The sequence below is a fragment of the Pelecanus crispus genome, chromosome 7 (assembly GCF_030463565.1).
Source record: "Pelecanus crispus isolate bPelCri1 chromosome 7, bPelCri1.pri, whole genome shotgun sequence".
NCBI classification, from domain to species: Eukaryota; Metazoa; Chordata; class Aves; order Pelecaniformes; family Pelecanidae; genus Pelecanus; species Pelecanus crispus.
Genome location: NC_134649.1, coordinates 20555858 through 20805655, shown reverse-complemented (window position 1 = coordinate 20805655; position 249798 = coordinate 20555858). Strand labels below are relative to the sequence as shown.

The window sequence follows — 249798 nt, the reverse complement described above, 5'->3', positions numbered from 1 at the left end:
CTACTTTTATTTGTAGCTTTGTATCCTTGCTTAGGCAGAGACTAAAATGCAGTTGATGAGAAGAGCATTTCTGTGAAAGGAAGGAAATGGACGAGAAGCACTGGAGGGGAGAGGCAGAAAGTAGGATTTGAGGGAAGAAACATAAAATGAAGGAGATGGTGGGGGCCAAAAAGCAGTGGAGAGGAATAAGTATGAGAGGGACATGTAGGGAGCGGAGGTGAACCTGGACTGGGAAGGTCGAAGGAAGCTAAAGAGGATGTAGATATAAGAATTGTGGAAGCAGGAGAATGAATGTTTTGGCAAATATGGCACTGTATTTTGATGCTATTTATTTAATTTCCTTTTATTTCATGTCTTGTGCTGCCATAGCCTGTGACATGTGCCTGGTTAAGGCATAAGGAGTAGAGCATGGGCTTCTCTTCACATTCAATTAAAAGGTGTGTTTCTGAGCTTTCTGTGTAATTTCTGAGGCAGAATCCTCAAAAAAGTGCTGTAGTAATCTATATATTAAGAGGGAGCAGTAATGGGAAGAACTATTGTTTCAGTGTCTGGAGGGAATCTTTCAAAAATAGAACACTAAAAATATATATTTGGGTAAAAAGCTGCCCAGCTTACCTACCAAATTTTGTTTCCTGCTTTCCCTGTCCTGTGTGTTACCATTAGTTCATTCCCTGGGCTATTAAAAACCAAATAAACTCTGAGCCAGCGGTATTTTTCTGAATTCCCGGAGTTTCCAAACACCTTCAGTTTCCAAATTAGAAATTGCGGGATGTGTACATAAATCGCACTTCTGAAAATTAAGCCCTGGTTAAAATAGCTGTTAGGTTGTTGCATCAGAATTGTGCTCTCATGGACATGAGATCATTCTTCTTATGTAAAATCCTAGCAACTATTGGGCAAGATGGGATGGCGTAGAAAGGGAGGCAGAGGAGTGCAAGGCAGTGTGAAGCCATAAGCTCCAGCTTATTAATTCTACATTAATACAAGATGTAAGGTGGTGTGTTAACAAAGGCATTACAGACAGCTCATGGTGTTTGGTCTTCAGTCATCTTTTTGCCCGGTTCAGCTAAGGACAGGAGTGCCGGCTTAATTACGGGAGAGCAGCAGGGCTGGCCTTTCTCTGTGGCACTCAGTTGTTTCGTAGCTTCACGTGGCTCCCTAGTAATGCGGCATTCATTGCACAGAAACCACAACAAGCAGCACTCGTGTAGAGCCAAACTATTCCCTGACTGTTCCGGATAGGAGCATGCTGTGAGTGTATAATCTCTTGTTCTCAGGACTAATGTCTGTGATTTATTAGGAAGTTTTACTGTGTTTTTCCAAATGCGGTGCTCTCTGTATTTATCACCCTATCTATTCCTTTGAGGTGGAAATTCAGCCCCGCTGCAGGGAGGCATAGCCTAACTAAACTCAGTTTACAGCACTGGAGGACACCTTCCTCGGTGCGGGGTTAGTTTCATACTATTGGTGGTTTTTGAGGAACAACCTAGAGGTTCCTTTTATTAAAGGGAGGGGGGGAGGAAGGCATGGAAGGGGAGGGGGGTGGTGAGAGAGGAGATGCAGTACACTCCAATAAAACAATTTATGTTACAGAATTTACTTTTGTGGGGGAGAAAAATCTGCTTTCTGTGTATTTTTTCTGAGCAGTAAGGAACCTGGAAATAAGTGATAGTCTGAAAAAAGCAAGTATTTTTATTAAAATAAGACTATTTTTATTGTTATTTTAGTGGTGATGTTTTTAAAGCTGTGTGCCTATATTTTTATTAAGAGAAATACTGATTTTTATGTACTTGGAAATAGTACAGAGTGTCAAAACCAACAAATATATTTGTTATTCTGATTTGCTAATAAAATTTGGCAAAGCAGGACGAGTGTCTTTTCTTCCTTTCTTTCCACCCGAGCTGGCACGTTGCTCTGGAGAAGGTAAGCCGGGTCCGCGGTGACGTGCCGGTTTGTCTCCGGAAAGGTCAGTCCCTCCGTCGCCACTGTGAAATCTGAAGTGTCGGTGACGCGCAGGTTGCACAAGGGCTGCCGGCGCAGCGCTCGGGTAACGCACCTGAGGGGCAGAATTCCGGCGGCTGGGCGGGGGCTGGGCCGGGGCTGGGCCGGGGCTGGGCCGGGCCGCGCCTCGGGTGCGCCTGCGCTGCCCTTCGGCACGTGGCCAGGGGGCGCTGCGGCGCGCGGGGGTGGCGGCGCGGGCCGGCGGCCTTCCCCGCGCGCGCCGGCTCTCGCTCCCCTGACGGCTGCGCCCGCCCCGGGCGAAGGCGGAGGCGGAGGCGGGAGCTGTCCTGGGGAAGCAGGTACGCGGGTTGCCCCGCCGGCTGCGGTAGGCCGCGGCCCTCGGGGTGGGCGGCTGAGGAGAGAGCCGGGCGGGAGGAGGGGGCTCCCTCCCGGGGACGCGGGTCGGGGGAGGGGGGCTTGGAGCCGCAGCCGCAGGTGTCGGCCCTTGGGCCCTTGAGGAGAAAATGGAGGCGTTGCCGTGAGGGGCCGCCCTCGTGCTGGGCGCGTGCCGGCCGCCGCGCGGAGCAGCCTCACGGGGGCGGGAGAGAGCGGGGGTCGGGCCGGCGGCCCCGAGGCCCTTTGGGGCGGCCGGTACCGTTATGCCCCAAATTGGCGCTCGCTGCAAGTACAGGCAGCTTGGGTGAGGGGCGAGGGTGGGCTCCCGGAGAAAGCAAATCAAAACAGCTGTTTCAGGAGGACCGCTGTAGTGCTGCGTGGGACTGCAGGAGGAGCCGGCACCTTAGCAGCAACTCGCCTTTTACCTGGAGAGGGCTAGGAGGTTTGCCGTTAGCCCCATGCTGAAGCAAGATCAGAGGCTTGCTGGAGCGTGATGGACCGTGCTTCCTCTTCAGGATTGAGGTCCCTACACTGCTCCCCTGTGTCCCACAGCCTCAGGGAGTGAGGTGAGCCTGGTTTCCTTCTGACCCCAGAAGCTCTGTGCACTATTTCTGGTGTTACCTCTGGTCTGTGCTGTCTGACTCCATTTACTGTGCATCTGGTGACTTTTTTTCTAAGTGGTATTGTTTCTATCCACATTTGTACGTAGATCGGGGAAGCTGTATGTGGCAGGAAAAAGAAAAGGTATATATTTAACAGTGTTCAGTTGAGAATTGAAGAGGACTCAGAGGCATTTCTTTTACTGCTGTCTCTTTTCCGTATGGTCACTCTGTGAATTGGCTGACTTTCTCTGTATTTTTCACTTAAACATCTGCTCTGTCTTCACATAAGCCTCAGACTATCAACTTCAGTGTTCTAGTGGTAGGTAGTATGTTATTTTCAACATGCGTGTTTCAGTGAGAGGAGTTAAAAGCAACGGTGGACGAGATATACCTTACTGTTGGGCAGGGATGGTAGGGTACTATGACCTGGAGAAGATCATGAGCCTGAGGATGTGATATTATGGCAGGCCTCATCCAGCTGTGGCAGGAAGAACTGGAGTGCTTATGGGGCATGGTCAGAGCTGTGCCCCAGCTGGGGTGACCAGGTGTGTTGCTGAGGCTCAGGGGCAGAAGTTTAGTCTGGAGGCAGAGCTTGTGATGAGCTGAGAACATGAAGGTTTTGGATGGGCAAGAAGTCGTGGCCCTCATCAGAGTGAGTGACTTTACTGAGGGAAGGGTGGTTTGAGGAAAAGCCTTGGGGAGCCGTCATGGGGTGGAGAATGGGCTTTGGCTGTGTGGCAAGATGGGAAGGAATGGCTGACCTGGTTGTGGGTCTGGGAGTGGTATTTGCACAGGAAGCCTGTGGCCGTGTCCTATGCACAGCATATCCCATGTCAGAAACATAAGGCTGTTATTCAGAGGCCTAATAGCATGGACCTTTGGCTCTACCTGCAGCTCTGCATGCCAGAGACTTAGCTTCTCAGGTTTCTCCTCACGGTGTCATTGCTGGTGTAGTTTGCTGTTATTTTTGAGGGGTTAGGTGAAGAAACTGTCACTGAGCGTTAGCTTTTTATAACTGTTTGCTGCAATGTGTGACCATCAGTCTCAGAGGTGTAACATTTTCCTATCCTACTTGGAACTGTGCTCAGTCACAGGCCTTTTTAGGGTGGAAGGTATCAGCTCAACAAAATCAGGTAAGAAAAAATTGTGTCGCATCAATAGTTCCTAAAATACTTTTTTCCCAAGGATGAGCCTCATGAGCTACATAAAATGCTTTGTTAAAAATGATTGTTTGAAGTATCCTGTAGTAGTGTGTGTAAATTGTCTTGATATGACAATTATTTGGGAAAAAAGTTTTTAAGTAATTCAGCTGCCTTTTAAATCTCTTTATCTACCTAAAATATGTTGTAATGTATTGGTATGAAATTTGAATTCCATTAGATTTATTGTTTTGAAACATGGAAAAGCCTTTCTAATATTTAGCTTAGAGCCTCTCATTCTGTTGACAAAGGACAGGAAATGCTAAATTAAGTTTAGTCCTAGTCATGCAATTCAAGTAACAGAAAACGATGTAAGGATGGAGTTTTGGTTTCAGTGCTGAGCCTTAGTCTTGTCTCGGCTCCTGCTGGGCCGTTAAAAGCTGCAGAACACAAAGTTAAGCCCTCAGAAATCTGCAACAAACGAAGTCTGATTTTGAAATGTGAATGGCTCAAAGCCCATGGCCATGAAAAGTTGGGAATATGTAATGCTACTCTGTCATCTAGCGTACTGCATTTTCCTGCATCTGCACCTGGATCAAAGCCAGAAGAAAGGCTTTTCTCAGTCTGGCACAGGAGCACTCTGTAAGCTAGTGGTAGTAGAATTCAATATTTAAATACGCAGTGTCCCCTGCACAGTGTGTATCTGTGCCTGTATTTATACTGTTAGGAGGCAAATCAATGAATTAGAGACTCCAGATCCTTTCTTGGTGTTTGGTTATTCTGCTGGGAAGAAATCCTACAGGAGTCTGTAGAACATCTGGAAAGATATAAAGCAGGCAGATGTGTAATTGGAGTAGATCCAAAGCCAGTTACTGGGGAGGCAGATCACTTATCAACAATGGTCTGTCATGCCAGGGTCCAGAAGTAGATCCTGCTATTTAACAGAATTGTGACTGGGGCCCAGGGGTGTGTTGCTAGGCAAATACTGGCCTATATTTATTTATGATTCATTTTTTATCTTAAAGACTGAATTCCTAGAGCTGTTCCATTTGACATGTACGATGTTGGAAGAGAGAGATTATACAGGAGAACGTATGATTTTTCTGAAGTTATTAATGCAAAATCACTAGAATTACATTGTAAATGGGACCATGGTAAATGAAATGATTGATCAGTTAGCAGGGCAAGCTGTATAAAATTATTTAGATCTCTAGTTCTGGGCTTTCTAGAGCATGTAAGACAATTTATGATTTTCTTGTCGAGTGTGTGCTGGCATTACTTATGGAGGGATAAGAATAGTCATGCATGCAGAGCTACAAGTACCTTGGCTTTTGCCATAGTTGATAGATAACAGCTTTTTTTCAGACCACAAGCAGAGGAACCTGGGTAGTGCTGCTTACAGGAGGGGGATCTGTGTTTTCTGCATGCAGAGATGTCTCATGGTTGCATGCAGTGAGGTTGAACCAGATCTGTCCTTCAGCTTCTGCTCTCTGGAGCAGTAACTGCTTGTTTCCTTCCTGTAGTTTCTCTTTCTAGTTAGCTAATACCTATGTTGCAGAACTGATTTCCTGGGTCTCAATGCTTGGAATCAGTTGATGTAACCTACTTTTGCTTTGAAATCTGAGGCCATTTAGCCTGCAATGGTATGTGCTTTCAACGCATTTTAAGCTAAAATACATAAATTGTTCTTGTGTGGCCTGTGGCTGCCAGAGTTCTCACCTTTTCACAGCTGGGCACCCTAATCACTGGTGTAGCGAGCAATGCTGACTCTCTTTGGTCTGAGCAACCTCTAAGTCCTGTGTGCAATATAGAAGCAGCACCTCTTGTAACTGTGTTGAGTGAAAGACTTGACCTTCCCCACAGGTGAAGGTTGGTGCCTGATTCTAGGGGACAGTTCAGGGCTGCCTCCAAATGGAGGTAGACGCTTTCCCACAGTCCAGTACAGGACTGAAGGAAAGGAGCCTTGAAGAAGAGTTAGGTTTCAGATACGCTTTTTTCCTCAACCTCTCCTTGTGACTTTCTGGGGTAATTCCATATTCATCGCACTGCTTCTGGGAATGCATGACTTTCTTCAGATAATATAGAGAGAGTATAGGTGGAGAGAGTAGAGGTGCTTTCTGTCAGCTCCAGGTGGAGGGTGGCAGTCTAAGTGCCTACTAGATAGTGACTGATGGGCTTACCCAGCCCTAATCATCCTTCTGGTTTTCATAGAATCATAGAATCGTCTACGTTGGAAAAGACCTTTAAGATCATCCAGTCCAACCATTAAGCTACACTACCAAGCCCACCTAAACCAATCAAGGGTAGACTAGACTAAACCATGTCCCCAAGTGCCACATCTACCTGTTTTTTGAACACTTCCAGGGATGGTGACTCCACCGCCTCTCTGGGCAGCCTGTTCCAATGCTTGACCACCCTTTCCGTAAAGAAATTTTTCCTAATTTCCAGCCTAAACCTCCCCTGGTGCAGCTTGAGCCCATTTCCTCTCGTCCTATCGCTAGCTACTTGGGAGAAGAGACCAACACCCACCTCACTACAACCTCCTTTCAGGTAGTTGTAGAGAGGGATAAGGTCTCCCCTCAGCCTCCTCTTCTCCAGGCTAAACAATCCCAGTTCCCTCAGCCGCTCCTCATAAGACTTGTTCTCCAGACCCTTCACCAGCTTTGTTGCCCTTCTCTGAACACGCTCCAGCACCTCAATGTTTTCTGGCAAAGCAGAGACTTGTGGCCAGCCTAAGTGCCATGCTCCAGCCTGTTCTTCAACCACTGAACTTTGTTGCTAGGAAGCTTTGTCTTTGCCCTTTAACAGAGGAGGGAATGATTGGGAGAGGAAGGAGTTTGCTTTCCTTCATGCTTGCTGATTCTTTATATAAACTGTAAATGTAAAAGTGATCTGCGAGCCTCTGTTGACAGCTACTGCCATGGCAGCCTCATTTCAGTGTGGAGCCCTCTTAGGAAAGTGTTGTCAGCTAGAATCCTCTTTTAATCTTTGCTTTTTCTTTTTGACTAGTAAGTGTGACCTTCTTTACAAGTCACAGCATTTGAAGGGTGTGAGGGGTGTAGTAGTAATTTATTGTTACTCTGTAGGTCATCTAGGACCCATTAAGAATTCTGGAAATTTTTTTCTATCATGTTTAGAATGATTTGAAACCTATGACAAGGTGCTGAAAAGCACTTGAAAAGCTTTTTTTTCTTTTTTTTTTTTAATGGTGCTGAAAAGCATTCAGTGTCTTTCAGGAATGACACCTCCAGCTGCATAGCTTAACCTGGTGTAGTAGGTCACTGCACTTAGTACCTAAGATATTCTAGTCCAAAAACTTGACCTTGAACCACACTACAGGGACTGCAAGATTATTCTTAAGTGTCCGTTTCATGGGTTTTTAATGCACGTCAGAGGGTGGGCAAGTTTGGATATGCTAATTAAGTAATCATACAATTGGACCAAGGGTTTTGAACATTAACACATCTCAAAGTTGCTGTTTTGGGTTAGTGAAAGAGTTCTCACAGCCTCCCAAAATTGGGTGGGATGCACCTGAGGTGACACAGACTGCATACCATAGCACAGACTAAGTGCTGGAGGTAGCTTTATCAACAAGATCCATACGTTCATAAGGGAAGTCTGCCAGCTTACACTTTTCATAAAGTAGTGTTGAAAAAAGTGATGCAGTTTTCATGCAAATGAAAAGTTTGTTTTCGCAGCGTAAGTGCCAAGGAGACAGAAAATGTAAGTTCAATAGGTATGTTCTACTTACGAATATATTACTACAGGATGGTTTGGGGCAGATGGGATGGGAGGCAGGGCCTGAATTGCTTGAGAAACAGCGGTGACCTCTTTAAGCATATCTGGAAGGAAAAGACCTCTGAACGAGATCTCTGGGGAACAGAATGGATAAACATGCTAGTACACTTCTCTAAAATATCAAACAGGGAGTATGTTTTCAAGACCATGTGGGTTCCTTTCTTACTGTCTTGCTTTTGAAGTTCTTGCTCTCTTCTTCCCACAGCAGCTTTCTTGCCTTATTCTCCCCACCCTAAACTGTACTTCCATTCAGATTTTTCATTTCAGGGAGCACTGACTGTTTATTTCTTTAAGAAGTCACACTGGGAGAATTCCAGATGTTCATCCTCTTTGTTTTGAAAATCCTTTCAAGAGGCTACAGAGTGTTACAAAGGTGACTGAGAGTGTTTTTCCATTGATGATGATGAATGTAACATTTATTCTGTTTGATGGCTTTGGCTCCACTGAGTGAAGCAAATCCTAATGGACTGTTCAGATGGGTTCCACTTTTGAGAAGTTCAGGTAACACAAAGTTACATAGGCCAAAGAAATGTGGGGTAATGCAGGCTGTTTCACCACTGGATGTCATGCCTAGCCTGCCTGTCTTGGTTTAGAACTGTCTGCATAAATAATTTATGTCCTGTGTTAAAGGTAGGTCGAGCAGGGTGTACTCACACCACTGAAACTATTTGCTGCTTGAAAACTCTCCTAATAACAAAAGAGGGCAATAAAAGTATCTTCTGACAACTTCAACATGAAATAAAAACAAAACAATACATGAATGTGACAAAAATGGTAATGCTGCCTGTTCAGTGCCTTTTGGACAGGCAATGCATGCCCTTCATGACAAAATCTGCATTGGCAGTCTGTCGTGCCTCAGCTTCAAGCAATTTCTGTAATTAACATTAATTAAAATACTTATGACCTGCTGTGATCTGAAGTGTCTGTGTCTCCCTTTGTTGCTGCTGTTACTGCTCATGTATAAGAGGATGCCTGATCTTTAATAAAGTTTGCAGAGCATGATCTGCAGGAACTTTGAAAGACCTTGGACAGAACAGTGTTAATTTGGGAGACACAGATCAGCAGTCCAGCCCCAGCAGGTGAATTTTATAAAGGAAGATGACTGATCTGTCCTTGATAGTGTTTTTGCTGACATTGGAGCTTCTTGGAAAACATGCTGAAAATCACAGGGCTGAGTTCTGGGGCTTACTGATGGTTGTTCAGCAGTTGCTGTATGTGTCTCAGGTAAGTGGTTTGTTGCATACAGCTGAAGCAACTTTATGCCTTTGGTTTGAGTGGTGCTTATTAGGGAGGCAGCTTTCTTTGCCTCCTAAAAGGATACATAATAGACAGTACATTTAAGGGGAAGCAACTGACAAGGTATTGCATATCTGCAGGGTATTACTTATCTGCAAGTGGCAGATAGATACTCTTCTGACGCTGTGGTGGTTGTAATGATTCCTCCTCCTCCCGTCACCACTTCTGCAAAATGTAGCCTGGGAGAAGCACACTGAATGATAAAACCCTTATCACTCCAAATGGCAGTGTCCTCTGACAGAAGGCTTCCAGCTATGGAGCTTTCAGTTCAACCAGATAACAGGACTGACTGTCTTTGAGGGAATCCTTCAGGTGCCAGAAGGGTGGCTAAAACCAGATACTTGCTGAACAGTCCCCAGCAGTGTTTGGGCTATGTTCCTGAATCAGCAAGTGGAGAGAAAGCTGCACCCAGATATCAGGCAACATCTGTGAATGTAATTAGATTCTCTTCCACTCCCTAGTGAAGAATCAGTGAAAAATCCTCCTCTGAGGCTGCGGCAAACAAACTGTCCTCAAGAAAAAGTTGTGTTGTATGGGACCAAAAAGCTCCTCCCAAAACAGCAGTCTAATACCTTTGTTCATGTCTCCTACTTGAGCATAAAATGAGCTTAGTGAGGCTTTCCTGGAAAGCTGACAGAACACATGTCCCTAAATGACTGTAAATGGATCTGATTCCATTTCACTCCACTGCTCCTGAGTAATACAGATGGTATTATCAAGTAAATACACCTCACATGGCAATGCTCGTCATGCTATGTACTATACCTGTGCTGAGACCTGATAGTGGATTGTAAGAGGTGCTTTCCCTATTGAATCTCAGCACCTGAATTGAAGACTGATAAAGCAGTTAACAGTTTTTAAATTTTGTTATTTTTATTGAGGAGTCTAGTTAAGCCATTGTATAGTAAGTACTATTAAGAGGTAGCCTAAAATGTTCTTTCTCTTGGCCTCGTGTAGTATCACTGTCTTTCTCAGTCTACTTTGAAACTAATTAAGCCTACCCAAGATGATGTGCAGTAATTAAGAAAAATGTATCTAGGCTTGGGGCCGTAACATGCCAAGTGACAGAAGATATACAGTATATAGTCATTCTGGGACTGTGCTGAGGAAAGAACACTTGATCAAAATAAGTTAAGATTAACAAAAATAGCTGCTTTCTACAGTATACGCTCTCTACAGTGTAACTCAGGTCCAGGGAAGGCTGGCATTCTGAGGTGACTGTATCCAGTATTCTGGTTGTGGACAGGGAGTTGTTACTGACCTGACAAGTATGTGAGAAACGGGAATGATCTGTTCTGATTTAAATGCAATTTCTTATAATAAGGTTATGAGTGTGGTCATATAGGAGTGGTCTAAGTGATTAGTAGTAATGAAAAAAAAATTGGTGTGATAACAAAAAAAAATATCTGTCTTTCATTAGAAAATAAGACTGGATCTCAAACCCTTCGATTATAAAACAACAACAAACCTAATTTGATATTGGAATGCAGTAAGGCCTAGTTCATTTAGAAATGATTGTGAAATGCTCTTTAGAAATACACTATGAATTTCAGTTTTAGAAAGCCTATTTGAGTAGTTTTTTGGTAGTGAAAAAGCTTGGCTTCTGATGTGATAAAATTATAAACTTGTTAGATTCTGCATTCTTTATAATTGTTTTCTCTGTACCTAGAAACACTAAACAGGGCTGTAAAGCAGCAAGCCAAGACTCTTGAGGTAATTGTTAAGTGAATGCTGGTCAGCCAGCATGATGGGAATGTGTCTTTGATATTTCTGAATTTGAATGGGCTTTCAACTTGTTGGAACAGGTTTGTTTCGGGTTTTTTTGCTGATAAGTGCAGATAATGCTGGAATTAACAGCAGGGTACAAGGCAGAAAACCCTGAGGGAGGTTAACTGTGTACAGCTGAAATCAATGTCCTAGCTTTATGTTGCTGGGGTTGTTATTTTTATTAGGTTTGGTAATTTTTTTTTCCCCATCTCCAAGTCTGATAAAACTGCATTGCCTACAGTATACTTTGTATCACTTATAGATGAGGGCATGCTAAGTATTTTCTGTAATTTGGGCTCATACAACAAATGTCAGCAAATAAATGGAGAATTAACTCTTGACTACCATATACACCTTGACACAGGTGCTGTCTTTCTGCAAAATGGGAATAAGTGCTTCTAGACTAGAATTCTCTCTTTGTGCTGATAGTGTTTTACAACCATGCAGCACACACTTGACACATTTTTAAAGGATTGCATAGGAATTTAGTCAGTGGGAAATTAAGTCTGTTGCAGGTCAGTATATAGAAGAATGATAATAGTCTGATTCAGACTTATTAAAAGGTTGGGTGTTATCAGAGGCTTCGTAATAGTCTTCACCTGTAAGAAGATGCATATTGTCTTAGTAGTCTACTTGCTTACACTTGTATTTGTAATGCATGACAAAAAAGTGTGGTTTAGTCCTTAATATTATGCACAATATTAGAAAGTGTTTTCATTGGGAATTGGTCATGAGTATCATGAGTGAGTTCTGATTTTCTCAGGGTGTCTGGTTGGGAAGGTGTTTGTTTGGGATACTCATTTCTGAATTCTTAACATTATTTGTACTGTAGTGGTTGCTAACATTAGAAGAAGCTTTTCTAAAATTTCAAGCCTCTTATCTGCTTGGGAACCAGAATGTGTGAGTTGCTGAGTTTGAAGGGAAAAAAAAAAAGTGAAAATAAGATTAGGAGCAATTAGGAGTCTCATACTGTGTATGCACACATGCTCATTTTGTTACAGTGAATGTTAAATTACCTGTTTTTCAAGTGTGACATTGGATTCATGCTTCTGCATAGTATCTGGACAAAACATGTATTCAACTTGCCCTAATTCTTCAGAATATAGAGTAAAACTTCTCAGAAGAAATGGAAACTCTTGTTTTGAAATGAAGGAAAATGCACTTTCAGCATTCTTATGGAAAGCTTAGAATCAGCTGAAAAGCCAGTTTTCCATATTGAATCAACATTAATGTTTATTTAATATCAACTTAAGATGTTTTATTTGGTAACAAAGGAAAACTAAGAATGTTTAAATGCTCTTTCAAACATTTTTGGTTGTGTTCTCCCCACCCCCCACCTTTTATGCATTTTTGTGTTCATAGCAACTTTGCTTATCAACTCCCTAGAGAACCAGGGAACAAAAGATTACATAAAAGTTTTCTAAAAAAAGTTTATGAAAACACCAAATTGGCAAAATTTAGAAAATTATTAAAAGTTACAAAATATTATGTACTTTTCAAATCAATTTTTGTTATGCAGCTGCTTTTTAATCAAGCTTCCCTAATTTTTATGTACAATAGACTTATCCTGTACTTAATAGCTTTGTACAACTATTGCCAGCCAAAAGAAAGGTTACATTAATGTCTTAGTATCATTCTAACTGCATGAAGTAAAGATTTTCTCTCCTTACCAATTTTTCTTTCTAATGACTACTGGAACTTTCATATACTCTGTTGAAATAGTCTGTTACTTGAATTCTTCTTAGGCACTACAGATCATGCCAGATGTGTGGTTTGCACCTGACCACATGCTAATTCTTAAGTACCTTGGAAGTGACACACCATTTACTTTTTATTTTTGTTCAGTAAAAATGTAAATATGACTGTGATTTTACGGGTGGTTACTTCAGACAGAGTATGTCTACAGCTACAAAATGTTAGTCAAGATCTCTCTTGATCCAAATGCTAAAGATCAGCAGAAGAGACATAACATAATAAAAATTTGTCTGGTCTTCCAGTGTTGTAGCTAGTTAAAACATAAAAGAAGCTAGCAAATATATTATAGTAGTCTATTCAAAATCTCATACCGTGACTGTAACCATGGTATCTGAGACCATGGTATCTGACATCTTTCATAATGGTGTGAAATATCCTCTTAAGGCTTAGCAAGAAACTGATCCACTTGACTTTTTTTGTCATGTAGGTTCTTGCTCAGAAACATCACTGATATTCATGAAAAGAATTACATCGATCATTACTTTTACATATAGGCTTAAAATCTTCTTAACTTCTTGCTGAACTGTAACTTCAGGAGAAGTTAAGCATTTGATTACTTTGTAGCCAAGATACAGAATTCACTGCTATGGGAAGCTGCTGGTAATTTGCTAGGTGTTATTTTTGTTCTCTGATTTAGTGTCCTAAAATACTGACATTGTGTGTTTGGAGGTGCCCCATCTTTGAAGCAATATAAAGCTGCAGTCTAGGTGCCCTATAGCTATTTTGTAAGGATAGCTGTTGGCTGTGGTAGGCTGGCCAGTTTCCCATTTCAGTAATTGCTTTTGGCATGCCTGAGATGTGCCCTGCTGCTTCAATGGGATGCAATGTCTCTCTTTTGTTTCCTGCCCCATGTTGTCCTGTAGTTGTGCTCCTATGTCACATTTGTATGTGAAGCTATTGTGCAGCGAAGCCCGATTCCTCATGCTGTAAAAACCATTGTTTTCGGATAGAGAAGAACATTTAGAATTGAATTAAAGGCCTGACCTTGACCTCTCTGAAGGGTGGGATAATGCGTCTATTCCAGATGCTCTCCTAAAGGATCTTTGACCTATGCTGCTCTGTCTTAGAACAGATTAGATTTAGATCTAAGCATCTCTGGCCTTCTTTGCAAAGCCCAAAAATCCTTCACAGTGGCCTGCTTCAAGGGAAGAGCCCCTGTCTGTGCTCTTTCCATTGCTGTAGACTTTCTGTCTGTCTTGCCTCATTTTAGGCATGGCTGTTGATCCTGGGCATGTTAGAGCAGCCAGGAATGGAATGAGCACTGTTTTTAAGCTTCAGATGTCCCACATCAGTGCCTGGAAAGATGGACAGGCAGGTACCATCTCTCCGGCCCTCCCTGTTATTTCACTATTGTTTCACCTTATCATCTCCCTGTTCCATGTGCATGATGGCCTTATCTGTTCTCCAGTACTCAACTCTGGCACAGCTTCATTCCAGTAATTCCCCAGTAGGGGGTGTGACCATAAAATAAACCCAAATGGCTGGGTGACTGCAAAGGCATGTACTGGTAGAGGGGTGCTAGAGACCATCACTAGCAGTCCCCACTGTGTCACAGTGTTTCTGTCCCAAGACCAGTAATGGAAAAAGAGTAGTCAGATAATACTCTGGGTTGAAGTATGTATTATTGGCAGGGAGCTTCCTCTTTGCCCAGGCCACCGTGACTATATTTCTGCTTTTAGGTGATCACTGTTTCTTTCAATATTCATGCTGGTGTATTTATAAAAATTGGTCAGTGTTACATGTTTTCTCTCTACCTTGTCCTTTGAAATCTAGAGGCAAGATCTGGGAATGTTTCTTCAGGCTACCATCTCTTTCAAGTTATGTTCTCCCTTTTCATTAATGCTTTAAAGTCATAGATATGAATTTTTGTGGGCAGTGGCTGTAGGCTTGTGATTTGTCACTGTGCAGCCATGTCTGCAGTGCTCCTCAAACTAAGCAGCAGGAGCAATGTAAGAAGAATAGCTTGAGCAGGATTTTCCTCTTGTCGGTGACAGCATTCTCAATCCATAGATCCCAAATTGCCTTCCTGCAAAACTGCTGCTGCAAATACTACTTCTGAATTACCTTCCTGTAGTGTTGATTCCTAGTTTTCACAGTAGCATTTCAGCTTTTGTTTTGAGGAGGACACCCTTACATGAAGTCTGCGAACATGATTGAAAGTATTGGCCATACTGCTTTAACTGCCTTGCTGCTTTCTGTTTAGTTGGATCATGACTGTTGCATCCCTTCTAAATTGTGACCAAGGGAAATGACTACTGTGTTTTTATTATTATTATTTTCAGTCATGAACTTTTAAAAATCATTCTTCCATCAGTACGTGAACAATAATATTAATTTGTGTTGTTTTATTCAACTGCTGCATGAAAGGGTGACATAAGTTTTGATTTTAATTCCTTTGGTCCTTGGTGTATGTTTCTTAAGACATCTGTTGCATAGAAGATAGAGTTAAGGACTTTTCTTGGAGTGGCATCTCCAAGTGTTAAAATAGTTTGCACTCTGTTCTGTACATTTATACATCCTATGGAAGACTTGTGAATGATGGTGGGCAGGTTATACTTCAGGCATTGAAAATATTGCAGACAAAATAAAATACCAAGATAACTCATTCCCGTGCTTTCTCCATCTTCTCTGTTGTATGCACTTGATGCTGGAGGCTAACATTAACTAGCATTAAACTGGGACATGTTGCATTTTCAAGCAGCTGGATCACAGTGTTCCAATACACTTCCTCCACGCTTGGCCTAAATGACAGATGTCCCCCCACCAGTGAAAGGCTGCCAGATTGATCATATTGTGTATACTGAGCAGGGGCCAACTGGAATAAAGTGTATTTGCAGGCTGGCTGGCCTTGCAGCACAGTGCAGATGGACTGGTTCAGATGTTGATGGACATGAGAGGAAATTGGATAAGGTACTTAAAAAGGGGAGAAAGGGTTGTGGATGAGGGAAGCACAGGAATGACACTGAGGAAAAGCTGGGAGAGGTGGGGAAGGATCACTGTATTGATTAGTCAGGGGAGCAAAGTTTAGGAAGGTGTAAGTGGTAGCAGTGGGTGTGGGCTGTCCTGGGGCATGTTCCTGGTTGGTACCTTCTAATATAGCAGGAATTTTTATTTCTATGACATGCCATAGCAACAGAAAAGAGATGTCTACTGTCATTCCCATGTCACCATCCCGAAACTAACTATCCTGGTACTTGTCTTGCTAGTATGTTTTATTCCGTAGCGTGGACTTTGGTCCTAGCACCAGTATTCAACACTGCCTAATCTCACTCTGAAATATGAATGTGAGAGCATGACCAAAAAGGATCTTAAAGCCTCTGCCTCACTTCAAAGGCTGGCACACCAGGTATCTAATTGTACATCAATATAATAAACTCTACATGTGATATCAGAGAGTATGAATTTACTGAGTGCTTCAGATGGAAAAGATAACTGACCTAGTGAATTTCTAAGCTCACTCAAAAAATGCCCCTTTCAGAACTTTTCCATCCCTTTTGGTGCTTCCTTCACCATTTTAATGCTTCCTTTTCTGTCACCCTGGCTGGTTATTTAAATGGGGTGGGGTGGGGTGTAATCTTTAATCAGTACTATATTATTGTGTTTTCTTTGATTTATCTTCTCCATGCTAGAAACTACTCAATAATAATTTCTGTGTTTGCTTATGTGCAACATAAACAGGCCTATATTTTAAAAATTAAGGTACATCTTCAGAGTAATAAAATGAAGCAACCTAACACAGAAAGCTTTTGTAAAAAGCCCAGTCAAAGCTGCTGAGTTACAACATAATTTAAACAAATGAATTTGCCCTGTTAGCTACTTTCTTTGGAAGGAAAGAAGAAAATGATAATTTTGAATATTATCCACATTATTTTACCAGTTTAGTTTAACTGGAGGTCATGGATTCTCCCATGCACTTAATCACCCGAATGGATCATTTTTCTTTGTCATTTCTGTTGTTTATAGTTGACAACACAGTGTACAAGGGATAGATGCATCTAAGCTGGGGCAAAACCATCCTCTCTTGCTACTAAACTGGAAAAGAGTTTAATGACATCTTTAATGAATACAGTGCTGATTAGTTGAAAGAAAAAAACCCACATGTAAATACAGTACCAAATGTAACTGTTCTATATTTGCACTACCTTGTTAGCATTTTCTATGGATGAATGACAAGAGGTTACGGTTATCAATTAATGGTAAAGGATGTTTCAAGGCTGTATTCAACTGTTGCAGCTAATTGTGTACCTTTATTCTATTTTTTTTTTTTTAGGACTAAAAAACTTGGAATGAGACCCAGTATTGTATAACTTCCCTCAGACCTTATTTAATTATATCTTGGGCAGTTGAGCAATGCTGGACCTTCTTGCAAACTCGAGGGGTTAATTTCTGTCTTTAATAAAATTTCTGTACTGAAGTTTGGAGGGCGCTGCATATTGTAAAATGTATTCTGTACTTAGTTCATAACAGACTGAACTAAGCTATTCACAGGAATCAAAGGTTGCTCTTTGCAGAAGAAGAATTTATTGAAGAATGTCATGGTGTATTGGGAGTGTCTTGTGTTCTGCGTGTGTGTGTGTGTCTCAAGATACTGGTATTTGGGGCTCTGAAATAGGTAGCATAAATCTGAGGATTTGTTGCGTTTACTGCAAACTGTCTTCCTCTGGTAGAATTTAACACTTGGGATTTTGTGAATATTTATGTTATATTTATTATAAAAACTTCTTTATTCAGTCGCTGATCAAAACTACAGTTTTAGCCTGCAGAACTAGGCTTTTCTAGTCTGAATGTGAAAGACAGTACATCTGGTGACTTGACTGAAAACTGATGTCATACCAGCTTCCTTGAGGGTGAGGGCTTGAAAATACCTAATCATTTCTTCAGGTGATACAGCTTAAAGGAAACTTCAGAATGGTGTGTTGAACTGTTGGAACACAGCTTTGAGTGGCATTTCGAGGGAAATGTCACCTTGGGAAAAGTTATACTGAATATTCTAAGAAAACAGGTTGAAGGGAGTGTTCTGGTATTTTGCTGAGTTCTTGGAATTTAAAAAAAAAGAAAAAATTACATTCCACAACTGTGAGTTGCTTTATGCACAGAGTTTTTGTTTATTAGCAATTTGTTAACATTGCAAGTAAAGAAATGGTGTCCAGAAAGTTCAGATGGTGATAACTTGCATCCCATCCTAAATGTGCAAATTACCCAGAGGATGTATTGATGGACTGTTCTTCAGGACACTAGCTTGGTTAAATAGGATGCCCTTTGCAGCCCTTCCTGTGCAATGGGCAGAGCTTTCTATTCATCTAGCCAAACATTTCTGTATAATGGAACTGCTTTTCATTTCAAAGCAAAACTTTCATTTATTTTGTGCATGGTTTTTCTGTTAGAAGAATTCCAGGCTTTTGTTAAAACAAACAAAACAAAATAGGAAACTACTAAAAGTAAGGTGTTGTGCAAGAGTGAAAAGGTTTTTAGTGCTATTTTATGTGTGATCGTGTAATTAAATTGATTTAGCACTATATACCTAGAGCTTAAGATAGTACATTTGGAGAAGATTCAAAAGTAGATGTAGGATGGAGTTTTAACTGAATTTGTTGTTGTGTATTTGTCTTGCTCTTTTTTTACTTTGCCCTTTTTTTTTTCAATAGTTTTACCGGCTGCTCTCTGTTTTCATAAGTTTCCTTGTGGAGTCTTTACATTCTTTTTTAATTTTTTATTATCGTTACATCTATGTTTATAGTAACATTTAAAACCAAACATCACACAAAATTAAGAACCTGTTCTAGTCATGTTCAGCTTCTATTAGATCAGACCTTTCACCACAGCTGTACTCTTCTGATGGAAGCTGCTCACCTGCATTGATCAAGCACACATTGCTGCAGCTGCTGGTGAGATCTGATATGAGGGGACTGGCTCTGAAGATAGACTGTGGCTCTGGTTTTAGCACACTGAATCCAGCCAGTACTTTCTCTGAGTTTTCACTCTGAAATGAAGAGGGGAAATTTGAGAGTGGCTGAAGTCCCCTGAGATGAGCAGTTTGTCCCCAGGAACTGAAGGAAAAACTTGCAAGAAAAATAGTTCCCACTGGACCCTACATATTGTTCATAAATATTGTTCAGAAATATGTCTCTGAAATCTGCCTGGAAGTGGGTGGGTAAGGATGGGGGCAATTGGGCCAGTATGCAGATCGGCCATAAAATGGCACATAAGGGTGTTTCACCAGGCATCAGCGCCTGCTGGATGGCCTGGCTGGACTGCTCTGGTGCCTGTGGCTGGGTGCTGTGTTGTACACCTTGCCTTGCTCTCACCTTCAGGACCTGCATCCCAGCCAGCAGCATCCAGCAGCTAGGCAGGGCCTTTCAGGAACTGAATACTCCTGCTGTTTGGCAAGGAGGAAAAATAGGCAGCTTGAGGGAGTTAAAAGTAATAGCAAGAAAAACCTGTTCAGTAATCAGCTGAATGCTGAGGGAGGGGTGAGGAGGAGGATCAAATGGAGTGTAGCCAGCCATATGTGTTTGTCCCTTAGCACAGCATTTGGGCAGGGGGATTGATTATACCAAATCCTGAATGTGTGACCAAGCAAACATGTCTCCTTGTGAGAGAAGATACAATTAAAGAAAGAATACAGTTTCACCATTTACTTGCTATACCTACTTAAAAATGTTTATGATAGGATTTCATTGGCTTTTTCATTTCAGGAAAAATTGCAGAAAAAAGGTCTCAGCCATGAAGTAGCCTGTGTGCAGGAGTTTGCCATAGTGTATTGACTGGCTTCTCACCTCTTTCTTCTTGCTACTTACTCTTCTTTCATAGCCTGGCAGAACACTTCTCCTCTCTGGTCATATACTTCAAAAAGTACTACCCATCATGAGCAGGTATTGCAATTTAGCATCCCCAGCCAAGTGGACAGAATATGTCTTTCAGAGCATGCGTTCTTCTTTTCCAAGGCATATCCACAGAAAATTGTCCCTTTGGCTTTTCCTGTCCCAAACCCATTGTTATAAGCCATCCAAATGTGCATTTGCTGTACATGCAGAAGACCAGAAACACTTAACCCCCACTGCCCAAACCCCCCCAAAATGCACTTCAACTCATTTTTGAGAAGCAATAAACAGGTTCCCAGCTCAATTTCTGATGTTTTTCTCAGCTGGATAATCATTCAGGCTTGAGTTAATGCTTTAATTCAGATGATTCAGGACAAATTAGAAACAGCTGCAGGTAGCTATGTGACTGGTTCCAGAAAACCATTTTTTTTCCTTTAATATTTAAAAAGTGAACTAATATCTTCAAGTTCTGCATGCTAAGGATTGTCTTGAATTCAAATTGTTGCCTGTCTGATTCTAGGGCTGGGTGGGGGTTTGGTGTTTTTTTCTGGGGGGAGCGGTGTTAGTAAGTGCAGTTATAAAGAGAGCCATGTGCCTTTAACCAATAGTGCAAGAACAGAAGGTGGAAATATGTGCCTCTATTGATGCCAATGGCATCAATCCTAGTCATTTACCAGCATGAGTAGGTTGGGACAGACAAGATTACCCCCTAATCAGCATAGCTGTACTGGTCTTTTACTAACTTGTTGATTGGCTGAAGTGTTTATTAGTGTTTCACAATATAAATGTTTTGGCTTATCTCTTTTCTGGATGATTTAGGGCTGAATTAGCTATGGCAAAGAGGATATGTCTGTTAGTTGCTCTGTGATTCTGTCTGTCAAGTCCAGGACTTCATGGCATATACAAATCCAGATGCCTGTGGGCAGGACCTCTGGGCTTTTGGGTTAAACCCTAGTATTGGGTTGTGGAGACTGGAGCCATATTCCTGGCTCTGCTCCAAGTTATACCCTGAAACTCCAGAATAGCCTTGGAAAAGTTGCTTCATCTGTCTAGGCTTAATTTTTTACCTCTCTGAAATGAAGATGTTGATAGTGCTCCATGTGAAAGATTTCTTTCCAGTATTCATTTTTAAAGTGACCTTTATATTTCCATGTCTCTTTTGCGAGTGGGCGCTTTCTTTCCCCAGCAGCAGTCGTTTATTGTAGTGGTAGCAGCCCAGGAAGCTATGTGGGACAGAAAAAAACAAATGCTTGGACTTTACCAGTCTCTTTCTAGAAAGACCAGTATGAGCAGGGGCTTTCTTGTAAAAGTAGAATATTAGGTAACATGCTGAGCTGGAATACAACCTGTGCTAGACATACTGGGATGAAGTAATTATCCTATTTATACCTTGCGTTTTCCCCATCTAAGGGAAAGATGATTCCTTCTGAAAAACATTTTGAGATCTCAAAGTGAAAGGTGCGGGAGGGTATTATTCGTGTTGTGGTGCTTGCTGGAAAAAATTGAATGCAAGAACAAATGGAATGAGAGGAAACGTGAAAACAATGGGAAGAGAAAAACTGCTTTTAGCCTTACAGAGTAGTCATTGATTCATGAAAGCAGAAGGATAATTCCTCATTGTACAGCTTTGAGACAACAGTTAGAATATTCACTTCCAGTTAAAGAGTAGAAAAATATAAATGAACTGACAGAAGCCAAAGAAAAGTCACTAAAAAAAAAAAAAGTTAGGGGACTGGGGGAATAACAAAGAGGAAAAAAATTATAGTTTAGTGAATTGGTGGGATGGAGCATGAGCAAGGAAGTGACATAGCTGTCAGAGTTGGAAAAGATTATAAACTCAGAGAAAAATGAATTGCTTTTGTTCAGAAAGAGGAATTCTGGGATGAAAATGGAGGTTGGTTTTTATTTTTTCCCCCCCAAAAAAGATTTTTTTTGAAAATCGTATTTATCTGAGGAATGATATCCTAGAGAAAATGGAAGAAGTCATTATTTTTAAGAACGCTAAACAATGTAGTAGAATATGCTGTACAGACAAGATGTTTTACACTATCTTTCAGGCATTCAGGCTTCATGTGGCGGAATTACCAGAGTATTTTGTGTAACCGTGGTCTTTGAATGTTGTTAGTTTTGAGGATAACTTTACCATTTTTATGCATCTGTATTCTGCAAAGAAAAATAAACCAATCACAACTATAAAGAAGTGCTTCTTTACCTAGGCTTAATATTTATTGATGACTTGTATAAATTTAATGCTAAATTCTGACTTAGAAAACTAAATGCCTCTTGCTGAAAGAAATCATGCACAGGGTCTTGCATGGAACAACTGTGGTAAAGTATAGTAATATTTTGCATTTGTGCAAAAAGATTAGAGTAATTTGAAAGCAAGTTATACATCTAGCTAGTGGCATTATGCCCATTTCAGAGAACAATAAATAGGAAGGGGACTTATTCAAGGTCAGATGGCCTCAATGAAAAAAATGGAAGCTTTCTGTTTAACCAAAGCCCTCTAGGTAAACTAATTAAATGTTACTTTTTTTCCTCCTCATGAAAATGGAGACTGGATCAGTGCTGTGCTTATGACTGCATAAACTTTAATTTTAATCTTTATTCCTAAAATTTTTCACCTCTAGAATTTGCTTGAAGCAAAACAGAATACTAATGCTTGCTAGAAACAGCTCAAGCTATTTTGCTGCTGAGTCCAGTTTCATATGATGCAACTTCGTAAATATTAACTCGTGAAATACTGTGGCTACTCCTTTTTGGAACAGCAGTGAGTTTACTGTGCATTAAGTTAATGTGTACAGGCACACATCTCTTGCGTACTATATTTGGCAGTCCTCCAGTACATCCCCCTATGTCCTGCCAAGGCTAAACAGTCTGTTTGCTTCTGTTGCTCCAGGGCCACGATAGCTGGATAACCTCTCTGCTTTAAATGCAAAGGGACAACTAGTCTCAGACTGTTTGCATCTGCATGCTCCAGTAGTAAGCACAAAGGTGATGTTAGAGCTCTGTGTTGTCTCTTTTCCATGTTTCCATCCAAAGGTCTCAGTTTGCCTTGCTCATAGGAAAGACTATGGTGGGGGGGGGAGAAGCAAGCAGTTGTGACAAGTACTTTTCTTTTCCTAACTGTATTGCTAAAGGGATATGAAGTGGGGACACAACTGCAGGATTGCACAACAGTTGTTCTTGAAAGAAAGCAGAGGACCAAAACTCACTTGTGAGGCCCTAAAGGTATTGTGAACAACTGGACAGAGTACAGCTGAGGGGTGGCAATCCTATGAATGGTACTTTGACCATCGGTCATTAATTGTTTAACTCTTTCAGGTATCTTTATGCATCTAACTATTATTATGACACAATATTTAAGCTGCACTTTGGCTGTGCACTGGATGTTATCATATTGAGCTAACGTGAATTACTAATACTTCTGAAGTTCTAATAACCTCCTTGCTACATATGCTCAAAATGTTTTGTACCCATGCATAGATTAGTTTGGAATTAGTCTTGTGTATGAATTTAGTTGTTACTTAGTTGTTCACGTATAAGCCTTTTGTTGTCCCCTTTATATTCTCATTCATTGTCTTCCAGTGCAAACCCCTCCAGTTTTCCATGTGTTGTTCCCATTTGTTCTCTGGCATGTTTCCTGTTTTGGCCTGGCCAAGGGTGTTTCTGCGGTGCAGAACAGTGTTTCACCCAGACTGGCTTGTAACAGTTTGAAAAAGTTACCAGCTAGCTAAAGAAGGGGGGAGATAGTGAGGGATTGAATCAGCTCTTAAATTTGAGGCTACTTCAGACTCATTCCTGCTTTGCATTTCACAGTGTGTTGGGATCCAACAGTAGAAGTGACACAGCCACCTGCAGTCCTGAGCTCTGAAAGTGCTGATTATGTGGCAGTGATGATTTGTACTGGGGTAAGAGCCAGCTGGCCATGTGGATGTGGCTTTAGATTGCTTTCTAATAAATAACAGTTAGTATGGCTCAGCTTGGTATGAACGAGGAGTGCCATGCAGAAGAACTGTCACTCCAGAACATGAGTCAGAAGATGAAATTAGTGACTGACACAGATGCATATATTTCAATGCCTCCACATTTGGCATCCCTGCGCAGGGAAAATGTTCTAATAACAGCTCCCCTCATACACCTTGGCTCCACAGGAAAAGAGCTAGTGTTGTGATGAGTAACATATAGAAGACATAGGTGAATGGTATTTTTAGCCTAGCAATCAATTTTTCCAGACACTTCAGAGATTGGTGTAGGCTGGCTTTAGTCATGTTTCTTAGTGTTTGCAGCTGCTTCTTCCACACCTGATCAGTGACTGACATGAGCTCCTTTCCTCATCTTTTAACTGGTAAACTCGCCTCTCTAGAATATTTTTCTTTTTCTTTTGCCTCATGTAAATTGTGAACTCATTGGCCAAGAGAAATGTTTTGCTTTTGAACGAGCCCTCACAGGGAAATGATTGTTTCAAGACCTTTCATTATTGGGATGAGTGTACAAGACAAGACTCTTCTCCTGTATTTCTGAACATTAAGAGCAGCATTTATTTGAACAAATCTGGGTCCTGGTCTAGTTAAGTAACTGCACAGGCAGATCACTGTGATTTTAATAATGCTTAAGAGTAACAAAGCTTTACCCACACCAACCCTAATTGCAAGATGGGGTCACAAGTAGCAATTTGGTGTCTTGTATCCAATCAAGGAGCTTTTATTGCTGGTTTGGTCTCTTTTTCCCATTGGTCATTTATTAACTGGTGGCACAGAAACATCCAATGTCCATTATTCTAATTGTTGTCCCATTTCTATATAAAATGATTTCTGAGTCACATCCAAAAACATATAGATTCCTTTCATTGCCATGACAACAGCAAGGCATGCCAATGTTAGCAATGTGTGCTGGAAAGAAATGTCAGTAAAGGCAAAACACAGTTAATTGAGATATTTCATATATAAAACTGATTTTCTGTAAGCATCCAAAATTATCCTGCATTGTGGAGAAGTAGTTAAGAACCAGCCCTAGATAAATAGCATAGTCTAATGCTGAAAGTTGGGTCCTGTCCTAGGCACTGCATTACAAAAAAAGATCTTACAAAAATAGTGAGAGTGGAATTGGTCATAGCCCTGGATAATGTCTGGATCCGAAGAGGATAAAGAGTTAAATGTGGTTACTAAAAATAAAGGATAATTACTAACAGTTTTAGAAAAAGAAAGACTTGATGTTGAAGTGTGCATTGTTCTTTCATTATCATACCTTTCTCATCATTGCCTAAGATTAAAAGTACATTTGATGGCATTACATAACAATACATTTGAAACTAATAAATAATGCAGCAACTCATATAAAATAATAGGAAATCATTGGTGTAAAACAGGTCTTATAGAGCCGAATGCTAGAAGAAATCCGCCTTAGTCCAAGTGAAGCTGGGAAGGAGGGAAGCCAGGGGGGTGGGACTGGAGAGATCTGTAGTCATCAGGAGGGATTATTTCTCTTTTGAAAAAGAGGTGGGAGCACAGAGCTAATGGAGGTAGTATCTACAGCCTCCTTTCCCTTGAAACTTGCAAGATCATACGGGTTTTCTCCTGGCCTCCCTCTATGCTTTGAAGCCAAGATGGAGACTGTCTTGGAAATAGAAATTGAGCATTAATATCTTGCAGTCAGGGGTATTACTTGCTGAACTCTAGAAATTTGTAGGTTTCGAAGACTTCTGCTTATGCTTGCTGTGGAGGAGAGAAAGAGGATGAATGATGTTGCCCGCTGAGAAGCTGTGATTCAGGCTTTCCTGGCCTATGACTGGGGTTCTCCCATAAAACGCTTCTCAACCTTTTTTCTTATTTTCGCCATGTTGACACATAGCTGTAGGTGGCTAGAGGACTAATCTTTCCTCTGATAATGTCCTCAGGGTGCCCAAAAGAGTTTCAGGAGCCTCTGCAATTTGCAAAGGGTGGAGGTGCCACATTTTCATTTAATGATAGTTTGACTCTCAAATGAGGTGGCTGACTTCTAGTGACAGCCATAGGCAATGTCAGAGCAAATGTAGATCTTGTTCCCCTTATATCCTTATTTTTAGACCTGCTGGTACTGCTGTAGACTAGGATGCTGTTGGTTTCATTTGGGTTCTCAAGAATTTTGACAATACTTGCCTGTTTAGTACACGGAGATTGGAATAGGCCTCCTCATCCTGCATCACTTGCCATCCTGGGTTTTCTTTGAGTCGGGGAGATCCCGAATGCCAGCTGGCTGTAAGTGCAGACAGTAGCTCAGGCAGCGTCCCCCAAGTGAGTGGGGGCTCCAGCTCTAAAAGAGCCCTCCTGGACTTCCAGAGAAACTGGGGAAGTCACTTGACTTCTAGATGCTGTTTGAGACTTACCAAAGATTGCGGTTAATATCAAATAGTAACAGTTACTATCTAATAAACAAGCTTCATGTGAGAATTCAAAAAGATAAATTGCACTGGTCCTTTGGGATGTTGGCAGCATTCTATAGGCTGAAAATCTTATGAAGGTTGGGTATGCCAAACTGGATTTTCCTTCTTTTTGTTGCCCCTCTCACTCCCACCTTTAGTTGGCAGCATGCTATTTTGCAACAGTAATGACTGGAAATTATGTGGCAAAGATTTTCAAGGTGTCTTAGAGAATTAGGTACTTCGATTACAACAGTCTATATTATATTCATTGTGTATGTTTAAAGAGATATATAGTCTAAATAGGAAGATTTTTAATTTAGAACACTACTATTAAATTGCTTCCTTGATTCTTCTCATGTTCTTGGCACCCCAGGTCCCAGTCTGGAGAGTGTCTACGTAATGTCTCCAGTGTAACTTAGATTCTGAAATCAGTGAGCCTCTGTGGAAACACAGATACATCCACATATAGCCAAATTACAAGATGGAAGTCCTAGACTCTCACTCTCGGTATTGCAAGGTGATTGATGGGCTGTGTCAAGACTTGACAAACAAACCAAGAAAACCTTGCAGCTTTATGAACTTAATATCTAAGTGTACATAACTTAAGAACATTAAACATTTGCAAACCTAAGAAATTCCTGGAGAATTGTACAACACTTGGTAGCTGGTGGAGCCTGCAAGCCATAAAAACCTGCAGTTAATGATAAGGTTTGTCTTCATGCTGTGGTTAACATAAGTATGTGGGTGTGGGGCATGCTAGCATGTTGAAGAGTACTGCTTAGTGTGTCTGTTTATTTTGCTTTCTGTTCTGTGGAACGGCAGATCTGCTGGACATTTCTGAATTTAATGTATTTGATGCATCTGTTAAATTTCTTCAGTTTATTTCTTGCACAGCATCCTTTAGCTGGTGTATTTTAAATACTTAATGCTTTAAAATGTTTTTATAATTTACCTCATTTTTGGTGATGATTGTTTGCACAGGTGGTTTCATCAACAAAGAAACTGCTGATTCACAGCAGAGTTTGACTATGGCTTTAGACAAAAGATTAGCTGGTGCAGTTAGGGGTACAAAACTAAAAAAAATCAAGACTTCTTGAACAAAAATGGGTTGTCTTGACCATTGTTCTGTGGGTTGATATTATATGGGGAAGTCGCTAACAGACTTTTTTTAGTCTGTGTTTTTTAGCTTGGTTGGGTCAAAAACTATTTTCAAAGCCAGGCATTTGAGTTTTATTCTGCTGCAAAGAATTGTGAATCCATGAGTAGCCTTTTAGGGGGACGTAATAAAGAGCCATGAACAGCTGGGATCTGCCTCCAAAGCTGCCAGCGCTGTTTGATCTAATTTTGGTTGGAACTTGTGTCAGGAAGTGCAATAGCCCCTCCAGGAAGCTGAGCTCTACCCTTAGTAAATCCCCATACCATTTCATACCTCAGAATAAACTGTTAAGGATATGTGCTTTGGGCTGAGAAGGGGGACTTGTATTGAGGAGAGATGCAGTAAAGATGGGCTGTAGGGCAAGGACGTAGGGATGGGAACACTGGTCCATCGGTACCATGTGTCTGAGGACAGCCATCAGCAGATGCCTAGCAAAGAAAAGGCAAGAGCAAGCACATAGTAATGCATCCCCAAATACTTTATGGCCTTCAGTGGTCTGCAGGTCAGGGCGTTTTTCAACCAGAGGACATGTCTTTGGGAACCTATGATGGATTTTTTTTTTCTTTGTTTTTTTTCCAGTCCCTTTTTTGAGTCCAGGTAAACTTTTGTTACACAGTGTCCCGCAGCAGGGTGTTCTACAGCTTCATTCATAATCTGTGTGAAGAAATAATTGCTCTTTTGCTTGTTCTGAATTTGACATCTACTAGTTCCGCTTGTTAGCCTCTAGCTCTTCTATTGGAAGAGACAGTAAACTATCGTTCCCTGTTCACCTATTTCATGTCACCAATTTTTGTAAACTTCCATTATATTCCTACCTTGGGCTGATGTATCCAAACATATGCAATTGCTCCTTGCACAGAAGTTTTTCTCCTGCTTCTTTTGTCAGTTTTCCTGTTTATTTAATGAAAGTCATTAACAATGTATACTAATTCAGTCATGACATCCCTACCATTGTATGGACCATAACCAATCAACGTGGGTATAACAGAAATTTCTAATTGTTTTGTTTCTTGCCATTGTGGCCTCACTGATCTTACTTGGCATGTCATTGTTGCTGCCACCATCTTAGCCTGTAATTCAGTGTTGATATATACTTTTCCTATTTTAGACCCAGAATTTCAATCCTCAGTGACACTTTTACTACTTCTTGTTGTTATCCTGTTCATTTTGTTTAAGCCAAAGCTTTTCTTTTCAATATACTCCTGCTCCTCCACTGATGTGACCTGGTTTGCCTTTTCTGCACGCTTTCTACCCTTGCCATACAGCATCCATTTCTCTTCCCTTTCACTGACTTTCCAATACATCTATTTGATCAATATCCTCATCTCAATTAGATATTTCATTCCCCTGTTTTTTAGATTGCTGTTGTGCAAAACCAGTTGTGTGCTATTCCTCGCACTTTAGAAAACAAATAAACAACCGTTTTGGTAATGTTTTCATTCCCAACGCCAGCAGCCTGCTTCCCTTTTTGACTGAGGAAAAGCTGCCCCTGCTCCAGCCCTGCCCCTTGCGGTGGGTTTGGGCCCCTCTTTCTCCTGCACACCGACGGTTCGTTTCCTGGTTTCTCCACGGCTCTTGACACGGGGTCCCTCATGGCCCTGTCGGGAGCCTCTTCACCGCACCAAGCTCCTGCAGGCTCAGCCACAGGCGCCGGATGCGCGGCCCTGCTGCCGCGGTGCTGCACGTCCGCCCGCCCCACGGGCGCTCCGGGCAGGCAGCTGCCCCGCCCGCGTCACGCTGGCTGGGCTGCCGCAGGCCCCACGGCGGGGAGGTGGCGCGTTCCCCGTCCCCGCGGCGGTCCCGCCGTTCGGGGGCTGCTTTGCAGCTTGCCTAGCCAGGGAGGGGAGACCCTGCGGCCCCGCCATGGCAGGGACGCCTTCCTGCTCGGGCGGGGGCCCGTTCCCTCGCCGAGCTGGGCTGCCGGTCGGTGCGCGCCCCTGCCCGGCGGGCCGAGCCCCGAGCGCGCTGCCGCAGCCTCTCCTGGTCGCCGGCCGAGCCGGCCGCAGGCTAGCGCGCGCAGAGGCGGCGCGGAGCGGGCGGCCGCGCGCCCAGCTTTCCCGCGGCGCGGCCGGCGGCGGCTCGCGGCCCTGCGCGCGGAGGCGGGGAGCTGCCGGCGCCTCGCGAGACTCGCGCGGTAGCCCCGCGAGATCTCGCCGCCTCCCTCCCCCCGCCCGCCCGCGTCATGTTTTCTCTTTGACAAGCCGCCGCCGTCGCCGCCGCCGCAGGAAAGGACGCGGCTCCCGGCGGGGACTTGCCGCTCGCCTCGGCCTCGCGGAAGACCCGGACGAAGGTCCGCCGCCTGCCCCCGCTGCCAGGTGAGCGCTCGGCTGCGGGGGGCTGGCGAGCCCGGCCCCCGGTGGGCACAGGGGTGGGAGGCCTGAGCGAGCCCGTGGCGGCCGGGGGAGGGGGGGCTCTCCTCAGCGCCGCTCCCCACCTAAACAAACCGCTGCCTGGCGGGCGCGGCCGCGGCCGCGGGGGGGCCGCTGCAGCCCCGCGGCTCCCCGGCACGGCCCCCCCGCCTTGTCACGCGGGGGCGGCTGCACCCGCTGCAGCGCCGACGGGCTGTTGGGGGGGCGCGGGGAGGCGAGGCCGCAGCCCCAGCCACGGGCGCCTGGGAGCGGGGATGGAGGAAAGGGGGAGGCAGGTGCGGCCGGGCAGATGGCAGTGCCCTGTTGCTGGGGGCGAGGGAACGACGGGCGTCCAGCAGCTCTACTTCCTTTGTAGTGGGGGGAGGAGGGGGCTTTTTGTGCCTCTTCAGAGCACTGTAAACTATAGAAGATCTGGGTGGTGCTTCGGTTTTGATCCTCGGAGCCTGTGCTTTTCCCCTTGAGCCTCACGAATGCAGTTGTAGCGTGGCCGTGCATTCTTCCCCCAAGTGTTAAATGCATCTCTGGCTGTGTGCATCCTAGGTGGATCTGGCTGGTGTCACAGAATTCTGTCTGAAATTTGTCGTGTTGGCCTTTATCAACTGTATATGTGACTGTAGGTGTTCCGTGTATCTCCAGACCTGTCGTCTGAATGGCATTGTCTCCCCATGGCGTATTTGCTGGCTCTTATTTGCAGTACTGAAAAATTACATGTGTACTTTTACTTAGAGATGACTTATTTTGTATTCTAAAGTGATGTCCTAGGAGGTGCGTTGGTTTCTTTTTAACTGCATACAGTTAGTTTCTTTTAGAAGTTACTGTATGCAAGCTGCTGTTCATTTTTTTTTAGGGGCAGAACCCTATTGTTACGCTCTCTCCATTTCAGAGTGTGCATAGGAGAGGTTTATGTGAAGTTGGTGAAACATCTTCATCTTCTGTTGTTTTAGACCTTTCTTCATGTCACATACCTAAATTGATTATTGCTTCGTGGACTGTTTAATTTGCTGTAGGTGCAACCATGTGCTCTATATACATGTATATGTATTACATACATATTTGTACATGTATATATACACATGTACATATTATGTCATGAGCTTAATCAGATTTGTAGTTTAGCTAAGTGTTCTATGCTGTTGCTTCATAACAAAACCTCAAAGCTGTAAATTTACACATACTGAATTTAATGCTACTTGCTAGAGTAAACCATATCTTCTCCATTGCATAGGAATTTGGGACTGCAGAGGACTTGGATCTCAGGATTGAGTCTCACATAATTATGAGGAAAAATATAATAGACATTTAGTCTAGAGAGGTAGATTGTATACCTGGGCAGCCTGCTACTGCTTCCCAATATTCTAAGAGGAATCTGTTAATTTTGTGTGAAAGATTAAAAGCTGTACACTGTTAAGGTACTACAGGACAGAAGAAGGGCATTGCCAGTCTCGTGTATCCTTGCACTTGCAAGGAATTTGTGAGGTGGCTTTATACATAGTAGTTGTGCCTCAGAATGAAACATCTTAGGGCCTCTTGTCTCCAAGTATAAACAAACCTGTATATGTTTGAGGCTTTCCTCTCTGCTCTTATGTTCTTATTTAAATGTACCGTGTATGTTTTGTTCATTGTCTTAACATTAAGAGTAACCATGTTTTTGTGGCTGGAATTATGTAAGTTGAAGGGAGGGGGTGAGGGTGTTGAAATTTTTTTCTGCGAGCTGTGTAAAGGAGGTATTGATATCTAATCGTTAATTAAGAATAATAGGGATATAAAGTCTTTGACTTATTTTTGCTGAAGGACTGCTTGGCATAGTAAGAATATAACACAGCAGTTTTTTATTCATTTAATCCTTGAACTGAAAGATAGTTTACCAGTGAAATCTTTTTCTTATGTTATTTCAAAACTGAATTGAATGGGTATTAGTTGATTAGGAAAGGATGTAAGTGGCCTGACTACAAATCTCAGTTGTTTTTTGTCTTTAATTTACCAATTTCAGATAGCCATAATCTTCCTTTTTTGAAGGAAACAGTGCAGGGGTGCTCTGCATGTTTTAAAGTATCAGTGATGACTGGAGTGGGACCATTTTACAGATGGGAAAAACTACATGTGAAATTAGTCTTTGTATTTTGGTAGTAAAATCAAGAGTATATAGATTTAAATACTTTTGTTTAAGACTCACTTTTAGTATTCCAATCTTTCAATTTTTAATGTAATTATTCTTGTAATTATCATGGGGTAGGGAAGCACTTTTATCCCTATTTTGGAAATAAGTAATGGAGACAAAAATTGTATGTATTTCAGGAAGACTTGGTGGAGCAGGCATTTGAGTTCTGGTCATAGGTTGTTATGAAGTCATTATCCTTTCAATGCAACAGTCTTCATTTCAATACTGTACAGATGCTCAATCTTCCTCTGTTTATATAACTTGAAAGATTTTTATCGTGCACTAGTATGTTTTACTTAAATGTAGGGTGCATTTGTCTGTGTCTGATTTGACTTCCTGGTGTCAAAGTCATCTTACTGAATGGTGAGTACTGTGTTGGTTGTGTTTCTTTCTCATGACTGGTTCTCAGAAGTACTCAAAGTCTGAAATTGCTGGCAGGTTTTCTTTCTTTTTGTTTCTGTGTAGTGGTTCACAGTCATGGAACATTCAAATCCATTAGGTGTCTTCTCTTTAAAAATATCTAAAGTAGCCATCAGAAAATGAAGCTCTACTTTCCTAGGGCTGCTGAAGTAACTGGCAGTGTGCTGCAGCTGCTTACTGTGCATCATAGCAACTTCATAGTAACCCTTGTAATTTCTGAAGATTTAAAAAAAAAAAATAGGCTGGAACCCAGTGGCTATGGAATTTGCCAGTCAACAGCAAGTGTAATTGTGGCCTGGGAACTGGCCAGGTATATTCTCTGGCCTTGACTGCCTGTTGTGATTGACCTGAGGTCATCAAGCTAGCTGGGAGTATGTTTAGGTGGCTGAAGCAATCATGTTCTCTCCTGGAAGCTGGAATTAATTTACTGTTTAGAGAAGACCCTACAGTTTGTGTCCTCCTTACTAGTAATACATTTTTTTTGCTGTCAGCACTGCATAATACAAAAATTTCATCCTCAAACATTTCCTTACAAATGCATGAATTTATACAAGAGAAGTTTCTTTTCCAGTTAGTTATACTGGGAGTACTCTGAGTCAAGAAATGGAAATGTTAACACAAAGTGTATACTTTGCTTATTTTGCATTTAAGTTGCAGTCTGGCTCTTGAGTACTTGTGTTTTTACTCTCTGAAATAACAAATTGCACATTAAAGCAAAAATGGGCTCAACTGTATTTTAAAGTAGAATTACCTACACCTTATTCACTGTATTGCAGAGGAAGAAGTGATTCAAAAACTTGTTAAGAGGACCATGAAATAATTAGGTTGTAAGTCACCCCTGGAGGTCATACAGCATAGGATGGTTTGGGTTGGAAGAGACCTTTAAAGATCATCTAGTCCACCCCCCCTGCTGTGGGCAGGGATCTCTTTCATTAGATCAGGTTGCTCAAAGCCCCATCCAACCTGACCTTGAACACTTCCAGTGATGGAGCATCCACAGCTTCTCTGGGCAACCTGTTCCAGTGGCTCACCACCCTCATTACAAAAAAATTTCTTCCTTATATCCAGTCTAAACCTACCTTTTTTTTTTTTTTTTTTTTTAACCCATACTTGATGCATGGGGATGTCTGCTTCTCAGCTGCTCTTTTAATTAACTGCTTTTGATCATATGTGTGTGGACTGTCTTCTACAGTCTCAGCTTTTACTTCAGTGTACTTTTATGCATTTGAAAAAGTAATGGATTAAATTGATTCCCCCTCCCCAGTGTCTGTGCTGAATAGTAATAATAAACTTTTTTTTCTCTTCTGCTTGGGTAGGTTTTGTACAGCACCCAAAGGTATAAGGGTTTACATTCACAAACCATGATTAGGTTCTTGTATAATTTTCTTTATAAACATAAGGGCAAAAGAGCAAATAGATTTCATTTCTTACCAACTTAAAAATAACTTGGTCCTCCTTTCATCTGTCTCCCAAAAGATTTCTGGAGTGACCAGTTATGACCAGCTGAAAGCACAGGGTTATATTGGTTCCAGTAGTAGACCTGATAATGAATAAATAATCCTAAAGGAGCCCAAAATCATGTAGGAAGACTAAATTTGGAAGAATATTGGTAGAACCTCAGCATGGCTTACCTGACAAATATTCTGAAGCTGGGCGGAATTTAATATTTGGAAAGAGAAGTTGATACTTGGCTGCAGAACTAATCTGAATTAGGATATCAGTGATTTGGTTTCCATATGCTGAGCAGAAGGCTACTACAAGGAGCAAAGATAGTAGACATTGTGACCAATAGAGACAGATGTTCACATAAATCAATTACTGGTAGTGTGCGTTCCATTGTAACATTTTTCTTCTGAGTGAAGAACAATCTGCTGTAGCTGCTGTTCTTGCTTGCTCTTTCTGATTTAGTTCCTTTTGCTTATTGTCTTGCTGTTCCAGATTTGTAGGAGACCATGGCTTATTTTTTCTGCATTGTTTTACTGGCTGTCTCCTATTATCCTAGCATCTCTCCCTTTTTCCTTTTTTTCTGCTTCTAATATCTCTTTTTGCCTCTAGTTTTAATTCTCTGTTAATTTGTAGTAATTTCTCTGCAGTGTCAGTATTTTCTGATTTATCTTTTTCTCTTTTTCTTTCCCATGACTGTTTTGTATAGATTCCCATTCACCTCACATCTGTCATGACACTGCATATAGACTAAATGTATTGGCCAAAACCCACATTTGAGGAACATTACCTTGCACAGTGATCTGCAGTGCTTTCTGGCATGAGTAAAATACTGAACAAATAACTCTTTTAGGCAACATTATGTCCTGTTATCATTGGTTTTAGCTGTCTTAGTTTGCCCTGGCCATTAGTAATACGGAACATCTTGCAGGTTTTGCATTTCTTCTAGGTTTTACATTGTTGGCCTATGACAAAGCAGGATTTTAATTAATTTTATATATTCCTGGTTTCTAAATTAACCTTTCAAGAAAAAGGCTGTAAATGTTGTTTGGAGCACTGATATCTGCTGCTAAATCACATACATACAACCCTTTATTTATGAGAAAATGAGAACAGTTTGCTTTTCTTTTAGTTGTACTTTCAGATTGTAAAACTTTAATAAGGATTGCAACAATTGCTGCATTTTAACAGTTGCTAGCATGTGAAGCATGATTCTTACTGGGACTTTGTGGCTCCTTTGTAAGAAATATGAAAGACTGGAATGGCAAAAAGTTCAGGTAGTATGTTGTTTTATGTATTGTTAGGAACTGTTAGGACTGGAACTCAGCAAAACCAGAAAACAGCCACTCTGTTGCACAAATTCAAGGTACATCTGTATCTTGAATTCCACATTCAGCTCTGGAGTCATACAGATGAACATAAAGATATATATATTGATGCTACGGGTAGGTCATTATATCAATATAGAAGATCATATAGCAATAAAGGAACTAGGAAAAAGGCAAAGGAATATGATATGGATGATAGAGGTATGCAATGCTTCCGTGGAAAGAGAGTCTTTGGTTTCAGTTGATACTGCAGAGAAGAAATAAAATAACCGTACATTTTGTGTGTAGTAGTCGTATTAGGAATTGGACAGACTGTTGAGATAATAATTTAGAAGACTTAGATACAGAGTAATGACTTTGGTTTACTGGTAAGAATATTACATTTATTTGAATTAACAAAATAATTTATAAAGGTTCTAAGTGCTTATGCTACAACACTAAAATGTTGCAACTTTGAAGAGATTCCACATGTATGGGATTGCAGTGTTATCATCACGGTGAAGGAGTAAACAGAAGCATATTGTGTCAGGTTTTCAGTTGTATTTAAAATAAACTTAACTGTTACAGACCCGTGATCAGCTATGTATACAGAACTTCTGCCTTCTTAAGAACTTATCTGAAATAACATCCCAGAAGAAGGAAGTTTTTGAATAGTCAGTCTCACTTGCAGTGAATGAATTTAATTATATTCTTAATGAGCTAGTAGAATTACCTGATTATTCTGATTGTGAAATCTTATCCTGAGTTTTGTGTAAGCCGCAAAAAGCTTGATTTTTCTGGTCCATCCACAGAAATTATTTCTCACTGTTGCAAACAAAGATTTAACTACTCTTCACAATATTAAGGGCTGTAGTGTGTCCTGGCTGCCATCTGTTTAAATATGAAATGTTCTAATCCTTTTCAGAAACCACCCAGGTGACATAATGCTTAAAGTACCTCTAGCACAGTTTACTCTAGGACTACTCATGTTGAAAATAGTAAATGAAACTGCTGTGAACTTGAGAAAGATCACTGTCAGTGAACACACACTGAAGAACTCTGTCCTTTAGAAATACACAAATCTGCTTGTTTGTTTTGTTTATTTGTTCAAGCACTTGTTTCTTGCACTCTGTTCAGGAAACATCTTTACATATCCATTGGGGAAATGTGGTATAACGTTACAGTGAGGCAGTAAATAGAATTCAGGCGTGTGAGTTTCACAACCGGTTCTTTGCATGTACTTTATTTTTGATGTTTCCCGCCTTTGACTGTACAGACTTCCAGCTTCTTGTGTTACAAGCTTTTGTAATTAGGTTCCTATAAAATAAAGTTAAATGTAGTCAGCGTCTTACAAAGGTTGCTGAAGTTGCTAATTGCAGAGGAGAGAGTGAGTGAGTGCTTGTGAGGTTTATTTTTCCTCTGAGAAAACTTCAGATTTTTAGGACGTGTAACGTTTGCAGCATTATAGGTACAGTTTTTCAAGAGCTTTGCAGAAAATAAGGCTTTCAACTGCTTTTGAAGCAGTTCTAAGAGTCTGAGCCCTTAGCTTCTGTCAGAATAATTGGTTTTGTCTGTGCTTGATTTCTGCTATAGTCAGACTAAATTAAAGAAAAATGTGGTACTATGTAGCTACGTTAAATTCTGACCTCGTTAATATCTTCAGTGTGTGTGCTAGAGTCACTGATTTAAGAAAATGTATTTTCTTCATACTGACTGAAGATACCGTACCTCATTTTATGCATATTGATTCTCAGATTGTGGTTCATCAAGTGGTGCTGTCTTAATGTTTCCAGAATTCAGAAGCTTCTGGATCACATTTAAATGTTTTTTTCATTACCTTTCTAATATATGTTTTCACTTTTCCAGAAATTAATCCTGGCTTTGGTACAGGATATTATAACTTAACCCTTTATAAATACTGAAGTAATTTTCTAGCTCTTCCCACATATCTTCTAGCTTTTGGGATAGACTGTTGAAGCCGGTTTTAGTTGTTTTGTACCTAATACATTATTTATACATTTTATTCAGTTGACACTGTAGGGAGAAATAAAATTAGCTACAGTAGAATTTGGATAGAATGTTAAATTTCATCTACTCTTCTAAGAGTTGCTAAAATCTTTTTATAATTACAAGTGATAACATCCATGGTTTTTCTTTACAGAAGCATCGTACTAGCTTACTGTTGAGTCATAATATTGCTTCCTGCAACACATGATTCTCTCCTCTTACTTCTTTGACTGACATGCCATGCTTTTTCTGAGCAGAAGAATTTGACAGCATTTTCCAAATCTCCAAGTAAGAGGCTTTTGTGGTTTGTGTACATTTATAATTGTAGGCGTTTGTGATGATGACCTGATAGTCGAACCTTCCTCACTTGTATAACTCATGATGAGGTACTTGTGTTAAAGAAATGGACCTTGTACAAAACACGTTTCCAGTATTTTTGGTTGTCATAAAGAAATGTTTACAAAATCTCGTAAACAAATCTGGTTTTTATTTTGAAACAAGCAAACAAGTAAATGGAAGATTTGTGCTCTGCTTTCTGTTTGAGTGGCAGACTGCAAAAATGCAATCGGGTATGCTTAGCAGGAAGTATTATTACTGTTTAAGGGAAAAGGGCCATAAAAAACTTTGAAACTTATAATTGTGTTAGTTGAAGCATGATTTTTATAAGTTTGAAAATCTCCATGGACTGTGACAAGTGATGCCTAACGACTAGCTTAAAATATATTCCCCTTGTTTACTGTGTCCATTTGACAACACTATGTAAGACCAGTTTTGCCTTTTGTTCCTGTATTACAATGTTTACGTGTTTGTGCTTTCCTCCCTGTGTACAAGGTCCGAAGTTGTAAAATAACAATTAAGCAGAAGATTCAGGTATATGGGAAGTCATGCAATCATCCCACAAGCAATAGGAAATCACTGTACTTTAAGATTTAGCTACATTTCTGAGTTGATTGTTTAATATTTCCTTTTAGCAGTCTGGGCAGCAGTTATACCTTCTTTCTTTTTACCTGTGGGCTTTTGTTATTATTGAAATTCTTGATGGAATACTGATGATTGCCTGCATTTGGCAATGAGGTCAAACCACTGTGTCGGAGATCATGATGCTTTACCCTAAAATCAGCTCCTCCCTTCCACACATTTAGGTGGTTTCTGTCTGTTGGTAAGCTGAATGTGTGTGCTAAGGACCAAAGAAACAAAACAGGTTTTGTGGGGAAACTGTGCTGTTACGCTCTCTACTTTTTAAAATAGTCAGATAATATTCCTGTCTTCCACTTTTTAATGATTTTTTTACAGCCTTCTTTTAAACAAAACAAAAAACCCCTCTACTTTTTCTTGCCTTGACTCTCATACTTAAATCTCTTCTTGCAGGAATTTAGAGTTATCTCCAAATTTGGAGTTGCCTAGAGCTGTTCCGTATCTTTCTGTTCCTCAAAAAGAAGCTACAGTGTGTGCTGTAATCACTTTATATAGCTTCTGTCCTATCTCCACCTTTCTTTAATTTATCACAGCAATCTTTCCCTTAGATCTATACAGAGCACCTTCTCAGTAATCTCTTTTTTTTTTTTTAAATCTAAACCCTAGAAGGGAGCTTCCTGTTTACTTGTATTAGGATAAATTTGTCAGCTGCATGGAGGCAGTTCTTGGGTGACAAATTCAAATATCTCCCATAATTTCCAAGCTGAAATGGAAAGGGAAGACTATGGAAATTCCTTCTAGGAAGTTGTGTATACATTCTGTCCAAGGCCAATCTTCCCTGCTAAGCTCAGAAAAGGGACCTTTATAACCTCATAAGCTTTGACTTTTAACCGCATGCTAAAGTCCTTGTTTAATTATTATTATTCGTGCCCTTGGAGTATAGGTATATTTGCTGCACTTTCCCAATTCCGAAGTCCTTTGACTGTGTTGAAGTTCAGCACTTCTCTTATTGTTTTGTAGTGGTTTTTTTTTTTTTCCCCTCTAGTGAGTTGTTCTTACACTTGCATTTGAAGTTGATCAAAGCTGTCCCACTTACCTCAGAGTGAGAAGACCTAAAAACTTCTTGGTTTCTAGAACCTGTAGTGAAAGTCTGAAAAAAATTTGTTCTTGGAGATTTGTCAGTCTTCGTATCTGAGCGAATCAAGTGGATTTATGAGAACTCTAGTGTTTGCTTTGTTCCCCTTCTAGAAAAATCTACATGTTCCATAGATAATTTAGGAGGTGGTGGTAAGTGGCTGGAAAACTTACTGTTACTTTCCAGTCCTATTTTACCTTTTGTATGGCACACTATATAAACACAAAAATACATTTTACATAATTTTCCCTATAATTTCACTTTGATGTTTAACTGTGATGTTTTGAAAGAATTACTCCACTTTTGAAAATAACTTCTGTATAACAATTACTTATTTGTGCTTCAGACACATATACATTATTTACTGAAATATTTATAGTATGTACTATAAATACTGAAATATAAAGATTTATGTACATATAAATATACTGGAACATTTATAGTGGAATACCTATTTTGTTGTATCTCCTAGTCAGTTTTACATCAGGGTATTGCTCATGCATCCGTGCAGTCAGTGGCTTGGTATTTTATGTATAAAATAAACAAGCTGGAATTAGTTGCAAGATCAAGTTCCTCTTTCTGTTTCTGAGTGTTTAAATTGCAGTGGTGACAAAGAGAAGAAAGGAGCAGTATTTGTAGTTTATCACTTAATAATTTATTTCTGTTTCATGGAAATAACTTGTAAATTTAGTTATATGCATCTCCACTCTCTTATTTTATTCTTATTTAGGATATAGGGATAGTTCTTATTTCCTTAGAAAATATGCAGTTTTCCGCAGTAGAAGGATTTACTGTTTGCACTATTTCATTAGTGATATAAACTTAATCTTAATTGAAAGCTCATTTGTTCAATATTCTTTTATACTTAATGATTACTTGCAACAGCCTTTTTGCCTTTCACATTTTAATACATGTCATTTATTAGTTATTTTAGGCAAGCTTACATCTCAAAAATGAATGTTTTAAGTGATCTATTAGAAGTAGCTGTTGGTTTCGGGCTGAATTAATTCCTATTTAAGAAAACCAAACTCTTCAGTAACACTGAATATTTTAAATTCTTTAAAAATAGTTGCTAGGCCACTAAAGTCTGCATTCTCTCCCTGAAATATGACAACTTTCCTTTTTTTCCCTCTATATTTTAACTCAAAAGGGGAGACCTTGCATGTATTAATAATCATTAGTGTTTAATCTGTTTTGCTGACAAACACTTGCAGGCTCTTGGTTTTGTGTTTGTTTTCTTCCGAGATGCAGCAAACACTGTCTAAACCAAAACCTCTTTAAAATAATCCTGTAAGTAAATAGATGAACTGAAATATGTGGGAAAAGGGGAAATTAAATTTATTGTAAACTCTCATTCTCGCTGAGTTCTTGGCCATGTGGAAATGCATGCAAACCATTTAATTATTATAATTTCATAATGCTTAGAATTGCTTGTAAGTTGATTTATTTGAATTTTAAATGTAGTCTTATTATCTTCTTTTTATGCTTACTAGTTATTGCAAGATGTGAAGACTTCATCTTGAGATAGAATTTGAGTGATAATAGCACAAGGTAATTTGTATATTTGGTGTTAGTTTGTTTACATAATGGGGAAAAGCATGAACAGAGGAGAAGAGGTAGCTGGTTTGTACTTTTGTGCTTGAAAACACATAATCTGAAACATAGGGGGCTGGTCATTCATTATGCAGTGAGGTGTGGCTTTGGAAGTTGTAGGTTTGTCTTTGGGTGCATTTTAAATGGTGGACTGCTAAAAGGAAAAAGAGCCTTTGTCTGTGCTGCAAGTACGTTCCATGTTTCTTAAAACATTAAAAGAGAGCTCTCTTAGGCATGTTTTCTTTTGTTATTTAAATATGCTACTCTTTTTTTAGCTCAGGAAAAAAAACCCCTTGATTATGTTCCTCTTGTTTTCACAGGTTTCATTTTTAAGTTCTTCTCGTTCTCTTTCATATGATGCAAGAGGGAAAAAAAAAAAGCAGCATCCCAATTGGAAGTAAAGGATAACTAACAGCTTTCTTTGTCCTACAGCTTGCAAATATTCCAGTATAGTATTTGATGAAGCTGAGCCTTTTCTTCAGTTCAATTGCAGAGTCTGCAGCACTGTCTGTGACTCATGGAGCTGTTGAGCATCATTTTTCCCCCAGCTTTAACAGTAGTTTCCAAGAGGGTGGTGCACAAATGGATTTTCTTTCATCTTCTGTTTGGCAGCAGTTCATTCTTTTTGGAACTGCCAGTAGTATCACTAGGTTTCTGAATCTTCCTCCTAGCACTTGCTAATGAAAACCACTTTCCTGGCAGGCGTTAAGTTGGATAAGAAATAGCCAAATTCTTTTGTCTAAATAATGTTTATAAGGAATGCAGTTGACCTTTCAACTTGCCCTGGGTTTTGCTGAAGGTAGTCTCATGCTTGTATCTTTGCTTTACTTTCTTTCATGTCTCCTCTTTACTCCTAGTGTAACAAAGTTTCGTTCCCTACACTTGATTAGTGTTTACACTTGCTTAAATGTGTTCCTGAATTATTTTTTTTCTCACAAAGTCAACTCTTGGGTGGAGGTTTTCTACATTTGTTTCTAACTTTGTATAACAAAGAACTTGGAATTCTGAGTTATCAAACAAGCCCTGAAGGCAGTCTTAGTTACCTTCAGATTTATTCTGTTGCAGCTCAAGTTGCTGCCAGTGCTATTTTGAAAAAAAAAAATTCTACATCCAGGATACATAGAACTTGTTTTTTAGCATTTGCTATTTTCATTTTGTCCTAACTGTTCCCTAGAGTAAGCTTTTGAAATAGGTGTTAAATTTGGTAAGACTGTCTTGTAATCCTTGTTCAGCTATGAGTTTTAAGTCCATTTTAGTTGACTTACTGATCAGCAGCAGTAAAATATATGAGGGCATTTACTCCCCCAAGATGGCTATTTGCCCAACAGGACTGTGGTTCTAAAAGATATGACAAATGAGTTGTATTGCAAATTCTCACTACTTCATTTTTTTTCTTTTTTTGAGGAGGAAAAAACAAGGAATAAGGGAAGGAGAGCTGAGCCCTTGTGGTTCATATTTTGTCAATGTGAATAGGTTTTTCTCCACCTGGTGCTGGACAGATACATTTTTATATAAAGTAAAATATCAAAACTTCCTCTAATAATTCTAATTTTAAAACTTTGTTACGTATCTGGAAATTATGCAATAGGTAATGTTCAAGGCATCATCTTGGTTAAATCCTAGCTTTTTTGAACCAGTGAGAGCTGTGCACTTGGAAGATTTGGAGGTTTATGACATGTAAAATGTTGGCTAGTGATTTGACAGTAGAGTAAGTTATTTTCAGATTGCTGAAAGGAATATTTTCTCTAATTGGAGTCCCAAAATACGAAAATACAAACACATAACAAAATGTGATAGGGCTGCTTTTAAGGAGGAAACAGTTGATGCAATTTCAAAAAGATCTTTTGGTTGCTTTTTTGTTTTGTTTTGTTTTTTTTAATAGAAATCCCAAAAAGCTCTGGGAAGTTTGAATTTGGAACTTTGAATTCAAAGTATTTTAAGTGCTCCAGTGTTGAAATACTTTTATAAAGCTGTTGCTATACATTTAAACTTTCAGCTTTGTGCTGCTGCTGATGAAAGAAAAGTACTTCCTTTCTCCACTTCTTGCACACATTTCTTCCTTCTCCCTGTGTGCTTGGCCATATGATCAGCCATATGATTGGCTTGTTCGGAAAGTTGGTGGGACTACATGCTGGCCCACACTGGAGAATTGGTACCTTCCCCATTGTCAGCTGACCTTACAGTGGTTAGATATAGTAAAACGTCAGTGAGTATATTCACATGGTCTTTCAAAGTCAAATGTATTTTCTTTTTGCCTGCACTTAAAAAGAAATTAGATGTCCTTGCCTATGTTCTGAAGCAATTATAAACCTTGTATTTAAATAGTAGTCCTCTGGCAGTGAGCCAGAGGAAATAAACCTTACCTATAAACTGTGCTAGCCATTGTTACCTAGTTTCTGGTTAACTGCAGTGATATGTAGTTGCTATGCTTGTGCTCCACACAGAGACAATTTACATTTGTATTCAGACAGGATTTTCAGCATTATATCAAATCAGCTTGTTGCCATCAGTGGTGTGCGGTTGAAGACTGCTACCTGTCACATCAAACCGAATGTTATTTTCAAGATGGACCAACATACTTCTTTTGAAAGTTGCAGTAGGAGAGTAGGTCACTACTAAGAGCTCAGATTCAAGCTCCAGTGTCTATTTTTAGAGATGCGTACAAGGGGAAGAGAAAAAAAAAACTTCTCAGTTCTCAGGAAAAGGAGCAGTATTTGCACCTTTGTGGTAGATGAACAAGTTTTGAAGTTTCTGAATGAAGAACAGCTGGTGTAAGTATAACATAAAGCAAATGAATGAGTATTCAGGGAACTTCTTAATGTAGCTAGATCCCCGTGTATTGCCTCTTGAGAAGGCGCTAACTTTGTCACTGTGAAGACCAGAGTTTGGAAGTTTGCATTAATTGGCGTTTACAGTTGCAATTCAGATCAAATGGTAGTTAGCAAATCCTTTCTTCCTGACAAATGAGAAAACGTTCCGGTTTTTGTGTGATAGACACGTGTAAGGGTTTTGTCTGTTGTAATACAACTGAAGTTACTTGGGCAAGGCTCACTGAGGCTCAAATAAGGTTTTTGATGAAGGTCCTAATCTGTTTTAGAGAAAAATTGGCTGGAATAAAAGCAGGTGTTTAATAGCACAGAATGTGCTTTTTGGCAGGTATGTTGGCAGAAGAGCTGCAGTATAGTTCTCTGATTTTTTTGTTTTTTTTTTTTTTTTTTTAAGTGTGAAATGTCAAGTCTGAGAGAGAGCGAGGTTGCATTGTATGTTACCCGTTGCACTACAAGCATTACAGCTGTAGTAAGCACATCCTCTCACTAGATGGCAGAGAGATTCCCTCCACCCCTCCAGGATGTAGTTTTAAATTAGGTCAAATAGGACTCAGACTACCAAAGAACACAAACCTCTTCTCTCCTTCAGAGCATTGTGTTACTTTTTGGTGAAATTGTAATACATTAGAACTTGAAGGGTCAAAGAACAGAAACTGATCATGTCATGACTAATGATTATAAAACAGGAGTCAAATCTGTTTTGTACAATAGGAGGTAAAGCATTTGTGGGTTACTTAAACAATACTTCTTTTAAAAAGAGCAATTTGAAAACACTCTTTTGCTTTGAAAAAGCCTCCTTGCATATAAAGCTAGAAGTTAGCCTGAAAAAATTTACAGTTAACATCAAGAATCCTCTTGAAGAAACTGGAGTTCTAAATGCTACTAGCATTAAAATTAATGACTCAAGTGTCTCTTTGGGAGCAGGGTGGTCTATTTATTAATTTTTAAAAATTTTCTCAGACTTAGACCTTGAAGAACCCTGGACTCAATTAGTTGTGATCAGTCTGCGTTCTTGTAAGTGAGAAGTTTTTCAAGCTCAGTGGGTCTTTTTTTTTGTTGGGTGTTTTTTGGTTGGTGGGTTTTGGGGTTTGTTTTTTTTTGGAATTAGGGTTTTTTTGGTCACATTGTCAATACTTTTACTTTTGCAGTACTTGAACATTGTGTAAATGATAACTAAGAAACGTTGATCTTAACTTCATTGTAACTTCGCATAGGTATAGTTCTTGTGGTTTATCTTTTTGCTGTTGAGTTCAAAAGCTGTCTACTGAAAATACTGTGTTTATGAGGGTTAAAATATTAAGCAAAACAAGAATAAAAAATTTATTTTATTGGCATACAGGAATTGAAGTCAGTAAAAAAGTATCCTAAATTCGGTTGCAAAGCACTGAAATACTAAAATGCCACTAGATTGCAAGTAAACAATAAAACTAGTAGGACATTAAAGTAGATAGTCTTTGAAATCTCTGGGACATGTATAAATATGAAATGTTCAATGCACCTTGCACATACACTCTTCTATAGATTTCTCCTACTCATGCCAGCGTTCTGTTCCAGAACTATGAATAGGATCTGGCAATGAAGCCCTCACTTCATTTTTAAGTAGCTGGAAATCCCAAAAGATAGTTATTCCAAAATCATATTGCATTCCTTTTTTTTTTAGTCTTAAGTGTTGACAGAACAGCCTGAAATTGCAAGATGAAAGGAAAAAATGAGAAGAAATGGACTGAAAAGTTTTGTGACACATGCTGCATCAAGATATGTGAACTAGCTTGGATCTTGTCAACAGTATGCCTGTATCAACATGGTGCTGTGCTTGAGCTAATAAGCCCTGCTAAGAAACTATCCTAATACAAGCTTTGCTTGTATCAACTTAGTCTCATGTAGGCCAACACTTCTAGACCATGCAAACGCTGGTCTCTGCAGCAGCTTGCCTTTGGGTACCAGTGGCACACATTAATGGTTTTGGTTAGAATCATTTTTTGAGGAACACTAACATCTTCCATTTCTGAGCTTTAAACAATATGCATAGTATAGGAGTTCTATTCATTGCTTTATTCTTGGGAGAGTACTGTCCGCTGTATTTCCTTGGTTTTTTGTCTATGGAACGTCTTGCTGTTATATGAGAGATGTGGGCTGTTCAGCAGTTTACGTTTTTGTCAGAAAAGCTACCCCATTAGGTTAACTTCCTTTATCCTTATAAAATACCTGAACATGAGAGCAGGGTCACGCATTGTATAATTCAATGCAGACATAAATCATCATAATGCTGAGATATGCTTATCAATTCCACAGCTTTTTAGTTCTTCAGATCTAAATCTTGAATTACCTTGTCTTAAATAAATGCTGTTCATGTGTACTTTTAAAATAATAACCAGATAAACTAAAACTGTGGTGCTTGGAAGAAATGAATTATGGTGAGATGTATCATGACAAAGAAATGCCATGCATTGCTGCATTTATATGGAACACTCTTCCCCCTTACACCCTCATCTGTCTGTGAGAGAGCAGTCACTAAGACAGCATTAGGCACTTTCTAAATAAATTTAAAAAACAATTTACTTTATGACTATAAATATTGTAAAATTGGAACAAATTTGACTTTGTGTTCTTGCTGCAGATTACCTAGGATTTCTTTTTGTGATAGAAATCTCTTCAGGGAAGATGTTTTTGTTAGCCTGAAAGAAATGTTTTCCTGGTAGAATGACAACATAAGACTAGAAAAATTCTCTGTGTTGTGTATCAGAATTTATTATGCTCCGTTTCAAAAGGGTTTGCTATTTCCATTAGAAACTCATTGCATGATTTAACTGGGAACAAACTTCTGAGCTTTTCAGCTTAAATTAGTTTGTGATTGTTTTATACCCATTTGTTCTTGTGCCCATATTCTCCTTTTGCTTATTTAGCCATTCCCACCCCTTTTTTTCTCTGCGGTAGTCATAGAGCAGATTTCATTTTCTTTCATTTTTATGGTGTATTTATTTATTTGGATTTGCTGTGCTGAAAAGCCACACTCCTAGTCTTACCTTTAGGCTAGATTCTCTATTAGGGTAGATCAGAGGAATAATCTTTTTCTCTGCATGATCCAGTGTCAATCTTTAATGAGTTTAGGATATAGGTGACAGAAATCCAGTTGGCTAATCCAATTGGTTAGCATTTTATAAAATTGTGTAAAAATTCTTCCCTTACCTAACGTTCCCTAACCATTCTGGAAATGCTTGTTAATGCTACTCAGGATTGTATTTGCTTTTGTGATGACTGATGATCCTTCTGTGATTCATTAGATTCTTCTACTTTTGAATCTCCAAATAATAGATTCTCTACTTATGAGAGAACTTTTTATTTCATAATTGTATATGCTTGCATGTTTTACTATTAAATTTCAAGCTATTAATCTTACTAGTTCTCACCTACATATGGTTCTTCCCATGTGATATACTCATCTACAGTGATAGAGGTGCCTCTGCGCTTTGTGTTGTCATTGTTTTACCAACTTGTTAATCAAAATATTACATTGTTGGTTTCAAGATAGAGAAGATCTCTCAAAACTTAACTAAAAACTAACATGACATTTTCCCTGTTTTACCTCCAAATTTTGTCTTCCTAACATACAGTTCTTCTGTAAACTTATACCACCTTAATTTTTGGGAGTACTTTATTACAGCATGATTTGCCTAAATAATACTGTATGCTTTTGAATATACAAGATGCCCTTCTGATGAATTTTTTTTTTTTTTTAAACGGCTTACACTTTCATTTTGAGTAGTACTGTTAAGAGATTTGTGGTGACTGAGCATTGGGGAACTAAAAGGCCATATGCACATTTACCATGCTGTCTGTGCCATACACCTATGGTGTGTTGTCCCAAAAAAAGGACTATGTAGAGAAATAATTGCTTTTCCAACACTATATTCTCCCTTCTGAAAGTCATCAAAGAGGACTTGTTGCCATGTTCAGTTTGAAAGTTGATACACTCAGATGAAATTTCAAAAAGTTCTGATATCCTGTAATTTAAGTGTAACTTTTTCATCTGTTGAATTATTTTAAATTTTTTAATTTTAAAACAGTGAACAAAAAATACAATCCTGTCTAATTGTAAACCTTGAAACTACTTTTTACTTAAGCCAATTATAAGTGGTTTAATATCAAAGCATTCAGGTTTCACACATGGATTTTGTAACTGAGGTTTTAGGCCACGTGTAGAACTTGGACCCTACTGTGTCTCTCAAGCGAATAGCAAGAGAAAAAGGGATCTTTCCATTCAGCTAAGTAAGTTGACTTCAGTTCAGGCAGTGCAAAAGTCAGAAAAGATATATTGCAGGGGCTAGTGCTAGCCAAAAAAAAGCTTTGTGGTATGTGGCAAGGAATCCCACTTTAACCATAGGATTCCCAGGAATTCTGTAGCAATTTCATCACAATGTTTCATTGAGTTTGAATCCATGTAAAAGTGTCGTGATTCATAATACATTGTGTTTTTTCCTAAAATTGTCAGAAAAAAAAGATCTCTCAAATTAATTGACGTCTTTGATTTGAAACAATGTGGTAAGCTGTCACATTGGTTTGGCAACCAATTTGAACTTCCTTGGTAAAGCAGTGTTGTTGCATTATTAAGTTCTCTCTTTATCTCCATACCGTTACTGATCCCCTCCTTAAAAGTCTGTCCTAAAAGATTTGAATACTTTCAAACTCATACATTATACAATACATTAATATAATGTATTACATAGTTTTTGATGCTGTAAATTTACTTGGAATAGTTGTAATGTGTATTTGGCTCTGAAGAGCCTGTTCACTGAATGACTAGATTTTACATAATGTGCCACTCTAGTAGTCAAGCCACCTGTCCTGGTTTCTGTTTAACATTCTGACATGGATTTTAAGGAGATCTCTAGCTTGCTTTAGAAAGGCGAAAGAGTGGCTTGTGACAGCAGGACTTAAAAGTGTGTTTGACAGGTTGAGCCCATAGTTAATGGCCTGAATTAGTAGTCTCATTTATTGTAAAGTGAAGGTTTATACTGGTACTCCATTCCCTAGTACACAGTTGTGTATGATGTACATTTTTTGAAGTCTTTGTCCTCAGTTTTGCTGTCTGTAAAGAGAATATTTTTTTTCTAGAGAATATTAAAAGTGTATTTTCATTGAAACATAGCAGAATTAAATCTGTGTTGTGTGAATTTTTGTGCATATGGATTTAGAAAATGCAGACATACTAAAATTCTTATGTCATGTTAAGGAAGTTGCACGTATGCATGTACTTATTTGTTTAAGATGAAGATAAAAATTAGGCTGCAAAAAGTGGTTTTTTTAACACTACTTCTAAATGATTCTGTTAGTATTTGATCTAAATTCCAGGTTGCAGCACATATATGGGTAAAATGGTGGAACTTTGATAGTTCTTGGTGATTAATCTTTTGCTACTTGCTTTCATAAAGGATTATTAGGATTTGTCCTACTGTGAGTAATAAGTTCTGTAGATAATATTGCATCCCTATTTACAGGTTTTTTTCATCTTCAGGACTAATGGCAAAGGAGTAAACCAACATGGCAGCTATGGTTCCACCTGTGAAGCTGAAATGGCTTGAACATCTAAACAGCTCCTGGATCACAGAAGACAGTGAATCTATTGCAACAAGGGAGGGAGTTTCTATCTTGTATGCTAAGTTAGTCAGCAATAAAGAAGTAGTGCCATTGCCCCAGCAAGTTCTGTGCCTCAAAGGACCTCAGTTACCAGACTTTGAGCGGGAATCTCTATCTAGTGATGAACAGGACCACTACTTGGATGCCCTTCTTAGCAGCCAGCTGGCACTGGCGAAGATGGTATGCTCAGACTCGCCATTTGCTGGAGCACTTCGAAAACGTCTCCTTGTGTTACAGCGTGTCTTCTATGCACTTTCTAATAAATATCACGATAAGGGTAAGGTGAAACAACAGCAGCATTCACCAGAAAGCAGTTCTGGATCAACAGATGTGCATTCTGTCAGTGAACGTCCCAGGTCAAGTACAGATGCACTCATAGAAATGGGGGTTCGGACTGGATTAAGCTTGTTATTTGCACTGCTAAGACAAAGTTGGATGATGCCTACGTCAGGACCTGGCCTCAGTCTTTGCAATGATGTTATCCATACTGCAATAGAAGTAGTGAGCTCTTTACCACCTTTATCTTTAGCAAATGAAAGCAAGATTCCACCAATGGGGTTGGACTGTTTATCACAAGTAACAACATTTCTTAAAGGAGTAACAATTCCAAACTCTGGGGCAGACACCTTAGGTCGTAGATTAGCTTCTGAATTGCTTCTTGGTTTGGCTGCCCAACGAGGTTCCTTGCGATATCTTCTTGAATGGATAGAAATGGCTTTAGGTGCTTCAGCTGTAGTAAACACCATGGAGAAAACCAAGTTGCTGCAAAGTCCAGAAGGGATGATCAGCTTTGATTGCTTTATGAGTATATTAACACAGATGCGACGATCTTTGGTAGGTATACCAGCTTTGATTTTTATATATTGCAAATGTAGTTGCATTCTTAACTTTTAAATAGTTTCTCAACACTGAATGCCAATTTGCTGAAGAGTTTGCTTAATATATTAAAAAGGGTTTTTTCTTGTGAAATATTTTTTTCAGTATTTCCTTGGTTACCCACCGTCTCTTTCTCTTCCTCCCTGCCCACCCATTTCCTCATAGGTAAAGGAGATGAAACAGCAAAGCAGTCCCTGTGTTGTCACTTTTGGTGTTACACTCCAACTTCAGGCAAAATGTTCTTGATCCACTTGCACTTTACATTTAAAAGTTAGAAAGTATGGAACTGTTTTTAAGGCCTGCTTTGCTGAATTTGCTTAGAATTCAAAGTTTTGCAGTATGCCTTGTTCCTGTTCAAAGTTATTTATATTGGACATTCCTGCACTCCAATTAACCTGGACCTCTGCTTAGATATCTTTGGAGAATCAATAAGATTTGAGACTTTTAGTGTTTTTGCTACTGCTCAGTAATTAATGCAATAAGAAAATGAGCTAAATTGTTTAGAAGTATGGTACACTGCTTTGTATGTTGAGTGCTTACTTCTGGTCCTAGATGAATATTCTTTTTAAAGCTATGAAATTATTGCACAGTATGCAATCTGAAGCTGTGGCAAGCTTCTGCCTCATATGCTCAGGCTGAAACAGGGAAGGACTTTTTCCCTGAAGTGGTCATTCTTTTTTCTCTTCTCAGGCTTGTAATGCTTGTGAGTAAACATAAATCTTAAGAACTAAAAGATTTAAAAAATGGGGAACATGAGAAGAGCATGGCAGTGGCAGGATCTGAACTGGATTAAATGTCCTGATGGGCAACTTTATTTGTTGTTGGTTTTGGACTAGATACAAAATTAGACACCAAAATGTGGAAGACATGTAAACACAAAAGTAATGATTAGTCATTTTTAAATTAAATAATGATCACTTTAAACTAAACACAAGTGACATGCATTTCAGAACAAAACAGTATTAGGAGAAATTAACTCTAAACCCAGATATTTTCACAAAAATGAATGAATAAGTAAGAATATTTAATTAGCACTTGTCACATTTTTATCATCCTGAGATGTATGCAGATATCACAGCTTGGGGGGGAAGGTAGTTTACTTATGCTTATAGAAAGAGCTTTTCATTTTGCTTAACTGTAAGAACAAATCCCTAATGTATTTTGTACGGGTGCACTGTTGCTGTATGGAAGTATTTTTCTCATAATAACATTTAAAAATTGTAGGGATCATCCGCTGATCGAAGTCAATGGAGAGAGCCAACTAGAACGTCTGATGGCTTATGTTCTCTTTACGAGGCAGCTCTGTGTTTATTTGAAGAGGTATGTCTTGAAACGAACCTTGACTTTAAGGTAATTGTATTTTACTTCCCCCTCATGCATCTTATTGGTGTGTGCACGTGCGTATGGTCCAATCTCTACTGAGTTATTCTGGAGTAGAAGAGGAAGGGGAAAAACGGTGAAAAACTAAGATGTAGTGAAACAAAGTAATTTAGGCAAGCTAATGATACAGTGATGGATGATTTGTGTTTTAGGCAGAGAATCATATTGAGGGGAAATGGAAGTTGCATTAAATGTTGTGACTATGTGGAAATAAATGAAAATGTTACTGCATAATAAATCTCTCATTTTAATAGGTTTGTCGAATGGCATCAGACTACTCAAGAACGTGCGCCAGCCCTGACAGCATTCAAACGGGTGATGCTCCCATTGTTTCTGAGACCTGTGAAGTGTATGTTTGGGGTAGCAACAGCAGTCATCAACTGGTAGAAGGAACTCAAGAGAAAATACTTCAACCCAAGCTTGCTCCAAGTTTTTCTGATGCACAGACAGTGAGTGACATTTGTAGTGGTACATTATGTAACATTTAAGAGCTTCATAGTTATAGTATGAAATTAGAAAATAGTACTTTATTTCTGAGTGTCAGTTGTAATGAAGGCATGATGCTCAGAACTAATCACACAAGTTACTTTACTGAAAGTATCTCACTACTTCTATTGATGCCTGGAAAAAAAGTTCTGTTTCTTTTTTAATGACACACACAGATCAATATCCATGTAACAAGAACAATTGAATTACCTAACTTGCTATGAAATGCATTTGCAGAGACGAATTTGCTTGCCTGTAGTTATGGGTTTTTTATTGTTGTTTAAAAGGTATCTTAACTACTCAATCTTCTTTCCCATTGGTGGTTTTCACACTAAGGTTCCCTAGTTTAAAAGTCCAAACTGGGCTAACTGCTGGCATGGTAACCTTAATTAGCTTTCTGAAAATCAATGTACAGTATGCTCTTGCTGCTCTCAGTCACAGATTCTGCAGTTGCAACTGAGCACTTCTGTTGATGCATGACACAGAATAGAATAGTTTGCTTTTCTGTTACTGTATTGGCTTTGCAGTGTTGACTTAAGTAAAAGCATTTTTTTGGTCACTAGCCAATTTAGGTACATTTTCTGAAATTGTTTCTATTGATGTCACTGATACATTTTATATGCCAGTGGACTGCAGGACCAGGCATCATAAAGCAAGTTTTTGCATTCAAAAAACTCTGTTTAAACAAAACACTAATACATGAGTGGAATGAATGATCTGAATGAATGAGTTACTCATTAAATAGTGCTGTATACACCAGTACAACATATTTATGTGATTTCCCACGGGGTTAAAGAATTCTTTCTTCAACCTTCATTGACGGTCTTTGTAGGATTTGTCTATATGAAGAAGTTAATTTACAGTAAACAGGGCTGTCACCATGCAGTCCACTACCTGCTTTGTGCTGTTTTATGATGTGGACATGCAGTGCCTTTATGCTTCAGAGTTGAACCTGCTTTGCACTTATGGTGTGTTAAGATTCCTATAGGAAATTATTGCAGGGTTAGTTTGTTTGCTATTAGGTCATTCTTCAGCTGCGTGCTGACTTTTCAATAGAGACAAGTTCTTACTTTCTTAAAAATTTTTGGTCTTATTTCTTTGGTGTTTATGTAATTCAAATGCATAGTCTCAAGTGGTAGTGGATTTTTAGCGTTTGGCATATTTCTCTAATGTTGCCACTTGGTACTGGTTAAAATTAAGCAAAACCTACAGTGTGCTTTATCAAGCTGTTACTTTGTCTTTTTAATCTTCAGAAATTAAGATACCTTCAAAGACTGTCCATTTCTATCCATGAGTCTTGGAGATCTGAAGGCAGCCTGAGTTCTGTAGTCTGTAGAAGAGATGCAAATAAATAAAATAGCTTAATCACTATTTAAATCCTTTACCTCAAGAAAATAGATTTACTTGTAAAATATTTTATAAGAATTTGAATTTTACTGCTGAAGTCCAAATCCTCCTTAAGTTTTACATTGTTATATGGAAAGATTATGTAAAGAAACCTGACATTATGTTTAAAAATACAGACTTCTAGACCTATATGTGACTTTTACATTTATCTGATCTTTCTTTTTTACTATTTTAACCTTTTTGTTTATAGATTGAAGCTGGACAATATTGTACTTTTGTTATTTCTACGGATGGTTCTGTTAGAGCCTGTGGTAAAGGCAGCTATGGGAGACTAGGACTGGGTGACTCCAATAATCAGTCCACGTTGAAAAAATTGACTTTTGAGCCTCATAGGTCTATTAAAAAAGTGTCATCTTCAAAAGGATCTGATGGTCACACTTTAGCATTTACAACAGAAGGGGAAGTCTTCAGCTGGGGTGACGGTGACTATGGAAAACTGGGACATGGAAATAGTTCAACTCAGAAATATCCCAAACTTATTCAGGGTCCTCTGCAAGGAAAGGTATGTTTTGTATAGTAGAACACCTATTTTTATTCTATTCACTTGTGAGATTGTGGAAAATTTGAAATATATAAAATCTTAAGCAAAAGTTTGTTTTATCTAAACCTCGCTTTGAAGCTGTGTCTGCTTTCAGCAAAGCACTAAAACTTATGGTTGCCTTTAGGCATGTGATTTGGACGATGGCATTGTCAGTAAAACTTCTCATAGTCTTAAGTGTAAAACTTGCTTGTGTGCTTTTGCTGAACTGTGGTGATGTTCCAGGATATGATTGCTTCTGTTACCTGTAACATTAGGACTTTTCGTATATAACTTTTTAGTGGCTTCATTTGAAAAGTGGCTTTGTATTGTCCCACAAGGCCTTCTTTTCCCTATCTGTCTGTGGTTTGGACAGTGTTTTAAACATCCACTGACGCTTCTTTTTGCTGCTGTAAGACTAGGATATCGTTATGTTAAATTTGCTTAATAAATAAATCATGACCAGTTTTATATATAAACGTGTCTCTGTGTACTGATTTCTACTTACCAAATACTAAATAGTAAAGATTGCAAAGATTAATTATCTGTGTACTTGGTCCACATGAGTGAACAAGTTGATTGTATGTAGACTGCTTCTGAAACTTGACTTTCGTAGGCTTTCAAACTTCCTATTCAATTTGTATAAAAGCTTTATTTTTGCATGTAACGTAGGTTGTTGTATGTGTATCAGCTGGATACAGACACAGTGCTGCTGTTACAGAAGATGGAGAGCTGTATACATGGGGAGAAGGAGACTTCGGAAGATTAGGTAATTTTGAAATTTTGTGAGATGCTTTTGGAAGAACTCCTGTGTTGGTAATGATACTATACATGTATATGCCTTGTTCTCTTATTTTCCCCTCTAAATACACATACACGTGCACACAGGTGTATGTATATAGGTGACTGTATTGAAACTAGTGCAGAGGCTCTTAAAAGATTTTAATGCAGTTAATTTTACAAAGATTCTATTTTTTAAAATTTTTCTTTTCAGGAAAAGTTGCCTTTATTAATTCATAAGACTATAGGATTGCCACTGCCACTTAACTGTAAACAGTTGACATTTTAATTAAACTGGAATTCTAGAGAAACATGATCTAGTGATGGTAGGATGGTTCTTTGAACAGTCACGAATAACTGGCTAATAATATCAAGGGTCTGATTCTAATGCGATACTAATAAGGATACTTGAAATTAAGTTTCAGAATGGCTTAACGTCATTTTACCTTAATACATCTAAAAAGTTAAATTTAAATGAAACGAAAACCACAGTATTTCTGTTTGCTAGAAGTTTCCTTAGAATTGTGACTGTCTAAAACTACCTACTTTGCTGGTTTTGTCTGTGCAGCATGTATGCTTGTACTGACAGTACTAAGAGTGTGTCCTTATTTTAGCTTCCTCATACTGTTCAGGCTACCTGCTGCCCAGTATTAGATAGTGTAGCTACCTAATCAACCAGTATTAAAGGCAGTTGTGCTAGTAATTCTTTTTATTTCTTTTAAACTAGGTAGAAGATAGTCCTATGATTTAATGGCAGTAAGGTATGAACAAGTGTTCTGGAGTATGTCTTATAAAAATGAAATGATTGTTAACCTTACTACAGATATCTTTCCAAGCTTTACTACAGATCTTTCCAAAAAGTGGGCAGAAATTATAATTTGTGATAAATACAATATATATGGTTTTCTCAAAGTCTTACTGAAACTACAAACCATAAATAGAACTTAAATCTTCACAAAAAGAAAATATATTTTTCCTTTTTCCTTAGGTCATGGGGACAGCAACAGCCGCAACATTCCAACTTTAGTGAAAGATATTAGCAATGTAGGAGAGGTTTCCTGTGGCAGTTCACACACAATAGCTCTGTCCAAAGATGGGAGAACAGTATGGTCATTTGGAGGAGGAGATAATGGTAGGTAAAACTAACATTTTGGTAGTAATTTTCATCTTATTCCACCTACCTGATAGCCTCAGTACTCCTTGCAGTTTGGTTTTGGGTTTTTTTTTTTTTTTTTTCGGTCATTTGCAAGTTCTTCAAGAAAAGGATTTTAGTAACATATAAATACAATATTTGAAGTTTAGCTGCAAGATTGTAGACTTTAAAAATGGATTATCAGAAGGAAGAGAGGCTTCACAGAGCAGAAAGCACAATGAATGCATAAACAATTCTGGGAAAAATGCTTTGCTGATAACTTTCAAATAAACTCACTTACTTGATATGGCAATAACTGTATTCATGTACTAGAAACTGTTGCATTTAAACTGCCTCTTGAGGAAACATCTCCCATCTCAAAACCAAAGGGCTTCTAAGCTTCTGTTGTGGTTTAGCCCCAGCCAGCAACTAAGCACCATGCAGCCGCTCGCTCACTCCCCCTACCCCAATGGGATGGGGGAGAGAATCGGAGGAGTAAGAGTGAGAAGCACTCCTGGGTTGAGATAAGAACAGTTTAATAACTGAAATAAAGTAAAATAGTAATGATAATAATAACAATATACAAAGCATGTGATGCACAATGCAATTGCTCACCACCCGCCGACTGATAACCAGCCAGTTCCCAAGCAGCGATCGCTGCTCCCCGGCCAACCCCGCCCCAGTTTCTATACTGAGCATGATGTCATATGGTATGGAATAGCCCTTTGGTCAGTTTGGATCAACTATTCTGGCTGTGCCCCCTCCCAGTTTCTTGTGTACCTGGCAGAGCATGGGAAGCTGAAAAGTCCTTGACTAGCATAAGCAGTACTTAGCAACAACTAAACCATCAGTGTGTTATCAACATTCTTCTCCTACTAAATCCAAAACACAGCACTATGCCTGCTACTAGGAAGAAAATTACCTCTATCCCAGCCAAAACCAGGACAGCTTCATTGCCAGTAGATGCTTTGTCAGAATAATTCATTTTCCACTGTTACTGTATTTAGCTAAATTTGGTTATGCTGCTAGATAAAAATTAAAACTGATTAAAATTGCTGTGTTATTCTTTCCTAGCCTAGTGTGAGAAGAGAGGAAAATGCAGACTATAGAAATCTCATAATCAAATTGGTGGTTAATAGAACTGCGTAGGAATTTGAATTTCGTTCGAAAGCTAGCTCCAACATGTGCATATAACATTGTTCCCACTCCTCTGTTTCCCTCTTTCTGTAGTTTCAGTTGAAAAATCAGTTTTTAACAGGACAGGCATATTAACCATCACAAAGTATTGGAGTTTGCTTTTCTGTTTCAGTAAATTACAAACAATTTGGCTTTTGGATATTGATAATGTGGTACAAAATATTGTTGTAGGAAAGGTAAAACAACATGAATCAAAGCATAACCTTTGTAGAAAATATCACTCTTTGTAATATGTTTCACATTTGATTTTGTGTTTTCTCCTTCCTTTTGAGGAATGTTTTTCTGTCAACAGTGACGTGGTCTAGTGACAGTCCTTGTTTTTGAGGTCATTGATTGAAAATGGTGAAGTTGTGGAGATGAATAGCTGTTTTCAAGAGAAACTTAAAGGAGGAGTATATTGATGTTTACACAAATGCACACAGCTGTTAAAAAAACGGAGAAAAGTTGGGGTTTTTTCAAGTCACTTTTTATAAAGTAGGAAAGAGAAACTTTTAAATCTTTTTTGTCAATATAAAAAGGTTTAGTGCTTTGGAAGGCTTTCGTAATTAAACATCAGGCAATGAATAGTGTAGATATATGGAATTAATATTTCCGTTTTTAAATACATTATAATAAATATATACTTCCTGAAGTCTGTAATTACTGCAATTGAAGAGAATAGGTTTTATGAAAATTGTAATATGTTTTAATTTTAAAAACATACTCTGACATTTTTGGAAATCCAAAAAGATTTCTTCTTGGGTACTTCTCATTGTCATAGTTTATGTATTGAAAATACCTTCCACTTGCGTTTCCTCCTTTTGTAGGCAAACTTGGTCATGGTGATACAAATAGAGTATATAAACCTAAAGTTATAGAAGCCTTGCAAGGAATGTTTATTCGAAAAGTTTGTGCTGGGAGCCAGTCTTCACTTGCCTTGACATCAACAGGGCAGGTAAGCAAAAACAAGCTTTCACTCACATGATGAAGGTTGGTGAAGATGATGTGGGTTCATTAATTCAGCATTTATTATTTTGACTGTTGAGAAAATACTCAACTAGTACTTAAATATCAGTAAAGTTCTGGATTAGAAATTGACTAAAATACAGAGATCCTAATGTGCTAGAGTAGTTGTGGAGAGTCATGTAACAGTACACTTTTCAAGAGTCTTGCTTAGCCACAGAAAATGAATTATTTCTAGGTTAATAAACGTAACCAGTGCAAAACCAAATTGGATTCAGGAAGCAAAGTGGATTCTGGAAGCAAAAAACAGTGAAATGCTTGTAATTTTTAATGCATTAACCAACTCAAGTGGTTAAGTAATTTAACAGTTTTTTAAAATGTATGTGTATTTTAGAATATAGGTGTTAAATGAAAGTTTTATTTCTAATCTGAAAAATCTCAGGATAGCTTGGAGATAAATATTTAGGTGGTAAATGAGGGCTCTTACTGGCATGATGTATATACTTGTAATACAATAAGCATTTCTACACAGGTAACCTAACTGCCACCCTCACCCCACTGTGATTCAAAGGCAATGGGTTTTTAAAGCATGGATTAGGAGTGTTGAAGTTTACTGTAGCAGTTTCTTTTCTTGCAACAGCCTTCCCATTGATGTGCTCTGTGGCCAGTGATCTGAGTGGTTGGGGGGAAGAAGTATAGATGATGTAAAATGTACGTTTAGAGTCATGGAGGTACTGTGCATGTTTTGTTGAAAGCATAATTGCAATTATTGTACAAATTGTTATCTGGTATTTTGTTTGTTTGTGGTCACCAGTAATACTCATTTGACATGCTGATGTTTTGTGGTTTGTTTGCTCTAGGTTTATGCATGGGGCTGTGGTGCGTGCCTTGGCTGTGGCTCTTCAGAGGCAACTGCTCTCAGACCCAAGCTTATTGAAGAACTGGCTGCTACAAGAATAGTTGATATTTCAATTGGTGACAGTCACTGTTTGGCACTTTCCCATGGTAAAAAGAATAAGGTGTAAAAATACATGATCCTCCTCTTGATCAAAAGCAATTGTATCTCACATTTTGTTTTCTACTTTGTTTATGTTTATAGATAACGAAGTTTATGCTTGGGGTAACAATTCAATGGGACAGTGTGGTCAGGGAAACTCCACTGGTCCCATTACTAAACCGAAGAAAGTAAGTGGTTTAGATGGAGTTGCAATTCAACAAATTTCAGCAGGAACGTCTCATAGCCTTGCCTGGACAGCTCTTCCAAGGGACAGGTAACAATGACGTTGGGGGACAGGTATAAATTTTTTTTATACAAGTCCAATTTGGCATACATTAACTCTTCCCTGAAGGTGTTAACCACATCATGCGTTTCAAGTATTCTGCTTGTAATGTTTTGGACTGGAGAGTCTTTTCTTGGCTCTTCCTCTCTCTCCTTTTCTTTGTCTTCCTCTCTTTCCTTCTCCTCTCTTCTTCTTTTTAAACTGGTAAAGATTACAAGTGAAAATATAGCAGCACCAAGGATCTGGATATTAGTTCTTTGTATATGAAAATTTCTTAACTGCTGTTGAATTGCCTCTGTTTACCAAAAATGACAAGTTAGGCAGTGGGAGGAGAAACAGTTCAGTATTTTTTATTTTGTGCTTCTGACAGGACTTTTTTATGGCTTGGGCAGTTTCCTTTAGTGTAACAAGAAGTAAACTAAGCACAAGACTTTGGGAAATGGGGAAGTTTAGACAAATTACTGACGTGGATTTAAACATCTTAAATTTCTGGATGGTTACATGTTAACCTAAACTAAAAACAGGTACCTAAATAAATAGTTTGGTTATTAATATACAATAACTGAAATAATGCTTTGTTGCACCAAAGACATGAGCAAGTGATTGAAGTGAACCAGTAAACTTCAAATTTGTGTATGGACTAACACAAAGGAATAGCAAAACTTAATATTTGGAAGATAATTCAGGAAGAATTTCAAACGCCCTGTTGCAAAGGGAACTACTGTAGAAAAATCAATTAAGAAAATAGACTTAAATAGTACTAAGTGGTACTATTCCTTTTGAATTCTCCCTACATTGTACCAAAGTCTCTTTATAATCTGGCGTTTGTACGAAAACCAGCTTTGTGAGTACTGGTCAGCTTTTACACAAATCAGATTAAATACGTATGACTTTATATTTATGGCATTTTAGGTATTTTTGTTCATAAATGAAGAGTGTTTGATTTGTAAAGACGTTTACAGAAAAGAGCAGAAAATACCTTCAAGGTTCAGGAAGTTATTCTGCTTCAATCGTATTAGTTTGTTGTAAGAAAAAAATTGGTTCGGTCAAGCATGTACTCAACCTACTTAAACAATTAATTTATTAAAGCAGTTGGAATATTTTCAGTAGTTAACGTATTTTGATGTTTGATTCCAGGCAAGTTGTGGCATGGCACAGACCCTATTGCGTAGACCTTGAAGAAAGTACCTTTTCTCATCTTCGTTGTTTTCTTGAGCACTACTGTGACAAAATTAACAGTGAAATTCCCCCTCTTCCTTTTCCTTCATCAAGGTATATACAGCATATGCATGTCATAGATCTTTATAATTTTTTTTCTTTATAGCAGTGGTGCATGGCTTAGTCCTGGTTAGTCCTTTCTTTAACAAGCGTAAGTCTGGTTTATTTGCTCTTTCAGGTGCCATTTGTTTGTATAACACAAGAGCTTTTCAGTGCCTCAAATGTAGCAGGATCTTTTGTCTGGAATGTATTTTAATTATGCACTGAATTAAATATTTGCTTTCAGAGTTACCCTTTAAAACACATTTTTCTACATAGTTGAAATACATTTACTATTTCTGTACGTTATTTCTGCTTTGCAAGTTCTTCCTGTAACCAGTTTGAGTGAATGCTTACTGACTTTAATCTAATGATAAGCTCAGGCAAAAAAACCCTCTTCAAGTGATAATCCATCAATCCCTACATTCAGTTATTGACTAACACGTGTATGATGCTTAGACCAGGAGATGTATAGTTGCCATTGCGTTTTGAGTTCGGATCAATGCTCTGATAAAACCCTGTTTCTGTCTAAGGAATTAGGATACTTTTAGCATGTCAACGTCTCTGACCTCTGGAGAGATAGGAATCATTCAGAATACATGAAAGACTTTTTTAAAGGTCATGTATGACTGTTCAGGTTACATCAAGTAGCATAACTGTTTTCCATCTGAATGAACACTGTAATAGAGAAAGGCAGTTCAATTTTCTCAGGAACTGATTTGTCTATGAAATTTTGTAATGAGGTGTAGTATTACAGTTACAACAGTTTGCTTCTGATACAGACAGAGGCTAGAAGTGGACAATTTGGGATACTTTGTGATCAGTTGCATGTGGGTTGTTTTATTTATTTATTAAGATATCCATTAGTTTTGAAAACACAAGCTGCTTTTCACAAATGTGAAATTCATAGACATGAAATGTCACTTAGGTTTGAAATATATATGCAAGAAGCACTTTCCTTGCTTTGGATTTGGGGAGCCTTTATGCATTTCCACAAATTTGTCTTTCCTGGAAGGTGCTCCAGAAAATGAAATGCAACAAAATGAAGCCTATCTTGATAGTGCCATGTTGACTTAAACAGCCTCTTGACAAATCATCAGTAATTGTTATTACAGATTGCAGATTTGAGCCTTTTCGCCAAAGGAGATGCTTTAAATGTATTGCTATAAAATATGAAAGCATGAATGTTTCCTCACTGACATTTGCAAAAAACACTATAAATATCAAAGATCCTTATGAACCTTTTTTCCTTGTTAGAAAGTTTTTCAAAAGTTTTCTCTTTTAAGAAGGCTAGAAATGAATATCCTGACTTCTGATTTTTAATCTGATTGTTGTACTCCTAAATCTTCTGGGAGAAGACAGCATTTATTACTTCTTAAAAGGTTTATTTTTTCCTCTATGTGAGGAATATATTTGTCTGTCTGTGTATTTGGGGATGATTTTGCCTCCTAATTCATGGGACTACTTTTCTAAAACTGAATGTCTCTTGGAACTATTGTTCACAAAGACACTTTTCTCTATCCTGGTTTTGGTTTTTGTTCTTTTAAGCAGATGGCAGTAGGTTTTCAGGAGTTTCTTTAAAGTCCCAGTTGTAATTTACTTATCTTTCTGGTATCCAAAATCAAATGAGAGTTAAAATCTTTGTGCACAAGTAAGTGAAAGGGGTTAAGGCTAATTATCGGAGAGATTAACAGGGATGTATATCTTTTTACAGGGAACATCACAATTTTCTTAAATTGTGTTTGAAGCTGCTTTCTAATCATCTTGCACTTGCACTGGCTGGAGGTGTAGCTACTAGCATTCTTGGCCGGCAAGCTGGTCCTCTTCGAAATTTATTGTTTAGACTGATGGATTCTTCTGTGCCTGATGAAATTCAGGAAGTAAGTAATGCTTCTCTGTTTACATGTGAAAATTCTACTACTCTCCTTTCTTTCTTTCTTTGACTGTGTAATTAGAGATTTCTCTGACTTTCTGAACTTGGCACTCTGATGAACATGATTCTGACTTACCAGTTATACTCATTAAAGTTAAAATATTTAATCACCATCACTGTTTTATGATCTGAAAGCAAAGGAGAATGTTTGCATGGGAATTTCAAAAAGCTGCTTTTATTTTGTAATATTTTAATTACTATTGCTTGTAACAATGAGCCTGAAACGTTAATGTTGCGGACTGAGTACCTAACTTGAGTAACTTCTCCTAAGATGGCACTCTTACAGGAAACAGCAACTTGGAAAGAAATTTTTGTTGTTTTGACAATATGTTGGTCTCATTTCACTCCTTCAGCATACTGCATATCTTTGTATCGCAGAATAAAAGATTAATGTGCTATTGTGTGATAGAATTCTGATGTTAAATGAAATTAAGTAGATGTTTTGGATATATATCGTGTGCTTCCCCCTGCCCCACTGAAAAAGTATTTTCTGCTACTCTTAATTTTAGGTTGTAATTGAGACTCTGTCAGTAGGAGCAACTATGCTACTTCCTCCATTGAGAGAGAGAATGGAATTGCTACATTCTCTTCTACCGCAAGGTCCTGATAGATGGGAAAGCTTATCAAAAGGACAGGTAAGGTCAAATAAAAATATGCTGTGCTTTGAAAGCAGTTGTGTGGTTTTTAGTGTTTGGGGTTTTGGGTTTGATGGTTTGGTGGGGTTTTTGGGGGGGGTTTTTTGCTAGAACATTTTGAACAGTGAGGTGAGCCTCATTTGCAGAGTGTAAGCCCATTATTGGTGAGATGCAGTGCAAAGCCCAACTTAAAATCTATAGCCTGGCTAAATCATAATCTAGTGAGGTAGGGAGCACTACATATTTTTCTCAAGTGAACCGTCCCTACAAAAAGGTTAGGAATTGCTGTGTTAGAGTATCTAGACAAGTTTAAAGGTTAGATATTTCTGAATACTAGCCTGATTTAACAAGTCTTAGTAACAGAAAGTTGACTATTTTCTGGGAAGAATACTTGTATAATGCTTTTCCTACATGGATTTCACCCTACTTTGCAAAGATGACTGGGATGTTCCTTTTTTTCTTTTTCTTTCTTGAATGTAAAGAACAGTAATTAACGCAGGTTAGGAGACTTGCCCAGTATCCTACAAGTGGAAGGAAAGAAATCCAAGGAACATCTGTTCCTGTCCTTGAGGGCAGTAGAAACTGAAGCTTCAGCAGTAGTCTCAGGTTAAAAAATGAGGGAAACTATTACTCAGTTCTATACACATAGGATCCTGGTCAAATCGTTTATTTTATAAACTATGGAATAGATTGGTTTACACTGATACTGAAATTATGCAGAAGAATCTTCTGATTCTAATTTTCTAAAGATTTCTGAAGATTAGTACTGGTACAAAGTAAAATCCCAGACAATTACTAGGGTAGAGCAAGTTTAGGTTTTTTGGGAATCATAACCAGCAACAGTGGAGAACAATACTGAAACTGAAGGTCAGTACTCTGCATCTGCTACTTCCCTTGGTCTAATGTATGCTTGCCCTGCTTTTTATCCTTTTCCTTTTTCCTGTGTACAGATTAGAATAATTGCCCCCCCATAAATCAGATAACTAGAACAAAATGGAGAAAGCACTTGGTCCAATGTCTAATCTCTCTCTCTTAATCTCAGATTTTTACTAGGTATGGTCATACAATTTGGTTTATTTATCTGTTCTTCAGTACTACAAGTCTGCAGAAAAAACTGTTTGGATTTTTTGGTTAAGTCCTCCAGCTTATTTTCATGTCTCATTAGAATATTTTTATTGCGTAACTATGCCTGATGCTTTTTTCTTCTTAGCTTATTATTATATCTTCATTAACAAAGATTGTTTCTTGTGTCTAAAAATTTTTCTTTAGAGAATGCAATTGGATATTATTCTGACAAGCTTGCAGGATCACACCCATGTAGCTTCCCTGCTTGGCTATAGCTCACCATCTGATGCCACAGAAACTTCCTCATTATGTATCAGCTATGGAAATCTCTCTGATCAAACATATGCTGTCCAGAGCAGTCATCCGGATACTCATCTAGCTGAAATTTTAATGAAGACTCTTCTAAGAAATTTGGGATTTTATACAGTATGTATAGGCCTTGTATTATTTTTTTTTAATGGTAATGAATTTTGAATACTTAGAAGGGTTAAAAGTTTTTCCCCACTTTCAGAAAATGGTGCTCTTTTTGTTTATCTAAAATAGCGTTGCCATATGTATTTGTTCTGAAGTGGACTAAAATCAGTTAAAGCATCTCTAACATTACGGTTCTAATGTTGTTATAGTGGTATTTATTGTTTAACTTGGCTTATGTAAATGTAGGTGGTTTCATGTCAGACTAGAGTATTTTATTGCTCTTACTTTGGCTTCAAACTTTTTTGGAAGATAGAATGTAACACATCAAGTAACTAGATTGTATGGAACCATTATCAGTACAATCTCAGCCACCAGAGAAAGATAGGCAGACACCAGGAACCGGAATCTGTTTAATTAGCTTCGCCAGGGTAATTACCTTACAATAGTTCAGCAAGTACAGGTCAGCCATCTTAAGTGTGTCAAACAGATTGTTGTTCTTAGCTGTGTTAACAGTAGAGGCTGATGAAAAGTTTAGGGGAGCGTAAAAGCAAGTAACTGACTCTCTCACCTTTTTATTCAACTAGCTAGTTAAATGTAACAGTGAAAAAAAAGAATCAGAGACTTTTACTTCTCTGGAATAGTAACCCTATCTCCTGAGGGTGAGGGCTGGTATTTTTTTTTCTTTTCTCTAGACCTCCGCCAGCCATCTAGATCGAGATACCTACTTTGAATTTTCTACTTGGAACTAACTCAGTTTTTTCAATAGAATTCAGAATTAAGTCAAGCAGCCATCTACCTTCTGCTCCTTTTATTGCCATCCTAGATAATGCAAGGAAGGATTCTAATCTGAAACATTTTATGTATCAGCCTGCAATAAATTCTGAAGGGTTATTACTTATTTTAACATCGTGTGATTTGGTGGTCAGGGTAGGGAGTGAGTTCTTTCATCCAGTTATACTTGGTGAGTTGAATGAAAAATATTTCTGCATCTGAAAATACCCTTTTTGGAATAGAAATGTTCTCCTGACAGCTATCACAATCACTACTGTGATATTCCAAATGATTGTAGTTTCAAGCTTGGTTATCCCATGATCCACCTGACATTATCTGATTTCTTTGATAATCACAGGTGCACAAGGTAAAGGTTAAAAAGCTTATTTTTAAGGTGATATTAAAGTATTATAGCATTTGAAGACAGAGTTAATGGTTGGGTTTTTTCCCCTTTTTGTCTTTACAGGACCAAGCCTTTGGAGAACTGGAAAAAAACAGTGATAAATTTTTACTGGGTACATCAGCATCAGAAAACAGCCAACCTGCTCATCTTCATGAGCTTTTATGTTCACTGCAGAAACAGTTGCTGGCTTATTGCCACATCAACAGTGTTAGTGAGGTGTGTGTCCTTGTTTTTATCATTTAGGGGGGAAAAATTATTTCAATATGCATGAGCACCCGAATGTTGTAAGATTCCTGTTGAAAATCTTCTGAGTAGGTGAAAACTGAAGTGATTTAAATCATGAACCCCTTAAATACATTTGTAGAATTATTCTTGTTTGGTTTTTTTATTTCCTTCTAGAATTCCAGCAGTGTGGCACTGCTTCACAAACACCTTCAACTTTTATTGCCTCATGCTACAGATATCTACTCCCGTTCTGCAACACTGCTAAAGGAAAGCTCTTGGAATGGTAGCGTTGGGGAAAAGCTGAGAGGTAAATGTTTGTGGAAAAATTGGTAATGTTGGCACTGTAAGCTTAAGGCAGTTCTTGTTTGTTTAGATTTGAATAATCAAATAACTTGTTTTCCCTATATCTGCATAAAGTAGACATCCCCAGCCTCCCCAAAGGAGGATCAAGTGTCTACCCAAGGATAGTGTCTGGTTCATGCTTTTGGTACAACATTTTGCATACAGGAAAAATACAGAATAGAGAGGCTATTGTCTCTGTGCATTATTGTTTTCAGTTTTGTTAGTTCTAGGTTTCTCTTTTTAAAAGTACTTTTTTTTTGAGATTGCTGAAAAGCACGGAAGTAAAATATGGAATGGATTAATAATTATTAAACAATCCCCCCAATTCAACATGTACAGTAGAGACATTTTGAGACAGCTGAGATATTTTTATGCAATTCTGACTTGTTAAATTGTGCTTGGAATACAATTACATTCTGAATTATAATTATAGTTTGGGGTTTTTTTTCCTCTATAGATGTAATTTATGTATCGGCGGCTGGTAGTATGCTCTCACAGATTGTCAACTCATTATTGTTACTGCCAGTATCAGTAGCTCGGCCTTTGTTGAGTTACCTGCTAGATCTGTTGCCACCTTTAGATCGTCTTAACAGACTGTTACCTGCTGCAGCCCTTTTAGAAGATCAAGAATTACAGTGGCCGCTTCACGGTAAGTGTAATAAGTAACACACTTTTAATCTGAAAAAATAAAGAATGGCATCTCACCTTATTATAGTGGAAATTTAAGTTTCCCTTTAAAGATGGCTTTTTTTTTTTAAGCTAAGTGTCTTGCTACATCTCCTTTTCAGATTCTTAAATGTATTAACATCCCTTGCTGTGAAATATTTTGAGCTGCAGGCAAACTTCTTTATTCTGTCAACCCAGAATGTATATTGACTTGAGTGGGAATCCAAGAGCAATATGGGAAATACATATCGAACTGAAAATACTAAGTTTGTAATACATGAAAATGCCATTCTTTACTTATAAAAGAAACACTGATTTTTAGAATCACAGAATATGTCAAGTTGGAAGGAACCCATAAGTACCATTGAGTCCAACCCCCTGCTCCTCGCAGGACTGCCTAGAACTAAACCATATGACTAAGAGCATCGTCCAGACACTGCTTGAACTCTGACAGGCTTGGGCCTGTGACCACTTTCTGGGGGAGCCTGTTCCAGTGACCGACCACCCTCTCAGTGAAGAATCTTTTCCTAATGACCAATCTGAACTTTCCCTGACACAGCTAATTTGGTTGTGATCTGTTTACTTTCATGTCCAAATTTTACTTTTGCTTTCCATTTCATGGTGTAATAGAATTTTAACTTAAAATCATTAATTACTTGCTGAATTCCTGAACATGTGCCACCAGATATTTCTGGTGCCAATGAAATAGAAATATAAAAACAGAGGTAACGTGACCGAAATTTATGATAGGAGGTGCTATGCTTATTTGCTATTCATTGAATTTTTCATTAATATTTTTGGCAAAGTTTTCTGCTTTTATTAAGTGCTGGTTCCAGTTCTATCATTTTTCTATGCATGTTTATCAGAATGCAAAGAAATATGTATTGGACAAAATAGTTGCTTGGGCAGAGTTTAAAAGAGCCTTGCCTTCATTGAGTATGAACAATTGTGCTGGGAATGGTGGTCTCTGCTGCTGCTGAAGTTACAATGTTAAGCAATCTATTTGTCCTAACTGCTGTTTCTTCACTTTACAGGTTGTTGACTGAGGGGCAAATCTGCTGTTAACTGGGAAATATTAACAAGATCTGCCATTAATTTTACTCATTTTGGAATTGTTTTTAACATCTGGGCAACAGTGACTAATTTGACAATTCATTGCTAATACTTTCAGGTGGACCTGAATTAATTGATCCTGCTGGAGTGCCTTTACCACAGCCTGCCCAGTCTTGGGTATGGCTTGTTGATCTGGAGAGAACTGTAGCTTTGCTTATTGGCCGGTGTCTTGGTGGCATGCTTCAAGGACCTCCAGTGTCCCCCGAGGAACAAGATACAGCCTATTGGTTGAAAACTCCACTTTTCAGTGATGGAGTGGAAATGGATATTCCTCATTTAGGTAAGCCGTTAAATGCAAGTCTGATTGTCATTGTAAATATTTGTGTTCAGTTTTGAAATTTCTGATGACGATTGAGTACGTCTGTGTACTTAGGGATTGTCTTTCAGCATTCTTGTCTATGTAGTAACACAAAAAGTTGGAACATGGATATTTAATTATATGCTGTAGTTTACAAAGGGTCTTGTAAATGCATACAGAAAAAAAAATCTGCAATTTTTCAGTGAAAGTAGTAACACAGACTTCACTGAGTTAATTTTAAAAGTTTTACTCTTAGGTGCTCAGCATTTAACAGACACACCAGGAGCTCTATTGTTCATATCTGTTATTGAAAAAGATTATCTTAAATTGTATTCTACTTACAAAGTGGAATTTTTATTAATTAGAAATAATACTATTAACAACAAACTTCAATTCTTCTGATCTACCAGAAGTGTTAACAGGACTCAGCATTGGTATTTCTGGTCATCCCTTCCCATCTGAATAATGCACTCACTTCTCCTTCTCTGTGGCCTGTTCCTCTTAGTTCACATCTGCTTCCTCTGATTCTGAGTAGACTCCTTTCAGACTTGTTTACAAGACATAGTATTTTGAAATGGGTCCATGTCTGAATACACAATAATTGCAAGCATATGGCTCTATAGAATTAATGGTACAGATTTACACTATTGAAGCAGAGTTGGATAATGCTTCTAAATCTTCATACGTCTTACATAAATTGTAACTCTAAGTCACTTTATTCCTTACCTAACGTGAGTTTGTAGTCAGACAATGAGATGACTTGATTTTTTTTTTTAAACAAACTAGAGAGTGAAAGCTGTTTCATATGCTTTTAGATAGATGCATGTAATCCTCCAAATTTGTGGAGTTTAACTTCTTAAGTATTTCCCTTCTGTTAGACAAATGCATGAGCTCCTTATTAGAAGTGGCCCTATCTGGAAATGAGGAACAGAAGCCATTTGATTATAAGCTGAGACCTGAGATTTCTGTCTATGTTGATTTGGCCTTGGGTTGTACAAAAGAGCCAGCAAGGAGCCTCTGGATCAGTATGCAAGACTATGCTGTTAGTAAAGGTAAGATGTTGAAAGTGTGTAAGGGAGAAGAGTGCGTGTGTGTGTGTGTGTGTGTGTGTGTGTTAAAAGCATATTGCATGCTTCACCTACATGCCTAGCAGAATCTGGTATTTTCTTTGGCAACAATGTTTAATTCTGTAACATGATAAACTTAATTTATTGTCATGTTCCAAGATCTTTCTTTTGCTTTCTCTGTCACTTATTTTTGACATTGATTCCAGTGTTTGGCAAACATGTAATTCAATGTTCTTTTTCCCTCCAAACTGGAAAAAAGAGACTCATTTGCTTACTCAATTATTGGTGTTTCTGTTTTCCTAGAAGAGCAAGGTGAAACTTGGAATTAAAAAGAAAAATTGATGGGGAGGAGATGGGGGAAGGCAAAGTAACTTGCAAAATATGTTAGGAATGGGACAATGGGGCAACTCATCTTTTGTTTTTCAAGCCTCTGGGAGGCTGGCGTTACAGTATTAATGGTACTTCATGCTAACTGCCTAAAATCTGTGTTCCTGCTCGAGCTTCCAAGGTCTCCTTTTAATGAGATCCACTAAGTATTGTGGTTGTACTGTAACTCTCTACTGGATCCAGAGATAATTTTCTGTACCTCTGGCCAAGCTAGACCAGATCAAGAAGACAGCAAATGGTATTGTGTGCCTGTTGAGAGCAACACAGAGGATTCTGTTGTAGAGTTCACAGAAGTAGGAATTCCAGTAAAAAATGCTGGTTGTTTACAAAATCTGAGATGAATCAGCTGATATGTATTATTTTGGTTATGGAATTGGATGTTCTAGAAGTTGATGTGGTTCTGCTCTGTTCACAATGCAAGCTGACTGAAAGTTATATGGTGACAGTTAGCATAGCATCAAATGCAAAGTACTGGAACTTGCTGAGGAAAAGGTATGTTAGACTAAACTTTATGTGGCAAGGTAAGTTTTTGTGATTTCTACAGCAGTTTGCAAGGATTCATAGATAATATTTAATTGAAAAAAATATTATTAAGATATTTGTAACAAATTGGGACAGTAATATTTTCTTTTTTCCCTGATGAAAAATTAAGGTGCTTTATGGAGGTTTGCTTGGCAGTTCAGTTATTTGGTAGTAGAACAATATTATTTTCATAATGGTTCTTTTTAAAGTGGGGAAAAATTATTCTGAAATTAAAAAGTCAGTTTCTGAAAATACTGGATGAACCTTAATTTTGAGACCTGAAAATGTCTCTTATTAATATTAGCCATGAAGCTTGTGCTTAAGCTTGTGCTTGTGATAATAGTTGGATTTCCTACTGGAGATAAGGCTTTTTCATCATAAGTGGGTCTGCAAAATAATTATTGAATGTGGTTTCAACCACGTGTAAAAGAGCAGAAAGTCTCAAATACGGTGTGTTTCTAAACAAATTCCATGTAAATTGGTGGCTTGGTAAAGAGAAGAGCTCCAGTTCAGTATCCTTGCTTGAAAGAGACGTTGCACCCTAAGTTCAGCTCTTTGAATCTCTGTTGGCAGTTTGTGTGCACGCCCTTGGCTGACTGTTAGACTAGTACCTTGAGCAGACCAAAACGCACTTGTCTAAAGCAGTTTGTTTATGAGTTATTGATGCTAAGCTTACTACTTAAGCATTAAAACTACTTCTAAATTGAAAGATTTAAATGGGTGAAGGTTTGTTGGTGGTGGGTTTTGTTTTTTTTTTCCTTAAGATGTCATTGAAAATATATTTGCTTGTTGGAAACATTAGCCAGTTTTGATGAATCCTTTCTATTTTCAGATTGGGATACTGCAACTTTAAGTAATGAATCACTCCTAGATACTGTGTCCAGATTTGTTCTTGCAGCTCTTCTGAAGCATACAAGTTTACTCAGTCAAGCTTGTGGTGAGAGCAGGTAAGTAACTTAAAACTGCTTTTAAAAGTTCAGCTTCAATTTTTAAAAGAAAGCTTGTATGATTTTTTCCCATTTTGGGTCTCTTTTTTGTAGGTACCAGCCTGGCAAGGCCTTGGCAGAAGTATACCGTTGCGTATATAAAGTTCGGAGTCGCTTGCTTGCCTGCAAGAACATGGAACTTATTCAGACTAGATCATCCTCAAGAGATAGATGGGTAAGACTGTAAATGTCTTTTCGGTTCTTCAGGCTTTACTGTGTATCAAGAAAATATTACATAATGTTAGTTTCATATATGTTGCTGGTATTTTTTGTTCTACCTTGTTGAAAAACTTTCAGGAGTTTTCAAATTAAAATGGGCAATGTATAATTAGGAGTCCATTAATCTGTAGTGCATGTGGTATTAAATCAATTGAAGCAAATGACTGATTGACAGTATTTGACTCAAGCACAACCTGAAGCCTAGTTTTACCTGTAAACATAGCGCTAGTATGCTGTACCACAGAAGCCTAGATGTATATTGCTTAGCTAGGTTGATCAGGCCACAGCTTAGTCTGGCTGCCATTCCTGAACCCAACCGAGTTACCTGGGCCTCTGATCTCTGTCCCTCTCCGTACCTCTCTCATCCCCTTCCCTGCCTTACTCACCCCTTTTTCCTTCCTCCCTGGCGAGATTCTCTTCTTAGTCCTAACATTACCTTAAGGCTACCTGTCCTCATCAGCCCTGCATGAATGTTAGGCATGATAGGGCTGGGCCTGAAACTAGCATGATGGCACCTTCTGAATCATTTTATTAAGACAGGTCAGAATAGATGATGGAAGTGTTCGCTGAATTACTCAGTGTTGGGGACTATTACGCATTACAAGGTAGTCCTTGTAATGAATAAAGTAGGATTAGGGTTTCTCTGATAGGATTTTTAGTTGCTATTTACAGTCTACAAGTGGGATATTTTTAATCAAGGAAATTCTCATGTGACATCAGGATTATGAGGCTTTTTAGCTATATTGTAAAGCACTAGTGATGTTTTTTAAGATTGTGTACGTCTGTTTCCTCCTTTTAATTAATATTAAGGGGATATGTGTCTTTGCCCCTTCTGTTCTCATGGTCTAACGTATCTGCAAGAGATTCAGCACGTCTGAAAGCATTGGGTTTAGTGTGTGTACACAGGGCAGCATGCATATGTTAAGCTTGGTGGTTCTCTGGCATACCAGACATGCACAGGGTGGTCATTTTCTAAACGCGTAATAAATCTGTAGCTTCATGTTCATGTTATAGCTGTTGTGTACGCTTACAGTCAGGTACTGTGTACTGCATGTGTGCAGTAAGTGCCATTACTTCTGAAAATCCTCAAGCTTATTGTGCAGATGCAATACAGCAAATCTGAACCTATGCAGTAGATTTGTGCACCTTCTTGTGCACCTCATTTGCTAATCTTTAATCTTGGGGTGTGCCTCTAACTTCATTGAAATAAAAGGGAGGAAAAGAACTGCAAATTCAGAACTGTTAACAAAAATGGTAACATATTGGGTATCGCTTTAAGTAACAAAATCTTGTCCATCTAAGTAAGTTTTATCATACTCATGTCCTTTTTAAAGGGAGAAAATTTTGAGACAATAGCATGTGGTTGCTAAAGCTTTGATGCTGAAGTGTCACATTTGACAACAGCGTCTAAGCATTGCAAGGAGATATTTTTCAGCAAATAATCTGAGTAACAGTTATTAAAGGAAAATTAAATTTTCCAGCTTACATATTTAAAGCCTTGAATGTAAACAGCTGTCTTTGTTGTTTATTTCACACAATATCAAAAGTATCTTTTTGATAGGAAAAAAACTTACAAAATACCTATGTCCTTTTATGCTCATCTTTCATTTTGCTGAGAATTAATTTCACTGTATATATATATTTTTTTTTTAATCAAGATGTTAGATAACCAGGAATCTGCTGATGTTGATACTCAAGAACATTCTTTTACTCGTACAATTGATGAAGAAGCAGAAATGGAGGAGCAGGCAGAACGCGACAGAGAAGAAGGACACCCAGAACAAGAAGATGAAGAGGAGGAAAGAGAACATGAAGTTATGACAGCTGGTAGTAAGTACTAATTATGTGTATCAACAATGTAATGTGCTTTGGAAGGACAATATATTTTTCTCTCTGACGTAGAATGGAGAAATTTAAAAGATTATGAAAGATTTGTCTGCATAAACATTGTGAGAAGTTTATTTTTATAAAATGGTGTAGGGCTTTTATTGGGTCAGAAAAGTCTTTTGATACAAGGGAATGTGAATACTGGGCAAGGGAACTGCCTTTATGGGCAATTCTCAGGGTGTCTGACATATACCAACACTTCTTACATGCACTGTCTATAAGACTAATAGGTTTCATATTGTTTTCTCTAAACTTCTATTCAATAGATCTCTGAGTTTTCATCAGTATTTATATACAGAACTTTTGCTGTGTTTGTATGTGTTATTCTTTTATGTAATAAGCTTTGAAGGGTAGTGATATTCTGAAGTTTGGAAACAAAACTGGTGTTGTTAACAGTGAGCTGAGTTGGAGTTCACTTGTATATTTGACTATCTCTTCTTGAATCTGTTAAAAACTTGGAGGTTTTAGACAAAGTTTGGTATTTGTGACACTACTTGTAATACTTGCTCATGGGTTTTCTGAAAAACTTGTTTAAAACTTCAGAAGGTAGCTTGAAAAAGGTGAACTTCGCAGACTGTTATACTCAGTTGGGCTTGTAATCAGGCTCAGTGGGGTAGTTAATCCTTAATTTTTCCGGTTTTAATGAAGCAACACACAGTCACGCTCTAGTTGTTTTTTCTATCGTTACCCTAGTGTTCTCAAAGACAGAAATCATGTTAGCCTTTGAAAATTACTGTAGAATCTATGTAGTTTGTAAAATAAAATTGGCTGATGTGAAATATTTTCCATAGATACGTAATGTTTTTTCTTTTCCAAATATTGTTCCTCCAGATACTGTTAGAATATTTATCATTTTCCATCCTCTGCTGTCATCATCACCTATTTTGCTGACAGTGTTTATATTCCCCATTGGGACTCCCATATTCCTGTTTAGGATCTTATAGACCAAAATGTATGTTACATGTTTAGTTTCTATATGATGTGTCATTACATCCACAATGCAGTAGGCTTTCCTGAAAGTGTACTACGGAGTTGAAGTGCACGTTCATGAGATGATTTATGGTTCTAGAAGGTGTACACGTGTTACCTGTTCAGTAGATGCAATATGCTCTTGCTGCTTGATATGGAGTTATCCTGGGCAAATGCTCAATGTTCTCAAATTCTGCCTGGACAAGAGTTCTGGGTGCAATAAAGGAAATGTATCCACAAATATCTAGATGGACAGTAGTGTTAACATGCACAAATAAGTGGGAAGATGATGACTCTCTTACTGGCAATCCTAAGGGAAGCTGATCCTGACATGCAGAGTTCAGTTCGTGTCCTTGATGCCTTGCTGCTTCTAACTACTAATATCAATGAAGGAGGTGTTCGGGTTTACCTTTACCTTTCCAAAGGGGAACTGGATCTTTAAAATTAAAATGATTAAGTCAAGAGAGCTTTAGGTCTTTGGACAGAGATTATGTGGTCTGTCTCACAGCTTCTTTAGAGGAATCTGGCACCTAAGACAAAAGCAGAATTAAGCAAAGTGAAGGCTAAGAATTTTGATAGGATCTTCATTGTACTGACTTTGGCTAATAAAAGCCTAAAACCGCTTCAGTACTGCATTACAGAAGTGCTGGTGTCTAGCATACAGATTTACAGAAGCATTACTTTATATATGTCTGCTAAAAGGCAAACATGAAATAATTTCTTTCTCTTTGCTATCCAAACAGGAGTTAGGTTGCAGTAAGACACTGAAAGTGTTTAGTGTTCTGTCAAATTGCATTGTCTTCTTAATTTTAAACTTAACATTGTGTAAATGCTTCATTTAACCTGTTTGCATGACTTGTTTTATAGCTTTGTATTATTAATGTATTCTTTTACTGCTGGAGAAGTATTCATTGTTCTTTGTAGTGGGGCAGTTTTTGGTCCAAGATGTAGATGAATGTTTCATTCTATGTAGCTTTGTCTAGAAGTTAAGACCTTCTTTTTGTGTTGCATGTTACAGAAATATTTCAATGTTTCCTATCAGCCCGTGAAGTAGCTCGCAGTCGGGATCGAGATAGGATGAACACTGGGACAGGGACTAGACTTGATGATCCACCTCCTCAGTCTCAGCAGGAACGAAGAATCAGCACTGATCTGACAGAAGGTCAAGATGTATATACTGCTGCATGCAACTCTGTGATCCACAGGTGTGCCTTGTTGATCTTAGGAGTAAGCCCTGTTATCGAGGAGCTCCAGAAACGAAGGGAGGATGGACAGTTACAGCAACCTCCCTCTACTACTCCTGAGGGGATCGGACTCATGACAAGGTGGGGTTTGCTGACTGCTTAGAATAGTTAATTCTTCTCTGCTTCCTTTATAATTGATTAAATAACCTCAGTTTTCCTCTGAGGATTCTTAGAATTTTTTTTAAAGGAAGATTTTTGCCTAGAGCAATGTTACATTTTTGTTGAGAATAGTGATTTTTCTGAATTTTCTTTGTCCACGTTAACTAAACCTTAATAAGAGTTTTATTCCGTGTGGACCATATTTACTTTTCAAAGTTGGGCTTAGTGATAAATAGTAATGAAGCCCAGATCATCAGGTGTACCAATAATCTGAGGTAATTAAAAAAATTCTTTATTTTTCTTAAGATTTGTTTATGTGTTTGGATTTTGTATTACCATGTTTGGATTTTCTTGAACTTGTCCTGTATAGTAGTGTCCAAAAAAATTTGTAGGATATGTTTAAAAGCAAAAGTTTCAAAGCCTATTATGAAGAAAGTGTCATTCATGATTGATTTTTATAAATATTCCTAACATATTGGCATGTGTAGGACACAGTTAGGTATAGGAGAATAACAAAATAAAGCCAGACAGCTCATTCAATTGGAGAAGTGTATAATTTAAATAGTATAAGTACTACATAATGTATTTTAATTTTGATAACCTGTGTTACCTTCTTGGTAACACAGTTTTATTCTAAACTTGATCCATTTAAACTTTTATTCTAGAGATCTTTGTGTGTGTGATTAGAATATAACACAGGAATTGTGTAGCTGGTGCTACTAAGTGAACTCCTGAGTCTACTTAAGCTTCTAGCGTACAGAAACTCTGCTCCGATATTTTAAATGAAGATATTGATGGGGAGTTCAGAAGGAAATATATATATTCAGTACCCTTCTACTCTTTTTGCCTCTTTTTGGAAATCTAGTCCCTAAAGCATGGGTTGCTGCCTCTATCGTTGTCAAAGTGGCTTTCATCTCCAGCATATCAACTTTAGGATGCATTTTATGGGTGGGTTTTTAATAAGTTCAGTGCTTTTTCACCCACTTACTTTGTCTCTGTTTTCTTGTCCTCTCAGCTCAGAAGTGTTTCTGTATACTGTGTGTAATACTTACCAAGGCACTTGAATGATCAGTCATTTGAGGTTGCCATTTGTTCAGTTGACCGATAAGGGTGTTAAGAAGTAACAAAGTTTACTAATACCCTTTATAAGCATAATAATTGAAGCCATCAGACCACTTTTTTCCTGTTTGGTGTGGTCTTGTGATGTTCTGTGATAGTCTGCTCCCAAATGAAACTGTGGTACCTGCTAAATTTGACTATCAAATCTTTTGCCTAATACCAGTATTTTCTTTCTGTGCGTGTGTGTGTGTACCTGAAGCAGGAGTGAAAGTCTTACTGCAGAAAGTCGCTCAATCCATGCAAACTCAAACTACAGACTGATTAAGTCAAGAAGTGAATCTGATTTATCTCAGCCAGAATCAGATGAGGAAGGTTATTCACTGGTAAGTAAACTATCATTATGTATTTAGAGATTTTCAAAATATTTAGGTGGGAAGTACAAGTTAAACATTTGTTTAGTACTTGTGTTTCAGTATAGAGATCTCTTCTAATAACCACCATTGTTAAGAGAAAGTAATGGTGGTAAAAAAACAATTGAAATTATTACAGCTGTTAATTTGCTCACTTTTATGGGTGAGGGCTGCATTTTAAATACTCAAATATTATGCACCACATATGTTCACCTAAAGAAATGAGTCTTTTATTAATCTTTTAATACAGAGTGGAAGACGAAATGTTGATTTGGATTTGGCATCATCACACAGAAAGAGGGGTAAGTTTTATTGTTTACCTAGTCAATATTGACCTGATAAATATGTTAGTATGTCTTAAGTAAAAAAGTGTTTGCAATTAAGTACAGTACATAATGGTAATCAGGATGTTAAAACTGAGTATTTAAAAGTAGCATTTAAAATAGTTATTACATACTGTTCGTTGTGCTAAGTTCTGTTGCTTTGTGGCTTTGGTTATAGTATTTCTTAGGTTATAACTATTTCTTCTAGTTTCTAGAATTGTGATGATCTTTTGAAGCAAGGGAAGATTTCTGTGAGGTCAAGTGAATTAGGAGCTTTCATTCTGTTTTCACTTGCGTGACTTCAGGAAGAAAAAATTGGCAGAGAAGTTCAGTATCAAGTGGAACACACTGTTCTTGTGCTAACAATACCATAAAACATACTTGAACATGGAGAACTCGTATCCAGAAAATACCGCTTCAATTTCTGCATACTCTCAACACCAGCACACCTACAGAACCAAGCAACCACTTCTTCAGTTGCTCCAATACAAATCAGATTTTTAGCTTTTGTACTGCTTTTTGTTGCTGCTTCATTCTGGGGAATCTCAGTGAGCTTCTTTACAGAAGGTAGTGGAGGGAGCAAAGGATGTTTGTTTACACAGAGACCAAAAAGTCCACCACTGTGGATGATGCAGAGTCTCTGCTAGAATAATGACTTATGTCTGTTGTATCTGTAAAAATCTTGGGAAAAGGTTAACAGGAATTAACTTGGGTTATGATATGCTTTAATTACAGAAGCCTTAATACTGTTAGGTGATGTAAGAGTTCTAGTTTAACAGCCTTCATCATTAAGTGGAGTACTGAGAGTTTCCTAGCTTTTTAAAGTCTTCTGGAAATTCCAGAAAAGCAAACTGTCAGTGGCAACACTCATGACACTTCAATTTGCAAATAATGTGGAAAGGAATTCCTTGTACATGGATAATCAATTGAACCAGATGAGCTGAGTAAAGAAATTTACTAGAGCTGTTTATACTGTGACGGCAGGATGTATGTTGGCATTCTTCTGTTAGAAGATCTGATAGCCTCTGTCAGCACTCTGATCTGCAGTGTATTCTTTGAAGCCACCGTTTTTAGCTTTGCCATTAATCTGACACAGGACTCTGCACTTGCTTTCCTCTATATCCTAAAAGTAATCCAGGAAATCATCTTGGGTTAGATCAGTATATCTTATGGATTATGGTTCCTGATCTGTTGGTTAGACTGATGAGGTTGTTTTGGTCACAGGCTCTGGAAAATAGGGAATAATGCAAGAATAGACTTTATCAACCAACCAGTCTGTAGAAGCACTTTATTACAGAAGAAGATTCTGCACCACATGTGTAACACTGAGGAGAAACAGGGATAAATCCAGTTGATCTACCCAGAACCTAAAGAAGCTCAAATAGCTCATTTTCGAACTGAACAGTGTGACAGCATGTATGGATACCTGTTTTCTGATAGTGGAGGACTTATTTTGCTGTCCCATGGTACTTACAGATTTTTTTTTTTTTGTCTGTTTTTGGCAACTGGAAGTTAGCGTACAGTATTGAAAAGTTTTCTACTTGTGCCAGATGATATTTATGATAGTTTTGGTTGATACCCAATGCCAGACTCATCCAGTGAATGCAGGGTGCATTTAGAGGGAAAACATTCCTGATACTTACATCAAGGTCAGAAGAAGATCTACAAAGATCTGTGTGATCAAGTGAATGAGCTGTTCAGCTCAGTGCTATTCATGGTCTTTCATTGCTTATGAAATGTCTGGTTTTGTGAATCCTAGTTATCCTCTAGAACTGAAGTATGCCCCAGTGTTTGGTGAAGATGTAAGTTGCAGCCATTTTGGATTGTCCACCCATTGTAACGTAGCCAGCACACTGAAGTGCTAGAGATACTGCAGTGCCTATCAAGGATGTTTTGACTGGTAAAACCCCTTCAGTTTCATCTTTATTCTTGTGATGTGCTGTGACTAATAAAGGGGACACTATGTTCACTGTTACCTCAGCTTGAAGAATAAGAGAAATCTATATTCTTATAGCATATCCACATTATGCTGTGCTCCATCCCAGGTTGCTGGCAAAAGAGTTTAAGGAGTTCCATCAGAATGAGCTATCTGCATTTGACTTTGCTACATTTGTTAAGAATTGAAGCATTAAAAAAGCCTGGTTTCCTGTTTATGGCAAGTAAACTGCTGTAGAAGAGATGATCTACGGAAGACTACTGCATTGTTCCTCGAGATGTTCTTCAGCTGGATTTTTAAGTGCCACCAAAGTCAGATTCCCCTGAAGCAACCATTAGACATTGTAGTGAGAAACAAGCAGCATAATTTTATTTGTTAGGGTTTTTTTGAGATGTTCCTCCCATATTCATGTTTGTACCTTGTGCTCCTAGGATGTCTACATATGATCTGCTTTTGAGTGGAAGATGTGGAAGGTTTTATGACCCTCTAAATGAGAAGGAGAGGAAGGAAACATGTATGCTGTATAGATGCTAGAGAAGATCTCTATTTTGAGTGCAGAGGATAGTCATGCATTACAACAGAAGCATAAATGGGAAACACTTCTTGAATTGCAGTTAACATAAAGTAAAGCCTCCTGTTTTTTCCTGTCTCTATTTCTACAAAACAGCAGTAACCATTGTTGCTTAACAACTTAACGCTGAACTTTTCAAATTTTTGTTGGATTGAATGCAGGGCTGGCAGTTAGGTGGAAGAGGACAAGTGGAGTCTTACAAGAAGAACCATAGGAACCACTTCTCATTTCTTTCAGTTGAAGTTTATTATTCAAAAAACTCAATCATGTTTCCTTTTACATGTGGTTTTTAGAATACTATCTTACTGCAGTTTGCAGTAGTCCCTTGAAACTATTTGTTCTTTTAAGTGTGTCTCTGTAAACTGTGTGAAGGAAGTTGGCAAGCTGAGCTAATTGGAAAGCAAGGTTTTTTCCTGAAGATATTTCCTTCTATCACCATTGTTTTTTTCCTGTAGGCTGTGCTATTTTGGAGACTTAAAAGGGAATTTTCACTAAAAAAATTTCCTTAATATATGGGCATGAGGTTCCTCCCAACTCTTCTTAACAAGTTTACTAGAATTTAACCACACTACTTGTTACAGAACTGTGGCCACACATGATGTTTCCAGCTGAGGCTTTGTAGGGTTAATTTAATCTCAACTATACGTGGAGCATTTGATCCTTGCAAAGCTGTCAAAATAATTGATACCCTATACACACTACATGAGTAGTTTTTCTGTAACAGGCAAGAGAGTAATTCCCTCTGGAGTGGATTGGCTTATTTTAGAACTTCTGTTTATTGAATGCAGCAAGTTGTTGTTCAAAATTCAGATCACATTTCTTTGATAATTGAATCTGAGTTTTGGTTATAGTCTTATTCTTATGGTACAAAAGCTGTTCCTATTCATAAATTGCAATATAGAAAACCAGCAGTAGAAAAACTGCTAATACTGTAAGTTGATCCTGTGGTCTTGCAGATGAGTATGGAAGGAAAGTATTCTCTTTTTACTCAGTTAACATTCTAGCCACTCAGTCCAATCTTTAATTGCCATCTTACTTCATTTATTGTCTCTGTTCAGAAACATGACTGCAGGATTCTATTCCTACTTCAGCCTTAGCATCCTTTCAGTATCTTGTTCCTTGCTATTATTTAGCTATTTCTGAATTAGTAAACTTTTCCTTCCATTCCTGCAGAAAAAGTCTTTTTCAATACTTTTGCCATAAAGGGTGATGAGCACATTATTATTTTCCCCTCATATCTAAGCCCTTTGGGATTTTTTTGTTGTTGTTGTTTAGATTAATCTTTCAATTTTGTAGATCCAGATAGTGTGCCTCAAAATATTGTATCTATCCTGTGCAGTACCTGTGGGATACTGTACACTGCATTAGATGCTCAACAGTAAAGAATGCGTATTTATCAGTGCAATTGTAAACATAGTTACAGACAGATAAATGCAAGTCTTCCAGTCTTGGGTTTTCCTACTTCTCATAAATCTTAATTCAGTGAATTTCAGTGTGCTTGTGTGTTCCGTAGTACTTTACTAAGACAGTTGGGCAACTCTGAAAAAAGCAGCAACTTAAGTGAAATGCAAATTAAATTGAAATAATTTTATGTACCTGTAATAGTATGAGTTCTGCATTTTGAAATTGAGAGATCATGTTTGAATAAGGGATATAAACATGTCTTGTTCTATGCATATAACTGTGTTAAAGGGGAGATACTTTTTTTTTTTCTTCCCCCCTGAAAAGAAGGTGGAGAATTGGGAAAGTCTGTTACCTAGGCTATACTAATTCCAAACAAGAGTAAATATTTTTTTCCCAAACTTTGCTGCTTGGTATATTGTTGTATTGATTGAGATGAGACTGGTCATTTAAATCTAAGTCAGAATAATATAAGGAAGAGATTTTATGAATATGTTACCTTCTGTTTCAAATGTCTGCTTTTGTCTTCTGATTCTTGTGTGGTGTAGTGTATTTACTCCTTTTTGGCCAGTTGAGCCCCAGAAAAAAGAAGAGCTTCAAGCAAGTAACTGATGGCATGTTTATTTTTTTGTCTCTGTAGCTTCCCTACATATTTTATGTTTTATGAAGTGTGTATTGCAGCTGTGCCATATTCATTTAGAAAACTCATTATTACAAGCTGGCTTGTAAGGACAAGTAAACTTTGGTTTTGGTTTTGGTTTGGTTTTTGGTTTGGTTTTTTTTCCCCTGTAAGCTTAAAGTTTATCCTTATGTGCAACTCTATTCATGTGATTGTAGAGGCTTATGGAAGTGCTAAGCTGCAATCAATTCTGTGTAATTGATATTACACAGAATCAAGCTAAGCTTTAATATACAATCATACTTTTGATTCTTCTATTGATATTTAACATCTTCAAGGAAAAAAATTACTTTGTTTTAGATATGTGTGCCCTAATTCTTAAATGTTTTTAATTCTGACGTATATTACTTAGACTTCTGACATCTTTGTTTTTAAGCTCTATACTTTCAGTTACAATGTCTCTTGCTTTACATTTAATCTGTATCATAATTGTTGGACTTCTCCTAATTTAAAACAAATTTAAATTGCTCTTACTTTTAAACATTCTTGCATTTAATACTAAAATTATTAGCTAAGACCTCATCTTTTTCAAATATGAAGAAGTTTAGGTTTTTATTAATATACGGTGGGGTTTTTTTTCTTATAAGATTTGTTGACTATCAAAACGAAATTTTCTTCTGATGTTCTGTTAATCTTTGAAAAGTCTCCTAAAGCTTAGGATTTAAGACATTGGAATTGCTTTTTGTTTCCTTACAAATCCTTTGATTCTGTGCTGTGTTCCTAGTGGCATAGCATAGAGTAGGACAGGTAGAGGATAGGAAGCTAATGTCACCTTGGGATGCTTTAAGCTCTCCTGCTGTTGAAAGACTGTAGGGTTTAAGAAGGCTTTTGAAGTAGTTGTTGCTATGTAGGCAACATTTTGTGGACTTAGTAACGGTTTAGCTATGCTTCCTGTAGGAAATCTGAGGCTTCATTTATCCTCTCCCTTGGGCTCTGTTCACTATGCATATGCTAGGAAACTCCTTCCTACATGAAACTGAATATTTTAGCATCCTTTTATTCTACTCTGTCCTATTTATCTTCTGTTTCTCACCTGCCACTTCAGCATATAATTTAGTTTTTAATAGAGAGCTTAAAAAACCAAAGATTATAAGAATTAATATTAAAATTAGGGTAAGGTGGTATCTGCCTTTGCTTTTGTTTTAAATAATGTCACCAGATATAAATTGTAAAACTGAGTACCAAAATTTCTTTAAATTCTTTCATAGTAAACATGACAAAATAGATTGTTCTCTGTAAACGGGGTAACATTGCTGTATTACGTAAATCAGCAGAAATTAGGAAATTAGATTACACTTTGAAAAGTAGTGTTTAGACTTAATCTTTGCATTATCCGACAAAACTTTGTGTGCATATGTTTTTGTCAAACAGCTAATAAGACCTAAGTACTGTGATGGTTCTTTCTGAAGCCATTGCACTCTGTTTAGCAGCAAGTGTAAGGAATACCGTACAAATGCACATAAACACTTATTCACAGAAAAGGAAATGGAATGTAAACAGGTTTTCGTAATTCGTAGACCTGACCATTACATTTTTTGGCAACTAAGTGGAGATTAACTACTTAATTTACAAAGGAAAAGCACATTTTCTCAGTATTTTGAATTTGTAAGTTGTGTGAAGGTGCAAATTGTGACCTGCAGGTGCAGATTGGTTGACAGAATAATAGCATTTTGCCTTTACCTCAGGAAAAGAATGGTGTAGAATGGTTGCTAGGAGAGTAGTCCTAAGTTCAAAAACTGATGTGTCTTTCCTTGTTCCTGTGAGTACCTGCTTACAGAGCTATGGCAGGTAGCCAGTGTTCAGAGGAGGTCCTGAAACTAGTATGTAGCTGTTACCATTGGAACTCAGCCTCACTGATAAAAGAAAGCTTTTAACAGATTAATTTCTATGAATTTGTGTGACTTTTTCCTGAAAATGGCTATGTTTAATAGTGTTTGAGGCCGACACCCTGCAGACAGATTTTAAAAACTGAAGTGTTAACAAGGCTAAGTGCCAGGTCCTGCAGTTGGGTCACAACAACCCCGTGCAACGCTACAGGCTTGTGGGGAAGAGTGGCTGGGAAGCTGCCTGGTGGAAAAGGACCTGGGGGTGTTGGTGGACAGCCGGCTGAACTTGAGCCAGCAGTGTGCCCAGGTGGCCAAGACGGCCAACAGTATCCTGGCTTGTAGCAGGAATAGTGTGGCCAGCAGGAGCAGGGAGGTGATTGTCCCCCTGTACTCGGCACTGGTGAGGCTGCACCTGGAATACTGTGTCCAGTTTTTGGGCCCCTCAATACAAGACAGACATTGAGGTGATGAAGAGGCTACCAACATTTACGAAAACAATAAAGTACCAACTTCTGTGTTGATACGTATATTTAACTGATGCATATCAGTTAACTGCTGATGAAGGTATGACTTCAAGTGACATTGCACTCATTTGTGCCGGGGATAGAATTCTAGCAAAACTCTTCTGGAAATGAGATCAACTATATGGTGATAAATAAGTTCCAGTGCTGCAGATTGATGACTGATGCTTATTTGAAGAAGTGCATTTATTACTGATACTAAAATTTCAGGTAGTGTAATGACATGCCGATGTAATAAGAAATACTTGAAAATAGGGTTGTGAAATTGCCAAATGATGAAAATACAGATCTAATATATGCTGTAGATAGTACTTAATATACATGTATCTATTTATCTTGAATCACAACAAAGTAAATGCTCTCTGTTAGTCTAAAATAAAAATTTTCTGTTCCCTTCTGCAATCATGAATTCTGTAAACGTTTCATCCACAATAATGTTGTGCTTTTTCAAAATTATAAAATATATAGTGGCTTGATTAAAACCAAAATACATTATTATTTTATGGCTAGGCCAGGCCTTAAAATGAATATCCAAAGTGCACAATTTCTGTTGTAGCAGATCTTTTCTTTACTATTTTGTCATTTAGCTGCAAAGCATTTTTATTCAGTGTTCTAGCTTAAAGCTGAGCAGTTTGAGTGGCTTCTATCTTTTTGTTTTCTCACTTGGCAGCGTGTTGCAATACTGCTTAACATAATTAAAAGAAATACAGCCTTTCCTTTAGGGAAATTGCTGTAAATTTAAATCAAGTGTTTTGCTCTAAGTTGCTTAATGCATGGAATAATTAACATGAATATCCATTTTCTACCTGTATGAATAGCAGCAGTTCAGTCTTTACCTGCTGTCAAAATGTGTTACCTGGTGAATTGGAATTTATGAGACTTTATATATATCTTTAGGAGCAATACACAGTCAAGTGGAATCTTTAAGTGACTCATGGGCTCGACTAAAACACAGCAGAGATTGGTTATATACTTCCTCCTACTCATTTGTTGAGTCCGATTTTGATCTCTCAAGATCCCTTGGAGTTCATACTTTGATTGAAAATGTTGTCAGCTTTGTAAGTGGAGATGTGGGAAACTCGCCAGGATTTAAGGAACCAGAGGAAAGTATGTCCACCAGTCCACAAGCATCAATAATTGCAATGGAGCAGCAGCAGTTGAGGGCTGAGGTAAGTTTTAGTTTAACACCTTTTCTTATTCTTCATACATTATGCTCATTTTATGGATTTTTTTTTTTTTTTTTTAAAAAACATTGTCCGAATTCTGTCCATTAAGGACATTTTTCCTCTCTTTTCTGTTAGAATGGCTTAACTGGAACTGGGATCTTTATGTAAATAAACTCTAAAATGGAACTTAAAGGATTCCCTTTTTTTTAAAAAAAAAGTGTTGATGAGAAAACAGCTACCTCATTCATTCTTGCTTATGTTTGAAGATGATTTCTAAGGATACTTGCTACTTACTTAATACTGTCTTTTGCCTGCCTTTACTTTTTAGCTTCGTCTGGAAGCACTTCATCAGATTTTAGTGCTTCTATCAGGGATGGAGGAAAAAGGTAGTGTGCCATTAATGGGAAGTCGTCAAGTACCAGGATTTCAGTCATCTTCATTGCTCACTTCTGTTAGACTACAATTTCTTGCTGGCTGCTTTGGTTTGGGCACTGTAGGACATGCAGGTGCCAAAGGAGAGAGTGTAAGATTGCATCACTACCAGGTATGTACTTCAGTAGTTTCTGCTGTTTCAATAACTGGATGATAAAAATGTATCAGTCCTTATGTTATTTATTTGTTTGACCTAGGATGGTATCAGAGCAGCTAAGAGAAGCATTCAAATTGAAATCCAAGTGGCTGTGCACAAAATCTACCAGCAATTATCTGCTACGTTAGAAAGAGCTCTGCAAGCTAATAAGCATCACATAGGTAAGTGAAAACCAGATTTGAAAAATATGTCCTCTAATATACGGTACAACAGCTTATATGTTTAACAAAGCAGACTTTGATATTAGTGACCAGAATTCACTGAAGTATCTGTCTGACTTCTTTTCCTAAGAGAGAGAAGCTTTTTAACCTTCTTCTGTCTTAATTTTCTTCAAGTGTTAGCTTTTTTTTTTTTTTTTTAAAGACTTGTAAGTATTGTCAACCTATAAATGTTCCACGTACCACAGTCTTCCATAGTCACCTTTGGCGCTTCAAAGTGTGTTTTAGTTTTTTCAGAGATAATCAGTTTTCTGAAGAGACGAAAAGTCTCCAATCTTTTTTTCTTTCATTCAAGTGAACTTTCTTTAAACCCAAAACCAAAAAACAGGGCATCTTGCCTGCTTTGGAAGCCCTTTCTCCTGGCCACCTATACCCAGATATTGCTGTGTGTTTCTGTCCTGAAGGGAGAGCTGGAAGTCTGCACCTCTTTGTGCCTTTGTACATGCACTGACTGAGAGCTTCAGTACAGAAGAAAGTTACATAATTTAGTTTGTTGGTAGAGCCTAATGGGCATTCTTACCTGAATTGTTTTGTTGTTTCACTTAAAATGGAATTGAAAGATGTTTCTTGAGAATCAACTTGAAGCACAAGTAGAAAATTAAGTATTTCACCCAGTTATCCTTACCCTAGAGAGAAGATTTGGGTTTGAGATTTAGCCTCAGAACATCTACATCACAAACTAGATCTACACAATATTCTTCCTTGGACAACCTTGACATAGAGGTTGCATTGAGTTAAAGGGGGCTATGATGGTACATCAGAAAGACTACCTCAGAGTGTCTGACAAAGGCGGCTAACTCTTTACTTGATAATTTAATTCATTACATTTTATTTTAAAAATAAACTGCTGTTCTTCTGTCTTAGTATTCTTATTCTAAACAGCTTATTAATTAAAACCAACTTTATTTTAATCTTAGAAGCACAACAGCGTCTTCTGTTGGTAACAGTCTTTGCTCTAAGCGTACACTATCAGCCTGTTGATGTCTCCTTGGCCATTTCCACTGGTCTGCTAAATGTGCTATCTCAGTTGTGTGGCACAGACACCATGTTAGGACAACCACTGCAGCTGCTGCCCAAAACTGGTATTTCTCAGCTCAGCACAGCTTTGAAAGTAGCCAGTACAAGACTACTTCAGATCCTAGCTATCACTACAGGGTGAGTATGGTATGCTCCCTTGCTTTCAGAAACCATAATCATTAAGCTTTTCAGCACCCTTTAAAAAAACCTTTTCTTTTGTGTGAGCTTTCTTTAGGACAATAAATGCTGTTCAGAAGCATATAAATGAAGCGGGGGGGGGGGGGGAGTAGTCACATTATTCATAAGATGTACATAAGACTGATAAATCTTTTTAAATTCTGAGGAGTTTGGACCAGAATAGTTAGAACTTTATGGTCTGTAAACATTGCATTCTAGTATTCCCCATTTTTCTAGTTTGGCTTTGTATCTAGATCTGTTCAGTTGATATGATGAGGCTTTCTGTTGTTGTGTAAAAGCCATTTGTGTAAAGGCAATACCAATAACGTGGTAGGAGTTCTTCAGAGCAGTACATTGTGCTTTTTTTTCAGAATATAAAGTAATTTTCTGAGGAATACTGGACTCTGCTAGTCTAGGGAACAGCATTCAAAATCCCGTCAACACTTAAATATTTAGTTTAACTCAGTAAAGAAAAACGCAGTGGAGAAAGTATTTTCTATTTAGAGCAACAGTATTATTTAATTTTCAGTACATGCATCTTCATTTCAGTGTTCATACAACACATTGCATTTACCTGCCAAATCCGTCATGTAAAAAAAAAAAACAATACCTTCCCCCCTGCCCCACCTCCTCCCCCGCCAAAAAAAATCCAAAAACCAACCCACAAAACAACACTCCGATCTTTGGAAGTTGCAGTGGAATTATGTTTAATTGACTAAGTTGTTCTGCTAGGAATTACTGGAAATGTGTCCTTTGATTCCACAGATTGGACAGTTCTAAAATGTCTTAAAAATAGGGTTCAGATAAGAATAATCTGCCAACCATATGGTGGAAGATGAGGAAAAGTAACCTGCTGCAATAGGATGAATCAGAAGTATTGCTGTGTTAGGCCCAGTTGTTACTTGCACTGAGTTTATGTTTGTGTCTTTATGTTACTGTTCCTTGGATCAGCTCTCAAGTACTCTTACATTTACTTTTTTTTGTGTGTATAGAACCTATGCTGACAAACTGAGCCCAAAGGTGGTCCAGTCTTTGCTGGATTTATTATGCAGTCAGCTGAAGAACTTGTTATCACAAGCTGGTGTGATGCTTATGGCTTCCTTTGGAGAAGGGGAAGGTGAGGAAGATGAAGTAGAATCAAAAAAGGCAGATTCAAATGGGGATAATGAGAAGAGAGACTTCAGAGGTAATTATCTTGCATCATTTCTGTTACAATTTTGAAATACCAGAAAACATTATAAAAGAAACCACTGAATGCTGAGGCCTTCACCCACTCTGTATTGATTATTGTTGGATCATTCTTAACTCTGCAAATTAGATTAAATACAGTCATCAAATAATTTTGTGCTCAGGTCAGATTTATATAGACTTGATACAGAAATCAATTTAAAGGTAGGAGTAGGTTGAGAGTAAGAATTACTCCATCTGGTTTGGAATTAGGAGGAGAATACTGTTTTCCTCAATGAGTTATTGGTAGTAGTGTTTTTCATAAATGCGGTCATAGGAATTTAATTATCTAAATTTCAAACTGCAAATAAATATAGCTTAATTCAGGAAATTGTTGTATTTGCTTTGTATTATGCAGTTTTGCAGTCTGAGTTGATGGGAAGAGGTTGACCCTATCGTGTCATATTAAAAAAATCTGCAACAAAAGATTTTCTGAAATATTAATATCTTCACATAATTTGCAGTCCCTTAATGAGCATTTTGAATTTCTATGGAAATTGTGTGTTTGAAGAAATGTTTAATTGTAGCTTGGTTTTAGGTGTACATATGTTTTGGTTGTGCTTATAACTGTCTTTGCTTATAAATAATGCAATGGCTGATGAGTTCATAAGATAATTAATTAGAAATTAGGATATAAGGTCTTCTCTTTCCACAGATATTTTCTTGTTAAAACTGTCTTGGAAGATGAATCGGGGGTGTGAGGAAGTATAGTGCTTTGCATCAAAAATCCCCATAAAACAAAAACATACTTAGAAACCAATGGTTACATTTTATATTACAGGGACATTTATAAATAATCGTGTGTGTTGGATTTACATGGCAAGGTTTTGGTAGTGGGAGGGGACTGCAGGGATGGCTTCTGTGAGAAGAAATCAGGAACTTGCCCCCATGTCAGACAGAACCAGTTTCAGCCAACTCCAAAACAGACCCACTGCTGCACAGCAGCTGTGAGAGAGGAGTGGTCAAAATGAGAAACAACTTTGCAAACACCAAGGTCAGTGAAGAAGGAATGGGACGAGGAGGAGGTGCTTCAGGCGGTGGAGCAAGGATTCCCCTGTAGCCAGTGGAGAAGACCATGGTGAAGCAGGTTGTCCATCTGCAGCCCATGGAGGACCCCTTCTGGAGCAGGTGGCTATGCCTTCAAGGAAGCTGTAGCCCATGGAGAGCCCACACAGGAGCACGATTCTGGCAGAAACTGGCTTGTGGGGGACCCACGCTGGAGCAGTCTGTTCCTGAAGGACTGTATCCTGTGGAAAAAGATCCACAGTGGAGCTGTTCTTGAAGAACTGCAGCCCATGGGAAGGACCCATTATAGAGCAGGAGTAGTAGAGACAAAGTGTTATGAAGTGACCTCAACCCTGTCGCTTTCCTGATACCCCTGCTCGGCTCAGGGGTGGGGAGGTAGAAGAGTTAGGAGTGAAGCTGAGCCTAGGAAGAAGCTGGGGGGGAAAGTGTTCTAATTTTGTCTTTGTTTCTCACTATCCTACTCTGTTTTTCATTGGCAATAAATTAAATTAATCTTTCCCGAGCCAAGTCTGTTTTGCCCATGGTGGTAATTGGTGAGTGATCTCACTGCCCTTATCTTGACCCATGAACTTTTCCTCTTATTTTCTCCCCATCTTGCTGAGGAGCACAAGTGAGAGAGCAGCTTGGTGGGCACCTGTCAGCCAGCTAAGGTTAACAGCCAGCCATCATGTAATAACTGATCATCGTATTTTTACTTACAGAGTACTTTGTTACCAGTACCAAGGACTGGTAATATTTTCTGTCATCTTCCACTCAAGTCTATGACAGACTTGAAATGGTTACTTCTATCTCTGAGTTGCTTGGCTATATTTTATATTAAATATATAGAGCTTACAAATACTGAGGTGTGGTTCTATAGCCACACTTTTGATAAGATACATACAGTAATTTCCTGTACAGTTGTTTATAAATCTTAGCATACCAAAGCACCTGTGGTCCATAATGCCCTGTGTGTTATTTGAGTAGCTGTGTTTTTCCAAATGTGTGCTAGTCCGTGCAGTGTAGCCTAGCAATATCAGCTGGCTGTATTCTGTTCTGGACTCACTACTCTCAAAAATGGAAACATCCAAAACTCAACTGTGAATGTCTGCCTTAATTTTTTTCTTTTTCCTACTTTGACCTTGACTTTAAAAATTGTTATTTGCAGATACTGTAGAAGTAAGGTTGTAAATGAAAACTTTTAATTTAACTCCCTAGCTGCCCTCCGAAAGCAACATGCAGCGGAACTGCACTTGGGAGACTTTCTTGTTTTCTTACGTAGAGTTGTGTCTTCAAAAGCAATTCAGTCAAAAATGGCATCTCCAAAGTGGACAGAAGTACTACTTAACATTGCTTCTCAGAAGTGTTGCTCAGGTAAGATCTTCAGAACGTACTCAGTGATTACTTGCATTTCTGTAGTGCAGTTCCTACAAATAGGTCCTGTTAGAACATGTGTTACACAGTGAACAACTAAAACTAACATTCCGTAGATGTACACAAGTTACACTTTGGAAAATTGTGCACTGGTGGCATGAAGCTGGCATCGTAGGTGCGTACCTGACGCGGAAGTCACTTTCAGTTTATTAACATATTGTTCCATCTTTAGGAGTTCCCTTGGTTGGCAATTTGAGGACTAGACTTCTTGCACTTCATGTACTAGAAGCTGTATTACCTGCTTGTGAATCTGGCGTTGAAGATGATCAAATGGCTCAGGTCTTTATATTTTGTTACAAGCTTTTACACCTGTTTCTTCAAGAAGTCTCATTAAACTTTTAAATGTTTCATAGGTTTGTTCAGAATTCAAATCAGGTGAGGCTCAGTGTAGATATTTGCTTATCTAAGAGCACTAAATGTTTTGACACTTACACCTACAAAGCAAAATAAAACAATGTAATATTATCTGTTGTCCTCATCTTGGATTTAAAATGATCTGAATTATATTCTAATACACCAGGTTGTTGAACGATTATTCTCACTTCTGTCTGACTGCATGTGGGAGACTCCAATAGCTCAGGCTAAACATGCAATTCAAATAAAGGAGAAAGAACAAGAAATGAAGCTACAGGTAATGATGCTTTTGCTTTCTATTTTGACTGAATGCAGCTGAGTTACATTTACCACAAAGATTTTGTCCTATTTCTGATAGAAGCAAGGAGAGTCTGAAGATGAAGATGAGAATCTTCCAATACAGGAAGTGTCCTTTGACCCTGAGAAAGCTCAATGCTGCATAGTGGAAAATGGGCAGATTCTAACTCATGGAAGTGGAGGTAAAGGATATGGTTTAGCATCCACTGGAGTTACTTCTGGGTGTTACCAGTGGAAGGTAAGTTGCATAAAACTATTTCTTAACTTCTCTTACTTTGTTTTGGAAATATACTGTGATTTATAAACAACAGCTGCCTACCTTTTTTTCCCTTATGACAACATTCTTGAGTAAATGACCTTTTGGCAGCGTTAGGTTTATAGTTGGACTTGATGATCTTAAGGGTCTTTTTCAACCTAAATGATTCTATGATTCTATGATTTTCAATCCAAAGTGAAGAGTTTGTGGCTGCTTTTGAGCACTGCGATTTGGATATTTCGGTACACATATTGGAGACAGTGAATATGTGTTGCGTATTTGTAGAGGTGTGTACTGTCACCTCTAAGCTCCTAAGAGCTATATGACTATGGATCACCCTAAGATCCATAGTCAGCACAAATGTGTGTTGTCTTGCAAGAGTTACCTACTGAACTAAGTAGATTTTGAATTTTTTCTTTAGGAAAACACTTCACAAAGCGTTTTGTTTTCTTGCAAAAAGACACGTGAGCCTGTCTAACTGACAAGACCAGCTTTTGATACATTATCTGGAGCGATTTTTTTTGTGGGAATATAGATACATACAGAGTTGTAGTCCTTGTTAGTACCATCTTTGAGCATAATATTTTTGCTTCTTTTTTAACTTGAATCTGTGTAAATCACTTGCTGTGAACATGAGGAGTAAAGCATATTTATTTCCGTAATATTTTTAGCACTTATAACCCAACTTCTGTTTTGAGTCTGGGGAAAAAAACCAGCTGCTTTTGTGTATTTCAGTTTTCTTAATGGCTAGTGTGTTAAGTTTAAATGACTTGTTAATGACTGACCTTATACACCAAGGTGTCATTTTAGAGGTAGAGCATGTTTATTAACAATTATTAATAAGCTTATTAGCTTATTTTTTATTTATTAAAAGCTTCTGAGCAAACCAGTTGAAAGTATGCATAAATATTTGCAAGTTAAATTTTCATTGCTTTATTATGTTAAAATGTATATTCTTGACTTTTTTCCCCTGTTTTTTTGTTTTGTTTTGCCTGCTAGTTCTACATTGTGAAGGAGAATCGAGGCAATGAAGGCACATGTGTAGGAGTTTCTCGCTGGCCAGTACATGATTTTAACCATCGCACTACCTCAGATATGTGGCTGTATAGAGCCTATAGTGGTAACCTTTATCACAATGGAGAACAAACTTTGACTCTGTCCAGCTTTACCCAAGGAGATTTCATCACATGCGTATTGGATATGGAAGCAAGAACTATCTCATTTGGTAAAAATGGAGAGGTATTTAACATTAATTGTATTTTTTGGTGGTTTTTGCAACACTAATTTGGCTTGGGTATTTTATATAAAGCTAAGCATGACAGTTAAGGCACATGACAGATTCAGTACTTCAAAGGGTTATAATACAAGTATACCATTGTCACGTTTTGTATTTTTGCTTGTTAAGGTGTTCTAAGTTTGGGGTTTCTTGTTTTGCTTTTTAACTAGGAGCCCAAACTAGCTTTTGAAGATGTGGATGCAGCAGAGTTATACCCTTGTGTTATGTTCTATAGCAGTAATCCAGGAGAAAAGGTAATTTAAATGTTCATCTCCATAGGTTTTGGCTGAGATAAAGTCATTATTCTTCATAACAACCTGTATGGTGCTGTTTTGGATTTAGGACCAAAACAGTGTTGACAATGTACAGTGTTTTAGCTATTGCTGAACAGTGTTTACACAGCATCAGTGCTTTCTTGGTTTCTCACTCTGTCCCTCCCAGCCTCCCAGCAAGTATGTTGGGGGTAGGCAAGAGGCTGGGAGGGAGTGCAGCCGGTTGGCTCACTTAGAGTGACCAAAGGGATATTCTGTATGATATAACATCATGTGCAGCAATAAAACTGCAGGGAGGTTTCCCCGGGGTTTCCGTTGCTCGGGGACTGTCTGGGCATCGGTCAGCTGGTGGTGAGCCGTTGCATTCTGCATCACTTGTTTTTCTTTGTTTTGTTTTAGGTTTTTCCTTTTATTTATGAAATGTTATCTTTTCTCACTTTTGTCTTTCTGATTCTCTTCCCCATCCTGCTGGGGGGAGTGATCAAGTGGCTGTGTGCGGCTTAGCTGCCTTGCTGGCATTAACCCTCAACAATAGGTCATAAGTTTATCCTTTCCCTTCTGTTCTCCTCTGTGTCAATGTTATGGATGTTGGGTTTTTTGGGGGGTAGGCGTGGTAGCTAACAAGTGCGGAGAATGTCACTGATAATTAATTTTAGTTTATGACATACATAGCACTATATGACTCACTAGCTAGACTTTTCATAAATTCCTATATTGTGCAATCTGTTGCAAATTTAAAATGTATTTTATTATTTAGAATTGATTTACAGACTTGAATGTTCTACACAAAAAATTGAATTCCCCAGAAACCAGGGAGAGTGTAGTATTAGGAATTCTGGATAGATGTGAGAAACCATGAACTGTTGTAATTTCAGCATTCTTGAGTCTGAAGGGGATGCAGGTTTTGATCAGTGTTAAGGTGGATTTCCTGTGGAGCCCAAGCAAAAAAAGACAATGCTAGCAATTTTTTCTATTCAGCAGGAGACTCCTGTATTTATAAAATTAGCTGCTTCAGGTATGTTGAGAAGATAACTTTTCAATTGTTCTCTTTAAACACTTAGGTGAAAATCTGTGATATGCAGATGCGTGGTACACCAAGAGATTTGCTACCTGGTGACCCCATCTGTAGTCCTGTTGCTGCAGTGCTGGCAGAAGCCACTATCCAACTCATTCGTATCCTTCATCGCACAGACCGTTGGACACACTGCATCAATAAAAAAATGATGGAAAGACTGAATAAAATCAAAACATGTCTTAAAGAAGCAGGCCAAAAGCTGAAGAAAAGTCGCTCAATTCAAAGTCGAGAAGAGAATGAGGTGAGAGAGGAAAAAGAAAATAAAGAGGAGGAGAAAAGCAAGCATAGTAGGCATGGTCTGGCTGACCTTTCAGAACTGCAGTTGAAGATGCTCTGTGTGGAAGTGTGGCCTGTTCTAGCAGTAATTGGTGGAGTTGATGCTGGTCTTAGAGTTGGAGGTCGATGTGTACACAAGCAAACCGGACGTCACGCTACCTTGCTTGGAGTAGTGAAGGAAGGCAGTACGTCTGCCAAGGTCCAATGGGATGAAGCAGAGATTACTATCAGGTATGCTCATTTCCTACACTTTTCACAATCTAGTGGTGTTTTGTGCTTGGAAATCTTCAGGAGTAATGTACATTTTACATTAGAGTCATGCTGATCAATTATTTTAAGCTTAGGATTCAAAATTTGGCTTTTTAAAACAAATAGTTAAATTTTTATGCTATCTAGTAATAAAGTGCCTTGTATATCAGAAATTGATAGTTTTGAATGGATGAGCATCATTAGACTTCTTAGATTTGGCCTCTAGGTTTCAGAGTTGGGATGTGACCAGGTTGCCAGTTTTCCTAGATTTGAAATGAGCGTTGCTTGGTTTAGAATTTGTATGTATTGGCTAACTAGAACATTATTGCTGTCTTAATTTACTACAGCTTCTTGGTTATGTCTGTAAAGAACACAGATTTTTACTGGGGGTTAGTGCACACTTTTGTTGTAAATGGTGAACCTGGTTCTGAAGAGAGACCTGATTCGGTTTATCGGAGTTGAGAACAGGTGTCTTTGCTGCATTGTCATTCCCTCCTTAGGGGACTGAAGGTTGCTCTGTGGGGCTTGAGGAGTGGTTAAGGTCAGGAGATGGGAGGATTCTCTCTTCGTGGGTTGGATGATGGTATTCAAATTAATGCTGCCTCAAAGTAGTGTTTGTTCATTCTCTGACCTGCCTTAGAGAGCTGAAGGAATGCCCCTGTATAAGTTGTTAACACTCCAGAGCTGCTATGCAGATGATGGTGAGAATTGGGGAGGAGGCTGGAAGGAGATAACTCCTTTTTCCACCTATCTTGCAGATGTGCCTTCAAAGGGAAGGCAGTTGGAAGGAAACTCTGAAATTAAGCTAGTGGCTTCTCTGGGCTCTCTGGTGCTCTCACAGGAATTGCCTGTGGTTTTGTGAAGAAAAGATTGGATTCACTAAATTTCATAAACTCTTCTGGCTGTAGTTGAACCGTAATCTTCTGGAGAAATTGAGCAGTAATTATTTTTTTTTGCCACCAGTTACAATTGCATTCTGAAACAGCCGAGGTCAGTTCACCTCTTAGAACTGTTGCAACATTATGCCTATTCTGTCTTTATGCAAAGGCTGTTGTCACTTTAACTAAGTATACTGAAGTGCAATTGATTGACAAATTTAGTTCCAGGTATAAATTCTTTCAAGTATGCCCATGTGACAGTATAGCCTTAAAGTAAATGTGCCTGTAAAATAATGTGAAATATTATTTGAGTGAAGTGGTACAGCACTTGAACATAGGCAAGCTCTTGGTAATGCATTGAATTAAGTTCAGAATGTACCTTCTTAATTAAAACCAGGCTAACGCTTGCTTTCAGTTTTAGGTAGAAGTTTACATTGTAAGATGGGAAAACATTTTGGGATAGCAAAAGGAAAATTTAAAAGTCCTTTATCTGCTGGATGTGTGGAAAATACAAGACGTATGGAAATATAGGCTGGTGGCTTTTTATCCAGCTTAGAGTGAAAATTGGTCAAGTGTAACAGTCCTCAATATTACAAAAAATTATCGCTGAATATAGATGGACACACAGACATATATTATGTGTGCCTGTTGGGTTTTCTGACCTGTTTTTTTAAAAAGTCACTGTCCTCGCTAGGTAATCTGTCCTGACATAACCAGAGACAGAATTATCACAAGCTATTAGTAGTGTGCTCCTTGTGATGAATAGTTGAACAGGAATGTGAGGTCAATCAAAGCTTTTCCTTAGCGTGAAAAAAGTTTAGGAGTGCTTGCTTTCTAAGCTTTTATACCTATTCACAAATTCAGCTCAGCTGTGATGATAAAATTTGGCCTAAGGTAGTTTTTCTTAGTAGAAGTGTGTTACAGATTTCCAAATAATATAGCAGAAACCTCTGTCAGCACAGAACTGATAGCTTCTGTGATACTTCTGGGTTTTAATGCTTGTTTTTGAAAACCTGTGCATGCTTTGTTGCCTTTGCTCTGATACCACATCTCCCCATTTTCTGCTCATAACCTCATTTTCCCCTGTTTACCTTTAATTTTTAGAATTGGTTTGTTTATTTTATTAAATATATTTTACATCTTACTTTGCCTACATTATTTCCTGTACTTTCCTCCTGTCTCTCCCTCACTTGCTTTTTCCTGTGTCATTCTGATCTTTATTAAAGCTTCCCAACTTTTTGGTCGCCTAGTGATACTCCATTGTATAATCTGGAGCCCTGTGAACCACTGCCTTTTGATGTTGCAAGATTTCGTGGGCTGACAGCTACTGTGTTGCTGGACCTTACCTATCTGACTGGTATTCATGAAGATATGGGAAAACAAGGCACCAAGAGACATGAGAAAAAACACAGGCATGAATCTGAAGATAAAGGGGAAATGGACCAGAAAACGGAGGGTGATGTTGGATCAGATACGCGATTAGGACAAAGTGCTGATGATAACAAAGGACATAGCGCTACAAGCTCTAAGTCGGAGAATGAAATTGCTTCCTTTTCTTTAGAACCATCGACACTAGGTATGGAATCCCAACACCAACCTGCTGAAGGAAGAAAAAAGAATCATGAACATACTCCAAGAAATCATGATACAGTGCAGTCAGAAATCAGAGCAGTACAGCTATCTTATCTTTATCTTGGTGCTATGAAGTCACTTAGTGTTCTTCTTAGTTGTAGTAAATATGCTGAACTACTGTTAATACCAAAAGTCCTGGCAGAAAATGGTCACAACTCTGATTGTGCTAGTTCTCCAGTTGTTCATGAAGATGTTGAAATGCGTGCTGCCTTGCAGTTCCTGATGCGACACATGGTGAAACGGGCAGTCATGCGTTCACCGATTAAAAGAGCTCTAGGACTGGCAGATTTGGAACGAGCACAAGCCATGATCTACAAATTAGTCGTTCATGGGCTGCTGGAGGATCAGTTTGGTGGCAGACTTAAACAAGGTACATTTTCAACATTATGGAAGTGTAGTGCTAAATTACTTTTTTACCTCTATTAAAATGAATAGTAATAATGATAACACAAATAACATCATCTTGTAATTTTGTAGTGGTTATACTTTGGAGGAATCTTAATTGGACAGAGAAATTTTACAAAGATGTTTAACTGTGTTGTAGATACAATACTGGCTTTTTTGCCTTTTCCCTAATTCCTTTAGTAAAAAGTGAATGCGTATCAGTCAATCAGAAATATAAGAGTTTCTAATTTGTCTTTAATACTTTTTAAAAATGAGCAGTTTTGTATATACTTGTCAGAAGGATTTGTATGTGACATAAATATCATAAAGTTCACTGTTGTTAAATGTGTTTGTATGCAGTCATGTTAACAGATGATGTTGAGCATGTGTATGTTCAGGGTGTACGTAACCTGTGTTTCTGTCTGTGAAAATCTCTAAATCAGTTGTGCAGTTTTGGTTTTGGGGTTTTGTTTTCAGAGGGTTTTTTCTGAGATATTTGGCACTGTAGTAACAGAAGCTGAAGAGAAAATGTGTTATCATTGTTTTTCTTCTTAAAAATACGTGTATTACAGTCTGCATCTTCAGGGAAACCATTTAAATCAGTTTAAACAAAGGAAAAGTATCTAAAATATTAAAGCTAGTTACTGTGCTATCTGGCTCTTTACTGTCTTAAGGACTTTTTCTAAACCAACTAAAAAAACCCTTCAAAAATCTGTTACACGGCTGAGCTGAGTTAAAAATAGCTTTATAGTTCATCAGCTCTATTTCCATATCTTGAGACTTCTTTCCCTTTTGCCTAAGAGAATAATCCTAGCTGTTACAATCATAAATCTAAATCTCAATATCAGAAGATGTAACCAAGTAAATGGCTTCTGTTATCATCTGGAAAGGCTTGTTTGCTATTTACCTTGTATCGGTATGACAACAGCAAACAACCAATAGACTGATTTCTTTACATAAGTCCATGAGTATTTGGCGGAAGTATTGTATGGTGTGCATTTCTGCACACCCCTTTCTTTTGGGGGGAATTTTAAATAATGATAGTTTGAAAGTTTAGCTACAGCTACTGTTTTTCTCCACAGAATTATGTTAACGTTCCTGTAATGTCCTTTTTTCTGTTGCAGAAGTAGATCAACAAGTAGAAGAAGGTGATCCATCTCAACAAGCCCAAACACCAGTTACTACCAGCCCTTCTGCTTCTAGCACGACATCTTTCATGAGCAGCTCTCTGGAGGATACTACCACTGCTACTACTCCAGTAACTGATACTGAAACAGTTCCAGCTTCAGAATCCCCTGGTGTTATGCCTCTTAGTCTTCTTAGGTAAAATATCTTTATTTTCAGCATATATGATTTTGTGGGTGTAGGGAACCAGTTGTGTGAGTTATATGCAATATATGTCTTCAGCTGTCTAAGCCTTTGTCCTGGTTTCAGCTGGGATAGTTACAGAGTTCCTAGTAGCAGGCATAGTGCTGTGTTTTGGATTTAGTAGGAGAAGAATGTTGATAACACACTGATGGTTTAGTTGTTGCTAAGGACTTTTCAGCTTCCCATGCTCTGCCAGGTACACAAGAAACTGGGAGGGGGCACAGCCAGAATAGTTGATCCAAACTGACCAAAGGGCTATTCCATACCATATGACGTCATGCTCAGTATATTAACTGGGGGGGGTTGGCCGGGGAGCAGCGATCGCTGCTCGGGAACTGTCTGGGTATCAGTTGGTGGGTGGTGAGCAATTGCATTGTGCATCACTTGCTTTGTATATTATTATTACTTTTATTATTATTATATTTTTGTTATTATTACTACTACTATTCTACTTTATTTCAATTATTAAACTGTTCTTATCTCAACCCAGGAGTTCTTCTCACTCCTACTCTTCCGATTCTCTCTCCCATCCCACTGGGGAGGGGGGAGTGAGCGAGCGGCTGCGTGGTGGTTAGTTGCTGGCTGGGGTTAAACCACAACAGCCTTTGAAAATATTAATGTTTGCATTTACTGTCAAGAACTGCCTCTGCAGAGGACAGAGTTTAATTCATTACTTTGCAGGACATGTGTTACTAGAAATAAAAAGCTGTTAAGTTTTTAATATACACTGTTTATATATGTAACATCTGAATTCTTCAAGACAGAAGAAAATAGCTTCCTTATGTTGTCCTTCGGTTCTCATGTTTGTTTGGTATAGTTTAAATAAAAAATCTCTGAAATTCTGTGTTTTTAACAAATAGTTGTTGATTCTCAAACTAGAGTAGATCTTAGTTTGTAGGTAACATCCTTCAAGCTAAGACCTCATTTCATCCTACCCTCACATACTGAAATGGAAGTAAGATAAAGGTAGTTAATCTGCAGAGGCTATTTGTAATGTAGAAGGAAATCTGCTTTACATTGACTAGAGTCTTGTTCTAAGTTTATTAATTCTGTTGATGTATCTGACCTCTGTTCTTAGAGATTTTGCAGATATAATTTGACAAAAGCCAGAACAATGTCCTATTACCAGGACAGTGAAAGTAAAATAGTCACCTGATATGTTAGTCAGGCTGAGTTCTGAACAAAGTGGGGAAATGGGAAGAGTGTTCATTTCTCTTTTATGTCCTAGAACAGTTCTTGATCTGTGAGGGGTTTTTTTAGGTGCATACTTAGAATTTAACTTTCCAGGCAAAGGTGGTAGGAATGAGCTGTTCCAACAGGGTTTTCCTGCCTGCCCCAATGTATGTATTGTGCCCTGCCCTTATAAAAAGCTCAATTGTGGTAAAGCGTGACTTGCCAAGTACGCTCTAATTGGATGTTTTTCTTGTGTCAGACCTTTTTCAGCATAGCTCTTTTTAATATAAATGTATATTGTTCTTTTTTAAAGGCAAATGTTCTCCAGTTATCCTACTACAACTGTACTTCCAGCACGACGTGCTCAGACTCCTCCAATATCTTCTTTACCAACATCTCCTTCAGATGAAGTTGGAAGGAGACAAAGTTTAACTTCTCCTGATTCCCAGTCTGCAAGGCCTGCCAATCGTACCGGTAAACTTGTAGTCAATGTAGATAGAAATGTGGACAGGTTAGTAAATTTGCAGAAGTTCAGTGTAGTTTTTTAAGACATTGAAAACCAACAGGGTTTCTCTTTAATGCAGCCTGACATGCAAAGCACTGTTGAAAACCTTTTAATTACTATCTTAGGACAAAAAGCTGTAGATTGGCTAGCTGTAGTCTTTATCAAGCAAATTAATTAGTTTTTAAAAGCTGTGGAATGGATTACAAACTACATGCATAAAACAAGAATGCAGTATAATTGGTAATTACTTCAAAATGTTAGTCTGATTTGGGCTTATTTCCTTGGTTGTGTGCCACAGTTTACTGCACTGACTTTCTAGCTTTTGTTAGATCATGTACCATGCAGAAAACAAGAATTGGTGTACTTTTATGATACATACACCAGTATAGCTCCTTCCAATTAACCTTGTTTAACAAGATAGAAAGGGCTGTCCAGCCTTCATGGGCTCCTCATGCTGCTGTCTGGAATCATATGAAGGTAATGGGAGGCTTCTGTTCATAGAAGTTTTATTACTGCCTGCACTGTACTACTCAAAACAGAAACTTGCTCTGTTCCAGTGTACAAACAGAATGGAGTAGCTAGGAGGCTGAGCAAACTGTTGTGTGAGAATCTTGAGCTTCTAAAGAGCACAAATGAGTATTGTGATGCAAAGGAGATAATACTAAAAAGAAAAATACAAGTCCACATGTATGTGTTTTGTATTAAATGAATAGAAGAGACTGAGTTAAATAAAGTATGTTCTCTAGATTTCATACTCAGTGCTGAGAAACAAAGTCCATGCTTTAAAATTCCTTACTGATACACCTTTTTATTCTTGCTCTTATATCCATGCTATTAGTTGGGTCTTTTAGCTGTTTCATTTGTTGCATAGCAACTTGTCTGCTCAGTTTTACATCTCTCTTTTTTTTTTTTTTTTTTTTTTTTCCCCCCCCTATGAGATTACTTGCCTTTGGTCATGATACTGTCTTTACAACAGTGCTTGTTAGTACATTGTTGATGCTTTCATTGATCAGACCTTACTTTTATGGCAAACGATAAGGAAACGGTGTTTTTTGGGCCATAACTGACGTTATTACAGTCCCCTGACAGACTTTTTCCATAGAAATACAGCCATCATCTGCAAAGAAATTTTTCAGATATGTCACCAGCTTAGTTGAGATCTCTTTCTGTACCTTAAGGAGAATGTGTATTAGTGTGATCTCATAACATTTGGGAATCTTGATGATTTGGACAAGGATAACTTTATCCAGTGTACCTAAATATAAATCAAATAGATAATCTGATACAGTTTTAAATGGAAATAAACTTCTTAGAAATATCTTAAAAAAATAGAAATATCAGCAGTATCCTACTTGATTAAACAGAAGCTTACATAATACATATGTTACCAAAAAGAACAAACACCGTCTGGTTTCGTTACAGAAAGTACCTTACTTTGTGGAAAGTAATAGAGGGGAAAGTTGTTAAGGGCAATTATTTCCCTTATTTGAAGCTAGTATATCAAAGTAAGGTCTAGCAAAGTAACACTAAAGAAGATTTATGCACTTTACATTTAACATTTTCTGTCTTTTAAGCTTTGTCTGATCCAAGCAGCCGACTTTCAACGTCCCCTCCTCCTCCTGCCATTGCTGTTCCATTGTTAGAAATGGGGTTCTCCCTCAGGCAGATTGCAAAAGCTATGGAAGCTACAGGTAATCTATAACTACAACATCAGTTTAAACTGAAAAACTACCTAAATACGAAACACTTTTTTCCACTGGAATACTTAACTTCTGTACGGTTCTATATGGTTCTGTAACCACTTATGGGGGAAAAAATTTTTTTTTTTCACTGTCAATGACATAATACAATTCTGAAGGGTGATTTTGCTGCTATCAGGTGCCAGAGGAGAAGCAGATGCACAGAATATCACAGTGCTGGCCATGTGGATGATAGAGCACCCTGGAAATGAAGATGATGAAGAGCCCCAGTCGGAAGGGACTGCAGAGTCACGACATGGGACAGTAGTTGCTGGAAGTGGTGGAAAATCTGGTGATCATTGTTATTTGCAGTCACCAGGTGATATCCCTTCTGCTGATGCCACTGAAATGGAGGAAGGCTTTAGTGAAAGGTAAAATGTAACTTTCTTCTAATTGCTTGTAATCTGTTGCTGAAACTGAAAATCTCACAAGTTCATTGTGGCTGACAGGCCATTACTTTGTAATGCCACTTTTGAATTTTGTTGCAACATGAGTAAAAGCAAGGATGCAATTAAATTATGTGTATGTGGTGCATTTATTTCCAGTACCATTTGTGCACAGAACTGGGGAAGAATGTAACTGATCATCCTTCCCTCTCAAAAAAAGAGGAAGGAGGAACAAAAAAAAAAAAGGGTATATAGCTTACACTTTACCTAAAAGACCTAGTAATAAAGCAAAATGTCATTGGAGTTTTGGGGGTTTTTTCCCCCAGTGTATTCATGAACAGGTATTTTTCTACATTTTTCTTTTTAACTTAATTGTTTGTCCAGAGAGGATGAAACTGAACTGAAGTTTACATTCTCCAGCACCTTCACAACCTTAGATCTACACTATCTATTAAACTAGGAGGAGAGGTGGTTGGTTTTCTTTTGTTTTGTTTTTAATCCTAAAAGTAGTGGTTACATTTTTAAGTGACACCTATTAGGAATCATACCAGCTTTTTTGTTAATAGGGAGGATGACAATTACAGGATGTATTTGGAGAACACTTTTGCTCAGATTCCTCAATTCTACTGAGATATGCATTTTTAAATTTCCTCAGTTTCTTTGTCCCAGGTAAACTGTCATTTCATAGAGAACTCACTTTAGTCGGGAGAAAAAAATTAAGCAACAACTGTTACTAAGTAACTTAAATTCATGTTTTGCAAAAGAGGGAATGATTGAGGCAGCAACAACAGAGATGTTGGCTTTTTTCTCTTTTAGAAAGGAGAAGAAACCTAGTTTGAGCTGCAGTTAACATTGACAGCATAAAATGAGTGCTCTCCCAAAATTTCTGCAGTGCTTAGGCACTATGGAAGCATTGAATAGGTGTTGATGTTGCTGAATCTAATTTGTTTGAGGTAAATCTCACAGTCAAAAAGACAGTAAATATGTGCTGCAGTTGAACTGAAAACTTTTGAATTCCAAATTCCCTTTTTTCCTTCTGTGAAAGAAAGAAAAAAAAAAAAAAAAGCCAGTAAATATGATCTTAGTACTTTTCCTTACTGTATGTGGCTGTTTAAAATGAGATTTGATTTACCTGTAAATTACAAATTCTTGTAGCCCTGATAATATGGATCAGGCGGATAATGCAGCTTCTGCAAGTGGACATCCTTCTAGAAGTCGGTCAGCTGTAACAAGAAGACACAAATTTGATTTAGCTGCCCGAACATTGCTAGCACGTGCTGGTAAGTATACTGAAAGACTTCCACTTATCCAGTAAATGAAGAGGAGGGGAATTGGTACTTAGCATGAAACTTACAAAACTCTCCTTCAGTGTATCGGTGTATATATAACTTAAGTGTTTTATGTGGTGATAAATAGATTATGTTTAGCAGAAGAGTTAAAAACAAAGCAAAAGGAAGTTGAAAGTACAGTCATATTTATTACATGCAAAATAAAAATACTACTTTCTTTTTTTTTCACTTGAGCGGGATTATACCGCTCTGTACAGGCCCACAGGAATCAGAGTCGAAGAGAAGGGATATCTTTGCAGCAAGATCCAGGGGTGCTTTATGACTTCAACTTGGATGAGGAGCTGGAAATTGACCTTGATGATGAAGCAATGGAAGCTATGTTTGGGCAAGACCTTGCTAGTGATAATGATATTCTGGGAATGTGGATCCCAGAGGTATTGGATTGGCCTACCTGGGTGTGTGTGACTGCAGCGGGGGCTGCTTTAACTTACTGCTTTTTGCATGTTTATATTTTTAAATTTAAAGTAACATGCATATGCTTATAGCCTGTTTGAAGATTTCTTACTAAATGCCAGCAATGCTTAAAATCTTCTTGTATTCTGTAGCTTCACTTTTAGATTAAGAATAGTGCTTTCTTGTGTTTCTTGCTCTGCACTTCTACCTGTACATAGTTTTTCTTCTCCCTTCCCTGAAAGATGAGAACGGAACTAGTGTAGTATATATTTTTTTATGATATCTCTTAGAAATCAAGTAGGTGCTCCAGGTTGCTTAGCTGTGTGATAACAAACACAGTTGTAAATGTTTGTTCTATTTGAAGTAGTAGTAGTAATAATAATAATAAAAAAATCTTATCTGTAGCAAAATAATTTGCACTTAAATCAGTTTTTCTTAATTTAGTCATGTCATGTATTTCATTCTCTGGAAAGGATATGGTGACAGTCCTCACTCAGTTGTTGTATAGCCCACTAAAAATACGTTTGAGGCGGAAAACAAATACAATAACAGCAGCTTGTTAATCTTTGGGTTATCCATGTCAAATTAGACAAGCAACCCACAAGACTAAGCTTTCCTCTCTTAATTACGATGTTACCTAACTGATATGGAAGCAAGTTTCAGTATGCATATTGAACTGTTCAGAGAGCTTGTTTCACTAGAACATCACAACAAATTTACTGACTCAGCACAGTAATGTAATTATAGAAAAATGACCTTTATATTCAGACAAAACCTCGGAATTTATTGATACAAATGATAATTATTGTTGCTCAGTAAATGTAAAGTCCAATTGTCTGGAAAAAATTATTCTTTTTTCTTTGTTGGATCTAGTCTAGTCAAATTCTGAGGAGAACCAGGTAACTTAAAGGCAGCATTGAATGTGAACTAGCAGAGATACGTGTGAAAAGTTATACTTCCAAGAACTTTGAGTCAGATCTGAAATGAAACAGGAAAAATCTCATCCTCTGAAACTTTACTTCTGAATGTTCTTCCTGTTCTGAGAGGGTCTGCTCTTCATTATGTTATAAATTGTCTATTTCTGCTTTGCTTTTGTGCAAGTTAACCACATAAATATCATTCTGTGTGTGTAACAGAAATGGGTAGGAACATCCACCTTGAGAATATTGGCCTATTTTATATCTGATATGAAGATACTTATTCTGTACAAATAACATGTGAAAATCTTATTTTGCAGCATGTTTGTGAATCTGAAGACAGAGAAGAAGTAGTGGTGTGTGAACTGTGTGAATCCAGTGTTGTCAGCTTCAATCAACACATGAAAAGAAACCACCCAGGCTGTGGTCGTAGTGCAAATCGCCAGGGCTATCGTAGCAATGGTTCTTATGTAGATGGATGGTTTGGTGGTGAATGTGGAAGTGGAAATCCTTACTATTTATTGTGCGGCATCTGCAGAGAGAAATACTTAGCCCTGAAGAGTAAATCTAAGACGTCAACTTCTGAAAGGTACAGAAGTACAAGATGGTGGAATGTTCTGTGTAAAGAAAGGAAACAACTTTAAAATGTTTACTAGCATCAGCATTTTAAGAATTTGATTGAAGAAGCTAAAATTCCTAACAGAACATGTCTTTATTTAATTTAACTGAGGCTTAAAATAATTTTCTGTATTCAACAAATGCATATTTAGAAAAAAGGATGTCTTGATATTTCTATTTCTTAAATGAAAAACAAGGAATTATTTCTTGGGATGTGGCCTACTCTTGTTGACTTTTGAAAACTTCCTTTTTCAATTTTTGCTGACAATTCCAGTATTTTTTACAGGCCTTTCTCACATTAGTACTGCAAAATGCTTCCCCCATCTCCACAGACACTTTTAGAAGCCCTTTTATTAATCTCTCTGGTACTAGCTGTTTCCAGAAATCATATATACGTTGTCCTAACAGTGAAGTAACTTAATAGTAGAGCAAATTTAAGATTATTATGCATATATGTAAGTGGTTAGATCCATTCAGTTGTTTTCTTTGTTATTTTTTCATGCAGATACAAAGGCCAGGCTCCTGATTTAATAGGTAAACAAGATAGTGTCTATGAAGGTATGTTTTTAAGCTGCTGAAGATATTAAATACTTCGCACTTGCAGAGTGTTTTATTTTTCTATAATGATACTTCCATGCAATTAAACCTGTCATGAAACTGTACAGGAAGGTATACTTTAAAATCTTCCTCAGACCAGATGTAGTATTTTAATATTTTTTTTCTAGTTCAAATGGAAAAAAGATCAGTGGCATTTTTTCCCATGTCTTTCAGGTAAGTAGCTGAAATGGCAAATACTTAACTTTGGGTGATAAGGTACTGTGGATAGGTATTATATCCAGAACTGCACGTACAGAGCCTTATGTTCAAATACATTTCTTCAGCTGCCTTTTGTTGGAGAAGTTAATTAGCATAAGTTAGAGTCTCAAAAGTCCACCATTAAGCTTATTATTACTTTTTCTACCTTTCTACTAGCTGAGAGCATCCTGAGGATGGCTTTCACTTTAAACAGATTACTTCTAGTGATTGTAGAAAACCTTTCCCGGATGCTTCTTTGATCCTGGGCCTTTCTGTAGCTTGTATGATCACAACTGTGTGATTTACCACACTTGTCTATTTAAGAGTAAATGAGTGCTCCAGAACTTAACAGCAAGTCCATCTTCCAATAGATAAAAGGTGTTCAGATTCTACTGCATGGGAAGTGAGGCAGAGCAGGAGGGATCAGTAAATGTAAGCTGACTTTTCTGTAAATGGTTGGGAAGTGAATGGAATGCGTAACTGAATTGCAATTATAGTCCGCCCACTCCCCAGGAAGGAAAAGCAAAAGCCTGGGTGTACGCTTATGACCTAAGAACTCATGCATACTTTTTTGATAAATGTGAAGACCAGAAATTTCTAGTATCTGTCTTTACTATTGAGTCCTTTGGAATATGCACCTCTTACCATGATTTAAAGTACAACTGTATGTCTATGCTTTTCACTATATTCCAGGTTTTGGAGTTGTCTTGTGCTAGATGTGATGAGCTGTGTTTTAAAAAAAACAGCTAGGCTGATGCTTCAGAGAATTTTCCATGAAACTTCTCTGCATTATAAATAAAGATCAAATTTAATGGAGGGGGGCAAGAGCAGGATTTTGTTTTTCTGATTTACTATGTTGTGTCTATGTGAACATCAGAAGATGATTTTTTTAAGACTACTATGTTGCAGATCACAATACACATTTTATATCCTGTATTGGTTTTTTAATTAATTAAAATTGTTTAGTGTTTTAGCTTTTGTAACCAAGTCTAATTATATTTCTCCAATTTTAGAAGACTGGGATATGTTAGATGTAGATGAAGATGAAAAGCTGACAGGAGAAGAGGAGTTTGAATTACTGGCTGGACCACTTGGGTTAAACGATCGACGTATTGTACCTGAACCTGTACAGTTCCCTGACAGTGACCCGCTGGGTGCTTCAGTTGCAATGGTGACAGCCACCAACAGTATGGAAGAAACATTGATGCAAATAGGTAAATTTGAAATGAGTTTCATTCAAAAAACAAATACCTCTCCTTTCATGTGATTTTACAGGGGCAATGCAGAAATATTTTGACACTCTTTCCTGCCTCCCACCATGAGAAAGTGAAGACAGGGTTCTAAATTGTGCCTTTATTATAGGGAAGTTAGAGAAAGCGGTGTGAGGCGTTTATATTGGCAGAGGGCTTGAAGCTTTGATTTACTAATAAAACTGTAACCATAGTCCTACAGTAGATGCCAGTAGCATATCTTGCAGAACTCAAAGATGGATTTGTGGATTTAAGTTGGGACTTACTGACCAGCCTATTGAAATGCAGGATCAATATGTAAGTTTGTAGGCCTCTCTAATGGAAAAGGGAAACGGAGGAATTAACATTAACTTGAGTATTGTCAAGTTGTGCTTATCTGCCTTTGAAAATAAGGAATAATTAAATTATGGAGTGTATTTTGGGAGTGTATTTACCATGATTATTATCACTATAGTTCTGTATGTATGAAATGCTGAAAAAATTAATGAGTAATTTGCAAACTTGGGCCAAATTTGCTTCTGCGCTTATTACTATATGATAATGTTTTGGTTTTCTTTAAACACTAATGCAAATCATCATTGTTTCCAAGGCTGTCATGGCTCTATAGAAAAAAGTTCTTCTGGCAGGATAACCTTAGGAGAACAAGCAGCTGCCCTAGTAAACCCACATGACCGTGTTATGGCTCTAAGAAGAGTGACAGCTGCCGCCCAAGTCCTCCTTGCAAGAACTATGGTTATGAGAGCGCTCTCACTTTTGTCTGTCAGGTTTGTGGCATCCTTGGCAACACTTCCACCTTTCCATTTGGAACCAGTTATCAAGTTATGTTTGATAGGGATGCAGTTTTAAGCTATTTGGGAAAGTGATTCTCATTTTACGTACTTACACCATACTATTAAAAGAAAAAGTTCTCTTGGCTTTGTTCTTTTGAACCCTATCTTCAAACTTTATGAAAGAAAATTCTACATCTTGTATGGAAAGTGGACTCCGGTAGTATCAGCCATTCAGAACATAAAGATGCTGTGTTTGTCGGTGAGTTTTTGTTCAAGGCAAGTTTAGAACATAGATGTAAACTTTAGAGAAAAGAAGATGAAGTGAAGGAGTTGATGGGATACGAGGATTTAAAAACTGGCTTTGTACAAAATACCCATGCAACTATGAAGACATCGCAGAGATCTGACATGTACATGTGCATATTGTCATAGCATAACTCTAAACATGAATTACCCATATAACTTGGTTTATGAGTGATTCCAGGTAAACTCATGGATTTTTGCTAGGGCAAGTCTGTAATGTGTTTTTGTCTTCAGCTTAAAGAGAAAAGTAAAGGAAATGTAGCTTCATTTCTCTTTCTTCCACTTTCCGCTGCATGGTAACAATGTCCAGATAATCAAACAGGCAGTATTCACTAAGGGTTTGGGAATAGTTTTATCCAAACATAACTTTATTTTAAAATGTACTAACAAAACCAAGAGCATTTGTATTTATTTTTGACAGTGGTTCCAGTTGTAGCCTGGCAGCTGGTCTCGAATCCTTGGGATTAACAGATATCAGAACTTTGGTTCGTTTAATGTGCCTCGCTGCAGCAGGGAGAGCAGGCCTCTCCACAAGTCCATCCACTGTGTCAAGTTCAGCAGAGCGATCTAGAGGAATACACAGCAAAACAAGCAAGCCTATATCTTGTCTTGCCTATCTGAGTACAGCAGTAGGCTGTTTGGCATCAAACACTCCTAGTGCTGCAAAACTGCTGGTACAGTTATGTACACAGGTAGGACTGTTACTTCAAAATAAATATTTATGTTAAACTACTTATAAATGAGATGAAGCAATCCATTTTGTACATATTGAGAATTTGTGCTTTTATCTTCTGAACTGTGATGAGACTGCCCTCAGTTTGAGGATCTCCTTAGAGTTCTTGTTCATGGCTTTGCACAAGGGTATGTTTATTGTTGGTAAAAATCAAGTAACTACTTTTTTTTTGCGGAGTACTCTTTTCAAGTGGAGAAAAATAGATGTGCTTTTTGTATTGATAGGGTTTTTCTGTTAAAGTTTTGGGATTTTTGGAGTTAACTCTATGTGGAGCACAGATTGTTTATATTTAGAAAGAGGTGATCTCCAGCTGTGGTCATGCAGCAGGATTTCATATGTATCAGGAAACTTCTAAACAGAGTAACTGTTTTGTTCTTTTGAGTTTGAAATATAATTGTGGAGAAATAGGAGTGTTGGATGGGATAATGGATTTTATTATGTGCTACTGCTTTTTATCCTACCACCAGGAGCATATCTCTATAAAAAGCTCTTCTGGAAGTTCCTGGAAGCTCCTTAGTTCTTGCTGGTATTCTTAGTTACTTGATACTTCCCCCCCACCCCCCACTAAATCCCTGGATCTGGATAGTTGGTTCCATTAAAATTGGGTATTCCCCAGGGCAGAAGACTTTTCTGTATTGTACATGATCTTGGCCTGTTAAAATAAAAGTGGTTGCGAACAGAGAATTTCTGAAAAAAAGAAGTTGAAAATGTTTAAAACTCTGCATGAATTTCTGAAAAAAAAAAGTTGAAAATCTTTAAAACTCTGCATGACTTGTTCAACTAAAAATGTTTTCCAAAATTGATTTTTTCTGTTTGTTTTCGTTATTTATTGTCTTCAATTGTTTATTTTTAGAACTTGATTTCTGCAGCAACTGGTGTAAACTTGACAACAGTTGATGATCCAATTCAGCGAAAATTTTTGCCAGGTTTTTTAAGAGGAATTGCAGAAGAAAACAAACTTGTCACATCTCCGAATTTTGTGGTTACTCAAGCACTTGTGGCATTGTTGGCAGACAAAGGGGCCAAACTGAGACCAAATTATGATAAAGCAGAAATTGAAAAGAAAGGTATGATGTAGCTTTTTTTAAAATGTTATTAAATCTTCAATTCCTCATCTGTATTAAGGAGAGACTTCCTAGAATAATGTATAAATAAATATACCCTCAAAAATGTACAAAACTTGTTTTAATCAAAGTAATCTTATGGTTTAGTACACAAATTTTACTTAGAAATATGATCTGACTACTTAGTTGCATCTTTTGCCACTTCAAAAAAAATGTGAACGTGTGTGTATGCAAAGCCATATAGCTAAGACATTCAGCCTCGGTTGTGCCACCTAATGAAATTAAGGGGAATAACAGTTGACTGCTACCACCAAAGTAGTGTTCTGTCTCTGCAGAAAGTTGTGCTGCCTCTGCTGTGAGCGGTCAGGGAGCCAAAAAGCAACTGCTGTGCCTCAACAGCAGGGTGTTGCTGTGTTAAAGGGAGGGAAGGACATAGCAGTGACAGAAGCTTATCTCTGTCAGAGGAGGCATCTTCCTCTTCAGAAAGCCCTTCCCTTTGAACAAACATTTTCCATATGGTGGGAATAAGACTACTGTAATACTATTCTTAAGGTCTTTTTGTGAAATTTTAAAGGGGGGTATTTTTCTCTTAGTATCAGAAGAGTGTTTTTTCTAAGAGTTAACGTGATTGCAAAGTTCTTATAAGATGTTTGTTAATCTATTTCTTCTTTTCTGGAAATTATGGCTAATGCTGTGTTCATTTGTGTAATTCTTTAACTCATCTAGGCATCATCTCATTGTTTTGTTTAAGCAGGTTTAATTGCCCATTTGTATGCCCATCCTTCCTATGATCCTTCTGCTGTAGGCCCTCTGGAGCTGGCTAATGCACTAGCAGCTTGCTGCCTCTCTTCAAGGTTATCCTCACAACATAGGCAGTGGGCTGCTCAGCAGCTGGTGCGAACTCTTGCAGCACACGATCGAGATAATCAAACTATTCCTCAGACCCTCGCTGATATGGGGGGAGACTTACGAAAATGTTCCTTCATAAAATTAGAGGCTCATCAGAACAGGGTAAGCATGATTTTTCCCAAAAGTGCATGAATTTTAATACTCTCTTTTGTAGAATACAGAAAAAGTAAAATACTGTTATTTTACAAATATACTGACTGAAATGATTTCCCACAAGAAGTAATTTTTTGGTGATAAAGTAAGTTATTGCTTGAGGGTATCTCTGATGCAGAAAAAGGCTTAGATTCTTTGAAGCTTCAATTAAAGGGGACATGGAAGTGTTCTTGCATTATGTGAAATCAGCAGAATCACCCTAAATCTTTTATTAGAGTAGATCTTAATTTGCATTAATTTTTCTGTCATAGTAGTTGACATCTTTCTCCGGTATTCTGAGTGATAGTGGCCTGTGGAGCATGGGTCTGAACAAAGTGTAGTATCCTTATAATGCATGCTTAATTACAGTACACAGTATGTAAGAGTAGAAAAATATACCTTGTTTGATTGTTATGGTGTATTTCAATAGTGTAGCTAATGCTCTGTCCCATAGTTTAATGTTTGCTTAATATTAGTGAACAAACATACCTAAGCTTTAGATTTAAATTCTAGTTTTGCCATGACTACTTTGGTATTTGTAGGTTATGACATGTGTTTGGTGCAATAAAAAGGGACTTTTGGCGACTAGTGGAAATGATGGCACCATAAGAGTGTGGAATGTTACAAAGAAGCAATATTCATTGCAACAAACGTGTGTGCTCAACAAGCTGTAAGTTGATTCTTTATAATAGTCAGGTATTTAATTTAAGCTGTAATTGTGCATGATAATGAAAAGACCCAGCCCTGCAATATCTCCTGCACAGATATTCTCTCGTGTTTTTTCTGGGACTGTTGCTGTGTTTATGACATACAAAGTAAATTAAATACCTTAAAACTGAAAACAGAACTTAAGTATGTTAAAGCTGTTTAAAGATATTCTTAATTAATTCATATAATGAGAAATGGGTAAAATTAAACCTGTAAGGGACTGTCATACAAAAAAAAAATTTGAATATCCCTTCAGTGGGTTCCAGTGGACAGTTCCAGCGTATAACATGATAATTATGAGTGTGGTGGTTTGAGTCAAGTGTGAAAAAAGGATTTGTGACTCCTGGGATTCAGGAACTGAGCATAATTCTTCTTTGTGAACATTGTTCTTCTATTATTCATGTGGCAGAAAAGTGTGCTTCCTGTACAGTAGATTCAGAATTCAGTACTTTCATGGACTTCATAGCTAACAATCTCAATAATGACTTTAAGTACAAATACCATACAATTCTATTTGTATTCTTTTTTGTAGTGGGTAAGTGCCAGTTCATTTTTAAAGGTAGAATTATTTTTTTAGCCCTTAGAGATGACCAGATGAAAAGACATTATCCCTTCTTTTTGATAGAATTATCTCCTCTCTCTGTGAGAGTACTTCGTTTTTCTGAGTTCAGAGGAACAGTATTTAAATGCTACTAGATTACTATTCCCTGATACAGTGTTACTACCTGTTATGTTAACTTTTTGTGTTAATATTGTTACATGTGTTGTGTTAGTAAGTTAATGTTGTTAATGATAGTTACAACATCCCATTACCTGCTGTATTCACAAATTAAATGTCTCCTGCTTAAGCAACAACACACCAAAGGTATGCCTCCTGTATCTTCAAAAATACAGGGTGATGCAGTATTTGGCCTACAATGTGCATCTTGGCAATTTTATAGCCTTCATTTCCCTGCTACTAAAATCAGTAAAAACTGTTCCTGTCGTTTATGACCTTAAGGGCAATAAAACATACCAGTGTTCCCATTACAGTTAGCCAAAGCAAACTTTAAAATAGAATTTTAGAACAGTGTAACAACATTGTAACAGGAGGAAGAGTTTAAGCTAGAATTGAAAGCAAGATGTACCTCTCATTTCTTTTGTCCGAGCTACTCTGTTTCATGATTTCCTAGAAAGTTTTGCCCTCACCAAAGTTGTTAAATATGAGATATAAATAGGTGAAGTTAAAGATAATTAAACTTATTTTTCTAATTGAAACGTAACTTCAAATTTCTTACTGTGGAAATAACTGGTATCTCATTCTGTAATTTGAAGTGGTTTTAAATAGAATATAGAAGTATGAGCAGAAAAAATTAGTACAGAAATCTGCAGTGATGGCAGGAAGACTCCAGATTTTAACTCGGATATTTCATTAATTCTATGTTTTCTTGTCTGCTTAAAGGAGACGCCCTTTTTCAATTGCATTATTTTATTCTATTGTAGAGAAGGTGATTCTGAAGAAAGTCTGGGATCACCCAGTGACCTTAGTTTGTCTCTTGTCTGTTGGAGCATCAGTGGCAAGTATCTGGCTGGAGCTACAGAAAAGATGGTGAACATATGGCAAGTCAATGGTATGCTCTTAGCTACCTGTGCCACTTTATGATACAATGTATTTCTAGGAAAGCTGCTAAGTTATTGAATATTTGTTTACCAAAGTATTTAACTGTGCTCTCCATTTTAAATGCCTACCATCTTCCATAAGATCTTGTAAACCTATTTAATTAGAGGAAGGCACTAACCACAAATGGATGTGTGATTTACAATTAATTCAGTAGAAAACTGAGCAGCATATGAGTCCTTGTTGAATCAGAAGTGTTTAGGTGTGAGGTTTGATCACTCTTAGCAATTTTTGTCTGTAAATACTATCTTCTTATAGCCTGTAAGGATTACCTCTCTATGTGCTACAGGGAAAATGCGAAAATTGACTGAAACAGATGGAGGGAAGGATTGCTAGAGTGATCAGCTAGATGAAATGCCTTCTAATGAGAGTAGAATGAGTGAGCTTGGTTTATTTATTTGAACAAAAGAGTCTTGGAGGAGGAAGCTTATAAATAAATACATTAGGAAGATAAACTCTAGGAGAAGCCCAGGGAGAAAAAGCAGCTATGTAAGCAAATGGGTAATGTTGATGCAAGGAGAAATGTAAATAAATTGGCCATGAATAACTTCAATAAAGTTTCTAATATTTAACAGATTGTGATCTCATATTTTGTAAGGAGGAGTGACACCTGGGGAAGAAATACTATAAAATGAATTAGCTAAATTTATGAGATTGCATTGTGATAGAAATGACTGAACCTGATCCAGGAAAGGCCCTTTCCCGTTGCTTGGTTCAGTTTGTGAACATCTTTAAGTGGGTTCTCTTACATTTTTACTGTCATTTGTGCTGCAATTGACTAATCCAGCATAATACCTTTAGAACTCTTGTGCGAGGAAGACTGTTAATTACTTTGTGATTTGTAATCTCTGAAACTTCATTCTGTTGTTTTGTGTTTAGGAAAATCACCGGTTACACTGCCCACAGGCAGCGTAATAGGCAGTCTACAGAAAAAGTATAAATTTACTGAGTACTGAAGAATGTAGCTTCCTTCCTTAACAAAACTATGTAACTTGACTGACAATTGAGATTTGTTAGCTAGATTTTATGTCTGCGTAGATTAGTGGACCATTGCTTCGTAGGCTTGTAACTTACATGAATTTGTAGTATGTCCTAGCTCTAAATGGGATCTCTTGATATTTTCCCATGGAAAGTATTTTTGTTGTTTTCTTTTCTTTATGAAGATGAAGTAGTTTTAAAAGACTTTTTGGGCTCCTAGGAGGAAAGGGATTATTAGATCTTCAGCCTCACTGGGTATCTGCTCTAACTTGGCCAGAAGAAGGGCCAGCTGCAGCATGGACAGGAGATGCTCCAGAATTATTATTAATTGGTCGTATGGATGGATCTCTTGGTCTTATTGAAGTTGTAGATATTTCAACCATGCACCGGCTAGAACTGGAACACTGCTACAGAAAGGATGGTAGGTGACTGTATCAGTATTTAAGTAGAAATTAAAATTATTAATCCCTCTCCCCCCCGCCCTTTTCTTTTTATTAAGCAAGTATATAATCTCAATTTTTTTATTATTGTTCATGGGATATGACTTCTGGTAGTTTACCTGCAAGCATCATTCACTTACATTCATAAGAGGAGAAAAGTCAGTGGGATACCCATTTGCACCGTGATTCCCCTACAGCAGAGGCAAACAGTTTGTAGCACCCTAGTCAAATCCTGACATTCCTTGCCATCATATAAAATCAATATAGATTCCCTGCAGTGTTTGCTCTGCCTATAGATAGCTTGTAGTCAGTGTCATTTGAATTACTGAATTATTGCCATTTTTCCTTTGTAGTTCCAGTTCCAGTCCCAGGGGACATGAAGTAGCACATCTTTGGTAGCATTGTGTGGTTTTGCATATTGCTTCTTCAGGAAATTTGCAGATTTTTTGGCAGAATCAAGTGAGGCAATATCTATGTGCTAAGAAAGGCTCCAGCTGTTTTCAGTGCTTTTCTTAGAAGCATCCCTGTCTCAGATACATGTATAGGATTGAGTCTGCTTTTTTTCTTTTCCCTTGCATTCCCATGTCAGGAATATAAATTCAATTATTTTAATAAAAAGAGGAAGAATGAAAAAACTATTACAAAATAATTGCAACAGCTGTCATTACAGTGGCTCTCAGTTTTAACTTTACCATACAAATTCAAGAAAATTTTCAGACCAGAAGTATGTTAAGTATCCTTTGTGATGTGGGAAGTTGTTATGTACTTCATACTGTAGACAGTGTTGCACTGCAAAAACCTCTTTGGCAGGAGTGAAGTTCAATTTCGTTTAACTAATTTTTGTGTTGTCTGTTTTTGTAGTGTATGTCACATGCCTTGCCTGGTTCAGTGAAGACAGACCATTTGCAGTTGGCTATTCGGATGGAAAATTGCTAATAGGAACAAAGGAACCACTTGAAAAAGGAGGAGTTGCTCTAGTGGATGCACATAAGGTAGAGTCAGTCTTTTTAAAACTAATGCATAAGTTTTGTAGGTAAGGATCTGTTTAAGCTAGTTTCTGTATTTGAAAGCTATTTATAAAGTCAAGTGCAGATTATTCTAAGAACACGTACCTATTTCTGATACGCATATTAAACACAATATATTTTAAAGGAACAGTCTAACAAATTTTTTTTTAAAAAAAAAGGAAAAATAAATTTTATAGTCTTTTTGCTAGTAGAGATTGTGAAGTGTATGTGCATACAGTGACAGAAGTGTATTAAGGACGCAGCTATGCATGTTTGGATTTAAAAGACTGTAGTTCTTTTATTTTGTAAAAGTGCTCATAATAAATTTTAATTTTGGTTATGTCATGTGTTTTTGTAAAGCTTAAGTTCCTGTGCAAAGCAAAACATGTTTTCTAAATATGCAGCCACAAAGGTTTAGATCCTTCACTTGGCTAGTATGTAATAATAAGCCATTAATAGTCCATAAATGATTTGTTAGGCTAAGAGGAGAATTCCTCAAGTGTGGGTGTAGTAAAAGCATCTTGAGTGCTTCCATGAACTGGTCTTGGTATTTGAAGCATGGTAGTCACAGAAGTGAGCATGCTGTGACAATAAAACTATACTTGCCTTTTCCACAATGGGGTGTTGTCCTTTCCTACCTCAGTTAGACACAAACCTGCACCTGGCTCATTGCCTAATATGTCTGTGAACATATCGTCATTAAGGTAATTCATACTACAATTTCATAATATATAAAAAGAAGGAAAAATTGTCTGCTTCTTGGGGGGGGATCAAGAAACATGTGCAATGAAGAGAGAACATTTTTTATTCTATGCTTTCCTTTTAGTTTCTCTCAGGAACCTAGTATTTTATTTTAATTTGATAGTTCTGAAAAGTATCATTACGATTTCATAATTGCAACTCACTGTCTCTGTAATGATTAATTTGAGAATAAAATGTTCTTTATTATTAATAATTAAACATTACATTAACTCTGAAAGTTAAATTTTCCCTGCTCTTACTGTGTTACTTCATATAAACTTTTAATTTTTTTAAATCCAATAGGATATGCTTGTTAGTATGAAGTGGGATCCAACTGGTAAGATCCTCCTGACGTGTGCCAAAGAAGAAACAGTGAAACTCTGGGGATATATGGGAGGATGTTGGAGACGTCTGCATTCGCTGTCCCATCCAGCTCTTGTGAATGGCATCTCCTGGTGTGCTCTTCCAGGGAAAGAACCCAATTTGCAGCTTTTATTAGCTACGTATGTAATTTTCTAAATTGTTTTTATAGCTCTTTTGCAGGTCTTTTCTACCAGTCTTTAGTGTCCAGAGCAAAGAAAAGTTTTGTCTCTTTTTTTCAATAACGGTAATTCAGTAAGCCGGTTGTCATGAGATCTGTAACACTTCAGAATTCAAATGGAAAGAGTAGCTCTGGTCGTGTTACCAGCTGTTTTCTCCATGCCATGAGACTTGTGTATGGTGGTCCTGCTTGAAATTTTCTTGTTTCATCCAAGTATTTTTTCTGAGAATGCAGTGTTAGTAAAAGTTGAAAAGCTAAGGGGTGAGGGGGGAATAGGAAAAAATGCATTTATCCATTGGGAACATGCCTTTCCACTTTACTTTAGATTAATCGATACAATATAGATTTACAGGAAGGTGGTGAAGACTACTGATACCTTAAGTTAATACCACACCACTGGTATTTTGTTAGTTAATACCTTTACTTTGTTTTTCTGATTTATCCTGACTTCCTTCAGAGGATGCCACAATGGTTTGGTGTGTGTTTGGACTGTTCCCCAGGACATAGTAATCACATTGCAGTCCAGCTCAACTTGCTCAGAAGGATGGTGGGACCAAGAAACAAGTGCCAAGGTAAAAGGAATAAACTTGGTGTTTAAGAAATTCTCTTTGTTCGTTCCAAAATTGGGGGAGGAGAAGAGTGTGAGCAAGTTACTTGAATCTCAACATTTCCTGAGAGAAGACATTTGCTAAAAAGTTTATATTGCATTTGTATATGTGTAGACAACTTCAGAACAGGAAATGAAAAATCAGATGTTTAAATGAATTTTATTTGGCTAAAGATTATAATTTGATCTGTTTCAATTTTTTTAAAGTTAATAAATTTATACTATAATAAGAGTTCAAAATTTTTTCTAGATAAAATTAAGTCAAGATTAATTTCACCTACATAAATTGTAATGTGGTCTTTAATGTTGATGGCATTTTGTAAGGAGAGAAAAAGATAATGTGATAAAGATATAAATAAAATATGATCATAGTATTGGTGTTTTTTATTATCTTACGGAAATTACCCCATCTCTACAGATGATCAGTATTTATTGCAGAATACAGAAGCTGTTATGCTATTCAGTTCTCTGTAAATACTTCACAGTGTTCCATAACTATGAAATAATTTGCAGGATGGATACAGAAAAGCAGTAGAAGTCAAGTGTGTATTTCAACTGAGAGGACATATTACTCCTGTTCGTACTGTTGCATTCAGTCCTGATGGACTGGCATTAGTATCTGGTGGACTTGGTGGTCTCATGAATATTTGGTCTTTACGGGTAAGATCATCTTTGAAGTGGCATGATTCTTTTTTTAGTATGAATATCTAAAATGGCCAAGGTATCAGACTAGCTTTCTTCCTCCCCCCCGCTCCTCCAGTATGTTAGAAACATTAGAGAAAGCATGGTATAAAATTATAAATAATAAAATATAAATTGAAATTGTACTTAACATTGAAGTATTTTATATTTTATGGGTCTACTATTGATTCATGCTGTAGGCCTGGTTGTGTTATTTAGGCTTTGCAGAACCAGCCACTCTCTCTTTATAGTTGGGAACAATATTCTCTTACTTTGAGAACTTTTCCAAGAGTCAGATAATGTGGATTATTAAACACTTCTAAATCCTTAGTTATGTTATCTCCTTACTATGATAAAAACACTAGACATTTTTTTGCTTTTAGTATAAACATTGCAGTTTTTAAATAGTTATTGAAGAGCTTGGGAGAATATCATCCCTTAGGAATGTGATTGTATGCATTTAAACAGAAAAGTGTCTGTGTATACACACTGACTCAAAACCCTTCTTTCCTTAGGATGGTTCAGTATTACAGAGTGTTGTGATAGGTTCTGGAGCTATTCAGACTGCAGTATGGATACCTGAAGTTGGAGTAGCTGCTTGCTCTAACAGATCAAAGGTGACACTATGTGTTAAAGTAATGTTCTTTCAAATTTTTTACTAAAAGAAAATACCATTTGTCTGTCTGTATATATATATATATATATATTTTTTTTTTTTTTTTTTTTTTAAATCTGCAGATAGAACTCTCATATATATATTTAAGAGACATTGTTTTGGCTTTCAACTATCACCTGACCCTAAAAAGGGTGGGGGTTTTTAATAGTATCCCATGTTTAATTTGGGGGCAGGGTGGAATCCTTCTGAGCCAGTGGTTATAAAGGGTGCTGTACACTGGTTACATCTGCTTATCTGTTTAATGGCAGCAGCCATAAACGGACAACAAAAATAGGCAGAAGACAGATTTTGGGTTTTTTTTCCTTTATGCAACATGAAGAAATGTTGCATTTCCCCCAGCAAATAAGATACTTACTTCAGTATCTAACTTAATCTAAAGCATCCTCAACATCAGAAATAATTTTAAGGAGCAGCAGAATTTACTTCAGTGTTTGCTGTGTCAGGAACTGCTGGCATCGGAACAGAAGTTTTATAACAGTTCATTATTCAAAAGATGGTAATTTTTGTGAATGAAGATAAATATGGCACAAGTTACAGCTCCTGTTAGTAGAGCCATGCTGCATGTGGTTCTAAATGTTTTGGGATTCTTTGAAAGTCTTTTCTGAATTCAGACCTAATATTGAAGGTCACATTACAAGGCAAATCCTAAAGTAAGGTTACACCTAAACTAAATACTAAACTAAGGTTACAGCATTCACTGAAATGAACTTTGCTTATTACCATGCTTGTATTCTTCCTTAGAGTGATAATTGTAGTGTTGCCATGGGAATGTGAGGAAGTGGCAAATGCAGATGGCTACTCTGTAGCATTGTCAGCAGACTATTCAGCAACAGAGACAAAAATGTTCAAGCTTGTGTATTTTCTGGCCCCTATGGAAACTAAGATAATTGGTGATAAATCAACAGAGCTGAATAATCCTGCTCTATGAATTTTTAATTTCTGATGTGTCTTGTGACTGCTATTAAACAGGATGTGTTGGTAGTGAACTGTACATCAGAATGGATATCTTCCAATCACGTCCTTGCAACATGTAGGACTGCACTGAAACAGCAAGGAGTTCTGGGATTAAATATGGCTCCTTGCATGCGAGCTTTCTTGGAACGTTTGCCGATAATGCTTCAGGAACAGTATGCTTATGAAAAGGTAAGAAGAGCTAATGCGAACATTTAAAATTCATGTCTAAAATGAGGTTACTGTTGGAATCTCAGCTGGTTTCAGTCCTTCACCACAGAAAACCCAGAACACTTTCCTATATCCTGTTTGCAAATGTCTTCCAGTATTCTCAAAGCTAGTAGTCTCCTAATTTGAGAATATTTCAAACATTAGAAAAATTTTGATTTAGCGTGGAGGAAAGTATTTTTCTACAGGGCTAGCTTTGTTGATTAATAAATATTTCTAACTTTGCATGTTCAATTTCTCTCTCCCACTCCCCTCACCTTTAGCCCCATGTTGTTTGTGGAGACCAGCTTGTTCATAGTCCTTATATGCAGTGCTTGGCATCACTCGCTGTGGGCCTTCACCTAGATCAGCTCTTGTGCAATCCCCCGGTACCACCTCATCACCAGAACTGCCTCCCTGATCCTTCAGCCTGGAATCCCACAGAATGGGCCTGGCTAGAGTGTTTCTCTACTACCATAAAAGCTGCTGAAGCCCTGGCCAAGGGAGCACAGTTTCCAGAATCCTTTGCTGTTCCAGACCTGGAGCCTGTTCCAGAGGATGAGCTTACTCTCCTAATGGTAAAATATTCTATGCTGTCTCAACAGCGAAGCATGTTGTTATTGAGCATATGGTATGATGCAGTTAACACCTCTGAACTGTAAAGATTTATATTCATTAACATAGCACCAGCAATAAGTGTAAGTTTATTGTTTAACTAACTGGGTAGAATGTACTGTAAAGATGGCTCCCTGTGTGTGTAGTCATGAGCGCAAGTCAGTTGCATGTTAAAAAAATGTAACAAACCAAAAAACAACCCAAAACTGTGACAGCAATTTTCATATGTGATAGAAGCAAGAAATGTAGAGCTTTACAATGCTGGTTTTAGAGTAACATTTTGGCACATGTCTACACTGAATTATTTTGTTAGTGTCAGTTGTCTTTATGACTTGTTATATGTAAACCAAACTAGAAATTTTGGATTAAGAATTTTTTGGCAGGAAGCTTATAACATTTTAAGCCAGTGTTTGCAATTAAAACTTCAAAAAGCCTTAAGCATCAGTAATAGTAAAAGATTACTTCATCATTAATTTTGTCTGATTTTCTTTTTTTATTTTGATTGCACGTCATGGATAACAGTGTCATTGCTAGATAGGTGTAGTAAGGAAATAAACTTGGTCTATGGACAAAAATAAAGTATTTGAGTCTGTGCACATTCATTCTTACTGCTAAACTGTTTAGAATAATTTGAATGTCAATAATGTTCTTAGAAAGGAAAATATGTATTACATATCAGCAAAATAATGTGCATCTCTTGAACTCAATGTCGTAACTGTGGCTTTTGTTGTGTAGGATAACAGTAAATGGATCAATGGTATGGATGAACAGATAATGTCTTGGGCAACGTCAAGGCCAGAGGTTAGTAAAATTGATAGGGTTTGGGTGTGGGGGGTTTGTTTGTTTTTCATTTGTTTTTTTAAAAATTTTTTTTAAACATCATAAGCTATTGAAAATACTGTTCTAAAGCATTCTTTCTTGCTATTCCATAGGATTGGCACTTGGGAGGTAAATGTGACGTGTATCTGTGGGGAGCAGGAAGACATGGACAGTTAGCAGAAGCTGGTAGAAATGTCATGATACCAGTAGCAGCACCTTCATTCTCTCAGGCTCAGCAGGTGAACATTTAAAAACAGTCATGTGCTTCTATTTTTAATGATTTAGCATGTATTGTTTGTACAGTTTGTCAAAATCTCTCTCTAAATGTCTTTTCAATTTGTTGTTTGAATTTACTATAAAGTACCCCCAAAACGTGTGTTTTCACTCAAGAAGTCTTTAATTATTTGACAAATTCAAACCAAGAAGCCATGAAATCTGACAAAACAACATTGTTCAATATGAGCATGATTTGAAAATACCTGCTCAGCTTTAATGTAATAATGTGCCCATTTTGCTTTCTGAAGGAGTGAGTGAAGTCTTAATGTTAATAGGGTTGTCACACAGGTATTTGCAGTGTGACAAAAGAGTCTGTTGTCTTGATATAATTACAGAGAAAAAAAATTTTAGAAGATGATTGTACATTGCAATGCAGGTATTACAATGTTGCTGCATCTAACAAAAATTACTAAAACTCCTTTGTGTCTCTCTAAACTAGGTTGTTTGTGGTCAGAATTGTACTTTTGTCATTCAAGCTAATGGCACGGTTTTGGCTTGTGGAGAAGGGAGCTATGGGCGACTGGGACAAGGAAATTCTGATGATCTTCATGTGTTAACAGTCATCTCAGCACTGCAAGGTAAAGTTGTTGGGTTTTAAATGAGTCGATAAAGCACAATTAAGTGTTTTGGTAGTTAATATAATTATTTGTGTTGATGCTATTTTTGCAGATTTACACATTAAGGTATTGTAGTCTTTAATTAAAAAACTGAACAAATAAACTAGATGTTTTATTTCTCCTTTAAGTAGGAATATGTTAAAATTCCTTAATTTTAAGAAGGCTTCAGGGAAAAGTGTTTGCTCAAGATAGGAACATTTCATTTCAAAACTAATGGCAGGCCAGAAGCATAGGTTGTACATGAGAAGAAAGAGGTTTTGTTTAAAATAAAAATAAATAAATAAATTGCTATAACAAGAAAACTGTTACTGTGGTTGGTTCCTTTCCCCAGACTTAATTGGCTACCACTAGGGGCACTTGGATAAATGTATGTTAAGAGTTTATTATTGTCGTGGTTTAGCCCCAGCCAGCAACTAAGCACCACGCAGCGACTCGCTCACTCCCCCTACCCCAATGGGATGGGGGAGAGAATCGGAGGAGTAAGAGTGAGAAACACTCCTGGGTTGAGATAAGAACAGTTTAATAATTGAAATAAAGTAAAATGGTAATGATAATAATAACAATATAATAATGATAATAGTAATATACAAAGCAAGTGATGCACAATGCAATTGCTCACCACCCGCTGACCGATACCCAGCCAGTTCCCAAGCAGCGATCACTGCTCCCCGGCCAACCCCCCCAGTTTATATACTGAGCATGACGTCATATGGTATGGAATAGCCCTTTGGTCAGTTTGGATCAACTATTCTGGCTGTGCCCCCTCCCAGTTTCTTGTGTACCTGGCAGAGCATGGGAAGCTGAAAAGTCCTTGACTAGCATAAGCAGTACTCAGCAACAACTGAAAACATCAGTGTGTTATCAACATTCTTCTCCTACTAAATCCAAAACAGCACTATGCCTGCTACTAGGAAGAAAATTAACTCTATCCCAGCCAAAACCAGGACAATTATAATTTATTCTAAACTTTGTTTTCTCATTTTTCTTTAACAGGCTTTGTTGTAACACAGCTGGTGACCTCTTGTGGATCTGATGGACATTCCATGGCTTTAACAGAAAGTGGGGAAGTGTTTAGCTGGGGAGATGGAGATTATGGCAAACTGGGACATGGGAACAGCGACAGACAGCGCAGGCCTAGACAAATAGAGGCTCTGCAAGGAGAAGAAGTGGTGCAGGTTCCAAAATATTTTTTGTCTCATACAAACTGCAGGCTTGGTAACCTAGTGCTAGGAACATTGCAGAACCATTGTCAGTCTTGACAGTTTGAATTCATATACTGAATGAAAACAGGCAACTTTTTACTTCTCTGAGCATTATGAACCAACTTGATAATTTCCAGTTGAAGGGTATTAATATCACAGAGCTCATTGTTGATGTGTGATGTTGATTGACAGTTGTTACTGGAGAAGACTAAAAATTAGAAAGAGCATGGAAGAGAGGGATGATCAAAAGATTGTCAAAATACAGACACGATTTAGAAGTTTCCCTTGGTCCCTGTCAGGTGTCTTAGACCTACAAAACCAGTCACAGAGACCTCATCCTAAGTACTAAGAGTGCATTATGACAATGCACAAAAACACATTTGTCTTTGACTGGAGGTTTCTGTATAAAAATGTAGAATATTTGTACAACAAAAGCAATCTGTTTGCAGAAAACAGTAGTTGGTAAAAATGAATAAATAAAACACCTGAAAGCCTTTCTGCACACAAATACCTTCCTGTCTTCCTCCTCAGTGTTACCATTGAGCAGAATAAGAGATAGTTGTTAGAGAAATCATAATACTAAAGTTTCTGTATTTTAGCTCTTTATAAAGTGAATATAGTTTAGGGGAGGAAGAGGTATTACATATTTACATGTAATAGCTAATATAATTTCCCCCCAAAATTTAAAATGTATGTAAAAACCACCATGTTTATTTTGTTTCCAGATGTCGTGTGGCTTCAAACACTCTGCTGTGGTGACAGCAGATGGCAAACTTTTTACATTTGGAAATGGTGATTATGGGCGATTAGGACTTGGAAATACTTCTAATAAGAAACTTCCAGAAAGAGTGACGGCGCTGGAAGGTTACCAGATTGGACAGGCATGTTTTATCTAAAACTAGCAATGTATCTTTGTTTAAAGCTGATGTTTTCACATATTTGAGTGGTTTGGGTTTTTTTTTTAATCTTGGCTTTTATTTTGATTATGATGGCAGAATTGGACTATGCATAATTTTTTAAATAATTACTTTCCTGACTCTGTTGATCTTCTTTCTGCAAAACTGCCCATGTTTTTTAAGATTTTAACATTTCAAGATTTAGATATTTTTAAGCATGAATTCATGAGCTATTTTGTATTCTTAAACAATGAGCATGTATAACATAATACTATCCTTTCATTCTAGGACCTGAGAGGAAGCAAATACCTAAAAAATATTACTGTGGTCCTAAATGTCTTTCAAACACAATAAGCAATGGAGGTTTTAAAAGGATACTTTTTAAAACACAATTTTTCTTTTCTTAAAGATGTTTGGGATGTTTGAGTTAGTAGTAAGTTAGCAAAAATTGTGGTAATAACATATTTCTCCATTTCCAATTCCATCAACCAGGTGGCCTGTGGACTCAATCATACTGTAGCTGTGTCAACAGATGGCTCAATGGTTTGGGCTTTTGGAGATGGAGATTATGGTAAACTTGGTTTGGGAAATTCCACTGCAAAATCCTCACCGCAGGTTAGAATTCATAGAGAAATTATTCTTTGCATAAATTTTCAATGTTGTTAAACGTGTTATGCAGTGTTCAGAGTGTAACTTGCAGAAGTTAAATTATTAATTCCATCCACTACTTACAATCTAGCATAAATAATTCTGATGATACATTATGCTGATAAAGTATCATACTTTAAAGGATTTCACGTAAATAATAGTGACCTTATCTCAGTGGCAATGCAAATAGTGAAAATCTTAGGATTAGCTTAAAGAAGAGAGCTTTCTTATTTTGGAATTTGGGGGGAAGGTTGTTTACACACTCACCTACTTCCTCCCATGCCACTACCTACTCACTCCTAGTAAATAGAAGGTATTTTGTATCATTGTACATAGAGTAAAGTGTTAGTTCCATTAAAGAAAAAGAGAAAACTGTGTCTCAGTTTCCTGTATTAATTTACAAGCATTAATTAGAGTAATCCTACAATGTGTGCATTGCACAGTGGGAATTATAAAATTTCTTTTTGGAAGCAGGAGTTACAGATTAAATTCATGCTTGCTTTCTGTTTATATCCTCATAATACCATAGCTCTTTTTCCTTTCACTTACCCCTTAGAAAGTGGATATTCTTTGTGGAATTGGAATAAAAAAAGTTGCCTGTGGAACCCAATTCTCTGTTGCATTGACAAAAGATGGTCATGTGTATACTTTTGGACAAGGTAGGACAATCTGGTATTTGGACCTTTCCATCTATAGGTTTGTGTGTATTGCAAGTGAAAAGGAAGAATATTAAGACACATTTATAAGACTGACCTAATGCTACTTTTTAGATTTGTGCTGACCTAATCTAAATTATTGAACTTCAACAATGCAATTTTAACATAGGCCTAAAATCCAGATTTGTAGCTCTATCTAGTTTTATCTCAGGATAGCCTTTCAATTTACTGATTTACTTCTTGAAGAGTGTTTTCCTAAAACTTCATTGAATTTAACATGTCCAAAAACATTGGGTTACTTAAAAGTTTACTTTGTCGAATAAAGCATATGCCTACACAAGTTGTTTAAAAATCTGGACAGGAGAATTTCCAAGTGCACTGAATTAAATATGTTTAAACTTCTCAAGTCATTTAATTCATATGTACTATAAAACCATACATTTAGATGTAGAAGTCTTGTTTTAATAGAATTTGATCTTGTTTCAGATTTAAACAGCTTTAGCAACATTAATGAACACTGTAGGAAGCACTGTTTTGTAGCAAATATACACTAGATTTCTCTCTAACCAGTTGCACTTGTGTCCCAGTTCCAAGAGTATGTAGAATTGCTTTTTGTCCCTCCCTGACTTCTGCCTGCAAGTAAAATTAACTTTTTAATGTTCTTTACATACATAGACGTGTGCTTGCAATTTTAGATCGACTGATAGGTTTGCCGGAAGGTCGAGCTCGAAATCACAACAGACCCCAACAAGTTCCAGTACTGTCAGGAATCTTCATTGAAGACATAGCTGTAGGAGCAGAGCATACACTAGCTTTATCATCCACAGGGGATGTATATGCTTGGGGTAGCAACTCTGAAGGGCAGGTATGTACTATTCCCTGTTTTTTTCTATCCTTTGTAAGGCCATAATTGCACTTTACAGATGTGGTTGGAATATTTTTATTTTGGTGGAAAAGAAAGCTTTTATTTTTGTTCTCCTTCCCCCTCCAGCCATAACAACATTTTAGGCATTTCCGTTATTTTCTTTTTTATTTCCTATGTTCTTAGGTGGTAGTAGTTTGGGAAAGCACTGCAAACATTCTACCCAAATGATTCTAATCAAAGCTTTTTTAAAAAATTACAAATTTTTACCTAATTCTTGAGCTGTCATAAATTTTTTTAATATCATAACATTTATGGTTGGTGTCAGTCAGATTTGTGAACTCTTTAGATGCTTTTCATAAAGAAAATATAAATTAACTTTTTTTTAGAGAGTAATTTTTTAAAGTCAGAAATAAAAATAATTGTAAATAATAAATACTCTCTTTTCTTTGGGACCCTAATTTTATCCCTGCCCTTAAAAGTCTGTTTTCCTCCCTCACCCCATGTATAACTCAAATTTTGAAGGGACTTCAGTTTTTTGACAGTTTTGCATGCTACAAATATAAGAAGCAGCTTTTTGCTATGTTGGCTGTTGGTGTTTCCAGAATTTTGGGCAAAGTTCGTCCTCTGATATTTCAGGATTGAGTTTTTGAGAAGGGTTGTTAAGCAAGTTGTTTAGAATAATTTCTGAGAGGAACCTCTTCTGGTTTTGGGCTGCGGTTTTTTTGTTTGTTTTGTTTGGGTTTTTTTATAAGGGTGCTTTGCGTTTCTGGAAGAGAAAAAATTGTTAGGGTAAAAAATTCAGAGAAACTTCATTCTGACAGCCTGTTTTATACACTGCAAAAAATCTGTTTTATATAAAGTGGTAAAAAAATTATACTCTCATAATATGAAATTTTCACTTTTAGAATATGAAACTAGATGATGATATGAAACTGTCAGTACAAAGTCAGAACAGCTTCAGTAAACTTTTTCTTTACACAAATTGTGTTTTCATAAATTATTGCTAGAACATTATGTGCTAGAACAAAAACGGTATTAAAATGGCAAAGGGGAGACGTATGAGCTATGTTGACTATGCATGAGAAAGACTGTGCAACATAGATGACTTGGCAGCATAGATTAGTTCCTCAGTCTGCAAAAGAGCTTGCAAAAATCGCTATTTTAAGGACTCTTTGACACTTAGATCTGCTGCTCCCATTGAATATGGATGCAATATTCTATTGAAAATAAAAGGTAAATCCTAGCATAATGAAAGATATAGATGGTGTAAATATTTTTTATCCCAGTATAAGCTGTAGATTAGTACCATTTTTTACCATTTGCTCTGAATTTTTGCTTAGAGAGTTTTAGAAGTATCATCACAGTTGTTGATTCTTCTTTGTCCCTTTTACATCTGTTATAAATTGTCAGCTTGGACTGGGCCATACCAACCATGTCAGAGAACCAACCCTAATAACAGTCCTGCAAGGAAAGAATGTTCGACAGATTTCAGCAGGACGTTGCCACAGTGCTGCCTGGACCGCTCCGCCTGTCCCACCAAGAGCTCCAGGTGAAGAACTGAGACTGTTTTTATGGTCATTTGATTTAGTCTTTGTGTTTCCTGGGGCATGAGTGCAACAAGAACTTCTGAACATTTGGGACAAAATTTGTTTTGTTCAAATTACCTTAGTCTCTTAATTTTGCTATTGTCATGGTTTAACTCCAGTAGGCAGCTAAACATCACATAAGCTACTGCAAAGAAAATCAACTCCATCCCAGCCAAAACCAGTACAGCTACCCTTTATGAAATAATGCTTTTTTTTTCTTTTTCTGTGGTAGGTGTTTCAGTGCCTTTACAGCTTGGTTTACCTGATGCCATTCCACCACAGTATGGGGCACTCAAAGAAGTGAGCATTCATACAGTAAGAGCAAGGCTCAGACTGCTGTACCATTTTTCTGACCTCATGTACTCTTCATGGAGATTACTTAACCTCAGTCCCAATAACCAGGTAAAATTCCATTTGGGGGGCGGGACAACCCAAAACTGAAACAAACAGCTTAGCTGTGTTGTCTTATGCCATGTTGCTAGAGAGTTTTTGACCAGACCAAGATGGATCTTAGTAATAGGTTCTATAGGTTTTTTGTAATAAATAAAGAAAAATATAAATCCCGATTAAACCAAACTTCGTCAAAGTATTGTTATGTATTTTCACTTATGCTAACAATGACATGTCAATGTTTCGGTTTCCAAAAGCTTACTAGCCTCAAAGCTAAAACAAAAAAGTGCTAACCTGTCTGTTCCCTGAAACATTGAATTGCTAGTGATTATTACTAAGGCTTTTATTCTGTAAAGAATGGAATTAATATAATTTATTAATATATTTATTCTCATACCGCTTTACTGCAGAACAGTACATCTCATTACAATGCTGGAACATGGGGAATAGTTCAAGGACAGCTAAGGCCCTTGCTAGCACCACGAGTATACACACTCCCCATGGTACGCTCTATAGGAAAAACTATGGTTCAGGGGAAAAACTACGGGCCACAGATTACTGTGAAAAGGATATCAACCAGGTCAGTATTGTTTTCACAAGCATTGTATTAGACCTCAAACAAATACTCATACATGTTGTGTAACTTTTGGCATACTGAGCTCTCTCTGTACAACTTTGTTAATCAAGTGACTTCACTAGCCTTTACGTGTTTGAGTTTCATTGTATGGCTGTGTCTTTTTTTGTTTGTTTGTTTTTGTTTGTTTTTTTTGAAAGAGGTCGGAAATGCAAGCCCATTTTTGTACAGATAGCAAGACAAGTGGTAAAGCTGAATGCATCAGACCTTCGCCTACCTTCCCGTGCCTGGAAGGTGAAACTGGTTGGAGAAGGGGCTGATGATGCAGGTGGAGTGTTTGATGACACTATTACAGAAATGTGTCAGGTATGAAAAGTCTATTAGTTCAAAATGCCTGAGTAGAGTTTTTGTTCTCTCTGGTGTCTTTTAGTATTTTTCAAATTTCATTTTTGGAGCTCAGTAAATACTTGTTCTTCAGTCCTGAGCCACAGCACTAGAGCTGCCTACTTAGGGATGTCTCTGAGGATAAAGAAATCTTCCTAGATTGTGGCAAGGAGATGCCATGAGGCCACACTATAATTAGTATTACAGTAGGCCCCTTGGAATTCTGAGATAGCCCCTATGCATTATGAGAGCATTTTCCAGCTTCCCATTCTGTCCAGCCAATAGCTTCTATAAGAGAAGTTGTACTGTATTCCATGATTACAGTATATTCCATGCATACAATACAGAAACACCTCAGGCAGGTGTTTCTCATATGTGTCACCTCTCAGCTTCAGTGCTGGAAAGGAGATCAGTAGCAGAAAGTGCACATTTTTGCCTGTCTGTAACAAGGGTATTGTTGCTATTGTCAACGTAGCTGTCATCTTCAGTTTCCAAGTGAATCTGAAGGCTTCAGACTACCAGGACTAAGGTAAAGCTGGTCAGTGCTAATATGTACTGCTTATAGTTTTAAAGATGTATCTCAACCCTGTGACACAGCTATGATTGTAGCTAGGAGAAGGATTCAAGATAATGCTGGCTGGAGAAGTTTGGTTTTTCCTTAATCTTCCAGGAGCCTCAAAACCCAAAGAATTGAGGATTAGCGAGGATAATCAGTGTATCTGCTTAGTCTGGGACAGGGCAACAGCTATGGGTAGTGCTGGAGCTGGCACTGGAGTTAGAGTTAGGATACAGGATGGAAGAAACTGAAGAACTCCGTTTATTAATAGAATTTCTGAAGCCTGTAAGACCTAAGAGTAGGGTTGATTCAGGTAAGGACTTGAAGTGTAATTTCTGGGTTCTTCCCTCGACAGTTTACATTAAATATGAGGTGTGATGAGGGTTCAGAACAGAACTCATTGAAAAATTCGCTTCATTTTTGGTTCTTGAAAAAGCTGCACCAGTAGGGTGTATAGCTGATGGCTTCTGATTAGTTCTGAAACAGGTACCAGGAATGTATCACAGAGCATTCACAGTAAAATAACCATTATAGTCTGTCATAAGGGCAGGTCTTGAAATAGACATGTTTTTATTACTAAAAATCATCCCTACCATGTTTACTTTCTCTTAAACATTTCACATGAATTTGTAAGAAGTAATCATCACTATAATGGAATATTGTGTCTTGTAATGCTATAATGTCATAATATTTCTGTAATAGGTTTGTTGTCCCTGGTCTAAGAAGGCTTTTGTGTTGTTTGTTTTTAAGGAGCTGGAAACTGGAATAGTAGACATGCTTATTCCTTCCCCAAATGCTACAGCTGAAGTAGGCTATAATAGGGATAGGTAAGTCGTCCAGGATTTGCTTTTATTGCAGATGTTAGTGGGTGAAGATAAAATCTTCTATTAACTGTTTTATACCAAATGATGAGACTTCATGATTGTCTCTGGTATATTTTTTCCTTCAGGTTGTGATGTTACTTTATTGTGGAGGAGAGGGCATGGTTTTAACATGAACTTCCTGGATTTCTGATGGCAGAATTCAGAGTAACTTAGAGAATGCCAGCCTTTGCGGTCAGGATTAGTTCTGCCTATCTCGGCCTCCATTATTTTAACAGCTAAAGATAACAATAATCTTCTTATTTGGACACACCTTGCTGATAATTGTGTTGCCAGTTACTATGCTGAGCTTAGAAATGTTTTGTCTTTTATGTCTAATGAAGTAGCATAGAAATGATACTAGAGTATTTTCACTGATTCTTTGTTCTTTCAGGTTTCTCTTTAACCCTTCAGCATGTTTAGATGAACATCTGATGCAGTTTAAGTTCTTGGGCATTCTCATGGGTGTAGCTATTCGTACAAAAAAGCCATTAGATCTTCATTTGGCTCCAATGGTCTGGAAGCAACTTTGTTGTATCCCACTCATCTTGGAGGATTTGGAGGAGGTAGATCTGCTCTATGTGCAGACCCTCAACAGCATTCTTCACATTGAAGACAGTGGGATTACTGAAGAAAATTTCCATGAGGTAAGATATGAAAGTTGGAGCTTTTAGGTTTATTCTGAAAGCAGTTACTTTATCAGATTGACCTTCACTTCAGTATTTATATAATTCAATGTCTCCATTATTGGGATAACAAGCACTTGATGTGTATTTGGAATAGTTTGTGATCTTATTATAGTTCTAGGTGACATAGTAAAATACTAGACTTAGATCACGAGAGTGACTTTATGCTTACGCTGAATATACTTTTCCTGTTTTGCATAACAGATGATTCCTTTAGATTCTTTTGTTGGCCAGAGTGCTGATGGTAAAATGGTTCCCATAATCCCTGGAGGGAACAGTATCCCACTTACCTTTTCAAACAGGAAAGAATATGTGGAGAGGGCAATTGAGTACAGACTCCATGAAATGGACCGTCAGGTAAGAATCTCATTGTGACCCTATCTCCATTGTTAATGCGAACAGTGTTTTTGATTTATGCAAGTCCATTACAGTTTATTAGGGTTTAAGAAAAGCTTGGCGTTCTGCATCTCACCTGGGTCCCCGTGGCTTTTTTTCCCCCACAAACTGTTCTGGGGTTTTGTTTTAAATTAGTCCCCTTTTTCTTAGTAATTGCTCAGTTGACAAAAAGTGTGTTAGAAATCAGAACTTGTCTTTCATTAGAGTAGCCCCACTGCAACTGTCAGCCCGACTTGAGAAAATAACCTGCAATTGTGCATGTTGTGCACTGTAATTAGATGTTATAGCAACATAGAGACTAGCTAAAGTAAATATATTGACAAACATTTGTTGAACTTCAAACTGTTTCTCTTCTGCTTTAGCACAGAAACTACAAATATTTCATTATATGTTTTGAGATGTGTTAATTAGCTATTTGCATACTTTATATGTATTTTATGATTTGTATAGTGAAGCTTGTGAAAGCAGTATACTAATCCCATGCTAGGGAAATTCTTTTCCTTTTTCTCAAGATGCAGATGCATGCATGATATTATCTGCATTAGAAAAGTAACTTTATCATCAGAGGTACCAAATCCTAAGTCTTCTAGAACAAGTACGGACTTCTTACAAATATGACTTTGTTCCAGCTCAGATGTATGGTACATACACAGTTTTTTGGTTTAGCCGCCATCATTTGTGCTGGTAACTTGTACTTTTTTAAGTTCTTCTGTTTTGTATCAAAAATATGTTCTTTAATGTGCAATTACAATTAAAAATACCTGTAATATTCTCCAGGATTTTGAGAGAGGAGACAGCCCTTACAGGGGATGCATGTGTGGGAGGTTGTATTTGGCAGATGTTCTGTAATTCTATCTCTTTATCCCATTTCTCAGCTGATATGTTACTTTTGCATTTGGATGGTACAGTAAGTGGCAGAGGTAAGACAATTGCCCTTCAAATGTCTCTTCTTTTTTGGGCAATAGGTGGCTGCTGTAAGAGAAGGAATGTCTTGGATTGTTCCGGTTCCTTTGTTGTCTCTTCTGACTGCCAAGCAGTTGGAGCAAATGGTCTGTGGAATGCCAGAAATATCAGTTGAAGTTCTGAAGAAAGTTGTGCGATACAGAGAAGTTGATGAGCAGCATCAGCTAGTACAATGGTTCTGGCATACCCTTGAGGAATTTTCAAATGAAGAGAGAGTCCTTTTCATGAGGTTTGTGTCAGGAAGATCTCGATTGCCAGCCAACACAGCTGATATCTCTCAGCGATTCCAAATAATGAAGGTTGATAGGGTAAGATGCTGTTTTCAGTTTTGGGGTTGTTTTTTTTTTTTTATTCCTGTCTAGTATAATCTGCCCTTTGGCAACGGGAGACAGGTTTCCATAATTGTAAATTTACAAAGGAAGTGTGGGATGGGATATGCTCTGAGCTATTAAAACCAAACATTTTAAATGTGTAGAAGTGCATATGCTGCATGAATTGCATCTTAATTAATTTGGTGCATTTACTATAGTTATATGCTTGGAGGTCAAGACAACTTCTTGCACAAGAAACAAACCTTCTTGTATTGGAACAGAAAATGATTGTGGACAAGTTACAAACCCTTTTTTCATTTGATAATTTTCACTCTTTTTTTCTTTAAGTTTTAAATCTGTATAAGTGGTAACGTGTGACCACTAGTGAATTCTAACAACTTAAAACCACTGTAATGACTTTACAATATATTTCTTTACATACAGGATCATTCATTTGGCATTACTTTTGGGTTTTGTGCAGTGAAAGCACATTCTCTGTGAACTACATCAGTCAAAAACTTGGCAAAATCTAAAATAATAGTGGTTTGACTATCATCTTTGGTTAGGTGTCTCTCAAATTGCCTCATGTTAAGTCACGCTATGGTATGTAATTTGAATGTTGCTTGGTATCTCCCAGTGGGCTGCTAAGTAGTAGTGTGATGAACTTTTCAAATAGCTGAATTTCATTAGTGGGTTCAGTTATTTACAGAGCAGGTGATACAGCAGTAGTTTTGCACATACTTAACAATGAAACAAGTGATGTAAACAAGGGAGGCTAGTCTGCTTCTTAAAAGGAATTTTGAGATCGAATGTGAAAATGCTTGAATTCTAGAATGATAGAGGCAAGGAAGGGAGGGAGCAATGAAATATGGATATGTTGCATTTTTTGCTTCATTCACAACTTAACAGTGTCCCACCTTTTATCCGTTTCCACAGCCTTACGACAGCTTGCCTACCTCACAGACTTGTTTCTTTCAACTGAGGCTCCCACCTTACTCCAGTCAACTAATCATGGCAGAGCGTTTGCGCTATGCAATCAATAATTGCAGGTCTATAGATATGGACAATTATATGCTCTCACGGAATGTGGACAATGCAGAGGGCTCAGACACAGATTATTAACATTCTGTGAACAAAATCATCTTCCTTTTACTACAAATAGTGCCCTAAGTCCAATTCATTGTTGACATAATTTTACAGTAACCATAGATGTTTTAGGAGCATAAAAACAGGTGTTAATAGACAGTGGCCACATCTTAGTTACTCTGAATGTAACAAAAAATTAGATGTTTTTATTTTTTTTTGTGATTGTAAAAAAGAAAAAAAGGAAAAAGAAAACAAAAAAGTATTGATCAGTAAGTTTTTTTCCTCCTTTTTTGGTCACTTTTGATAAGTTTGCATGGAGACATTTTGGTGCATTTTTGTTGGGAATAGTACGTTTGTAAGCCCTCCCAGTGAACATGAAGAGTTGTACATTGTGTATAATTGTTCATTAGCAAGGACAGTTTTACATGAATATTCACATATTTATTTTGTTTTAATTTGAATTGCCTGTGCAGGGTTCCTTATGCAGAGAAAAATAAAGCAAATTCAAGAATTGGTTGCTTGTATGCATTTGTGAACTGTGATTGGTTTACTCAGTATTCATACTTTTATATTTTGTCTCAGGAAATTATAGTATTACAGTGTTTAGACAAGATGTGACATTTGAAGCATCTTAAAATGTTTATCTTCAACAAATTTGATGTGTAGTACTGTGCTCTGCGTTCTTAATGTCTTTGAGGTACTGGCTTTTTTCGGGTATACCACTATTTATTTATTCCTCATACTTCAATACAAGTTAACATTGTACTTGATTCCTTCTTGAATATCATTTAAACATTTTTATCCGCCAGTGTATTAGTTGTTGACAATAATAACATACTGCCACCTTGACTTAGAAACCTTTAAATCTTTTGTCAAAAAAAAAAAAAAAAACCTTTTCGATACACAGATTGATGTAGTTGATTCCTGATCAGAGTACAAAAAAATTAAAATGAAAGTGACAGGGTGGTAGTTGAGACTATGGATTTTATATACGTTCTTAATTTGTGCCTTTGATTTTAGTAAATTGCATGTGTTTGGTCTTATTTTGTTGCAGCTGTAATTGTATTATGATCAGCAGGGTGTGGCTTACACAGTAATGTTCATATTTAGTTAGGACAGTAATGTACTGTACAAAGACATTTTTGTTGTGTGTCTTAGGGAAGTGCTGAAGAATAGATAATTCCCCCGTGTGTCTATCAAAAACATGATTTTGTGTCAAACCACAAATGCGGCTTGGTGTTCAGGAGGTTGGATTTAACTGGGCTGAGGAAAAGGGTAGAGTCTGTCCCCAGGTGAGACACTGCTGCTCTGCCCTGATTTTCCACCCCCTCACACCCGCCCCCCCCATTCTCACTGAACTCCTTGGTAATGGTGCTGTGGGGCCTGGAGGCTAGCAAGAACATTTGTTAACTTAATCTCACCTGGGACAAGACTGGTTTGTCTGAGTCTGGAGAAGAGGGTAGAAATTCCTGTTGTTTTCCCTCATGTGATTGTTGTACGTTAGCAGGGATTGATAGGGAAGCTTCCCAGTTGTCTCAGACTGAATTGGTGTATTGCTGCCAGCTGCTAGCGGTCAAAGGGCTGACTTGATACATAAACTGTAAAAGTTTGCAGGTCTGTGTTTTACCTGGTGAAGTTATTTCAGCTAGGACTAGTTGTTGGCTCATGAAAAAGGCAAAAGGTTCTTGAGCTATGACCAAGAACCAGACTGCAACATGAAACATCTAGAGGCGGGGGGGCTTTCAGTAGTTCTGGGGAAGGAGTGACTCAGGGCTCTGAAATCATACAGACTTAGTTTGCTGCCTTATTATGTATTATGATTCCAAATTGGACTGAGATTTTGGTGTCCCATCACTATGTTGTGGGGGAGTAGATTCACATCTTGGTCTAAATTTGTACGTGTAATACATAACAAATATAAGGTTACAAATAAAAGGGGAAACTGCTGTATAAAGTCCTGTATTATTGCCTGCTAGACTTCATTTATGTGTCTGAATTAGTGCTACTAATTTGTCAGTCTGTTTCAATCAGGCACAGAAAATAATAGAACTGTGCCTAAAAATTGCAGTTTTGTATGGACTATGCAGCTGGCTGCTTGGATAATGAGGGTATTCTTGGAGGCAGTTTGCAGTGAAGTGAAAGGGGATGTTGATATTGGTAAATGCTGATGTTGATTAAAGAATTGTGCTTGATTGCTTAATTGAGACACTTTTTATTGCTTGTGCTTGTCCTTTGAATATTCTATCTTAGCATCATTAAAACTATCAAGCGCTTTATTATTTTTATTTTATCCTACTGTTTTTTTCACCACAATTACATTGTGCATACAGTCCTTTTAACCTGCTGATTGACATTTTTCTGTTGCTCAGGTGTCTGAGTAAGACTGAAATCATGTTCAAGTTTCTTGCATAATGCTTCTTATACATAATTGCATACAAAGATAAAGAATGTGCAGCACTGGTTATGTCCTACTATTGGAGACCATCTGAGAAAGTTCTAACTTTATGTCACTTCAAGGATATTTTATGTATGCAAACCTCTCCCTATATAGAAAGGGGAATAAATATTACCGGTGTATGTCTGCATTCTGTAGTAAAAGTAGATCATATATGCACTTATTTAAAGAAAAAATATGCAGTCTATCTTGTAACAAACCTTCCAGTGGCAGTGTTGTTGCACTAGGCAGAGCTGGCTGTAGCAATGTGGACTGCAAGGGATTTCCAAATGTCATTTCCTTTCCACCTTTCAGCACTGGATGTGACATATGTTGTATGACTGAATCGGGGAGTATAAGTGGTAATAAATGCATATCAGAGGTAAGAACAGGTGTGTGACAATGTGTTCATCCAGACCCATTTCAAATTAATATGAGATAGGGAGGCACAGTAAGCTTAGAAGTATTAAATTCTAAATGTAACTAGAGAAAAACAGCTTGAAAAGCTATAGCCACAAAAGCAATGTGCTGGATATGTATTGTATAGGAAAGCATTTAGATGCCGAAAGCCTGCGTCTCTTGTTGAACATGACTACTATTTGCTTCTGCTTATCTTTTGCTGTACATGAGTAGTACCTAACCTTTTCCTTACACCTCAGATAACTCTCAAGAAGCAATCGCTTGCTCTGGTTTATAAGGCTGTTGCTTCCTGAAGCCCATAATTTCTGTTTCTTACCCTCTTTTTACCCTGGGATTAGATAATTTCTTCTCTACCATCTCTGATATTTCCAATTGCTTTTTCCTACTTTTTTTTTCCTTTCCCACCTTGGAAGGGAAGTACATCTGTAGCCTTTTGGGCTATCAGACAGCTGGATAGCCATTTGAAACAGGTAGGCACACTACCACAGAGAGAAGATGAACAGCCAGTCCTGAGACTAGATGTAGGCAAGTTACTTTAACTGGGTGAAGCCTCACTCTTTCTGGAGCTAGCAGCAGTAGTGTTGGTTCATCTGACAGAGCTGGAATGTAGTGGTAGGTGGAATGCATGCCTGTCATGCTTAGAGGGGACTGGTAAGAACAGTAGTATTCTCCTCAGAAGAGGGGAACAAGTGGTCAGGTCAGGTCTGGAAGTTTGATTTAGATCTGTCATTTAGCACTTTTGACTGGGTGATGAAGTTTAACAGCGGAAAAAAATACTGTTGCTGGTAAGTAAGCAATTTTACTGTGCTGCAGGACTTCATTTAATTTCCTTTTACCTTAGCTGAGCTACGTTATCACAATGGAAATCTGAAGGGTCTTCTGGATGTTGCTTTTCCTCTATTGTGTAGGAAAAGGCACATGAAGTCTCGTTTGCCACTGGCATCTGATAACCTGATGCAACTTCCAAGTAGGCATCTTGGTTTATGTCACCTTTCTTTTAGTACTTTCATAAGATGATAGATAACAAGCGTTCCTCCCTCTATACCTGGTAAGTTAGTTAGGGTATGTGAAAAGTAAAAAATGTTTCAGTAATGTTAAGAGTACTTTGATGGAACTCAAATGGCTTGGAACTAAAGAAAACTGCTAACATGCTTCCATCCTTACATAGTACCCTAAGTAAAATGTAATCATTATACACTCAATTTTCAAATTGGATTGCTAAGTAAGGAAATTTATTATTGATGCTGAAAAAATTTATTAACACAACTGTGTTCAAATTTTACCATGTCATGAACAAATATCCCCACTCAAGGAGGGGAAGAGCAAAGTAATACGACTTTGAGCATTTGTACACAAATAGGCAAAGAAACCAAGTGGGAGAGGGTTCCAAGGCCCTTTTTAGCTCTGTAAAGGAAAAAACCACACCACCACTGTTGTCCTGTCCCCCATCCCCACCCCCTGAAACAGTCCTAATATAAAACTGGCAAAAAGGCATAAATAATATGCAGACAGATGCAAACCCGCTTTCATATCTTGTAGCTACTTGAAAATCTGTTCGGTGTTACATCTACAGAGATGCATCTTTCATCACAGAGTGCTTAGAGAGCTGGCATCAAGAGAAGGTCTTTGGTTACTCATGTGACTATATAGAATTCCTATCTTGTTTTGGCTTGTCAGCAATATGTGAAACGGGTGTGTTTTCACCAGTTGTGTATCCAAGGTAGGAATTGTGTCAACATCGCAGTTTCCACATCGTAATAAGTTTCAGCCCGGCAATCTCCTTTCCAAGCTGTAAATGCTGTTTTAGGATTGCTGTTTGTCCTTCCTGTCTGTGCTTCCAGTTTTGTTCCTTACTTTGTAGTGCATAAGGGTCCTACTTAAATTTTAGGAATGAGTTAATGAAATACCAGAATATTACAGTGTCATGCTGTTAACTGTCTCTAAGTTGTGAAGATGCAATAATGAAATTCTTTTCTTTATTTGTCTTCTGGGTGAGTGTTTCTTATGGATACTCATACTGATCAAATACTTCTCTAGAATTTTAGCTCTATTTGACTAAGTTTCTGTAATGCTGTGATTTGTTTCTTGTCTCAGCCAAATTAGAGAGTACCAAAGGATATCTGTGGATCAATTGGCCAGGATGGAAAGGCGGAGTAAGTATATTCAGTTATGTTGAGAGCTGTAAAGTCCTCTTTCCACTTTTGATGCATCACGTAAAGAATGTTTTCAGGAGTTCATAGCTAGCTCATCAGTTCTTGCAGAGGAAAGAATAAGCCCTAGGAATGTCATCTATTAAAATATTTCTGCTGAGATTGTTTGAAACTTATCTTCCTAGAGAAACTGATTGGAAATAAAATTTTACAGTACTACTCTTGCAGTAAAAATTGGCTTCAAGTGGAAATTTGATCGTATGCTTCCTTTCTTTCTGTTCAGACATGAACAAAAGACAATGTATCAGTTGAAATAAATCTTTCTCTCAAGACTACCTGAGGCATCAGAGCCAAGTTTACCATTGTGACACCCCAAGTATTTTCTCCACATAGCTTTAATAAAAGGAGCAACAGTATTGTAAAAAGAATACAGCGAGAAATTGGAAAGTCAAACCATTTATTCCTAAGTATTTGAGGCCTAACTTCAGAAATTTTTTCCTACAGTTTAGATGCCAGTGAGAGGAGGGAAAGGTCTGCTTTACTTCAATAATAGCTTTTCACACATCCTTTTTGTTTTAGAGAGGTACTACAGTCACACTGTTCTCTAAATTTAAAGAAAAACATGTATCACGTTAGATATTTGTGACAACCTTTAATAATTTGTTAAATAGCATTTTAAGAAGTCATAAATTCTGTTCCTTAGAAGAAAAGCTAGCTCTTGTAGTCTTCCAGTTATATAAAAGATAAAAATGCAAATAGTAAGTCTGCAAAGCTACACCTGTAGATACAACTGTTAAAATGCAACAAAGCTATCAGGTTATTTTAAACCGTGATAGTCTTGATATACTTGAATTCCAGCAATGCAAGTTCTAATTCATGTGGGTTTAACTAGCAAATTTAATCAGTGTTCTGTTAACAGTGCAGTAAGATTAATTATCAACAATTGCAGAGTCCCTCGTGTAAATGAGAAACAGGCTCGCTATGGTATATGCACATAGATTGCTGTAGTGACAAAATCTTGAATAATTGTTACGTAAAGGAACAGGAATGTTGACTGTCTTTATGGGACAGACCAGTATTTCCAAAAGCTAATATTTCTAAATTTGCTTTAATTTTAAGGACACACACACCCAGGTAGTCCTACTCTGTGTAAGGTTTTAATTTAAAGTGAAATCTTAACTGCTGTAGGCTTCATTGTGATTTAAGCTGGAACTATTCAGGATCCACAGAGTTTGTCAAATTGCTCTGTATGCAGCCTTCCGTTTGATGTCTAAGCTGAACTGACATCTGGTCCTCTAGGGGAAACTAAGTTTCTGATGGCCAGATTTAGCCATCTGTCATTCTTTGTAAGTGTAAAGTTCTTCAGTGGATTGTACTGAATGGGAGAGAGATTTAAGGTAAATACAAGTTCAGCTGCGGAGTCAGCAAGAATGGGCAGGATTATATATTACAATGTGCTCTCTAGGAGTCAGAATTCTGAATTCATGTCAGAATTGCCGAACAAAATGGAAAATAATGGAAAGCAGAATTTGAGGACATGCTCCCACATGGAGTAAAGCACAGGGTTTGAGGTGCTTTTTAAAAAAGCATGCTGTAGTTCAAACAAAAACTTGAATAATTCAAACCAGATGATCACAATGATTTTTCTGTATTATTCTACTGAGACAGAGTCAACAAGTAAAATTTTGACAGGTAACTGCAGTACAGTTGACACAGTAAGGTGGCACTCAGAAATGTTTACCTTTCCTCAGGCAAAACCCTGTAAGTGCATAAAGAGTCTTGGAATGTGGTGTTACTCGATGCCACGACCAAATCCCACTGTGCTGTATCAAGGCAAATTTTAAAGAGCAGAATAAAACTCTGCCAACCTTTGGTGTCAAATTTTGTAGACAATGCCATAGCAACCCTTCATTTAAAAAAAAAAAAAAAGTTTCAGTATCATGTAGCTGAGCAGCATGCAGGAAAGTGACAGCCTTGTGGTTTGGGATGAAAATAGCTATTTGTTTTGTACTTTGCAGTGAGAAACAGATGTTCGTATAGATCTGTACTGTAGTGTGTTCCTAATTTAGCATTTAAAGCTACAGGTTGTAAGTCACTGTCCTTTCTTGTAGGTTAGTTACATAAACTAGCATTTGTTCATATTGCACTTCCTTTAATGTCAACTCTAAAAAAATAACTTTGTGTATCTTGTCAAAGTACATTATGCAAAGGGTCAAACTGTGTTTTGTGCACATTGCCATGCATCCCTCATTTTGTAAATAAGCCTGACAAATCAGCTACCAGTGTTAATCACTGAGGAAGTGATGGTTGTCGGGTACTCTGCTTTTGCTAGAAAGATCTTACATGGCGTGGTTATCACCCTTAGCAGATGAAATGACCATATGGATGTATCCTTTAACAGAAATTTCTTAATCACTCTTTCCCTGAAATTTCTGTAAATCATACAATTACTCAGGCTCTGTCTGTTGCAGCTTTATGCCCTCTCCCATTACATAAAAGTTTAGAAGGCAAGGGGGTCCACTCTGAACCTCGTGAGTCAACAGGAGGGTCTTCCTCACTCTTTGTATCTCTTCCATTAGACCTGAACAGTTGACCAAGTCTGAGACTAAGATTGGATCCAGCCGCACCTAGGCTCCTCCATAAGGAGTTCAGAAAGCAAGGGGGTCCACTCTGAACCTCGGGACTCAACGGGAGGGTCTTCCTTACTCTTTGCCTCTCTGGTCTCTGTGTTGGATCATTCTAACTCGATTTTCCTTTTGTATGTTTCTTCCATGCAGTAATTAATAAGGTGAACCTTGCCATCAAACTTATCGAACCTTGTCATGCCACTGTTAGACTTTGTTAAATTCCATGGAATTTATTGAACTCTGTCAAATTATTATTTTACCTCAATAAAATATGTTGCTGCTTCTCTCTTCTGAGTGAGGTGCACTCCACTCGTCCATGACAAGAGGGTATAAAAATTGCAGTTTTCAGCCTTAATCAATCAGGTCTAGCATTTTGTGACAGCAATGCAGGGTCTTCCAGTTTCAAGGAACAACAGAAAGCAAATGGGTTTTTTCCTTAAGACTGTCCTGGTGGACGTGTATGCCTTTTCCCAGTGGAGCCTTTACAAAACATATCAACCATTTGTTTGACTTAAGCCAGAATGCAGGAAAGTAGCCACGGTTCATTGAAGCAATGCTACCCAAGAAGAAAGTGGAAGTGAAGTAAAATACCCACATTAAGTTTATACAATTTGTTGCACTTAAAGCTGAACCAATTTTCTTGATGCTTTTTCAAGCATCAACTTTTTTTCTGGCTTATTGTCTGGAATCATGTTAGCACTTCTGTCTGCTCTCAGCATTACTGAAGGACATTTTTCCCTGACTCTCTCTAGACCAGTTTGTGTTATGTTCCGGCAGAAATCCACATGGAGCGTTCGCAGTGATCCCCCATAGAGGGTCACTGCTTCTAGTGTCTGGTCGGTGATCCGTACACAGTTTTCCAGTTTAAGTGTCTTGAGGTTTGGGCAGTTCTTGAGAAGAAGCAAGATGCAATCATCTGTAACATGGCCACATCCAGAGAGGGTCAGAGATAGCAGGTTTGGACATCTGAAAACATGATTGTTACAAGTGAGATGAGGGGAAAAAAAGTAATAGAGCGTGGAGAAGCTAGTATCATCAAGAATAAATACGAAAGTTAGAAAAATACCTCCTCTTTCATCAGGATGGGTAAGAAAGCATGAGTATGTGGGGACATACATAGATCTTAATGCTCAGCTTTACTAATTGCAAAACTTACCTCCTTTGCTTTTTCTGACGGTAGCAACATCTATATCTCAGTTGGCATAGTGGAGAAGGGGACGCAGATGCCTATTTAAGCTGCAGCTGCATTGTTTTTTCTTAAGGAGTTGCATGGTTCTGCGCTTCTCGGAGCGCAGCGAATGAAGACCCACTAGAGATGAGATGCAAGTCAGGATGAATTTGAGGTCCGCTATGTAGATATGCTGAGCATGGGCAAGTAAGACACTCCCACTCTTGATTTTATGGGGATTAATGGGTGTATTTCAGCTCCCTGGATTTACTGAATAGGTGCCAGCTACTACCTAAGAGTGTTGACGTTTGAACCCCGCACAACTCTTAAGCCTTCCTTCAAATCATTGAAACCGGTAAGAACTCTACTGTTAAGCAATGATGCAGCAAATTATAAAAGCTTTCCTTGTTGTTGCTTGGGTAGACCTGAGAAAGTACGGAAAAGGCCTGTTCCAAGTCCGTGTGTCGATGACTTACACTAACTGTCCTTGTGCACAAAACTGGAGCAGACCAGTTGTTATTAGCTGTTGTGCTGACCAGGCATGTTTGCGTCCTTGTGCACCAACCTGCAAAGCCTTTCGTACAAAGCGTTTGGTTTCTGGCTTACACCTCTCTCTGGGGAGCAGCAGTTCAGCTCTCGAGCTATTTAGTTAAATGCAGCTTCATGTTTCTCCATTAGCACAGGACTTCTTTAGGCTCTGTTGCTGCGGGGAGAAATGATTACAGCAATGCTAATGTTGACCTTGTGAGACCTTTGGACAGAACTATTAGCCTGCCTCCACCCTCTAACTATAAGGTGTCTGTCAGCAGTTCCATATAAAGAGTTGTGCTTACAGCCTGTATCAGGGTTTTAGGTGTACAACAGCAGTGCGGGCAAACAAGGGGCTCTGCCGTCACTGCAGCATGCTTTTGTCTTTCAAAACTGGTACGTAGTAGATTCCTCTTTCTTTATGCACCACTCCATCCCCCTGCTGCTGCTTGATTTCACCTTTTGAGCAGAGGTAATAAAGTGAGATCATGTCAGCTGCATGATTTTTTTTTTTTTAAACTCTTTTCCTTTACACTTATGAACAGTTAGAGAAAAAAAAAATGTTTTAAAGCAGGCAAGGTCAAGAAAGGCTCCAACCTGCCACCCCTTGTGGCTTCATCAACAGAATAAAAGTACTCCAAACTCAGGGAGGAAAAGCTGTGTATTTGCTTAATTTGTGTTTTATTTTGCACAGAACGCTAGGAATTTTGTTCGGATGGAAATGTTTTCAATGCATTGCTGCAAAAGAAGGTGGGAGTTTGCCTTAGGAAGGCTAAAATGGATGACTTGGGGCAGGGGGGTGAGCAGCAATATAAACGGTCATTTTTTTAAGAGTTCAGTTTAACTTATGGAAATGAATCCATGTAAGGCTGAAAGGTACTTGCTAATTTTTTTTCTTTTAAATGGACTTTGAGTTGCTTACTACCCAGGCTTTGCTTTGAATTTTGTCCAGCAACCAGTTTGGGGTTATGGATTCTGCAGAGGATAAAGGCACTTAAATGTTAAACCATTTCTGCAGAGCTGTGGTCTTGTGTCCTCTTTCTGAATCCTAATTTGTGATGGCAAAAGAATGCATATAGTTAAATGTGGCCTTATGGTAGACAGTCCAGTGCCAAAATGAGAGAATACTTCCTCCTACACCCTCCTTTGTAGGCACAGATGTGCTTCCTAATGATACTTTGCTAATTAATCCAAATTTTTTTTCAGTTGTTCTAGAACAGTTACTTCTGAAATTTTGTACTTGCAACTTAATGTTCTGTTTTGAACCTACATTTCAGTCCTTGTTTTGAGATTACGCTGTTGCTGGTTCTCACCAAGACACTGTGTCCTGTCAGTATCCTGTAATTTGTTGGGGTTTTTAAATTGTTACTTCCAAATAGAATTTTTTGCCTTCCGTGTTGTGGCACAAAGCTGAAGACTGGCTGCGGCACAAAGGTGTGCCACTTCAGGATAGGCACTGGCATGCCCCTTTCAGCTCTAATCTTAGGACCACAGCCATCCTCAGTGTTACTAAAACTAGGATTGGCTTTACCCTGTTTGCTCCTCCTGATGTAATGTTGTTTTTTTTTTTGTTAGAGCTGCTTTGAAGCAGTAAAGCTGTTACAAGAAATGGTGTGCACCCAGAGCTGCTTTTCCATAGTGGCATTTCTTTTCCTTTACTGTAGTTTATAAAAAGCTTAGACAGAGTTAATTTTCAGTATAAAAGCAATACTTATTTCTTAGAATGAAACAAATCTGGTGTTTAGTAGCATGTTTAATGAACTTGGTTCTGTTATGACATATAGTCACTATTTGAAATCACATCTTTCCTCTAGCCCCTCCCCCAGGACAATGCTTTGCACTACCAGAATAGTAAGTTTCAGTTAAGCAGCAATTTAGTAGGCAGTATTGCACTTTTGCTGTATTAATTATTCATTCTTCAAAAAAAAAAGAAGGAAAAAATAGGCTTAAGGAGAGTCAATATGAAGTATATGCTATTGCCACTATAAAATCAGCTTAAAACTACAGGAAAACTGCAAAGTCAAAGCACTCACGTACTTAATGCTCCATTTCAGGTAGGTTAACTGGAGTAAATAGCTCTCAATTGTCTCATTTCAAGGCAGTTAACCTTTCCAGTAGATGTAGCATTTCACACCCAAAGAACGTACCTGTTGCAAACTTCTAGTAAAAAATCATTGACAGTGTTTTCATGCCTGTTACAGAAGTCTTTCTGGAAATTGTTTTTCATCCAGTCCTCAATGTTACACACCTTGACTCTCTCTGAATACCAGCAGATGGATAAGTATTTTAAAGCAGGTCCCAGGAGAAAATTATCCTTCTTTAGTTCCGCTGGAGAATGAAAGTTCAACAAAGACCACAGCAAAGGATCCTGAAACACTTCTAGCAACTTGTGACATGTTTTTGCTAAACTTTTCCTACTATTTTTGTCCAGAAAAGAAAATAGATGTAAAAGGCACTCCTGATTCAGCTGGGTTATATGCATTGCCCATCAGAGCGTGTCAGAAAGAAGAGAGTCTCCTGGCCTTGAGTAACGGCGGTGCTGAAGGGGGCTCAGAACCACCAGAAGGCTGTTGCACATATATGGTTGTGGAATGGTGTTTATTTTTGGCGAACAACTGGTGCAGAAGCTAAGAACAGGGAAAGGAAAAGAAACATGCGTGTATGCAACTCTTGTTCTGTTTCTACAAGGGAATGGAATGAGCATGTAGAATAGCAGCACTTGACTTTCACAAAATGCTTCCTTAAAAGGGATTTCTTTCCTCTTAGGCACTTGTAAAGTTTAGCAGAGTTCTTGTGCTGAGTTACTGAACTGAGGGGTGGGGGTGGTGTAGCTACAGCTGCAAGGAGTAGCTTTGCCAGCCTCTCAAGTTTGGACGATTTGGCTTTCCGAACAAGTTTGTCTTTGCACTGTACAGCAATTTTAGCCTTGATTTGTTCATTGATTTTTCTAAGGTTGCACTTTTGCTTCATGTTCAAGGACTGTTATACTGGATAATGAACTTTCACAAACAGCTCATAAAAGGAGTTGAAAAATTCCCTGGGTGCCTTAAAGCGCACACACACGCAAGTCTGTAGCTTCAGTTTACAAGTCTGAGACTACAGGCAGTTTGCTGCACACTCTGTAACTTGAGGAAACAAAGCTAGCTGTTTCCCCACCTGCTGCATGAGGAAAGTAATGATACACAGGAAGACATGCATGGGAACAGCACGTCTATGTTTAGCTGCTTTGTAGGCTTGCATTTTTAATAGATGTCTTCTATTAGCTTGAGTTTTACAAGTTTTCTTGTGGTGGTTATGTTTCTGTAGGTTTAGTTCTGTTACCGTAGACTTGGCAGTTTGGGTGGGAAAAGAATAGATAGAATTGGTTTTAGGAATGAAAGTGTTTGTTTTCCACAGTAATGAGAGAAACTGTAGCAGAAAGTCTCTCCTAGAAGAAAAATTAAAGCTACAGCAAATGGCAGGTTGGAATTAAAAGCAACAATGAACAGCCTTACAGCTTTCATGTTTGTGAAATAAAAATGATTAAGGTAGTTTATGCCCATCTTCTGTCTGGTGTTAATACAGGAAAATACTACATTGACATAATTAGTAGATATTAACAGCAAAACAGCCCTGCAGGAATTTCTGAAGTGGCTTGCTCATTTTTTAGTAGCTGGGAGATTTTATGTGCCTATGCCTTTTAATTCGGTTTGTTTCAATATATGACAAGGTTGAGTGGGACCAAAGTTAATCTTTTCCTTCTTACCCCGAGAATGCAGCTTGAAATTCAACTCTGAAAAACAAGATTTGAACTTCATTTGCAGTCTACAACAATTATTTTAGTGTCTTACCTGTGCTTGAGTAATGTGTATGTGCACACACGGTGACTCAAAAAAATGGCAAATGTGGATCTGTTTAGAGTTCATAATTTTCTATTATGTACAGTAAGCTGTCCTTAACAGTTGCCAGTCTTTTTGGTTTCATATCCTTTGTCATTTAGTATTTTCTTTGAAATGAGAAGGCGATTCCTGCTCCCCACCCACACTCAGAAACAGGCTGTGGACAGTAGCATGAGTACTTTAAGAAGCCACAAAAGGGACAAGAGGAGTAGATAATTCCACATACCAGGTAAGCCAGGCACTGGAAACAGCAGCTTAAATGGTGTGCTGGCAGTTGCTGTTCTTCATTCTCATACTAGCATTTTCAACTCTCACTCTGACCCTTCATTCTTTTTAGAGTTTACCTTCATTTTTGAGCACGTTTAAATAGTCAAAACTGCTCAGAGTTGTAATAAGCACAGGAATATTATTTATAAAAACAAACCCACAAACCAACAAACAAGCAAACTTGGAATGGCAAGGTTCCCATTGCTAGGATGGACTCTCCAACCACACAGAGGACACACACCACAATCTGACATAAAAATTAACAGCTGTTGAGTGACAAGGCCCTTGAAAATTGAACAGCAGGTCCTCTTCGGGTTTAGTTGTTAAGTTTTGGTAGATTTGCTTTATTTTGTTTTCCCCAGAACAAGTTAAAATACTCTGCCATCTGTGTTCAAAGGATTTACACTAACAATACTCTGCAAGCCTGCAGAAGGACAAGAGGAGTTTCATTTTCTAAGGAAAGGAGACACTTTAATGGCACATTTTCCATAAACACACTGTGTGAATGAGAGAGAATTCACATTCAACCTGGAAATGCTCCAGAAACACACAAGATGAGCACAGTCAGTAATCCTCACGGAAAATTACACACTAGATTTTAATGGTAAACAATTACAACTATGGCACTACAGTACTTGAGGATATCCTAAAGCACATTGGAATCAGTTTTCAAGGTGCTGGTTACCTCATCAGTAAGACAGACACATTAAGTAATGAAACGTTGGGGAAACTTTTGAACACGTGTTATGCTTTCCACTGATTGAGCAAAATCCTTATAACTGGCCTCCTGCTTTTGATAGAAGTCCACTGTCCCTGCCTGTCTGAAAGTTTTAAACTCTCCTCTCAGGCTGACGTTACCAACCTGGCAAGCATCTTCTGAGAAGGAGCTCTCTTTGTAATAAGTGCCTTAGAGTTTCGCATAGTGCTGCACGTAACAGCTCACTACACAACACACTAAAGCAGTACTCTGAGAGCTGGACATTTTGCAGTTTTGTTTTACATAGATCTTGTCTCCAGTTGTATACGTGGCTAAACAATTACTAACAAAAGGACAACCTTTGATCAGACAAATTTTGGTGAAAAATATGCAAGTCTTTGAACTGTAGAGAGCAGTTGTTGCTTGCAGAGCAGTCACAAGCAAGAAAAAAATTCTTGCCAGTTAGTGTGTACTATGATCAGCAGTAAGTAGAAAAGAAATATTTGGCTTAAATGAAATGAGATATTCCCCCCCCGCCCCCCCAAGCTAGTAGATAAATATAGGATATACAAGTAAGGTTAAAAATGTAGTACTAGGCCAGGTGCAGTATATGTTACTGGTTCAGTGCTCAGTTACTTTTTTTTTTTTTTTTTTTTGACACCACACTGACTAGAATACAGTGGATAAGCGAAGTTCTCCACCAGGAAGAGAAATACTTGTGTTGCCACAACAAACTGTTCATACTGTCCATCTGGGTTTGCAGTAGGAGAAAGTTAAATTAGGAAAGGATTTACAATGTACTAGTTCCAGCAAAGCATATGGCTAAGTCCTTATCACCACCTGCTGCAAGAACAAGACTGACATGATTGCATTGTGTTCCCATGGCTGTGTCTCAAATGGCCCATGCTGGGTACCATTGCCCAAGACCTTAATGTTACAGAGCAACTGTTACTGAAAAGAAATACTTAAGTGAGAACAATAACTCTGACCCAAAAAAATTATCTGGAGAAGTACAAGCTGCTTAAAGTAAGTGAATGTTGCTGAAGATTACAAATTTAAGTTTCTAAAAATACAAAAAAGGCACATTTACATCACTGGTTTGCAAGAACACTACATACACCTGACTACTGTAAGTTAAACTGCTTCTGGCCCATAGCTAGTTCTGTATTTCAAGCTTTGTATTCTCAAAACTAAAATTCTAAAGCAATCCAATCCAAGTAGCATACAGACAAAATGCAGCTATTAGATGGAATCTACTTAACTCCCCAACTAACCTGCCCTTCAGGGTAATAACATGATAAGATACTTCACTTGCCCTGCACACCAATGCCAAATACCTTTTTCTGCCTGTATAAATGATAACAGCTACCTATTCTGATTAGAAGGCAGGCTCTGGCTGCAAGAAACAGAAATGGTAGGTTACAAACTACGTACAATTTAAAGCAATGAATAGTTCTATTTATTGTTCAACTTTATATAAGGATGTCTTCTTATGTCACTTAATGTAGCAAATAATAATAGTAGGTTTTACTAGTGTACAGTTTACATATTCATACACCATTAGCACTGCTGAATGCCTTCTGCAGTTTTATATTAAGCCAACTTCTCTCTTTCCTGATTTAAGATGCTGTGAAAACGCTATGAAGAATTACATTTTTAAAAACATCTGATCGTGACTTCTCATTATACTTGTCAATGTACAGCTAGCAGGTAACCCACAGCAAGGAAATTGATGTGTACTCCATATGCACCAGGTTGAGCTATGGTACAATCTGTAGGGGAAATTTTTACTGTGTACTACAATGTCTTTCAGAAGCATTAACTAGAAAGGCTCATCACATTTTACTTGAGTTCTTGTGTGTTTTCAGAATCCTATATTTTACCAGTACCACACCTAAAAGGCAGTGTTTGATTGTGTGACTCTACGTTAAGTAAATTCTACTCTTACTACCACGCTTTTGAGATTTTAGGAGTGTCCAGTTCCCTGCTAAGCACACAGGGGCTAGCTAGAAAGGATGGGCTGGGGGAAGAGAACTGAAATGTAGCGTTTGTCGAATTTCAGATTTTTGTGGGCCTCCTGGCTTTTGCAAGAGTGGATTTCCTGTCCACCTTTTTTAAATCTTATTAGCTGACTTGCACTCTCCAGAATGGCAGTACAGCTGAAATTCAGGGTGGGTTGTTTTTTTTTTTTTTTTAACATAAGTCTTTCTCCATTACATAGCCAAGTTTTAGAACCTGTATCATGTCTCCAGTGTTCATCTAGAGACCATAAACGAAGACACCACACTGGGCCAGTGCCTAAGTACTACAGCTACAGAGTCTGCTCCAGTCAAAGAGCAGTCTTGGCTCATCAACTCCCATCAGGCAGGCTGTGCTGTGAAACTGAGCATCTTCCCTTTAGTTTGCATTTGAACTGGTAAACAATTGTCATGCAGAGCATCTGGAACACCATCCCCTTCCTTTCAGTTTTAAGTGAACTGCAGGCATTTCGTGGACAGGAGCTATATTTAGACCTAAGACTGTTCCCACAACCCCCAAACTTGGGGGCATACTCCCAATTCCCACCAGGAAGGAGAGTTGGGGTCCCACTGCCATGAAGTTTCCAAGCAAGTTAAGTGTTCGTGATCAAATTTCAGGATGACAGTCTAAAACAAGAGATGTCTAAGGCAATTCAGGTTAAAAAAACATAAATCTCAACACAACTTAGGTATATATTTTAAGATTTTTTTTTTTTAAATTTGAAGGGGGGAGAGCAGAGCATATGTGAGGAATACTTGAATTAAACTGCAGTATAGATACAATTGAACCAACTGTTTATTTACAATGATTCCTGAAAGTCAGCAGCCTGAATACACATCAATATAGCAGCAATTACCTGGTCTATTTAATGATGCCACATCTCCTCTCTTCTGCAGACAAAGAATGATTGTTCAGAGGTCGCTGTTTAGTTTCTTGCACGAGGGAAAATAGTACGTGCAAACAATTCCTTGATTTTTAAAGAGATTAAATCATATCTACATAACAGCTGTGAGAACAGCATGAAGTTGTATTGCTCTTCATAATCAGAAGCACATTTATCTTGCTTGTAAGGAGGATAGAAAGCTTCTCTGATGTAAATGTGCCTTTAGAAAGTGAGAACTGAAAACATTAATATAAAAAAAGTCAAATAACTAAGTATTTCATGAAACTATATATATAAAAATTGAGTTATCACAACTAAAGCAGCAAATCAAAATCTGCTGAGGTTTTCTGGTATAACTAAAAAAAAAAAAAAAAAAGTTAGTTTGTGTCCAAGTTCAGTAAGTCAAATGCTACCATTGACACAACAAAACAAACCCACAAGAGGAAATTGAAAAGTGCACAATGAAATTAATAGTCTTGGATCAAGTATTTATGGAAAAATGGAAATGTTTTGTCCGGTGAACTTGATAAGCGAGAATTAAAAGGAGGTATTAAAGTTTATCTGATCCAGATTTGGCTTGCCGTTCCACGTAGAAGAGGATGTAGGCCTTGGCCTTTACCACAGTCTCCTCATCGGTCAAAGTTACAGTACTGTCGTTGAAATGGAACCAACGGCCTTCGTGAGCTGCATATGCGGTGTAATGTCCAGAGCCAACGCTGTCAGCAGGGGGCAGGCGGGGAAAGAAAGGACAATCAGGAGGAGACACACCACCTCATTCTCTGATGCATTTTCTATTAGGGCTAAGAGACTCCAGGAACCAGAGGAAGAAACAAACTGACAGCCCTCCATAACAGTTGGTAAGATGCTTCCCTTCTTAATCTGTGGGGCTCAGAGTTTTGCGTTGAGTAAAATAATCACTCACTGGGATGAGTTGAAAGGCTTTTTATATGAACTTACTAGCATCCCATACTTTTTGTGCAAGCAAGGCTTCTCGCAACACTGAATTTCCATGTTCGCCTACATAAAAATCAGGTCTATTACCTGTTACTATTCAAGCATTAGCTATAAAAATTTTACTATGCTCTATTTTCAGAAATCTTCCCCATTTAGGTCTAGAGAGACTCACATAGTCTAAACATAATCAAAAGCACTCACAGCAAAACCAATCCCAGAATACCAAGAAGAAAATTTTTCAAGTTCATCTTAAACAGATCCACATCTTGGAGTCATATTTCTTGAATCTAAGATACCAGAACTACAAGCCCAATTTTCATTACCCTCCCACCCCAAGATAAGGCCTGTTTTCGCTTGCTTACATGTTAGAACACACGCTCAATGTTTCCAACCATCTAACAATTCCATTCTAATCACAACCAGTTTTCCTTTGCTGGCCATACGGTTCTCCTACAACTTTGAAGCACCACTCAGATGCACTGTGGTGCTGCAAGGGCTGCCTTTAGTAGTCAAATCTTTCTGAAGTCCAGACCATTCCTCTAGAGAAAGCAAAAGGAGGGGCTTTCTGGACAGAACTTTTTGTTTCACATCTTTGAATTAAATTCAGGTATCACCAAGGTTTTGATTAATGGGGTTTGATTTCTTTAAGAAAACTCCTTTCACTGCTCGCACCCAGAGAGTGATTACCTAAATGACAAGAACACATTTCTCTCGGGATAAACAGTTGTCTTCTCCCTACTACTGTTACTCTCAACAGATCCGTCCAGGGCTGGGAAAAGGAAAAACCAAAACAAAACGCACCCAGCAATTTTACTTCAAAATACGAACACTAGCCAGCCTTGTGGCATGCCTATTGGTATTCACTTTGAAGTTCACTCCTGTAGGATAATTGCTTTCACTGTGCCGATCTTAAGTCTCCATTTGTTCCAAACATGCACACGCACCTTTTTGGCATAAATGCACGTGCGCCTTTCAAAGTGAATAAAAGAGGAAAAAAACATTTCTGCTTTGTACTACAAATTTCAAAATGAGGCATTACCTTCTGGAAGGCCCCCTGATTCACTCCGTTGGTTTAGGGCTTTCCATTCCTACAGGGAGTAGACTATTTTCATTCCATCCCACACTTCTAGTCATTACCCCCAAAGACTGCCAGTGGGCATTCGCAGGAATACCTGTATAGATCTATCTGAAGTTAATTCAGCTTAGTTCCATGTAAGTTTCTAAGTTACTGCTTATTTCTACCAGTGAAAATACAGACATTCACTGGGGACAGAAAAACCTTAATTAACTCTGCATGTACTTCAGTGGGGAGATGGTCCCTGCCAAGAAGCAGGCTTACTCCATGTACTCACCCTGAACCATGATGCACAACAACAGCCGCAAGGTCGTACAGGCAGCTTTCTGGGCCACTGTTTTCAGGCTGTGGGTAAAAAGACAGAAAACTCTTCAGATTGCAGTAGCACCTAATATAATTTGTGATAAAGACATATGTCATAGAAGAAATTCTACAGAAAGTATCAGTGAGTCTTCATACCTCTAACAAGTAGCATTTCATGTCTAGGCCTCGTAAGGGAAACTCAACATATGTATCAACCTTGTTTCTCAAATATGCTGTCCAGTGAAATCGTTTCAAGTGTAAGCATAGCACCTAGAGGATTAAAAAAAAAAAAAAAAAGTATGCATTAGAGGAAGAGGTTGAACTTTGTGTGAGGCATCTGCAATGGCCTATGGGAGAGTTGTTAGGCATTGGTCTACTAACAGTGGCATTATATCCTTTGATGGATTGTCACGCTGTTACTTTTCATACTTATACAAACCTTTGGTAGTTTCTGAATCCAGAATTTTTTGGTGGACTTCTGTTTCTTTTTGCATTTGTGACACATATACAGCTCTGTCTCATCAAGTTCTTCCAGGTCTGTAAAACTGCGAAGACAATCTAAAAAAGAACAAGATACAAAAAAAACCCAAAACACCACACAAAGAAACCTGATTCAAGATGACATTGAGTGATTTTTGTAACATGAAATACAACAATATAGAGAAGGTGTGCATATCTCCTGCAATCATTCTAGTTATATAGATTTGTGCAGCAAAAAGCTGTGTAATAATGTGTTTTAATACAATAACATCTTGCAACATGCAGCATTCCCTGTTCCTGAAAACAGCTATAAGCAGTTCAAGAGGAAAAGAGGCATTCACAAAATCTCCATTTTTCAAACAAGATTCTGTCCAACATTCAGCACAACTGTTTTCAAAAGAAACTAAATGACTTTCTAACAAAGAATATTCAACTTTGAAATGTGATTTGATTTTAGGTACAAAGTGAACAGAGAAAATAATGGGGTTTTGATTAACATTTCACAATCTGCAGCAAGTATACACACAAATCTGTAAAATCTGTAAAAAATTAACATCTTTTTAAACAAGGTCAATAACAACAGGATTGTATTTATGTTGTTTAAAAAGCAGAACACCCAAGAGCCATCCTTAATATGCTCAAGGGGCACACACTTCTAAGCACAGAGCCTTAGCAAATGCCAGTAGGCAACAATGCAGATTGAGTGTTGAAGGGAAGACTGTAATCCATTAAAAACACTCTGACCACAAAGAAAAACCTCTGCTGGAATCCTCTTAGCTGACCTCCTGAAGCACTTCTCAGCCCCAGTTTTATCATAGTAGCATATCAATACACAGTGACTGGGGTAAAACCTGCATAGAAAATTATTTTGGCACCTTCTTACCAACCCCAGAATCTCATAAAATTAGATGGCATGTGGCACCAAGTCACACCCTAGGTGAAAGCCTGGCTCCTCTGAGGTAGCTACTCTGGAGAGTATATATTGTTAGTCCTGGTAATGATTTCATTATCCAAGCACTCTTACCTCGTAGTGTGCACATTGGTCCATTTTCTTGATTTTTAGTACGTTTATTTCTGAACTGACTTGGAATATCTAGCGAAAGGTCTAGAAAAACACAGATTAAAAAAAAATTAGGGCTGAATAAAATGATGCTTAATCTTTTCAGGCTAAAACTCTGGTTCAGTCATGTGATAGCTAAATATATCAAGCTTCAGATTTATTTTTCTACCTTAAGTCACCTGGTATTTTGAAAGCAAGAGGCACCTTACCTAGGAATGGGTCAAACTTTCTAGATTCAGTCCCACATATTAGGCAGTTGACTTCATTTTGAAGAATGCCTCCAAAAATCGCTGTGACAACAGTAGACGCTCCATTTCTAGACAAACCACGCCAGAGAGGTAAAGTCAGTCAGAATGTCTGAGCTTAATTTTCAATACCTGTTACATGTTTACAGCTTACAACTCACTACTACTAGGCAGAGCCATTTTGTCCCTGTGTAACAAACAGTGACTGAGTTCATCCACTCAGCATTTCATTCACCCCAGAACTGTGCAGAGCAAGTATTTAGCTGCTATGATACTTTTGCTTTATCTTGTACCTGAAGAAAGTGTGAACCGTGTACGCTCTAAGCAGATGCTCAAAATTTCAGTGTTGAAAGCATTCCAGTTGACTGCATTTCTATAGTGGAGAGCTGATGCTTACGGGGCACAGTATATTTTAACCCCAAATTAAGGCTGTTTCTGAAACAAAAAGTCTTCCCTCTTAGGTAGGTCGAGCATATTTTTGTTTTAATTCTCTACCCTTTGTTACAAGTAATTATGACTTCTTAAAGCACATTTCTGCACTTCCAAAGACAGCTTAAGTTGCATTAAGATATAAACAACATGCATCATACTTTCATTACTCAATCTTTTCAGCAGATTATGTAATGGACTTACTTCTCATAGTCCAATTAAAAAAACCAACCAAAACATTTTTAAGTTATATTATTATACAACTTCTAAACTTGCTAGTTTGTGCTTGCAGATCTGACACCACAAGCCTGCAGAAACCAGTGTTCCTTATCTGCACTCCACCTACATCTTTACAGTTAATTTGAACACTTCTTGTTGAGCAGAAGGAAATGGCTACCCAAATAAGCCATGGCTCAAGAAGAAAGCATTCACAGCAGCATATTTCTTTACTGTAGGCATTTAAGTGTATGTGACCTTAATTTGCCCTTGACAGAAGGCAGCTTAATTCTACTTCACCATGCATTTGAACAGCCATTCTCAAGACAAATTTACAGCGAACAAAGTTTAAATTCTCCTTGGGTTTTGACATTCAAAATGTTGACAAAACAAAATTGGTTTAGTTTTCAAATACACTTCAATTCTAAGAACATTTTAGGATTCCTTTGTGGGATTTTTAAAGCATCATCAAAGCAACATAAATGTGCTAAAGAGCACAGTCCAAACTCTAGGCTTTCGCTAATGAAGCATCTATAAAATCCTGCACTTCGAGACCTGCTTACTATGTCCTAATGGGTACAGGAAGGGAAAACTCACTCAACTCTTATGTAGGGAATCCAAGGACTTAGAGACCAAGTGTGCAGGCTGAACTGACTTAACATTCCTTCCTGAAGCAAATTAAAATGTTTTCTCTCTGTGACAGTTTCAATCTGAGAGAAAACACACCTGGGACAGAATTCAGAAACAACAGTATTTTGAGAAGTACAGAAAGAGGAGTGAAACACATGGATTACCTCTGTTTCAAGACACACAGTAACACGAAAATCAAAATTACCAGGAAAAAAATACAACAGCTTTAACTGTGTCAAGTGATATGTAAATATAGCAAGATCATCTGCAGGAAAACTGACTTCAAACTGTAACTGCATTGCTCACTCGTTAATCCAGGAGGTCTGCTGATAACTTAAACCTATAAATACTTGGTCATCTTTTTTGCTCCTGTATCCTTCAGGCTATCTGTCACCCTAAGACAATGAGCTTGTCTGAACAAAGAATTCTATACGGGTATAGAATAGAAAATGCAAAGTTCGTTCTTTTTATTTCTGAAAGACTAATGAATTAAAATGTGTTTACAACTGAGCCTGTATGCTCACTCACACCTATGAAAAATGCTGATCCTTTTGAAAGAAAGCACATCCTATAGGATGCTAATCCTTTATAACCTGTAGCTTTGTAATTAGGAACATTACAGAGGCACTAAAGAGAACTTAAACAATGAACCATGAATTTCAAATTTCTGATCCACTTCACACAGACCCATACAAAGGCATTAAGGTTTTGAACAAATTAAAGAACACTTCTTACATGCAACATTTGTTGCTTGCAGACAGACTAGAATTTTCTTGCAAAATTACTGAACGTGAAACGCCATTGAAGCCACCCTGGAGTTCCAGGTGTAGATGGTCCAAAAGGTAACGCATGAACTCGTGGGCATCCTGTTGCTGGTACCCCCTTAAGAGAAAAGGAAACAACAGCAACAAAATCACCAAATATACAGATTGCTTGACACATAGAGAGCACCAGGGTCACATGAAAGAACCTTTGCTTGTTTAATAATACTGAGCAGACTTTACAGACATATACATTTTGTACCAAAAAAGTTTTCCAAGTGGCATTTGAAAACATATGGCTATGTCTAGACAAACTAAGCAATTTTTTGGTCCTTCACAGCTCACTCGCTCACTCTCTCTTTGCATCTCATTTTTGAGGATGGAGAAACATTTAAGAATATACGTTTTAGATATGAAGAGACCTTTTAGAAAATAAACAGGGAGCAGCAGAGACATAACATTTGCTCACGTATTTGGCTAATGTTAATTGGCCTCACCAAACTCAGTCTCTGCTAGTACCATCCTAGGACTCACATACATGTTACTTAAAAATACACAATGGTAGCAGTGACTTCCCCTCACTCACACAAAGCCTTTCTCCTTTTTCTTTGCTACTGACTAAATCTGATTAGTACCTCCACAGAATTGTTATGAATCGGGTTCAGGCTGCACACTATTCACCCCTACTTTGAAACTACTATAAATTATAGTCAATATATTGACATCTCAAACCTGGTGAGATTCAAAAGAAAGCCACAACAAAATGTATTGTTCACGTGGGATTCAGGGTCAGTATTTCCGAGTGGTTTTCGTTCAGCCACTGATCCCCCTCACTTTGGCAGTTCGAGGTGTTTGCTTGCCTGTTTGTTCCCCTCCCCACCAAAGCCAGGAATTTAATCTTTGGGTTTGTTTTTGAGAGGGCGGTAACGGTGGGATATCCAGAGCATCTCTTGAGCATTTGGACTTGGTAGGATAGGGCTCCAGTCTCAGATGTGTCATGCCATCAGCAGCAATGCTGCTCAAAGAGTCACCATTATTTCACCACTAACAAACCTAATCGAAGGGAACACAGAGGCCATCAGGGTAAAATATGCCTTTAAAATTATTTAAGCTAAATCATGCATCAAATTTAACAAACAACAACTGCTATTCATTTGCTATAAGATGTACAACTGAGATGAAGTCTGAAAGCATACACAGTAAAACAGGGAAAGCTTTGTGTGACACTGACATAATTATGTGCAAGTCTTTGTAGGCCTAGTTACAAAAATCCCTACATAGTAGAGCTGGCTTTTCCTCTTGTCCATTCTTTTAAGCTGCTTTATCATGCCTCCCCTGCCCCTTTTCCTCCTCGCTATTCCACGTAAGTATTGGCAGTAACTGTCACACAGGAATGCCTGGGAAAGAACAGGAGATGGTTTTTATGCTACTGCCCAGGGGAGGGAAAATGTCTGTAAGACTCATGGCACAGAACCCAGAACTGGAGAGAAATGAGAACAGACTCAGTGCAGCAGAAGTACGCAAGGTGAGGCTGATGTGCTTAGTGAAGAACGTAGGTATGTCCTACACAAGTATTGCTAAGAGATAACAAAATAAAAAGGAAATAAAGCCTTTTCATCTTGTAGAATTACAGTAACGTTTTCTTCCAAACTAGCAGCTTTAAACAAAATCACCGAGTTTGCGTGTAGATCTTACAGCACCCTGAAAACCATCAGCAGCACTACCTATCTTTTACGACAGAAAAACTGGCACACAGAAACGCTGCTGTGCTTCAACAGGCCAGAGTCCTGTACAGCCCACAATAGGACTTATTCTCCCAAAGTTGCAACATAATTATACGCTACTATGAAAAAAGGTATTAAAACAGAACTCGGCTTCAAAGCTGCATGTCAACTGTGCACACTGTAGGATAATTTTGAAGTTGCTGAGATAACACAGATTTGCTTAGTTTACTGAACACAGATATCTTCAATTTAATAAACATACAGGCAATCATAATAAACAGCTGAAGAGGAAATTTATGGAAAGTCTTTGCTTCAGACACCTTTTCAACATTCAGCTCCTCATAAAAGAGCTCTGAGGTATGTGGCACCCTTGCTCTGCAACAAATTCGATGAAATAACCTTTGGAATCATTCCACATTGTTGGTTGTACTCCTGGTGCACGTGTTTATACTTGCATACAAATATGTTAATTATAGATGAAAGATTCTGTGGATTTGTTAAAAAGCGTAAGTATAGATACAGATCTTGAAAAGACCATGATGATATGGACGATGCACTGTTTAAAATAAACTGTGATCTAAAAGCCTGTCAGCAAAAAGCATGGTTTCTCTGATAGTCAGCTTGTGTAATAAAACTGATCTCCATCCACCTGAAGCAACTCAATTCAAGCCCACCTCTGACACTCCTTTTCCTACCAGCAACAAGATAGGATATAAACAGGAACAGTTACTAGGAAAATAGAGCATACTATTTATACAGCAGTAAATCAGCAAAATGCACATCTCACAACTCGGCACGAGGCTAGAGAACTATCTCGGCATGCAGCAGAACGACAGCAGCAGACTTTGTCCAACAGTCAAGGAGCAGGACTGGCACAGCAGCATTAGAGCTCAGAGGCACTCCAGTTGTGCTTATAGTAACTGTAAATGATATTCTCTACTCCCTGTATGCAATACGAGACAGAGGGCCATGGAGTGCATCATCAGCAGGTTTTTTTCTACAGCCACTTACAGCAAGTGCTGTAAGAAGAACAACACTTGCAGTCCTTGAAGACAGGCATGACATGACAACTGAAATCTCTTTGGGCTAAAACAATTAAACAACGTTTCCAACCATGTTTCTTCCCCCTGCCCCATCACTTCAGGCTTCATACGCACAAGCCAAAGTGGCTGGCTTGCTGTTAACATGCTGCTGGCTCCAAGCTTCCTACCACGTGTACGCCCATCCACCTTCTCCTAGTCTCAAAAAGCGTACAAGGTAGAATTAGAATTGTAGCATCATTAGCTTTTACAAGGTACAATTAAGCACTGAACAAATTCAAATTTTCTCCCTGGATCATGTGGGAGCAGGGATCTACTGAGCAGCTGACTCTTATTCTCCGTGTGATTGAATGAGTTCTCTTACCAATTAATCATGGACATGTTCCCAGCTAACTGGGAATAAAAAGGGGAGGGGAAGAACCCCAAACAACAGCACTTTTTCTTTTAAAAGCTGTGATAGAACCCACAGTGCTGAAAATCTGCTTGAGGAACTTTAATGAACTGGTTTCTCACTTAGTCTAACAAGAATTATAAAGAATTATAGTGAGGACTGTAATAGGGAAACTGGTCAAGAACATGATGGATGATGCTCATTTGCCTAGTATGTTTTGGTCACTGCTTGCAACTACTGGTGTTAAACTTCCTTGATTCTCATAAGCCAAGTGAAACACATTTGGCAGTGTGAAGAACAGAGTAAAACAGATTTGTGTTATTCAGGTTACTCGTTGAGCACGTGTGTTCACAGCATCTTTTCAGCACTGCTGGAGATGTAACAGATAACTACTACCTGAGAACACGGAGCAACTTACCTTCGTCACAATATATCCTAACAGGTTTCAGTGCTCCTTTGAAAGAGGTTCAGGGGCCAGGACAGGGAGACCTTGGAGAGGAACGATACTTTGATTTACTTGGGTAACCTTCTTTTTCCCTTTCTTTTTATCGTCTTTTTTGTCAGTATGGGCACAAGACACCTACTATGCACAAGACTTTTTTCTTACAGCCCTTATTTCACGTCCAGCTGATGACTACAGTATTTTGAGAGAATCAAGGAAGTTTCAGCCAGTATGTTTGCATTTAGGCCTGCAGGTGCTATACCTTTTTTAATCTGACTACATCACTTTCTTATTGCAGCCAAGCTTGATTCTGTCAACACCATGCACTTGGCACTTCCTACCAGTCATTATCTTGATTCTTCTGCCCTTTGGAGCACTGGCTCAAAGGTACTACTACTAGTTCAGTATTTGAGATGTTTGTCCTCTCTGACACTGCTACATGTAGCATGAAGGGCAGGGGAAAAAAAAAAGCGCACTACCGATGAACACAAAACTGTTGATCAAAGTGAAGATCCTTTTCAAAGTATGTTTGCGGGCATATGGGAAAGCTGCATAGAGTATATCCCACGGATTCAGCAAATTTTAGAGCAGGACACCAGCAATACAAGGATGCAATCAAGAATATCGTTCTTATTCTACAAAACTTACCTAAAATTTGGCATGATTTTCCAAACAACATAAAATAAAGACTCTGGACTAAATGCAGTTTGGCTTCCTTGCCATAAAGCACAGAGTGTCTTTCTGAATTCTTCCACCAATGAACTGAAAAGAAAGTACAAGCTGATGATTAATATGGGTTTGTGTTATAACCCTTACAGGTTTATTACTAGCGCAATGGTACAAATACCAGACATTACTTTGGTTAATATTGCAATGATTGGGTAAATACCCTTTCTAGTACTTCAAAGATTTTATGTCCAAAATCCTACCCATAACACTGGAGAGACACACAGGTTAGGAAAATTACATTTCAGATGTTGAGGACTCACCTGGAAATCTGTCCACCTTTCGCCATTTTACTGTAGACTGCTAACATCGTCCCTTTAACACTTGCTCAAACAAGCTACAGATTGTGAATCACCTACTCGGGGGGGGGGGGGGGGGGGGGGTTGGGAGTTTGTTGGTTTTTTGTTGTTTTTTGTTTGGTTTTGTTTTCGTTGGTTTGTTGTTTTTTTTTTTAATATGTTCACTTGCAGACACATCTCCCCAGGACTGTATTTTAGCTGTAAGTAAGTAATGTAATGTCTGGAGTACATGTAATGAGCACTTCTTAACCGTGCTATAAATGCAGTTACACTCCAGTGCTTTCCGATGTATCTGACTGCTTACCCCTGCAGCACCAGACCTGTATCGCTTGCAGTTTGCTTATGTAAGTTCCTTTTTCTGTATAGCCAACTATTTTTCTAAGATGCTGTCCTCCCATGAATCATTTTTCTACGATTCTGCAACACTGAAAGCGTATAGTGGCTCTATTACCCAACCATTTTCTCTTTTCTGTAAAGTTCAGTGCTAACAAGGAACATGCAGCTTACACATTGTTATCCCCCTGGCTCCTGGTATGGTAAGTTCGCCTGCCTGCTGTCTTCCCATTCCTCAGCTCCACAGCAGGCAACTCTTTGAAGTAACAGCAGAACTGTTGAATGTTACTACAAAAGAAGGAAAAATGAATGAAATCCTTAAAGGGCAGAAAATGAAGAGAATATTATGTATTCTGGAGCCTGTTCTTTGAAATGTATAAACACAACTTCATGAAGTGGTAGAGGATGGCAATCGTGAACAATTCAAGATGCAAGAAATACTGTAGCAAATACTCATCTTCTGTAAATGACCAAGCAGATCTGTAAACATCATCAGCCCAACTACCTGAAATAATTACATTTTGGCTCTGCTTTGACCAAGAGATACCACGACAGACAGAGGTATCGGAAGGCATTCCCTAACAAACCAGACTGCATCTGCTGAGGAGGTTAACTCCATGTCTGCCAACACCTATCATCCTAACCTCTGCTACCGCAGTCCCAGTAATGGAACATGAGGCACGTGCCTCAACTCCTGCCAGTGAACCCTGAATGATGGAAAAGAAAATGGAGACCGATTAGTCCAGCTATAGGCAGACTCAGTAGTGTCCCAGTGAAGTAGGCAAATTCAGAAATGCCAAAGGACAATTAGAGAGTAGGGTGGTCCTGGCAGCAATGAAATGAGGTCTAACATCTCAGCACTGCAGAAACTGTTCTCCTACCCGCTTCCATGAGACCCCATGCCTCAAAGCACTGTCTCTGCTTTCACAGCGACCATAAGCATCAACATGTTTCTACATCCTCAGCAACGAAAGGGCAGTCTCCTTTTCCACTGAGGATGCGGCAGGCTTCCTCTGGAACGCTGCCTCACAGGAGGTCCCTCACACTGCAAAACACAGCTTTATGGTACCTGCACACACCCGTTCCTGCAAATCCAGGTACACTCTCATACAGTGGGAACTTGCCAGATTGCCTTGCCTAATGCTACAGCACACAACCACTCTCACAGAGGTGTGGGGAAAGCTTCGGACGTACCTGAGTGACTGAAGGATTGCATTCATGAAACACGTATTCCCCAGGTTCCGAAGGCCTGTGGCACAAAGGGCAGTGGTGCTTCCCTGGAAATGAGAATGGTTAAGTTAAAGAAAGACCATTGCTCCCCAGCTTTCTCCCCACAGAGCTGTTACTGTTGTATCAGCATAGATTTGAACAATAAACTACACTGTTTGAAAAGTGTGGTTTCAGAGCCAAACCTCACCAGCTCAAACCGCCTTGAAGCTCCACCTTGACACAAAACCTTTTTCTTACTCATTCCTGTCAACAGAAAACTATACTACATCTTTTCCTGTCCAAATAAATCTAGAATAGCACAGAGTTAATCACAGGCTTTTATTGCAAAGTATTTGTGTGTATATATGTTAAATATTCACACTCCAATAATGTTCAGTGAGAACTGGACAGCAATTTCCCTAAAGTGCCTTTGAAAAAATGAAAATACCAATCCTTATCCATCTAGTTCCATGTCTAATACGCACAGTGTGGCAGCCTGCAGGTTGTTTTTAAGTCACCAGCACTAGCCTGCTGTCTTGGTGGGGTTTTCTGGTGGCCAGGAGGGTTTTTGAAAGACAAACAGCAGCATTTATTTGGGAAAGAAATGGTGAAGTTAGACTGTGCAAAGAAAAAGCAATGTGTTGAAGGGAGAGAAGCAAAATATACACCATTTACAGTCTAGGAGTTTCAACAGGTTAGAGCAATATCACCCACAGATGAGCTTGCTTTTTGCCAAATAATCTTCAGGGTGGGCTGGGGAGGAGAGGGAAGACAAATGTGGACAGTGTTGCATCTGTGATTTCTAGAATCTGCAACACTTGGACACATTCCATTGTCTACAAAATATCCCACTGAAAGCTCATCAAATTTTGGGGCATTCTTCATTGTTCTAACATAATTTAAAAGCTAGACTATCTTTTAGTAGCAGAATCTCAAAATGAATGTATTACTTAGCACCAAAGACTACATGCAAATCCACATTACCAAATACGTATTCAAAGTGTTCCAATAAAACTTTTTTCCCCTCCCCAAATCTACCACAAACAACATCTGTGGCAAAGAACTAATGACAGCACGATATTTGTGTATATGTTGTTTTTTAAAAAACAAATTTATTATTTGCATAAGCAAGTTACCAATTAGTAATAATTGTTTAAAGACAGACCTGTTTTCCAATAAAGGAAGAAAACTTTTAAGTACAAACACCACAGTGTCCTTAGCATATTCTTTTCTCACTCTTGCCCAGGGTGAGACAGCAGGGTATTAATGCAAACAGCAGTCTCTGTCTTTTCTAGATAAGGATCCAATGTGCCAACAACAAAAATGATCATCTGTTGCCACTGGCAATATTCAAGTATTAATAGAACTGAGAAAACAGTACAGACTACGAAGAATAAAAGCAGCATTAAGTTCATGCTTTCTAATTCCGTCTTCTCCGTATCCAGATGTTGCCTAGAATTTTCCTTCTGGTTTTTACCGGCTTTGAGTTTTCCAGACAATGATGCTGTGTGCTGCCATAGCAAAAAAATCCCACTGCGTTTCCCAGGCTTCCTCAGCCACCCCAAGATTGGGACAGTACAGGAAGCATACACAGCACATTCAAAGGACCCTAAACTGACCGTAGGTAGTGCATTTTTAAAGTAACTGAACCCCTACAGACCTTGCAAAACAGCAACTGACTGCTGTGCTCCCACCCCACCCTCTTATTTCCGTTCATACTCAAGAACTTCTTCTCTTCGTAATCAGGTAATTGTTCCTCATGGCTGAAGACAGCTATTACTTCAGCTCCCTTTGACTACATTGCTGTCCTGCAGCCCCAAGGGCCGCGGAGGAATAGCTCTGCTCTACCACTCCTTCTGGCCAAGGGCGAAAATGACGCAGTTGCATACAGCTGGGTCAGTATCGCCTCTCCCCCTCCCTAAAATCTGGGAGAAATTAGAAGATCAGAAACTCCCTCAACCCAAACTGTGGAAAACAGAGACATTTGGTTTGGGGCATTGTTTGCCTGGAAGAAACTATGTAGCCCTTCAGTCTTCTCCTGCACGCTATTCTGCAGATATGAGAGTGAGAAAAGCTTTCAGAATAGTCCAGTTCCTTTTGAAAGCAAGTTGTACTAAGCTCTTTTAAAACTTCGTCAAAATTTTTAACTTTTTCCTAACACTTACTCTCTTATCCACCTAGAAAAAGACAGTGCACCTGCTTCTCTGACTTCTGCACTGGGTGGGGGCAGGGGACAAAAAACCCCCTTGTCGGCTCAGAAAAGTCTTACGTCTAGCCCTGTTTTAATCCCAATAGGTACTAGCTCCTTCCGATTTTGCTGACCCCACCAAGCTCAAACTGCCCTGAAGCTCCATCTTGACACGAAACCCTTCTTAAACACAGGGAAGCTCAAAGTCAAGGTCAACAGAAATGCAGCAGAATATCAAACATTCTTTTGCGAGAAGAGGCTCTTCCAGGTGTGCAGTCAGGAGATGAGAAAGACAAAGTGCACCAAGCAGAATTTGGGTAACTGTAAGTATTTCAAGTCTAGGCCAACTATAAGCCTCAACAGGTTTAGAAAAAACCCTTAAATTCACTGTACCAGATCTGTCTTACTTACATTTACTTTTAATAACTTGCTGTTCAGAGATGAGTTTTCCAATAGTTTTCTTTTCCTATGTCTGTCTGATGTAAAGGCTGAGCTGTTGGAAAGTAATTAAAAGAGGTTACTTACTATAAACACAAAATGTTGTGTGAAATGGACAACAGATAATCATCCTTATGTTTAACACGGTGATTACATCTGCCATCAGCTGTCATTAAGACAGCAAGGAGCTTCCTGATTGCAACATATGCTTTGCATAGTCCTAAACCAGACTGCATTTCCCTTGGAGTACAGACACACATCCTATTTTCAACACTAATGTCCGAGTTAATTGCATTAAGGTATGCATGCTACAGTATGCGCTCCCAAGAGTGGCCTTATTAGCATGTTACTTTTCATCTAAAATATTGATCTTTTTTCTTAGTCAAAGGAATACTTAATACAGAATTTTCCATAAAATACTTCTGTCAGAAGAATCATCTAAGCTTTTAGAAAGACAACTTCAAAAAAATCAGGACAAAGTAAAGTTACCAGAAATCAAAAATATCTCTAGTCCTAGCACTTATATATTATAGCTGACTTCTCTTAAATAAAAATACGTGAGGTTATAACATTTGTGTAATACTAATACAAACTTACAAGAACAATTAGTTATTCTTTTCTACATCACTGGAAATTACTGGCCCCTCAGTTCTACCAATTTATGACTTCTCTCCAATCTAATAGCAAAATCGTAATTTGTTCCAGATTTTAGAGGGTCTTTTGGTTTGTTTGGTTTTTTGTTTGGTTTTTTTTTTTCTTTTTTTTTTTTTTTTTAAATTAAAAAGCCCTCCATACATTCAAAAACTGTCATTACACACAGTGGAAGCCTCCATGGTATCATTTACCTCCCAAAGAGCTAGATCTCCTGGACATTTCCGAAATATTAATGTGCACTTCTCATTATGCTTAAACATCTTTACATCTCATTACATACCTCAGAAGCCCATCAAAAAGTGAATGGAAAATAATGAAAATGTTAATATTATCAACAGCGTAAGTGACACACTTCACTCGGCGAGGATCCAGAGACTTCGCCAAATCACAGCAATTTCTTAGCAGGGCTCCTAGTTGAACTCTAGGGCATTCAAATATATTTGGAAGCACTGTATGCACACATACTTGTCCTTAGTATTATATTTCCAAGATTTCCAAGCAAACTGTGAAAAGACTATTTGCTATCTAGCACTGGCCACAGCATCTGCATCATAAAGACTGTAATATTTACTTTTCGGTGGAACTGCGCCAGATAAGGGCAGAAAAAAACCATGTCTCTTCTGTACAATTCCAAGTTCATAAGCTTTCTTATCTTTTTGTTTGGAAACCAAACTACGCAATTAATATGAAGACTACTTCCACCTGCATTTTCGCTTCAATTTCTCTGCTCCAGAAACTTACTTTGGTTTTGACGAAACTATGATTCTGTTCTGGAAATTCTCTCCCATTTATATGAAAAGAGACAGTAATTATTGGCTAGGTAGCAAGAAAGTTAATTGATATCTAAATTCCTGTATCACCATATGCTGCTTCTACAAGATTCACCACGTAAGAAACAAAACATACAAGATCAGCCAAATCCATTCGTTCTGCACCTCTGCTTCTCAGCGATGAAAAGGATATTTAAACATACCCAGTATCACACACATAGAAGGACCAAAATATATATATTAAATACATATAAAACAGAAATACCACTTAAATGATGCAATATTACAAGTCCACCCAAAGTGGTCTGGATGTAAGCAAACCACTTACTTTTCCAAGTTCTGTAGGTGCTCTCTGACCTTCTGTACCAGGCCCAGCTTGGTATCATTGACTACAAAATCATCGCAGCGATAACTGCAAGAAAAACATTTATCATAACGTGTAAAAGATTTCAGTGAAGTACTCCAAAACAGTCGTGCAAGCCTACATGCAGGAAGCACTGAAGTGATTCAGTAGAAGATTGCAAAGGGAACAGGGGATCACAACACCTACATACTGAGCTTGGTTCGCTCTGAAAACTACCCTATAGCAAGAGAAGGCACAGGCACTATCTTATTACATGTTTTTTCTTCTAGCTCAGTTCTTTATTAGAAATCAGTAGCATGATGTACTGCTTGGCCCAATGCAGAATTCCAGTTCAACAAAAATTCAAATATATGGTGTAACCAAAAGAGCATTAGTAGACAATCCACAGAAGATTTATCAGCAAAGATCACCTGACATCAGCTAACAGAATACAAAGGTTTTATTAATGTATAGCATAAATCAATTATTTTAATACTGTAAAGCTACCATTAAAACCTGAGGTGCTGAACAGATACACACATAACGTAGAAGTTTCTGCTATGGAAAAAAGACCAGGGAAGATGAACTAAGAGATTATGTGATTTGTCCAAAGTCACACCACAAGTCTGTGGCAACTCGCACCTCATGCTTTAACCACAAGTATCACCCAATCTCTCATATAGTTTTTATATATACCCAGAAACTCTTATAAAACGTAAGCTAGTATTTTGAGCTTTTTCAGGGCAAGCGTGCAAAAGTAACTGAGCTGAAAGAGAGAGAGAAGCTGATCCCCCCCTACTGCCTCAAAGCAAATGTAATGTGAAGCCAAATCTCAGCAGAAGCAAGGGTTACGGAAGTCTACGATGTTTTAATGTTCTATAAAGATCTCACATTTCCCAAGAAGCAAAGATGTTCATTATAATTTAATATTCAAACTGTGGGCTTGTAATGCCTTATACAGTGGCAGACCATTTCTAAAGGTGGGAAGGAGGGTCTTTCAGGGAATGCTGAAAAAAACCCACAAACTTCACTATTTTCCTGAGAACACCACAGTGCACACATCGATTTGAAGAAATGAGAGTAGCAGAGAAAACTATCACAAGGAGAACACTGTTGCAAGATGGCATAACTTCTGCTGCTCTGCTGTATTTTAAAATCCCTGCATTTCTGGCCCTCACAAAAAGCGGAATAGAGGTCCCAGAGTGATGTGGACCCTCTTATCCATGCCCTTTCTTCAATTTCTGTATACAGGGGTGGGGTAGCGGAAAGGGGAGGGAAAGGAAGGACAAAATCACTTAGAACCAAAGACCAGCCCTGCAGAATCCACACGTGCAGGTCGGTAAACCAAGACTTTTGTGCAGCCTCCTCGAGCGTCTCTCAAAGGAGGCAGGCAGTGGAGCAGCAGCCTTACTGCTGTGCACAGCAGCCGCAGATGACATTTCACAGTACTCTTGCAGGGTTAGCCAAGAGCTAGCTCAAGAACTAGATAACCTGTACTCTAGCATGAGAAACAGGAAGGTAAGAAAAGACTTAACAACACTCGCACCAGCTCTTTTGAGAGCACTGCGACAAAAAGGGAGCAGAGACTTGTCACAACTTCCCTTCCCCCACGTCCCACAAAGGTAACTCGGCTCTGAGCCGTGTCTGTCAGCCCTGTGCTTACTGTGAAGCATCAAACTGCACCTTCAAATTCTGGCAGGCAACTGAACGCTTCCTGTGAAGAAAACTAACTTACTTTGGAAATGTCTAATATCAGAACCGTAGCTATTTCTCTCCTTTCTCTTTGGCACAGGACCTACTCAAATGCGAAATACATCCTCATCGTCTCAGGTTACTCCTCTGTTGGAGCAGATCCGTGCCTCCTAAGTTAATGAAGCTGTTGACTTCAGGCACAACTGGAATTTACAATATTCTTTGTTGCATAAATCTGCAATGTAGTTCAAAGGCAACAGTACTGCTAGTGTTAACTCAAACACTGAATTCTTGAAGAGACTACAGAGTTGAGAAACTAAAGGCCCTTGCCACCAAAAAGGAGTCTGTAAGACCAGTCTGTCCAGGGCCTCTGTTGATTTTTGCCTCCAAGAACAGAAACTAATATGACTCTCAAGATTTCCAAACACTGAACACAGCAGTTATGGATACTTAGGCAAGATCTAGAAATTATAAGATAGCTACTGTCAGTAATAGAATTTTTTTTTTTTTAAAAGACTGCCACAGACCTAGTTATTTTGGGAGGGGGAAGAAGTCTGTAAACATGCTTATTTTTCAACCATGTTTTAAGTAGTCCTATTCAGCTTTATCAGCCACCTACAATTACCTAATGAAGCGTTCCTGCATTTGCCATTCTCACAGGACAGCACACCTCAAGACAACCATCAGAGCAAACTACCCAGGCTAGCTTTGGTGAGAGGTAAATATGGTGCAGGTGGATACAGTACAGTCCGACTCCTCCTTGATACCAAGTGTGTCCACACCCCCAGGTATACTAGCACAATTACTTTGCTACCCTAGTCATGTAGCTACTAACATTTATAAAATGGGGAATGAAAGCAGATGCAAGCTCACTGAAAGCCTCTAAGCCAACTTATTGCTGAAAGATGATTTAATACTTGCTCCCACGCCCTAAAGATCATGTTAACCTTATTTTCAGTCTCATCTCAAATACCAGTTACATCTTTACATAAAATTGCAAGTTAGCACTTTCCCCAGGATGGAGGAATAAAACCAAATACATCATTAAATGTCAGGGTCCTTGCAACAGTGGAAAAGTAATTTCAAGATTCACTTAAAACCAAGACAAGCTGCTTCTATTTCTCTTTTTAATGGGCAGGTTTTTTTAAACCTTGTAACCCTGAAGATTCAGCACTACTACTAGAAATAACAACACTACTACCCATCTGGTTTGGATAAACGAAGTAAACACCACAGAAAGTAGTTTATGCTTTAGTAGCTTAAAATTTACTAGGCCCACACACCTTAAAGGTAAACGGCTGAGAGATTACTTCCTCTACATGAAGCTGACTTCAAAAACAGATGTTTAATCTGTGATCCTCAGGATTATCACAAATTAACAAAACACCTTCTTGCATACAGCAGGTCTACAACATGCTTTTAACAGCAATTGTACAGAACAAATTTGATACTTCGGGGAGGGTCCCTTATATGGATTCTCCTCTCTATATACTTTCTATTTTTAGCATCTCTGCTACCTCCAAGGCCTGGTCTCTTCTGGCCTCCTTTGCTGCTAAAATGGCAGCAAGCCAGTGAATGTATACACTGCTCTGGGGAACATTCATGCTTAATGCTGGCCACTTCAGTAGGTTACAGAACTTCATGCTATGTTTAAAAGCCCTGATTGGATTTGAAGAATCACAGGACAAGCAAAATTAAGAAAATCCAAGTTTCCTTAGTTGTGCTAACACCTTATACGAGGAAACTAAGAACCCAAGTTTTACTGTCTTGATAAAAGGCTTTTTACCCTCTTTAATTTCCACTGATTGTAGAACGCAAAATAATGGTCCTAAGCAATCTCATTTTCAGATGCTCATGCACTAACACAGTAAGTCTGTTTTTTAAATAGAACCACCATCACATAAAGACTGAAAAAGAATTTCTTAAAGGCCTTGACACTTTTACATCAGCCTGGGCAGGGCAGGGGGGACATTAGCACAGCCATGTCCCTTTAAGAGATAACAAGGAGGCTAATGGGTCAGAAATCCGACCTGCAGGTTGTGTCTGGGATTAAATGAACAGGGAAAACATAGTATGCAAATACATACACAGGGCAGCCTTTCTGCTTCTGTGCTAACCAACTGTCTGTGCACTAGCACAGAGAACACAAATTTACAAGAGTCCTCTTTCAGGAAACGTATTTCTGAAAGCAGGCTTCTTAACACGTATCATTTTACTACTCTCAAAAAGCAGCCACTAACACAGTAGGAGAAAACATTGTACGATAGCTTGAAGAGAAAAAAAAGATCTGTAGTTCTTGTAAACTCTTTGTGCTTAGTACTTTAGAAATAACTGAAAGGCTGACTACCTCCAAAAAGTGGAATTTAAGAGTCTGTTTTTCTCAGTGCTTAGGGTCTCAAATGTAATTCAGTCTGAAGATTTAGTATTGCATCTACTATCTGAAAAGTGACCAAAGAACCAAGAAGAGTTGTACTCTCATAATAAATACAAGTTAACATTCTCTCAACTCTTCCACTGTGAAGACTGAACAGATGAATAGAAGGACATAGAATAAAGATCAAAACCCTCCGGAAAGCAAATCCCTAGTTGCCCAATACTTAATGAAACCTCAAGCGTGCCTGTATATTTCAAAACATTACAAAATTCATAACTACAATAAATAAAACACACACCTAGACTTCCACGCAGAAATGCAATTACAGGAGACTGCTTGATCTGGTTGTGGTTTACAGCAAAGATTGCATGTGAACTAGAAACAAAATTCAATAAACCATGGTAGCTTCAACAGTCACATGGTATTTCTTCTCCTTGGACTGATAAGAATAGCTAAAGCAAACCCTGGACCGTGCTCTCATGACTGCATGAAAGTTTATGACATGGCCAAAGAAAAGCAAAGGATTAAATGCCTTCTGCTTAGAAAAGAGCCCATACAGGCCTGTTCACTGTTACTATCGTGCAAGCTAAGGAACGCAGTAAATTGGGATCCTTGGGATAAAAATGGAACAGGAGTATTCTACTCTGTGCAGCAAACAAAATTGCAAATACAAATATAAAAGCCAGCACTACATCAAAATACCTCCGTTATTTTTGCAGTAGAAGTAGAATTCAATTAAGCCTCAGGATGGTATTTTCTTGACTTTCAAATTATTGAGGTTGCTCACATTGCTAGCATAAAATACTAATCTTTAAATAAAACTTCACTTAAAAGAAACATCATTGCATAAACATAGCACTGTCTACTGGATTCATGTCTACACTGAAGAAGCTAACAAATAACATTTCAAAATTCAATCTCTACAGTATGACTCAAATGCACCCAACTATTTGCTTTAACTGGCAAGCACTTTTTGACAGCAGCCCCTACAGTACTGTCTGAAATAAAGGGGCAGAAGCTCACTTCCACTGAAGAAATTGGGTGCAATAACCAATCCAGGTATCTTTTTCTGATTATCAGATGGGAAAAAAAGAAATATCCTAAATGGAAGCAAAGATACACTGCTTTTGAAACTTGTTCAGATCCACATTAGTACATGAGAGTTATAATTTGCTAGTGGATTACACGCAACAGGAACTCCCCAAGGCAAAGCTCTCTACAGTTAGTTCCAGTTCATCCACAGATGACTCATCTTTCTACTTTGATTACAGCAGAAAAGATACCACATGCTAAACTGCTTCTCATCCATCCTACCACAAATATGCTGTGAAACACCAGTGAGCTTCCTAAGTGCATGCCCACCTGCTCCTCACGAGCATAGTTTGTTTCAGTAATAGATCCCATAGTCCTCGGTTTGGCTGTTGTCATTTTGCAACGCCCGCATCGGGTTTGGGATAAGGTCAGCAGGGTGCTCTGACTTGCTCGTCTAACTCATCAAGCCTCAGCAAGTTGGGCATACTATTTGTCATAGTAAATGGAGATACAATCAAGACTTCAAATACGCTGCTAAAATTCCTCCACACATTATTACCTTCAGAGGGACTAGAAGACAGGTCATACTTCAAACAAAACAAAAAGCCACCACCTAGAACTCAGTTGTTAACAGCATCAATCGGGAAAGTGGAATTAGCTTCCCACAGCTGTTCCAATGCTGGTAACCTGTGCATATGTATCGCTTAGAAAACTTGTATTTTTCCTAATGTTTTCACATAGGAGCAGATAAAAATGCTGGTCATTTAAATAAAATGTAAATAGAACCAAAATCCCCGTACATCACACAGCTATTTAAACCTTTCTTCTACGCTTAATATCTGTACAGCTCTTGTCATTGCTGCACACACCATGTTGTTGCCTTTAAGCAGTAGATCTTGTCATGCTAATGAAATATAGTCCTTCAGTAGTAAAGTAATGCGCATTTTGCTACACTGAAGGAGGAAGGGAGGATGGCTAAGCGGCTGGTTGCTGACCTTCAAAGATAAGGGGATGCTAAAACAAACGTGCGTGCACAAAATAGGAGAAACTGGCTAAGAGGTAATTCAGGCAGGGGGAGATCGCGACGACCGACCTGATTAAGGACTGAAGCAAGTACCCCCCCACACCCCTCCTGCGCAAGCACAGTGAATTAAAAGGACACTATAGCTTTAAAGACTATGTGAGTAAACTGTTAACCAAGGAAGATGAGCGCACAAAGACAGGTTAATGATTATGTATTAGAGAGGTGTGGAGATTGTATGGTCAATGTATAAATAAGGGAATAGAATCTGAACTTGGTGTGCTTGATTTGTGGAATCCTTCCATTTTGCACCCCGTACAGAATAAAGCAATATCTCCTTTCAAAACCATTTTTTGTTTTGGGAGCTTTATTTCCAGGTAACAATCGGAATAACTTTTTAGTTGCTCCAAACAAAATTTTTTCAGGTGAGACCACTTAACTGTGATTTTACTTGCAGGGGATAAAAGTATTTGTTACAGAAGTATTCCTCATAAAACTGGATACCCAAACTTCAACAAACAGATTTTTCCCTGATGAAGTACAAAATAGATACCCAATTATTTGAACAAAATACCCATCAGTGGAGCTATATACTAAGTAATTTTACAAGACCATAACACAGATTTCCCTGAGAAATGCACTGTTCAAATCCTGCACTGCCACACTGCACAAGTAATGACATACATGGGAAACCATGAAGCTAACAGAAAGTGGGGAAGCAGCTGTCAACAGTTTTGCTTAGGGGTGAAGAGGATGGAAGATGCTGACCGCACAAAAGCATTGCTTTCAATAGACTTCCAGTCTTTCTGATGAGAGCAAAGATTTGGAACCTGACATTAACCAGCATAACTATTAAATCTCCCTAAACAGTTCTCATATCTGACTCTAAGAAACTGATAGAATAAATCAGCTCAGGCCATTCTTCTGTTAAAAGAATCACCTCTGTGATTCTGCTACTTAATCTTGCCAGAGAGTTGATGCTGCTTCCCAACAGGATCCATCACATTCCCAAACTCATACAGGTTGCACCAAATCTCCAAAAGGAAGAAGCCTTTCTTTCAGAGTGAAGAAAAAAAATTATATTGGAAAAAACCCCAAACAAAACACACACATACACACCTCAAGTTCACATCTCTTGGGCAGGAACTATAGTATATTACTTTACTTTCTGATATTCTGACAAATAAAGGATATGTGAAAGGCTCACCAATTTGATGGAAGGAGTAACTACAACCAAACAGCAGCTTTTGCAATTAAAAGGTTAGGTTCTCAAGATACACCAAAGCAAACAGAAGGAACTGCAAACCACATAAACAGCATTTATTTCAAAAAGTTTCTGCCAAGTCATTTGAAATGCGGGAGTTTAGCTGCAACCAGTGCTACAATACACATGCAAAAGCAGAGGGTTATTTCATTACTGTTTTTAAACAGACAGGTCTGGAAATCAAGACATGAGTGCTCAAAAATGTGTGCAATATAATGCTTCACAAGATTGCAAAGTTTTCACCTTCTAGTATGTAAAAAGTTGTCAAATTGCAGCATTTAAACCCTTACCAGTATGTACTGTAACTACTGCAATCCATACACACAGTATGCTGAACTTTCTCTTGTTTTTCTGTTTTCTTATGATTGGTCATAGGAATCTGTGCATCTTCATAATGCTTTTTTGCATGGCCATTCACATATCTAAAATAAATGAAAAACAAAGTCTTACACTTTTAAACAGTTACTTAACCAACATTCATTGAAAATAAGAAGAAAAAAAGGCAGCCTAATAAGCATCAATATTTATACAGGCATTAAAATAGGCAATTCACCTGTGTAAAAACATTGGTTAAACTTTCTAACTTTTTAGCCTTTTTCTGTCCCATGATGTCCAAATTAATCTCTCCCTCTCCTTCATAGCAACCATAAACTGGCATCCTTGTACCAAACCCCAGGATCTGGGCCCTGAGCAGGCTGATATCCCTTCACAACTGAGAAAATCATTAGCTCCCTTTTTCCATACCTGTAATGTGGTAAGTTCTCCATATTGCTTTCCCATATACTTTTCTTACAGCTCCACTTTTTTCTCCACCCAGCACTCATCATGCTTGTGATTATTTTAAGTGTGCTGACCCCCATATGAAAGCACACCCATTTTAAGCTTTCCCATTCTGCAGCACAACTTAATATTAGAGCATTCTACATTTTATAAGTTTCATGAATTTGAAAGGCTCTAGGGCTTGGGGACACATAGCTGAAAAAGAAATCTAAAATCCTACAGCTCTTTTGCTGACACAATGAGCATTTTCACCATCAAAATTTGAGATCTAGAAAATTAAGCATCTTTAACTAAAAAAAGTGTCATTACAAATGCAAGAGCCTGAAGTATCGGTTGAAAATCATTAACACTTCAAAGCACAAGGCCAGACCTCGGGTGAATTCTCTCCTCCCCCATTTCTTGCTTGTTGAACTCAGAAGTGCTAACCGATAGGAACTCTACACATGTTCCACATGAAGGTCTTTCTATTCTACACTTGTTCTCACATGCAGGTGTAACAAATTCTGCTAATGCAGCTGTGCTAGTTAAGGCACTGAAGCCACAGGGTTGACGACATTGCTGTGCTGGCAGAATCTGACAGCAATTATGTCATAACCCAAACAAGACAGTTGTGCTTGCAGGAGTTGGTTTTCTGCCTAACAGTGCAAATAACAAGTTTATAAAGCTATGCTCGCACCAGAAATGCTCTGCTGCTATAACATGGTCAGTAATGTTCCCAATGACTCTAACCTGGCGGAGGTACTTTAAGTGAAAATCTGAAAAGCTCTATTCCTCTTCCTTTAATTTCAAACATTATCTGAACAGAAGAATATGCTGTGTGCTTTCACGATCAAAAGCGCTCCCATTACAAGGTATATTACATTCTTCTCATTCAATTATTTTTCCATTCTAAGGATGGGAGCAGTTTGAAAAGTCAAAACAAACAACCGTCTCAATGTCCACTAACTGCACACAAGAAAGGTCATATGTGGACAGTAATAATATATTTTTAAAATTGGTAACAAAATATTCCAAACTATTTATTTCACACCATCACATAACATGAAGTAGCTCCCCCTCTCAACTCTCACCAAGTATAAATTTATAAAATAAATGAATAAATGAGGAAAAAAAGGGGGTTGTGCTGAAAACCCTGAATAAGAGACATTAGTAAAATTGTGGTACTTACTGCTACCCAGATCAAAGAAACAAAACCTGGAGTTTATTGAATCCACTTTAAAAGACAAAGTCACTAAGTTTAATGATGCTTTTCCAGAATAAAAGCACACCACCACAGATGCTACAGATAAAAACATGTTCACATCTCAGATACCGTCTAAATGTCAACACTAACTGTATTCTCATTAATATGTGCGTCTCAAACATTTATGTAGCAGCAAATTTTCTACAATTATCCTGACATATAAATAACAACATTGACTGTATCATTCCTCTACAAATTCTTTTGGTGTTCTTCAACTAATACAGACAAAAAACCCAAGTGTATTCTGAAGGATTCTGATGGTAGCTAGTCCTTCTGTGGTATGGCAATAACTTTGTTCCAAAACTACACTACAGTACATTTAAGGTATTTTCTGTCTAAGCTGGACAGTTGCTGTTGTTGCACCTCAAAATAAGTTGCACCAACTACGGATTTGTGGGGTTCCACGAATTCTTATTGGTTTAATTTTATTACAATAGAAACATCTTTTACAGAATGGAACTTTACAATAATCCACTGAATTAGCAGTTTTCCAGGCACTTCTTGAGCTGAGCAATCACAATCACCATACAATTTTCTTTTGGAAAAAAAATTATGTGGAGTATAATTTCTGGAGCCTCATAAGGTAGCAAAGAAGTGTGTTCAGTGTAAACATACAATGCTAAATGAGATCATGAAAGGTTTATTTCAGGGAATTATAAGGCATTCAGGAAAATTTTGAATGAACTGCCTCAGAGTCGAGCAACAAAAGAAAAAGATAAAGGTCTGATTAAAAGATTTGCATGCTAACACCTTGTACCCACCTTCCACAATGGACACTTGAGCACGTCAGACAGACCCATGGACTTTTATTTGACCGGCACACTATAAAAGATTAAAAAAAAAAAAAAGGCATCAAATGAATTGGCTCTGATATTACAGTTGTATAACACATCCTGAGCGCTAGCAAAAGCGCTGCTGACTCCACCTTAGCAGCACAGTTATATAAAATAGCGAGTCACGTTCATTAACCTATATTAGGGACTAAACTAACAGACTGAAGAGGTATTGACACTAAAGCATGTTACCCGCCTTCTGGCTTGGGTTTTTGTCACAGGCTACACATTTACCCATTACTTTCCATGAAAAATTTAATTTTTTTTTGTTTGTATTACATCCACATGAGGTCTACTTGATTTTGAAATACAATACAGAAGTAACAGAAGTAGCAAAAACACTGGTAAAGTTTAAAAACATTTCTTGTGGCTTTTTAATAAGGTGGTCCACCAAACACAGGAAAAAAGCCACAGCACTTCTGTTTCCTAAAACTAGTTATATAAGAAGCCATTTTAAAGAAGACATTGCAAGAAAGCCTGGAAATCTCATAAGAAGCATACAGAATAAATTACTGTGCAATGCATGATAATATGCACCATCTATACAATATGTATTCCTATGCTGCAGTGCTAGTAAAAGCTTTATCCATAAAGATTCTACCCTTTCAGCCACACACAAGAAGCTGAAGGGTTAAAAGGTAACACAGTACTGTGCTTCACAATCCGGAAGATGTTATCTAAGTTTTTAGCTGTCTTCCAAGTCTAGAAAACTTAAATTAAACAAACATGGATGTTTTTAAGCTAAAGGGCTTAAAGGGAGAAAACAGCAGATACTAGAAAATGACAAAATATCATCCCAGGGTAGAGTCATAGAAAGAGGATATTCCAACTCCTAACCCAACCCAGTAGCAAAGTCTGCAAATGCAGATTAGAAACAAAATCTCAATAAATAACCCATGTAGGCAGAACACAGTAAAACAGGGAAGCAGAGCAAAATTTCCATTAGTCAAGTCAAGAAAAAGTATATGCATCTTTATAAACAATAGCAATTTTGGAACTACAACTAAATCAATACTGAACCCTCACATTTTGAGAGGAATTCCAATTTGGATCATGTCACTGAAGGAGGGATGCTACAATATACAACACTTAGATTTGAATGAAGCAAAATTGTTAACAACTATCCACTACCACAGCATTTACAGAAATAGCATTACACTTTCAAATACCCGACTAATATGATGAGAAAAGAGAAATGAAATGCTAAGTCCACTTCTGCAAGGACAGAAAACAACAATAAAAAGATGACTTCAATTATCCCAAAAATAAAAAAGGGTATGATGCCACTTAGTTTTTCTACACCCTATAAATAACCGCTTCTTGGAGCAGCCACTCAAAAGAGTCACAGAAGAAAAATAAGACATCAGAAACACGAGGGTCTGTGAGGCCAGGGAGAAGAAGGGACAAAGAGAAGAGGGTTCAATCCTAGTATACTATGTTAATTGTTTTTATTGTTATTTATTGGGGAAAAGCTTGAGAACAGCCTTCCCTGCCTGGAGTCACACCTTAGAGAAAGGAACTGGGAAAACTGAAGCATGCACTGAAGCTGCTCCAGGGGCAGGATCACCTGAGCAGGCTAATTCAGGACTTCTAGCAAAACTCAAAAATACATTCACCAAGCTAAAAACCATGGCACATATCAAACTGTTAAGATCAAAGACTATCAGAGAAAACTAAGCTAACAAAAGTGAAAGAAGTTTCTTTATCAAATTAAATGCTAATTAAATAGAAAAAGCAAGGAGGAGGTCAATTTTAAGCAGGAAAGAAGTGACTAGCTTAGCTGTTTAGAAGAGCTAATATACTTTTCCACCATTAGATTTTGCCTTTTTTATTTAAATCAGACAGAAAAATAAACTAGTTAACACTGCTTCTTCAAGAATTGTTTTCTGGACTTGCATTCATTATTACAAATAGTTGTATTTCAATTCACAGGCCCAATCCAAGGAATGTTTTAAAACTAAGAATTTTACTATGTTCACTGGAAAAAAAGCACATTCCACAGAAATATTATTTGAAGTAACTACTTTAAACTCCTTAGTAAAGACTCCAGAATTGTTTTCTTCAACTGCTGCAATTATTATTCTACTTGAGAGGCACATTTTCTCACGTCTCAGTCTTCTGGTTTTGGTTTTCCAAAACCAGATTTTCCTACTTCTAAAGTTGATGGGTTCCCACAACTGTGATGGTAATCTTGCAATAGATAGAGCACAGCCAGGTAGAAATGTAAGCCAAATCAGCTCAAGTTAGAAAAGTGGAAGAAGTTTGTCTAATTTGACCAAAATGTTACTGAGAAAACCAACATTTGGCACTGGCAAACAGAAGAGAAAGGGAAGACCTTAAATAGCCATAATCGGTTAAAAATGGGCTAAATCGACCACCAGCCTAATCTGACACAATTTTATTTTCCTGAATTACACAAACTGAAAGGTAAAAAATTAACCAGAATGAAACAGAAGCCAAAACCATTCATGCACTTAAACACAGATTAAGTGCTGCATGAACAAACCACTACCCTACACTTTCCTTGCCAGGGACATGAAACAGTCTTCCTAGCATTAAAATCCCAGCAGAAATCTCCCACTTTGAAATAACATTTTTGCTTTCACTGTGTTATCATCTGTGGACAGAACTGGTTCTCAACCAGCAGGTCAAAGCATTACGATGCAAACTATTATTCTTGCTTCCCACCATGGACCAGACAATTACAATTTCACATTCAGGTATTTTAAATACCAGCACTACTTGCTTGTCAAGTGTTAAATTATACTGAAGTAGTGCTCACTCTGCAGAGTTCACACCAGGTTTAAGTGTTCTGCACAAAGCCAGCAAATGAGTCCACCAACTCTGCACAATGCCAAGAAAAATAGCGTCCACTAAAATGTTCCAGTTTTCATATCAGGGAATAGGAAAAGATGGCTCATTTGTTTGCTTTAACTTTTAGGAAGAACTTTGCTCCAATTGCATCACATTAGAAATGTGTTGTTTATCTTCTGCACAAACATCTCCTCCCACAAAGAACTCAAATAACATGGAAGTGACTCCCACTAAGATTAAACACAGAAGCCAGTATTAAATTTGTGACCCACAGTTGCTCTGTTCTGAAAGGATTACACGAATTTTTTTTAAAGGTTGCTGAAGATTGCATTCTGTATTTCTCTGAGGTTGGCTCAGTAGATACCTGCATTAAAGCTTGGCTCTCTAGGTATTCCTCAATTCAGATCTTGAAGCAGTTACTGTCTGTTACTTACTATTAATAAATTAGATTAGGCCGGGAGCTTCAGGCATTAGTCAGGACTCGAACAAGACAGGCACCACGGAACGCACTGCAAAAGCGCAGTCGCTGCCCTGAACTGCTTATAATCTAAATTAAAGGTAGACACTTTGGCTTCATCTGTAAAGAAAGTGCATGTTATTCCTTTCAGACATGGTACTGACATGAAGGCACTAGGCTTAAAACTAGACCAGAAACAAGAGACACAGACCCATAGCACATCCCTTCTCAATTCAAAGCACATTACACAGCCCTGGAACTTGGCCCTTAAAACTGACTTGGGTGTTCAGGACTTTTAGGTCAGACAGTTACACAGAATCACGAGGAAAGACTCTCAAACCCATTTTTACAGGTATGTATGTCCCTCAATAATCAGTATTCTAACTGGGATTTGGGGTTTTATTTTTTTAGTGCTGTTTAAAAAAAAGAGGAGTGGTGCACTATATAACTTTATTCCAAAGTAGGTGGTGCTATGTTCAACAAACATCTCAACCACATTAAAAAAAACTTCATTATCTGTGTTTGTTACACCTGACATAGTGGTATACAGACTAAGGAACACTGGCTGCTTTCTCAGCTTGAACTAAAGTGGCTACTGCAACAGTTACCAACTGCCTCATTTTGCTATATTTTCGGAGTAACTTTAAGCGGTCAGGTAAAGATGATACTAACATGTCAAAAGAAAAAGGGAAAGAAAATCTGCAATGCCACAATGTTGTCTGAAGCAGTAAGTTATTTGCAATTTTACATCAATATCAGCTTATTCAGAAGCTTAGAAACATAATTTTTCATCATGTAATAGGAAGGGGAAATATAACCTTTTTACAGAACGATTTCTCTAAGTGAAATCTGAATACTCATTTGTTACACAGCCTACAAAGCCCTCTGTAAACGGAGTATCAATCCATCCCCAAGAGAGCAAGCAATCAAACACCACTAGATACAGACTCATACATAACTATGGGAACATTCAGAGACATCCCTCCCCTTCCAGCTTCCGCTTTCTGTAAATCATCCTGATAAATAACGTTCATCAAGTTACACCAAGTAGAATGAGTAAGATATAACTAATCAGTTTGGCACTCTCATCACAGGGCCCCCACCCCATCTTACCCTCATGATCACTCAAATGTGTACTTCTGAACCTTGACTTTTTTTTTCTTATTGAAAACTAACTCCAGGCACAGCCTTGTGAAGCATGAATGCTCCTGGCAAACACTGTATTCCTTACAGAACAAAAACTGTAAATTTCCACTGTAGGAAAGTTACAACTATGTAGAAGTATACAAACAACCCCTGGAAGGAATAGTTTTGTTTAAATAGCACACTGCATAATTTAGAAACTGGCGAAAGAAAAAAGAAGCAGGAAGAGGAGGAGACAAACAGGAAGCAGTTTCTGTAAGGCAGCCAAGTTAAGAAACCTGCAAGATACAGTGTCCACCAGAGATCTGGCAGCAGCGCAGCCATGTTGTTACAACGCAAACCCTCGACTTCGCCAGTCACAGGAGCACAAGTGACCTGAGGCCATAGCTACTACACAACTGTGCTTACATCCAAGTTTTAAAATAGTCCTTTATTACATCACTAAAGAAAAGGCCATAAAATATCAGCACAATAAGAGCGATACTTTAGTCCTTCTGTTAAGAGGAGCTTGAATGGAAACAAGATTAGGGTCATTAAACTATTTCCAATAGTCTCCACAGCCTTTACAAAATGTCCTGGACTTTGTTCTCAAAAGGAGCTGTACCAACACTACTATCTTACTTGTAAAATTATATGGTTAAACTACAATAGCATAATGGCCTGCACAGAAACATCTTTGGACTAAGTGACCTCTTTCCAGTTCAGTTTATGTTGACATAGCAGGTCAGCTATACTGATATAAGCTAAACTGAAAAAGGCCACCATTACTCCCCTCAGCATCTCCACAGGAACAGTATTTACACAGTTGTGGCTGCACTGGTATACTGATACTGTGCCAGGCAAATTGTCCCACAAACATCCCACAAACAAAGCACTTGGTGACAAACACATATATATGCTACATATGTGTAGCATGCAGTATGTGTAGTATGTATATACCTGCTATACGTATGCATGCGTGTATACACACACGTGTGTGTACCTCAAAAAAAAAAAGCAAGAATATTGTTAAAGTATTCTAGAGAAATACTTACTTTTCCTTTCCCACACCTTTAACTTCATTTTGCCTAACAATCCCTCAGTGCCCTGTTTAATTAAGATTTGGTAGCAGGACAATGTTACTCTACATTTTACTCCTAAAAGAACCTGATAAACGCAGCAAAAAAGAGCTGGGCAGTCTCCATTAACAACATGTGAAGAAAAGAGAAGCAACAATCCACATACCAAAATGTGACACCCCTGCTTTGTGAAACACAATCCTTCTGTCTGTGACACATCAGGCCTAAGGAATCAGACTAAAAGCTGCCGCCTCCAAAGATCAGGAAGTAAAGGTGAGAGCAACTTGCAAGCAAAACATCTTGGGAAATGATCGTAAGTGCTGGGAATACAAAATGCACAAGCGTTTAACCAAAATGATGCAAACCCCTTTAGTAATAACAGCTCAAATGCAAAGGTTTTCAGTCATGGGATTCAGAGCATTTCTCAGAAAGCCCACTTCCATGACCTCAGTGCTGGGAAAGATTATGGAGTGGTTCATATTGAGTGAACTCAACAGGCGTGTGCAGGTCACCCAGGGGATCGGGCCCAGCCAGCATGGGTTCATGAAAGGCAGGTCCTGCTTGACCAACCTGATCTCCTTCTACGACCTGGTGACCCACCTACTGGATGAAGGAAAGGCTGTGGCTGTCAACTACCTGGACTTCAGTAAAGCCTCTGACACCATCCCCCACAGCATTCTCCTTGGGAAGCTGGCGGCTCATGGCCTAGGCAGGTGGACTCTTTGCTGAGTAAAAAACTGGCTGGGTGGCCGAGCCCAGAGAGTTGTGGTGAATGGAGTTAAGTCCAGTTGGTGGCTGGTCACAAGCGGAGTTCCCCAGGGCTGTTTTGGGGCCAGTCTTGTTTTATGGCCAAGAAGGCCAACAGCATCCTGGCTTGTATCAGGAATGGTGTGGCCAGCAGGAGCAGGGAGGTGACTGTACCCTGTACTCAGCACTGGTGAGGCTGCACCTGGAATACTGTGTCCAGTTTTGGGCCCCTCAATACAAGAAGGACATTGAGACATTGAGTTGCTGGAGCATGTCCAGAGAAGGGCAATGAAGCTAGTGAAGGGTCTGGAGAACAAGTCTTACGAGGAGCGGCTGAGGGAACTGGGGTTCTTTAGTCTGGAGAAGAGGAGGCTGAGGGGAGACCTTATCGCTCTCTACAACTACCTGAAAGGAGGTTGTAGCGAGGTGGGTGTTGGCCTCTTCTCCCAAGTAACTACCAATAGGACAAGAGCAAATGGCCTCAAGTGGTGTCAGGGGAGGTTTAGGTTGGATATTAGGAAAAATTTCTTTACGGAAAGAGTGGTCAAGCATTGGAACAGGCTGCCCAGAGAGGCGGTGGAGTCCCCATCCCTGGAGGTGTCCAAAAAACGTGTAGACGTGGTACTTTGGGACATGTTTTAGTAGGCATGGTGGTGTTGGGTTGATGGCTGGACTGATGATCTTAGAGGTCCTTTCCAACCTTAGTGATTATACCCTATTTTTACTTTCATTAAAAAATAATCCAGCCACCAAACCAGGAAACATGAAATTAATTATTACTCTACCCTTAATTTATTTAGTGAACTTGGTAGTGTTAGGTTAATGGTTGGACTGGATGATCTTAAAGGTCTTTTCCAGCCTAAACGATTCTATTTTACAGACTGAAAAACGGAGAATGAGAGATCAAATAATTTACCAAAATAATTTTATCAGCATAGATCACAACTGAGCCTAGTAGCCCTAACACCTTAGTCCTTTATGTCATTCTTCTTGCAGGCAAGGGTAAGATGTCCCAAAACTCAGAACTCTACACAAACTTTTAAGGTGACTTGCCAAAACAGCTCTGAGTTAAACACCTAAAGCTTCCCATATACAATATACAAGAAGTATCAGGCACCTGAGAAAGTCATCAATGAAAGCCAGTATTCTAAGTTGGGAATTGCTCAAGTTATTAGCCTCTGAGAAATACCAAGGAGATAAATGTGTTTGATGTTGTCCCTCCTCTGGACTTATGTGCTGGGGTTGCAAAAAGGCTCCGCCCACCACTGGAATTTACAGCTCTGGAACTCCCTCTGGATACAGGCGCAACATCTTTTCAAAGACTGAATAAATCAGCTGAGGAGTTTTCTCCATGCAATACCCATTCATTCAAGATGTGAACGCCTCAGGTTTAATGCACACACCTCGTACCCTTGGAAGGCCTTTCTTCCACACTACTACTAAGCGCGGAAGGAGGACTGACAACTCCTTCTGTTAAAGATAGCACCTCCCATGAATAAGTAGTTATTCAGGGGAACAGTGACACAAAGCAAGACAGACAGTGTGACTTTCAGCACGCCTAGCATTTACAGCTTTTACCTAGGCTGCAGTCTCCAGAGCAGTGAATATCCATGCATTCTATATTCAAAATCCATCAGATGAAACATTCAGTCATCAGAATTGAGACTGGAACCAAGGATTTTCCACTTACAATGAACTGTCCAAATCACAACATTACAGAGCCATGTGCACTCCTTCCTTCTGGCCCATAAACTCAGTTATAAACCAGCATATACAATAAAACAGCTTCTCAGAGCAAAAATTAGAAGTCTTACTCATCACAGAACATCAGTCAAGACTGCAGGTCATGTGGATATGTGCAGAGTCTGACACTCTGGCACTGAAAAAACACTTTAGTAGCAGAATGAAAGAAGCCTAAAGAAATACAGGTGTCCTCCAAGGTAAGTCAGCATTTTTACAGGCAGCATGTAAAAATTCATAACAGGCAATATGAGTTACTTAGTAGTAAGCACACATGTATTAACACAACTGATCATGTTCCCAGATTTTGACTTTGCATTCTTTTGTGTATTTAAAAAGGCAGCTGCTACAAGTATACATGCAAGCTTTATTATCTGACCCTATTGTCTGTTTACATTCAGGAGGAATCAAAAATACTGAGATGGATATCTCAGCTAAGCATGTTGGTAAAATCAGAAGACAGGGCAGGCATTAACATACACAGAAGTGCACTAAGTCCAAGCAGAATGCTAACATTATTTTATTATCTAGGAGTAGGTTCCAGAACTTAAATACCAAGTTAAATGTCTATGGTTGATTTTGTTTGTTTGGGGTTGGTTTTTTTGTGGGTGGGGAGTGGTGTATTTAAGCTGCATACACATCTGGTAAAAGTATCTGCTCTACATTTTAAGAACTTAAGGCTAGTCAATTCCAGATGAGTAACTGTAATGAAAACCAGGTGACTGAAAAAGGAAGTACATGTTACAAGAGTATTTTTTAAACCTTTGAGCAGGCTAAAGCCCCATTCTAGAAAGAGAATGCAGGACAAAGGAACATTACAGGCTTTGAAAACTAGAGACATGTTCTACACCTTACTTACAAGCCAGCTAGTTTACTGTTTAAGTTTTAGAAAGTATTCCCATTTGTTTTCAAACTTCATTTCACATAAAGCTCTTCTTTCTATCCTACCCTCAGCCCCATTACAAGAATAAATGAACTGAACTTGTTCTAAACTGTTTGATATTAGAAAAACAAATACTCTACTTAACAATATTTTACATGTTTCATTTGTTAGACATCTTTATTGCCTATTTTAGAAAAACAGCATTCTAGTCAAAATGAAACCAGACAGAAGGGGAAGTGGTTTTTAATTATATTATTTCAAATGTTTTGTTTTGAAATCAGCTAATACTGATAAGTATATTTTAAATTATGTTTAAATCAAAGCAAGAGAATTTACAAGGAAGCAAGTTTCATGGTGGGCATTACTAACAATACAAAAATGTTAACCATTCTTTCAGTGTTTCATACCCTCATAAGAGAGATGCACAATAAATAGAAGCTTCAACAGTGTCAAGTCTTAGTCTGACCCAAATCACATTCAAATGTAAGAGAATTCAAACAGACTCTGAAGAACATTTAAAGAAAGAAAGAAAGAAAGAAACTACCCTCATGTTGCAGCTATGGACAAAAACCAGTTATATCTTCTGCTATTATCTTTCAGCCAAAACCAGAAAGATTAAGTTTTTAGTGACAAAACAAATAATAAGTAATTTTGTGATAGTGAGTGAACTTATTAAATCAACTAATATTTGTGCTTATGCATAACAGTACATGCATGTGGTTTCCTCCTCTTGGTCACTAAATAAAAGCACTACTCGCTCTCATACAAGAAATTTCACAGATAGTTACAATGAACCACTCTATTACAATGGAAAGCCATATATAATTCAGACACACTAAACAACGACCGAGTAAGAATATAAAACACGGGTAGGTGGACTATTTTTCATAAAATAAATAGGTCATTGCAGTCCCCAACACATTTCTAACACTGAAGAATGTTTGTCAGAGCACAATGTCATTAGCTTCATCTGCATGTAATTCACCTCCCCAGTTAGGCTCAACCACATTGGCTTACAGTGTGGTATTTTGATTACTCAACCAGAATTCCACACTGAAAAACTTGGAAGTTAAAAAATATGCATGCTTTTTTATCTGCCTATATTCTTAATCCACTAGTGGAAAAGCAGACAGGTAGGTAAGGAAGACATCTTTCAACCACTGTAAGCAGACATGTCAGTTCCCGAGGAAGTGGTTAAAGGAACAGGGCGAGGGGGCGGGGAAGGTGCAAAACCAAAGTCAGGTCATCTACAGCAGCAATGATCAAAAACACATAAAGCATGCTGTGCTGCTTCTTTTGTGATGGTGAAGAAAAAAGGTCTACCTTATTTCTACCAATCACACACATAGATGCTTAGCTCTCAGGCGACAGTAGGGCTGTATTTTTTGGTAACTCCATCTTTCTACATGTCAAGTCAAACTTTAGGTCAAAAAATGTCAGCGGTTGATCTTCCTGCATATACCACATAAATCACATCCTACCTGAAAGCAACAGTGAGAAAACATGCATTTAAAAAAAAAAAAAAAAAAAAAAAGGAAAGAAAGAAAAAAAGTATTAACGCATCAGTAGCGGCTTATTCTACTGAACAATCACGGCCAAAAGCATTTTTTAAAAAATTATTGCCTCCTTTACTTTCTAAAAACAATTTCTAGTGGTTTGGCTACTTTGATAACTAATCAGTATCCAAATTTAAATACATACATACACACATATATACTTTTATATTTTAAAATTAAATGCTTTCTAGCCCTCACCGATATTGTTCCTCATTATAGTAGTAGCATGCCAAGGAAAAGAAAAAGTTACTCTATGTTAGAGCAAGACACACAAGTATTCATTTTCAGACAGCAGCCAGAAAAAGCACAGCAAAGCGAACCATGTAACGTAATTTTTAAACCCATAAGGAAAGGAATCTTCTTGAATCAGTTAGCAATCAATCTCAGGTCAAAACATTCAAGCTAGAAATAGGAGGGAAAAGATGGGAAAGAAAGCAAGAAGCCAAGCCTTCTTGCTTTCTTTATATAACCTAGTAATTAATTTACTTATTTGTAGTCCTCAATATTTCATTCCTAGTCCCCCAATACTAGCAAAAGACACATTACTAACCATCCCTGTGAACAAAAAAGAAATCAAATGATCAGTGGACAACAACATTACCAAATGAAAAATTTATGAACCAAAGGTTAAAAAAAAAGTTTTAAAAAGGGTCATGGCTATCTTAAGAAAATGCACCTGTATTTTGACATGGACAAGCAGATGCTCACATTCACACAGAATCCTAAACGATGTACCTATGAATTGCCTTGAAAAATCAGTATCTGCTTGTTTGGTATTCCTAAGGACCTCCCACCCCTGATAGCACCACGTTGCTTTAAAGTTAAAGAGCTGTCTGCTTGCAATATTGGGGGGGGGGTGGTGTGCAACTTCCAGAAGAATCACCTTATTTTGCCAGGTTGCCTGTGGGTATTGTGATTAGATTCAAATCAGTAATAAAATCTGTGAAAGAAATTTCATAACTACGTTTACAAGATCCAAAATTACGCATGATATTCCAAAGGGGGGAAGAAAACCCCAACCACTAGAGGATTGCTTTGACATACCAGTTAAGACTGCTGAATGATAAGTGTACTCATCATGTCATGTACAATTTAAAACACCCTCTTATAATCAAGGAAATGAATCATTAAGGACACAAAATCTTACACTGCTCTCAACACAAGGACACCATCAATATTTTATCAGATATTACTCTAATTCACTCTACAATAAAAACCGTTTCCTCCAATAAACTCAAAATAAAAATTGGAAAAGCCTTAACTAGTTTTCAGATCTAAACTTCTGATTAAGTTGCACTTTCTAACCTCCATGGATTACTTTAATTAATGGCCCTTAACCACTATTTACTGAGGTAATGAATGTTTGTTAAAACAGAAAGCAAAGCATGAACAGGGAGCTAAATTGAGTAGCACTGATCAAATGAGAAATGGCTCAAAGCTTAATTTCATTTGAAACAGTGTGTCTAAAACTTTCACTCTATGAGCCTCAGACACGGATGTGACAAAAAAATTAACTAGTCTAACTCTGTCAGCCTTAGCACCTTGCAATGATCAGAATAGAGTAAGAATAATGCATTGATCTTGTTTAACACCTGCACATCTTGAACAGCTTGGGAAAGGCAGGTGAAAATTACTACCCTGCTTACATTTAAACCAGCTGTAATGAGATTTGCACTAATCTGTGGATAAATCGAGTCTGCCACGCACACAAGTCTCTCTTCCACACACTTGTCTGTGCCTTATATATCCCATGTCCACAATGCCTCAGACTATCCTATCTCCTTACCATACGGTACACTTCGAAGAGTGATTTTAAAAACACTGATTTTTAGTTAGATCATTAAATACTTCGGCGCAGTCAGTAGTAAAATTTGTCCTTCAAAACTTATCTTCAAAATCATCATGAAGATTACATCTAGTTTCTAAACAAAGGCAATTTATTAAACGTCTGACTACTTCTTTCCTCTGAAGCAGTCTCCTTCAGCGAACATTCAAGTTTTGCGACTGATTGTGATTTTGTTGTGTAGAGAGCATAAACAGATTTTTGAAAAGAAAATCTAGAAAATACTAATCACCATCAATTTAAGTTTATTGACTTCTAAAAAAAGATACCAAGTATTTGAAAACAAAGACTCCCTTTTTTTGAAATAAAAAGGAAAATTAGATCTAGCTTATGAGACCGAAATTGAGACCCTTACCCCACCTCAATAAACATGTACCTGCTAATAGAATCTGTTCCAAAGCACTATGCTCTATCACACAGGCAAAGATAACTACTGCCCCCATGGTTAGCTCATATACCAGTAAACAATTCCAACAGAAAAAAAAATTAACATTTTTAAGGAAAACAAGACGGACTCTAAAAAAAAAAAACCAAACCACAAATCTAACAAGCTTTAATTAAAAAAAAGCCAGGGAATGAATTTAAGGAGATATAACAACCTATGAAGTCTGTAGAGTTGCTAACAAGCATTCCTGCATTGCAGTGACCCAAAGAAACAGATGAAAGAGTACCCAACTTTGAAATTTAATTTCAGTGACTCAATAAAAAAAGGTAAGGTTTTTTACAACTTATTTTGTGGTTTAAATTTCAGAATAAATCTGGTAATTTCCAGGCCAAATACATTTTCCAGATGTAGGGTGACAAATAACCCTCACACATACAGACCATGAGGTCCACACACTGCCCATGAGCTTACCCTGAGTCTACATGCAGCCAACCAAACACAATTTTTCACAGAAAGAAGGTCCTACCTACCCCTCTCCAGTTTCAGCGAGTTCTCTCTCCTTCTCCTGTAGTCTAGTAAGAATGGAAGGAAAGAGGAAATGAGGACCTCTAGTAATAAAAAGGAAAAAGCAAAAGGAGAGACAAATACTCATGGAGATGGAGAAGAAACACTAACAAGGAGCCGAGATGAAAAGGAAAGCCAAGACAGTTAAAATCTGTGTACCTGAGCTTTTACAGTATATTTGTTTTGGCACTGACTGCAACAGTCCTATGCCAAAAAATACAGTGTGGCAGAATGCTGTTACCTACCCCAATGAAAAGAGAACACTGTAACTGATTTAACTGAGAAAAACAAAACCAAAAACTGATGGGGGGGAAGGCAGCGAACAAAAAACCATCAAAAGCAGTCTGACCCAGTACAGTCATGTTCTTGAAAGCTTTCCTACTCAGCCCAAAACATTTGCTCTCACAGAGAAATGAAGCATTCAGTGATATTCAGGGTTATTCTGAACTAACTGAATTTACTAAGTAATTCGGTAAATTACTTCAAACACAGAAAAAATGTCATTAATTCAGCACGTGGATTTCCACCATAATCATTGTTCACTAGGCCTCAAACAGCTTCCTCATGCTAGCTCTCCTCTGTACTTTTTTTGGTCCCAGCGTCATTTGCAAATGCCACAATGTATGTTTCTGACCAACTGTGAAATTACAGCTCTTATTCAACAGAAGTTAGAATGCAAGAAACAGATGCCAGGCAAATATATTTAGCTTTTGCAGGAAATACCAGCCTACACCCAGAATTGCTCTTCAATATCTAACAAAATTGTGTTATTTAAGAAAAAAAAATGTATTCAACTGACAGTCATCTCAAAAGCAACAGTTTTAAGCATACTTCAGAAGTACAACTCCCTTTTTAAAAAAACAAACAAAAAACCCCACAATCTCCGTTTCAGCAGACACAATCCTATCAGTCTGCAGTTGTTCTTCTAAAGAAAGAACTTCAAATTCTACATTAAACATTCAATGAGTCCAGTGAGAACTAATGAATCCTCAACCAAGAAAAAGTTGGAAAAACTCTTCAGACTTGCACAGGTGTGCTTAGAAGATTGCAATCTCACTTAGGTGAGGCATGGCTCCCTGTGGTTTCACAAGTCTATGAAAAGTTGTTGAGAAATACCACATCTGAGCTGTTCCAGACTACTTTTCATAATTACACGATTTGCACAACAGTGCTGAAGGTGTGGCACATCATACAAATTCAACTGATTCAGTCTGTGACACTTTGCAGTCTTGCCAACGCCTCCAGCTACTCTGCTTCCAACTTCAGCAGAAGTTTCAGAAATTAAAGTGCATGGAAAGACTGCACTCTAATTGGAATTAGGAGACATCTGCATGCAGTATTTGACATGCCAGCACTGATTAAAACCCATTTTCAGTTTCTGTACAATTTCTACTTTATATACTCATCTCCTCTCAAATGCCCAATTACAACAACAAAAAACTGCCTCTGGATCTGCAAAAAGGCATTTTGTGCTCCCTTTTGATAGTCTTAAAGCTCCTCAAAGTAAATGCGTGCTGTTTTCTGCATCGCTTACTGTACAGAGCACGCTTGACCACATTAAATACTCAGGGGAAAGCATGCCATTTTCTAAACAGGAGTGCTTAAACTCTCAGACTTCCAGACTACACAACAATAACATAACAGACGTTCTAGAGACCCTTAAAAATGAACATACACAATTACTCTTTAATTTGGAGAAAAAATATTCATACTTGGATCCAACACACTTGTTGTCAATGCTTCCTCTTACTGCTTTTTTAAGAGTCTTCCTTCATCACAAGAGCTTCATAACAACTCTGTCAGGTAGCTTCAAGGGAAACTGATTTAGGGCAAAAGAGCAATTCAGGCTGGTGCACATGCTGCTCTCATCAATCAGTAAGCTGCTCTTGACTTCAGTAAAGCTAGCTTCCAAATATCAGCGTCAAATGCAACACCCCTCCATTATACAATGACACAATATTCAGTATCAAATAACAATATTCAAAAGTGCCTCCATATTACCTTGTGAAGTTATTGTTGCAATCAGGAGACTTTTTGTGGAGAAGCAAGGAAAAAGTACTTAACCAATATGCATCACTCATGCAGCGTAACAATTCCAGCTCCTCAAATCGCAGCAATGCAAGATAATGATAAAAATAGCCACTGGCAGTTTGAACTAAGAACTCACTCTCCAACCTATTCTGCAATGTTTTGCTATCGCTGGCAGGTCACGTGGCTGCCAGAAAGCTTCCTGTATCAGTGTCTTCACTTACTCTCCTTTTCTGGAAAGGTCAGCAACAACTCAGAACTGGACTGACGACAAGTTCTGAGTCATTTTAAGACAACGTGCTTGATGAGAGATGCCTTATTATTACAGACTGCAGAAAATTGTCTTCTAAATATTTTTTCTCCAACCGAGGCAACACCAACATCAAAAAGAACTAAGCCCACAGAACTGCAGAAAATGGCACCAAAAGCAATAGAAAATGTATTAAGTTTTGACAAGATATTAATTTATACATGGCATTTTCTGTTTAATTTTATATTATCATGCTGCAGAAAAAACAGCAAATAAGAAACGGTATTTATTGTGAATCAACAGAAACCAGTATTACATATCTTCAAAAAATTAATCTCACTAAAATGAGCACAAACAAGAAAGAGACTGTACTCTATATACCATTAGGGAGTTAACATAATAATCACACATTACTAGCTGGAACTGAAAAGGGAGACACTACATTTTACTATACTAGTAAGAATCCAAAAGTCATTTTTAAAAAGAACAATTTTCATCTGCTTTAAATTAACAAGAGTCTCCTGTTTGTTCATTGGAATGTTTTAAATTCAATGTACCTACCTTCTTCTCTAGACACTTGTTAAGAATTCAGTAGTTATCTACGCAAGTACTGTGTGACTTGTAATCTTAATTTTCTTAAAAAGCATAGCAAATAGAGACACTCCCCTAGATATAGCATCACCATCAATCTGTTCAGTTCCCCAAAGTGTCCAGCACCTTTTTCCTGCCACCCAGCTGTAATAAATCAGTTGACTGCCCAGCAGCGGGCTCTCCCCGTAAGTGCTGGTTTGGGAGAAACACCTCTGAACAACGAAGAAAAATTTGTTCTAATTGCTGAGCTTCTTTGTCGAGAAGCGGCACACCTAACAGGGTCCTGTAGCTGTAAACTGGCCAATTTCTGAGTTGGAAAGTTATATTAATACCTTAGCATATATTTTTAGTTTTGGCAATTTTATCTTTTTAAAGTTCTCCGAAGGGTGGTTCCCTACTGCCATATGTTTCTGGTTGACAACTTTGCTTACCCTTGATACTCTGAAGATAACAGATGGACCTACAAAAAGTTAGACTTCTTGTCATTCTTTTTCAGCAAGGAAACATTAGGGACAACAGGTTTTCCTCTACTCCTCCTTGCCTTCTAATCGTTCTCCACATTATTCCACTGTAAAGGGTACTCCCTCTAAAATCAAAAGCATTACAGAGTAAAACAACTGGTTTTGCCAAAGGAAGCAGCAGCACTACCACACCTTGGCTCCAGGAAACTGCAATCAGGGCAGAACTCAAGTAAGCGGCAGACTTCCCACACAAAAGCACGGATACGACGAGACAAAGGACACCCGTCTTTCCTTTAAAAAAAAGGAACACCTCAAAACGTATCTAGCTAATTCCAGCGCCCCCGAATGAGGCTTTCTCTCCAGTGCCCACGCAAGCCGCACCGCTGCTCTAAGCGGGGCCTACTTCCTACGTTAAACGTACTTTGTTGCGTCTACTTCCACACCGAGCATAACTAAACACTTACAGCGGACAAAAACACGTACCGAAAACGCCAGCAATTACCGGAGGTTCTCTGTGTAGAAGCGTGCGATGATCCATTAGAAAGCTAAATTTAAAACACCGTGGACACGGCACCTTTAAAGGGAAAGCCCCCGAACAAACAAGACCATGCGAGGGACGGTACTGAAGACAGGATACATTTCCAAGACGGCAATTTGCATTATTACACCAGCAAGCAAAGCACTAAAAAAAGATGACTTCTACACTCCTACCGACCCCCACGGCAGAGTAGGCGAGCGAGGCTCCCAGACCCCCCACGCTCCACCTCCACGGAGCCGCTCCTTGGATTGAAGGGGGGGGCCCAAGCGTCGCCTTCAGCCTCAGCAGTCCAGTTAAAACCACGCTCTCGTAAAGTCCTTTCAAAAACGGCTATTAAAAAAACCCAAAAGTAACCTCAGCCTGATTTAAGGAACACGCGGACCCTGCAGCAGCCACCGGCTCCTCTCCCCTCCGGTCCCCGCGGCCAGGCTCCCCCCGGGCAGGGCTCGGCACGCAGCTCCTCTGGCAGACAAAAGGAGCGCGGAGCCGAGACCTCGCATTCCTCCGCGCCCGGCGAGGCGCCGGCCCCCGTCAGAGACAAAGTCTGCCGCCCGCCCCGGGCCGGCCGAAGCTGTGCAGGCCAGGCCGGGGCCGAAGCGGGGGCTGCCCCCCCCCCCCCCCCGCCTGCCCCGGGACATGTGGCGGCCGCTCCGCCGCTCCTCCGCGGGGAGCAGAAGGCGCAGCGCCGCGGCATCCCGCCCCCCCCCAGCCCGGAGAGGGGTCCCGCGGGGCAGCTCCCGGCGGGGTGGGGGGCAGGGGCAGCCCCCCCCCCCCCCGCCCCAGGCCCTCCCCCGGCCGCCCGCCCGCCCGCCGAGGGGCTGCGAGGCCCGCGCCGGCCACGGGGAACAAAGGAGCGGCCGCCGGCGGCGAGAGGCGCCCGCCCGCCGCGTTAGGGCCGCGGGGCGGCCGGGCCACGGCAGGCCGGGAGGGCCGGCGCAGCCTAGGCCGCGCCGGGCGCACTCACCGCTGCAGCACCAGGAGGAGGGCGAGCCCTGCGGGAACTTGGCCGAGTCAGGTGCGATGCAGACGCTGGAACCGAGGTGCGGGCACTCCATGGCGGGCGAGGCGACGGGGCGCGGCGGGCGGCTCCTCGCGGCGCTACAGCAACGGCGCCCCGCGTACAACAGCCATCTTAGGGCCAACCTCGCGATCCGCCCGCCGGGCTTTGCGGGCAGCCGCCCTCCCGTCCGCGCCCAGCGGCTCCCTCACCCCGCCTCCCGCCGGGCTTTCCGAGGAGCCGGCCTCCCGTCCGACACTCCGCCTGCCGGGCTTTCCGCGCGGCCGCCGCTTCCCGTCCGGGCGGCCCCGCCCCGCCCCGCGCCGCCCCGGGGCCGCGCCGGGCTCGCTGCCGGCGGGGCGCTGGGTTGCCCGCGGCAGCACCGCGGTCGCCGCTTTAGGAGAGAGAGGCCCTGCGGGCAGGAAAGGGCTGCCCGGCGGAGGCCTGCGGCGGGCTGGGCGGCCGGCCGGCCGGCTGCATCTCGTCCTGGCGAAGGCCAGCCGGGTGGCGGAGCTCTGTCCCTCCCATCCTCCTCCTCCTCCTCCTCCTCCTCCTCCTCCTCCTCCTCCTCCTCCGGAGCGTTTCACGGCTCTGTGCCGCAGGCTTCCGCACCGAAGTGCGGTGTCAGGCCCGAGCTCTGCCCTGGTTACACGGGGCACGAATCACAGAGCCAAGTGCAGGCTGCAGCAGCCGTGTGGGCTGCAACCGGTGTGTCCCACCCCGCCGCAAGGGTCCCCCCCCCCGGGCGCTCCGCTCACAAAAACACCATAGCTTTGTGCATGTGAAGGGAGGCCACGTGAAATCTGTATGTGGTAAGACAGATGCTGCGTTCAAGCAATCTCTTCCTTAAGATGCACACAGCCTGTGGCGTATGCTTACTGCCTGAGCTCTGCCTTGAAAAGCTCCGCGGTTTAATTTATCCCTCGAGACGACAGGAAGTCGTAGTAATCTTGCGTCTGCTGATTATTTGCAAATATCTTCGCCTCACACTTTTTTTAAAGAGTTACCCGCACTCAAATTTAGCTTGTTACTGAATTTCCCACTCTATGGCTGTAACCTTTAAGTTAAGCAGTAAGAAAAGTACAGATGTTGTATTACGGCTTTTCCAGACGATGCAGAATATCAATTTTATGGCTCAGCAATTTGCATGCTTACGCTGGATCAGTACAAACGCTCTATTGAAAATACTCAGTTCCTTTTGCAAATGCAGCAAATAAAGTCCACCACCGTAATACCTGAAAAAGTGGGGATTTTTTTCATATAAGGAACTGTGACTCCTCCTGCACGTTAGGAGTTTTAGATCTTTTCTCTTACCATAACTAATGTGAGAAATGCAGTTTTGCCACTGGTTTTGCCTGTTGTGTGACCCGCATATAGACTTAAAAAGCATCTGTCTCAATGTATTTTGCATGGCACAGCACTATTTCATGGAAGATTATTCTAGAAACTGACAGTTCTGTATGGATTTTCAGATGAGATACTTTAAATATTCATATCAAAGATGGCTTGGTGGTCACAAATCTCCTTGGTAGAACACTGTTCTTTACCCCTTTGTTCTTTTTCACCCTGTCTACACAAGGGAGAAAAATTCAGTGCATGAAAGATCTAATTTTCCACAGCATCAGAAACTACTTCGACTACACTCAGTGGAGTTGGTTTGTATTTCTAGCTGTGTAGTTAGAAGCAGAATTAGTTCATACATAGATACCAAACTGTGAATTCAGTGGCTGCAAATGTTACCTTGACACAAAACCATAGAGCTTCCCCACATATCCTCTGTCCTTCAAAACTGTCACATTTGATCAATCAGGTAAGTAACATTCCCAACATATATATTACAGGTTCTACAGAAAGCATGTATTTGTATAGTTTTCTAATAAATATTGTATAAATTGCTTGTACAAGTTTAAGGAGCAAAAAGGTGGTCATGTTAGCATGTTTATATACTAGCCAAGGGGTCCTTTTGTTTCTTCTCCACCCTTTGCCACAATGTATAACAAAGACATAGGTTAAAGCAGCATTTTGACTGCAGTTGCTTTCTGTCTTTTCTAACCAATGCACACATTTAATTCTCTTGTCATGCCCCAAGCATCCTTACACACAAACAATGAGAAAGAAACCTCAATTGGATCTGCCCTTCTCACTTTCCCCTCCATAGCCACGGCACTTGGCCTTCTCTCAGTAGTATTTTGCAACCAGAGTTTAACCAAAACAGTCAGTTCTTATCTCACTGTGTGGATTATGTTAGCAGTATATTTAGTCTTTCAGAAGTAAAGAACTGGTTAACAAGGATTAAATATGGTAAAATAAACATGTTTAAGTACTTTTAATTATCTGCTTCCATTTTAGCACTCCCATTCATGACTTTACAGTTGATATACCTGGAGAGGAGAACCAATTCCTTTCCTAAGTAAACAAAACCAGGGTCTGTCTCAAACGAATGGAATGGCCTTGCACAGGCGCTGGAATTGAACCCCTGCCAGCATGAACTCTTACATCTCTACTAAAGGCAATGTATTGCAATCAGCAGAGCTACGGTACCTTATATTAGAACGGTTTTTGTAAGTGTAGCCATGTTGGAAGAGTGTCTTCTGGCAAGATACTAACAGATCCAAGTATGGGGTAGGAGTCAATAGGAGATGGCCATCTTGTTTCCCCAAGCCCCTCATGGACTATACAGGGTAACGGTCTGAATGGGGTAGCAGATAGGAATGAGTGTTACTGTTTTGGGCGGGAGGGGCAGGGCGTGGAGGGCTAGTAGCATCTTTAAGAGAAGATGAAGATGTAAAGGCATGATCCCTTGCAGCAAAACTGTCATGAACATAGCGGACTGTGGACAAAAGACATGCTCAGAAATGTCTAGAGATACAAGGCCTAGGTACTGCTTTCTCTTAGAGTTCCTCTTTTTAGTCCAGAAGGCTGCAAACTTGCAGACTTCTCAAAGAAAAAAACCCATGACTTTGGTTTAATGTAAGAGGCCTTTGACCATCATCTATTACCTTTATTTTAAGATGCAACTATTCAACTTGCAATATTACGCACAAAGAAAAATGGCCTTTCTCCCCTGCTGTGGAGTTATTAAGATCCCCGAAACAGAAGAAGAAAAGGTGCTTGGAATTGCAAGGAGGTTGGGAGGGACTGCATAACTCTGCTAAACACAGCACTTCCTAGAATGACAGAAACCAGTTATAACTTCTCTGGGCAGCTTTTAGCTGTGAAAAACTACTAAATAAAAAGGTGTCAGCTTAGTAAGATACCCTCCTTTCATTTGTGGGCTGACAGCCATTCAGTGAAACTCTTTAAACAGTATAATTTTGCCCAAATATTTGCATGCTTCTCCATTTTAGTTGCCACAACCACAGCAAATGTGGTAGCCTTTAAATTTTTTATCTCTGGTTGCCAAGATAAATACTTAAGTAAGGATTATTCATTCTGTTAGGGAGTCATGATGCATAGCAGTTATCACGTATGTAAGGATGCATAAGGACAATTTAGAAGAGTAATAAGTATATTTGTAATGCAGCCTCTTTGCCTACTGAAAAATAATTGCTCAATAATGCAAGTCTATGAGCACTTGGATCTCAAAAGCACTACTACAACAAGGGTAGTTTTAAGTGGCTTGCAGAGAGGCATACATGTTGAATGCAGAGGAAAGCTGTATAATTTTCCTTTTCAGTTTGCTTTTTCAGTAAGATTTCTTGAGTACAAATCACTTGATTTGGAACTGGAGTCCCATCTCTTGCTCCCATCCTTCCTCAGATCAGAGTAATTTAGATGACAGCTAAGATAAATCCTACAGGCATGCTCATAATGGGTGCAATCAGTGCAGAACAGGAGCCTGTGAATTAGCATTATAAATTAGAAATTTCTATTTAATATAGCACATCATCAGCTCTGCTACAACAGAGATATTCCACACTACAACCTCTTGTGGGATATATGTAGTCATCCATATATGCTATAGGCTCCATCTGAGAGCACCTGACCTTAGAATTCAGGCCTGAATCGGTATCTTGAATATATGCGAACAGTTTACAGTGGGGAAGTTTGCCTGGAGGGTTCTTTAGTTCTGCTGTATTTCTCAGAAATAAAATCCGTGGTCTTAAATATTTGAAAACTTTAACTTGCCTCCCTTGTGTATGTAATATCATATGGTCTAATGATACAGTAGCAGAATTTTCCATGCGATTTTGGCTTCCTTCAAAATCACTAGATGAACATCACTCATGGATCAAGTGAAGCAGATTGTTGCCTTGGATGACTTCCTCGTTTGCTGTAGAAATTGGAGAGCGTGGAATGAATGCTAATCTGAAGAACTAAAATCTAATTCGGTCTTTGCCAGGCAATTCTTGCATGCCACCTGGCAAGTTATTTAAACCAATTTTTTTACTAAGTAGGCCTGTTTGCTTAAGTTAGAAGTCTAACCTCCTTCTCAACTACAGCTGAGAAAAGATGCCAGCTCTGTTCAGAGTACACATCTTGGAGTCTTCCTATCTCTATGGCTAAACATCCATCCTCAATTTCTAGATTAAATGCATAAAGATAGAAAGGGTGTCATCTCCTATGGCATGTTTCTTCTTTTCTAAGCGGTAAACTCAATGTGTGGAATGAGATTGGCAGATGCCGTGAACACTCAACTGAAAAGGGTATTAGCAGGCCTTTTACTGTGAACACATAAAGCAGTAAACACTCTGAAAATGCTACATGCCAATCCAGACCTAGTAGAAACTTGATAGGTTCGGCTTTCACCTCTTATTTCCTAAAGGTGTAAAAGTGAAACATTCAGATATGATGGCGATAGCAATGGAGACTACACAGAAACCCACAACAAGCAAATGAATTCTTTACTGAGTGCGGATGCAACTCTGAGGCAGACAGTTGGCATGGAAAATATCAACAGAAAGCATCAGAATGTAGGTAAGTTCTAATACAGGGTCTCAGCTTAACAAAACCTTTACTAGAGGCTGGCATAGCAGCTCTGAGTTATATGCCATCTCTGCAGCAGACAGAAGCTTAGCTGCATGCATCTGTGTATGAAAGTACACTACAGCAAATTAAAAACCACAAGCACATTTCCGGCAGCATGTAGTCTCATTAACAAATCTATTTCCATTTCCTGCACATCCTTTGAAAATAAAGGTCACACACTTTTTCAGTGTTTGATCATGACGCTACGAGCAACTCCCTTTACAATGTTCAGGATTCTTCTCTAAAAGGCAAGATGCCCAAGATGAAGGACAAAAATTTAAAACTAGGAAAATGCCCAGAGCAAGCATCTGTGACCGTATTTAGAACGGAAGACTAAAGCGTGTTGAATAGGCATGACTCCCTTCAAAGCATGTCGACGACACTTCTGTACACGTACCTTGAGGGGGCGGTGTGTCACAAAGTATTGTGCAAAGGTACCAGGTAGTGCCAAAGGACGGAAGTGTTCTTCATTCCCCCCTGCTTATGCCGTCACTCTAAGAAATTACCTGAACTTCTGCTTCCATAGGATTAATGCTTCTCTCCAGTGCTAAGGAGAGATCCCGCATTTCTTAATGAGTTGTTTCTTGTGGGGAATAATGTTGACTATAGCAGTACAATTGTATGTATTAGGCCGATATTGATTCCATCAGAAGATTACTTTTTTTTTTAAGTCTAATTCAAGTATGTATCTAAGGTCTACAGAGCAGCTGTGTTCCCTAAAGCACACAGAAAAGAAGGAAAATGGCCAAAGAAATTGCATATCGATAGAATCCATGTGGACTGGATTGCATACAAACATGCACGCACACATATATATGGGGCTTTTTTCCTTGTATATTTCCCTCTGTGTGCGTGTATATATATATATATGATTCTCTAGAAAGATGCTCCTTCACACAATCAGAGCTATGGGTCAGATTCCCCAGGTGGTATACACTGGAGTTGCTCTAGTAACTTGAGCTCAGACTAGCTGAGAAGCTGCCTTTGTGTGTTTCTTTCAAATGAAATCAACAGGTTGTTTCACCGTCCTGCAAGTCCGTGAGTCGGAGTGGGTCAAAGGCATAATTTGTTAATGTGCTATAGTCAGAAAAAAACAGGTCCTTTTCCACAGTTTATGTTTGCCCAAAGAGATCAAGCATTTTCTGGGCCTTGACAACAACCTGGCATTCCATGAAGTCTGTTGTAGCAGATTTCATTTTCCCATTGCTGAGCATGCCTGCAAAATCCTAGGAGTGGACATTTTGGAAAGGGTACTTGGAGGTGATGCAGCTCTCTAGACGATACTCCTCCGCAGGAACCAAACAGTACCTTAGTATTAAAAGCTCTCCAAAATAATCTTGTTTTCAACACAGTGTTAAGAATGCTTAAGTGGGAATGCAAGAAATGAGAAATGTGCTGCAGCGTGATCTCCCAGATGAGTGGGTTGACATCCTGAACACATGGCTCTAGTTGACTGTATTGAGAGCTGTAACTGGGGAAAAGAGCAGTAGTAGAAGGAAGAGAGTAGTGCGACAGATAAGCAAAGAGCTGTAGTCTTTTTACCAGCATTCCCATTTTCAACAAAAATAACAGATACTCATATGATCTTCTAGTGCATTGATTTCTGAGAGCCTATGCTAATTTTACATAGCTTTTCCAAGGATTCCAGAAGCATCTCACTGAACAAAGGCAACACTTTAACTCTGATCCAAACTTTGCCTTGTCTGCACTACCACAGCTTGGTCACAATGCAAGGTATAAATAAAGGTGAATGTGAATATTCTGTGTCATGGGGGTTTTTTAACAAACCAAGGGAGATGTGAAAAATAAATTATACAAATAAACTGGATGGTTTTTAAATTCTCCACATTGGTTTCTTAAGGTGTTATTTATACAGATGAAGGGTTATTTTTAATTCATGCTTTAAACAAATGCCTGAAAGTTCTCATGCGTGTGGTAGCTTTCAACACCAGCTTCATCAACTGTTATACTGTCCTTCAGAGTCTGTTCAATAATGCAAGTGCATCAAGGTGACATCCAGCAGTATTATTTCATGTCACTGGCATTTAGCTTTTACTGTAATCAGTTATGTAAATTTTATATTATTGCCAAATGCAGTCTTGAAAATATAGTAATGATTCTGTGCTTGTGCTTAAGCTACTTTTAAGATCAGCAGGCTTTATTTCATCCTATCTTAATCAAACTAGAACATTTTATAGCCAACATAACTAATTTCTCCTCATCATAACTGAACAAGGCTTGCTCACTGATTTTTGGCAAAGAAGGGAACTACAGGAATATTTTTTAAAAAAAAGTAATAATAGGCAGCTCAGTTCACATACTGTGTCAGAGCACAGAGAAGAACTCCCAAGCATCCTGTTGAAAGAAAACCTAGTACTACTTATTTGCCTGGAAAATGTGATAGCTGGGACCAGCCTATCCACCTATCCATTCAATCAAGGAAGGGGAAACTGTTCAAAAGCACTTGAGTAATTCCAGAACCTAAAACTCACTAGTACTATTTCTTATGTCACAAGGGGCAAAACCATAAATGTTTCTAAGTCACAAACACTGCATGTTTAAATGACATGCAGGTTTTCAGTCTCACTGCTATGATTAGCTTGTTAACAAATCTAAGGAAAATAGACAATAATCCAGTCACAAACATTAAAAGAAGAATTACTCTGATGATAATCTGGGAGGATTGGGAAGAGAATGAGATGGTACAGAATGATACTATTTCAGATAGAACTCATGAATCAGAACATGAAATCTATTTGCCTGTGAAAAGAACACATGAAGAAAATATTGTAAAAGAAGTGTTTACATTAATTTCTGAAGTCCCATTCCAAACACTTAAAAATGGTATGCTGGGAAAGTCCCAGGATGAACTGGATGAACTACTATGACTTTTTTCACCTCTAACATCTGTTATTTTCATGTAGAATATTACTACAGTAAAAGTATCATATGTATATGTGAACTGTAACTGTACACAAATGATATCACTTTTCCCTCTACATTAAACAAGACTGTTGATAGCCAAAATACTCTACAAGCTATTTTTGCTTCTTTGTTTGCTGTAAGCTACAAAGGCATCCCACCTGTCTCTCTGCTGCACATACTTGCTTCTAGTTTTGTACGAAGAATTTTATACTGTACTGCACACTTATTCGATCTTGGTTCGACTTTACTGACCACAAAGAACTGTAAACATTAACACAAAAGGTGCCAATGTCTCAGAGCATTTTGATTCTGAAGTGTTTTGATGCCAAAGCAAAGTATCCCTGGGAAAAACTTGCCATTGTGCACAAAGACAGTATATACACTTCACTGATAACTGAGTTGAATGAGACTTGTGTTAGCTCACAAATGGCAGCATTTTATCCTGTTTGGAGATCAGCTCATTACCAGGGAAATAGGAATCTTCTTGCCATGTCACTAGGATTATATTATTTGTTATATGTTATTCTTCAGGCTCAGTTATTCACAATGCTGAGTAGCAATCTGAATTGTGAAAAAAGGAGACTGTTGGTTCAGATTTCCTTTCCTCGCTCCCTTTGCTTAATATCTGCTAATTCAAGGACTGAACAAGGCTGCCTGAAATTTTTCTGCTCTAGCTGGAACTTGAAACTGAGATGGTAAATTACAGCAAGAGGGAGGTATTTGGCTTGTTCTGAAATAAGAAGCCACCGGAACGTCCTATGAGCAGTACTAGATCTTTCAAAGCAGTCTTCCTAAGCTCCAAACACCAAACTGATATAATCATTACAGCAAATGGTGAATGTGCCCACAGCTATTCAGTGCCATAATCAAAGAGCATCTATGAACTGCCGACACAGAGCCCTGAATTTTGAAGAGCAGAGATGTAGCTGTGTTTTCTTGGATTTTGACTTGCTTCACACTGAAGGTCAACACTCAAATATATTTTTAATCATTGAAATGTATGGCATTTTGCAGATGGGGAGGATCAGAAAGTTAGTATGTAGCATGATACAATTCACATTCAAGAAAACTATCAGAAGACCTTTTATAGAATTTTAAATCTGCAATGCCTATTATTTCTTTCACTCAGAGCCTTGTACAATTAGACTCAATATAACTAAGGCAACTATTTAAAAGTATCTACAGGTCTACATTACTACTTCTTTACCTGCTAGACTCCAGAATTTACCCAGGCTGATTTCTGTAATGCCTGTGTGGCCAGGAATTTATGGTGCACCATGAAAAACAATTTATTTGCACTCCCTCAGGAAGTGCTTAGTAACTCATCCACGCTCACATAATGCAGCCATCCCCAATTCACTGTAAAACTGTACCACGTTAACACGCATTTCTGTATGTTCTGAGATCTGTGTGTATAAAAGAATCTAAGGTGACACACAACTGCAGTAAAACCTTTCATTACTATGATTCCCTTCTGTTAAAAGTGTGCTTTAATAGCAGGGACCAGAATAGATGTTCCAGTCAGTAAATGAGTAAGCTTGGTAAGGCCTGCTGTATTTTGTGGTCCCTCCTTGCCCCATCACTAGTCACTTAAAGATAGTTAAGCAGAAGCCGCATAACTACATTCTGATGTCTTCACTGATTCACATATCCCTATCAACATCATTCCATATTTCATTTGAACCACTTCCCACAGTTCAAACATACAAGCAACGTAGCATAGGCTAAAAACAGATGACTAATCACCATCTATCCCTACTGCATGTTAGCACATTTTTGTAAAGTAGCAAACAGCCAGAAAAATCATGCAGGAATCTCATCATAGTGATCCTTTCATTAAATTATTATTGTTTCAGTAGAAGATCACTTTGAATGTTCCATTGTGTCCTAAAAATTACTGAAGCCTAAGCAATGTGAGACTTAATTGCTGTACTGTCTTTATCCTAAGCATGGTTATTTAAAGTTGGGAGAGACTGCTAGGCCTGCATTTAGAGCATAATGAGATTTTACTCTTGTAAACATGACTGAGTATCCAAGCCCAAGAAATTCTTAAAATTGTATGGTGTGCAGTGTAGTTTAAAAAAAAAAAGGGCGTTTAATTCACGACACCCAATTCTCCTTTGTCTCACTTAATGCCACTTTATGCAAGCCCAAGGGAAAATGGCAGGCTCAACATCTTTCAGGTACAGGAGGGCCAAAACTTTGAAGTACAGATTAACCAAGACATACTTGCTGAATGTAGGATAATTTTCTTTTGATGGGTAAATGTAACAGCTGTAGTAGATCAAAAAGCTCATCTAAATAGCCAGAGCATTTAGGTACTCATAAGCATGGCATGTAATCATGAATCTTGCTCCCAGATTCAGGGCTTAAGCTTTACACCATTGCTATCAGTATTTCTGCATGAAGGTAAAGCTCCTCACTACAGTCTTTAAGGAACCAGAGGTTAACAAGCCTGACTTCTCTTTACAGCTTCTCATCGGCATAGACAACACTGCATTTTGCCATTCCTAGGATAAAAGGCTGGAACAGAGCCACTCCAGCCGTGAAGACAGGAAGGAAAGAAAAAAACCTGAAAAACAGCAACTTCAGTTGCTGGGTTGCTGATCAGTCTGACTCCCAACTTTGCCATACCCATCCTGTCTCCTTCTGCCTGAACACCAACAATAGCCACAGCCAGACTGGTTGTCTAGGGTTGTGGCATAGGCATTTCTGCTGCCAGCAGGGTGCTATTCCAGGCAGCTATTTTGCTAATGTCTAGAGTCAACCCAGGCTGTTAACTACAGAAAGAGAACTGGTATATCACGTTGTCATGTGGGAAAATGAGCAGATATTTTTGATGGTGCTGTAAAACTATTAGCAATATGAAACCACAATGTACCTATGTACAAGGAAGGTAAGGGTTAGGACTACCTGCAGACTTTACTTCTTCCTGCAAGTATGTATTGTGTACTTTTTGTATGTCTTGTTGGCACAGGCTGCTTATATTGTTTGCAAATTACTCTGTTCTCAGAGAGACCTACAAACATTTCCGAGTTTTAGCAGTTTGAGGTTATATTTACTTAGCTGGCTGCAAGTCATCAGGGATTATGAAGATACATTATGAAGGGCTGAAATTATGGGCTGAGATTAAAAGTGAAATTAAAAATCCATCTGACTTACTATCACCTGGAGAGATTTGTGCAGCTAATGTGGAAAAGCTTGGGGAGGAGTGGCTGGAAAGCTGCCTGGCCGAAAAGGACCTGGGGGTGTTAGTAGATAGCCGGCTGAACATGAGCCAGCAGTGTGCCCAGGTGGCCAAGAAGGCCAACAGCATCCTGGCTTGTATCAGGAATGCTGTGGCCAGCAGGAGCAGGGAGGTGATTGTCCCCCTGTACTCGGCGCTGGTGAGGCCACACCTGGAATCCTGTGTCCAGTTTTGGGCCCCTCAATACAAGAAAGACATTGAGGTGCTGGAGCGTGTTCAGAGGCGGGCAACGAAGCTGGTGAAGGGTCTGGAGAACAAGTCTTATGAGGAGCGGCTGAGGGAACTGGGGTTGTTTAGCCTGGAAAAGAGGAGGCTGAGGGGAGACCTTATCGCTCTCTACAACTACCTGAAAGGAGGTTGTAGTGAGGTGGGTGTTGGTCTCTTCTCCCAAGTAGCTAGCGATAGGACAAGAGGAAATGGGCTTAAGCTGCGCCAGGGGAGGTTTAGACTGGAAATTAGGAAAAATTTCTTTACGGAAAGGGTGGTCAGGCATTGGAACAGGCTGCCCAGAGAGGTGGTGGAGTCACCATCCCTGGAGGCGTTTAAAAAACGGGTAGATGTGGCACTTCGGGATATGGTTTAGTCTGGTCTACCCTTGATTAGTCTAGAGTGGGCTTGGTAGTGTAGGTTAATGGTTGGACTGGATGATCTTAAAGGTCTTTTCCAACCTAGATGATTCTATGATTCTATGATTCTAACTCTTCATGCGTTGCCTGTCAGTGAAGAAGTTATTCCCATTCCCAGCAGCACCTCTGTAAGCAAATGGTTTGCAGCAGTTCACAGTTCTGTAATAAGAAAGGCTATTCAGGAATGCTTACAATCTACAGTGCTGGGTTATGCTGGTCTCCTTTTACCTTATTTGCTATGATAATGTGGTTATCGCTACATCTGAAATACCACATTGCAGCTTGGGACACAAGACTGCTGCAGTAAACAAGCTGGTGAGAGAACTCCAACAGCCCCATGTTCCAGGGGCTGCATGAAAAATCCCATTGTGGAGAGGTTTCAAACCAGCAGCTGCACCACTGATGCTTTGCCTTCCCAAAGGGAGTACGGGTCAGAAGATGTGGACTCCCTGCATTCCTGGATGACAGTTAATATTTTTAAAGATTTTTGGAACATATTATTAAAATATAAGCAGAATACATTTCATTTTAAACACACCCATTTTTTATGCCTTCATGCAAAGAACTGGCTCCCGTTTCCCTCTCCCTCTTCCCCTATCCCTAACTCCCTGGCTTTTGCAGTCACTATTAATAGATTTACATTTCTGGAAAACTGCAACACTGACTTCTTTCACATTGGCTTTTAAAGGCAACATATGACTGGCAAAGTGTTTACCAGCAAGACAAACCAAGCAAGCTTTTAATGTCTCCAATCCTAATAAAGTACTGCTTGGAGCACAGCTTGCCTTGAGTTTCTGCATGAGCAGAGCCCATTCTGCAAGCTCAACATGAGGAGATGGCTATTTTAATCATCCTGTGTAGTTGCTTAAGCATAGGTGCTCCTGTTGATTTAGAACAGTCTGAACCCAGAACACTAAGCCATAAATACATCTAGAGCTGAGGTTGAAGAAGAGTTAATATTCGTTTCTCTAGTTTTATTTTAAAATACACCTGTAGCTCTCTTGATGTGTAGCAGACATCAGTGAGTCACTCCAGACAGCTTAAAGATATTTTGGAAGACACTGTAAAATGAATTTTTGGGTTTGTTTTTCTTTTTTTTTTCTTTTTTTTTTTTTTTCCAGTCACAAGCAGACTTGGCTTAGTTATTTGGTTTTGGTTTATAATAGAAGGAGAACTAGAGTTGCATAGAAGTTAATGAGCACCTAACATCCCTCAGCCACGTAGACACTGCAAGAGAAATGAAAGGACTTCTGGTCTGATTCTAGCCAGCCATCCTGTGTTGATGAAGCTAGTGGAGTGGTGACAAAAGGCCTTTGCATTCATCCTCTGTGCAGCAGCATCAGCTGCAGTGAACCTTTACGCTCAGAGCAAAGAGCACAATTGCACCAGTGGAAGGAGGAAACAGTGGTGAGGCCATTTTTCTAAACCTCCCCAGTTCATACTGCTTTATGGGTCTGGCTGGCTGCAATGTGGAAAGTATGCAGCATCTACAGATATTTACAAAGGTGCAGAGACAGAAATTAAGCAGGAGGAAGTCAGTCGCACAGTCAGAAACTGAAATCCAGCATGGCAACTCCTGGTACCTTTCTAACCTGCCAGCTTAGAACCTAGACAAGGCCAGAACTGATGTATCTGAATGCCTCTATCTTCCCTATAGCAAGACTTTTGTCTGGCTACTCCTTCAGTCTCTCACATTTAAGCTCTTGAGCCAACTCCATGACCATGTGTGGTGAATGAAGCAGACAGAGCAGCGGCCAGCAACAAAAATGATCCTGTTATTCTGAGGAGTATTTCTGGCAGGATCCAGGAGTGCGAAGCAATGGAGAAAGCTGTGTTCCATCTTTAGCAGAATGCCTCACTTTGCTGTACTCTGCTTCTTGACTTGTTTGCTTGAGCCTTTTTTTAACCACACTTTTGGGCTTTCCAGTGTGTGCAGACAGGACAAATATAGTGACTCACAAGTGTATACCTATTATTTAGTTGTTATATAAACCCCACCTGAGAGCGCCATGAATTCACATTTTAGGTTTGCTGGAAACTTTTGGTCGAAATTTGTTCTGCACCTGCAGGTGGCATCTCCCCCCACACAAGCAAATCCTCAACATGTTTTTAAATGAGTACAGAGAAACGCTGTTAGTCACAGCAATGACCACAGAAAAGGTTTTGCCTTTGAGATTCTTTTATTATTTCATACAGCTTTACTAGGTAACTTTTCATGACATAGGATAACATTTGTGCTTTTCATGTGGTGGCAGGGGTCACCATCCTGGCAGGTGACAAGGCAATTTGTTGGAGCCTATATCAGATGCCAATTCTTGTTGCACATCCTTCATATAGTCATCACATCTTCTCCATTCCTCCATTCAGTGTCTTAGCTCCTCAGCTCCACTCTAATGACAGGGAAAGATCTGAGTCCCTGATAAAGTGGAACCTAGGACAGGCTGCCAAATCAAAGATTGTAATGAAAAAAAGTGAGGGATCTTTCGCTAGAGGGGTAATGCCATTATTTGCGTAAATGCAACAGATGAAGAGAGCTAACATTTAATGCTTCTCCTCTATTTGCCTTACAAACCCCATTTTAGTGTGCTTCAGAACACAATCACAGTGAAATATTCTCAACTTTATCTCCCATCATTATTGCTCAGTCATAGAATCATGGAATCATTTAGGTTGGAAAAGACCTTTAAGATCATCCAGTCCAACCATTAACCTAACATTACCAAGTCCACCACTAAACAAATTAAGGGTAGAGTAATAATTAATTTCATGTTTCCTGGTTTGGTGGCTGGATTATTTTTTAATGAAAGTAAAAATAGGGTATAATCATTAAGGTTGGAAAGGACCTCTAAGATCATCAGTCCAGCCATCAACCCAACACCACCATGCCTACTAAAACATGTCCCAAAGTACCACGTCTACACATTTTTTGAACACCTCCAGGGATGGGGACTCCACCACCTCTCTGGGCAGCCTCTTCCAATGCTTGACCACTCTTTCCGTAAAGAAATTTTTCCTAATATCCAACCTAAACCTCCCCTGACACCACTTGAGGCCATTTGCTCTTGTCCTATTGGTAGTTACTTGGGAGAAGAGGCCAACACCCACCTCGCTACAACCTCCTTTCAGGTAGTTGTAGAGAGCGATAAGGTCTCCCCTCAGCCTCCTCTTCTCCAGGCTAAAGAACCCCAGTTCCCTCAGCCGCTCCTCATAAGACTTGTTCTCCAGACCCTTCACCAGCTTCATTGCCCTTCTCTGGACACGCTCCAGCACCTCAATGTCCTTCTTGTATTGAGGGGCCCAAAACTGGACACAGTATTGCAGGTGTGGCCTCACCAGTGCTGAGTACAGGGGCATGATCACTTCCCTAGTCCTGCTGGCCACATTATTCCTGATACTCAGTCAGTACCACAACACAGCATCTCATAAGAGATAGTGCTCTGAGCCAAAGACCAAAACAAGATGCCTCCGCTTTACAGAGGGCTCTGCAAATTCATGCACCACCACACATCAGACTGGAAAAGTAGAAAGGTAATGTTGAGTGAGCTCCCCTCCCTTCTGCCCCCAGCCATGAGGTAAAGACGAGTTGCATAACATAAAAAGAATATCTCTGCTTTTTTTTCCAAAAAGGAAACTAAATGGTCATGACCAGCACTCCTCCCACAATTTTCATATTATCTTCTGGAAATTCTGCAAAGAATCTCGTATCCTACTGAGGTGTGCTGCAGAGGGGGAAAGGGCAGCCTGGAGAGCACTGATGCAGAAAATGGGAAGCAGGAAGGTGGGCATGTGACACCCCAGTCCCTGAGTTACCAACAGTTGGCATTGTAATGACTGGCTCAAGCTCATTAAAGTTGCTTCTTTTTTGAATTACTGGCAGAGAAGCAGGGAAGCACTCTGCTGTGCAGAGTGCTGATTCCCTGGCCATGTCTTCAAAGCCCAGGGTTCCCACCAGGCTGGCTGCCCTATTAGGGATGGGCTGCATTTGGTTTAAGCTGACCAGTTCTGTCCTCAGTGCTCCCCATCTACATCTAGGCCTTCAGCAAATCTCGCATCTCCCTGTTTTCTTTGCCAAACCCTAAAAAGGCAAACATTGCAACATTGCAGGGATGTAGCACAATAATAAAACACAGATTTCAATATTAATATTCAGGTTTAATGGCCTGTCTGCAGAGCTCATTTTCCTCCTGCCAGCTCACTCTACCCCTGCAGTTCACAGTTCCTAGAAGGCTGAATGGGTTTAGGAACCAACAGTGTATTCAGAAAGGAATATTTTGACTACAAAAGGCGAGAGAGGCTGTTATAATTATTTCCTATTTTCAAGCAAAAAACAATCCCAAATATTGTTTACTGAAGATAGACAGCCAGCAGTTTTCCACAATCTTTGGGAAACTTTCCACAGCTCCACTGCAGAATGCTGTGGAGGACACACCTAAGACCAGCATCAGTCACTCCCCTGAATGGACTCTGGGAAGAGACTTGCATACGAGGTGATCCTCATGTCCTAAAAGTTCTATAGAATAAGCCATGCCCTTGCAGAGCATGCAGCAACCATAGCCAGTCCCTACACCTACAGTTCATTATAAAGCAGCAGATCTACCTCATCCCTGTGACTGAGAACCTCTGTTAAGTCATATTATCTATTAGCACCAAAAAGGTTAATGTTTAGCTTTGTATATACTCAGTTTGTTATTCATTGCATATATTCCCCACATGCAACTAAGTAGATACTTGACAGGTCTTTTTCTCAGAAACCAAATGTAATGCTTTGCAATTAACTGGCAATATATTTGGACTTTTGACTCACATGCATGCCAAGATTAGAAATATTTCTAACTGGTTATAGTTACAGCCACTGTAAATACAGCATTCAGTCGTCTTCTTTCATGGGTGCTGCTTAACCTATTCTAAGCATCACAGTTTAGACTACTAAACACAAGTTGAGTTTTCTCAACAGCTGGGACCTGAGGCTAAGCTGCTCTGCAGTCATGTTTTACTGTAATAGTTTAAATTCAACCCAGCAATTCAAGAGAAATTAATCCCTCTGAAAACATACTCTGAACAAACCAATATATGCACTCAGAGGGAGTTTTAGTTCTGTCCTGATGTCATCTTACATGCTCCTGTGAATCTGTTTGAGAGCTGACTTCAGGGACGACAGGCTCTAAATCTGAATACTAGTTTGAACAGAAAAAAGGTTGGGGAAATTGATTTGAATTTGTGCAAGTGGCCACACACAGCAGTGCCTGGCCTTCTCACAGAGGAAATCCTGGAGTGCTGCTCTGCTCCATCTGCCAGTTCCCAACCCATTTAGCATATACTTCAGAACACGCAAGAACCCTTGAATTTTACTTCACTGGGCTATTCTGCCATAGCACAAATTTCTTCCATAAGGGCATAATATTTTTGGGAGGGCAGATGGAAAATCACTGACATATAGGGAATTTCAGAGAGGTAGAATATAATTTAGAGGGCAGGGCACTGGATTTATGAGTTCCTGCTCTAACTCTGTGGCTTGTAATGACCAGTGATCAGTATCTTGGTTTTGTGCATCGTCCCCAATATGAAGGATTTTTTAAAAAGTAGTTCTTACCTTCCAAACTTGCTGTGTAATGAAAATGAGGCAAGAACAAAACTAAAACACAGCAGAAGAAAACCTACCATTATGCACTGTGCCTCAGGATGCACTTGCCTTTGCCAAGAAAGAGAAGGTTATCTACTGTCCCCACAGTTTATCTGATAATGCAAGGTTCACTTCAAAGCCTGATCTCTGCCAATAAGGAATTAATATGCATTTATCTTTAATAGCTAGCTACTTAATAATGATTTTATATCTTGATGTATTCCTTCAAAAAAATTAAATGGATATGTCCATCTCCTCCTAGTTGTTTTATTACATATTTATTATATATTTGTATTCTGAGACACCCAAAATATTATTAACAAGGTGTTTTTTTCAGGGCTCCCTCTCATTTACATGTTTTCTGGGATCTCTTCGTCCTCATCTAGTCATTCCTAAGGTGCGAGTCCTAATTCTACAGCCAAGAAGACTAAATACTAATTTCCAGGGATGAAATTACAGCTATCCCTAGTTCTCACTTTCCAAATGACTTCTGAAGAGTCATCTGATGCCAGCAAGACCTAAGTTTTGGAACAGAGCAAAATATCTGCTGTTTCTGCAGGCTAATGGTTTGTCACTGGAAAATAAATGCAAGACTCAAAATTAATTTCTGGGACTTCCACTGAAATTCCTTTTTGTCCCCACTGGAGTGCTTCTGGGTTTCATTTTTAAGAGCCCCACTGAACTGCATACAGCCACATGCATGCCTGTGCAAAATTGAGCCATAGGATTCAAGCCACAAAAGTGCAACAGTAGAAACTACGGCACTTAAGCGTAGAAGGCAGAAAACAGACCTATGATCTAATCAGAGTAAGCTGTGGATTTCCAAGAGAGCTATCCCATGGCTGCTCCTGTGTCTCCAGCTTATTCCTGCCTGGCTGGTTGTGCCACACTGACCAAGAGCAAAATTCAGCTCCTGAAGTTGAGATATGTAGATCCAGGGCTTTGGGTTAGTCTCTCCTGAATTTAACAGACCACAATCCCCTCCAGCTCTCTTAGATATACTCCTATGGCCAGACATAAATGAGGTTCAGGCCTTCGCACTAGGAAGGAAGGCAGAACTGGGATGGCCATATGTGATGATTGACAGTATGCAGTCCAGCATTTCCATCTATTATTGCATCTATCCATTCTGCTGCTCTCCCTCCTTCCCTCACTTTTTGGTAACCCTCATCATATTATTTTGTACATCTAAACTATTCATTAAAGAGTAACAAGTGGTTCAGCAGCTGTCTGTGTTTTCATCAGAAAGAACTTGGCTATCGCTAATTGCTTCTGCCAGTCTTGGATCACCTGTAGGAAGCACTTGTAACCAGCCCTGCGACTGGAGCCAACTGGTGCAGGATAGTCCTATGGTTTTCACCTTGCTTTGCACAGCATTGCAAAAAGGCATTCCTAGCCCTAAGGTTTGGCTGTGAAAGGCAGACAGCCAATACCTAGTAGGGTTAACTATTCTCAGCTTCATCTGCTTGTCAAACAACTAGCTGAAAGTGATCTTTCAGTAGGGTAGCTTTGATACAAGCAGAGATACTGAACAATTTCCTGCATTGCATAGTGACTTAGAAATGCAGTTTTGAGCGACTGAAAGGCCTGAAGGAAGATCATATCAAGTAAACAACAAACTTACCTGAGATAAAAATGCCACTCATAAAATCCCATAACCTGGAAATGGCCAGTTTAACAATACAGTGAACTTTCTAGGGGAGCCAGTGTCAAAAAGAAGACAACAAATATTGAAGCTCTGAACTTCTGAACTGAAGCTCTATTTTATCTACACAACTAGAGACTCTGAGAGGATAGACTTAATGGCAATATGCACTAACATTTCAAACATAGACATCAAGGTTTATATTCCAGCATAGCTCAAACATGAAAACAGGACTCAGTTTAAAGACTGCTGTCTTAGGTCACTGATGCAAACTGCCTGACACCCAAGACTCCTCAAGTATTGTAGGGTTTCTGAGACAACTAGACTACACCTGTCTGTCAATGCTGTGCCCTTGGTCTCCAAAATTCCTCAGACAGTCCAGGGGTTAGACCTTTTGCTTAAACACAGCAGGTTACCAGTAAACGAGCATGGGTTTGTATCATTTGTGCCACAGCAGGCTGCAACAGAGCCTTGCACCCACCCACTCTCACTGGGCCTCATTGCCAGCAGTCACCCCAACACCTGCCAGCCTCACAGACCTGGGGGGGCGGGCAGGTGAGACCCCACTAGATGGCACTACCACCCAGACTGATTTTAGTTATTGCAGTCCTTGGGTTAATTTCTTATTTTGGATCCAACTGACCTTCTTGTTTGCTTTCTGTTTACAGTATGCACAGTACCCCATAAAGAGTCTGTTTGTTATGGCCACTTATCCATATGTTTGCTAAAATGTTTTTTTCAAGAAAAGTATCCATGCAGTATCAGCACCTCCCATGACCTTTGACACTGCTCACATCAAAGCTTTCTTTTCCATTTTATTTCAGCTTCATCTTTGAAGCTAAACACACCAGGAAGAGGGAGTGAGGGTGGTCAGTCAAATCATCACAAAATTTGCAAGTGAAAACTGCAAGTGTACTCTCTTTTGAGAAGGCTTCATCTCATCCATTTAATGGGCAGGAAGTATCAAATATTTAATAGTGTCACTTGTGCATATTGACTGATCAGCATCCAGGCTAACCAGCTTGCAATAAGATAAAAAACATACCCATTAATTTTGCAGAGAGCTCTAATAGGCACTAAACATTAATTCTTGTATACCTGCTTATCAACTCATGTGTTGACACTCCTTGAAGAACATCTGAAAACCCACATTCCCAATCTGATTTCCTGCTAGAATAGATGATTCTTCATTTGATTCCTGCAAAACTGGGATATGACCCTTTCCCATGCTCTAGCATGGGAAGCACATTAGGAATTAATTTGCAAAAAAAAAAAATCCATGAGATATAACAGGTATATACAGTAATGGCTGTACAAGATTTATTCCATGGGAAAAACACAATACGGCAAAGGACAGTCAAGATAGGAAAAAAACAAAATAAATTTTGTCTGAGCATATGTTGGATGATGCTGTCAAAACTGTGCAAGGAAGGCCAAAGCAATCATAAAGATATAGGGAGTATTTCTAATTTCTTCCCATCTGGAATTGCTGGAAGTGTATCAGCTTCATTTCCTTTTTCCAAAATTCTTGAGTCCACCATTGTGAAATGTGTCTGTTTGACAATGGCAGAGTTTGATTGCACTTTGCCTGTCAGAAATACGGCTATTCCTGGCAGCCTTGAATCTCAACTGCAGAGCTAATTTAACTTTTTCCATATAGTTTGGAAAAATGGCTATTCTGGCTCATTTATAATATGAACAGTTTTCGTAAAAAGACCTACACAACCTATTTCATATATTGTGTAGTCATTAAAGGTCTATTGACTTGCAAATGGTGACAACATCACTTGCTATCTACATTTTTAATTTCTTTTTCCTGTGTCTCATTGTCATACCTACTATGATCGCAGTAAAGGGCATTTCCATGATGAAGTAATTCTTGGAATAACAAGTACAAACAGAGTATTTATTAATCCAAAAATGAAGGACAAATTGGAAAACATGAGCTAATGGGCTGTAGTTTCCCAATATGGGAGCCAAGTGTCATCATTGTGCCTGCCAATCCATACTTGGAGTTTGGAGTTTGTTCTACATGTGGTGTTATGGGCTGGACAAAATTAATAAATGGGGATGGGCTGATTTTGAGGAGAGAAGCAGTGGGGACCCCAGTGGTCTTTGCTTTTGTAATTAAATCAACAGAACTCAAAGGTAAGTCAGAGCAGAATTTCTTTTGCTGATGAACCACAGAACACGTGCTGGCCAACTGAATGTACATAGCCATTTTCAAAACAAGGATATTTGCACATGAAGATGTTTACTCATGTCCATCTACTTGCAATACTCAACCTGTGTGTCCGCTCCAACTGCTACCATACTGAAAACACAAACATGAGCAAGGAGCTGGTCTTTTTAGCATACTTAGGCCTGAGCACTGCAGAAAGCAGTAGTAATAATCTTGACTGGTGGTCATAGCAGTCTCAGTGTACTACATTCAATAGAACTCATGTACATATCTCCTGAAGGACAGCACATGTTCAGAGGTATTATGGAAAACAACAGAAGAGTAAATTTTCAACCTAAATTAGTATTTTGCAAATCTAAGTTACTCAGGAAGATGGTCGGCAGTGAGATCACTTCATATGCCCTGAGGCATAGGAGAAAACACATAGCTCTTGAATAGATGTAGAAAAGGGCAGACTTGGTTATGGCACTGTCCAGGTCTAATCATAAATGTCTCCATGACAAGTGGGTTCTTCTCTAATTTTCCTTACCTAATGGCCATTTACCCTATTATTGTCTAATTTCTACAGCACTGTATTGGGTTTGCATAGCCAGGTATTGATAGCGGCAGGGCTACAGGGGTGGCTTCTGTACGAAGCTGCTAGAAGCTCCCCCTGTGTCCGATACAGACAATGCCAGCCAGCTCCAAGACGAACCCACTGCTGGCCAAGGCCAAGCCAATCAGTGACAGTGGTAGTGCCTCTGTGATAACATATTTAAGAAGGGGGAAGGAAAAAACCCAATGGGACACAAACTGCAGCTGGAGTGAGGAGTGAGAGTATGTGAGAGGAACAGCTCTGCAGACACCAGGGTCAGTGGAGAAGGAGGGGGAGGAGGTACTCCAGGCACTGGAGCAGAGATTCCCTTGCAGCCCCTGGTGAAGACCATGGTGAGGCAGGCTGTGCCCCTGCAGCCCATGGAGGTCCACGGTGGAGCAGATATCCACCTGCAGCCTGGGGAGGACCCCACGCCGGAGCAGGTGGATGTGCCTGAAGGAGGCTGGGACCCTGTGGGAAGCCCACGCTGGAGCAGGCTCCTGGCAGGACCTGTGGAGAGAGAGGAGCCCACGCTGGAGCAGGTTTGCTGGCAGGACTTGAGCCCCTGTCAGGGACCCATGCTGAAGCAGTCTGCTCCTGAAGGACTGCACCCCATGGAACCAACCCACGCTGGAGCAGTCCATATAGAACTGCAGCCTGTGGGAAGGACCCACACTGGAGAAGTTCATGGAGGACTGTCTCCCATGAGAGGGACCCCACACTGGAGCAGGGGAAGAGTGTGAGGAGTCCTCCCCTTGAGAAGGAAGGAGCAGCAGAGACGACGTGTGATGAACTGACCACAACCCCCATTCCCTGTCCCCCTGTGCCACTCAGGAGGAGGAGGTAGAGAAAATCAGGAGTGAAGTTGAGCCCAGGAAGAAGGGAGGGGTGAGGGGAAGGTGTCTTAAGATTTGGTTTTATTTCTCATTAGCCTACTCAGTTTCAATTGGTAATAAATTAAACCGATTTTCCCCAAGTCGATTCTGTTTTGCCCAAGACAGTAACTGCCAGGTGATCTCCCTGTCCTTATCTCAAGCCATAAGATTTTTCATTATGTTTTCTCTCCCCTGTCCAGTTGAGAAGGGGAGTGATAGAGCAGCTTTGGTGGGCACTGGGCATGCAGCCAGGGTCAACCCACCACAAGCACTATGCCTTGGGAAGCAATGTCCCACCTTTTTTTCTGTTCCCAATTCTACACACAGAGACTGGGAGGAAAAATGGATACGGAAGAATGTGACTGAAAATAACTGTGCTGATAACAGTGAACAGTGCATCTTCTGCCCTTTGAAGTATACCTCAATAGAGAGAATTACCTGTTTTTAAAGCAGTTTGCACACTGTGAGACTGAGGTAGTGTTTAATACTTCATTGCGTTTGTCATGTTGAGGTGCCATAGAAGCCAAAGTTTCAGTGTAATTTGGAGAAAATCAGCCTGTAGTGCAAACTCCTGGTTAGCTAGATCACAGTTGGATGGTGATAATATTTTGGTACCATTGCTACAGGGAATTCTTGTAGCATAAGCCAGCCACGCTCCACCACCTTCTCAGCTGAGAACAGCAGAACTGAAAGTTTTGCAATTAACTGCTCTAGAGAAAAACAAGGTAGAAAAACTGAGGAACAGAAATAATGGAGCTGCTAAGCAAATCTATATTCAGGCCAGATAGCACCCTGCACTTGATCCTGCTTTTAAAAAGGATTAATGATCCTTAATTGCATCAGGTAGGGGGTGCTGTCTGCTAACTGGGGCAGGGCCTCAAACTCTGGGGACTGTAAGCTCAAGTTTTCTTCAACATTGGGACATAAGGCAACCTATCATTCATCCTTTGCATTCCTTTGCCCCAGCTTTAAATGGGAGATCACAACAAGGAAGAAACAGGATATGGAATCATCTTATATTACAGTGTAATTGCACTTCTGCAGTTCCATTCAATAGGGAATCTCATAGCAATACTGAGTCTCCTCCGAAGCCCATGGTCCAGCTGGGTGGTTGTGGGTTGTGTTTTTTTTCCATTATCCACATCATCTTTCATCCTCCCTGTTCTTAGCTCTACTTATTGCATACTGCATTGTAAACATGTATTTTAATATGGCAAACACCCACCTTCATTGAAGATGTTTTTCAGCATAATGAGTTGCCTTAAACTTGTCCCATGCACTTTTGAGGATGACTGTCACATTAGTCTCTATGTTACTACTGCCTTGACAAACACCACTAAAGTTAGGAGACAGTGCAAGTTAAAGCTTGATAAACCCACACCACAAAATCTCAACCTGACCTTTCACACTGGGGATCCAAATCTACTACTTCTCATGAACCCCACCAATCTATCTATGAAAACCCTGCTCTGTCTCCACCTTGGACTGATGCTGAGATGAAAACCAACTGCTAGCAACCTAAATTTTCTTAAAGATAGAATAAAATGGCAAGCTCTGTGTGGTTTGTGCAGAACGCAGGCAGGTAACTGTGTCAGGGAGATTTTTTTTTTTTTTCCTGTGGCTTGTATTTTGCAAGCAAAGAGCTTTCTATCCAGCTCGCCTTGAAAGCACAAGCACTGCCTGGAATGCCTCCCAAGGATGCAAAGCCAAACTACAGGAGAAGCTGGGGAAGGAGAGGTGTAGATTGTGAAAATGCAAAAAAAGAGCTGAGGGAGATTCTAAGAATCAGAGCATACTTCAGCATGGTGAACTTTTCAAGAACACTGGCAGAAAAGACGAAGGAAGGAGATATGAAAACACATTTTGGCACATAGCTCAGTCCATACCCTCCTGCACAACAGGGTCTTTTGTAGAGGAGGCGATTTTCAACTATAATTGATACCAGCCTTAGCAGCTTGTCAGACAGGCTGCCAGTTATGTGAAGGCTGATAACAAAACAATTTCTTCTACAGAAACGTACAAAATTATATTTCCAAACTTGGGGCAGGTTAGGGAAGGTCCTGCATGCAGCAGCAACTGTGTGCTGATAGCCCACATGCTTCAACACACTTAGCATGTCCCTCTGTATGAACATGGTAGACAGTGTCCCTCTTCTTTGGACAATGGCACTTAAAAAGCCATGTTGAAAACATTTTTCACTGTAGCTCATGCCCTCTCCTTCTAGATTACACCTGACTGAACCAAAACAAGCAGAATTACAATCTAGGTTTACGAAATACTAAGGAGAAGTATGAGAGAGGAACTGTAGTCAATGACAGCTGCTTTCTAGTTGCTGCTGCTCTCTGCAGCCTGCCTCTGCCTAGCTTGGGAGGGTAGGACTACTGATGAACAGCAGCAGCAGGCCAGAATCATGCTCTACAGCAGGTCCCTGGGATCCCCTGGGATCTAGAGAGAAGTGAGCCATGCTCCAGTCAACTTTCCTTTCCCTTTATCAGCCTCATAAATGACAGTAGGAAAAAATAAGCAAGACTAATAACATTGAGCAATTAAACAGCAGTTGATAATTAAAGATGCTGAAAATAAAGTTTGACCAATCAAAAGTAGTACATGCTACAAAGCTGTTACTGAGATGTAGTAAGCAGTTAATAATTATCAACAATAATGTACTCAACTAAAACCAATAGCCTCTCCAGTCCCACCTTCTGCTCCTCAGCTATCCATGGTGCACTCAGTTTAAGAGGTTATTCCTCAATCACCTTCAGAAGAGGACATTAACTTGTTCCCTGTGCTCCTCTTTACCACTCTCCATACAGCGCAGTGGAGAACCCCTTAGAAAAAAAAGCAACTGTTTCTCATGAATTTTCACTCCTCCCTGCTTCATGTGTTCTCCTGGTTCCAAGAGCTTTCAATTTAAAAAAATCCCTTCCTGACAAGTTGGACAGGTTTTGTGGCAAGTGTCCATGGTCACTCTGAGTTATTAACAGTCCCACACAGAGCCTCACTTCTTTTCCCCTCCCTCCAGTCCTCACAGTGGCCCATTATGCTAAATCACACTGATCCAAAAATGGGAGTTGAGGGAGACACTCTGAAATAGGCTAGAAAAGCTCTACTGTGGTATGACCCATAAGAGGACAGCTTTTTTAAGCATTTGTGTCTCTGCTAAATAATTTCCTAAGTTCCACATTTAAATTCCCTCTCTAAGTGCTGGACTCTGCCCTGTGAGGAGCTCACTAAAACTGAGGTAATGAAGGATATGATCAGTTTTCTGAGGGTACTGAGACCTAAAGGCAGGTCTGATTACATCATTTGTTTTGGGTTGAGTCTCAGGAGCTTTATAAAAAGCAGTCCTAAAAGAAAGGAGAGAGACAAGGGGAGAGAAGGGCAATAACTCATTAGCAGCAGATCTGTATGTGTGCATTCTGCTATTTGCCACATATCTACAAGGGAGTTTCTTCACAGTGCAGAGAAACTTGTGAACTGTCGGAATATTATAAGTCTTTCCTTGAGATGTCAGCCAAGAGCTTCAGTACAGTCACAGTCGCTACTGTGCTTATTTTCTTCCTAAAGATACAACTCTCAATGCAAGCGCCGTTGAATGGTAAAGTCTTTCAGCTTTCTATTTTACTGTCACTTGTAACTTAGGGCAGCTAATGTATGCAGAAAACTGACATCTTTTAATTATTACTATTTCAATAGCATGCTCAAAGTTGCATATGGTTGCAGTCTGTAGTTGTTTGGAGTTAGTATCCTTATTTTAATTTCTCAGCATAGGTATTCTGATATATACAAGAAAAAGAAATTTGTCCTCTGATTTAGTTTGTGTTACAGACTTCTTGCATGCTCAGTATGCCTTGCTTTGGGATCCTTTTATTTCTCATAGAATGAAGCAGAGACTGCCCTTCTCAGAGGTAGTGGAAGCATCACACATTTCCCTCTGCGCTGTTTATTTTTAAACCAGAGGAAAAGAATACAATCCCTCTGAAGCACCCCATATACTAGACCTCATTCTCTTATATTTAAACAGGACTGTTTCAGGTCAGGGCTCCTCTCTCTTTTTAGGAGTTAATGTTCATCTATTCAAGCTGATTATAATCAATTTTCATCCATTCAAGCTAATTATAATCTATCTAGTGTGATTATAGGATATGAGGGAGAATCATTGTAAAGGGTTCTGTGAGAGGACTTACTCAGCATGTATATTCATGGGACGAAAATCCTGAAGGCTAAAGTGTAATCCACAGCAGTCAGCTTCATACAGAGCTCTGCCAAGACAAGCATTTTACTGGGTTTTTTGCATGAGCGACATAAGGGGTGGAATTCAAACTTCTAAGGTCACCTTCTTATTTTGGGCATATATCCTCTGAAAAATGGCTATATTCTCTAGCAGAATCTCCCACCTGAAGGGCAGAGGTTCCTAGAGCTCAGTGCTTTCCAGAACAACAGAGTAAAGCTTGGTGCTTTCCAGGTGCTTTCTCTGACAGCACAGAAGGTTTGGAAGTGAAAGGATGTGTCAAAAAGATATGTCTTACAATACGTCCTGAAGGTAATGCTAGAGAATTCCTATCTTAGAATTAGACACCCAGTACCAAGAAATGGCAAGAGCTACAGCATCTGCCTGTCTCTGACATCTTCCCAAGTAAGAGACACAACTAACATAGATTATCACAGCTAAAACCATTCCCACTTCCCCAGCTCCCAAGTGACATTGGAAACGTATTTGTTCCCTGGATATTGAACAGTGAAACAGATACATTGGCTTTAGGAAGCTCCTCTGCCATGCATGGGCATGGAACTAAGCATCATCAGCACTCACACCAACATGAACAAAGAGGCAGGAGAGTGCTCACAGGTACGGAGCTGTTGATAGTTCCTTTCTAGATGTGAATCAGACACTCTCTTGACTCTTCTCCTATTTTGGGAGACTGTGTGACAGTCTGCCTCATCCTCATTTCATATTCAAGCAGAGTAAGGGTAATAGCAACCCTGCTCACAGTCTGAGGATGGCAGCAAATCACTTCTGCAGCTCTACGTGTTCATTCAGACAAAATCAAGAAGATTCTGCCATCTGCTCATCTATTTATCTCCTGATCTAAGTTAGACGAAATAAGTGCTAAATGTGCCTCAGCCCCACCTACACTAGTTGCTATTATTGTGCTCATTAGTAAAGTCATAATGGTAGTGAATTGCAGACCATCAAAATGCTCACAGGCTAAAGACTTCAAGCTTTCATTTATTTTCATTTCAATTGGCATAAACACCCCAAAATTGAAAATCTTTGAAATTTACTCTTTTAAGGTTGTTCTAGATTACAAAAATCATAGTTTTGACACTTTGTATACATTTTAATGGGCAGTAAGAACATGAGCAGAGAGTAGCTATTGTAGTTGAGCCAGTATTTCTTCAAACCCTGCTCAGATGAGGATGTGGCGATTTCTAAAACCTGTTAACAGTCAGTTGCCATCTTCATGCAAGTTTTACCTACAGAATGTGCTGACCAGAGGACACAAGCACCCCCCAAAGACTCAGTAAGAGATAAACCCCTGCAGAGAGAAAGGGAGAAGAGAATGAGGTTTCTCATCTTGAAATCTAAGACAGTGCATGAATTCTTCTATGCAAGGAACCTGGGGACTTCAGCCAGGATGATTACACAGAACTTGTTTTGAAAACTCCAGCGTAAAAGAACAAGCAAAGCACACTGGTCCTAATGAACTGGAAGCAGAGAGCTTAGTGTTCCCAGTACATATGAATACAAAAGAGCTAAGTGCAGCTGTTTTGCACATCCCCACAAATTAATCCCAAACATTTCACATTACATTCTTTGGCAAAAAGCTGTATCTGTGACCATGCTTCAGAGTACAAGAAATGCAGCCAAGAATCATGTACTGAGCAGACATGTGCATGTAAGGATAAATATTTTCCTGCATGCATGCACACACACCCAGGCACACTGAGTGTTTGCAAGACTCGTAATTCAGGACTGTTTTCTAAGCAGAAATAAAATTAAATTTGCAGAGAGTAAAGATCTGCATTAGCCTGATAACCAAAACTGTTGAGGTCTGTCAGGACAAGCACCTGTAATTACACAGCAAGCTGAATGACTGTAAGTAGGTTTCAGGACCACAAAAAAAAAAAAAAAAAAAAGCACATTTAATAAGTCAAGACATTTCTAAAGACATGCAGAGACACTGTCCCAAGTTCAGTTCCTTAAGCAATGGATGAATATCGATCATTTTAAGACTCCCTCAACCCCCCAGGATTCTCAGAGTTATATGGGTTTGTGTATCATACTCCCTTTTTCAAAGTCCATCTGTTCCTATCTGTTTCAGTTGGCAAATCCCAGAGCCGCTGTACAGAAATGACTGTCCATCATTTCTCAGCATAGCAACTGGTAATCCACTAACATTTTTCAAACTCCTCAACTAGGCATGAGGAGGTTCATTATAGCTACGCACCATTTATATTCCTTAGTTTCCTAACCAGAAAAAAATCAGGGATGTCTATGTACAGAGTCTGTGGCTATTCCACAAAAAAAAAAAAAAAAAAAAAAAACAAAAAAACAAACCTGAGAAAAGTTTTGCTCCAGGATTTAAGTGACCACAAGAAAGTCAAGCCCTATGGGCAGGATCATAGGGATAATTATACTTACAATTTGGGTGGGAAGGGTTCACAATCTTTGAAAGTATCTAAGTTTTACTCAACTTCTGGGGCTAGAAAGACAGATAAAAACATTGCAAAATTCAGTAGATGGGTCTAAGTGGCCATTTGTTTCTTTACAGAGTAAGATCAATTTCAAATATTCACAGCAGTATTTTCTTTGTCTTTAAACAGGGTCAAAATGGTCTTATATTGGTAAGTACTAATTAATTTGTACATACTAAGTTGTGGCTTTGTTCTGTATTTTAAGGACAACACGCCAGATGTATTCTGGTGAGAACCTACTGGGTTCACTATCTTTATCCAGGTTTGGATCTGGCCCATTGTCTTCAAATCTGTTATTCATCCACCAGGTTTCATATCTGGGTGATTAAGAGTCAGTTATTGGGTTCTAAATTGCCTTGCACAATGACAGGAACTTCAGCGGACTAACATTTGCCCTACAGCTGCAGAGGTTCCCCAAAGCCCTCTGTTTCCCCACCAGTCACATACCAGCAGTGCATTTCAGCCTAGTTCTGCAAAGAGCATACCTCTCCCTACCCACATGCGTCTTCATTTTTAAGTAGATTCAGAGTTCAGCAAGTCACCTGTATTGTGTTACTGGAGACTCAGCTCCTGAAAATCCTAGTGCTTACAAGGTAAAATAAATCATATTCAGGAAAGCAGTGTTATTTTGTACACTAGTCCTTTAAGTCAGCTCCTAACCCAGAAGGATCTGATGGCTACTCAGGAAGAATAATTATCTAGAGATTTTCTTTTAATTGATCAAATCCTCTGGCTGGTTATTTCCTCATTCAGAGTAGTGTTTTATATGCCACATGCCACAGAGAAGTAGGCAGTACCAAGAATCTCAGCAAAAATTGCTTGTTCTTAAGCCTTTGGTGCTGCTCCAAGACAACACAAAGAACCTCTGAGACTGAACTTGCTGCGAATAACTACTCCCTTTGGCTGTGCTCCAGTTTACCTGACTTGCTTCACATAAGCAAAAGGAAAACTGTCAGCTGCATGTCTATATGTATTAATCTAACTGCCAGTATGTGTACATATGCTTCACATTCTCATTAGGAAAAAAAAGCTTGACACAGTTTGACTAACAAAAGCCTGGGTTTTCCACCTTGACAGCAGCCATCAGATGAACCTAACCCTGCTGGGTAGTAAGGAAAGCAAGACTTCTTTTACTACCGTCAAAGTAAAAGTTTTGCCCTCCTTCCCAGAGTAATACTTGTTTAAATTAGTTACTTCTCCCTTTCTGGGAATTTGGTTGCCAGTGTTTATTTCAGAGTATGTTATTCTCAGTGCCCAACTTCATCAATTCCTGTTAAACACTTCTATACTACAGTCTGATTTCTGACATGTACTGGAAGATAGAGGGAAGGTTCACAAAACAGATTCTTATTCTTTTCCTTGAACTACTGATTTTCAAATGTATCTAGAAAAATACATAAAAGCAACTTCAAAAAATAAAAGTGGCAACTGAACTTGTACAGAATAGTTATTTTCAAACACCTGGAAAAAAGCAGAGGTAGAACATTGGTCTGCACAGAGAAAAACAGCAATTAGAGAGACTGCAGTCAGCCAGAAAAGAGCCTCTCCGTACTCTCCTTCTGATCCTGGTTCCTTATGGCAGCCTACACCTTCCACCATTTATCTTTATCCCTGCAACACTTTGTAATGCCTCCCACTAAAATTAAGCCAACAGGAAGGGAAAGGAAGTCAAGCCATTATAATCACAGTGCAGACTGATGTCGAGGGTCAAGGTACAAGATTAAGGGTGGAGGAGAAATCCGGGTGCAGATTGTCAATCAGAGTTGTAAATATGTAAAACTGAATGTTGATATAGCACTAGCAGCTCAGGGCATGGTGGCAAAGCAAGATGACACTGCATGTGATCAGGTCTTATCTTTCCAGTGCAAGCATTCCAAAGAAATGAGCATTTGGCTTGGCTATAATGAAAACTGCTGCATTAGATAAAATAAATATAAAAGCTAAACCTCTCCATTTGCCTCTTCCTTAGCCAAACTGCAGAAATGCTATTTGTTCTTCCTGATTTCACTGCCCTTGTATATAGCCCAAGAAAAAGTGCCTGGAAGTAACAGCACAGGCCAGTGAGCTGGGGCGTGAGCCCTCAGCCCCTTCTGACACAGGCTTGCTTTGTGTCCTCTGATGGGCTGCTTCACCTTCTGTAAAATGGACAAAGCAGATGAAGTGTATCACGAGAAAAGTGTTTTCAGTTAAAGAACTAAAAGAATTGTTCTGATGCCCCATAGCTCAGGACAGCACGTGCATGCAGCTTTTGGCAATGTTGCTGTGTGGCTGGAAGGTGCAGGCCTGAAGTCCTCTGCCCCAGAAGAGAATTGGAGAACTGGACTTCAGTTCTTTGGATTCTGGCTTTCTGCTTCTGTAATGTAAGAGGGCTGGAATGAAATCAAAGAACCAGAATCACTCCTTGAGAGTGGACAAGCAGCTACAATGGAGAAAACTAGCTTTACAGCCAAGTTTAAAGTAATAGTAACAATAGAATTACTAACATGCTTTAGCATGTGAGGAGACAACTTCACGCTACAATGTAGACACAAGAACTGTTGTTAACACACGTCAGGCTAATTGAACTTGCAAACTCTTTAGTTTTACTGTTGCCAAATACTTCAATTCAGCGAGGTGCTGAGAACCTGTGCTAAGACCCTTTCACTTCCCCTTAGGAAATGCCAGCTTTAGTGAACACACTAGAACATGCCCAAAATTTCTTGTACAGCACTTGAATGGAGTAGCAGGGACAGCTACAGCCGTCGGCAGTTCCTCTATCTCACAAGCTTCCCTCTGGACACATATGTGGAAGATATACACATACTGGATATGTGTACACAGAATGGTATGACTGAGCTCTGCCTGTGCCCTGAGCAAAATAGAAACCATGTGGTCATGTTACTGTGGCAGGGAGCTTGGACTCTCAGGCTTTGCTACTAACTCACCCCTGGGCTAATGGCAGCTATACAGCTTCCAGCTGGTTGAAAACAGGGCAGAGTGCTCTGCCTGGCTGCAAAAATACCACAGACATTCCCTGTGTTACTACATACCAATGCATTTTACTACATTACTTTACTTCAGATCAAGAGAACTTGGATACCCCGTGAGAAGCTCAAGCAACATGAATATTAATTGCTCATCAGAGCAAAAGTCTGTTGGTAACACTGGTGTCTCATAGGCCTGTTTTCTTCTTTTTTTAAGTCAGCCAATGTACACATCCCGGGAGCAGACACCGCTATTATTCCTAAAGGGACATCTGTCCTGCATCACCCAGCGGTGCTCAGGCTGTAGGGCTGGCTGAAGGCTTAGGCATGGAAAGCTAAAAGCTGTCAAAGGAAACAATACAATGGACGCATGCAGCCATGGTGCTGAGGTATTTTGCTCAGCTGACTGTACAGCCAGGCAGCAAGACTATCCAAAGAATTATTACTACTTTCTTTACAGATATCTCTCATAAAATAGCCATGAAGGCACAGCCAGGATCCGGGTTACTTACAGCATGGTAGCAGAACATGGTCCTGGAAACTCATGTAAAAGAAGGCAGCCCACCAGCTGGATTTGAGCAACCTGAGTTTGCACTCCCTACAGCAGGGAGTGTTCATGGCTGCATTGGGAGTGGTGGTAGCAGGAGAGGTCCTACTTCCACCCATACCAACAGCCCTGTACCTTAATTTGCTCACTCCAACAGCTGAACAGTAGTGTTGGGTGGGTAGGGCATTGGGTGGGTAGGCCATGGCACAATTATTGCTCTGCTGACACAGTCCTGACAAGATCCTCATAGCAGCAAACATAATCTGAGATGCCTGGGTCCTTCCCTTTGTCACAAATGTTGTCACAAAAGGAGGAAATTAACTACCAAGATATTTTTTGCAATACTTCATATGTTAATACCTTTTGGGACATGTACTACAGGCCAATCTTAATACACCCACATGCTATTCTTTATTCAGTAGTGATCAGACAGAGCTTTTGTAAACACAATGTGATTTCCACTGAATTTATCTGAATGTGCTGGCACAGAAAAAGGAAAATCTGGTTCACAATCAATCATTCATTTTCAACAGAGCTAGCTGAGAAATGCCTTCCAGCTGTGTGGTTTATCTACCATGGAAATCTCAATTTCACATATGCAAACCCAAGCTGCAGTCAGCTCAGCTCTTTGAGACAGGAGCTTTGAGGCATTGAAATTAGGAAGACTATGTGGCAGAATTTCTAGAAAAACTGGTTGTGTACCAAAAAAAGGGGTTTTGTTTGGTTGGGTTTTTTAATTGAGCAGGAGTGAGAAACAAGCAAAAACTGCTGTAGCTTAGAGGCCTGTGAGTCAAGCTGCTGATTTATGTCAAGGAAAGGATAACTGCTAGTAAAGATCAAGGTACATAAAGACTGCAATAACTACAGCATTTTATAGAAAAGACAAAAGTTTCCCTTCTGAACTGCTGATGTTGGCGTGGAAGTCCCCATACTCTGTTGCGAACTCTTAAGGGCATTCAATTCATCCTAACATAGTACTGAAAAAGTGAGTGGTACTTCATGACATGGTTTCCACTGGCTGGGACTAGACTTCTATTTTATGCATCAATTAAAAATTACCTATTTAATTAGCAAGTCTCCAAACCTATGATATGTAATATATTAAAGTCTTCTTGCAAACTCACTGTCTTATCAGTGCACAGAAACCCCAAACCTTTTAAAATTACTGAAGTTTTTTTACAATAAAGGCTTCTCACCAATTTTTCTGACACTGCTGTAGTCTTAGCTCCCTGAAAAGTGTTAAATCTCAGTGTCATTGTCTTGCACATCAAGTTTCAACCTCAAGAAACTATAATTTCCTGGTATATCCTGATATATATTTTCATGGGAAATATTCCTGAGTATGTATATCCCATAATATGGAATTTATGCTGTTGTGGATGCATCTGTTATTTGCCAAAAAATACGTAGAGGATATTATACAATCTTCTGTAATGTCAGCATAAGTTTTATTAGCTTTTAAAAAGAATTTCAATAACTTTAAGATAGTACCATGAAGATCTAGGAGGAGAGAAATTAATGATTGGCAGTGAACTGGTGTCAATGATGTAAGTTACAGCAACATCAAGGCCTATTTATACTGAAAAGCACTGACTGAGTCTGAGTATCCACACTGCAAACAACGTCATGTGCTAACCTATGTCTTGAATAATCTTAAAGAGCTTTAACAAGGAAGTAAGTCTGCCTTTAAGCACCAGAACTGAACTTGCCAATTCTGTCACATGTACTATGTTTAAGTCAGACTCACCTACACTGTCCATATCCTTGGTAACTGTCTTTCACAAAAAGTGAGCCTCTAATAATATTCTCCTGACTGTTAATTTTCCTTCAGAAAAGATCTGAACTTGCTTTGTCACTGATGACCCAATCCAACGTCAGATTCTGGCATTCACAATTCATGGAAGATGTTAACATACTGAAGAGACTTCAAAGAAGCCACAAGGAATATTATAGGTTTGGAAAAGAAGCCTTCTAACCAAAGACTCAAGGAACTCAATCTATTTAGTTTAAGAGAAGTGAGAAACTATGTCTTCTGTGTTATAAGTACTTCAATGAGGAACAAAAGTATGCTAACAGGAGGCTCTTCAATTTATAAGCAAAGGATTAAAAACAATCACTATCTAAATGAAGTCAAAGCTAGACAAACTCACAGTGAAAAGCAAGCTGCCAAGGAGAGCAATTATCTAGTGGGCACTAATGAAGTATCTTTTACCTGCAATGCTTAAAGGAAGAGTAGATGGTTTTTTCCCTTCTGAGAGATATGCCCTCACTGAAGTAGAAATTAATCCAGGGAGGTCCAATGGCCTGTGTTATACAGATCAGGCTGGGTGATCCCAAAAGACCTTCCTGCCTTAGAAAGAATCACGATGAATCTTCAGAGTCAAGGAGAAACACAAGTTGCAAGTACCTCTTTTGGTATTTAAATCCGAATGGTCTCAGCTTACAGCTTGTCAACAGCTGCTAGCTATTAATGTGTAATTAAATCAAAGGCACAATTAAAAATCTCTTGATGTTATCTATTCTTTGTAGATCCTACCTAGGGCAAAAGACTGTGATGAAGAAAAGCTTCACCAGAGTTTGAGCAAGTTATTGCAGGTCAAATTATCATAACAACTTCCATTTTTGCAAGTTAGCTTTTCACTGTGGGTTATGCAATATTGCTAGATAGAGCCAGACAGTTTGTACGATAAGGAAAAGTTTATAAGGGTCTGGCTTTCTGCGTACTGAGAAGTACGGAAACTTTCCTCTGCCAACATGAAGTCACTTCTTTCAGCAACTCTCTTCAGAAGGCTGGAATAGCTGCATTACTGTGCATATGCTTGTTACTTCCATAGGGAAAAGTAATTAATGTCAGTAAATAATCCAAATACCGTCACAGATCCAAACTCTACTTGTCACTCTTGTGGGCTCTGAAGAGAGACAACACCATCACGAGAGGGTCAGAGGCACTGTGGCTGGCTGTGGTGCTGCTGCCTGCAGGCCTAACCTGGTGAGCTACCAGGCCTGTGGTTCCTAAAGAGTGTAACATCAACAGCAGTTGAGATTATAAAAAAATTAAGGGGCGGTAAAGTGTCTCTGTGAGATTTTTGTTGGCATTTGGCCCTTTTCTATCTAATGGCACACTGGAAAGATTAAATTACGTTAAAAAAAAAAGTAGTCTTAAAAATTCAGAAAAGGCTCCTTTTCCAAATTTTGGGTGAAGGCTGAAATAGGGGAGTTTTTATGTTAATTGCACAGTTAAGGCTTGACAAATGTGTGTCTCTTAATTTACACAGGTCCTGACGGAGAGAAGGCCTGGCCAAAGAAATACCCATTTTGTGGAGGAGTATTCCAATCGCCAATAGATTTCCACCAAGATATTCTCCAGTATGATTCTAATCTCTTGCCTTTAGAATTCATAGGCTATAATGTGCCCTCCACTGACCAGTTTACATTGACCAATAATGGTCATTCAGGTAAGGGAGCTCAATGACAGCAAGGGATTGTGAAGGAAAGAGTTGCTGGAGCTCGTGATTTTTTATTTCATGGGTGAACTACTTTGATTACCAGATTAAATTAAGCTGTGATGATGAAGCCTTCACATCAGCATACCTACACCTAGAGAACAGACTAGGGAAACTTGGGAATGTACTAAGTACAAATGAATTCACAGTAAGCCAAATTGACTGTGGTTTTTAAATAAACTCTATGCATGTCAGAATTAATTCCTGAGCTTTTCTTATTACTTTGGTTGGAGTGCTCTGAAACAGAATCAGACTTTGTGATTCTGTTAAAGAGATAAACTGATAAAATATGGGTGCAATGGGTCTCTGACATTACAGTCTAATCAAAGCAGCTCAGCTGAATTATGTGAGAGAGGGCGGGAAGGAAAAAAAAAAAGCTAGGAGCAACATTCTGTTCCTTTGACTTGAGGTAGAAACCTCTGTAGTGTAAGATAAGACAGACAGATAAAAAGACAGAAAAATAATTAGAAATAGCATGCAAACATGCCCTCCACTGTAGTACTAAGTCAAAGTGTCAATACAGTAGGTAAAAGCAGAGAAAATGCAGTCTCATAAAGGTCTATTAACACAATATACAATACCAGTAAGCTAGTCCCACCATTTTTTTTTCCTTCCTGAAACATTTGAAGACATAGAAATAAGAACAGTTATAAGGTCCTCCTTCTTTGTATCCTCCTCCATTGCATAAGCATCAAAAGAACCTGTGTTATAAAATAGCCTCTGCCTCTGCTCTTCTCTGGTGTGCCTGGTTAAAAGATGCCCGACATGCAAACATCTTTTTTCCTCACTCTTTCAGTGGGGTAAACCTGCTCTGCAGAACATCGTAAGCCCATTCTTCAGTAAGGCCCAACCTCTCAGGGCATGGTTCCTTGTTTTCCTCTTGATCAATTTATCCATCAAAACCAGGTTGCTTTAGACTAGGAATGGCTGGAACACCCTTTACTTGTGAACCTTCTTTTTCTAAGACCCTTTCTTGGTCCTGAGTGAAAGATTGTACTGTCACAGTTTAATGTATTAGGCTGATGTAAGTGACAGGCAATTGGCAGAGAAGGAAACATCGTCACTGTGGACTTTAACGGTGCCAGGGGATGGGTGGAGACAAAAGAACAACACTGAGAACCTGTCCCTCACATAATAGTCACACAGGTAAAAGCAAATTCCTCATAGAGCTTATGTCACTAACACTGTCAGATCTTGCCCCTAAAACAAGAAGTTCAACTACTTCCTAATGAGAGCCAAGACAAAAATATATCATCCCCTCAGTAAAAATGGGAATTAACTTCTAAGGTCAGTGCCGTCCTAGAAAGCAGGGGACATGAGACCCACTCTAGAAACCTCACTCAGATACAAACCTTAATTGCTCTGAGTAATGAAAAATTAGCTTCTGACAGAGTAACCATTACACCATCTGCTGCTATCTTCTCTTATGGCTAGAGAGGAAATCAGTAGGATGTTCAGTTTTGTGGTACCAGTCATTCCTACATATAATTAATGTGCTTCACAAGCCAGCTAATCCAGATACAATTACCTACTTCAGCTAGACTGAAAGCAGTAGAGCTCAAAAAAACCTTTTCAGCACTAGCATAAAAATACATAGGTTTGCAGCTGTTCCTTCATTAAGGTGTTGAGCCTTGTTTCCCCTGCAAAACATGTCTGTGGCACTCTAGAAACCAACTGTATTCACACTAGAAAATAATAAAGATAAATCACAAAGAAATCGATCTGTTCTTTACATAAACTGTTGCTTTATGAAGTACCAAACTTCTCAAGTGAACAACTCAGTTTCTGCTGAGTTGAGAATTACCACTGTAATTTCTACACAAAAAAAATAACCCAGCCTGTCTTCCACACTGGAGAGCATTAGTGAGCAGAAGGGAGGGTAATGCATACAAAGGTCTCCCTCCAGCACTTCAAGAGAGGAAATGCTAGTTCTTAAGGTTTGTGATTATCTTGCTGCTTGACATCAATGCTCTTGGCTTTGGGGGGAGCAGGGAGACGGGGAAGTTTATTTGGTTTTCCCATATGCTCCTAAAAGATTAAGAGGCAGAAGAGTTCAATATAACAAGAGTTTAAAAATACCATGAGAAATATTAATTTATTAAGCCATTTTCAACCATTAGAAGGGGATGGAAAGAAGGGACATGAGCCTAAGTTTTGCTTTCACGTGTCAATATCTGTCTCTTCAATAACACTCAGATAATTTTGCATTCTTCAGGGAGAAAAAAGATTTCCATTAGCAACAGTTCTCACATTCAATTCCTTTAGTTTAAGAAAACAGAAAAAGGGTATATTCTAAATTCTCCTGAATTGCCTAGAAAGGGTTAAAGACAACTAAAGTGTTTATCTCCTACCACAGACTGCATGGATTTCAGTTAAGAATCTGCTTTGTTCATGCTCTACATGTAATATACTTAGACACAATATTTTTATTTGCCCTGTGCTTGAAAGCTAAGGTATCATTTGCTCCCATCTGGTTTTGGTCTGCTTACAGTGAAAATGTATCTGTTGCCTACTATGTACATCAGAAACCTCCCATTTGAATATACTGCATCTCAACTTCACCTACACTGGGGAAACAGAAACAAGTCAGAAGGCTCAGAGCACACAGTCAGTGGGAAGCATTTTGCAGCAGAGGTAAGACACGCTTAGATCAGGGAAAGAAACAAAGACAGTGGGATCTTTATCTTGGGTGTATGACTGTAAAAGGCTGCAAGGTTCTCATCCAAGTATTTATGATCTGGGTATATACTAAAAAAATGCATTGTGCAGTGCAAAAAGGATGGACTCCAATGTACTTCCATGAATATGCCACAAGTCAGGGAGTTAGAATTTACATTCTAAACTCAGAGCTGATACTGGGTCACTAGAGTAATTTCAAGCAAACTGTTAGATATTTGACACCTTGGTTCTTCTCTGTAAACCAGATATATCTTTTAGCTGCACAACATTGCTTCTCTGGCTACCTTTACTGACCTTCTTCTATCCAGTGAAGAACTGTTTCTTATCTTTTCTAATCCTAAATTATGGATTGCAGAATAGATTTTGAAAAGCAGTACCAATCGGGTATTTACACCAAAATGATTAAAAAATAAATCAGTCAGAATAATTGTCTTGCATAACAGCACTTTAGGAATCCTTTTCTTCTCTAGTTACATTTAACACCGGGTTTTGTACTCTAAATATCAGAGATCCCCAGGAGTGCTAAGGTGTTACTTTTTCAGAAAAATTTACTAGCACTACAGTCAAGATGCCTTGAAGCTGAAGTGATCAATCCTCTTCACCCTCCATTACATAGGGGGTGGGGGGTAACTCTGCTACAGCGGGGCTGGGAGTGGGAGTTCCAGGACCTTTTGCTTTTCTCTAAAAAGGTCTTACCACTACACCCAGAAATCACTGAAGGATCTCATTGTGCTGTCTTAGCCTGAGGTGGCTGTGATCATGCCCCAGGCATTACCATAACATAGTATCTCCTTCTTTGTAGCTGCATATTGTACATTATAACTCTGAGAAATATCCAGATATAACAGCAGCAATGGACAAAGCGGATGGACTGGCGGTTTTGGCTATTCTTCTTGAGGTAGGATGCAGGACCTTTTTTTTTTTGTTTAGAATATGCTTTCAATCATTAAGTCATCACAGACCTTTAACATATGAAATTACCTATGTTATTTAATGATGCTGTGGCTGAATAAAAGTTCTTCCTTTTCTCTTTCACAAAAAAGGGCCAGATTCCAGCAGCACATACATAAACAGGAATAAATTTTAAGAAGAAAGAAATTCTGAATATTTCCTGGTATTTTTCAGTAAATTAAATTCAGCTATGTTAAATCCATTTTTGCATTAATTTACAAACCAAGGATTGGTAGAGTTTTTCAAACAACAGTCAACAGTGCATTTCAAGCTCACTTACTAAAAACTGCCTATTGTAGCATGAAGTAGTTTTAACACAACAGAGAGGCATAGGCAGACACAGCCCTGGCTTTGGCCACTATATGTAATTAGGCTTTGACCATAGTCTTCAGGTCACAAACCTCCCAGATTCTTTGAATCACAGATCACAGTAAACAAGTAAATTCAGTGCCCTTTTTAAGATGACAGAAGGACAGCTTTCCAATTTTCCCCTCTAAAGCCCCACATCCAAGCAGTTAAAGATAATAATGTTCTGAAAGAAAAAATTTTAGAAGCTTGTACTTATATGATTCTCCTTTTCCTTGAGGATTAAAACTCCTCAATAAAGATAATTTTTAAATGTGAGGATTTTCTACAACATAAAGAACCCTGAAAACACCCAGGTTTTCACATTTCCATCAAAAAAGTGAAAATGTTCTAGTTGGCAAAGCTCTAATTCTCATTAATATTATCCAAGCTCACTTCCTAGCAGGTCTAAGACTTTGACAATAATTTTATGTTACATTTCAGTTCATTTGAAAGTTGCAGCTGTGAAAAGTGTCAGACTATTGTATAAGATGCTAGGGAATAATACTGGGATTCTGGTTATTTCTAAGCAATCGTGTTTAAAAATCAGATAAGAGAACAATGGAGATTAGGTCTTTGAAAAACTTTCAGACAGCTGGTGGCTATTACAGTTGATCTAAGGACACCAGTTTACTATGTCTGGTTGTCAGAGGAGTTGCTAAGCACCAGCTCTAAAGAACTCATAAAAAAGGCATTGATTATTAGACTGAAAAGCTGCTTGTAGCAGTTGAAAAAACACAGTCTTGTTTGATAGTTGAGCTGCATCCCTTGCCAGCAGCCCTGCGGTACCCAATAGTGTCATTTTTTCATCTTCCTGGACTGTGAGGAGCAGCAGACTAAAAAATGTTTGTGGGTGGAAAAATGTGGCTTTGACTAGAAACCAGTAGATGGTCAGAGAAGCCTGTCAGTTGAGAACTTATGCCTGCAATGTTGTCTGAGGAAATGGCTTCGTTTGCACAGCATGCTGAACAGGCAAGGGCAATAGGGCCTTTCAAGTGCACACAAGATGTCTACACTGCAGTTGTTAAGATAGCATTATGACAAAGCAGCTCTAATAGCTCTGGAGTGAGTAAGAGCATTATTGGGGTTCTGAGGATAGTGTTAATCTTTTGAGTAAAAAGAGTACTTATGCCATTCTAGTATATGAGCATCTGGTCAATGGAGACACTTGCCTTATGACAGAAGCCATCAATGAGCATCTGGACAGTGGAGACACTTGCCTTATGACAGAGGCCATCAAATACTGCTGTCTGCTGTGTGCAGAAGCAAAGACTCATACTCAGACTGCAGTGATTTGCACAGCTGTTAATTGTCTGCTCATTACAGATTGGACCCTTCAACCCATCCTATGAAAAGATCTTCAGGCACTTCCGGAATGTGAAATACAAGGGTGAGTGGCCATAAGCCTGCATTGGATTGAGAATGGCTAAGAGTATCAGATGTCACCCTGAGAGGGACTGAACTGGCCAAAGAAACAGTCCAAAACTCCCAAGCAAACCTGTCACAAACTGTGAAAGACTTACAAATGCAGTGCATTTCTGTGAAAAGTGTATGGCTAGCATGCACCACATGTTTCTGACTGCACCTTATTTCTTGCACATGGTGTTTTTTGGTTAATATGGACACAGTTTATCTTACGGAATTCTGATTTGTTATCTAAGACAGTATTTGTACATAGGAAACCTAAAAAGCTGTATTCCATATTACACTGGGATCATCTCTGTTAAAATGTATTCTTCTTTTCCTAGTGATATGACTGAAAGCATCCTACTTACTGAAAAGCAAATTCACTTCACTGGTACACCACCTGTGTAATAATGACACAGCATTTAACACAAATCCCCTATTTTAGATCAGATGGTCCAAGTTCCTGGCTTCAATATTCAAGAACTGCTTCCTGACAGACTGGATGAGTATTATCGCTATGAAGGATCCCTGACAACTCCTCCTTGCTACCCCAGCGTTCTCTGGACAGTGTTCCGACACCCTGTTAAAATTTCACAAGAGCAGGCAAGTTTAAATACAGCACGTGTTTTCCTGATTGGTGTCTGCTAAAGAACAGTAAATGCATATTCTCATTTCCTGGATTGCTCTTACATTCCTGTAAAACTGAAAGATGACCTAAAATCCTTTAAGTGGGGAGAACAGCACAGAACTGACAAAATCAATATCCTATTCTGTTTGTAGTTAGCATGTTTTCAGTTGACAAGAATAAATAAAGGACAGACAACTGCATAGCAATTGGTATAGTATCAGCTTGAAAAATCACAGTCAAGTGAGATTAATTTCTGTTTTCACTATGTACTTACTCCCTGCTTTGAGTCTTTCCGTAAGTCAGTTCCAGATCATTTTTGTTCAGGCTTCATGTCTGAACCCTATTCACTAAGTATTTTAGTACTACTTGGATCCTGACTGACTTAGATATGATAGGTTGGGTAGATGTTAAGTTTCTCAAAAGCATATGATGTGTTATTTGTCAATCTTCAATCCCCTGGCTCGTCTCCAACTTACATTTTTTGTGCTCACCTAATTAATTTTTTTTGTTCTTAGGTGGCCACTTAGACTATAAACTCCCAGTCACTATCTTCTGATTCACCTAATTATAAACACAGGGGAAAAATGTTATTATCAAAATCTCTGATCAAATTACTGCATGCTCCTTGTTATCAAAGGCCATTCTTAACTTTGTCCACTCTGCCAGATCGTCTTTACCAAAGTAGAGAGTTCTTCTATAAAGCAGCTTTTAGTACTGCTTAGGAGTTAGACTGTGCTAGGGAGAACATGCTGCAAAGGGCCACCATGTTTCCTCCCATCCAGTTTTCCTGGTAGATAATTACTAAGCAGGATTAATTTTATCAGGATGTAAACAAAATACATGTATGGGTTTGGAGATGTCACACTGTTTACACATTATTTTGCATTTGGGCTCACAGGCCACACAAGACTTAAGTATTACTTAATGTATCCTCTTCCCTTTGACTGCTCCTTTGATTTCAAACACAATTTCAGTGATCATACACTGGCATTTCTTCTTCTGTATTCTGGAACCTGAACAGGGTGCTTCCCTTTATAGTTACTGGCACTGGAAACCGCCATGTACTGCACAGAGAGTGATGACCCAGAACCCCTGGAAATGGTCAATAACTTCCGAAACATTCAGGAATTTCATGAAAGACTGGTTTTTATCTCCTTCCATGAAGGTAAGTTGTATGAATGTTTCTATGCAAAAAACAGCGTGCAGTGATTTGTATAAACTTGAAATACTGAAGTGGCAGTCCTGTTGCACTGTACCGCTACATAAATATAGCAATCTCGTTTTCCCACAGTTCACTTCATTCCCTTTTCTTCTCTTACTGCATTGTTGCATGAGCAACTGTACAAGAATAAGGTATTCAAAGAGTATATAAGAAGTTTTTTTTCCACAGTGGGTATTAGGCAGGCTCTTCAACCCTTCTGATCAAAGGTAAGGAGATAAAAGAAGGAAGACATGTTTGGCCTTGTCATGCTTAGCAGAAATATTTGCTGTCACTCCAAACACTGAACTCTACAGCTGAGCTGTTTCAGTCAGCATAAGTGCTTGAGCTGTCCTTGTCTCACCAGTGACATTGGGTGGTTCTCAGCAATATCAGGATTGTTTTTAGGCAGACCACACATTTAAAGGGAATTACAACTTTGCCTTTCAGGGAGTCTGTTTTGGGGAAATGACACAGAATCAGAAGAGGTCCTTGAGGAATTCAAACTTGACAAATAAAAATAATTCATAACTCTGGATTGTATGATCCAGTGTTACAAATGAAAAAAAATTCTCCATCTTATGAGGAAGAACTGATTTAAAAGCTTAATTATGCAGTATTACCCAATGACAATGCATAGGTTGGGGGGGGCAGGGTTTGCACAAAACCTTCCATCTATGGTGAGAAGCTTAGCTGTGCTCCACAGTAAGGCATTTGAGTATATTGTTTATGCAAAATGTATTGTTCCAATTTATGTGTCGTCTTGCAAACAAATACTCCTAAGCAGTTGTGAACCTGGCACATACACTGAAGGCAGATGAATCTAGGCAAGCCACTATACTATATTGAGAGCAAAAGATTTTTAAAAGAAAAAGCAGACTTCACAAAAAAAGATTGGCCAAGCAGTAAACTTTCAAATTAGTAAAATGTGTTAGCACACAATCTCAACTTTGCCTGCTAGTTTCTTCACTGTTTAGATGAAAGAATGGAAAACACAAGAGTTGTCTATATTGGGAAATTTCACACAATAGCCACTGCAGGGAACAGTTCTCCCTGCAGGCATACTGCAGTAGCTGTTCTTGTCATTCACCCTCTGCAGACAGCCCCTTTCATAATATATCTTTTCTAATATAAAGCTATAAAGGAGAAAAGTGAAAATTAGAGATCAGCTAAAACAAGTCCCAGACAAAACATTTCTCTGAAATCAGAGATGATTTAGATTTATCGCCAAAAGTTGGCTGGTCTCTTTGTCAGGTTAGCTGCATCAAAACTCCCAGCCAAAGCAGTGTGGAGCATCAGCAGCGTTTGGCCCTTATTTGAAGCAAATCTCCACCTTTAAGATAAAATCCAGAGACAATTTCAGAAGTCATTCTGTGGCTGGGGACCATTTCAGTTCTCATGGAAACATTTTAAAAACTTTCTAAAGCTTCCCATAAGAGGAACATAATTCTACCATGAAGTTTCTTTTGAGTGCCTTCTGTGGAATTATTGCACATAACTTAGTAATTACTTAAATAAGTATGTTGATGCTACTGTCCTTGCTACTTAAGCATATTTCTCTCATTGAGTTCTAATGATTTAGGTCTTCATTTCTCTGTATTTTTACTGGAGTAAAAAATACTTACCAGTTCTGAGCTGACCACAAGCCACGACTTCCCATTCTCCAGCTCTGCATTAAGCCTCTACATTTCATAATCTCCAGAGCTCCAGTGACAAAGGCTACATCTCCTTAACTGCTGTATCTCCTGAGTTTTATTTTATTAACCATTCTATCTGCAGTTAACACAGTGGATCCTCAGGAGAAGCCTTATGGACCAGGGGTGTAAAGAAGGGCAGGCTACTGTGCTAAGGGCAATACACAGTTTTCAGTGCAGTTCAGGAATCCAACCTCAGGTTCTCATTTCTGTATATTCAGCAGAAAGCTACTGACTAGAAAAACAACTATTTTAACTTGCAGCACAGAAGCAGGGGAAGTGATTTAAGAAGAGATGGGATACTTCCCGATTTTGAGGTGCAGAGAAACAGGATAACATATGCTTTTGTTTAATGTGTGATTAAGGAGCTGAAGATGTTACACCTGATGAGTAAAGCCATCACTATATGACTTTGTACTTTTTACTGAGCATCTTGAAAGGTGCTCAGGTTCCCAAGGACCCTCCCATCTATACACAGCTTCCAGTTTGTAAATAAAGGCCTAGAAAAGTGACCTTCCCCCAAAATAGCTGAGTAGTTTTCATCTCCCATCCTCATTCTGGAAGCTAGGAATGCATTCATTCCAGATACCTCAAAAAAAGGTCCCCAAGCCTGTAAGCATCCACACTAGTTTTTTCCAGTCAAGCAGCTGAAGCATTTTTCTGCATTCATTGTCATTTCTCCATTTGCCTCCTCGCTTATTTGCTGTCGAAGGTATCTTATAGTCTTTCCCATTACTAGCAACAGATAGCTAAATATTTAAGCCTCAACTAGTTGACGTTAGGTATATCTTTATTCTATTTAAAGCTACCATTTCTGCTCTTGAATTACTGCTAAAAGAAGTTACTCTGATCAGTTGTCTCTCTTCTCATTTTAATTTGTTTATAGTTTGGAGCCCACTTTCAAGGTCTGACTAAAACAAAATACTGAGTACCGTTGGCTACCAAAATTTTGTGCCAGTCTGCATCAGCTCATGTCTAAACGAAAAATAAGATTTTTTTCCCTTTCTGAAAGATGATGAATACCTTTCTGCTATGCATGATGAAGAGTCTCCGCAATCTCTGCTCATATGTAGTTCTCTGCAGTAAGCAGTAACCTTAACCTTACTGCTTCAGAGTCAAGAATAAGCGACAGAACAACCTCCCTATCAATTTATCAGCTGAGAAAACTGATTTGTTTGTATTACGTTGGTAACAAGTGGAAACCTTGTTTCTTGACTGTAATATGACTCTGCATTAGACAAAAGTTATTTCTGTGACTATATACAACTCACATACAGGGCATACACAAGTCACGCTTGGGATTTTGCTGGTTCTGTTCCTTGATTTCTCGTCATATACTATATAAAACCATAGCCGTAATATTCTATTCTATCTTCATGCCTTTTATCAAGTCCCTATGTTGCCACTTGCGGAGTATAATGGTTATAGAACAATGCCTCAAATCTAATCTCATTTTAAAATGAGAATTACACTAGTAGTTCTCTTGTTGCTAGATTCTAACCAAAATATATAAGAAAATTACAAGTTTACTAAATCATCAACAATCCTTAATAGCCCCATGATTAACATACAAGTTGTTATTAGTTGCACAAACAATATCTTGAGTAAACTAAAAGATGGCTAAATAGTGAAAAAGGGAAAAAATTAGAGTCCTTTTTCTGCTTTTGTGGATTGGCCAACTAGAAATATCCCTCTCCCCCACAGCATTCTTATATAACCAGGAAGAGGGTTAAGACTTTATTCCCAAACCTCCAATCTCAAACACCAGCTTCCACCTAGAGAACTAGTTGGGTCCAAGCTATTTTAGTAATCCCCTTCAAATCTCTGCGCAAGTCAGATTATGTACAATGATTTTAAACAGCAGCATCAGGATTTGCAATATGGCTGCCAAGTTTCTGAGATTGTAAGACTTCCTTTGCAAGGTCTTTCTTAAATCCACGCACAATCTCCTATAGCAACGCCACTGCAGAAACATGGAAGTAACTAAAGTTCTGGAGTAGGCAGCTACCTTATGTTTAAGACCAGTCACCATGGAATCCTAGAGATCCAGCTTTTACTTTTTCTATCCTCTCAGTTTCTCAAGATTCAATACCTGGTGGACTTGGCAAGGGTATGTTGCTGATTGCCAACCGCATCTATGAGCCACTGATTTTCTGAGTCAGACTGGTCAGTCAGAAATGAGAAATGCACTTTTCCACCTATTTCTTAAGCTGACCTTTCAGCACCTAACTACCTTCTCTCCATAAATCACACTCAATACTTAAAAGGTAGAGAATTACAACCCATGATCCCAGTAACTGAAAATCAGATACCATGCTTTTCATCCAGGAATCTCTAAACACTTCACAGAAATAGTGTAAGCATTACTATTTCCATCTATGGGGGAAAATTTGACCCAGATGTGACTTTCTCAAAATTGTTGCTGTGAACCAGTGCCAAACCTCAGAACAACATTTGCCTCTCCCTCTGCTAAGCCACATTATTTGGCTCCCATGCAGAGGTGACACCAGCTAGAAAAGCATTTTCAATGTATCTTTAAAGCTGGCATGACTTACCGGAGTTGAACTGTATGGATTATTGCCTATCCTGCTGTTCTCACCCAAGAACTGGCCTCTATGGCTACAAAAGGCATTATCAGTGCTACTTTAATAGAAACCCCATTCAGTCTAACTACATTTAATTACAAAAGCTCGTTGACTCTATCAGTGAACCATAGAAAAATGTTCTACCCATTTCCACAAAGGTATTCATCACCCCTGTAATCTCACATTTCAACTGTTACAGTCACAAAGGCTCCCTCACAGGTGCAGCCCCTCACCTCAAGGGGAGGGGAGGGGAGGGGAGGGGAGGGGAGGGGAGGGGAGGGGAGGGGAGGGGAGGGGAGGGGAGGGGAGGGGAGGGGAGGGGGAGGGGAGGGGAGGGGAGGGGGAGGGGGAGGGGGAGGGGGAGGGGGAGGGGGAGGGGGAGGGGGAGGGGGAGGGGGAGGGGGAGGGGGAGGGGGAGGGGGAGGGGGAGGGGGAGGGGGAGGGGGGAGTGGAAGAAGGAAACAAAGGTTCCTGTCAAAGCAGAATTAAAGTGCACCTGGTTGCTGCCTGCAAGTGCCCAGCCTGATGCAGCCAGCTGTACCACAGGTAGGAACAGAGCACATTTATTAAGAAGGGAAGAAGAGGCCATACACAGAGTCATGGCTTGGGCCAGGCAACCACAGAAATCTGTGAAAGAAATCCTGTTGTGCACACCCTAGGTACCCAATAAAGCAGGTTTTCAGAACAAATTTTCTGCCTTTTCACGGTCAAGGGTGCCACCTTCACCTGAGCACAGACGCCACAAGATGGGGCCATTGAGCTGTGTGTTGTATCAAAAAGGCAAATGACTGACATGTTCAGTCATCCACATTTTGATGCCAATAATTAAAACCTAAATTCATGCTCACTATTAACAAGTACTACATTTCAAAATGTCTCTAATCTGAAAGGTTTATTCAGTAAAACTCAAACATATTTATAATGTATTTTGCCTGTCAGTAATCTATTCCAATGAAATCAGCTTCACGAACATGCAGCTGAAATTTATTACAATGTTCAAACCCCCCCGCTGCCCACAAGTTAAATGGGAACTGGTGCCTAGTTTTGATTATAGCACCATGCTGAAATACTATCTAACTAAATTTTGCAAGAAGATCTTGTCTTCAAACTACAAGCTCTTTTTCTACAATTATCTATTTGGTGTTTTATTTTGTTGTCCATTTGACACACCTTTACTGTAACAAAACTCCCCTTTTTTAAAATACAGTTTTTCTTCAACTCCATGGATTGCAATCTTCTTCTATTCAGTTGGACTTAAAATGAATAAAGCATCTAATGGGTTAAATGGGGTAAGGTTAAACTCCAGATTTTACATTTCTGTTTTCTCAACAGCTGATTTAAGAAGAGAAAATATTTAGATGGAATACATGTCAGCATGGAATACATGTCAGCAATACAGGTTTTAGATGGAAAACCTGTCACTCTGAAAGGGTTCTGATGTTGCTTAGAGAGAAACAGTCATTTGACAAAATATAAAAAACAATGTGTAAATGAATTATGAAAATGCAGTTAAGAAAAGTGTTCATCTTCAGGATCTTTGGGAAGGCCAGAATAAATAAAAATACTTTCATTGACAAAAATATACATGAAGGTTGTTATCAAGGATGGCATTATAATGATAATGCTTAACATCTCAATGCAAACATGAGATCACTCAGTTCTTCATACTAATATCCTGAATTCATTCTTACCTTCTTAGATGCCTTTAAGCAATGTTCTCAATAGCAAAGCATATCACTCTTCAGCTGTCCATATTCAACGGTGTTGTTCTGCCTTGAAAAAACAAAAAAGGCATCAAATTTAACATCCTTAGTTGCCTGGGTTTAGTTCTTCAGTTTTGCTTATACTCTCTTATACGTTGTGGCATTGAAATCCAAAGAGTTTCTGATCTGCTATGCCTGTGCCTGCACGTTGGCTTTGAGACTTTGGCAGGTGTCTAAATTCACAGCATTGTGAACCGTGGATCCAGTTGTGGCATTAGGACCTTCCAGTATTCATCTATGCAAAGTTATCCAATTCCATAATTGCAAAGTTGTATAAGTAGGCTGTAGGAAAGTTGCAGATGCAGAATGCAAATGTTATGACAGATTAGAGACTAACTTTCTCCTCTCAAGTAAATGAAATCAACTGTTTTGTATGCTTTCCCTCTTTTCCTAGGTTTTGTTGTTTCTGTTGTGATAGCCTGCATTCTGGGAGTTCTCATCATTCTTGCAGTAGCCTTCTGGCTACTGAAGAGGAAAAGGTAAGATGTCTGGCTGTCACATCACAGGAAGACAAGTCAAACCAAATTTTTTCTTCTGACACAAAGAGCTGCTCATGTGTGCGAAATCTTGCACATTTTTTATGGTGGTAAAGTTTGATCTTTTATAAGATACGATCTCTTTCTACGAGCTCTGTTTTGGTTTTATCACTGTAGACATTATTTCTCCTGTATCATATACTCCAAAGTAATTCTATTTTATTGCCAGCAAAATACGTTTATATGGCTAAAAGGTCTCTACTTGCTGCACCCTTTGTGCCACAGTGGCCACCATTCTGCCATTGCAGGAATGGTTGTTTTTTGTGAAAAGCAACCATATAAGGTTGTTTTTCCACAAAATAATAATTACTGGAACAGTGCTCATGTAAACCCCTAAAAGTACCAAGGACAGGAAATAGGGAATTGTATGTGAGTACTGGGAAGAACACAAAATCACTTTCCACTCTAGGTACTGACTGCTCCCACAAGCAGTTACGAATGAGACTCCCTTTCCAGACTAAGCAGGACAAGCAGGCTGGATCAATACCAGACTTACCCAGTTTTTCTGTTTCTCAATTGCCATTTGTTCTTTTTCTTGTTCTTTTTGCTAGCATTGCTGCTCCTAATTGCTTTTTGAGTCCTTTCATTTTTCCTAGAACAGTAAGTGAAACAAGAGGGGAATGGAGTTTTAGAAAAAACCTCTCCCAAAGGTCATATCATTTAAGGGGAAGAAATCTGTACCGACAAGAATCATTTAGCCACACTGTTTGCCACCAAAGCCAAATTCTGGAAAAAAGACCAAGGTTACAAACTTTCCTACAGCCTGATCCCTTTGCGATCAGTATTGACTCTGCCACACAGAATGCATTCTCCTGAAATATTTGTAACAATAAGGTATCATGACATTTGCACTGGTACAGAGAAATAATCTCATGCATGCATAATGGACCATTTTAAGTAACCAACAGTGATTTTCCTTCATTGGAATTACAATTATTTAATACATTTGTTTTATTAGCTGCAAGAAGGGAGATGAAGACAACAGAGGAGTCATCTACAAACCAGGCACGTACAAGGAGGAAGACATCTCCAAACTTTGATGTCCTGCTCAGTCACAAAAGCCCATTTTCATTCATAGCACTGATTTATTTTGCATTGGTGGAACATGTCTCTTGTTCTTGGCTAATGACAAGCCTCAAGAGTGTTCTAAAAACATACCAGCCAAAAGTTTTCTGTAGCCCTTTTTCTCTTGTTTTCCAGGGAGATATGATCAGTGAATACTTCCGAGCTAAATTCCTCACCACATTTTGTTCATGTTTGCTGCTTACTGAGTCTGGGTCTTTTAATTGATTTTACAGTTAATCCTAAACTCCAATTTTATGGTTTGTTTAGCACAGATTTTCCCACAGGTATTCAAATCTAAAGATACTTATCAAGCTACAAGCACTCTTCCCTGCTAAATCAAGGTATTGGTTTTAGCATCAGGAATATAAACAAGATAAAGGGCAACATGTATTTGAGATCAGAATTTGAAGCAGATTGTTCAGCGGATAGTTTTTAAAATCACAGCAAATGGTGCTAGTACATTTACCAGTGGCTTTGTAACAAAAATATTAGAGGAAAAGACAAGTGTAAATGCAATGAGAGCCACATGGATTGTTAATGGGGTTCAAATCCAGGAACTCAGTGCTGAAAAAACACTATTGCTAGAGGAACAGCTCACTTTCCAGTTATTACACAGCCTCACAAATT

The 249798-nt window shown here is 38.9% G+C and overlaps 4 protein-coding genes across 12 annotated transcripts; 2 read left to right on the top strand and 2 right to left on the bottom strand.

Annotated features, from left to right (window-relative positions):
- Positions 1-29334: 29334 nt before the first annotated feature.
- Positions 29335-136407, top strand: HERC1 (HECT and RLD domain containing E3 ubiquitin protein ligase family member 1). Of its 8 annotated transcripts, none has more exons than XM_075713745.1 (78): positions 29335-29386; positions 48759-49714; positions 50981-51076; positions 51391-51585; positions 53220-53531; positions 54219-54315; positions 55315-55458; positions 57462-57589; positions 58458-58602; positions 58697-58868; positions 60015-60149; positions 61849-62014; positions 62577-62702; positions 63972-64193; positions 65419-65571; positions 65755-65887; positions 66380-66571; positions 67760-67981; positions 68878-69051; positions 70808-70922; positions 71016-71136; positions 72839-73010; positions 75079-75361; positions 76701-76821; positions 77099-77150; positions 85003-85274; positions 85600-85815; positions 85901-86021; positions 86996-87233; positions 88265-88458; positions 90723-90878; positions 91111-91217; positions 91459-91569; positions 91651-91827; positions 92845-93084; positions 93292-93375; positions 94455-94975; positions 97098-97873; positions 99012-99210; positions 100742-100902; positions 102508-102624; positions 102812-103043; positions 104214-104338; positions 104582-104781; positions 106038-106306; positions 106841-106893; positions 108144-108344; positions 108970-109144; positions 109875-110145; positions 111040-111253; positions 112002-112261; positions 112834-112961; positions 114482-114609; positions 115855-116055; positions 116936-117066; positions 118126-118325; positions 118821-118935; positions 119484-119630; positions 120167-120268; positions 121297-121470; positions 121770-122063; positions 122836-122901; positions 123033-123158; positions 123635-123773; positions 124806-124987; positions 125740-125895; positions 126403-126525; positions 127115-127217; positions 127910-128079; positions 129490-129628; positions 129898-130067; positions 130466-130635; positions 130830-130995; positions 132320-132396; positions 132824-133076; positions 133320-133472; positions 134477-134782; positions 135722-136407. In XM_075713745.1, exons 2-78 carry the CDS (start codon positions 48785-48787, stop codon positions 135905-135907), a joined length of 14601 nt encoding a protein of 4866 aa, XP_075569860.1. In that variant the 5' UTR covers positions 29335-29386; positions 48759-48784; the 3' UTR covers positions 135908-136407. The 8 variants fall into 8 exon arrangements, with proteins under 8 accessions (XP_075569860.1, XP_075569858.1, XP_075569859.1 ...); XM_075713743.1 differs by having other exon boundaries at positions 75055-75361; positions 91654-91827; XM_075713744.1 differs by having other exon boundaries at positions 75055-75361; positions 97122-97873.
- A 7629-nt stretch (positions 136408-144036) lies between these two features.
- FBXL22 (F-box and leucine rich repeat protein 22) lies at positions 144037-148173 on the bottom strand. The gene is made up of 2 exons (XM_009478977.2): positions 147346-148173; positions 144037-144468 (listed from the first exon to the last, which is right to left on the bottom strand). The coding sequence occupies exons 1-2, from the start codon at positions 147678-147680 to the stop codon at positions 144123-144125; spliced, it is 681 nt and encodes a 226-aa protein (XP_009477252.1). The 5' UTR covers positions 147681-148173; the 3' UTR covers positions 144037-144122.
- A 5130-nt stretch (positions 148174-153303) lies between these two features.
- USP3 (ubiquitin specific peptidase 3) lies at positions 153304-198004 on the bottom strand. Of its 2 annotated transcripts, XM_075713973.1 has the most exons (15): positions 197914-198004; positions 179820-179880; positions 177326-177457; positions 169638-169721; positions 167859-167940; positions 165245-165327; positions 164225-164338; positions 163341-163454; positions 159070-159216; positions 157024-157130; positions 156779-156859; positions 155714-155832; positions 155431-155544; positions 155249-155316; positions 153304-153658 (listed from the first exon to the last, which is right to left on the bottom strand). In XM_075713973.1, exons 1-15 carry the CDS (start codon positions 198002-198004, stop codon positions 153493-153495), a joined length of 1563 nt encoding a protein of 520 aa, XP_075570088.1. In that variant the 3' UTR covers positions 153304-153492. The 2 variants fall into 2 exon arrangements, with proteins under 2 accessions (XP_075570088.1, XP_075570089.1); XM_075713974.1 differs by lacking the exon at positions 177326-177457.
- Positions 198005-224115: 26111 nt separating this feature from the next.
- CA12 (carbonic anhydrase 12) lies at positions 224116-249146 on the top strand. The gene is made up of 10 exons (XM_075714368.1): positions 224116-224206; positions 227437-227457; positions 234093-234272; positions 236812-236954; positions 237802-237897; positions 239622-239685; positions 240148-240305; positions 241369-241495; positions 247965-248049; positions 249065-249146. Exons 1-10 carry the CDS (start codon positions 224116-224118, stop codon positions 249144-249146), a joined length of 1047 nt encoding a protein of 348 aa, XP_075570483.1.
- The last annotated feature ends 652 nt before the right edge of the window (positions 249147-249798 follow it).

Excerpts from the sequence above, each read along its gene's own strand:
- HERC1 (XM_075713739.1), top strand. The coding sequence starts at position 48,785 with ATGGCAGCTATGGTTCCACCTGTGAAGCTGAAATGGCTTGAACATCTA. Across the intron at positions 67,982-68,877 it reads AATGGATATTCCTCATTTAG|ACAAATGCATGAGCTCCTTA; the intron begins GTAAGCCGTTAA and ends CCCTTCTGTTAG. Across the intron at positions 88,459-90,722 it reads TGAGAAGAGAGACTTCAGAG|CTGCCCTCCGAAAGCAACAT; the intron begins GTAATTATCTTG and ends TTAACTCCCTAG.
- FBXL22 (XM_009478977.2), bottom strand. The coding sequence starts at position 147,680 with ATGCATATAACCCAGCTGAATCAGGAGTGCCTTTTACATCTATTTTCT. Across the intron at positions 144,469-147,345 it reads TTACTAGAAGTTTGCAACAG|ATGTCCAAACCTGCTATCTC; the intron begins GTACGTTCTTTG and ends TCATGTTTTCAG.
- USP3 (XM_075713973.1), bottom strand. The coding sequence starts at position 198,004 with ATGGAGTGCCCGCACCTCGGTTCCAGCGTCTGCATCGCACCTGACTCG. Across the intron at positions 159,217-163,340 it reads AAAATCATGCCAAATTTTAG|GGGGTACCAGCAACAGGATG; the intron begins GTAAGTTTTGTA and ends TTTTCTCTTAAG. Across the intron at positions 155,833-156,778 it reads ACCAATGTGCACACTACGAG|ATTGTCTTCGCAGTTTTACA; the intron begins GTAAGAGTGCTT and ends GTTCTTTTTTAG.
- CA12 (XM_075714368.1), top strand. The coding sequence starts at position 224,116 with ATGTCAGCCAAGAGCTTCAGTACAGTCACAGTCGCTACTGTGCTTATT. Across the intron at positions 236,955-237,801 it reads GGAAGCATTTTGCAGCAGAG|CTGCATATTGTACATTATAA; the intron begins GTAAGACACGCT and ends CCTTCTTTGTAG. Across the intron at positions 239,686-240,147 it reads CCGGAATGTGAAATACAAGG|ATCAGATGGTCCAAGTTCCT; the intron begins GTGAGTGGCCAT and ends CCCCTATTTTAG.